We start from the raw sequence: 288,358 nt of genomic DNA on the forward strand, positions 1-288,358 counted from the left end.
AGGAGAGAAAGAGGCCAGCCGAACGGCGAGGCGAAGCGAGCGCCTCGCGAGCGCGCACGGCGGAAATCCGGGAGGACGCGGGGCGCGGCGCGCCGCCGAAAAGGAGGCTTCTCTCGGCGCGAGCGGCCGATCGGCTTTTTCCAAATTTACGACTGCGCCCCCTCCCGAGCGCTCTCGGGCGCGGCCACGGGGCCCCGGGCTTAACGACGCTTGAAATTTCATTTTCGCCAGTCAATTGCTCGTGACTTCTGCTCGCGAACGAGTCCTCGTGTCGCGCCGATGTCGGCCTGTCCTCGCCTGCTCTACTCGCACTTCGCGCGCTCGCTCGAGAGGGTGGAAATCGGTTTTGGAAACCGGGGTACGGTCGGGTAGAACGAGAGTTTCGTCGAGGCTTGCTGTCAATTATTCAGATATATCTTCCGAATGCGATGAGCAGCGTGCGAACGAGAGAGAACATCTACATCCAGCTTTGTTTCCGAAAAATTATTCCAATTTTTTACCACATCCCATACATTGGCGTGGCTCAAAAGTTGTACAATCTCGAGAAAACGCTGTATATTTTATTCTTGATCGCGCTGATCATATCGGAATCTTGTTTCGTAAGATATTTTTATAGCGTATTTGCCGCTCATAATCGTGTGATTTTTTGCACTCACTATGTTGAGGTGATTCGTATTCTAATTCATAAAAAATAAGTTATTTGCTCGGCAGTCTATCACTGACGATTACTAATTTCATCAGATCACAACAGAATACGTGATATCTTCTCCCCTTCTAACTTTGCAACCATCTTGTGTCATTTAGATTCAAAGATGTCACGATGAAAAATGACAAAGGCCAATATATTATCATGAAACATAATTCAATCATAATCCGAATTTTCCGACAGCGTTATCAAAACAAATGTTATATTTAAATATTTTTTTCGATAACGATTTGTCATTATCCTCGTGTAAAAAATTGTATCGAGGAGAACCATTCGCCGACACTTGGTAAAGCAGCACAGTCGGCCCCTGGAAACCCGATTTGTCCAGAGGAAAGAAACTCGACATTAAAAATACTCGCGCGCGGTTTTTAATTGACTTTTTGCTTGTCGTCGGTGCAGTCGTCTCGGGCTCTTGTGTACAACGCGCGAATACGCACACGAGTACAGGAACAGAGAGAGAGAGAGAGAGAGAGAGAGAGAGAGCGAGTGAGAGAGAGAGAGAGAGAGAGACACGATAAGAGAGAAAAAGCAGCAGCAGCAGTGTTGGAACGTGACATTCAGCTCTCCGAAATAATCGTGCGTCGACGAGGCGGCACGTGCGACGGGAATGCCCGCTGCGAGATATAACAGTTGCGCGCTCGCAAGCTTTGTTTTTTCTCCCGCGTGTTTTGACGAAAAAGTGCAGCGTCCGAGGATAAAAAGTTAACTCTCGCACAGCGAACTTCGTCTTATTGCTATATTTAGGAATTTCGCGTGTCTTATTCAGATGTTTAGAACGTGTCAAGGTCAATGCTTGAGCGTAGCAAGCTTTTTCAATATTTTCTCGAATATTAGGTGGTACGTCCACATAAAACATAGGGTTATCGAGGATAACCAACATACTTTGAATATTACATTATTCTGATTTAGTATTGAATTTATTGAAAATAACTCAGTCATCCACCATTCCCTAAGTTAATCTGAATGGTGGATGATCGAAATATTTACGAGAAATTTAAAACTGAAAAAGATTAATATGCTATTTGGAGATAGGTTAGGTTATGTTCGTGTAATCTAGCTACTACATCCTGACACTGTAAATCTTTGAAAGAAAATGAAATTCAATACCTTTGTCCGACTGGTAGTATTGAATTATATTTATTTTATTGTTATCAACACAACAATTGATTTTTTTGTTCGAATCTTATCATTCGATCGAAAATACTTTTATCTATTTTCACTGACAAAACAGAGCAACTATGTGAAATGATGCACGTTCAAAGTCATTTACTCGACGGTGATTTTAATACAAAATTTTTTTTTATTAACAAAACTTATCTTTAAGTCACGAAACAAGTAAAACAATTTTTTTTTTCGAATGCATGTATTAGATTTTGTTTGAAACGTCGTGCTTCTTCATATCGCGATTGCAAGTGCAACAACCTCGAAAGCTCAGAGCAAACGTAGCAGAGTCGAGTTTTCCTCGTGCGCGCGTTCAATATTTCGAAAATGGCACATACGCACAGGCGCGCGCATACACGAACGCGCGAAAAAGTAAACAATCGCCTCGGGATTATCGAAGCCCCGGCTCAGTCGCACAGGCTGTAATCTGAGCGGCGCGTCTTCTATTTTGGTATCGCTAACCGAGACTGAAAGAGAGAATGAGAGAGAGAGAAAAGAGACGAGATGCGCTCGTTTTTCTAAGCGATTCCTGGAATACTGCGCAAGATGCCTATTGCAAAAATGACTATTCTCTTTATAGCTCGCGTTTTATCGCGCATTTCACCAAATTTTCAACGAATCTTGATAAAATTCGAAATACAGAGTAATAAAGCTTGGCTAAAATAAAATCATCACAAAAATCGTGACTAAAATGTATTGAAATATATTGTAAACAGAAAAGTAAAATAATATTTTCGCATAAGCGATATTCAGTGTTTTAACTAATTGAAACAAGTTTTACTAAAAAGTTCAAGGTAAAAGTATTCAAAGAATATTCTAAATTACATAAGATAAAAATTTTCCAATATTTTGTCGATCAATTGTTATTTAATGATAATCGTTTCAATTATTTGAAGCACTTTGGATAACAAAAAATTTTACTCTCTTGTTACTCGAGAACATCGTTTCTTTTAGTTCAAACTTTTTTTTGTGTACTTGAAACCGGAAATCCATAATTGCTCGCAATTCAAGCAATTCGTTTCTCATTCTGAGCAAATTGAACGGTCGATTGGTTATTTGAAATGATCGGTAACAAATATTGAGCAATAGTCATTATTCAATTTGAGTAACTTTCAAGTGCCAATATGGGTGAGTAAACAGGTGCTTTTTTACGAGAACAACTTTTTTTTTGGAGCTACTTTCAACACTCAATTCAAGTAAAAATTCTTACGGTACTGTGTTTTATTCTTTTTTTTATTCTACGAATCGTCGTATAAGTAATTAACTATCAATTTTCGCTCAAACAAAAAGTCCGGCGAAAAGCATGAAAGCGGAGAACTGGCGAGCGAACGTGTACAAAGATCGAGAAAACTAAGAGAATAATGGACTTCCGGCAAGGAGGGTGTGCGGGCGATTTTTCCCGGGAGTTGATGTGTGTCGCGTCTTCGAAAGCGCCGGCAACGACGGTCAACAGGAAGCGACTGAAAGCCAGCACGATAGATAGGGAAAGAGTAGCGCGCACCTTTGTTTTCATTGGCGCGTCCCCGACAAACCGTTCGTACGTTGCGTAATTGAAAGAGAAAAGACGACACTTTCTGTCGGCTCTTTTCTTCTCTTCATTCCTTTCCTTTCACGCTGCATTATTGCCATTGATAACGCCAACTCAAACAGGATTACCTTGAAAGCTTTTGATTCCTCAAAGTCTATTTGCAGTCGCACTGAGGAGCACAATCGGCTCTTTGCTTTTTCGAAACGGAAATTTACTTTTTTGGGAGAGTTAGCCTGGTTAATAAAAAAAAAGTTTGTAAATGCAGACGAGCTTGAACGCTTTCGGATGGTGCAATGAGTTTTCCTCTATTTGTAGGCACAGCGAGCCAAAAATCTCAAGTGTTGAGTAAATTAATGAGGATAGAAAATTCATGTACTTAATTTACGTGACGGATTATGATAATTGATATTCAGAGTGAAGTGACGCTTTCAGCTCGGGCAAACAAAGTTTGCAACGATGAATTGCAATTGTCAAATAAGAAAAATAGATATTTTCCCTTCCATCAAATTCAAGCACAGTTATTTTTTCCAATAATAGGTAATACCATGCCTACATAAAAACAGCGGCTACGTGTTCTATCGAACAAAAAGACAAGTACGTATGAAAAGATACTGAGACAGTGAACACGTGCACGGGCTTTTTTCCTTCTTCTTCTGTTGTGTACATTCTGAAAGAATAATAATATGTACGCAGAGACTCGCGAAGCTCCGCAAGACGTTTTTTTTTTGTAGGAGGAATTTTGATTTCGAGTCACGTTCGCGGCGTGCAACGAACTAAAACAACGTTCGTACGGTCCGGTACGTTGGTACCGGTCTTCGCTTTTTTCTTTCACTGGAATGATAGTATTGACGTTTTATCGCATTTGCGAAAATTTCATTCAATATCCAAGAGACAATTGTTCTATCTGTTCCTGTAATGTAGCCACTCGAAATGTGATTTCTTAATATTCGCTTTGAGTTACGGTAAACAACGAATGTGCGCATTTTAGTAAACGATAAGGAATTAACGTAAATGTGAATGAGGTATTAGGTAAGCCATCATGTAGCAAATAGCAAGCATACCGAAAGATGTGCACACACGAGAATGTCTTCTTAAGCTTCGATCAGAAATATTGACTGGTAAAGAGTAACGAATTCGCAATTGAAACACGCAAATCGGAGCTTCGATACACGTATGTATATGACGGTCAACGCAGTACAAGAAAGCTATAGTTGATAAAAAGTATCAATCTGGCCGGAATATAATCTTCATCGAATGTTTTCATAACGTCAAAGCCATTAGTCATTGTCCGGTCGAAGTTTTGAAAAGCTCGGCGTTTCTCAACGTTGCGCAAGCAGCAGCCGAAAATCCAGAACTGCGCTTCCGTTCCGAATATCCCTCAGTTGACTATCGTTTACTGGCAACCCTCCAACTGGGACGCTTCTGTCTCGTTCGCGAGATGCCTAATACAATGTATGTGCGTATATGTGCGCGAATTATTACGACGCCGTTGGTTGCGTCATTCTCTTGCTGCTGACTCGAAGGAAAAGACGAAAAGAAAAGCTCGAGGGTATTTTGGCTCTGTCGATATGTCTGTCCAAAGTTTAGTTGACTGATTGCTTAGAGTGCGTATTTTATGCCAATCCATTAGGAAGTCAGAGAAAATAAACCGCGAAAATTTCCTATTCTGTTTTTCGTATTGTTAAGAACAATTCTTTTCCCCCTTGGCAAAAACTGCGTTGAAGCTGAGATTTTTATTTGTGATCTATGGAATCGAACGGAAATATCTCGATAATTGGTTGAAAACTAAATTTCGTTGATTTCCATTAATGCAAAAATTAACAATTATGCTTTCAATAACATCAATTAAAGTTACTCACGCGTAGTGTTCTTGTATAACGCCACAGAAAAAAAAGAACGATTAAACCTTCATTTAACACGGCAATCATACAATTTCGTTATAATCTCTCAAAATTTCCTTTGCGCAATTCTATTGTATTCGAAGATAGATTGTGGAGGCATCATTTGAATCATTAAACGTCGTGACTGTCCCAGAAAAATCCCAATGGAAGAGAATTTTTTTTTTTTCGTCCTCCGCATAATCGAATCGTTGTATCTGTCTCCACAATAAGATTCTCAAGCGCGTTTCCGCTCGTAGCCTTCGGAGAGCTTGTAACAAACAACTTCTACATAGAAAACAAGTTCCAATTTTCAAAGCTGCCGGAAGCGTTACGGCGTGAAAAATTTTTCTCCAGCTTCGCACTCGTCATTGACGCGCTTGCATGTTCCGAAATGTCCTTCAAGATTTTTTTAAATGTACCAACAAAGTTACACACGTATCTTTTGACATGTTTCTTTCCGCTTTGATCGTTGATCGATGAAAACATTGTTTTTATAAATAGGCTGGTTACGTAAGTTTTTTTTTCAAATAATCAGTGTTTCTACGTAAGTATTATTCAACACGAATGTATCATTAACGTGTATTTGAAAAGCTTTTCTGTTATTAAAGAAGAATAGATAACATGAGAAATAATTTATTATTTAAATATAATTTCTCAGTTGTTATTCCGTATCCGAGTAAAAACATTTTTTAATTTTTAAAAAATCTTAAATTTTGTTTAAAACTTTTCTTGAAGATCCGTAAGATTCGAGAAATTGATTTACGGGGATGTGAAACGATATCCGGCACTTGAGTTTTTATATTAAGAATTTCTGTTGAAGTGTGCTGTAAAAAGCAGCGATCTACAAAATAAAATAAATTCCGGTACTAAATGCCGACGAAGATAAAGAGCAAACTAAAATGGTCTTATCTCATAATGTGCAGCGCAGCGGCGCGGCAGAGACAAATTCACGGTACAATATGTGGGTCGCGCGCGAACGTCGTCGCATGGCGCAGCAGCGGCGGCGGCGGCGGCGACGGCGGCGCGCATAATTATAACAACAAATCGGTTATCTATGAAAACATTTAGCGAGATAGGCGATCAATCAAAGCGAGCCGCGCTCGCGGGCTTTTCCCCGAGCAGCTGGTCTATATGACAACATACCACCTAGATAACGCCCATATAGCGCGCCGATTGTCCTTGACGTCGCTTCGATAGATTCCATAGCGGCGGCAGCGGCTTTCCACTGTGCCGGCGGCGCGTGGGCGCCGCGTGAGAAACTCGTCAGGCATGAGACTCGAAGGTTTCTCTCACTCGCGAAGAAGAGAGAGATAACGAGGAGCGACCGAAATCGCAATGACGAGGCTCCAACGATAACCGATCCGTTGTCGTTGCCTGTCCACTACCAGGTGCGCGAGCAGTGCGCGCGCGCTTATTGTTCCGTCGTGGTGTGAAAAAACCTCGCGCTACCTCTTTCACGGCCGATCTTTGTGTATCATTGCCGCGGAAAATCGCAGCTTGATCTTTCGTTCGATAGCGCCGCGGAGAAAGAGTTAACGGTGCCGCTTCAAGGGCGGCAACGATTTCAATTTGGTTTGGAGCTAATTATGAGCCAATTACGACATCGTGAATCAAAGCGTTGGCCGGTTTCGGTCGTAATCGGATTGCGCTCGTCATCCTTTGTTTTCCGAATAACGCGAACATTTTGTCAATAATAACGGCAACTGGCAAAACAAAACTGTTCTGAGAACGTGTTGTGCGAATCATTTGCAGAATATGCAGCGACAAATAATATAATTAAAAAACATACTCGTTTTTATTCTGATCATTGTTTCAACATTATATATCACGTTAGTCGTCACGAACAGGTCCTAATTGACGATTCTTAATAATGTTTTATATCGTTATCTGAGCGTTTGAGATCAATAATAAATGTGCATTTAAAGCATCGAAACCTATGAAAACCAACTACATATAATTTTGGTCCATCTCGTATCTGGTGTGCATGATGTTATACCAAGTGGCCTATATTCATTAAACCACCTTTGGAGAATAACCGTTCTACGCGTCAATTATAAAACCAAGTACAAAGCGTGAGCTTAGCACGCATGAGCAGTAAAAAAAAAGTGGAGATATATACAGGCATTAAGAGAACAAAGCACAGCGTAGTTAAAGTCACAAAGCTCTCCCGGGTATAACGCAGAGATTTTTAAAAGCGACATTAGCGATGTTTGCGCTTTAGCCGTCCATCCTGCCAGTCCATCCGTCTAACGTTTGCGTTCAGCCGGCGGAGGAGTTGGAGAGCCGATACTGGAAAATAGGAAAACGAAAGACGAGACGTCGCGCGCGCGGAGAGAGAGAGAGAGAGTAGGGAGACTCGGGCGCACACGCGCGCGAAAAAAAAAAAAAAAAAAAGGCTGTACAGCAGAACAAAGGAATAAAGACAGCGAGGGAAACATGTCCCGCTTCGGCACCTGAGCCAACATCGCGCGGCTCTTATCTTCGCTGCTCTTTGTGCTCCTCCCCTCTCCTCCCTTATCCTCTCGCTCGTACGCTCGTATGCGCGTGCTCTCATTATTATTGTCCTGTTTTCCGCTGCCGCTCTTTATTTTCCTTCGCGCTCGTTGCCCTCTCGCACACACCCGCGGCGACGAGCTAACGATTTATCGCGAATGGACTTTTTTTTGCAATCGACGGCACTTCGTCGTTCTTCCTTACCGTGGTCGTTGCGATATATATGTCGCTCCTCTCCTTACTTACGGTTGTGTTGGCTGAATGCTTCGACTAGCAGGTCTCTTGTCTTCCTCGAATACATGAGCTTTTACGACGACGTTTGAGTATGAAAATGTTGTTTGTTTTGATTTTCATTCATTTACCACGCTCTCAATTTAAGATCTGATTCCATATCCATATTAAAAAAAAAAAAAAAAAACGAACGTTCTGTAAATATTATTCATAGACTCCTAACTGTGTGCAGAATACATCTTCTACTGTTGAACAGCATAACTGGCTTTCTGTAATAATTATACGAGCGTTAGAATCCATTTACACAGTATGTGCTATTCAAAGTATGTCAGGGTTACATTCCAATTATCATGTATATTCCGAGTTAGGAGCACGGCTTTGAAAATTGCACTTTTGAACAGCGAGAGCTACTGCAAGGCCACTCACTCCTCAACAAGGAGCATCCAATTTCATCCTCGCAATTCCATTGGATCTCCGTTGGTTCGATACATATCGCGCCGGGCTGTCAACAGAGCGTCGATTTGCGTGATTCAGATAGTCAAATTCGACGTTTACGCAACTATGCGTTGAATTTCAAAGCTGGCTTGTCGATCAAGATACGAAATAAAGGGACCGCACCTCGAGACAGCATAATTGGGTTCTACACGCTCGCGGAATTCTGGCCAAGTCCAGCCTCAAATCGCTTATTGATCAGCTGTTGAAGCAGACATCGCATCGCCGCCGCAAGTGTCGGTCATGTGATTTCACTTTTAATCGAACGCCGGCGCGCGGGGCGCCGAAAAGACACACGTGGAATCGCGTGTATAGGCACCTGTTGCTCGGAACACAGCTGCGTCAAGATTTTCATATACGCGTATACACGACGGCCTCGTTCGAAAGAAAACAAAAATGTCAGAGAGTATCGGTATTTGATCTCGTCGTGCGCGATGCTTTTTTGCGCGCTTTATTCACCGACGATTAGCTCAACAAAAGCTTACGTAATTGATAATCGATTGGGTCGTATGCCGGTCGAAAGGTTTTCAGCGATAAGAAACACACCGGATGTTTGATACGATTAGTTGGTCGGCAATAAAGCTGATTTTATTTTCGAAATTTGAATTCCGTTAAATAATATAGGGATGATATTCGGTATCTATTTTTATTTTATTTGTAACTGTACGTCTTTTGTATCTATAATCAGATCGTGACCTCGGTGTCCTTGATAAGAGAGAGAGAGAGAGTACTCGGGGGAACAAATTTGTTTCGCACTCCGTTGATATGAATTTTTAATTCCAATTTAATTCTTGCTTTTGTCTGCAGAATCGAGTTGTATCTCATTAATTTCATATACAACGTTGAGGTTTATGGACGCATAATTAACTGAAAGTAGCATCGTTTGTTAATTGTATTCAAATTAATTGCCAAACGAGATTGCCTAAAAATGCTCCAATGTCGATTTTTAAATATCTAGATCAACTGAAACGATAAGGCGAGTAAGTTGAATGTTCATTTTATGAATCTTATATATCACACTCTTCTCTGTAGAAAGTCTTTACGAACGCTGGACTAAAATATTTTTCTTTACTGCTTTACTCTCGAAGAAAATGACGATTAACGCGCGGTATAGCGAGGACTAAATATGATTGATGATAAAAGAGCGTGTGCGAAAGAAGATACTGCTCAAGGCTGCCATCATTGCTCGCGTAAAAGCAAGGAGGCCCAGTACTTATTAATGTATCTTCCGAGAACTGATCATCTGCATCTCACACCTCATCCCATGTGCATCATGCCACGAGAAAATGAAGATTGACAAGCCCACCGCATCGCCTTCAGAACAATAACCTCCGTTATAAAGTGGCTTCGTACGAAACCGGACGTAAGGAAATACTTGACATCGGAATATCAAATTAACTTTCATCGGACAAAAGATCGATGGGAAGGCTTTTCTCGCTTTTAATGCTATAAACGCATTAATTTGCTCGTTGATGTTCGTAGATCGGCTTGGAAATCATTCTGATGTAGATCGCTCTTTTTTTGGTTGTCCTCTACCGGGCTAAAACAGCTTGTCGTTGTACGTACGTTAATGGCCACAGCTGGAATCTACCAGGCGTTAATGCGTTGTTAACTGCTTTGCGGATTTTGGACATTTCCTGAATGTCAAAGAGTGCTCAAATGGAGGTGGTTTGCGCGGCCGATTGACATCGCCTGTTTTCGACGTTCAAAATTTCCTATCTTACGATGGCCACTGGCCTCCGATACGAGCCGAGAAAGTACGACGATAGTCCGATTTTGACAGAAGTTTTGCAAACACGCGCGCACCTTATCGTCATCTCAAGTCAGCCTCAAACTCACAATGAAGTCATAGTTTGTTCTAATATCAGTCAATTCATTATACATTATCAGAAGACTGGCACTGTGGCGCTCCCATACGATCGCGCAGTGTGAAAAGCCAGTGTTTCAATTAATTCATCTTTTTTTCCAGAGCAACGTGTCGCTGCGCCCACGCAAATAATTAGCCAGCACGTACAAATACTAAACGCATCCAAAAACGAAAACGGACGGTTCTTTGTTCGCGGCAAGCGCGAAAAGAAAAAATACAAAAGCAATGTGTATCGGCCCTTGAAAGGAAACGCAAAGCTCAACGACCTCTCGACCAAACTTTCCCCCTCGAAAAGACAAAAGATTCTTCCCGAGTAAGAAACCGAATCAAGAATCGGTTTATGCTAGCGCGCTTATTTGGCACTTGGCCAGAGACACGAATGAAAAAGGGAAAACAGAGACAGACTGGCATTAGAGAGGTTTTGCGGAAAAAACGAGCAGCTTGCCGATATAAATCACTGCGGACGCGCGCTTTTAACGCGAAACGGCTGCGTATGTCAGGTTTTTACGCTGGTTCCATTTGGATGAGGGGACCAAGTGAAGGGCTGCATGTATATGCGCTCTTTGTTAGATTTATCAAATCTCTGTAGACTTGATGGGATTTGCATACTCTTAACTATAGATTTTCAAATGATGCACTCTTACTAAGTTTGGTGAAAAGTTTTGCTTTCTCTGGAACATTATCTTTTTGCTTCTTACTTTTTTTTTCATCTTACAAAGAGAAATCCACGTAATTATTCAATTTAAATAATTTCTTTCCCAGTTTGAGAAAATTGAGCAATCATTTGTTTGTTTTTTAACATTGGTTGTCTTATAATTTGGGTAACATATTGCTCTTTTTCAGATACAAACTGTTTCCATAGAATAATATTTAAGTAGAATGAATTTTCAGTACCAAATCAAGTGGATAGGAAGAATACTCTTTTGGAAGGAAGTTTTGTTGAATATCAGTGAATTTCAGTGCAATTTATTAAACTGTTCTACATATTTTTTACTCTACCAATTTGTCAAGACTGATTATTCTAATCATGAAATATTTTCATAAACTTTGGTGAATGTGATATACATTTTACAATGCAATTTTAACGAATTTTTTTCAATAGTACAACGTTTCGAATGATATGCTAATAGATGTCGATTGATTCTCCGATCGATTATTACAGACTGTCAATTTATCGTCACATCATATTCTATTTATCACGATGAAAAAATCATCCTTCTTACGTTCAATTATCAATCAGGTTAAAAAATGTAATTTTACCGTTCACGCAACTGTCGTTGAAAAATTACAACACAAGAACAATGCTAAAATTGTCAGTCCTCGTTTCTTATACAGCTGCGCCTGAGTATATATGATAATCAGCAGAGGCAACACGTGTCTTGTCTCAGAACGAGATTCATGAAAAGAGAGACTCTATCGACGTGGCAATCCATTCAATGAATTTAATTTATTTTGCTCGCAGTCACACACTGTTTATTGCTCAGTGAAGTGGAAAGAAAATCGCGCGAGTCCATCCGATTACATATAAATCAAGTAGTACGATGATTCACTTCGTAGTAGGTGGAAGGAAGAGGAAAAAGAAAAGGAAGAGTTATCGGGCGAAGTGACCCAATATAAAACGAAAATAATAACGCTCGACTTATAAATATGGACACAGCTACCGGGTATCGCCCATTGTCTTCTCTCTCTCTCTCTCTCTCTCTCTCTCTCTCTCTCTCTCTTTCGAAATCGGTCGTGCGGTTCGCCCCGCGACGGCCTTTTTTGGGCCTCTCACGCACACGCACACATAGCGAATCGGTCAGGTGAAACTTTTATGTTTTTCTTTCTTTCTTCCTTTTTTTTTCGTCTTCTGTCCTTCGCGCACGTGTGAGCGTGGGCGCTCTGGCGAAACTCTTTCACCTCTCTGAATTCCCTTTTTGCGCCGAGTTGCCGCGCTCCACTTCGATTTCAGCTTTGGCCGACAATTAGCCCCGCGCGTCGGATCAACGACCACTCGGCGCGGATCGCCACATTTTGGAACAACAATTCACGGCTAGTGTCGAACGGCCGACGGCGCGTATTCGTTTGTATTTTACGAGCGTGTCCCCCGCCGCCGCCCGGAGCTCGTTTTGACCGCGCGTATGCAAAATCGCCGACCGCAAGATTCAGCGAAAGCTAGAATATTTTAGCGGGGACGCGCAAAAAGAAGGAGCGGGAGAGCGGCAAAACGAAAGTATTCTTCTTCTTTATTTTCTCGGTCGGATCCATTCGAGTGTCAAGGCAGCAACAAAAAATACGCTTGATTATATACGTGACTTGAGTACGCAGCCTTTTTTACCGTCGGATTTGTCTCTCTTATGTAAGGCTTCTCGTTTTTTTTTGTTTTTTTTTTCGCGAATTATTGCTGCGGCCTTTATGCCCGGCGTAAATACGAATAAAACTCCATGCGCGCGCACTGATGGATGAGCCTGCGAATGTTTTACGAGCCTCTACTTAAACTCCCTGGGAATTTGCCGAGGTACTTGAAGCGTATTCGCGGAATTGAATGTTTAATTATGATTTACGCGCGTTGATGGCCGCAAGATACGTTTTTTTGGTTTTTTTTCTTCCTTTCGTAATTTCACGTACCAGGTTATTTTCTAAGAACATCCTTCTCCAGATCCATTCAAGTGCGCGCGTACGCTTTTTGAACGAAAGCTCTCGGTCAATTGGGACTTATTGTCTCATTGAATGGAAAATACCATTCTTTTTCATGTTGGTTCTTCGCGCGGATGTTGCTTTTGCTAAATTTCAATGGCAACTCAAAGTGAATCCGCGAAGTGGCAATTGAAGCGCAAACAAAAGCTACTTTTTGTCTGTGATTTTGAAAAGTTGACGGGAGAGAGAGAGAGAGAGAGAAAAAGAACTGGAAAAACCAGTTCTATCCGACAGCTCGCAATATCTTGGTACGTAGTTTAGTGTAAAAAGGAAAAATGACTTTTGCATAAGAAGCGAATAAAACGTATGGGTCGGCGAACTGCGCGACGCAAAAGTTCGATCCTGTCTTCGCAACAAGTGCCCATTAAAGAGACCACACATTTAAGCAATTTGAGATGAAGCTCTTACCATATATTCAACGCCGAAGGAAGCAATGGAAGCACAGTCGCGCTCTTTGTTTCGCAGGCGCACATGTTAGAGGCAGCGACGTGCAAAGCGAACTACGCAGGGAGTTTAATCTCGCGCGCGAGGCCAAGGGGGGAGCGCCTGTAACAGACACACGATAAGAACAAGAAAAACAGGGATTGAAGAAAGAAAGAGTCACGTGTAGTTTTTGTGGTTGATGGATTGGTCTTCTTGGGGCGATGTTGATTTTTGAACGTAAATGTAAATTGGATTGTGAACTGCGATGAAAGGAAACAAGTTAAATACTATTAACATTAGAATTACAAAAACAATGTGTTCACTAAAAATGCGGCTGTTGTGGAAAGATAATAATATTGACAGGTCAATGTATAGCATTTTCATGATTTGTTGGAAAATGCTATTAATAAACAATTATAATTGAACACGAATGAGTTTAATCAATTTTGACAGTTGCTGTTGAGGCTATATTTCCTCATCTCGTTAAACAATCACTTCCTCTCGCGAAGCATCGCAAATTGAACTCTCGGTATCAAAAATTTCCATAGAGTCATCCTTAAGTCACATTCCATCCGTCTTGTTGTGCTGAACCGTCCGAGATGAATTGATGTTTGCTTTAGCTTAGAGCCAACACGTAACGAATCTAATAAAATGTTTGCTCGCGCAGCATTGACAGTTTCGACTCTCTCTCTGTTGAATCAGATGATTTGGAAACGGCGTTTTCTCACTTTGGCACACAAAGGAATCCCATTTATTAAAGAGAACCCTGGCGCTCGCGCGAGAGAAGAGGAATTATCAGGCCGCTTCTCGGCCGCAGATCAACGCGCACATGTTTCTTCTCCACTTTGCACTCGACGATAAATCATTAAGGCTTGCGCGGCGCTAAAGTGGATATAGCCTGCGCTGCGCGCGAAACACGCCAAAATAGCCGGGCCGCGGGTGCGACGGAGCTTCGATTCGGAAGCTCGTCTGCGCGCGCGACAAACGAAGCAAGTGTGCGCAGCGATAAGCATGCAAATTCGCGGGAGGAAGTGGCGCACAAAAGTCTCTCTCTCTCTCTCTCTCTTTCTACGCGAGACGCGCGTGGAAATAACACGCGCCGAGGACAGGAAAAGGAGCGGACGGCGTAGGTGTTCTCGCGAGAAAGAAGAGAAGAAAAAAAAATTTTTTTTTTTTCGTCTGCTATTAGCTGAATTACACCGGAAAAATAATTTTTTTCCAGCCGCACGTAACGCCAGCGACTTATTAAATTATCACGCGAAGCGAAAAAAAAGATGCCTCTTCGTGGCGAGTATCTGTGTGTGTGCGCGCGCGCGCGCGCGTGTGTTGGTGGGTTATTCCCGTAACAGCGGCGGCGAAGAGAGGGACGCGAGCGCCAAAAGAGAATATTCTCCGGACCGGGAATTCCAGAGAGGACGGGACGGTTCTAACTGGGCCAGGGTCCCTTTTTCTTTTTTTTTTTCTTCTCGGCGGCGAAATTCTGTGGGAAAGTCGCGCGTGAAAGTTTTTGTCACCGAGCGTTGAGTAAATTTTCGCGAAATTATAAGCAGACAACGGATAACGAGGACGATAAGGTGTAAAATACGGACGTTTCTTTGCTCGTACACAGACATACGCGTGTTTTTTCAAGTTTGATACGTGCTGATTCTCGAATAAGCAATTTGGCGAGTGGATGCATAACGAGAGTAACTATGGACATTTTTTATCCGAAAAATGCGTTAGTCATCGGTGAACAGTAAAGCCAAATCTCTTAGATCGAGAGCGATTTCTTAGTTCAAGAATACAGCAAATTGTAGAATATTTTTTAATGATAAAACGAATAAACAAAATAAAAGAAAGAAGTCCGTCCAATCATGTAAATAGCTGATGCGAGTGTCCCGAGTTCCGAAATTTGCAAATAAACTGTTAAGGCTTGGCGAAGAAAGGAGAGGACACGCAGCTCTCAAGTTGATTAAAAAATGCCGATTTTTCAGCACCGAAAACGAAGAGAAAGAAAAAAGCAAAGAGAGAGAGCGAAAGGTTCCTCGGACAGCAGAGAGAGAGTCGTAAAAAAGGGTGATAAGACTGTGTGTGCGTGCGTGTGTATGTGTGTGTGTGTGTGTGTGTGTGTGTGCGTGGTGTGTATATGTGCGAGAGTCGAAACGAGGAAGTAGTATCGTTCTTTTTTTCTCGGCGCGCACATTCCAAACGTTCCGGGAGGGCTTTATGTAGGGTCTAGCTGACCTTGTGAAAAAGAGAGGCGCGTCTTTATGCAACGCTCCCGATGAGAAAAATCAATGTCTCTCTCTCTCCTTGTGCGGGTTGCCACTTTTCAGGCACCTCTCTCCGCATAATTGAATGGTGCACGGATGACGGAACCTCCGCTGCGGTTTGATCGGGAGACCGAAGACCCATTCCGGGCTTCTCTTTTCGCGACTCGCGCCGCGGAGAGGAAGACCGGAGTGTCGGAGTGTTGTCGGAAACAAAGGCCGCTGTTGAAAGAGAGAAAGCGAAGGAAAATCGAAGCCGTGTCCTCGCTTATCTTTTCCAAACATGCTCTCCTTCTCAAATAATAATCTTTGTGCGCCGCCAAACAAAGCGCGCGCCGAGTCGCGGAGAGCTCTTTCTTGTTGCACAGCCGCGGCTCGAGGCTTATCTAACGTAAACTTCGGCTCTCGCTCTCTCTCGCTCTTTGTCGCGCGCTCGTGCGCTGCCGTACAGATATTGCAAAACGTTTTCCTAAAACGGCTCTCCCTCTCGCTCCCTCAACTCTTTCCGCTCGATTTACGAGCCTTACGAGACGCAGCTGCGCGCTCCGCTTTTCTTTCTCGACGCTGCACTTCCGTAATGAGGCGCGCGCGTCCCGATCGAACTTGCCCCACATCTTACTTTACGAGGAGTTTGGTTCCCCGATTGCTTGGAAACGGCATTGCTTTTATATCTGCCGATGCGGCGGAGGCCTGCGTGCGTGCAGTAAAAATTGACAAATACACTTTACGGCGAAACGTGACCATTTGATTTCTCGCGTCGAATGCCAACTGATGCATGAAGCTTACATTTGCGGACATAGAATTCAGTTGAGCACTGGTGTTTTCTACAAGTTTATTGTTTGCTGAAACTTGCAATTCGTATCTTTCTTCGAAATATTTTGTCTTTCATCTCTTGGATTCTTTTTTTTTTTAACGTCATTATCTTTAATTTTTCGTTATTTATTACCTGTACAATTTTTCTAAGATTCAATTTAAAACCGAGTGCAAGTCTAAAACCAAGCATGTTTATTGTTACAAACGGTCCTAACACGTGAAAAATAACCGGCCTATTCACCGAAGGTCTCGTTCTCTGTTCAAATATTCACTCCCACGGTGTTCCTTAATTTTACGACTTTTCTCAAAGTCTTTTTCAAAAAAGCACTTGCTGACAAAATGCAGACTGGCTCTTTTCTTTCTCTGGAAACTACAATAAAGTAATGACGTTTATGTATACTTGACACTAGACTTTTCCACGCCCCGTGCTATTTTCAATCTATTATGTCGATGTGTGCTCATAACTTCATTGAATAATGAAAAATTTATGCAACGTACGCAAATATTACTGAAATAATTCAACGTAAATAATTGTAACATCATGAATCCAAATATAAGAATTGATAATGCAACGAGTAGACACGTTTTATCATTCTGGAAATTTAACATGAAAATTGTAATTTATTGTCTGAAAAGCGTCTGTTCGATGAAAAAAGTTTAAGTGCATCTTTCAAATAACCATTATAATTTTGTGTTTACAAGAAAAGATTAGTTGAAAGTATATACAAATCCAGATATTGGTATAAATATATTTTTTCTAAAGTTGTGCATATAATTTTTGCTATATAAATAGATGAAATTGGTTCATTTCAATGAACCATGAACTCATTTAAAACAGCATAGGTCAAGGACTTACACAACTGTCGAAAATATAGTTAGAGAGCATCAACATTTCAAGCTTACATTTAGTTTTGTAATCGAAAGAATCCCACTGAAATAGCCTCAGCTTGTCGAGTAAATTTAAATATTTACAAGCGAGCCTACTTATAAACATGCGTAAACCACGATCTCTTTTACCTCTCCTGAAAAATTCAAAAATGACTTTTGCATTCGTGCAGAGTGCGTTCGAGCAAAAGTTGAAGTTAAAAAAATTAACTGATTGATTATGTTAATGGCTCATATAACGATTGCCCAAAGTAACACTTCTCCGTCAACAATTTCAGCTGAAAATATGAAATATATAAAAAACATAGTGAATAAATTTGAAAACTGTCACGCCGACCGAAAATCGCTGGCCGCAAAAAGCCATAAAAACTCCGATAATAATTCAAGCTCAGAACGACGAGAGAAAAAGTTGAGCGACGCATTGCGACAGAAAGCGGAAAAAAAAAAGAACTGTCGAAAAGTTGGACAGTAAATACATAAAAGTCGAATAACGAAAAACTTGGCTATAAAGCCATGCAGTACCACCCACGCAAAGGCGCGCCCGCCTCTCTAACAAAGTCATTTTCGAGGATATAAAGCCGCAATGGTCGCTCGCCCGCGACCCTCGTCAGTCGTACGTATACGTATGCGCTGCAGAAGGAGAGCGAAATCGCCGTGGCGCAGCCCCCATTTTCCAGACCGGCGCCCCCTGTCGCCGCCGAGGGGTGAAACGCGATCGACGGTGAAGAGAAAGGCCAGGCCGCCCTTAATGAGTTTCTCCTCGACAAACGCCTGCTGCCGCATGCATCTCTTCTGGTCGACAAATCGCGCGCCTCCATTGCCCAGTTTCAGCGCGTCAAGTGCGGACATTCTCTCTTTCGGTGCTTTCACCCTTTTCGACAAACTTCTTTTTCAACTTGCCGATGAATTGTTGCGAATACACTTAATGGCCTATTTTAATCATGCGACGATTGTAGCCAAACCAAAATGCAATCAGTCCAACTTTTCACTCAACTGTTATCTACCGTATGTGTGCGGATATGATAATTAATCATTTCTACCTGTATACACTTACGTCAGCAGTCAGCGACGTCTCTTGATTATTTGCTTCGGTGAAAAATGACCTTTTCCGTCGACACGTGGAATAGCTCCTCGACCTGCTTCGCGCTTCTATTGCTTCAAGTATCGTTCAACTTTCGCGTTGTATTATCTATATTTAAAATAATTGTCGATCCGATGTGAGGTCCGCGATGAAATGTTTCGTAAGACGTGATATCCAAGCAGACAGTTAGCTTGGGATCTCGGAAAAGCATGTTGAGCGTGTTGAGCTTATCAAGTAATCCCACTGAGGCAGCAGGTGACACCAGTCAAGTGCATCCCCGCCCAAGCAAAGCACAAAGAGCAGCGCGTCATATGGATATTCCCACCAAATATTATACAATTGAAAGAGGAAGATGAAGCAGCCACGCGGTGGTTCTTTATCCCGCGCACAGATCTCTCGGCCAAATATTGAACAACTCGCGCACAAAGGACTCTTTTCTAATTCTAATAGCTGCACCACGGTGTGTGAATAATCTACTTAGATGATGTATTTCCGACAATGCGCCGGCTACCTCATAAATCAAAGGTTCTACTCTATCTCTCAGGTGTTGTATTGACATTAGCATAAGAAAATTGGGATCTTCGTACGCCTTCGTATTACACACATTTGCATCCGAATGAGCTACGTCCTCGTTTTCTCTCTCTCTCTCTCTCTCTCTCTCTCTCTCGCACGCGCGCGCACAAAGACGCGATTGGCCGTGCTGCCTGGTGACATTCGACCGGAGAAGACGTCGAGGGGTTCTCGTTCGTTGCATCCATCCGAGGCGACAGCCTGGAAAATGGATGGATCTTAGCTTGACGGAGATTCTAATAGGTTTACAGCAAAGGGTAGCGGCAAGTGCTGCCAATCTCGTCCCCGCGATCTCTTGTTTATCTTTTTCGATATCGCGCCCTGAGAGGAAGACCTGCTGGCGCAATAATGAGGTCGTTACCTTGACTGTGACGAAAGATAATTTTTATTTTGTGCGCACAGCTGTGAAAAGAAAGGAGATTCACCAAATCTTTACTAGCGAATGCTCTGATTATTTAAATGAAGCGCGCCAAGCCGATAGCAATTTGCATATTTGTTTACGAATCACTCTCGGTGATATACGCGTTTCTGGGTGTATGTTTACTCTCGCTTTGAATAGAAAATTAATAAAAGCACGCGGTGCGCAATGAATAACATCCTATCAAGATCGAACCATTTTCATTTTACGTACTGCCTTTGAAAGTGGAATAATGAATATATTTGACGAGCTCTCCGGCATTCTTCATTTCTGATTAGTGGCGGCGATAAAACAATAGCCGAGAGGTTAATGCCGCCGCTGCCGCAATTTGATTTACTCATTCGCAGAGTTACTGCCCTGGCACGGACTGTACTATCTATAAATTATACGGTCAACAATGCGGCATCGACCAAAATTTTTAAAAATAAGACACGAGTGCGCACTCGCTCGATCCGGATATTGAACCGCGTTATTGCAATGACGATTGCTGTGCACTGTAAAAGCGAAACGCGACTCTCTCACGACATTCAATAACTCACGCGCGGAATACGTAACAGATGCGAAGAAAAAAAGCACAAAAGTGGAACGACTCAATTAAGCATGTATTTTCCCACAACTGCACGATGAAAAAAGATATAAAATGCTTGGCTAGCCGAGAGGAGGGTGGTTCAATGTCACTTATCGTAACGAAGTGAAAGTGCGCGTTATTCGCAAAAATGGCATTCCGCGTCTCGCGCGCGCGCGCGCGCACACACGTGCGCGTATCGGAGGGAAGTGCTCGTGTAATTTTCTCTCTGGCGTCGGCCGAAACGCCATGCAAATTGTACATTTCATTATCTGCTCTCACTCTTGCGCGCGCGGTCCTTTGTTTACGCGCGCATTCCTCGCGCGATATGCATTTATGCACGCGCGCGCGCGCTGCACTCTCGCGCTCCGCTTCGCTCTCTCGTTCGCTTTGAAGAGTCCAAATTAATAATGCAAGCAGAACTCTCGCTCGTTCTCGGCGAAGACGCACACGCGCGCACCGCCCGGCGAGTGCATTTGGAAAATTATTTTGTCGACGCTTCGCCTCTTATTTTCTTTGTATATATATGTATATCGAAAAAAAATTGCGTCGGCATAGCGTTACGAAAACACGCTGGACTGCGCTCCATCTCACAAATGCTCATTTTTACGTAGAACCTTGATGTGTTATAAAAGCATTCTTATGTCCTGTTATAGAGCGCGCGTACGTGTGTATACTTACGCGGCACAAGTGTAACGTGTATAACGGTAATAGATCGAAGGTAAAGTATTGAAATGATTTATTACCCCCCTGCGCTTGAAAACATAAGTAAACTTGGGCCGGTTAAAACGTGCAGACTTGTACAATGCATTGCGCACGTGCGTATTCTGAAAGTATATTAATGCAAAGCACTCGAATTGTTTTTCTATTATTACGCAACACTGCATAACGAAAACTTTTTAATTTGTCGTACCTCGTCAAGGAAAGTTTCTCAGTTGAAATTTTGTTCGATTAAGAAACATGTTCAATTTAAGAAAAATGTCTTTTCTGCGAAGAAGGCGCACTGTTCATTTTCAGTCTTATTCTTTTGAATAAGACTGAAAAAATAAGTGACCATTTTACAAATTGCAACCAACGTTGTTTATAAAAACAAATGCCAGAAAATAAAAAACGAAATAAAAAGTACCAAACTTATTCTTCGCTAATTAAAAATACATGACCTTATGGTAAAAAAGAAAAAAACACATTTATCTCGGGGCTCGAAAAAACCGTAGCTAATTACACGGCGAGATATCTCAGCGACGCATCGTGAAAAAAAAAAAAGAGAAAAAGAGTCTCGAGAGATTATAGGCGGCATCGCACTTCCATGATGGCGACGCGCGCGTCTCGTTTTTAGCCGCTGGCCGGTCCGGCCGAGTTTAATCTGCATCGCGCAGAGTCCGACGGCGCGACGCGCGGCATGGCCTAGATTACGCGCGTTTACGGCTCACGCGCCAAAGAGCATTTCCTCGTAGCAGGCGCTTTCGGTCTCGAGTGTGCGCCGTGGAAAAGCCGCGACGGCCTTCCGTTCGCCGCGTCGTCGTTTCCCGCGGCGGGTGCGAAGGGATCGTACCAAGGCGCGAGACACATTTCGCGTGCTTTCCATCCGTAAACGCCGACCGCTGCCGAGCATAACGGTCGTCGCGACTCGAGATCTTTACGCGACAGCCTTGATTTTTCGGAATTCGCGTTATTAAGAGAGACGTACGACCGCACTTCCGGGATGGGAATTCGCTCGGTCGCGCGAGTGAAAATTGATTTGCGCAACCGGCGTATCTCAACACCGAAGAGCATCGACGTTTCGGCATTGAAATTAATCGGGCGCACTTGAATGTCCAACGATACCGGTGCCAACAAAATCGTTAGAAGTGCGCGACGTCCCATTTTCCGTCTGGAAAGAAAGCAGCATCTCAATTACGACGCGCAGGCACTGGACTGTCGAGCGTAGATGTTTTGGCACGGAGCGCGGCTGCCGCAGAATCCGACCGTTGATCGGCCAGCAGCTCATTAGCGGCGCAACCTCGCGAGATAAGCTCGAGGCTAACGATCGTCTGCGTCCCAAAACTCGCGTGGGCGTATAAGGAATAACGAGCGATATTCTCCTTTGTGCGCAGCAGAAGAGAGAGCGCGCACGTGCGCGCGGACTTTCCGCGATTTTGCAAACTGCGTTTTTCCTCGCTCGGCTAATGAGCGCTGCCGCCGAGGTCTGCTCCTCGCCTACGGCACCGCGCCGCACGTACGCGCGGCCGTGCAGCGTCCTTTTCCAGATAATCGCGCGGCGGCGGCGGCGGCGGCGGTGGCGGCGGCGGCGGTGGCGGCGCCGTTGGATGTTCGCTGCGACTATATTATTATTGCTGCTGCCGTGCTTTGACGCGCCGCATTAGCCTCGTTTTTATATCTGCTTGCTTGTAAAAATCAATGCTCGGATAACTGGCGGCGATACGCGAACATATACGTATTTGCAACGTGAACAAGGACGCGCGCGCCGCAGTTCCTTCCCTTCGAGTTTTCCACGGATGTCGCGATTGTTGCGCAGCTTTATCCGCCACTTTTCCCGTCCCGAGCGTAGAAGGTGGAACGGCGCGTGTCGGACAAGGCACGAACGGTCGATCACCGTGTGGTCTCCGTGGGCTGTTCTTCGTTTTTCTTTTTTTTTTTCATCGCCGATCTCCTCTCGTTTCCACTCGGAACACTCGACGATCTTTTTAATCACACCGATTCGGGCTTTATAAAAGCTGTGAAAGGAAACCGACGGGACCCATTTCCATTTTGGGCGCGTCAGCACGAAAGTATATTCGGCCTATAGAGCCGCGAATCAAATTCCAGCAGGTACAGTTGCATCGTTGCTAGGGACAGTTCGAAAAGGCGGCATCGCCGTAACGACTCGTCTCCATCCGCCAGCTCGGTCGACTGATCCGCAGCGCGGCGAGTATATAGGCAGCGGCTTTTAAAAATAGAAGGCGCGCATGAAGACATAGAGAGACATGTACAAATTGCCTTTATCGCGTCTCGTCCTCGCGCATTTTTCCCATCTACGGGGACGACTGAGGCCTAAGGCGAACACACTTTTCTGCGCGCGTATAAACGCTCCGCGTCTTCGTATCTATATCCAGCAAAAGAACCGCTATCGGCCTTCGAAACTACTACTCCCGTGCGCGCGTACGCGCTCGACTTGGCGAAAAGGAATAAAAGAAGGTTGCTCGCGATCTATCCATTATATTCTTTCCTTTTCTCAGTGGAGCACTGCTCCGACCATCTCGTCGTCTGCATTACAATGTGCTTCTTCGGCCAGCAGGACTTTTTACGCAAGAGATGAGCGACACCGACACCTCCGCCGCCGATGACCAAACGGAGGTTTCGGATTTCATTGAAACCGATGGTTACTAATCGACTGTTACTTATTGGCCGAATGCCATTTTTCACTTTCAGGGGCAACTAGTGGGCGAACATCATTTTCTGGATTTTAACGGTCTTGAGAATACGTTATTGATCCTTTCAAATTAAATTGGTGCGTTTCGATGCTAATCAAATAATTCCAGCCTTGCGTATGGATGTTTGTGCACCCGAGCTAAGCGAGGCTGAAATCGCTTTCTCGCGCAATTATCTAACTTGGTTTTTTCGACACCAAGTGTGTGGGACGAGATTTTAAACGTGCTCGATTTCTCGAGCTTGCGCGAAGTGGAGACACCGCGCACGAGCTATCGAAAAATACGTGTGCGTATATGCCGATTATATTAGCAGTCTATTACACTTTTATGTGCAATCGTTTTAAAAGAAATTTCAAGTGTCGTGTGGTAAACGGTAAAGACTTAAGCCAAGAAAATATATAGATACACACTTTTTGTATCTATATATTCTCTTGGCCTTGATCGAATAGAAGGGAAAGACTTTGTTTTATTCTAATTATATCGAGTGAATATTTATCTTATTTTATTTTTTCACACCGAGATTTCTGAACATAAAAATATAAGACATTTTGTATTGTTGCATTTCGAATGCAAAATAATTTAATTTTCAAATTAACTATGCACATAGTCAATTTATATATATATATATATATATATATATATATATATATATATATTAAATAATCGTTTCTCTTTAAAGAAGATGATCAAATTTCAATTCCGTATTTAAAAAAAAACTAGAAGATTAAACGTTTGTTTCATAACGTCTTTTGATACGCTGAATTCCATAAGTAAATCGATTTTTCCGTAATTTACGATTTTTTGTTATTAAGCCAGAAATTCATTAAAAGCTTTCAAACCAAAAATTTGGAAAATACATGAAGAGTACGCATTTTTCTTTCTAATTTTTATGAGAAAATTCATGTCAATCGCAATTAAAGTATTTTACTGTTGACGTCTTTGCGTCTTACATTGAACATGAACAACTTTGATATTGTACTAATTATCCTAAAACTATTGGACACCGTAAAAATTGAACAAGCAATGGTATTATGAATTCATTGATTATTCAATTAAAAAATTTTTAAACGAAGACAAATATTTTCTTTGTCAAAATGCGTTATAAAAAAATTCAATTTCATTTGAGATCTTGATGAAATTTCGTGTATCTTAAAGTGAATTTTAATATTAAAATACTATTTTTAAACCAGTAGACACAATAATCGTTTCAATAGTATATTATACGATTAAAAAATTGTACAGGTTCGGTAAAAATATACTTTACAAAATAATTATCAACTCTTGCTCTTATATAAGCTACGCGCACGCTTAATACAACAGTTCAACCCTAAAAGTAACAAAAAAATAAAACACACAGTTGTCATGTTGACTAAAACATACCTACCTTAAAAACAGGAAAGAAAGCGCGCGATAGCGTTGAAAAACGGGGTGGTGGTGGTGTAGTCGGTGCGACAGAGGGTAACGTTGGTCGACATGGGGTGCATAATGTGGTTGGGGCTCTTGCACAAGGGCTTTCCAAATAAATTAGCCCCCCGATATGACAGCTTACGCGCGCAAGCCTAGTAGTGATAAGATGTTTTCGCATTCGAGCGCCACTTCGACTCGCCAATATTGGTTTTTGTTTTTTTGAGTGTTTAATTGTAGATGTTTTGATTCTTCTTCTGATGGGGAGTGAGCTATATGGGGCTGTGATTTGTCAGAGGGGAGATGCGTTCTGTTATCGTTCGATGATTGGCGCGTTACTTCGGAAAGATTTCAATTGCTACATTTTAGTCTCTGACAGTATTTTCTTAAAAATATTTTGATGAGTCGAATTTTGAAGCAGACGAAATGATCTCAACCGTATTGAAAATGTTTACATACACGACAAAAAATATCATTCGCTGTTGTATTTATACTTTTATTTTTTACGTTTTGAATGAAAGACCAACATATTTTCAACGAATTCAATTCAAAATAACTCAATGCAGTCTGCCATTTGTATTTGCATTATTCCTTCCCATCGATCTCAAAGATTTCTAGATAAAAAGAACTCATTATACCGTTCAGAAAATCGCATATATCCCACCGCTCGTATATTAAGTTTCTCAATTGTGCAACGCACTCGCAAAAAACTGCTGTATACACGGAGAAAAAGCAATCAATAGTTAACAATTTCCTCTTTGTCGCACAAAGGAAATAAAATCGGTGCAGATAATTCGCGACGACGCGAAGCCGCGCAGTAGAGGCACAATCTCGGAGTAATCGTGAAAAACGCAACGGCAAGAATGGAAAAAAGAAAAAGAAGTCGTATATTTGCCAAGAGTAAGTATAACGGACGACGGCAAAAAAAGACGAAAAAAAAAAAAAATATATCAACAGTCACGCATTGGCGCAATTGTTCCTCGTCACGCTTCATGGCGGCGATCGCATTTTGTCATGACGCCGAGCTCAACGAGTGGACGATGAAACTTGTACTCTTGCTGCAAAAAAAGGAAGCGGGCAAATGAAGAAAGTGAGGATTAGCTACCGTGCGCGTAGAGTGCGGTAGGTATCTATTCAAGGTAAGGCAGGTCTGAGGAGCGATAAAGAGAAGCCGAGAGAAGAGAGAGAGAGAGAGAGAGAGAAAAAAAGGAGCTTAAAGATTCCTCGTCGTCGTCTTGGAAAGGAAATATTCTCTCCTTTTTACGGCGCGCACTTTTACTTATTTTGCATTTGCAAATTAATTGTCGCCGCTGTAACTTTTGTGTGTCAAGTCCAACTTATTGTTAGATAAGCGAGCGCGAGCGTTCCGCTGTTGTATTTTTTATGAGAGTTGTGTATGTCTGCAATAAAATGCACGGTTTTACGACGAGCATACTGACACCATACGAACGCATCGCTTTATTCGATAATTCAGTTTCGAGGTCGTATTATCAATTTTTTTCTTTCTCTTCTTTTATTTGTGTTCGTGTCGAATGGATGAACGATCGACCGGCAGCGCCAAGAGAGAGAGAGAGAGAGAGAGAGAGAGAGAGAGAGAGAGAGAGAGAGAGAGAGAGAGAGAGAGATAGAAAGGAACGACACTGTCCGTTCGTCAAATAATTCGACCAAATTAATACGTCCAAACAGCCAACTCGAACCGTATAATTTTCGTTTGAACGGCCGAAGCTGGCGTCCGCTCGCCCGCCGCAACGAAAACGGAAAAGATTTATGCGCGCAATGGAACTATAGCAGCGCGGCCAGGCAATTGCAAAACGATCTTTCGGCCTGCGCGAATTCCGATCGTCGTTGCGGCGGTGGTAGCTCTTTCCGGTTTATCGGATGCGCTCTCTCTCTCTCTCTCTCTCTCTTTCTCGCGCGTCACTGGCATTCCGAGAAGTCGAGGACGTCCGCCTCTCTCTCTCTCTCTCTCAATGGAACTGACTCGGATATTTTATAACCATTAGCGATACGTAGAATGCGTACGGTTCTTTTTTTTCCTTGTTCTCTTTCGTTTTCGTGAATGGCGATCGCGCGTATTATTGGTCTCGCGGTCAATGTCATTCGACTGCGAGTCTTTGCCTCTGATTGAATCACGATCTACAGTCTAGTTGCCTAGTGGATCATTATCTTTCGCGCTCGTGCGCGTCTCCTTGGTCTTTGGTCGACGGCGGGTGTCTTCGGGTGTCTCGTGCCTTTGGGTTGCTCGCATTCGCAAGGTGTGGCCTTTTTTGAGGAAACCGACGACGAAAAAGTGACTGGATAAAAACGAGACTGAGCTCCATCGAGAAGTAAAGAATCTAAGCTGTAACGTGTTTTATTTTTCTTTTCATTCAATATATTTCGGTGAACTAAATATAACGCTCTCTATATTTAACAATCACCGCGAAGTTCTATTTTAACAGTTTCCATTCTCTTGTAACTGAATGTCGGAGGACATTCATGCAGTTTCCGAACCGATTCTCATCATCCGAGATGAAAACCCCATAAAAATTACGAGTGTCAACAGCGCCAAGTTCCAGCTGTAAGCCTCGGAGACTGACGAAAAGCAGAAACTCCGATTCATCATGCTGTGAGTCGGGACGCGATGTGGGTTTTATTGAGGAATTTAATTAGAACGCTTTTCGTAACTTTTATTTGCCAACGAGGGGAACGCCGCCAAACCGTCTCGATAGCTCCAGCTCCCGCAAAAGGCAAAAAAAAAATGTGGCCGTAATGCATGGCAAAACGAGCGACACTGCGCGCGCGACAGCTACACAATCGAACGCGCGCATCGCGATGAATCACAGAGAAAATGACAATGGTCGGGCGCGAGAGAAGTAACGCGCTAACTCTGCCCGCGACAGTTCTGCAGCTTCGACGCTCGTAGTCTTTCCGCTCATTCGCCACGTGTGAATGATACAGCGTACGTGCCACGGACTGTCGTCGTCTCGGCAGATAAGCGCACTGACAATGAGTGTTTTGGTTATCCCGCGAGGCCTTCTGACGTTTGCGCGCGCTATCAATTATTTGATAATGCGCGCCGAGTTTTCGCATCGGGACGGCGAAGCGACGACGACGACGACGACGACGACGACACGCTGCTCTTACAGTTTCGACCCTCGCGGTTGAGTTTTAGGTGGGGCATGGGCGCGATCCTCCCCCTTTTCAACGTGTCGTCAACTATGTTTGCTTTCGTTTTGACGTAATGGAGCCGAACCACGTACGCCGGAACAGAGCGCGCGCTCATTGCGAGACGAAGCCTTAAAAATATGTTAGCGACGTCGTGAAATAAATTTTAATCGTTACTCATTTACCAAGTTAATCGTGTGTCAAAGAACGTTTGGCTTATACAATTGTACCTTGATTTTTCAGTGTAAATCGCATTAAAGGTAAACTAATTTAATTTTAATCACCGGCTAAAAATAAAAAAAAAAAATCTACGTTATAATTAAAAAAAAATGTTCAACGCATCGATATCTGGCAATACTTGTGCGCACACTCATTATTTCAACAAGTTACCAGAAAATGACATGTTTTTATTGTTAAATCGATGGATACTTCAGCTGTGTAATCCCATATTGGGCAAGTCGATTTGGAAAGTCAAGTAAATTAAAAACAGTAGCACGGTATATAAAATGCCGAGGGTAAAAAAATGGCAAGTATATTTCATAAAAACGAAAGGACAGACGATGATTGTCTGGGACACACCGAGGGACGAACAAAAGAGAGCCAAGCTATTCGCGTAAAAGCGAGTCGCCAGTCTTCAAGTGTATTTTCGCCAAAGTATTTATTCTCACGCGAGAGGCTAGGTGCACGATAATAAAGTGGCCGCGACAATTAACGACAATAAAGATCGTCGGAGCGTGACGACCGGGGCGACGCCTCGGAAACGCGCGCGCCGGCGCCGCCTCGCGCTTTTCGCGCAGTGATATTTTTCAGGCGAATTCCGGGCGACCGTAAAACGCGCAACGACGCGCTCGTAAATCCCACCATCGAGGGTAACACCACCAGGAAATACATCGCTGCTCGCGCGGTAGGATAAAAATGTTTCGTGTTGCAACAAGAGAACTCGTCCCGCGCATAGGCTATATATATATATATATTTATAATATGGCACACGCGTCTGACGCAGAAGCACCGCTGACTTTTATTGGTGAGAAAATCGACGCTTTTTTTCTTGATACCAGCCTTTTTTTTTATTCGATGAGGATTCGATTCAAAATATTGCATAAAAGTTGATAAATTCGTTTTTGTTCGACAAACTGCGTTGCGCGCATGAATTTATCGCAGGAAACAGAAAACATTCTGACGGCAAAGTTGGAATGATAAATCTGCGCATTAGCCGTTTGGAGTCCAGTGAAATTATTCGACAATGTTCTTTCGTCTGGCATTATCCAGAAAACGTTATAAGAATGCATTGGCTTTTTCCTATGCACTGATTTTGCAACTTAAATCATTATCTGAACGCACATGACGTTAAAATATAATATGGATACACAGACGCACATGTGTGCGCGTGCGTTTTTTATTTTTTTTTTTTATGAGATTTCTGTCCTTGAGCCAAAAATAATATCCCGTTAAAATTCGCGCCGGCCGTAAGAATCCAATTTTCATTTTCGCGTTACAACTTTCACGACGGGTCACGGTAAGCAAACGATTACGCGAACCGCTGGAGTTTCAACGCAACGAAGATCGAAGAAGCGCGAATGTCGGGCGCGCCGGGCTGCCGTTGTTGTTGTCTCTGTTTTTCTTGTGTTTTCCCTCGCGTCGAGACCCGCGAACGTGTACATTGGCGCGTGCGCGCGTTTCCGGCTTACGTGCGCGATAACTCGGCCTAAGTACGCTCCACGTAGCTATGTAGACGAGGAGGCGTCCGCCGCCGCCGACGAAGATTGTCTGGAATTTAGAGCGCCTCCCTCTCGCTCTCTCGCACAGCGATAACCGACGCTTTACGAGCTTTCAAGGATGTAGCTCTCTCTCTCTCTCTCTCTCTCTCTCTCTCTCTCTCTCGCTCGCTCTCCAGCTCTCGCATAATAAAATCGACCCTCTCTCGGCCGCAAAGCGCATCATCCCCCTTTGACGACGCGCGGATTAGGAAATTCGTGTCGAGCCTCGAATTATGTACCGGCGAGAGCAGTTTGCGGACGTGCGAACCTTATAATTGCCACCTAAGATTTATGATCTCTCTCTTGTCAGTTCACGTAACCTGAAAATTCTCGTGTGATAGTGATTGTTGGTTGAACGTAGTTTAGAGACGTATAAATAACATTGCCGCAGCGCCTGGCTGATGTCATTTCGAACTGGACTTGTAATACGTCCACTGTCTAATTAAATGTGAAAACCTATTTGAATTCAATATCCGATTCGCCTAATGTGAGGCTCACGATATCGTCGTTGATATCGCGCCGTCAATTTGTATACTATTTCGAGCAACTTGATAATTGCCATTTATTAATAAAGTGCATAATGACGATACGATACCTTTAACGGACAGAACAACTTGACAGATGAAAGACACGATGATAATCAAAGGCAGGTATACGACGCAACAATAAAGAAAAATTCCAGCAAAGTTAGACTCGTATTATGGTAATGCAATAAAAACCGTCTTTTCGCTTTCTAGGTCGTGCAATTGCAGTTGCATTGTCGCAAACATCGGGAATTGATAAACTTTCGCGCCCAGTTTTGACGCAGTCGAAAATTCGCGAAAGAAAAAGGAAAAAAGAAAGAATGGGTGAAGTGAAATCGGCCGTAGCTTGAAATAAAGAGTCGTTTCGTTCGGTTGTTTGTCAAGCCAAGTTGGCCGTCGGCTGGCTCTTGCGCACACGATGGAGAGTATTAAAACCTCGTGTTTTTTTCTGCGTGAGCGCTGCGCGAGCGATAAGCCATTGATAACGGTAAGCGATATCGTAGCACCTATATACCTGTACAATATCGAGGTGTGGATAACGGAAAAAAATTAGCTGCAATTCTGTGTATGGGGGGAGGTAACGATTGATCATCGGTATGAGCATTAGCTATGCCTCGGGTTCTAGCAGACGTGAAGATCTTAAAAAAAGCTTAGTTCACTGAGATTACCATTAAGCACGTTTCAAGAGATCAATTTAACTAGCAGTTTGTTCTGATCCAGATGGGGGGTATCATTAATTTTTACGTTCCGCTGTAAGAAAAAAATCTATAACATATCTGTTGCTTATTACTTAAAAGTGATAAATATAAATATTTTGGTAAACACTCAGAATTAGTGAAACATGTTCTATGAAGAAGAAAACAACTTGAAATCTGACTCAAGATAAATGTGTCGCCTAGTGACAAACAAAAAGAGCATTTCCATGTCTACTATTATTTAAAATGGTGTATAATTCACAAAAGAATAGAATAAGAAAGTAGGAGCAGACTCAAAAATATATATAGTAAACTAGTTCAAAAACTGAAATGTTAACTAATCAGTTCTTGCATTTTGCACAAGCGTCTATCCGTCGAGTCTCTTTCCCAAACGGCAATGAAACAAATTTTAAAGCCAGTCACATTCGGCCAAACGACTATCTACAAATCCCGATCTCAATTCCTACCAGGAACTTTTCTCCAATTGAGCCAATTAGCCAATTGCACTAATTAGAGAGAAAGGGATGGGAGCGAGAATGTTGCTGCTGCGACCGTCGCGTCGCTGCTCATGCCTGCCGTCTCTTCATTATTTACACCCGTCGGCTTCATTCTCGTCTCCAGTTGCGCGCTGGCATTCATTTTCACCAAAGTTTCGTGTGGGAGCTTATTTACCAGTACGTTGCACTTGAATTTTTCATTCCGCTTTGTTTGAAAATTAGTTCGCTCGGTTTCATATGTCATAACTGTACTTTATTTGTCATTGAACGTGTCTGATGCAAGAAATTCCGATCGTTAATGTAACAATTAAAATATTATCAATTATATATTTTGAAATATTTATCCGAGTTTCGTAGAAGAGCGTTACAAGGTGTTTAAACGGTGCCAAGAATGTAAATTTATATTTTTAAGTTAGTTGTTTGTAAATAAGAAAATTCAATTCTCTGAAAATATCTTTCAAATTTGTTCTGAGGAGTAAGCATTATTATAATGAAGAAGACAAAATGTAAGGGTAATATAGTAAAATTTATTTTCATATTTCATTCAAAAATAAAATTATTTGTAAAAAAAGATTTTTCGCCCTTTGTCAGTATACAATATATATAACATATATATATATATATATATACTTTGTGTTTTCACGTTTCATGCTGTCAAGTTAATACACAATAATATATTTTTGGCTTCTGTTAAACAAAAGATTAGAGTTTTTTGATTTTCAATTTACAGTAAAACTTTTTTTCTGAATTGAATTCTTTTTCTTTTATCATGTATTAACGTAAAAGCAAGTATACAAAAGTGACGGTTTATTGTGTGCTGTCTTGTGAATTCGCAGTACCGCTAAAAATATATAATATGTATATAATATATACTCTAATGGGGTTTCATCTCTTAAAAACTAAATCACATGTCGTTTTCATTTACTTTCATACGTTTTGTGCAGCCACTCCTCAATATATAAAAAAAATGTACACGGTACGTCACGGGAGGAACACGTGTTTGCTTCTCTCCGCGTGCGCACCTCTTTAGTCGTCGAAAGTTTTTACATAATTTTCCGGTAGTTAGCCGCAACAATGCATATTGGTTTTCGTCGTTTTGACGCGCAAATACAAAAATATGGTTAGAGCGTATATGATACAATATTTCTTCTCGGCTTTTTACAATAGCATATTACTTTTACTTTTCTCACAATAATAAAACGAATAATAATCAGTTTATAGAAGCACATCAATTTGCACAACATCCGATATTTTCCGAGTTGCTTAATAATCGCGAACGCAAAGGGAAAGCATTTTTTATGTAAAAATGGAGGAACGATTATGCGAATCGGGGCGAATTGTGCCACAGATTGCTCGTTACGAAATTTCTGAAAAAGGCACACTGTGCAGTGAATTGTTTGCCCAGAAAGTCTAACGAAGCACGCGTACATATCTTATAGACTTTCTTGAATAAAACGAATTTCAGTATTTTTTTTATAAAAACCGAAAAAGAAATTCTCATTACAACTATCTATATAATTATTCTTCTCGTTGGACTTTGTTCTTGGGTTGCTGCTGGCGAAATTGATAAAACAAGCATAATTGATTTATCGTTCTGCTGACTAAGATTGAGAAAAGCATTTACACAGAAAGCGGAATATTAAGTTTACACGTGCAACCCTTACAAGCCTCTTCTATACAATGAGAAAACATTTCAGCGTGACTGATTTGTTACAATGACAAGAACCGCTGGAAGGATCAGACTAATTTCTTAACAATTTATACAATTTACAAAGCACACGATTGCCTCGATTTTATTATTACACAAAGAAACAATGAAAGACAGATCAAGGCAATAGCTCATTACCTCGTCACCTGTACGTAAAAAAATAAGAAGAGTCGCAATGGCGCGTCCTGTCACAGACGTATTAGTTTAACATACAAAAAAGTTATCTCCTTACAATTAATAAACGTAATGGTTTATTTAGGCAATGTTCAGAGTCCGAGCTTTTTTCATTGAGAGATTACAAAGCTTGAGCGACTTTTTCTCGTCTCTGTTTCTAATATCAAGGTGTCGCTATTTGTTGCAATAAATATGAATATTCCACCAATAAATATACACTGTTGGTTCATAATGTGCTTTATAATATATTTGGCATTCTCCAAAAAAAGTCACTCAACATTGCATCCCAAAATATTGTTAAGCTAATTTTAATTATATGTCAGAGCAGATATGCCAACAACTGGATATTATTATGTACATCTCATTATATGGGCACCAAGTTAAATGACTCAAGTTTCACAATTGTTAATTGCACGACACATTGAAGTAGTTATGAAATAAAAAAAGAATAAAAACATTGACTATCCAGGTATCAGTGTTGACACGTTAAAATACTATGCGTATACGAAAGATCAGATTCGATTCTCAAATATATATCTCTCACTCAGCTTGCTTTGCTAAAGAAAGACGAGATAATAACACTTGTTATTAATAAATCAGAGCATTATACCGCGATCGAGATACAATGGCCTTAGAGAAGTTTTCTTAATACAAAATAAAAGATCGTCTCGCGCACGACCGTTAATGTACACAGTATATATCTATATATAGACATAAATAGATACGTAATTTACAAGGTGAAGAGTTCCAGCAGCCAGCATCACGCGCGAGAGAAAGTCTCGAATTTGCCGCGCGCGAACGACGAGGAGCGAGCGAGCAGCATGCGTCGTTCTCCAAAATGGCGGGGGTGGCTTATTTGTTAGCGTCAGTCCATAATAAATAATATAAAAGAGACATTGAAAAAAGTAATAATCATCAACACCCACAAAACAAGTTTTTCATCACACCACAAGCACAATCAGAGAAGGTGTCCTGCGTTACGAAGTCGATCAACTAGCCTCGAGATCCAGCACGAGGATGATTTCCTCTCAGAAGATACCGGGAACAGTGTTGATTTGACAGCCGGACTGCATGTGGTCGATCACCTGCTCCTTTAGCCGGCTCACGTGCTCCTTCAGCCTGTTGACGATCACGCTCAGATCATTGTTCTCACCCTTGAGCAGCTTGACCTTGTCCTCGAGCCTGCTGATTCTCTCGAGCTTGCGCCTGCGGCACTTGGAGGCCGCCACGCGATTCCGCTGGCGCTTGCGTTCGAGTTTGATTTTTTCTTGGCTTTCCATGTCGATGGGGGACATGGGTGGCGAACTCGATACACTCGGTACAGTTTGGGGTTCGTCCTTTACTTGCATCAGACTTCCTTGGCCGCTCATTAAGGATTCGTTGCTCTGCACGCTGCCCGGCGGCTCGAGGGTCGTGTAGTGGATACTGCCTGGTTCCTGCGAGCTGTCCGAGTGATGAAGCGCATCAAGGGCATCCTCGAAGCCTTGTACGTATTGCTTTTGCTCCTCGGTGATGGCTTTGTCGAAGTACATCTGCGTGGTGGGTGTGGGCATAGTGGTAATCATGCCGTTCTCTTGCTGAGCGATAAACAGCTTATCGAACTCGGGCGAGTTGAGCTTGAGCAGATCCGGCGAGTTGAGCAGCGGCGTGAGACCAGACATGGCCAGGGCCGTAGCTGGTAACGAGCCCAGTTTGGGCCTCTTCGCTTGAGGACCCTGTCGACCGGCATTCAAGTCGAGTGTCAAATTGCTGCGCTTTATGCCAACGAGATTGTTGACGGGAGCCCCACCGCCGCCACCGGCGATTATGCGATTGCCATAGGTAAAGTGGCCCACCTGATCCTCGTAGAACGTCGGCTCCATCGTCGTATTGCGCACCATCGAGAGGACTGACGGCTAACAAACTCGCGCGCACACCTTACGTAATAACTTCTCTCTCTCTCTCTCTCTCTCTTTGCTTTCCTCACTCTGTTTCTTATGTACAAGTGTATGTATATGTATATATATGTATATGTATATACACTAAAGTCGCTGACAACACTCGCACACGCGGTCAAACTATCGCTGCACTAACTGAATGATCGTGTGCGAGCGTATACAAGTTGCGTGTGTGTTTTTCGATACTGACACGGTGCGCAGCGCGCGGAGGCTCCGCTGATTCTGGCTTGCCGGACTAAACCGTACTGAGCTTATATCTCGTGACTCACGGCACTGCTAAAAATAAAAGTGGCGTCACGCAGATCAGCTGCGATTGGCCCGCGGTGTCGTCAGTCTCGCGGTGCTATTGGTCGAGCCACTGCGCTCGCGCACTCCCACTGAGTTTGAAACTTGCTTACTTGCTGTCGGCGCCGACACTGACTATCTCTCTCTCTCTCTCTCTCTCTCTTTCTCGCTTAGCCAGGCACCCACTTGTACGCGCGCACGCCTGGACGTGTATTTGTGCATAGCCCGCCGTCGTGGGTTTTCCCCGTATAATATACGCGCGCTCTTTATTTTGCTCGAGCTGAGCTCTTTCTCGACTGTGCGCTGCTGCTGCTGCTGCTGCTGCTGCCGCCTTTATCTTATTGTTTTTCGCCGTTGCTTTTCTCGCTTCGCCTTTTTACTCCTCGTTTTTTGTACGGTACTCTGTTGTCACGTTTAAACTCTCACTGGGCCGCTGATTTTCTTTTCCTCGCGGAGTATGGCAAATTGATCTCTTCTTCGCTCTTATCTATCTACTTATTTGTCGTAGCGCGCGCCTCTGCGTATCTAAGTAAACAATACCGGCACGGCGGTATATTAATTGAAGTTTTTTTTATTACTTTTCTTAGTATTGTTTATGCGTGAGCGTTACGAAACTCATGGCTCTCAAGATTTGCATTAACGCTTGATTGCTCTCGTGTAGTTTCACTTATCTCGCTTTATTTTTCCCTGCGTGCGTTGCTCCAAAACTTCATATTTTATGCATACACGCAGATAAATAATGTTCTGAAAAGAGGTTTTCTTTATTGATGAAGTTGGCGGCGGTGCAATTTCGAAAATCTTTTTTCGGATAACGAATTGGCACAGCCAGTTTCTTCAACGAAGTTTTTTCTTTTTTTCGCAATATTACATTAGCATCTAGTACCTCATTTCCTTTTTACTTTGACACTTTCTCTCTCTCTCTCTTCCTTATACCCATTCAGCTTCGTCTCGAGCTCCGTCAATCTGCGTGTTAAACTCCGGGGCTCCTCATTTGCATCTTTCTCTCTCTTTGCGTATCTATTCGGTTCCCCGAGAGCGCGCGGCTCATTTATTGTTTGTCCTTTTTTTTCTACTTGGACCGTTCTTCCTCCTTCTCTCTTTCACGCGGCGGCAGCGGCTAACACACCTACGTAAAACGTCGAGCCTCCAGCTGGGGGCCGCCGTGAGGAGTTGAGTTGCTCTTCCTTCAGCGTATACCTATATATGTATGCGCGCTTGCTGGCTCTGCAGGCGTGTGGGAGAGCTTTATAGATTAGAACGCTGAGCAATGAGATACTGACGCTATGCAAAACGCTTCTGCACAATTGCTGTTCTTTTCTTTTATATAATTGACCAACTTTCTGGTTAATACTTATCGATTGACTGATTAGTTTCTTTCCGATTTCTTTTGTTCTTTAATATTTCAACTTTATTGCGTCATCAATAATGAATAATGTGATTAGCTCTTCCGGGCGAATGAACAAATACTTGACTATATTGAAGTTACACTTGCCGCTGTTGCGTTACGAGTATACATATATATTCAGGCGTGTAGGTGTGACCGCTTTCATCTTTGACAATTACCAGTTCCATTTTCTAACAAATGACTTTCATGCGAGAGCACGACTTAGTAGAGCTGAAATACTTTGAGTGTTTGTTTTAATTGAAACACTTGACTTGTATATTTGTAAAAAAGAAAAGAGGAAAAGTCCGAACTCTTACAAATGATTGAATGCATGTTGCATCACATTGACTTGATTTGCTTAAAAATTGTTATTTCGACGTAAACGGCAATGAGTTCGAGTGAAATTATTCAAAATCGGTTTACGATTGGAGTGTGTATCACTAGCATGCAGAGTAGCAACAAAATTCAGGGATCGCTGAAAAGACAAAAATCAAAGAATCAGAGTAGCGCGTTGGCATGTATTAGCGGCGACCTTGAGCTGCAATAGCGGCAGTCGCATAACTATCTCTCTCTCTCTCTCTCTGTGGCGACGAGAAAGAGAGAGAAAGAGAACGTGCGTATCGTTTCCTGGCGATCTTATCGCAGGAAGGAGCACTTAACCTCCGGCGCGCGTGCATGTCACATTCGTATACGCAACAATGCCCTGCAAGAGTGGAGTGTCACACCCATGGCCCCGATCTATACATGCCGCCGCATGGCTGCTGCATGTTACACGACGCAGATCGCGCGCAAGCTAGGGCTCTGACGTTTTACCATATATTTTCTTTTCTCGATCGATTGTCTGCACGTTACATTGTTTTAGCCAATTACGCATTGATTGTTTGCCATTTATTCAATAGGTTTATTTGATTGCGTGCAGGATAGAATGATTGTCTTTTTAACAACGTCAGTAACGTTCAATGGAATCTTTAATTCAGTAAAGGTATGAAAATGATATATCGATGAAATTTTCATTCCTATATAAAAATAGATTTTTGGCGCAGTTAACTGTACTTCACAACTAAAAGTAATCAATTAATTACTTGCTTTCTCTTTAATTACTCTCACGCGTGTACTTTGCGGAAAATAAACATTTTTTTTAAACCGTTGTCAATTCAATTAAACACGTGATCGAAGATAACTTTGTAGTTCCGCTGTAATCCCGTTTACCAACGTTTGTAATTAACCAAAATACAAGTGTTAATTTTCTATTTTTGCAATTAAACAAATATGCATTTTAATAATAAGACGAATGATTATTCGTAACTAAAGCAAATATAATTTCAGTCAACGAAGATAGACGCTTACATAAAAGAGTGTAGGCGTATTTATTTACGTTGCTTAAAAGTATCGCAAAGGATACCCTCTTCACGGTAACGGACGTAGTATGTCGTCACGCAGTCGGGTCTCTCTCCGGATTGACGGTAAACGGGCCGCAAGGCCCACAAATTTGAGATTGGAAACTCTACTCTCGCTCACACCCACGTTTTCCACTACGGCGCGGTAGTTTTCGGCGCCACTCTCCGTCTTTTACACTCTATAGGACCACCTTGGAAACTATACACACTATAGTCTCCATTGGGGACGACCCAATTTTCTCCGCCTTACACTATCATATAGACACACAATTACGAGCTACTCCAATTTTACCTACTTTATTATCAATATTTCTTTAAAAGCACTTCAACTTTTATCGTTTCAATAAAAAAAGGGATTCCAAGAAAATGTTAATCTCATATTAAAGAAGAAACATGGCTTTTGCTTAATGCTTTATTTGAAATAAAAAATTACCGAAATTGAAAAACTTCTTTTAAAAACCATTAATCGGCTTTTTGTAGTTCTTATCCGCAAAGTCTTTTATTTCTTTCGAGTGCTTCTTACGTTGTGACACAGCATTATAGTTTTTCAATGACTAAATGCTATAGGATTTTTCGATCCGAACTATACTTGAATATGCACAAGCTCTATCAGTTGGTTACAACAAAATAACAAACATTTACCACTCGTATCAATAATGATAGTTCGTACGCAGAAAAATATATAAGCGTTCGGTCGAGCAGAAGAACAGTAATGGAATAAACAACTGTAATATCGTTAAATTATTTCGAGTTGATACGTAGAGGTATAGATGCCGAGGACGGGAAAACCTACACGTTCATTGCCAAAAATCACGCAATGCCGCCTCCCAAGTGCCTAATCTTAATTTTAGGGTTTTGCCCATCCAGGCCCTTCCGAGAAATCTCTCTTTTAGTCGGAAAGCCTCTCGATTACCTCTCATCGGCGCTCTTACGCGCTCGTCCCACTGTCGCGGAGGAACAGAGAGTGAAAAGATGTTTGCTCGAGTCTCGAGGAGAAAAGAGAGCCGATAACGGAAACAAACAGCCTCAGTAGCAGTCTGACTCATCCTCGATGCTTTGTGTCGTCAAGGTATTTGGTGGATGCGCGCACGCAGGTAACTGTTTGCGTGTGTGTGTGTGTGTGTGCTCGGGGCTGCGGGCGGGAGGAGGGACGGAGTAAGCTCGTCCGTACCAGCGATCAAAACAACATGTGTTAATCCTGTTTGCGCTCTCTCGCAGAAGCGCGGTGCGATGCGCGGAAGCAGGTAGTAAAGTGTTGTTAATCTCGGCGGCGCGCGCACCTTCGGCGCTCTCTCCGCGCAGGTATAAGCCCCGTGCGCAGGTCTCGACTTGTGCGGCTCTCCTCGCCTCAATGGGAACCCAATAACCACGGACTGGTAACTGCTGTTTGGCTCTTTGTATAATTGCGGCCAAAGAGCAATCTTGTTACTGTGCGCTTTTCAAAATTGAAAATTATGGCTTTACCGCGAGAGGACAATCAACGGCTGAATGCCCAATTATACTCTATTCTTTGTTGATTACACGCTTTCCACATTTCCAAATGTTTCTGGTGTGTCCTTAGTTTTGTCAAACTCCTCGTTTCAAAAAATACTATCATTTTTGTCAAAGTAAATTCTCAGCGTATCGGATCGCACGAGACAAATTTGTGACAAACAATGTGTAATAAAATTATTTAAGAGTTTTCACAGATTTACATCGTTGAGCTTGAATTACATTGAACTTTGATCGTTTCTTTGCAATATACAATTTTTCCAATTTGGAAAAAAGCAAATACGAAGATACGAAGTCAAGGGTCGCGGCAGCGACCTGTGGTACGGATGCCGATCGGACGTTTACACGCGACACAATGCAAAACAGCTTCGCGTATGGAAATATTCAGTATTGATATGCATTCGCAATACATGCAATTAGAAATACACGATGCTCCTAGAGCTTCTTTTTACCTCGTAAAATATATTCACGAAAAGATAATATTTGATACTAACAGTTTGTCAATTATTTATACACCGCGTAATTCGATCCTTTACTGACACAAATTGAAAATTTGATCGTCAGAAACTAGTTCGACTTCGGTTTCCAAAGTAAAATCAGACGAAACGAAAGAATAAAAAAAAATGAAAGTTTTAAAGGGAACGCGAAAAGCACTGCGTTGATACTCGAATGCCCAGCTGATTTGCACACATCGGATCGCGCGTGCGGCTTTTAGCGCGTGGGCGGAGCGACGCGTTCTTTTTTTTACATTTCTATTTCGATATCATCTCTCCCCCACCCGAAATCGGACAAACATAATTAATTTCCGCTTGGGCCTCTCCTTCTATCCTTCGCGCGCGCTCCTTATTGCTCTTGTCTAGCAGAAGGTTGAATCGATTAAACCGCTGTGCCTTTCATTTTTCCTGTTCATCGCTCTCGCGTCGTGCGCCTCCTCGTATTTGTTTGCTAAGCACGATAGTAGACAATACAATCCCTTCCTGCCTAACATTCTCACGCATTTTATTCTCTCTTAGTCAAGGTTGCCGATACTTAAATATGTATTGTCGTTGGTTTTTTTTTGAAGACGTAATTCAAGGTCGTTAGGCTGAATTCAACGTTTATAGTAATTTTACAGAGTAGTCAGTTTTTTCATATCAATCAATTTTACTGCGGAATAAATAGTTGCTATTCTGTTCACGGATTTTCAAAAGTTGGCGTATTATTTCAAAGGTAACACTACTCAATTGAGTTTTCTACTTTGCCGACTGTAAGGTATTATTCTACGCTTATCGACTGTTGCTGGATCTTACAGTTTTAAGAATATTATACCCAGATAACATAGCGTGCCGGCACGGTTACTTTACTTTACTTTACTTTACTTCGGCATGCGCGTGCTCGTCACGAAAAGCGCCGCACGCCGTGCCGTCAGAATGCTGTCATTCTGCGGTCACGCAAAAAAATAAAATTCGAATAGGCATTACGACGTGGGTTGATTATTTTTCCATGTTTATGTATTTTTAATAAAATAAATAATTTATTTGACAATAAAAATATATTAAATATATATCTCTGTCTTTATTTCTATGTTATAATTTCTTTTATTGTATACAAAATACAAATTTGAATATCAATACATATACGTTCGATCGTCATCGATTAATAACGCTTTTTTTGAAAATCGTTCTCTTAAAACGTTTAACGTTTTTACCAGTAATTGTGATTGCTTTGAAAGTAATTAAAAATACTAATTGTGACTGATATTAAACCGTAAAATTATTGTGAGAGTGTTCCCTGTGTAGTGGAGTCGCAGTTGAAATAAAAGTAAGTAAATATAAAGATTATTAACATTTTTCTTAAAAATTGTACTAGAGGATAAAATAATTATTTAAATTGTGATAACTGTGATATATGAAATATTAGTCTTTGTATCGAATAATTAAATAGTACAAAATAGTTTATAAAATAAGCAAGTATAAAATAAGGTAAAAAATGAAATTGTTTTTCTATAGTTTAGATTTTTCATAATTAAGTGCATACTCAGGCTAATCAAAGTTTGATATAGTTTTGCTACAATCATGGTGAAAAAGTACATATGGTTTTGTAAACTTGTGCATTGAAGACTAGTACATTCAAGACTGTCATTGTAAATAAAAGTAGAAATATTATTTGTGATTACAAACAACGAATTACCAGATGTTAGTGTTTGTATCAAAAACAAAACACAATCCACGACAATAAAGTGATTTATAATGTTGATAAAGTTATCATAGCTTAATTATTATAGCAATCATATACTACGGTGTTACTCTATAAGCAACAAGATCTCATAAGTAATATTATTGTAAGTTACTTTTTTATCATGCATTGTAGTTTGGTTTTCATAATAGTAACAAAATCTGGTAATTCATCTTTATAATCACAACCAATATTACTACTGTTATTTGCAATATCAGTATTGAATGTGTTAATATTTAAGGCACGAGTTTGTAAAACCATGTTTACTATTTATATATAGTTTTGCTGCTCATTGCAATAATAAATCACATCTGTTGAAATTCTATAATCACGATAAGAAAGTAAATATGGTTTTGCACACTGGTGCATTCAATACTAGCACATGAAATACTGTTATTTACAATGACAATATTGTAAATAACAGTAGCAATTTTAGTTTTGACTATGACAACAAATCAGCAGATGTTGATGTAAGTCTCAAAAACAAATCACAATTCATGTAAAATAGTATACCTGATAATTAATTCTTTTCTCTCTAGTAAACATGTTTTCTTCTCTTTTATCGATGAGCCACTTAGAATTTTCACATTGTACATACTCTTTGATCTCAATTGGTCTGAAATTTTGTCTGCATTTAAAAACCTAGCTATCTCTCTTAAATTGCCAATTGTTGCACTCATCCCAATTATTTAAATATTTCCTGTTTAAAAATAATATATAACTTAAGTTTTGTAAAGATAAAATTTTTAAAATTGATAAAATGCAATATCTGTTCAAAAATATTGATACAACTCTTACGTTCAGAGAATATTACTTTTGTTAATAAACATACCAAAGTAGCTCCTCTTCTATCGTTTTCTCCTAATAAGTGTAACTCATCAACTACAATAATTCCCAACTGAAAGACATAAGACATCTTAAGTATAGTAATAGAAAAAATTATTAAAAATTAATTTGACTCACCTCATCTAGTCGATTCAGTTCAATAAAATAATTTATAATTGTTTGTGCTTTTTCTATTGTACACATGTATAACGAATTTTTTTTTCTTCTTTTCCTTGGTGGGTAATGACCTTTTTACGCTGCATATTCTTCAATGAGAAAATTGAGTTCTAAGGCAAAAGGTGTCATTGATTGAATCTAAAATAAATATACTATATAAAGACATGCATATAGATAATTGAACAAACTGTAGAAATTTTTACTTTTTTTTGGACTAATGCTACAAATGGAAGAATAAACATTGCATTTTTCTTTCTACACACAATTTCTTTAAGCATTAATATTTCTGCCACAAGAGTTTTACCACCACTTGTTGGTAAAGCATAAATGAGATTCTTTCTTTCACCTATTGCACTCATGTTTAGACATTTTTCCTGCCAATCTAAAAGAAATAATTACACATATAAAAAATTTTTTATTATAATCATTCATAAAATATTAAAGTTTAATATACATATTAATATACATAAAATGTTAAAGTTAAAATATACATACCATAAAGTTTGTCTATTCTTTTGTAATTTCTAATAAGATTCTTTACTTTATCAGGCAACCCAAAAAACAATTTTGGAGTAACATCATTCTTACTTAAATCTATGTCTTCTTTTAACTGAATTTTATTGATTTATATGTGTTAGAAATAATTTTTTTCGTGCACGCCGCGAAAAATTATATTATTCATCTACGCTGGCACAATGCTGGTATTATAGACGCACGCCGTGACTTCCACGGTGTGCTCGCATAATGCTGTCCCGATGCGGATGTATGTACTTGGCCGTCATTGTGCCGGCATGAAAGTCATGCCGTGCTTGCATTCTGACGGTAACGTGCCACCACGATGTTATCTGGGTTAATATAAGCGATTTATACAATTAGATAGTTCATTAAATAAACTACAACTTTTTACCCTGTCATATGTTAGTTTGTCTACAACTAATCCTTTAAAAAACAATATATGTTGTGAATCCTAGCACCAGAAAAAGTTCTATCTTATTTGATGAACTATGTAATTGTATAATTTGTTTATTGATTTTCCCAAAAAAATCTGAATTTAAATGTTAACATTAAAGACCTGTAGTATCTGTAGTCTAATGTTGCAACAAATTAATATGACGATTGATGGTTGGAGAACCGCAAGCGTGACATTTTGAATGGATCATGAAAGCTGTGTTCGGATTCGATCCTTATTGTAACGAAAAGAAATTTTGATATGGTATGGCTACGAGAAGTGAGTTCAGGTCGTATTGTAAATTGTAACTACTAGCTATATAACTTTCTAGTTCCTTAGTATTCTGATAATATACTGAAATACTTTATAAATTAAATTAGAATTCTTCGTATGGACATCATTATTACATGTCAGTTATTTATTAAAGATGTGTTCACGTTTCCATAAAAATAAGCGTAATGTAGAGGAAAAAATTAGTGTGTGATAATAATCATTTATAATTATAAATAATTTGGAATAAATTTTATATTTTTGATATAAAAGCAATAGCATACTAATCATTGTTTATTATAATAAAATGAAAATGAATGGGTAGTAAATTGTTCAAATTTTGAAATTTTACAAACACCATGTAAAAAATTATATATTTATTAAATAGTAACTCGGAGCTCTGATTCAGAGTAAGAGCGGGAAAATTTCATATAAAGCTAAGTTATACCGCTAAAACATTCAGACCGCATAATACGTAACTACAATTCAAGTTGTTGCTCGAATCGTAGCTATATCGAAATTTCTTTATCGATATAAAAGATCGAATCCGAACACTGACTTCTAGAGAGTACGAAGTAAACATTAGCATGGAAAAATCGGAAAATTTAGAAGAGAAATCTGAGAAAAATGAAGCCGGGCAAAAAGAAACGGAAAAGAAAAAAAGACTGAAAAGATATTGTAGTGTTCCACAGTGTACTAAGAGAAACAGTGCAGAGTCATTGCACCGATTTCCACGGGATGTTACGCTACGAAAAAAATGGATAAAAGTTTGTCAACTTAAAAGAAATATTAATAATTATACAGTTGTATGCAATGACCATTTTTTATCTACGGATTTCATACCACGTAAGTATTGAAAATATCATAAAAATGTTCAACTAATTACCAGATTATAACCTAATATACATTAGGTTATAATCTTTCTGTTTATATTTTTATTTCTTTCCTTTATTCATTATTGATATACTTATACTACATGTCTATATTTTTGTTGTAAAAAAACATACTTATTTACAAGAAATACAATAAATAACAAATTAATTTTTTGTTGTTTTATTGAAAAAATTATTATTCATAAAAATTATATAGATGAGTGTCATTTTTTATTTGTTTTCAAGAAATATATATATATATGTATATGTATATGTGTATGTATATATATATATATATATATATATATATATATATATATATATATATATATATATATATATATATATATATATATATATATATATATATATAGGCAATTAATCTGAAACAAATATAAGTTCATATACAAAATTTAAATAAAATTATTTTCTCCTTTTATGTTATTAGGATGGGACAGAAAACTTAAAAGATTGAAGTCTATAGCAGTACCATCACAAAATTTACCTTCAAAACCATCCACCAAGAAATTAACTCCTGAACAGTTGAAAAGAGCAGAAGAAAGGGCTGAAAGGGCTGCTAAAAGACTACAAAGAGAGGATCCAAGGTTTGTTGCATAATTAATTCCAAATTTGATTTACAGAATACATAGACTGCATAACATATATTATTTTATTGTAGGTATGATATGTTAATGGCTATGAAGGAAAAAGTACAAAATAAAAATACTAAAATAATTTCAAAAGCAAATAGTGATTTCAAAGTAGATGCAACAGAAAAACAGAAAATAGTTGATAATGAAACTGAAAATAGGAGTCAAAATATTGTTAATGCTCCAAAATCAAATATTAATGAAGCAACTAAGAAAAAAAAGCCAATTGTGGTTGAACAAGAGGTTAATTTAGTGAAACCAAATTTAGATCACAACTATTCAAATATTGTGTGCAAGTGTAAGAAGATTGAATCAAAAAACCCTTTTGATAGTCCAGAAATTCGTGCTGCTAAAGTATTAGTTGAATTGAATGAAAGGGTTTATGAAATGATAAAAAATAATGAGATCAATTTTGCAATGAAAGATGTTGCATTGAAAGTAGGAGAAGAATTTTATCTTACAGCGAGGAGATATTATAAAACAACAATCAATTCACTGATTAAAAATGATTATCAATTACATTTTTACACTGGAATCGATACTCAATTATTAAATGATCTGGAGAAAGCTATGACCATATGTGAAAAAGATTTTTCAGATAATCATGAACTGAAACTGACAGAGAGGATAATACTTTGTTTTATAAAATTTCGTTTGAACTTTAGTTTCCTTTCTCTTGGTAGTTTGTTTTATCTTAATGAGCAAACTTGTAAGAAAGTGTTTTATTCAACAATACCGATTTTGAAAGTTATTCTAAGAAGTGCAATATACTGGCCAACGAAAGATGAGATCATGAAAATAATGCCAGAGTCCGTAGATAGTTTTAAAAAAACTGTTACTGTTTTAGACTGTATTGAAATTGAAATTGAAAAATTAATGTGCCCTGAATGTCGACTACCATATGTTTTGATCAATGATAAGTCTGCATATTTGAAAATTTTACTAGGTTTTGCTAAGACCGGCTTAATTACTTATGTAAGCACAGCTATTCATGGGCGTACTTCAAATGAAACGATTACTGATGAGACTTATATTTCCAAAGTATTAGTTCCTAGTCGAGATGCAATAATGACTGATGGCTTTTTCATGGAAGAGGCATGCAATAGAGTTTTTATCGAAAGTATTAAAAAACGGAAAGAAAAGCCTTTTTGCCCAGAAGCTGTTCTCAAAGTTCATTCAAAAGCAATAATTGAAACGCACATAGAGAATGCTTATAGGAGATTCAAAATGTTCAAAATTTTTCAATCACCTATCCCTTTTGACATGGTACCGTATGTAGATGATATAAGTGTAATTATTTGCGGAATTATCAATTTAAGTAATCAAACTCTCGAAATACAAAATTTTTATTAGCTTGTATGTAAATAAACATGTACATATTAATATTTTCGTTTGCCTATATAAAAGAATTTTTGTTATAAAAACAATTAAGCAAAGAAGTATAAATTATAAAACAGTCATCTAAGAAGAAGGGCTCACCTGAAATTCAGCCCGAGATACGAATGTTTTTTCTTATTATTTATGAATGTCATTCATCTTTGTATAGTCTTGAATTGAATGAAATAAATCTTTAATAATTTAAAAAAATTATATGCTCTGAAGTATTTTCACGTTTCAATAATCAATAAATTATTTTTAATGATTATTTTAAAGCTAAATTATTATTTGTGTATATCTAGAAATCCAGCATTAGGAGGTCCGCCAGGGCAACCAATTCTCCTAGGGTGGTCACATCAGCCCCTCCGACAAGAGACTCAGCAAGCCATACCAAGACCACCAAAGGGAAAACCAAGAAGGACAGCATGCACCAAGAGGACCCAATGGAAGAAGCACTGAGGGAGATAGAGGATAGAGGGTTGCAAGCCCTAATATCCAAGGACTCTCTGGTGACAGTGGACTCGGTGGGGGCCGATTCCCGCTCTCTCCCCCAACCCTTAAGGGGGTACACAATGAGCGAGGAGATGCTCCGATACCTGAAGAGAGAGACAACTACCCCTCCCCCTGACTTTGCACTCCAGCTGGGTTTATGGTATGCCGACAGCTGGTCGGGGCTCACCACCCCTCCTCCCGGACTATCTGCCAATCACTTTATGAAGTACTATCCCCGGGACAAGTCCAACGCAGACGCCATGAAGGACTTCATGATAGCCTCCAATCACTTGGCCACTGCCCGATTCAGACAAGCACTCAATGGAGATCCTGAGGCAGCAGAATCCCTCGCCCTCCCATATGAATTTACTTATCCGAAAGCACACAGAGGCGCTCTGATGGAAACCATCAGCACCAAGATGACTGAGCTAATATAGAGCATAAAGTCATATCAGGAGGGGTTGAGAGACTTCACTGAAGTCATGAGGAGGGATATAAACAGATTGACTGCCTCACATAGAGGGGCTATAATTGACTCAACTCAGACACTCAAGGCGACCATACTGAGTACCATAAATGAACTAGAGCGCTTGGGTGAATTTACCAAGGCTAGCACCACCCCAATAAGTAGGAGTGTCAGTCACACGTCTCCTGTCCTTACCAGACCAGTGGTGGATCAGTCCTTCCAAATGCCATCTACCTTTCTAAACACTGCCGTGTCTGCCCCCATCGTGCGCAGGAAGCTCCCAGTCGTATTTGGTAACCTACATAAATAAATAATACCATAATCCAAGATATAAAGAAAAGAAAAAAAAAATTCCTTGTTGATTTTGAGTACATATTATGCACAATTTAAAATTTTTGTTTTCATTTAAATTTGCATCTCATACGATTCGTATTACTGTGTACACTAACATGACAATAACAAATAGTTGTATGTACAACTTAGTAATTTATTTTCTTGTACTTATAATACATAATGGTTTTCTAAGAGTTTATTACTTTTCATCAAAGTATAATGATGTTTAAAAACAAAATCGTTCGTGTTACTACCGCTTTCCTTTAGTGCCCCTCTCCTCACGACAATTTTAAACTTCAGGTGTACGTGTGTGAATTGATATACGTTATATTCCGTTTTAAATATTGTTTATTTGATTATTTTCAGTTCCAAACAGTGATTTTACAGAATGGTAAGATTGTAAGATTTTAGGTATTTGAAAAGAGTTAAGGTAAAATGAGGAAAGATGTACTAAAAAATTTTGATACAGTGTTAAGTGCATCAGTGTGGTAATAGTTATGGTGAAATGATTCGCATTCTATGATTATGCAACGAATATTTGTATTCAACTATGAAATTATATCTACCCCTGCTTTAGAAAATGTTATTGTTATAATATATACGTGGAAAATATAAATTCCAGAAAATATTTATGCCACAATAATCGGTGTGAAAAAAGTGATGATAAAAGATTCAAAGCAAAACATTACATTTGAATGGTGCTAAAATTCTTATAAATTTATAAATAACTAGTATTATAATTTAAAAAAAACTATATTATGTCTAAATATTCAACTTTATTATAAAAGCCTGAAGATAAACTAAGAGAAAAACAAATAAGGCGATAGCTGACACTTGACCTGCTTGATTTGAGTTAAATTAGAGCATGATCAGCTATCTCTACCGCTTGGTTTTCCACTCATTTTTCAAGCGTATCAGTGACATTTACAGTTCGCGATTATTGAACTCAGTTTGGAGGGCGACTAATCTTTTACATTAGTCCGCATCAAAATGAATGACCGTATCTTTCGTCTCGTTTGCAAATTTTGCTCATTGCCAACTCTATTTAGCTGTATGAATATTTCTAGAAATTTCTAGACGGAATTCGCTCTACTTTATCTTTATTGTATTGAAATTCAAATACAATCGCGGTTAAACTGTCGAAAATGCCGAGTGGATTATTTTGACGTTGTAGAAAAAAAACTACGAATAAAGCGCGTAGTTGTGTGAATGTTTTTTGACAACCAAAATTAGATAAGTCTATCTCAAAACAAGTGACTTATCGAGCTCTTCTAAAAATATATAGAATTATTATATTCAAGATTGTATTTTTATTTGTAGCATTCTATTTATTTTGTTGCTAGACACTTCACTTTTTATCCTAAACTTCTCTGAATTTGATGAGTACACTTTTCTTTACTAAATGCCTAGTATAGATTGATTTAGAAATTAAAGGAATGTTTAAAATATTTATGAGTCATTTACCACAAAGATTAGAATTTTACAATGAATTTGACTTGGTTGATAATTATAACTGAAGCTAGATGGCTTGATAATATATATTAACTCTTAGTTGAATTGATAACAAATTTGAATTTTACAAATTTTATAAAATTGTAATATTTTAATTTTTAAATGAAATGCGTCTGCTAATACGCAAATAAGGTTATCTACAAAATTTAGTAAATAAATTCTTAACTTCCTGAAGTTGAGATATCATGGAATTCAATGTCTATTATAAGGCGCGCACTCCAAAGAGTAAGTAACTATTTTATTTTTAGAGAAAAAAAATATATACGAAAAAAGCGCGATCACCAGTTCCTTTCAATGTAGTGTGTGTCTAGAATAATTGATGGGATATTTTGTATATTATGTTTTAAGTGAAGCAATGAATCTTTAAAAAATTGATTCATTAATCAACCAAATTTATAAGCCCATTGAAAGTGATATTCAGTGACCATTGAATTAAAGAGACAGTGAAATCAGGCAATATTTTGCCGGACGAAATCTGTTCATTATTATTGTAACAGATTACCTGGGAAAAATAATCTATTGGAAATGTTATTGAGAAGTTGTTCCAACGACAAGCAAATTTATCTATTAATGTGAGAGCGAACTAAGCATTCTTTGAAGGATCAGACAAAGAAAGATTTTGAAAATGAGGTATGCTGAAAAATTTTGATTAAATTTCGGAATTTGAGAAAAATGGATTTACGTTGAAACTTCTTACATTTCTTGTCTATTACTTGTTAGCTTGCGTTTGTTTAATTTGATAGATCTGTTTTTTAGGTTTTTGTTCTGTTAAAATGAAAACTTTCCAATTTTCACAAATAAATGGTAATGTTGAAACGCGGCTTGATGGCTGATTATTTGAGATCATCCGATAAAGATAAATGCATAATTATAAAAAATGTAAATGTTTTATGTATAGATTCTTGGCACTAAGCAAATGTTAGAGTTCGTTTATAATTGTGAAAATCTCGATCTTTTCGGATATTCACATTATTACAGAAAATATATCAGAGAAGAACTTTACGCGACACCTACCGATTTGAAGACTGTCTATCTATAAAACAATAGAGGCAGTCGAAAACCATGAATCTGAACTATCAGAGGAAGTTTTGAAAATATTGTTTAAAGGTCATCCTAATATTTATACTGACAAAAAAGCTATAGCTGAAGATTTAGTTAAGCAATTCGCGAAAAACTCGAAATTTTCGTTTGCAATCTTCAGGCAGACTATTAGCTACTAAGAACTTATTTTAATAAAGAAAAAAATATTCTTAAATTCAATCAACATAATTCTCTCATGGATTTCGTTGTGTTTCATTTAACTGTCAGTGTACTATTTACAATTGAATGAGGTACATATAGTCACTGGTAAGCGCAAGTAGTTACTTTAGTTTAGAATTTAATGGCGCCGTTATAATACTAGAGACACTGCCTGTTTGTTAAACCCGGATCTTATATTATTAGGTAAAAGGTCTAAGTAAGATAATATTATTTACTTAACTTTTATTCGATGTTGAGAAATCGAATATCGTGTTTTAGTTATTTGCAATTTATTACAAGGTTGTTTTTATATTCTCAAAAGCAACACAACACTTTCGGTAATGGAAATTGAAGAATTAATATGCCCAGGATACTCGAGGTGATCAATAAGCCTCGTTGATAATGAGATATTATTCTATGACATCCGCATATTATATTGAGAGGAACAATGTAAAAATGCGTGGAAAAGATTATACTATGAAAGAAAACATAGTTAGCCCGGTAGAACGTCAGAAATATTATATTCTATGCAGACATTCTGCAATATGCGCAATCTCGGCATTAAACTTTTTAATTCTAACTAGGAACTATGATATTTTATAATTTTTTTACTATTCTACAATAAATTTACAAAGTTTGTAAACTAATATTATCTCTACATTTTCCACGTATAAAATTTAACCTTTTTTTATTTTAAGACGCGATCAAAAATATTGATACTATATGTCGATGCGTTGACTTGAATATTTTTAAGCAACTTGTGATATCTTAATTATTCAATAAATATTAATTTTTTTTGTATCTATTTTCATTGCATTACATGTTGTATATTAATGCTGACGTGAATGTATTTATTGTCATCTTAATTTCATTTATTGTAATTCAATAAATTGCAATAAGGCAAGGTCAATTTGAACCGATTAGTCAAAATTTTACCAAAACTCCACCACTAAGATATACTGCATTTAAAATAGCTAGGGAGGGAATTAATTTTACTACCTTTATTTTGTTCAGTAAATGCGTATCATGGAGCAAAACTTATTTAAAATTTTTTATAAGATATTATTGATGTATGGTAATTATAATGTCAACTATCGTTGGAGGGAGTTCGTTTCGTACAGATACCGATTCGGCATGAATTTTATTCTAATAAGATTCTATTGAACATGTACACTGTCCACGAAAAATTCTATAGAAAAAGAATCGACCAAAAGTATTCTGTGTACGATATTTCTGCAGAAAAATAATAATTGATAAAATTATACATATCGAAGATGTATGCTAAATAATCGAAATTAAAAAATTCATTAGAATCAAATTATGTAGAATTTGAATCAGTACGAAACGAATCAGGCCAGTCGTTTCAGCATTTTTAAAAAATTAAGTTTTTTAAGAAAATTAGTATGTAAATTTAAAATACCAAATTCATAACTTTATTACTGTATTATTTGAATATTTTTCTGTTCTTATATTTCTGATATTGTATTTTATTGATTATCGATGGCTATGAAACTTCTTTTTCTTGTATATATTTATAAATTAGAATTAGTGTATATCTTTTTTATAAAAAAAAAAAAAACAAAAACAATCATTTTAAGATCTGTATGATTTTATTTCAATTTTTGAGATTAATTTTGTCAATATACTCAATTGTTTTTACTCATAAATTTAGTAAGTTCCATATGTATTCTATTTAGATGTAAAATAGTTGTTACGTAGCTCAATCTTTTAGACAAAGGAAACTTTATTTTAAACTAAAGTATACTATAAAAAATAACGGAAATCGACCGTTATATTGACATTGTCTGGTAAAAACTTTTAGTAATTTTTGTAAAGCTGTCTTTACCCAAATAATGAGCCGTCGAACTACTATTTTAGTCACATCTATTCGGTTATTAAAGTGTGCTGGAAGCATTTGCCACGAAAAAAGTTATTCGAAGGTACAAGTGCATAATTTGGGAAAGAATCATATATTAGAACAATTGTTACAACTTTGTAACTAGTACCTATAAATGAATATAATATATTTCAACATAAAATAGTATTCTCGAAATCTGCTTCTTTTGCTTTATTAGAAATCAAGTATTATTAACGCAAATACATTCACGTATATTAAAATTTTTAATTTTTTACATTTTTAATAACTGCGCGTAATAAGCGTTAGCTGCAAGTTAAAATTCCATTCAATAATGAAGAAATATTGACACGAGTTAAAAATGTAAAATAAACATTATAAAATATTCTGGAAAGGATAATATTTTATATAAACATACTTTATTCCCCAATTATCACCAGTAGTGATGTGTCGTTTTTGTTCAAAGTGAATCTTATCTCACCGATATTTATGGCGTATGTATTACTCATATTTTACCTTATTAAAGAAACCAGTTTCTTTATTCTTTTTCCATGCAAGTTCTCCCAATCTCTTTTTCTCTTTTACTATATCTCCCGTGCCGTTTTCTTGTCATGTTATAATGAGGCCGTCGAATCTGACTTATTTACTCATATCGTAAGTAGTTTTCGGGTTTATCATGGCATAGAAAAAGGCAAGATGACAATTTATCTTAAGCATAAAGATCGAATTTTATGTGTTCTCGACTGAAGAGGCATTTCCATATTTATCTTAGGTTCCGTTATCTACTTAGAAAGGTTTAATAAAGCCGATGTTGCGAGCTTTTAGTTTTGTATAAATTATCTTTTTATAAAATTATATTTTCCATCGTGAATGTTAGGTCATGTTAAGTAATTAAGAAATAAAGTAATCAGTTCAATGAATATGTGCTTCATTATCAAAAACAATGATTTTTATTTTCATGCCGTCATTACAAAGTCATTATACGTCGGAAATTTTACAACGTTTCACGTCCGTGATTTTGCACGTATAAAATATTACAGTATCATGCTACGTTATATTTAGCTAAGTGATGAAGTAAAAAATATCACAAGTATAAAGTTCTGCGTCGAGTTGAATTTGTCCGTGGGTTAAAAATCGAGAAACCGGTTTGACGAGCGACGGAGTATAATTTGATTTAGCCAAGCAGGCAGTTACAGACTAAAGTTAAAGTGATAAGTCTCAAGCTCTGAGTTTTGCCATAATCCACGGCAGGAAGTCGTAGACTTTGGTGTAGACACCCGGGAAACCCTCCATACCGCAATTCGCAGGACCAAACGAGACGATGCCAGCGACCTTCCACCTGGGCCTCGCCTCCTTTTCTCGCATCATAATTGGGCCACCGGAGTCACCTCTGCACGAGTCGAAGCCCTTTTCACCACCCGCACAGAATTGTCCCTCGCCAAGATTAACTTGGTGGTTGCGATAGACCCTCGAGCACTGTCGGAAGTCAACGAGAGGCAGAGCGACCTTGAGCTTGATGTCGGACCCACTGCGAAGCTCGGTTCTGCCCCAGCCTGCGGCCGTCAATTTTGAGGCGACATTCGAGTTGTCTGGCAAACAGATCGGCCTGATGTAATCGGTGTACGGCATGTCTCGACTCAAGCGAAGCAGAGCGATGTCGTAGCGCTGGTGAGCCGAATACGGCGCGTAGTCCTCGTGGACAATTTGCTCTTCGATCCTTATGGTGACGGGAGGATCCGAGCATTTCTGGCCCTCGTCACCGTCGGGCACGCAGTCGCGCTCGGTCGCAGTGTTGTACTCGCCAAGCCGCACCCACTCCAACTTCCACGTTCTTGGCAAATCTTTGCCTTTCAGGCAGTGGGCAGCGGTAAGTACATATCGTTTGTTAATTATGACACCACCGCAAGACGTTGTTCTGCCATCCGCTGCAATTTCCAACAACAAAATTCGTTTAATTTTGCATTCTTCCATTATTTTGTAAAACGACGTTTTGATTTCTTTTTTAAGCAACCCAAAACATACGAGTTATCATTTTTTGTCCTTTTAAAAGTTATTGATTACGTATATATTATAAAAGTTATTACAATTTTTTTTGCCTGTTGCACTAGAAAATAATAACACTTAGTCCATCGGCATTGATAAATACGCAGACGACGGATAAGGCGATTTGTTTTTTTTCCGCATCCACACTCTCTGGCGTAAATGTATATGTGCATAAAGAAAAACTGCTGGTAAGGCTATTAAAAGTGTAAAGCAGAAGACGAGATACAGCGGTTCTTTTATATCACTATCGAAATCAGCAGTTAACAAAAATGATTATCTCCGCGTTTTAGCTTCAAGCTCCATAGTTAAGTGGCATATATATCGCAACGTTTCCTCAATTAGGAAGAGAAAAAACAGAGAATACAAGTTTTCTGTACATATACATCGTTGCAATCAATAATAATAATGTGTAACATTAATAAGTACCCAGAATAATGACTTACGTTTACTGTATTCGAGGAGGGCCATCCAAGGAAATTCATGAATTTCAGTTATATTTCCACCAACGATCCTGTTGGACAAATCCGAACCGCATTCGGTAGGTAGAAGGTGGCTGTTATCACCTTGACCAAAGTTGTTACCCTGCTGTCCAAAATTGTTACCCTGACCAAAACTGTTTCCTTCCCCAAAGTTGTTCATCGGCTGTCCCGAATTACCATCTTGGCCAAAATTACTTGCTTGTCCGAAGTTTCCACTCGGTTGACCTTGCGGCGTATTCCTGTCAGGTACACTTGCAGGACAGCAGACTTTCGGAATCGAACCGTCGTAGCCACATTGACTGTCTCTCAAGAGCTGAATATCAGATTGCTGACGGTTTGGCGATGTCAATATACTAATGAACGGGGCACACAGTTTCACGTTGATGCAGGTACCGATACTCCTGGTTGGCGTGTAACACTGGTTGCCCTCTGTAATGTTGAAAAAAATGCTTCTTCAAGGAACATTCGGAAGTTACATCTGCGCGTAAAACAATTCTATCGATTAGGGGAAATCATTGGGCTTCCTTTTATTCACAGGTAAAGTAAAAATACGAAGCGACGTGCAGAAGCGCTCGTGCAAATTAAGACAAAAATTACGTACGAGCGTGAACGACAGCAAGAACAGCAGCTCCGAGAAGCAGCAAACTCGCTCCGACCTTGTGACCCATAGCTGACTTGCTCGTATGTTCGAGGTCGAATAGGCGATGACAAAGCGTGGTCAAGAAATTCATACACGATTAGCGCTGCACACTCACACACGCGCACGAGTACACAGCGCTGAAAGACAGATGAGAGTAACGAGAGCCCGACTAACCGAAGACGCGAGAGACGACTGTGCGTTTTATATTATATATATCTTACAAGAGATGATTATCCAGGGTAAACTAGTCTCCCACTACTCGACAGACGAGGAGAGAGAGAGAGATAGCAAGAGAGCTCGTGCGCTTCCAACAATCTGTTTACTTGGTTACTTTGGGTGCACGCGTGTCACGAACCGATCGCCGGCAACCTACATGGGAATTCCCAGTTTTTTCGTAATATCTTCTATTGGGATTTCTGAGTTCGGTGCAAAAAGAAGAAAACAATTTCAACTTCATTTATCTCAACTGGTATCCCTATGGCTATTATTATTTTTTTTTTGTGGGCTGCATGCGAAAGTGTTTGTTTTACTTATTAGATGATAGCATTTAATAAGCTTTTCACTTTTACTATACGGTGATCGCTTTCCAATTTTTTGCGCATAAATGTGTCTACTGCAAGTGACTTTGATGAGAATTTTTATTTGTCTTTTAAAATATGAATATTCGACACCAATTAAATTCCTGTCACATTTTCTTTTGTTACTTTTGCGTGCAAAATATTAACATTATAATGATATATATATATTTATTGCCTGTCCTTTGCAAATATGTGATGTATTTTCTGAGAAATTAAAGACGGATAACAAAAAATTAATAAGTAATGCTTGATAGATTTGCTCTAACAAAAGCCTTCAACTTTTCAAAATTATGAAAGATAGTATTTGCCGTGATATATTACCAATGATTGTCGAACGTTATCATTTAATTGAATATTAAATAGATACATTTACATGAAATACACGAAATACATTCAATAATTATTTAGTTTATCTTCCTAGTGCTATATGTAAAATAGACATAAAATAAAAGTTAGAGCAATGTTTCACACGGAAAATTATGTATGCCTACGTAATTTTTAAAAGTTTTTAATAGAATCAGTCTAGAGAAATATCCCGGGGAAAAAGAAAAAAAAAAAAATTATTTCTAAAAATCAATTTATAAGCAAGTGGATTTTTTGTACTTTTTTACCTAAAATTATTGACTATTAGTACTTATTGTGAGAGAAGTTTTATATTATAGTATTAATCTATATTTTATAATGTATGTAAATAGAATATCGATTAACATAGGATAATATAAGGTTTTTAATTAGTTAGTATTAGTGCAGAAGTATATATAGGTCGTATATAACCAAAATGATTTGCAAATTGATTTGAAGTTTCAATTTCTCTTTATTATAACTTTCTTATTAATTATTCGATAAATAATAATATAATGCAAATTAATAAATACATAATTATATACTTAATAAACTACAAGCACGGTATACCGACTTGAAACTCTTAATATTTTTATTTAATTTAGTATGACAGTACGAGCAAAAAATGTGTCTCGCTCATTGAAAACTCGAACAATGATTCCATAGTCGTGGTGTTTAAATAATAGTATTCTTTCCTAAGAAGTACAGGGGTCAACTGAAAATTTCAGTAATGTCACGGTCACCTATATATTTCTTAGACTTAAGCGTCCTACAAAAAATAGTACGTTACAATACAAGTGCGGAAAAGTAAATTCTTGTCTCATATGACGTTTACACCCGAGCAGCAAAGCGAAAACCGTATTTTTCAATACGACGTGTGGAAAGTACGATTTCCAATGCGCATTTTTTGCCGAGCGTGCGGGAGACGAACTTTGCGCATAGAGTATCAAAATAGTACATTATGATTCAAGTGCGGGAAAGTATATATTCTTGTCCGGTGTGGCGTTTACGCCCGAGCTAAACGAAAAAGGTAGATAGCTACAATTTTTAAATTAAAATTTGTCCATATATCAGATCAACTTTTATACCAAAAGTAGTACTTATTTTATGAAATTTTGTGCTAAATTTCATGTAGCGTGAGTAATTTTTGGTTGGATTTTTAATTATTATTTTTGTCAAAAAGAAGTAATATTAAAAAATATTCAGATCTACATTTTTTAATCATTATTGCATATCGAATTCAAATAAATACAAGATAATAATACCGATTTTACTAATTAAACGTTTAAAAATTAGTATTTTCATTTATGATCATATTATTTTGTCATCAAATCTTCGGCATACGAAGTTATGTAGCACATTTGTCGTATCGTGGGGCTTTAGTGACGCGACCGGAGGAATCAGGGAAAGGGCGATAGTGATCTTATGAACTCGGTTTAAAGTTTAGATACTTTAATATGCGCTCTTAGTTTAAAGTACAAAACTAGACTGACTCTTCCTAAGGGAACGCAGCCCTTATATACACGGAAAAAAAAGTAAGCTTAGAGCAAGTGCGTAATTTCGCATCCAACGGCAAGCACAGAAGCCTAGACCTCAGATAGGTAAAGGTTCGACTAATTGCTAGTCGGCACCCACTGTACTGTCGTTAGCTACAGAACTATAGTATGGGCAGGTCACTATGCGGACGTAGGCCAACTCGAGCGCGCTAGACTTAAATTTGCTCCAGTACGGACTTGGCAAGACCCATGGCTGATACGCTTAGTATGGTCTAAAGTAGCCCGATTTTTACGATTCGAAAACGGAAATGTTTATTTTTTTATATAGAAGCTAACGTTTTATATTTAATTAAGAATAAATGATTCATTGAAGTAGTCAATTATTTCGATATTTCTTGATTGACCTTTTTGGAAAGCAGGTCAAAAACGCCCGATCGCTGGCCGGGTCCTACACAGCAGGGAGCCCGGCCGAGTGGCCGCTATCATTTGATCTTCTTACTCTTCTCTAAAAATACCAAGCTACTAGATTTACTCTTCTCTAAAAATACTTCAATGAATCATTTATTCTTAATTAAATATAAAACGTTAGCTTCTATATAAAAAAATAAACATTTCCGTTTTCGAATCGTAAAAATCGGGCTACTTTAGACCATACTAAGCGTATCAGCCATGGGTCTTGCCAAGTCCGTACTGGAGCAAATTTAAGTCTAGCGCGCTCGAGTTGGCCTACGTCCGCATAGTGACCTGCCCATACTATAGTTCTGTAGCTAACGACAGTACAGTGGGTGCCGACTAGCAATTAGTCGAACCTTTACCTATCTGAGGTCTAGGCTTCTGTGCTTGCCGTTGGATGCGAAATTACGCACTTGCTCTAAGCTTACTTTTTTTTCCGTGTATATATCTGTTTAAGGGTCTCCACTAGAGGAAAAAACGACGCATACGCCTTCTGCAAATAAAAGAAACACTCTTACTTTCTACAAATAAGTTATAGATTTTTAGAGGATAAATTAAAAAATAGAAAGTAAAATAGGATAGGAACTCAGGTAGTTTCTCTTAGCGGTGCATCACCATCAGGATCCCTCATTAGCAGGATACTCGACACCTTCTCCTATCAGAAAAGTTTGCGACTTTCTGGATCGTAAACTGTATGAATCGTTGGCGTCAATTGATGAGGAGAATGGTAGACCGCGTGGGGGTAGACCGAAGCGCTGGGTTGTATTACTGGCGAAGTACAATTTATAAAAATGTTTGTGCATGGCGAGCAGAGCCATTTACAAAATCTTACAATTTGATCGAAAACATAACTGAATACATTAAGTTTTGAAAGTGCTGCACGTATTATAATGCCTAGAGAGGTATATCTGGCGTATTGTAATATACTGTAACTGGTGCTAATCCCAGTGCGATATTTGTGATCCTGTACTCTAGGTGATGTCTAGGTTTTCCATTAAGTCGTCTAGTTTTTGGGCGGTATTATGTATGGTAGACAAATCTAGGTGCCTACCGTGCAAGAACGGCATTTTTAATTCCGTTGAATTTAATAGGGACAATTCTATATTAGAGAATATCACGTTAATTTTATAGAACTTAGATACTGTATCGTTCATATGGCTTCTAGATAGATAGATGCTCTCTGGTGATGTATCTCTACATTGAGGGTATATCTATAGTATCGAAGCCTGTGTAATTGCTATTGTGGTAACGCTGAAAGTATTACATGAGATAGTGATTATCTCGGGCTTCACAGGCAAGATGTACTACGAGTATCCAAAAAAACAGTTATTCCATAAAAGGCTTTGTATCATTAATGTGCCTTTTATGTTCCATATTTTTAACTTTATATGTTAGCGTATGTGTGTGTCAGTATTTATGTGTATGACTATGTAAAGCCCTGTCCATAGATTGTATAATGGTGTCGTCTTCAAACTCTTCACTAAGATCTTATCTCCGATATTATATAGCGGCGTAGGCCCTTTTCTTCTTTGCGACACTTCTTGCTCATGGATAATTTTTTGAACATTTACCATTTTCCATGCACCAATATTCGCAGGGACCGTGTCATTTTTATTGTAATAATTCCATGTAATATAGGATTTAAGGTAATATCTAGTAATTCAACTGATATAAATTTATTAACTGATTCTGACGTGGTTAGTTTATAACCATTTGCTAAAATAATAAGTAAATGCATGTGTGGATGTTCTCGTTTTTGGAATTCAATAAGATTCAGTTAAAAGTTCAGCTATTTCCTAGTCTTAGCTAATATTTCCTAATATTCGCTAATATTTTAAATTATAATATTATTAATATAAACATTTAGTTAACTTGATGTCATTATAAAATAGTTGATGACTGATGACAATTGACTCATAAATCAAAGTAAGTGTGTGTAACAGTGTATTACTTCAGCGTATTATACACGCGCGTAGAACACTCAACCCGAGACGAACAATTGTCTGATAAAATTGCAATTAAAAAATTTTGTTTTTCTAATAACTTTCTCGAAATTACAACAACTGAACTTAAATATTTTCTGAATGAAAAATGGTAATCTAAACTTTTTATTTCATTATTGGATATATTAGTATATCACGTTTAGAAATTAGACAGATAAATCACTTTCGACGAACGCCACATCACTCCCCCTTAGTGACAAGAGGTTGGTAACGCTCTGTCTCTATATTAAACTGGTAAAGCGGTGACCCCCTTAAGTAATTTGATTACGATAAAAATCTGATCTGCACGGAGCGCTTTACCCGTGGTTATAAGCTTTCCCACGCTCGCATGTTTACAACTCGTACAAAAACACTTATATATTGTAGAATAATTGATTCGAAGATGTTGAAAATAGAGGCATTAAAAAATATGTTAGATAAATGACAGCGCTATCGACGTTCCTCTAAAAATATATTGTACACAACGTTTAATTATAACAAAATATGAATCCATGCAAATAACGTCGGGACTTGGTAGTATATATCTCACAATAAAAGTAATACGATACAATCGGTAATAAATTTAACGAATTGAATTTGAGAAATTTAATAATAGAAATATAGATTTTTGGTATTTACTTTCTTTTGAATGATTAAAAAGTTATATCATATTGTTAATTCGGTTTTTACAAAATGAGCACTACAAAATGAATAAATATTCAAACTAATTCTGAAAGTAGCTTAACGGGCTAGAACAATAAATTAATTATTCTTTAATAATTATAAAAATGTATGAAAAAAATAGAACATGAGTATGTTAACAATGATAACATTTTCAATCATTGTTAAATTAAAAAAAAACACATTCTTATATCCTATAACTCATAAGACGGACAAATTTTTCTGAAAATTGCTGTTATTCTGTAACTGCTTATTTTTTAATTTATTGATGCTTTATTTAGCAAAACTTAGATTTGAGTAGTAGCTTTTGATTTTCTCATCAGTCAGTTTGAAGTCGTGTTATTGATCTGCATCACAACTTAGTTGACCGTCAAACTAGCCTAAAATGTCAAATAATTGATGCTCACATTGATTTAATCGAATAATCGAATGTTAAACTTGCTTGCCAACCATAAAAAATAATCTTTTATCCCGAAATAGTGTAGACCAAATCGTCTTAGCGCCATGAAAAATAAAATAGTTTGCCCATTTTATTGTCACTTTTGACTTAATTACGCAAGAGTATATCAACTACGATGTGACGAGAAGTAGCATGTGTTCCGGAATTTCTCCTCTAGCGTAACTTACTATTTTCATGCGACGTTGGTGCCAGATCGAGTTCACTTCCAGGTTTGATTTACTCTAAAATACTGTCCTCGCTCTCTTTTAGTAGCACAGGCAAAATTAAACAAACTGCGCAAGGTCGAGTGAGAATGCTAGTTCGCCGCGTCGTTCGCGCGACTGTTGTTTATCGCCCGCACGAAGGTAGGACACGAGGAAAGTAATTGCCTACCAGTTGCATACGAGCTTCAGGTTGAAGTGTGCGATGAACGCTAGCTTCGTTTTTAAGAAATAGCATCACAATTCAATTGCAGTGCTCGTTGTAAGAATTGCAAAATACATGTGATCTTTTGATAATTAACAAAACAAGAAACGTAAATAGAAATTTAGAATTTATGGAATTAGTTCATCTGAAATCATTCTTTTATTACTTCAAAGTGTGCGGAATGGCGCCAGTAGATTTCAACGTTCTGGCGATCTATAATGCAAAAGTGAACCGATGGACCTTCACTCATAGTTATAGAAGCATTGCTTACAACTTATTTTTGATTTTCTGTGTCAGTGTTGGTAGCTTCATAAATATGAAAAATAATTATTACGAAGAAAGTCATTGGGGGTTTGACGGTACAGTCTATGCAATTGCAGATACGTATGCTATTTGTACCACTTTGTGTATTCTTTTGACATTTTCCATCAAACAAACGAAACTGTTACTTCTATTTAGTAGAGTTAATAGTATAAGAGAAATCATGAAAAGAAATGACGATTTACATTCTGAAGCTAACACTCTGTCCTGCAAAAAAATTATCACAGTGTTATTTATAAACATAGTTACTTGGACAGCTTTGATTGCGACGATACTTATGTACGAATACTCCATTGCGATGTCATTTTCTGCTCCAATCGTGTGCGGTTTTATACGAAATGCATTCACGTTGCAATACTTTATATGCCTCAATATAATTGAAGATTTATTTGACACTTTGAATAAAAATATTTATGACTTTGCCAAGTATTTTAACCTACCACCAGAAGTTGAAAACGTTAATGTGATAGAAATTACCCAAAAACTATCACAGACATGGGAATGGTACTCACAGCTTCATAGATTGTCGAGAGATGTATCAAGATTTTATTCTTTCCCAATGTTGTTGAATATATTATGTGAAATTTTAATGATTATAACAATTACGTATTATATTTCAAAGCCACTTATTTTTGGTAATTCAGATTTAGATACTCTTGATTACGTGAGCAGCCTACTCTTTATATTTGTGCACGTATTTACCATAATTTTATTGACATCATCGGTCGACAGTACAATTGATAAAGTGAGATTAGTGTATTTAAATAATTATCAGAGACTAGCTTTTATGAGACTAACAAATTATTTTCCATTTTTCCAGAGTCAAAAAACAATAGAAATGATCAACGATTATTTAAAAGAAGCCGAAGCTCAAATCATTAAAGACAAGGTAACTTTTAAAGCATATTTATTTTTCTAATTCATATTTAACTATTCAATTTTATAAATAAATAATGCTTATCGATGAAATTTTATTACAGTTGCTCTATTTTTCCATTTATTTACTATCCAATAATTTAGAATTTCCTGTTTTTGATCTATTTTCAATGGACGGCTCATTGTTGGTGTCGGTAAGTGACTACAATAATTTATTTTAGAAATTCGTGTCTAACACTGTGTATATAGCGAATTATATCCTTTTAATTTAAAAAAATATCATTTGTGTTCAATTAAATGTCGAAAAATAATGTAAAACTAAGTTGAGATGAGAAATTATTTTAAATATCTTAGATTACAGGATCAGTAACAACATATTTGGTAATACTTCTACAATTTCAACCACCATCTTCAGTTAAAAGTATTGCCAATAATACTTTCAACAGCACTGCAAGTTCTTTGATTAATAATAGTAACGTAATTATCTAACAATTGAAATTTGCAAAGTTGATAAGTGATTGTAAATATAATATATAACTTTTGAACTACATAATTTTTATATTATCTTGATAAAACAGTTTTATTACTATAAAAAATCGGATTTACCTGGTTTTACAAAACAACTTCGATATGATTAGGCATTCATATATTAAATTTATTAGTTTTCTTAACTGCTGAGTAAATGCTCATAACTTTAAATAAAAATGTACGTAAATATTTCTATATGCTTTTTTCTTCTTATGCTCGAGCTATGTGTAATACACATTTACAAAATATAATATAAAAAGATCATCTTTCATCGATTTCTTGCTGACTGTGCAATAATCTACGTATGATTGAAACGATTATGTATTTTTTTACTGCGAAGCAATGATATTTTTAGCAGTTCGTATTAAGAGCATTTCATCACTGTTATCGCATGGTTGCATTTACTGATTAAAAGGTGTGGCGATAAAGTGTACGGTGCGGTCAGACTACAAGTGACTTAATTAAGCTTACAACACTTTTAATGTTATCATATTAAGCTGTGAATTTATAAGAGTGTGGTAGAATCACTGCAAGTTATTGTAGTAAATTGGACTGATTAGTTTGCCCGAAAAATGTGCTGGCTTAGATTGTCATACGTTAAAAATACTTGGGGCGGCGGGGTTATAATTTTTAGAAGCTTAAAACGCCACACAATTTTTTTTTTTATTGTGGTAAATTAATTTGGATTAGTATATTTTTTCATGAATATATTAATGTTATTAAGAATATATATTGTAGGTTATATAAATGACAGAAAATTGTACAATAGATTTTTTAATTATTGTACATACTTTATAGAAACGAAAATGCATTTAAAATAATAACATTTATTGATATTACGATCGAACAGCAAACTTTTAAGATTTTTAAAATAACTATAAAGAATCACAACATATATGAATATTTTTTTTTTTTTTTTTTTTTTTTTTTTATTTATTAAGCATTTCATATCTCTATAGAGATATATATATGCTACAGTAAAGTTACAATTTTAATTTACAGAATGTACAGTTTTCTTACAATCTATTCATTTCATATGTTACAATAATTTACACTTTTAAAGAGCATTTTTTTAGGAATTCAAAGACGCAAATACAAGCTTCGATATTTGGATCCGCAATAAGCATTTCAATACATAACGGTGGAAACAGTTTAAGTTTCATAAGAGAGTTATGTAGTTTTTTCCTAGGTTCTTCGTAGAGGGCACATTGCCATAATACATGATTTAAATCCTCATCTTCTTTTTGGCATTTACATTTAGGATCATTTACTAAATTTTTGCGATACATCGACGCTGCTAGATTATAATGGTTAGCTCGACATCTATTTATTGTAATAATAAATTCTCTCTTGAGGGATCTACCGACAAACCAAGGTTTTCTGCTACTTTTGTAATAATTATTAAAATATATAGTGCCTGTAGTAACACTTTTATCTAAATAAATCTTCTCAGATTCCGCGTACGCCTGCTTTTTAAAATCTTCATAAAGGTCAGTAAACGGAATGGCAGTGATATCAGAACTAGTGCTTTCAGTAGCTTCTTTGGCGAGAACATCTGCTTGTTCGTTGCCCGAAATACCTTTGTGGGAAGGAATCCAGAAAAAAGTTACGTTACGATTAGAGGTTGACAATGCTTTATATTTTCTTTTGATCTCTAAGATGTATGAATTAGTGGTTGAGTTGATTTTAGTCGATTTCAAAGATTCAAGTGCGCTTAGTGAGTCTGAGAAGATAAAGATTTCACGGTTTTTAGTAAGAAAGGCGATATCAATCGCTTCATTAAGAGCCAAGCACTCTGCCGTGTACACAGATGCCCTGCTGTGTAATGCTTTTTTAATATGAATGTTTAAATCTGGGCAATAACAAGCTGCTCCAGTATGAAGCCCTTCAGAGATTTTGCTGCCATCCGTGTACACAGAGACTGCATGACTTTTTTCCATAAATTGCATGAACTCTTCATTCGCATTGTTACTTTCCTTCAGTCTGTTGCCTAGTTCGGTTTCGATCGGAATGGAAGTTGCTAGCGTTTCGTATTGATATTGATATATTAATAAATTGAGGTGTGTTTCGATAGCAGAGTGGTCGACCATAACAGTGGCTAAACATTTAGAAATGAGGCGAGAACTGATCTTTTTTTTCTTTTGAACAATGTAATAGAATTTAGAGATCGTTTGAGCGGTTTGGCTGTTATTGTTAGAAATTGACTTGACTAGAAAGCATTTACAAAGGAATTCAATTCTTTTAATCATTAAAGGAAGTTTCGATTCTGCGATGATTACATTGTTCGGAGTACTGTTCCTATAGCCAAGAGCAGCTCTGATTGCATTTCGCTGAATTAATTCTAACTTTTCAGCAAGTTCGATGCGTTTGGGAAAGTAGATAAAAGAACCATACTCCATTATGGATCTTACATAGCTTTTGTAAAGAAGAATAAGCGTTTCGGGGTGAGCACCCCACCACGTACCTCTCAAAAAACGAATTATATTGAGCGATTTAGAACATTTTGTTGTGACTGCGTTGACGTGTTGAGAAAATGACAATTTGTAATCAAATATAACTCCGAGAAAACGAGCCGCTTCTACTGATTTGATAGAACAATTGTCGAGCTGAATTTCGAGCGAACCCGGGGGAATATTTTTGTTGTTGAAGTGGACGAACTTAGTTTTGTAAGACGTGAGATCTAAATCAATATTTTCCAAGTTGCTTTTTATTTTTTTAATGCAATTAGTTAGAATCCGTTTTCCTCTTTTAATCGAGCCGCATTTTATGTATACTGCGATGTCGTCGGCAAACTGTGATACAATAATACTTTTTTGAATGTTTGAGAGGATGCATGCTACATATATGATATACAACAACGGACTCAAAACACCTCCTTGTGGCACCCCTTTGTAGGTTTCTCGATGATCATCCCCAAGGAAATCCGCATAAATAAGTCTTCCATAAGTTATAAATTTAATAAATAAAACTACATTTCTTGAACATCCTATATCGACAAGTTTAGTAAGAAGAATATCAATATTAATGCTATCAAAAGCCCCTTGTACATCAAGAAAAGCCGCAAGGAGATGTTTTTTTTCTATAAATGCCTCTTCGATTTTCAGTGTTAACGTGGTAAGATTATCAGCGCAGGATTTGCTTTTGCGGAAGCCATTTTGACTATTTGGAAGGAGATTGTTGAATTCAATCCACCAAGAAAGTCTATTTTTTATAAGAGTTTCAAATAGTTTGCACATACAAGAGGTTAGAGAGATGGGTCTCACGCCGTTGTTGTCTGCTTTGGGTATAAAGTGTATGTATGATTGCTTCCAAGTTGGTGGAAAGTCATTAGTGAGATAAATTTCATTAAATATATCTAATAAAATTAGATTCAGTTTAATTGGCAATTTCTGTAGTATTTCAAAGTCGATACCATCCATACCGGGGGCTGATTTAGTATCTTTTGTATCGAGAGCTGTGTTGAATTCGACAAAATCGAAAGGCGAATCGAAAAAAAGATTAGGCTGACATTCTGGTATCCACGATGAATCGGAAATTTTTGTTGGTAGCGAGCACAATTTTTTCAGCGCTGTGTCTATTTTTTCTGAATGTTGTAAGTTACTCGATGAGTTTTGATTACACGGTTTTGTCCAACTATTTTTTAGAACTTTACATTTTTGCATTACATAGCTCATGTTCGAATGTGCATTTAGACTTTCCGCAAATTTCACGAAGCATTCCTTTTTTTTCTTTTTGGTAGTTTTGCGAAAGAGAGCGCATTGTTTCTTATAAGTTATAAGATCTGCGAGGCTTTTTGAGAATTTCCACTTTTTGTACGAAGCGCGACGCAATCTCTTTAGTAAGGCACATTCGTTATCCCACCAAGGGAGCGGGTTACTATTCACGTGTTTTTTTTTACAAAATTTTTAGTTCTTGGCGTACTTATTTCCATAGCTTGAGTTACTAAATAAGTAAAAAATTTATATTTTTCATTAGCCAATTTGCAGTTGTACTCTGTTGTGAAAAATAATTCGTGATTTTCTTCCAGATGATTTTGAAATTTTAACCAATCAGTTCGGACGCTTTTTATTTTAAACGACTTTTTTTCATAGCAATGTTTTTTCGTACTAACATCAATGAAAATCGGGTAATGATCAGATCCCCAAAGCTCATCATAAACAGTGACTGAGGTATTGGCATTCAAACTAGAAGAGGTTAAAATTAGATCAAGGTTAGAACTGTAATTGTGATGTATATCTTCATAGGTATATGTATCAAAATTGTGAATGTGTAAATCATGCAAATCTATTGAATTGAAAAAATATTCGCCATTATCATCGGTATCGTTACAGTTCTAAGCTGTATTGTGCGCATTAAAATCGCCGACTAACAGACAGTGCGAGCGACTGTTTACATTATCGAGCAATGTGTACCACTGTGACTGAGTTAATGTGAGGCTCGGGGATCTATAACTGCTATGATGTCGACGGGTGGACTTACATTATTTATACAAACTCCACATATTTCCACTGATTCAGCTGGCGAAGTGAGGTTGCCAATTTCATAAAATGCTAGATTTTTTCGAACGAGGAAAATGATGCCTCCTCCTCTTTCCGTTCTTCTGTCTCTTCTAATGACAACAAAATTAGGATGGCGAATTATATGCTTCTTTGTTAGCCAGGACTCCACACATATAAGAATGTCAACATCCTTCAGGATAAGTTCAATGTCAGCTCTTCTTTTTACAAAACTTCTGGTATTTCAGAAAACTATTTTAAGGTTAATGTCTTTTAGATCAGGATCCATTTTTTTTTTTTTTTATTCTTTTGAATGTTATACTACTTTTTCACACCTATGTTTCATCGGCACTAGATTCACCACTAACTTGGAGCTCAATAGATGAATTGTTTTTTTCGAGTTTTTTAATAATTCTGTTCATTCTCGATTTTAAATTTCGATCGTCAATATTATCATGAGCAGCTTTTATCATTAGCAGCAATCCATCAGTTTTTTCAGTGTATTTCTTTGCTTCCTCGGGGATATTAAAGCAACCGTGGGATGTCACTAAAAAGTTTGCAAAATCGTCAAAACACAACGGGTAAATATCCTTTCCTTTCTCAAGTACTTCTGAAGCAGACTTTAGAATTGTTTTTATTGCCATAAAGTGGCCATCCTTATTTTTATTTGTGGAATCAAGTTTGTTGTCAGTTGTTGAGAGATTTACCGGAGAATTTGATTGTGACGAAGTACTGCTATTGCTTAAAGACAGATGTCTTTTTTTAGGCAAAGCTGGCATAGCAAACAGGTTATTTTGTTTATTCTTCGACGGAAGAGTACTTTCAGGTAGTTTGGGAGGCGTTATAACAGATTCTTCTTGAATGTCTATCCCAGTAGGTGCAGTCATTTGTACAGGTTCGACGTCGTTGGAAGTGTTGGTATTATAACTCAAGTTAGCGTCTTTGTTTACATCACTAGAGCTCGGGCAGTGTTTAGCTATATGGCCTTCGATGTTGCATATGAAGCACTTAAGTGTATCAGTGCTCGGGTAAATATAGTAGGAGAGATCTCCAAGATCTATTTTAATTACTTCTGGCAGTTTTGAAACGTCATTGGGGTCGATGTAGGTTTGTCTCCGGGAACTTAACACATGATTGTAACCGTCTTTGGCTATGGAAGCTTTTAAAGTAGTAATTGGAGCGAATCTCTTCACACCAAGAGTGTCCATGATATCTTCAATAAGGTGATGAGGGATCGGAGGCGCAACATTTGAGAAAATCAATCGTTTTTGTTTCGAGGCTAAAGGTCTGATGGGAATTTCGATATCTTTAACTTTCAGCGAAGTATACTTGTCTGTGAGCTCATCGACTAATGTTTTGCTTGATAAATACAAACACACACGATTCTTGGAAATTCTAGTCGCGTAAATTATATTTTCTGGTTTGACAATATCACCAATTGCACACGTGTAATCTGTTAGCGTTAATTCGTTCGAACACTCCATTATCAATCCTTGTTCTCTCACTGGGAAATCACTACTTTGTGTGGCTGCTGCATAACTTGGACTTGAATCTGAACTGACTTTGTATGTAAAAACTTTGGCACTAGTATTCTGTGAAGATTGGCTTTTGGTTAGAAAAACCATCTTGTTTGTTGTTGATATTCTTTCTAACTAGAGTGCAATGCACACACACACACACACACACACACACACACACACACACACACACACACACACACACACACACGCACACGCACACACACACGCACACACGCGCACACACGCGCACACACGCGCACACACGCGCACACGCACACACGCACACACGCACACACGCACACACGCACACACGCACACACGCGCACACACACACACAAACCAACCAACCAACCAACCAACCAACCAACCAACCAACCAACCAACCAACCAACCAACCAACCAACCAATGTTTGAATATCTTGAAAACACGAAAAAATATTTTACTAGTTTTAACGGGATGTTACTGTATCGATTTTACTGTCTTAACGTTTTCTGGACTAGGGCCAATGAAATTTAATATCCGAACCAAATTTACGTGTAGCTTACTACATTTTACGTCTACTGGTACTTATAGTTATAAGTATTATTCACCGCTATAGTTTAACAAAGTATGAGAAATAAAATTATTTAAGGAAGTTTTACTCGAGTGTTTTATTTATTGATATAAATATTTTACTAATACTTTATGTAAATTAGAACAGTTTGTAAAATTATAATTAGAATTATAGATTATAATACAAATAAATGTATTTTTCTATTTATTGGAAAATTTCCCTTTAGAACATAAACTATACTAATGGTACTTCCTTTATGGTGGTAATGAAAATAACATTCTATTTTGTAAAAATGGTAAGATAAATCAAGTGTGAGAATTATATAGTCGTATTCTTATCAAGTCATGTTTATTCTGCTTCGGAGATCATATTTTCTACCAACGTCGAAAACATGATTGTCAGTTATTACATTATCCGCCGATAGAATAGGCAATTAAAATTTGATTTAATGTAATTCATTATCGGATATTTCTGTATACATTATTATTGATTCATTTGAACAAGCGTGAAATAAAAAAGAAACAACTTTGATATTTAACGTTGCAAATTCGTGATAGCGTGAGTAATTTGCGCAATCATGACCACGCAAAAATCATAGATAATTGCTACCGATAATACCTGCAACTCGGCTGTACTCATCAGTTGCAAATCTGCTTTCAGAGACAAAACAGCAGAAAAGTTACGATTAATTTATTGTAAACATTATTACTGTACCTAATTAAAGAAAATATTTAAAAAGCGGAAGGTATTTATATTGACAATTAGAAAATGGAACGCTGGTTTGGAAAAGTAGCTGTTGTAACTGGAGCATCTGCAGGTATAGGCTTGGAAACATCCAAAGCTTTAGTGCAAAATGGCATGATTGTTGTGGGTCTATCTCGAAGAACAGATAAAATGCAGGTAAAATAGGCACGTAAGCAACCGTGCACGGTTTTATTATACACACAAATTATCATCGTGCATCTTAACATAACGTAAGAATTGATACACGCTGATTCATGACACATTACGAGTACTGTGCACAATAGTTTGCGTGTATAATTAAACCGTGCACAATTGTCTGCACGCCGGAAAATAACAAAGCCTCCAACATATTCTGAAATTCTAAAATTTTACAGTACGTTACATTTCATTCACTTTTGTCAATGATTTTTTTTTATTTTCAAAGAATGGTATGAAGGCTGTCCCTGGACCAGGAAAGTTTTACGCCAAAGCTTGTGACGTCACAAATGAAAGTGAAGTGAAGCAAGTTTTCGATTGGGTTGAAAAAAATTTTCAAAGCGTGCATATACTTGTAAATAATGCAGGCTGTGCTAAGTATTCAACTATTGAAGGTAGTGACATTTGACTTCTAGGGAAATAATTTTCTAAAGAATAAAGTGGACTAAATTTTGTTATTGCAGACATGAAAAGTGAAGATTTAAAACATATTATTGATGTAAATGTAGTTGGCCTTTTGCATTGTACAAGACATGCAATAAGCATTATGAAGAAAAATAAACACGATGCTCATATAATTAATATCAATAGGTAATTAAAGCGTGCATTTTGTTAATGTTTTGATAAAAAATATTAATAATGATAAAACAATGTTTCGTCGTATTTCAGTAACGCAGGGCATAAAGTTCCTTCTATTAAAGGATTAAATGTATATCCAGCAACAAAATATGCTGTAACAGCATTATCTGAAACATTGATTAACGAAATGAGTGGTGAAAAAATTAGAGTAACGGTAAGTTTTACAATTCAGTTTCACCTTAAAACTTATTCATAAGTATAATACCTGATATTTATATTGTTCAAACTTCTTATTTTAAGAGCATCAGTCCGGGGGTAGTAAAAACCGACTTTTTTGATGTTGCAAATATGGATCCTTCATTTTTGAAAGAAAGACCTGCATTAAACCCAGAAGACGTAGCGAATTCTATTGTGCATGTGATTTCTGCACCTCAACACGTGCAAATTACCGAACTAACAATCAAACCTCTGGGACAGTTGCATTAAAATCTAACTGGTGATCTATCATCGTAAATGATATTTATTTCATTCTTCCTTAATCTTGATATAAAGATAAATTATCTATAAATATTTGATAAAAAATGTTACAAATCGTTATCTACATGAAGGTATTGAGATTGTTAAGCTTTATGAAGTTTGTATTGAACAAACAGTTTTGTGCACAGAAAGTGAAATAGCATGGTTTTTAACTCGTAGTCTAGTATTTTAACAACTTTTATGAGGAGAAAGATTATGTATCAATTCATAACTTTGAATAAACATTAGTATATTGATCAAAATAAATATACACTAATAAGTTACATCTTTTGAATTACTGAAGACGTATAAAAAATGATTAAAATCTTTAATTATAGTTATTGTTGTTGACCATTATAAATAGGTCATGTAATATATTGGTACCTAAGTAAAATTTAAAGGACTAAAGTTAGAGAAATTGCGCAAGTGGTGCTTAAGTATCTCTTGGCAAGTCATTCATAGTGACGGTCATATCTTGTACAACACGAATAGAGACAATTTACCTAAGCTATATTATACTAAGCTACTTGCTATTCAATATCTTTCTTTTCAATATTTCTATTTTAAAAGCTGTTTCGATTTGTCGAGAATTTTTCTGAAGATTTACAGCCAATTTTAACACGCACAGGACTATATCATTTCGAACTGGTGAATCGTTTCCAAGTGTTTCTTTCACATTGATTTAATATAATGGCAAGAAAATGATTGCTGATAAGACTCTCGTTGAAACAAATAAAAAATAATAAGATTATAAATATATTAAACAAATCCGAAAAGTTTTTAATTCGCACTTACCAAAGAAGAATTTTGATTTATTAGATAGTTTTCCATTATCGGTTGTTGAATTTATTAATCAAATTTTTTACTTTACGTTCATTTCAAGAACGTACAACAATAACAAATGTTTTCGTGTTGTATGAATAGCACTGCTGCAGTGCCACTGTTTTGTTTATGTAAATTTTGTAGTTTACCATCAGTACAAATTACCGTGATGAAATTGTAAAATTTAACGTGCATAATATAGAAATGTGCATAAGAAAGAAAAAAATTCTATAATTTCATTACAAATGTTATGAACTTTTTTTAGTAGAAGGGAGTTTCGGCCATTCTGATATTCCGGCTCTCAAATCGACTGCCGATCATGGTTATCTAGGGACTTCCAGTTCCGACTAGCTGCTCCTGGGCAGAGTACATCTCACCGATTTTTTGACTAGCCGACAGCTCCTAAAATCGAACGAAATTTAATTAAGTATTATCGCGCTCCTTCCCCGCTTACAGGTGGTCTACGAGGCCGATGCGAGCCGAGAAGAGTATTATCGAAAATACAGCGAACGATGCTTACCTGTTTTCACCGCTAATCGCTCTTCCCCGCGAAGGCTTTAGTTAGTGCCCAACAACAAATCTTTCTCCTTGTCCTTCGTTCATATGATAAGCTATCTTAAATAGGACGTCTGATAAAATCGTATTAAATTGATATTTGACAATTGAATCTCCAATTATCCTAAAGGAGTTGACAGAAAGGATTACTGAAGAATCAACGATGAATATAAAATTCTTTATTCGAGCTTAAGTGTTAAGATAATTAGGATATATAAGTTTACAGTTGCAAAGTTGTAGGTTTTCAATCTAGGAGTTTAAGAAAATTGATTCTTTCGATAATCCTTGCGGAAAGCATGTACTTTCCACGCGTTCGGCCAAAAACTTGCATCGAAAAACAAGCTTTCCATACGTCATATAAAAAAATACTGTACAATACATGTTCAAGAAAGAGATTCTCATCTCATACGGTGTTCGAGTTAAGGCTTGATGAAAATAATGAATTAAACAGTAAATCGGCTGCCGACGTCGCTGGTGATCGTTGGAAGCGGAAAATAAACAACTCACGGATTTTTCCTCAATTGCTCCGCGTCACAAGGCAAATCGTCTTAAAAGCAGATGTAGCATTAACTAGACAAGTATAAACAGCTCAAAATGTAATTGATAGTCATGAAAATTCTATTGTAACTCATACTTGATAGCCATGAAGTTTCTATGAATAGTCAATTTGAGAACCGTCAAAATAAATTTTCATCAAAAAATAATATTTTCAACGAAATAGATTACCCTGTGGTTCTTTGGCACAGTGTCTGTGCTTTTCGTATGAAAATTAATTCAGTACGAAAGGTGATTTGATAGGAAAATTTGATGAATTTAAAGACGGAATGATCAGGTTTTATTTCATGAATTGACGGAGGATACAACTGAGAGCGTACAAGCTCGTCGAAGGCTCTCAGCAAACTGACCGCCGACTATTGCCACTCTCGTCACTCTTAATCTTAAAAGCAATAAAAAAAAAGAAAAGCGGAAACATGAGACGGGTGTCGAACCAAAACATAGGCGATAGTCACGATAACGTGATCGTGGCTCAGTTGTGTGGCTTATGCGCCGTCGGGGTAACACATGTTAGCCATGAGGAGACCACGAGAAACGCGTAAACTAGTAGAGTGGACTGTAGGGCACAAAGAGAGAAATCGACACCATCTCAACGACTCAGCGAGGCACTGCCTTTCGTAGAATTACTTAAATTGAATACAATGAGTGAATCATAAATGAATGTCGGTAAACAATATAAATGAAGTATAATTATATGCAAATAACGTAAGTTCAAATAAATTAAATTTAGAGTATATGAAATTGTCCGATATAATAACATTAAAACCACTTGATATCGTACACCCTGAAACTATTGAAACTGAAATAACGCGTCTTTAAGGTTTATGGTTCCTTCAAATGAAGCCTCGAATAAAAAGTCAAAATATAAAAAGGTCATATTCTGATTTAAAAATTACTTTAAGTCCCTATATACAGCTTCTATATTAAAATTGGCTTCAATCGATGCACCTTATATCCACCAATAACACTACAGATTGTATTTTAAAATTAAGAAACGAAGGTCAAATACGATTTTGGGTGCATATACACACACACACATACACGCGTCATTAAAGTAATTTGAAGACTTACCGAATTTCTTGTTCAAGCTATTGTCCGTAAATTGAAACTCCCTATCGATTTCATAAAAGAATAGGCCCATTAGGAGTGCATTCTAGGAGTAGGTTCAATAAATATGATAAAGAAAAACGTTTGTATTATATGATTTTAGGAAGTGAATATCCAACAGAGACTTCATAAGGTGATTATAATAATAAAGATCGAACGAGAATTCATGTAGTTTTTATTTTATTATTTATTTCCATTGCGCCAATTTATACTAATAACTAGTGGCTTATTAAATATCACACTGTTTATAAAATGTTTGTCAATTTTTTTCAATATAGAATGCAATTTTGCAAATTTGAGACAGATACGAACGGAAAATGTTTTGATTTAGATTTGTTACGGTCAAAAGTTAAACAAGTAATTTATCACCACCCATCCGTTTCACACGTATCTTTGAATTGCTATAAAAACTATGATAATTTTAACACAATTTTTGGTTTTATAATTATTAAGATTATTGAATATGTTTTATAGATCAGATATAAGTATTTCTTTATAAATCTTTTAGACGATATAATTATTCTAGAACATTGTAAATGTTGGTCTGACATACATAAAAAACACAGGCATTTCACAAGTATTCATGAACACTTACATCCTATCCGCACGAAACATGTCATTAATAATTTTTATTTTCTCTTCAACAATATATCGGTTGAATTATCACTTATACCATAGATATCGTATAAGTCAATAATTTAAAAGTTGATTATATACATTTATATATAAAATCAACTTTCAAAATTGCGTATTTCCAATGCATCACGTTCAACGTGCCGCACCAATATAATTCATAAATCAAAATTAAAGGCCTGCTTCTTTTCATTAAAATATGTTTAAAATTACAAAAATCTAACTTACGCATGAAGGAGTATGCACCAATAATCAAATATAGAGACTGACTATACGCATTTTCCAGCGGATAAACAAGAAACTTAATAATACTAATATAATACTCGTTCCAGTTTGCCAACTGCTTTCTGATATATAGACTCGCTAACAATGTGTAATTTATGAAAATCTCAACAGTTCTTTGTATTGCATAAAATAAAAATAAAAAAATTTCTGAACAATTTTCACAAATACATCTCGCCAGCGAGAAAAAGTGAAAAGCTCTTCCTGAAAATAAATCTACATCGAAAAAAGTGTATTGATGATTTGAAATGAGGCAACCGTAATGGTGGACGGATAGTTGCCATCTGTTGGCTTTTTCATATCAATAACAAATAAGTAATGTTTCATTTTCTTGCTCGTGATGATTTCTTCGCTCCGCTTTTTTCTTGAGAAATGAGAATCAATATTTTTAGTTTACTCAGTAGTGAAGTAAGCGATAATCATGAAATTTCATCAAATAAGACTTTGAAAGACAAGTGACACCTATTACATTAGTATTCATTTTAACAAATATATTTATATGTCGTTTGCTGTAGATATATATCTATTTTATGAAATAAACATTAAAAAACAAAGATTGTAAATCATATCTATGTTTGGCACATCTCGCATCTAGAATTTCAATCACGTTCTACAAGCGCGTCCTCGCCTGCGATTACTTTTCGCTTCATTTTCATTGGTGGAGGTGGACAAAAATAATCAAATGAGCGCGCGATAATATAGTTATATCTCTTGCGCGCATTTCTATACAATAATGAATTCTAAGACTAAATTATCTATACGTACAACGTATAAATATTCTCGTAAGATTAATAGTTACAGCATTAACAACTAGAACAGTGTATATATATATACATGTACATATACATATACATATACACATATATATAAATATATATACATATTTATGTAATTTATACTTTCCACATAATCAGCGCGTCACTACGTCTCTAAAAAAATCACAAGAGGAACGTATATCGATCATTTTACTATACCTATATATTTTGTTTGTTTGTTGTATCGCACATTACGTAAATGTCGTTGCAGTTACATCGAGAAAATTTTTAATTGAAGATTCGAAAGTTTGCTTTTTAATCGTATTTGAAATATTTGATAGCAGTTAATTTTCCTTGTAATTGCACTAACATTTATTCTCATTCGCAAACTTGTCTTTTATTGGCTTTTACGTACGTTAAATTCTATTTTCAAGGACGATTCAACATTCCACATGGAAAAACTCATCGACGTGCTCTACATATACTTTTTTTTGTTTACTTCACCGTCGATTAGTACATATCTATACAGACAAGGCACTGCGCAATAAAATGTTCTTAGTCGCCATAGTTTAAGACTCCGAATTAGCAAAGTAAAATCGTACTTGTACTTGAAAAGTTGTTTGTTCATCTCAATAAGATTTTTAATCTAACAAAGCTCGTAGCTTCTAATTAATGTTATCATACAAAAGTACCAAATACGATTGAAAACGTTCATGTTTTGTTGTAACAAGATCATCTCAGTCCAAAGAAAAAAATAATCTGATGAACTATTATACTACTTATATACTACAAAATCGAGAGAAAAATCAACCGAAAAACCCATACGTATAATATATCCTTTTGACCGCGGATGTGTGCGTCAATATAGTTGAAAAAGACTCTTTAGAATATAAAACAAAGAGATCGCAAACACTTGTTTGTTGAAAGTTACAGAGTTCGGTTGATGTATCGACCATGACAGTTAGAATATCGCCGTAAGATAAACAACAATTCATCCAAAAAGGACACAGTGTGTGTGTACATTTCGTGTTTGTGTATATATATATAACTGCCGCGTGTGCGCGTTTACACGTATAGTCTTAGGTAAAATAGAAAAATGGTCCGAAAGCTTACGCTTTATTATCTAGAATATTTCGAGTTCTACAGTGGCTGGCATTTGGCCTTCTTTTGAGCGGCGCTGGGCTCCTTGCACTCTTTGCTGATAAAACTTTCCGATTGCCTGACCGTTTCTTCGACCGAGATTCTGCCAAGTCGTTTTTTTACTCGGAAAGGCGTTGCTTTTGGTGAGGCTACTTCCGACGATTCGCTCTGGCATCTTCTTTTGGGACTGCTGTTGACCTGTTGCTGGTGTGGCTGTTGCTGACAGTTCGTTGCATCCGACTCTGAGCAGTGATTCGGTCTAGGCGATTTTTCCTCGGGAGCCTTTTTTTTCTTCGCGGCCTCTATCTTGTTTTTGGAGTTTTTCGAAATCTCGCTCTCGATTTTCTTCACTTCTTGCTCTACCGAAACAGGCTTGTCGACAAGTTCATCGGACGGAGTGGCGAACACGTCCGAGCTAACCGAATCGCAGCTTACGAAGCCTACTTCGAGCAGCTCCCCGGAGCGCGGACTTCTTGCCGAAGCGAGAGAAGTCGCACGAGGTTCAATTTTGACGGAGACTGATTTCTCGTCATCGGCATAGTCAAGCGACAGGCATCGCTTTTCGAACAACGCCAGCCTTTTTTCAGGCGAATTACTTATCGCCTCGATGACATTTACTTTCGGTGGCCTTCTCACGCTGTTTTCCCGCTCGATCGATAAGCAGAACTCTTGATCGGTGAGAAGAACCTTCTTCGGAAAGGACTTAAGCTCAACCATCTCGTAGGTCTTGTCCACTGTAGGTGTTTTAAGCGAACTCTTTACTTTCTGCAATTCAGACAGTAAATCCAATGTCTCCTGCGACGGATCCTTTGGGATCTTACTTCTCTGAGGTGGTAGTTGATGTTGCTCCTCGACCGCATGCTGTTTTCTCAACACTGATCGCGTTCTTGAGCGTCGATTGGAATTTTCAAGTTTGTTCTCGCGTTGATTTTCCACGGACTTTGAGCGTACTTTGGGCGATCCTTCACTTGTGAGTTTGTCGTCCCGCGACGAAAGGTTAGTGTCGAACGACGGTGAAATATTTCTCTCTCGAACGATCAGCCGTTTCAGTGCATTCGACGAGTTGGACAAGTTCGGTTGCGTCCTACGTTTGAAGTCTGCATACGTCTCGGTCAATATGATTTCTTGGCTCTCGAATTTATCGTGTAATTGTCTCACGCTAGAACCACTCGATACCATGGAAGTGCTGGAGCCTTTGCCGTTAAGACCAATTTCAGCGAACACCGGAGTGACGACCCGATGATCTTTGGTTAGATTATCCGACGAGACACCGCGACGCTCGAATTGCTCGTGGCGACTCTTTCGTTTGTCGAGCACTCCGTCCTCGGAGGCCTGACGACTGGTTTGACGCACGGAGGCGAGATTTTTGTACCTCGCGGTCACTCTCTCGGGAGTGATAGAGCTGTGCGCTCTTTTAGTCGGCGAGTTGGGAACGCTGTCGTTATTGTTGGCACTCTTGCTTATTGTGCCGTTGTCGGTTGGCTTTCTCTGTGGTAGATCCCTTTTGCGGGGCGAGTTGCCCCAGCTGATTTCCATGGGCGAGTTGAGGCACGAATTCGAGGAAATGATCTCTTCGCTAGTCGTCACTCGACACTTGACAAGCTCGGCGACGCTCGTACTAGGCGTCTCGATGTCCGAATTGGTCATTGCGCACATTTCGTTGATGCGAGGCATACTGCTGGGTCCAGAGTCCAGTACGTCATCCAACGAAGTTCCCCTCATGGGATCTCTGTGAATGGCTTTCATCGACAGTGACGTATCCTCGAGATCCTCTGTCTCGAAGGAGTACATTTTGGCGAGAAAGTTTTTACCGGACTTACGTCTCTCGCCGGTGGAGAATCCACGGATGTGTTCGCGACGCATGCGCTCAGCTTCCTCGGCGATACTCGCCTCGACCATGGTTGCGGTAGTGGTTTTCTTCTTTGGTACAATATCAAAAGTGAATTTTTCGAGAGTCCTCGATGAACCGATTTTCTCGAGAAACGGTTTATCGATGGCCTTACTTGGGCCAATTTTCTCGAGGTAGGGCTTACCCATGATTTTGGGCGTGAGCTTGGCAAGTAGAGGTCTGTCTTCGGTCATGGATATGCCGATTTTCTTGAGGAAGGGCCTCTTGCGCTGCTCCTGGCTCTTTTCGTTGAGCCTCTCGCTGCTGTAGTTGCTCGAGTTATCGCTGCTTTTGGATCGGGCGCGCTTAGTCCTGGGATGAGGCATGAGCGGAGTGTGAGGAGTGAGCGTGGGGCTTTTGATGACATTGGGACAAGTCTCATCGAGCAGAGCCATCGCGTCGACTAGGTCCATGCAGGCTTTCCGGGCCGGTCTGCTCTGACCGTGAGCGTTCTGCTGGTGGGGATGGTACTCGCTCTCGATGCTGCTGGTGCGAGAGGAGCTGGGCAGCTGGTAGTGCTGGTCAGTCGCGGTGCCGGGGCTGTTGTCGGGTAGCATTTCCGAAGGCCAGAGAGCCCGGGTGAAACGTAGATCTTCGGGACGGGGAGCTGGGCTCTGGAGGCTGCTGGACTGCTGATGCTGATCGACGAACGAGTTAGGTAGGGAGGGCGGTGAGGTGGTGGGGTCGCGGGGAGGTGGATGGGGTGGAACTGGTGGCACGGTGCTGGCTTGGCTGACCAACGGCGGAGGGTGGCGACGGTATGTTGAGCAGGTGGCGAAGCAAGGCGGCGCTGAGCGCACCGTCTCGACGACGACACGGCCCTGGGCGCAAGGCACCACCGGCTCTCCATCGACCGGGGCCTCCTCTGGAGTCAGGGGCAGTGCCGCCCCACGGCCAAATTCTATGAACCACAGCTCGTCCCGCAACTCGCTTTCTCACTTCTTCTCGTTCATATCCTTGTTTAGATAGTGCAACACGTAGTGCAATACCAAGTCGTAACAGTACTTGTATTCCGTCTGAAAAACCAACGTATTATTTTATTACTCTAGAATACAATTGATAATTCATATCTTTGTAACTTTACATATTTCGTTTCACAAATTATAAAGAAATAATTGTTTTCATCTAAATCTTACAATCGAATTTCATATAAAATAATACAGCTACGGCCACAAACATATATTTATTGTAAATATTGTATTGCTTAAAATAGTATACTAATCATTCTTGACAAATGACTAATTAATTAACTCAAAATTTTATAAATACAGCAACAGCTTTGCTAGTGTAACAAGCAAGAGTTAGCTGTGTCCTGGATGAATAATGTATGAAGCAATTACATGTAAATTTCGCCTTAGTGAACGCATAACGTATCCAAGGACTGCTTGCTAAGTAAATTCTTATAATTAAATAAATAAATTTTCTCGTCAATTTATCGATATAACAAGTATTAAAAAAAAAAAGAAATACTAACAATTTGATAATCAGCATCGTTGACATTCATTCATAAATTTTCAAGTTATAAAAAACATTAATAAAGACTAAAACTCTTTATTTATTAGGTAAATTTACACTTTGAGTAATGACTTTACTCTACGGAAGTAGCGATTTCTTTTATTTTTTTTAACATTAGTAAAAACTAACCATATTTTCAATAAGCTGTGGTCGATGACGCCGAGCAGTCTTCACAGCCTGAAAGACGTCGACCTCACCGTGCTGAATGACCTGCTCGATGCAGGCATTAGCGGCGCAGTAAACACCACAACGGCTACGGCCATCCGGCGAGACGACGCACACGGGACCATAATCAGTGCGTTGCCGCCAGCGCTCGACCATGTTCATTAATTCCACAAGGCTATTGGTAGAGGTCGGCACTATTTGACCCATTGGCCAACACGTCAGTTGAAATAGCTGCACTGTTTTTGGAGGAGCTTTTACGCCAGCCATGAGTTCTGTCAGCGAGACGATTTTCTTGTTTATTCGGAAGACCTGAGAACGGTAAAATTAGAATCGAACACACATCTTATTTTATTTGAATATTAGGAGCTTTCACTTTTTTACATTCATTACATAACACAACTGTTGACACTGCACTTTTTAAAAGTTGTTTCAATTTGTGCATACATCCATCAAATTTTAATTATATCGATGTAGCTTTTATTTTACTATTGAACCTTATTAGATGGTTCAAATACCGCTAAGGTTTTAAAAAGTTCTTTACGAAATGTTCCAAACTATTGAATATCGATAGTCGAGAGGAAAATTTCAATAATGTAATTAAATTTCAAAGTTCACTCCTTATGTTCTGTTATATTCCATAAGATATAATTTGGATTTCAATAAAGGTTAACGTTGTTCAACAATAACCAATATTTTTATGCGAATCAACATTATTTCGAAAAATGTGTACAATAACTATTGTTAATTGTGAACAAATGCTCTGACACGATCATAGGCGTGTTAAAATTGTATAAATTGAATATACTTATATTTACTTCAAAAATATATTCAAAGATTAAAAGTACACAAGTGAAGATTCAATAATTTTGTCGTTTGTTCAGAAATAGAATAATAATTTACCCAAGTTTTGATATTTGTATAGTGATTGTGGCTGATGTGGTCTATCGTAAACACAGGACCGTACTTCTTGGTATGTCGGCTGTCGGGCCAGAAGCTCGGGTAGTTGGCAGAGCCAGTCGGTGGAACGCATAGTACCACCACGGCTGAACACTCGTAATCATAGACCAACGACCAAAACTCGCCAAGACACTTCTGCACTGGCCATTCCGTCACGATGTATTCTTTCGGTTTCGTGTAACCCTGCAATATAAATTGGTGTATTACTTCTTCTATTCAAACGGTATTTAGTTTACACAATGAACTTGTTCGAAACAATTTTTTAATTATTTAAATGATTGATTAGATTACGAGACTATTTTGATTGTAATTAATAATTTTAATAAAATAATAATTTACATAGAAATCCTTACTAAATCGAGAAAATCGTTTTTTAAAAAGAACGCGCATTCATGTTTCTCATGGTAAGACTTTGCATTGTATATTTTGCATGGGGAAAAATATTGCTCAATACTAGCTATCTTTATTTTATATATTTATATAACATTGGGAAGGATGTCACTTTTGATCAACGAATTTGTCACGTCAATATCATTTTATTAATTGAAAAAACTAATGACATGGTAAAATATAGACCGTAATTTATTATCTTTACTTTCCTAATATTTAAAGCAAACATTTTAATTTTAAGTCAAAAATGAAATATGTTCGATAGATTTTCATTGTATTTATAATATCAGAATTGAGCACATTGTTATTTACGCATATAAACTTTAAAATAGTTTTATTCTAGCCCCCAAAATTGGATTATATTTTATTGCACACCGGGAAGAAAACGTATTTAATTTGAAAAAAACTTAGAAAAAATTTATCTAACCGATAATATAATTGATTTTTTATTAAAAACATTGGAAATAAATTATTTAATGTTGAAAGTTAAAGCGAAATTATCTTGAAGTCTATGTAGACAAATCATTAGTTTCAACAAGAATGAAACTAGTGGACTTATTTTTTATGAATACATTAAACGTTATCTTTTCATGAATGAACGCTAATATGTATGTGGATGCTTAAATTAGCACAAAAGTCATTGACTGGTATTATTAAAAATTTACTAACAGTATTTCTTGGTAAGTATTTGTGATTACAAAATACAGCTATGGCATAATAAAAGAAAACTTACGTCTACAAAAACTGCATTGATGTAGTCAGTAAAGGTGTTGCCTTGGAAACTCGTTAAGTAAGGCCGAAAATTATCAGCTAGACAAAATTACATTAGTTTACAGTAAATAACAAGGATTTCTCGAAAGCAATCACTTAAAAGCTTATATGAAAAACCGTAAATTTCATAGCTGACTCGGCTCTCGGTTATTTATTGTAACACATAAATCGAGTACATTTTGTGAAAAAAGAGGAAATAACTTACGTGGCACAACCAGAACATCCCTGTTCTTGTCGCGATTGTCTGCACGATGACCACCTGCGCAGTCACCGATAGTGAAACGCGGCGTCTGCTTGCAAATCTGTTGGTATTCACGTTGATATTCGTTCATCTTTGTTCCGGAGTTCTTCTGACTTTTTTGCTTCAAACGCTGAGACAACTCTGACACCGGGAAATATGATGGTCCGCATATTACAAACTCCTCTAACGTATCGTACACAAATTTGTACTGTTCCTAAATTTCGTGAATAATGAATTAATGTTGTGTATTTTTTCTTTCTTGCATGTTATAAATGTATATTTATGAAAATTTTTTGGGTAGAATCTTGTAAAAATTACTCCACAGGGCAGCTACAATTATTAAAATTAAGCTTTTAATTTTTATAAACAAGAAATATGCCAAATTATTATGGATTACTTCCCAATTACTAAGCTTACAAAATAACACGAATTCGAGAAATTTGCAGGTTACGTAATAATCGTATAAATAAAAATTTTTTTATTCTTAAATCATCGAAAAAGCATAGTGGTAATAATTTTTAAAAGAAATATACTTACCACATTTTCAATTAAACCTTTTCTACTTTGACGAAGTTTTTTGAGATATCCGTATACATCGAATGCATCCTCTTCTTCCGCAAGTTCCATATTTGCATCGATTGCTAGAAAAACACCAGATCGACCACCGCCATCACTGGAAGGATAGAAACATTTCAAATATAGATTTGGAAACGAAAGACGAGTTCAATGCCTAACTGCTATTTGCTAATTATTTCTCTTGCAAAAAATTTAACAATACCAGTATTTTGTAATTATATAATAATTCAGTTCTAAAATAATTATAATTAAATAATATATTTCTCGATGATAAAAGTAATATTTCGATAATCAAGACAAACGAAGTAAACGTTATTGGAAGTTAAACTCACTTGCAATGCACGACCATTGGACCCGTTTCGTCCTTGAGAGTCGAGCCGACGACCGCGCGGACACGTCTTCTGAATTCCAGAACAGCATTGCCGAAAGGATTCGTGTGCGAGTGCCATTCTGTATAGTGAAACTGAATTATCGTTCGCTCTTCCGTCACTTGCTGCAAATCAAATCAAATAGTTACTTCAATGCACCGAATTCACATTCCCATGGGATTATTTGATTGGATGCGTCCTGCTGCAGTTTATTCATTCGGATGTATAGATAGATTAATAACAATAACAACAACAACAAACAATGATAGTAATAATAATAACTATACATAATAAGCATGCATGAGCTATGACGGACATTGGTAGGAAGTAACGTTGTTGAATAACGGTTGTGTAGATAAAAGTAATAAAGTATTCTAAAACGGTTTTCGCAGTTCATAACTCAAAGTTATAGTAACTACACTGTGCCCTTGATAAACTCTTGAGGCAGGCCAAGTTGTTAGTAATTTACCGGCAAAGGAAAACTTCAGTGCTCGACTCGCGAGCAATAACCGTCGAGAGAAAACGTACGAGTTGGTTAAGCGAATTATTCAGCCTAGCCTAACGCTGCGCAAGTTTAAATCAAACGATCTCTCGTTAAAGTTGACACGCGGGCTGTTGTGGCTACTGTCATTGTGTATACTCACGTTATTTTCGTCCATTTTGTACAGCTTTATGTCGCGTATATGAAAGTTGGCGAGCTCTTCTTCTTTCAGCACCGCAACGTGAATGTCGCCGTATACTTCGATTTTCTCAAAGTTGGGTGGCCAGTATTGCATGCACTCAACCTGAAAATTTTAAATATGCTCGTTAGAATGGTTCTGCAGACAAAATTATAAGACATTGGTCAATGATCTGTCACCAATGTTCATTTTTATTTGGCAATGTAGATTTAAAAATTATTCATTTCGAGAATATCAACAATGTTGTGAATCAACTTAACGACTCGTATAACATCTACACTGATTTTCCTAAAAAAAGGTTCTCTTTTCTTCCAGTTTGCATGTAATTTACATGTACGCAATCGTATCGCAAATCCTAAATAAACGTGTTCTCCTGAACGCTTTTTCTACCCGTGTACGCGCGTTTCGGATAAATAATTAATTTCGAAGCGAGGCCACCTGTGCGAGCATCGTCGGCACACACACATATATATCTATATATATATATATATATCTCATCCGTGGGAGTCGTCACATTTTGCGAAAATGTTCTCTTCGAATGCGGAAAACGATACAATAGTTTGAGATTGACAAATACTTGAGTTCGTGATATTTTTATTTTACGAGGCATGCACAAAGTTGTAATTCTTAGAATGCTAGCTTCGACGAAAGATTTGTGTCTGTTTACCGTGCGGACGGACAAGCGTTCATTCTCACCTCGTATAAAAATGAAAGAAAACTAATAATTTAGTTGGTATGCGAAACGTAAAAAAATATCTGTCGTCTGAATTACAAGCGGCAACGTAACAGGATCATATAGCAAACGAAATAAGAAAATTCCACTCTGTGACACTGGTTTAATAGCATCTCTCGTGTTTGGCAAGCCACTTAAATTTCCGCGCGTGTAGCTCGCGTAGTAGCGAAAGGCTTCAAGTCTCTTCATCTTACTCCGCCCTCATAGAAGCAGTTGCAGCAAGCCTCTAAGGTACGGGCTACCGGGGGAAGCCAAACGCTAGTTGTGGGCGAATATACGTTTGCGCACCTAGCAATAAACTTAACTCGCGCGTAGTTGTAATTTTGAAATGCAATCTCGAGTACGAGAATTACTCTGGCAATAAAACATGTGCCAACCCCTCATGATTAGCCGAGAGAGTTGCAATTGCCTCTCGTCTCAATTCCTCTGTGCGGCACCACTGTGGCTTATGCGCAATGCCGTTATGTGCTCTTGCTTTGAGACATTGGCTATTTCTCTTTGAGTCGCCTTTATGAAACTAACATTTCATTATGAGTAAACAAGCTCGACTTGTTTGTTTACTTTTTAATAAACTGCATTTACAATTTGACAGCACTTTGCTTGACAAAAATATAGTTATGACGTTTATGTTTTCATTGAAAATAAGTTTTTTGAAACAAAATAAATAAAAAATAAAAAAAGAAAGCTGTCGATGGATCGTTAAACTTAACAGCCTTTTCATTATTAAAGTACTATTCTGTGTAAGATCACTAGAATTTTTACTTTGCATTTACTTAATTTTAATATTACTAATGTTCAAAAGTGGCCAATTCGATTAAAATGGCTTTAACTTCTTGGAATTTGGAAAACTTGCGAGTAATATACGAAGGAACTTTGATAGAGTAGAAGTTATGGAGAGAGGATTATACGGGAACAGACAAAATTTTATTAAAGTTTCTTTATTACTATCTAATTTTTAAGTTGAGGGGAAGGTAACATGTAAGTTGCCTGACCAATCTCTGACCCAATCTACTTATCCGCCGACTTGAAGGATTAGTTTTTAGTATAGCCACTCACTGAAGAGTTCTAAAGTCATGCTAATCGAGAGCTCTTTTTACGACCTACTTTGTTATTACATTTTATACTCACGTCGACGATCTCGAAAGCTGAAACTCTTTAATTCTTACTTAGTTTTATTCTTACTTAAGTTTTAAGGCTTCACATTGATCACATTGACATTTTGGGAAGCTTCAAGTTTTAATTAATTTTAGATGATAATGCTCTTTCTTCTAATAACATATTACTTTATTTCAATATTTATAATATAAATTATATATAAATATAAATAACTCACTAATTATCAATTATTTGTTTTATATTGACAATTGCACATCGTTGCAATAAATTTTCATATAGTAAAACAGTAATACATATAAAAATCTTGTCAATACGAGTAAAGTTGTATGACTTCAATAAATCTAATAGTCATAAAGAATGCCGATAATACAAATTTCCACGGCGGATTGTCATTTCAGTGTCGCTTTTCTCGCTCGTATTTTATACTCGCGCGCTCGGCGGACTTTTGCGACGGGAAAAAATCTCTTGCCTTCTCAATTCTCGTGTACACTATTTTATCGGAATCTCAAAGAGTGAAAAATAATTATATTTCTCCAAGGGCGAAATACGCTGCTTTTGAGTTGAACAATTTCGTGTATCGTAAAAGCGGTTACGCCTGAGAACTTTTATCCTTCCTTTTTCTTTTTTTTTGTTCTTGCTTTTTTTTTCTACGGACCAAGCCAAAAGTCGCCCGGGGTTTGTAAAGTTCTTCGCGAAGAGTTCTGAGTTATTGAAAATCGATAATCGCGAAAAAACTTTCGGTAACATTATTGAGCTTTCGAGAGTACTCCTTGTATTTACTTTTTAAGACAAGATTTATTTACTTTGATAGTTAATATAAGAAAGATACGATAATATAGCATCTGAACAATAATCGGCAATAAGATAATTTCAATACTAATTGCAATTTATTTGCTAAGTAACATCACGTATATTTATTGAATATGCATATTGGGTTGGTGTCAATTTCGTAGGATTCTATTTCAATACATATGAAACAAACTGATAGCACGGTCAGCCAATAATGAAAAGATAACGATCGGTGAACATAACTCAGGAAATATGTATTTCACGCAACGACAATTCTGAGCGTCATAAACGATTTCCGCGTAAATCTTTGCACTTTAAGCTAAATTTACCGCGCGTTCATGTTAACTGAAGAATGATGAATAATCAATTATTCATTCATTGAAATGTGCAGTTTTAACATGCGTTACCGAGATATTGTGTTTTATTTCATAGTATTATACAAGTGCATTGAAAAGTTGGGACGACTATTATAACACCATATCACACATTGACATCTTATTTTTCATGTTTTCCAAGAACGTTGCCGAGAAAAAAAAACAAAAGAGACGAAAAGTTTTCGGCAAAAATCCGCCAATATTAAAAAATAACGTGTGTCCCGAACACGATAATAAGAAAAACAAGTATAGATGTCACGTCCAAAAGTTTTGTACCGTATATAACTTCATAAACTCGCGCCACGCCGTCTTGCTGTCATAACGGTAGCCTAAGTAACTAGTTCGCAGAGTTCCCTCTGTAAATGACTTATGTAGGACAGACACGTGTGTATATACTCTCTCCCTCCCTCCCTTCCTCTCTCTCTCTCTCACTTTAAGTTTCCCGTCGCTCGCTGCCTTGTATTTTCCTTTCTTTTTTCCTGTTTTATATCTCGGCACTCAAGGGATAAGTTGTTTCCAGTCGAACGAGTGATATGAACCTCGCTCAGTGGCATTTTTTTAACCAATCAAAGATTTTTATTAAATATATATTTTACCGTGAAGCTTAATAGGTGCATTGTTTTTTTATAGTTGAAAGAGATGAAATTCATTACGCTAATGATTTGACTGCCTATAGCTGAAGACAAATGTGAAAGGAGAGACATCTACTTTGCTAATATCAATCTTGTAATGTAAAAGTTCACCTTAATGAAATCGAAAGTTTTCGTAAGCATGACTATACAGGCGGCTTTTTCCTGCCACACCATCCTCCAGAATTCGACAACTGTACTCTCCATAGGTCCCTGAGTTACGATGTAGGCATTGGGCTTTAATAAGCTCTGCAACGTTTATAAATGATACTCGACGTTAGTCCTGAATACAAATGCATTTCGATTGTCATTGAGCTTAATATATTATACTCACATCGACATATGAGGCGTTTACGTAATCCGAGTCTGTTCGTCCATCTATCGTCTCCAAAACTACTCTGTTATAATCGTCTGGAAGTGACAAATAAGGTAACGTTAAAATACGACTGAAAAAGTCAAGAAAAGTCAAGGATTGTTACGGTCGCTTTAATTTGTTCATGCATATGCGAAACGGATACATAGAAGAAATGTTAAACAGTAGTTTATTGGACACAAAACTTTGAAAAAGCTTTAATTAACATAACGCGGCGTCTCAATTATTGTGCGAATGGCAATAACGCCCGAATTTCGTGGGTTATGCTCGCCATTGACTACCTGTTACTCCCATAAGCTTATGCTATATCCTACTCTAATTACACCTCGGTTACAACGTATTGGTCACTGTCAAGGTTTATAGGAATCATGCTCGTTCAAAAGACTTTGATTTTGACGATGTTGTAAATAGCTAATTTTATTATTTTTATTAAAAAATATCGTTGTATGTAATTTTTTCATTCGATTATGCGTCTCTCACTTTGTCTATTTCGTTCAATCAAAATACAAGGTTTAGAAAATAGAGCTAGAGCCGAAAATGTCTTTTTTGATGATCAACGAAACATTCGCTTGTAAATGAGAAAAAAACAACGAGCCGCAGTGAATAATTTTTAATTAAAAAGATTTATCAAATCGCATTTATTTTTTTGCATGAAATATAATACACCGCATATGGCTCGCGGAGTAGAACAGAGTTAGAGAGAAAGAAGGTCGGAAAATGGTACGCGAGATACCATGAAATATTCACCGGACTTACGAGGCCTTATCCACGCTTTATGGCGTGCCGTTTAGACGTCCCTTTTACGCATAAGCCGGAATGCAAGTGTGTATCCGTTCGCACAACCGTTCCTAAAAATTTTCGCGATTTCTTTCAATGCCTAACTTTATCGTACTATTATATTCATATACGTTTTTATTTTGCAGAAAACAAGGTTTAATATCGCATATTAGAAACGTGTCTGCCGGTTCGACAAAAATATCATCTATTTTTTTCTTTATCAAGTATTTTACAATTATTATCGCAGATACCATTGTAAATTACAGAAAGAACTTTAAGATAGCTTTCTTTATAAAAAATAATTTACAACGCGTAAATGTTCTAGTATTGTTACACTTCTTCAACAAATCTTTTCAGTCAAGAAAATTTTTCTTAAAATACAAAATTTGATTTTTTAAATCATACGAATTACGCAATATGTTTTCTTAAATTAAGAAAAATGTTTGAAAAAATTTTAAAACATTTATTGAAGGAATGACATTTAAGAAAATTATTTCTACTAAATTGTACACAAACGAACTGTAAGCTACGTAAATCTCGTGCTAAAAAGAGAAAGGTAGCTTTTTCCACAAACAAGCATGTTATAATGGGGAGTACTTTTGAAAACAGTTTTCGCGTCAGTGAGGCAATAATTTTCCGCGCAAAGGCGTTTCATACTTACACGGAATACATTTTTGGTTTTGATTCTTCTCCCGGTTCGCTTGCTTCAAGGCGTGTCTGCACGAATGGGTTTCAACTTTCGTCGCCGTCTGAAACATAGCAAATGGATAACCTGACTTTAGTCTATGTAACTTTCACTGTTTCTCTAATCCGATTTTACCATTTTATTCAAAATAACGCATCCCGACGTCATTATAGAATTTTAAAAATGTAGTCGCAATGACAACAGTTTCTTTTCTCGCTACTTGACGCGTCCTGTAAACGTTTTGCACGCACGGCGAAATCATAAAAAGTCTCGCGCTTCCCTCCACATAAAAGCGCTGTCGTATAGTAAAAAGTCATAGCCTAGAGCTCTCCACTTTATTGAACTTGCGAGGTAGGGAAAAAGTGTTGGGCATTCGAGAGTCTCACAATGATATTTTCGGGCGGCGAATTCCGTATACGCGTAAAAAAAGACAAACGACACGCACACACACGTTCACATGTCACGAAGCATCTTGCCAAAAACGGTACGAAGTCGTATTAAGGCCCAGTCACGTAGAAGACGGCTATTCAAAGTTATATAGTTTTTTTATTGCTACGATCTATTCTTTCTTCACATCTATGATTGTATTTTTGATCATCGTTATATGAATGTGATTGCATGGTAGGAATACATTTAATTGACTTACAAAGATGATAAACTAGTAAGCTTCGAGTCAATACTGAAAAATCTTTAGATCTACCATGTTATTTTAATACAACATTCATATAAGCGTTCGAAATTCGGCTACGTTGGTATCTATACAATAAAATCCCAATAATTAGAGTAAAAATTTATTGTGAAGACTCAAAATATTGTACAAATTCCATAAATATTTTCAGATTTGAACTTCTACATCCTGATATTAAATGTATTATTACCACTAAAATATTTAAACGACTAATAAAAAGAATATTGACTTTGTTTTCCATAATTCTTTAGTCATTTTATTTTGTTATAGTATTTTAATATCCCCTATGAAGGGTTAACGTCATTTTTCCAACATTTTACCATCGCTTACAGTGTTCATGTATTGCTCCCACTACTCATGAACTTCGGTAATGAATTCTGAAGTTTACTATGCTGTTTCAACAACATACTGATATCTCTTCAAAATATAACATCTATATAGTCATTTCAATAAAGAAAGTAATTTTATTTGAACCCATTATCACAAATTTCATTAATTTTTGTTATTTCAAATAGTTAAATTAAAGTTTATAAATGGTTTCTCGCTTTCTACTGTATGCTAGTTAATAAGCCCCACCAAATCCGAAAAATAACATTTATAGTTCTATTTAATTTTACGGAATAAAAGCATTTTATCGTCCATGCAATATCAACTTACAAATCTTTAGAACATTGACGACTTATTGAATATATCCTCTGAATAAAACTTAGACGATGTATGTTCTTCATGTCATTACTCATTAATTTTGAGTTTTTATTGTGTATTACGACATATTACTCTTTAGAATGATTTTTAGAGAGGATGATTTTAATAATTGACACAAGTGAATATTTTGCGAAAATTAATGATACGAAATTTGGTATTCTTACTCCAAATTAAGTTTTTGAAAGTAATAAGAGTCATCCGCCCTAAGCTAAAATTTAAAGAATATAAAGTAAATTACTACGATATTTTATGTAAAGTGTACATTATTGGAGTACAAATAGTTTCTCCGAGGTGTAAATTTACTATGATATCTTCTCAATAAATGTTCAATAGCAATAACTTAAATCAATATTTTTCTTTTTTTTTCCTTTTTTCTTCAAGTTTGGTTGGGGTCAAATATAGCTCCGCGGTCTTTCTTTTAATTACACTTTAATTTTATAACCGTCAAAATAAATTATTCTATGAAAATAAAATACTTCATATACTTCTCAATAACTTCAATGAGCTTCTGAAATAATGCCGACTATCAGATTTCATACAGTGATAAATCGTTAATAGTTAACAATTAATTTTCCAAAAATGCGTGGCAAGAATATTTTGGATGAGTAATTCAGATAGATAAATTTCTTTGAAGAAATTGATTGAATGCTATATGAAAATGTTGTTGAAATATTTTTTATAGTGTTGATATTTTATAAATTATACAAATATGAATTATTTCCATTTAGTTTTAATTGAACAAAAGATATATTGTCAAAAAGACTTTTCTTGAACAAAGTAATACCAAACAAAGTGTCTACGTCAGAGATTATGTTTAGAAAGAGGAGACAAAGCAAAAATTCAGCATAAAATGATAAGATGACTATAATCGTATAATTTTTTGAAATCTAATATCTAAAAGTGTTTTTGGAAATTATCTGTCGAGATCAGATAATCAACTAACGATAACGGTAATTTTCTACGTACTAATAGAACAAGAAAATTTCTTAAATTTGTCGTTCAAAAGTAATTTCATATTAGACTCGAGGAAAGGTACAAGAGTTATTTTAACAAGGAGTTATTTATGATATCTTGTAGTGATTTTATAGAAGAATAATCAAATAAAGTAACGATATAAGTTTCATTTAAACAAATATTACAGCTTATAAATGAAAAGATAAATCATATATTATTTACTTATTTAATATTCTGAAATTATTTGCACTGTACGAGTTTTGGATTCAATCAAATGGTTATTCTCCATTTATAATTTTAAATTGATACAATTTTTGAGGAAATATTAGCTTGATGTTCAAATTGAAAGATAATAGCAGGCTTTATAAGAACATGAGTTTCTTGCACTAATATAATCAATACTAGTATAAATATAAAATTAAATTACAATCACTTTGTACTACAAATTTGAAACAATAATGCGTTTCTGATTTCGCAATTGTATTGTGTGTACAGTTGGATGTATAACAAAACGCACCTGGGAACAATGAAAAATTAACAAAATTATCGTCGCTTACATAATCCAAGAAGAAAAATCAAATTTAAAAAATTAATGACGAAAGGAATGAAAGATGTATAGACAATTATGCACGGTTTTATTATACACAGAATAACATAGCTAATAACCATATTACTGTGCATACGTTGTATGTATAACCAAACCTTGCAAAAGTGTCCGTTACGCCAAAAGAAAAGTCTAAAGATAAAACATTATCTTTTTTTGACATTTATTTCAGCACGCAGTTACAACACTCGTTCTGTTATAATACAGGTTATGGAAGTAAGTGATTCGTTTATGCATTTTTTCATTTTTTACAACAAAGCTTTTCAAATATTGAATATTATTTAACAGGTATAAATTTTTACATAATTATTCATTGATAAATAATCCACATCGAATGAAATAAATTATACTCGATATGATAAAGACAAGCTTGATAAATAAGTAGCTTAATATCAGAAGGACGAATTGAATTTGTTCAACACGATTTGATTGAAACGTGTATTGAAATTCAAATATGCGAACACTTGAACAACTTCTGAAATTGAAAAAGAATGTGAAGAATCAAAGTAAAACGAATCTTCCGTACATACGTCATATGCTGATTTTCACGAATGGGCAAAACAAACTTGACAAGTATTCCGGATGTACATCGTTTGCAGATTAATATTTGATGTTAAATATAGAATTTCCAGAATGCGCTTAAGATCCGCCATTCTCACATAAATAGACGGCAGAAAATACCGGTGACTTCACAGCAAAAAATCGCATTGTCGAGTACGAATGTCAAATTTACTTATGGGACTATAACTCTTTTGATAGACTATAACTGACTGTAACTAAACTATTTATTCATATTATGCAGTGGATTGACAACTATAAAAAGAATGAAATATGTAAAATTAATCAATGACAAGAATCACTATACTATGGTTACCATAATCAACCTATCAAAGACTAATTACATTATCCTTTCTAGTACGTAAGTCAATCGTGCCGTGTGTATTGACGACTAGTTTGAATTAATCTTGAAATAATATAATAATTCTATTGCTTTAGAGACGATACAACATAATAAATATTTATAGCAATATTATTCTAGATGTCAATGGAACATCTTTAATTGCGAATGTGTCTGTGTAGTCTATTCTTTATAAAATTCATTTGAACGAGATCAAAAGTCATAATGTAGGTGATATCATAACATTTCTTGGCTAGGATGGCATTAAGTGGTATTTTAGAGTCAGTTGTTTGTAATATCCCTGAAACTTCTTTCTATATAACGTTAATAACTTTTTTGGGAAGATCTAAATTTTAGATATTTTTGTATTTTGGAACAAGTTATTTTAATCAGATAGTATTTATTTAAGATAAATTTCAATATACTATTTCTTTTTATATACTCTAAAACTTTGATCTTATAATCTTAAGTAAAATTTAAATTTACTTACTGGTTTTAACTTCATCAATAAACTAAAGCAATTAAAAGAGCTTTGAATCACATTTATCAACGCTATTAATAGATATTTGGTTATATAACTCTACAAGATAGTTCGGAAAATTTTATCACTTTATTCTACTTTCGCTGAATATAAGGTGAATTTTAATCATTTTCTTATAAGAGAATATTTTCAGTCTTCTTAAAAAAAATCGACTAATTTTAATTTCTAGATGATCATATAAAAAATATGACTAAGTTATACTTAATACTACCAGGAAAAATAACCTGATAGCTTCGTGACATAACACAAATATATCTAATCAGAGAGAAAGGATGAAATTTTTAGATAAATTTTTTATTTAGAAAGGAAACATAGCAAGAGTTGGAATTCACAGATTTGTTTGGGAGAGGAACTAGCTGAGTATAGATCACATAACCCAAGAAATGTCTCAAAAAATAAAACTAAGATTTATTTCCTCTTTTTGTGTCGAACTGAGCTGTAAAGAGGTTCGCCGAAGTTTGGCGGTAGGAGAGTACTATAATACAACTAAGATCTCTGAAATCGACATAAATAATATCGATAATAAATAATATAATTGCTAAATTTTGTTTGCTAAATTACGGTTTAAGATTAGTTGATTGGTGGGTTAAAAAGATGATACATTTGTTAATATATATATATATATATATATTGTGACGGTAATCGTCAAGTTAGCGCTAATCATTTAACCTTATTGTTGTCCGTGAGGGCAGCACCTCCCAGGGGGGACAAAAACATGTAACGAAGGAATTCGGCACGCGAGCAGACGGAACGCGCGCGACAAGATTCGAACTAGTGAAGCATCAACCTTTGTTGTGTCCGCCCGTTTCGCTATCGTATCGCCGCTGATCCACGTGCCTTCGCTGACCGTACATCAGATCGACGAGAGGACCACAGCAGATACAGCCGTGATAACCGCCACCCAGGAGCCAGACGTCCGATCACCTGAGGCCAGGACGAGTGAACGAGTGTGTGTATGAGGTTTCGCCATCGAGGGCGAAACCATAACGTGCGCGCGTTCGCGACCGGCAACAAAAACAATACAATTAACTGTTCCGTGCTGTGCAACCCGTCATAGTGTTCTCCGGTCGCAGATAAGTAAGGTAAGCTGGCCAGCTTAATTACGCGTTCGGAATTACATGAATGAATAATAACTCGATGCTAACATTCGATGCGTGTATATAACGGCTCTAGCGACAAAGAGCAGCGAGCGTACCGGCAAAGCGTGTTGCCGATGAGCGAGCGTGTATGTAAACAAACGCGCGGGCCGACCTTTTGTGAGTTTTGAGGAAACAATAAAAGATCTGATTTAGCTTACTAACAAGTGTTTTCGTTAATTCTCTCATTTCTCATAGCTTCTACTCAATTCCGAATAGGTTATTAATGATTACAGGTTGACTGAGGCATACTTTCTCGTGCTCCCCGAATTCGTATTGAGCATTGATAGATACGCGTGTCCTTTCGAATATAATTACGCGATTTAATTAATTAAACGGTTATACCCCGTTACATGGCGCCCAACGTTAAAGAACCTACGGTGTTTTTGATAGTGCAAAACACCGGTTCTTAACAATAAACTCGCGCCCAGTCAACCAACGACTTAGGTGGCAGTCAAGTGTTGTTATGCACACTTGACACCGAAGGCCACAATAATAAACAAACACGTTAGCTAGCTTGCGAAGGCCCGCCGCGGCGAAAATTTGTAAACAAAACCTGTGAACGCGTGCGAGTGCAACCGAAAGATTCTAGTACGTAAACACCAGCGAATTTTGAAAGTTGCCGCAAATAATATTGTACCCGTTGGCCCGGGGAAAAACTAACACCGGCAATTTTCAAACGGAATTATTTCAATTGAATAATTTTGTTCGACATTGTATTGTGTTAGCATATTTTTTTTAATATTATGTACTGCGGTTATTGGTGTTTACGTATAACGCTCGTAACAATATTTTAGATACTAACTCACACAGCCGTGCTAACAAACAGTTAGTACGCCTGATAGGTAGGATCATTATATTGCGTATTGACGAGCAAAGAATCTCTCGGCAACCAATCCAATAAGCGCCCTTGATCAAGCCCTGTGTTGGCAAATAAAATTTTTTTTTTTTATTTCTCAATTCGGCGCACCAATTATAAAATAACACTCGCACGCGCATAACATACTTGTAATTTTGCAAAAATCAACCGCAAGCAACCTAACAGAAAATAATGGACCGCACTCAGACCGAAGTAGAAAATTGGGTATGGACGCTCCAAGACGAGGAAATCGAAGAATACCTCGACCAGCTGGAGCTCAAGACAAGCGGGAGTAAGCTCTCGAGAGCTGCGCGACTGCACAACTGGCTACTCGGCGACTATTCCGCAGCGGATTTCGCGGAAGCCGACAACCAACACAGCAGTCCAGCCAAAAGAGCCGCCCTACGCTCGGAGCTGATAGTATCCATATGCCAGGAACACACAGCATCCGAGCAGGAGGGAGAACATCCGCTGGCACAACTACTACAGAGTGCGGACGTAATATCGCGAGTCCAGCAAACCGCAATAAACATCACGAATGCCCTGGACGGCGGAGAAAATATAAACAGTAATAAAGAAATTACTATCACGGCTGATGATGGCAGCCAATTCAGACTCCCGCCGGCATTCGCGATAATGGTACAAGACCTCATTTTCCGGTCCAGGGAACATGAGAGAAAATGGGAGGTACAAGACGCAAAGAACTTAAATGCGTCTAACCTAACCCATATAGTAGAACAGATTGTCAGTACCAACATTAAGGCTCAGGAACAAATAGACAACCTGTCAACCAGAATTAAGGCTCTGGAAAAGACCGTACACAGAGATGCACGGCAAGACGAGTCGAACAGTTCCAACGAGGAGCCACGTCCGGAAAACACGCGTAGGAGCGTAGCATTTCAAGATACGTTCACATGCCATTACGACGCCAGGCTGCCCCAGAGCACTCCAGCCGGACCCGGACTGAGGCCCACGGGGGCCGCCGGTAGGACCCCCCGCCGGACGCCCCATTTCGGAGAGGGTGGACAGCATCAACTCGGTGGAGTTAATGCTGAAGTGGATAACCACCCGCCGAGCATGTGGTCATCCCAACAGACGACAAACCCGTGGTCGACTACAAGAGACGTCGGCCGCATCGTCAGGGGATGGAAGCTCAGATTCTCCGGAGAAGGCAATGCAAGCATTGATACCTTCTTATCAAGGCTGGACAGCTCGAGGAGCAGCGCGGGACTTACAGAGGACGAGATGCTCCTGGCAGTATCCGAGCTACTCGCCGGTCCCGCCCTCGTTTGGTACGAGGCCATGCGTAGTGAATGGTTCTCGTACGCGGATTTCGAGACGGACGCCAGAGCATGGTTTGGGACCAGCAGGCAACAACAGCAGCGTCTGACGAAAGAGGTCCAAGGCCGATATCAGGGCCCAGACGAACCCGCGAACGTCTACATCGCGAACATGATGGGCCTAATGAATCGGCTGAACCCCAAAATGTCACACGAGAACCAGCTGGACCTATTACACGACAATCTGCTCCCGGAAATCCAGAGTCAAATACGGAGATCAGAAGTGGACTCCGTACGAACCCTAAATGACCTAGCCACGACGGCCCAGAATAACTTACATCGGCGAAGGATGGAGCGGACGATACCGGACCCTCAGTCGACGTTGTATCCTGAGATGGCGTATCATCCCCGCACCGACGTGAGCAAGGGCCGTAAAGGAAAGGTTGCATCTATGTCCGGCGACAAACCGGAAGTCAGCGACAGATTGGACCGCATGGAGAAGGTACTCGAGAAGGTGACGCACCAGGTCGTCTATACACCGACGCCCTCGGGGGCGGCGCCTAATCCGAGTTTAGAAGCCGTCGATGGTGAGAAAAAGGTTCCTCCCACCGACGTACTTAACCAATTGCTGTCGTCCATCAAGGAAATGTCGGCGGAAATAAAGAATATTCGCGACGACAAAAACCTGGCTTCCGAAGATAGATCCAAGAGACCAGAGACCCCCCGCAAACGAGGGAGAGAATTCTCAGGGCCAATCAAATGTCACGAGTGTGGCCTACTGGGCTATTATAGGAAGTTCTGTCCCCAGTGCAACAAGGGAAACGAGCAAAGGAGTGGATAGGCGGGGTTGATCCCACTCCTCAATCCAGTAGCCCAAACCCCGTCAAAGAGATCTCGCAGCCTCCGCCAACACCGCCCACACTGTTAGCAGCGAGAGTGTTGGGCGATGAGAGCGGGAACTCCATTAGGGACGCCAAAGATAAGCGTGGCAGAAGAGTGCACATGGAGAATGAGGGCATCGACGTTAGTAAAGCCAGCAACCCTGGACCAACCGAGGCGGCGACGAAAGAATCGCACCCGCCCTCGAGGACACGGGTAAAGGCGCGCAAGTCGTCGAAAGGAAGCCCCAAGAAGACTCCGACCGTCCGAACCAAGGAAGCTTGGACGACGAGTGCCGTCGCTCGACCACGCGTCAGCACAGTGGTTAACGCTATCAGGAATAAAGAGCTAAGCTGTGGAGCCGTCGAAACTGTTTCCCGATATTCCCCGGAACAGGAGACGCGTTGGTGGTTACCGGTGAAGATAGGGGACTTCCAAATACGGGCCCTCTATGATCCGGGAGCTTCCACCACAGCCATGGGAAGTAACGCTCTACAAATAGCGTCTGTGCTGGGCGTCGGATTGAACACCACCCACGCGGGTACAGCGGGACTACCAGACGGTCGTAAGGTAACGATCGTTGGTCACGCCCTGTTGCCATTCACCGTGGGAGGGTTAACAATGCCGACGAGAGTAGCCATCCTCCCTACTCTCGCCGAGGAATGTATTTTAGGAGTGAACTTCATCAGGTTGTTCCGAGCGGTACTTGATCCAGACGATAACACGTTGTTGTTCAAGGGATCGCAGGCCAAAATGGAGCTAGAAGTAGCTAGCTTGGAGGCTGGTCCGAGATTAGCCACAATCGGACTAGCCGAGGTTACGGCTACACAACAGACTATGCTACAGAAGACCATCGACGAGGCTCTGTCCCGAGCCCCGTTGGGCTTGGGATGTGCGGCAGGCATCGAGCACGAGATTCGGGTCGGTGATACGAAGCCGATTAAACAGCGTTACTACCCAGTATCGCACAAGGTCGAGCAGGAAATGCATAGACTGGTAAGGGAAATGTTAACCCAAGGGGTAATCGAACCAGCAGACAGTGGTTGGTCGAGCCCAGTGGTTATGATTCGCAAGAAAGACGGTTCATATAGATTTTGCATTGACTTCAGAAAGGTCAACAAAGTCACTGAGCCGAATGCGTATCCCTTGCCGTTTATGCAGGATATATTAAGGCGTTTGCGAAACGCGCGCTATATATCCACGCTCGACCTCAGTAGCGCGTATCACCAGATCCCGCTTAAGATGGAATCTCGGCCGATCACGGCCTTTACCGTATCCGGACTGGGACATTACCAGTTCGTACGAATGCCGTTCGGTCTCTCGTATGCCGGTGCCACCTTCCAGCGGTTGATCGATAGTGTGATCGGTCCCGAGTTGGGCGAATTCGCTTTCGCCTATTTGGACGATATCATAGTGGTATCGTCCAGTTTCGAGGATCACCTACGACATTTAAAAACCGTGTTGGATAGGGTGTGCAAAGCCGGCCTCTCGATCAACAGAGAGAAAAGCGTCTTCTGCAAGTCTGAAGCCAAATACCTCGGCCTGTTAATCAACCGCGAGGGGATCAGGCCAGACCCTGAAAAGGTGCGCTCTATCATGGAGTACCCACGACCAGGTAACGTGCGACAACTGCGCACCTTCCTGGGGGTTGCTTCATGGTACCGCAGATTCTTGACCGACTTCGCCACACATGCTCAACCGTTAACGAGGTTAACAGGAAAAAGGAGCGAATATGTGTGGGGAGAGGAACAGGAACAAGCCTTCGCCAAAATTAAGGCACTCATGATGTCCGCTCCATGTCTGGGATTGCCAGAACCAGATGGGCAATATGTGCTGGAGACAGACGCTAGCGCTACCGGAATCGGAGCCGTCCTGTTACAAAAGGCAGGAGACGGCGACCGAATCATAGAGTACGCTAGCAGAGTCCTTAATCCGGCTGAGCAGAACTACTCAGCAACGGAGCGCGAATGCTTGGCGGTCGTATGGGCCATCCAAAAGTTCCGCCCATACATTGAAGCGTACCCGTTCAGGGTGGTAACTGACCATAATAGCCTGAAATGGCTATACAACCTAAAGAATCCAATTGGACGTCTCGCCCGATGGGCCTTGCAACTTCAAGGCCATACTTTCGAGATCGAATATCGAAAGGGGGCAGATAACGTATTGCCCGACGCCTTATCGCGCGCTTTCGAGCCCACGAGGGCAGAGGTTGGCGCAATAGACCAGCCGAAGCCAAGGGACAGCGCCTGGTACACGGATCAATTCCGACGCGTCGAGAGCCAACCCGAGCAATACCCAAATTGGAAGGTCGTTGGCCGGGTGATGTATCACCGGAAACCGAATCACGACCATCAAGGAGGAGACCGATATGCCGACGAATGGAAACTCGTCGTGCCCCAGGAAGAACGCAAGGTGGTGCTGTTTGAAAATCACGACCTAGAGACGGCAGGGCACTTGGGACGCGAGAAGACCTTCGCCCGCGTCGCCCAGTCCTATTACTGGCCGGGAATGTACGCAGATGTGAAAGGATACGTCCGAAAGTGCCAGGTCTGCCAACAATGCAAGGTCGAGCAACGACCGCCGCGCGGGCTCATGCAGGACCGAACATGGTCTATGCCTTGGCAAGTGGTCGCGGGCGACATCGCCGGACCCTTTCCAAAGAGCCCACGAGGGCACGAATACGTCCTGGTATTCGTTGACGTATTCACACGTTGGATCGAATGCATACCCATACGTAGTGCTAACGGCAAGACGATCGTGAAGGAACTTCGGGAACGAATAATCCTGCGTTTCGGCACACCCAAGATCTTCTTGTCTGACAACGGCACCGAGTTCCGCAATCAGTTGGTGGACGGGTACCTGAAGGATCAGGGGATAAAACGGACCTTCACCCCAACCTATACCCCGCAGGCTAACCCTACGGAAAGGGTTAACCGCACCCTGAAGACGATGATAACATCGTATCTGCAGGGGAACCATAGGGAATGGGACCGAGCGCTACCCGAACTCATGTTCGCGCTGAATACGGCCGTCCATAGTTCCACCGGGGTTAGTCCGGCCATGCTCAATTATGGCAGACAACCGGGAGCCCCGAACACTCTCCGGAAACGGATGGACGAGCTCGCCGAACAGGAAGAGAGTTTGCTTCGAATTGGACAATGGAACGAGCACATGCAGAAGAGCCGTTCCACCATTCAACAAGCTCACGAGAGCGCCTCGGATGAGTCCCTGAGGCAGTCTAAGTACTATAATGCCAAACACAGGGACCACAGGTTCAAAGAAGGTGATTGGGTGTGGAAAAAGAACCGCATACTGTCCTGTGCGGCACAGGGCATTTCCGCGAAGTTAGCACCCAAGTTCATCGGCCCCTTTATCGTCACAAAGGTACTCGGCGCCAACTCATATCGCCTCGCCAATCAACAGGAAGAGGTCACAGAGCTAGTACATGCTAAGGACCTCAAACCCTATTATGGACGAGACGACGACATACCGGCAAATGGGCCTCGAACGCGAGATGACGACGAGACCTCTACCACCGAGGGAGCCGAGGCGATGAACGTCCCGCCTAATGCGAGCGATACATCGATACACGGAAACGGGCGCGCCAACACTTCAGATAATACACTCCGAAATGACGACGCGACAATCCCGAACTCACCTCGCCGTACTCGCCGTAATCCCCCCAGCCGAGTCCCGCTACATATCCCTCCTACTAACCCGACGAAGCGCCCACGAGGAAGACCTCGGAAGTCCGCGCTAACAACACACACCACACAACATCGACAAACGACACGAGCCCCTCCTCCCATCATCGCGAAGAGGAAGAGGGGCAGACCACCGAAAGCGACAACCGTGGATGCATGATACACGGCGAACGAAGGACCTGGGAGACCGACGCTAAGGACCCCACCTTCGATTCCGGCGACGAAGGCCCTGGGCAGCCGAACAGGCGCCCACCTTCGATATTTAAAGTTGTTTGTAGGATACTAACTCGCCGGACATTTACAGGATGCAGATCACCCTCGATCAATTCGAGCAGGCGGCAGCCGCCCTCATCGGCCTGGACCTAGGTCCCGCCGTCGAGGGGGTGGTACATGCCGCGCTCCACCTACTCGCCCAGAAAAAGGAGGAAGAGGAGCGAGCACGGGTGCGAGCTCACGAGAGCTCGTCATCCGTGCTCATAGAAGAGCTCCTGGATGAGGAAAACCCCACGACGCCGGCAACGACACCCGGCATCACGCGCAGCGACGCCGCACCACCATCCGGACCACCAAAGGGGCCCATCCCTATGAGGGTTCCCACCGTATCGGTGGGCACCCAAACGGAAGAGGGCGCCCCCGACGCGAGCTGGTCCCCCAGGTTCCCGAGCCAGGCACCACCTTCTGGCAAAAGGACCTGGGAGGACATTGTTGAGGGCTTGAGGGAGGTCGAGCGAGGATGGACGACCCTCAACGCCCTCCAGCGGGCTGTGTACGCGGAATATGATGCGTACACAGCCGCGGGACACCACCCAGTAGATCTTGACCACTGGGAGAGAGTGGTGTCCCGCCGTCGCCAGTTCGCGTCGGCCCTAAGAGAGGTGCAACAACGCCTCCGCCAGGCCCACGAGGGCCCGGCGAGTGGCGACACCAACAGCCTCCCCCAGTCTCCGGCTGCCGGGATCAGAACAACGGCTCCGGAAACCAGGTCGGAGATGACGCCGCACCAGGGTTCACAAGAAGGCGGGGTAACCCTGGTGGTCAACGTGGACGGGAGCCAAAGCGGTCAGGCAACGGGGCCCATCCACATTAATGTGGTCCTGGGCTCCTCGGGTGCGGATTCCACGGTCGAAAGGCCATTGTGGTCCGCCCCGAACCGTAGGAACGGGTTGCCTCTGACCCCCCGTGAGCGAGGGCTCCCACGGGGCACCCTCTCCCGCGCTCAATGGGAGGGGTGCAACGTGTGCCACTACCCCGGGGTGACCCGTACGGACCGCTGCCCGCGCGTGCGGCAACACGCCGACCTGGTCCAGGAGAGACTGGGGTGGGAGGCACGCGGCAGACCTCCATTGGACGACCAGGGCCAGGAGATACAACCAAGGCCAGCTAGGTGATGATGTCCTGCCCCCGTGGGCAGGACCACCGATACATCGCCCTGTCGTCCAATAAAGATAGATTTGACATTACTCGAACTATGATCCTTTATTATCCTTCCCCACCTCCTCCTCGGAGAGTACGGCGCTAACGGGATCATCGTCAAGGACCCTATAGGTCCAGACTGGAAGGGGGCTGTGACGGTAATCGTCAAGTTAGCGCTAATCATTTAACCTTATTGTTGTCCGTGAGGGCAGCACCTCCCAGGGGGGACAAAAACATGTAACGAAGGAATTCGGCACGCGAGCAGACGGAACGCGCGCGACAAGATTCGAACTAGTGAAGCATCAACCTTTGTTGTGTCCGCCCGTTTCGCTATCGTATCGCCGCTGATCCACGTGCCTTCGCTGACCGTACATCAGATCGACGAGAGGACCACAGCAGATACAGCCGTGATAACCGCCACCCAGGAGCCAGACGTCCGATCACCTGAGGCCAGGACGAGTGAACGAGTGTGTGTATGAGGTTTCGCCATCGAGGGCGAAACCATAACGTGCGCGCGTTCGCGACCGGCAACAAAAACAATACAATTAACTGTTCCGTGCTGTGCAACCCGTCATAGTGTTCTCCGGTCGCAGATAAGTAAGGTAAGCTGGCCAGCTTAATTACGCGTTCGGAATTACATGAATGAATAATAACTCGATGCTAACATTCGATGCGTGTATATAACGGCTCTAGCGACAAAGAGCAGCGAGCGTACCGGCAAAGCGTGTTGCCGATGAGCGAGCGTGTATGTAAACAAACGCGCGGGCCGACCTTTTGTGAGTTTTGAGGAAACAATAAAAGATCTGATTTAGCTTACTAACAAGTGTTTTCGTTAATTCTCTCATTTCTCATAGCTTCTACTCAATTCCGAATAGGTTATTAATGATTACAGGTTGACTGAGGCATACTTTCTCGTGCTCCCCGAATTCGTATTGAGCATTGATAGATACGCGTGTCCTTTCGAATATAATTACGCGATTTAATTAATTAAACGGTTATACCCCGTTACAATATATATATATATATTTGCATTAACAGTATATTAATATTTAAAGCTGGTTATGATATCACAGTTTTTATTTTATAATTTGATCGCCAGTAACGGCATGTATAACTACGCTATTCAAATTTTTTCTTATCATTGCTTACTCTGATAAGAAAGAATCGTATACATACGAGGTAGCCGCATTCGGACGCTTTAAATATACTACACTACCGTTACACATATTTCTTAATATTTGTAATCACCGTTGGAAATATTTCTTTTTTGTTGATGCTTTATGAATTAAAAAAATATCAGTTGTTTTCGTATACAATTTTAATTAAATATAATATATAATCATTTAGAACATATAAATTTTCCTGTATGCTATGTCATTATAGACTATCTTGAAATCTAAATATACAAACAATATAATTTCTTTTTAGGTCATGTTTTTCTTGAATACACATATACCAAAGAAAATATCTAAATCGGAAATTATATTCAAATAGGGGAGACAAAGCAAAAATTCAGCATAAAACAAATTACAAGTATGCTATTCGATAACTAGAATCGTATACATTTATGAAATCTAATGTTCTACAACGGTGGAACTTTATCCGTGCTATTAGTACAAGAAAATTTCTTAAATTTATCGTTAAAAATAATTTCATAGCCACTGATATCGCACTCGAGGAAGGGTACAAGAGTTATTTAAAAAACTATTTTACGTCATACACTAATTTTATGGAGGATATGGATTTATAGATAATTTATAAGTTCTATTCACACAAATATAACAGCTTATAAATAAACAGATAAATAACATAATATTTACTTATATAATAGTTTAAAATTTATTACATTTACATTGTATTTGAATTCAATCTAATGGTTATTCTCCATTTATAATTTTAAATTGATACAAGTTTTAAGGAAATATTAGCTATGTCTATTAGAAATGTCTAATGAACGGCTAATAATAAAATTTTGACATTTCTTCGAACTTCCAATACTTCGAAGTTCCAATACTCACAATCAATATTGGCATAGACTTGAAATCAAATTCCGATCATTTTGCATTGTAAGTTCGAAAGTAAAAATGTGTTCTCGATGTCACAGCTGTATTGTGTGCACAGTTGGATGTTTAAAAAATGGCATCTGGGAGCACTTAAAAGAAGTCTACAGCCGCTAACAAATTATTTCTCCTTGACTTGTACTTCAAAAATATTTGTCGATTCCAGTGACATATTCCAATACCAATTCATTGATTGAATTCAAAAAGCTTACTTATTTTATAATTAATCTCTGGTAGACAAACAGCAGAGATAGTATAAATTCAAGAAATCATCGTGATATAATCAGTGATAACGTAAACTCTGTACGAAAATGGCATTATTGCAGATATTAGCGTGTTTTTGCCTCTGTCAGGTGTTACCAACTTTTGCTTATGGCATAACAAAAAGTAAGTTTTATCGTTTGTCAATTCCCGTATTAGGAATTCTAAACAAAAGATAATTTCATGCAGAATGTACACCAAACGAAGTGGTTTTACGAAATTTGGAAAATCAGTATGGGGTAAGGATATCAAATCTTTACATGAGTATCGCATTCGATCGTCTAGATATACTACTTAGCAAATCATTAATCCAAAACACATCGGAAATTTTTTTACACTCAGCAAATATAGTGTTTGAAGGTAATTAAAAGAAGAAACCATTTCATACTCAGTTACAGAATTTATGATTGAACCTTTACTGAAAATGTAACTTGTAGGAAATTGGTACCCGAGAGAAAGGTACACGTATAAGAAAATAGAACGCAGTTACAACGCTGATTCTGTCATAATGCAAGTTACGGAAGTAAGTGATTCGTCTAGGCATATTTTTATTTTTTATAACAAAAAACTTCAAATATTGAATATAATTTCATAGGACACTGAACAGAAACGGCTCTCTTGCAGAACATTGGGTGGACAATATCCGATTAAAGGGTAGCCAATTTTCGTATAATTATTCATTATTAAATAATGCACATAGAAAATGGAATGAATTATACTCGGTCTCATTAACAGGCTAGCTAAATCAAAAGGCAAATTAACAGCGGAAGAGCGAATTGAATTTGCTCTCCACGATTTGACTGAAATATGTCTTGAAATTCAAATATGCGACCACTTGAACAGCATTCTTTATGAAATTGAAAAAGAATCTGAAGAATCTGAAAGTAATTCGAATACCCAACCCCCGCACACACGTCACATGGCGATTTTTAGAAATGAGCATGAAAAAACTTTACAAGTAAATATTTCAGTAGAACATCGTTTACAGATTAATATTTTATGTTAAATATATAACTTCTAGAAGGCACTCAACGCAATTTTCGACTTTGGTTTAAGCGCGGCTCTCTCGCAAGTGGTTGACGGGAAAGGTTTGTTTCACTTGCCAGAAATCAAAATGGATTTCACGGCTGCAGGAAGTACCGGTGGCTTTATGGCAAAGAATGGCATTATCGAGTAAGAATGTTAAACTTTCTTGTGGAATTATAACTCTTTTGATAGATTATAACTAATCTATATATTTAAATTATTTAGAGGATTGCCAACTACAAAGAGGATCAGAGATGTATACTTGGTGAATGACAAGAATCACTATACTATGGGTACTACAATCAATCTGTCAAAGGCCAAACTGCATTTTCCGTCATACTACGTAAGTCAATCGTACCGTATATATTGCCAACTTGTTCGAATTGATTTTAAATGAACGTAACAATGCTATTGTTTTAGGGACGTTACGGCATAATAAATATATATGGCCACGTTATTGTAGATATCAGGGGAATATCTTTAACCACGAAGGTGTCTATCGATTATAATTCCATGCCTTGTAAGATTTATTTAAACGAAATGAAAGTTCATGATTTAGGCACCATCAATGTAGACATTTCTGGTCTAGGATGGCCATTAAACGGTATTTTACAGTCAGTTCTACGTAATGTTATTAAAGTGTCAGTTTTCGAGAAAGCTAAAGACACGATATCTGAGAAAGCAAAATTATTTGACTGCGAGAAATATAGACCGTCTATTAAAAGGTTGTGAGAAATAGATACTAATTGTCACCATGATTATACTTTGATATTTCAAAATGAATATTTATTTATTATAATTCTATTAGTAAGCTTATTTCGCATCCCTACTCGATTACTTTTACATTAAAAATAAGTTTGAAATTGTAGTTTTTGAGTTTTAACTACGCGGGCACGATGTGTTGCAATATATTCAGTTCAAAATGAAATTAAACCATTATTCGAAAACTGTTATAATTACAAGAACAAAATTAGCATTTGCTACCTAATAACGTAACAAATTCTTACGTATGTATGGCTATGAGAGAAATGATAAGATAATTAAAATAGATGCATTCGTGGACGAAATAAACAAGAAAAAATTAATCCAGCTATCTCAAGCACCATGAGAATCTCTTCTAGGTAATTGTAAATATTGGTTTCCAATGCGATATACCCAAAAATTGAGAAAAGCCACGGACCAAACAAGCGGCGACTTACGGTTTTTGTTGCCAGTTCTTTTATTTTTGTCTTCTTAATGTTTTCAAACGTAAATTTTCTTTTTTTTTCTTTTGTTCTTTTGTTAGATTATAATTTACATCTTCAAAATCAGTCAAATATTAATTCCATAGCGAAAACAAATGGTAAGTTTCCGTGGACAGCGGATCATTCATTTGCTTTGACTTCTTGATTAATGAATTTCAATGCAGCTATGATAACCGTCGTTCTTAATTACTTTTGACTTTAATGATTATTAAGACAAATTCGTCTTATTTTTCTTTACTATCTTTGTTTCTCCAAAATTTTGAAAAATGACTTTCTCTCGTAGTAAACATCCTTGATATTTGTGACTAATGACATCGAATTTCCGATCTTCTGGTAACACAACAACATAAAAATATGAAAGCTTGGTTCGTATATTAATTTCTCCCGAACGTATTATTGAAAATGAGTGACAATGAGGTCACAATAATTGTCATCAGACGCAGTGGACCACGAATATTAGCTTGCGTTCCTCATCTATAGCTTGGTTTGTCATATCGGGAGAAATGTCGAGTCTGTTTTGCAGGTTGGAACGTGTGAATTTACATCGAGTACGAAACGTTAACACATGCGCTAGATTAGACCTGTAATGACACTGTAGTGTCCAGTGGCGAGATATTCAGACGTTTTGGACTCTTGCCGCTTCATCCCACCGAGCAACACCTCAATATCTCTCTCACTGAGACTACTCCTGATATTGCGAACCATCAGCCCGCTACCCATCGACCTGGTGCACAGATTAAATAATGTCAAGAGCATGATTTTCTATTTGCTTTGTCGATGGGTGGGTATCCAGGACAAGGAATCTATATCATCAATGCTGGTGAAGTACCACAGACTACGATGAGAAGCGACCTCGATCGAACTTGTCAGATTAAACTTAAGGGCGCACGTTGTTCCCTCAGTTTCATAGAGCCATCATACTTCAAAAACAAAGCGTCAAGTATTCTTCATTGCCAAACTGTTACACTTCATAATACTGATCAGTGCTCCATGTAAGTATCTGTGTATACGAGTGCTTGTGAGTGACATCAATTCCAAACTAAATTAATATGTTTATGTACATATATATAAAGGTCTATCGTTTAATGTACGCGCAGCTAATTTCAGCTAATCAAGTTTCAATTTTGATGAAGTAATTTTTATAAGTATTACAAATAGTTTATCTCTTCTCACTAACAGGCGTACGTGTAAATGAAAGAAAAATTTAAGATTCCAATTTTGGTGTACTGCATATACGATTGTTACAATAAGTTGAAAAAATATCGCCTATTTTGATTTCAAAATAGGAATTAAATTTTTTGACGTGAATGAGTTTTGTATCATTCATGGACCAATGATAATACTTCTGAAATTGATCAATAAAAGTTTTCTCAACTAGCGGTATATTTAATTTTCTAAACTTCTCATAAAATAGGAAGCAGATTTTGTTTATTTTAAACATACGTTATTCATTTAAGTGCCACCTGGAATGCAGGTTAGACGAAGGATAGCCATAAAAGCGAAAATAGTAAAAGCTTACATTGCGCGCACGTCTATTTGTCTGTTTACGTACCTTAGCCATTAGGATTTCTACGCCCATAAATCATTTGATTAACTGTAATGAGAGTGAACTCACTAAAGTGATTATCAGACATATTGGACAATTTATTATCTAACAAGACTCGATCAATTGACGAACTTATTAGCTTCGCGAATTATAGTTATCTTCGATAAGAAAAAGTTACTATCGTAAATTAGGATTTACTTTCTCCGGGTAAAGATGAGAGAATCATTGGATCAATCAAGAGCGTATTGCGATTAGAATGCTACAAAAAGAAAAAAACGGTGGAATAGCAATCAAAAGACAATACACTTTTCTCCTCGACGTCATTATCGCGACCATCGCGGATAAAGTACGAGAAAGGGAGAGGAGAAAGCATTCCCACGTAGACGACAGGCTATAAATATTATTGCGTCGCGGTTTAATGGAGGATGAAATCGTGAATTGCACAATTAGAGAAGCCAAAGGAAGATAAGGAAAAGGATGTAGAGGGAGCAGTTGACGAGCTTTCGAATGGAACTCTTTCTCCAAGCTATTTTGTCTCAGGCGAGTATCGGAAAAAGATATTTTTTTCTTGTTGCTTCTCGTTTGCAATACAATGTCCTCCGCAAGCAAGCTTCTTCGATATATCGAAAAAAATACGCGCCGGATGGTTACGACCATTGCGCTTCTATACGAGCTTTAAAGGCTTTTCATACGCTGTTGTTGCCCGGACGCCTTTCTCTCTCTCTAGCAATATGCTTTTCCATTTTATTTTTGTGTAATTTGTATTCGTCGTCCTTTGTATAACTCTTCACAAGAATAGCTAGTCAATTTTAGCTTGGTTTTCTCGTTTTCTTTATGTAAACATTTGCAATATGAAGTATCGGTTGTTATATTTTGATGAATAATTTGTATTTTTATTGCTTTTCCGCGTCGTCCCGTCGGCATACGAAAATGACTCTTATTTGCTATCACTATAGTTATTATAGTTAATAAAATTGAAATTTATACGAAACAAAAAATTAATGGGAATTTTTTTTTTAAACTCACTTCTCTTAAAAACTTTAATAGCCTCAATAACCTACTTTCAAGCCATTGTTTAACAGTAGCCAAAGTCTCCTTGTGAAAAAAAATAAAAACAAGGCCTGTAAGTTAAATGTATTACTACGTAACTCGTAAATTTACCCTTAGCAGTAGAGCCTAGAGGGCCTTTGGCGCTTCTGGCTCCAAAGATACAAGCAATAAAAGTATCGTGCTGCTGTTGTGTGTGAGAGAGATATGCACTCTTGCGTACGCAGCATGTGCGAAGGTCACGTAATGCTAGTTGCCCGGTCGACGCGTGCTTGCGCTATCTAGCTATTTGTCTCTCTACTTTATTACTTTCCATTCAAGTTGCGCTTCAGATTCTATGTTGCTGTGTTGGCGAATGGAGTTACCAAACTGTCGGTTGTCGCGTGTACTGGATTCCGCACGCGCCCGTTATACTTCGATTTAACTGTTTCCATTCTCGAGTGTTGCGTGCGAATTTTTTCGGATTGTGATTGGTATTAACGAGCACCATCTATGATTGCTTCAGTGCACCTCTCTTTTCGCGACCTACCTTGAAATGCTTGCAAACTGGAACCTTCATTCACGCGGACAGTTGATTTTGTACGAGAGCTAAGTTTACTTTTCATTGCGGCTTCGTTATGCTAATTATTTGACGAATAAAGTGGTTTCTCTCCGTCAATTTAAAAATTTTATGGTTTCCATTAGAGCAACCATTAATTTTATTTGAAAAGGCAGATTAAATTTAATTGCTTTATATTTTGCAGGAAAGTATATTTGAACGGTTTCACTTGACGATCCATCACTGAATTGAAATCGTTGATAAATAAATGAGTTAATATTCCACACCCAATTTTTTTGTAATAAAATTAATTAAATGATTTTTCACGAAATAAATAATCATGTTTCATTAAAATCATTCTTGAAATGAATTATTATTTTTAAAAAGCTGTAGTTCTTTTGTCATGATATTATCAAAAATAAAAGCAAAACAATAGAGATTTATGCAAAGCAATATCTTTGAGTTATATACACATTGGCACTAGAAGCTTTATTCCTGGAATCACAACGAGAAATCGATGTTTCTCTCTCACTCTCTCTCCTGTCTTTCGGTTGGATGTCACGATTGGCCGGCTGCCTGCACGTTGAGCCGCATCACTTTGCTTGCAGCTCGCGACTGCACCAACGAATGGATGGATCTCGGTTACCACTTTGCGTACACAAATAAACGGGCAGACAAAAATAAAAGACGTTCAGCCGAGTTTAAGTACATTCATAAAATGTTTTGAATTTCATATAGATAATTTTATTCTTATTCATGTATAAAGATAATTCGAGCTTAAAATCTCGCTTATAAATGCTGTTCATTTCCTTAATGTATAGGTCATAAATTATTTTTTTAACTCAGATTTAGAAATTACTATCCATGCTGATTTAACAAGTAGAACAGAAAGAAATTAGATCAGTAATTAACAAATACAAGTAGAAAATTCATTAAATATATCAGGAGAAAAAGGTAGGTTTCGGAACGCTAATAAGTTTGTTAGCAGCGTAGTTCAATTGAGAAATCAGACCGCACATACTCACTGACGAAACGAGACTTCTTAAGCACACACGTACACAGACATGCCGGTGAGTAAGAGGGGGAATAATCGCGTCTCACGCCTCGGGTCCCGTTAAACTTTTCTCCTTTTCTCACTCCTGTGAAAGAGGGAAAAACGAGCAAATATAAGAGATTCCGCTGTATTTTTCTCGAGCTATCGTGTTTGCTTATGGCGCGTAGACGAAGAACGAACCATCGAAAGGCAAATGAGAACAGACTGTGAGAGTTTTATCAGATGACGCTATGAATTTTATGGCGATATTATAGCTCCTACGCGTGACAACGACGTTTGTACATGGACGAGCGAGAAGCGTTTCGAATTGATGTTTTGAAAACAAACATATAAATCTAGTACTTTATTACACAGAAATGTCTTTCATTTGGAAATGTACCTTGAGTAAACAACCCTTTCTCATAAAATTATGAACATATAGAGCACCAAAGATTAATTAATCAGCCGTGGAAGTTCTCTTGGCTACACGATTCTCGATCGCATTTCAAAGGCATCGGGGATCGGGATAAACATAGCGGCGCGGAGTAATCGTCGAGTTTACCTCTGCGCGCAGCCCTCTAATCGGCTACAAGTATGCACTATATACACGCTTGATTAGCGCTCTCTACCTTTCGACGTCACCGGACATCGCCTTCAAGGGAATTTCCTCTGCTGGTGATTAGGGGAAACAGAGTGCTCGTTGGTTTTTACGACTTATTCTCTCTCTTTTTAGCGAAATCTCTTGCTGCAGGTCGTTATGCATGATAAAAACAAAGAAATATGTGATAAAAAATAAAATATTATAATACTACGCATATTGGTTCGATTGAACATTGCAGGATTCATCCCTTTGTTTGATCGGCATGAGTCGATACTAAACTACTAGTGCTGTTTTTTTTTGTTATTTTAGATCGTCAGACGCTTGTTAGTTTTGATTATTCAACTGAAAAATATAGCAAAGCTAATCTTTGCCGACGTGGCAGTTAACGTGAACAATCGAACGATTTAATTACTATACCGACAATGTTGCGACGAGATGCACAAATGCGTCGAATTTCAAACGAGCCTTACATTCAAATCATTCAAATTACTTTTTTGCATAGCCAACGCCGAAAATATCGCGCGATGACTTTCGAAACGTAATGGAAGCTTTCCTTTCTCTCTGGCGCTCTGATAATAAAACAGCAGCTATGAAAAACAGGCGAGCGGAAGAGTGGGACAGCGGAGGTAAATGCAAGCGCCGACGTAAAAAGGAGCGAACGAATCGAGAGAGATGAGAAATAAAGGAAAGCGCATAGCAAAGTCAGAAGCCCTCGCTGTGGCCGATGTATAAGTAAAGGAGTCTCTCTTTGCTGTTTCCATGGCAACCACCCCGTAAAGTCCTTTTCCTTTTGTTCGTCTGCACGCGCGAGCAAAATTGAAAATTAGACGCGGGAGCGAATTGTGAATGGGTTCGACTGAATTTTCACTAGACGCTTTGTACAATACCGGAATATAATGTACGTCGAACGCGATCTTTCCCTTCTTTCTTTCGACAATATAGAACGCGAGACTTGAATTCGATCGATCGATCGATTTTATTTTGGAAAGACTGAGCTGTGCTACGTGAAATATGTAATGACGGTCATCAGTCGCAAAATAATACGGATTTATTTGGTATCGAATTTATCGAATTTATATGATATTTCATTTGGACGGTCCAACTAAATTTGAAAGTGATGACATCCAACCTTACATTTAGAAAATTAATTTTGTTTATTATTGCACATCAATATTGCTTCGCACGGGCTTTATCTTTGTAAATTGATATTTTTTACTCGTGGAAATTAAAAGGCTCGCTTTAATTAGAGCATTCAATAATGTATTATACTTTCGTAAAATTAAATTTATATTTTGTTAACAAATTTAAACTCTGTTTGACAAGCAGACGTCACTCGTTTTTTATCTCGTCGACAGTATAGTCGACAATAAAATCTCAAGCATGTTTATTAATTAAATAATTAAAATAATGAAGATAAAGTAATTTATTCAGCACGAATGATAAGAAACTCTTTTATTGGCGTTTCGGGTTTCTTTTTATATGAAAATACTCTTTATAATAATAAAAACTTCTTGCCCTTTCAAAATCGTGTAACATTTAGTACCAAAGTATTCAATGTGTAAAATCTTGCCAAACTTCGTGGGGAAAATTTCACGAAGGTATCAAAGTTGTCTAAAATATTTTAAAAATATGTAAAAAAGTTTCTGGTTGTCATGTAACTTTGGTCGATGGCTCCATTGTAGGCCGCGATTGCTACGGGATATCAACTATGCGGTTACTATTGTAATTGTTATAACAACAAAAGTATCGACTTTTCATCTTGCTGACATTGGATTTTACCAGTGGTCACTTACACGCATGAGTTCATCACGTCACGTAGGTTATTTCCGTAAAGAATAAGAAGCAGGAGGACTAAGACACTAAGTTCCCAAGGGAGGAACGCCCAAATTTTGTAGAGTGCCACAGGGAGTTAACGTCAGTCGACAAAGTTACCAATTGCTCAGTCCCCTTCTTAGCCGCGAGGTAGAAACTAATCCCCGTAAGCAAAAAGACTTGTGCGGAAAAGTCCAAGTTCTGTTTCGCGGTTTTTGCGTATTATGCCATCCGGAAAGTTTTGCCAAGGGACCTCAGATACTCTAATCGAATGATGAATGAGCTTTCGCTAACCTGATAACTCTGCCTGTGTGCATTATGACTTCCTTTGCCGGGACGACTCTTTAACTTTGCAATACTTAACGCGAATCTTAAGTTTCAAAGTAAAAATAGAAACAAAAGTATGAATTTTAAAAGTACTAACCTGAAACTCGAGGCGATAGAGTGCAGGACACTTCCTGCGCAGCTCGCAGAGTTTGGGATACTGGGCTAACTCCGTGGGTGCGGTTGGCAGGAATCTGTCGAGGCCGAGTTCCTCTGCTGCTGAAACACAACAACATGTATGCCAGTCAGATAAATCGCAACGGACAACACAGTCAGACGCATGCCTACTAGGCTCACTCGGTCTCGTCGTCGATGCTGCAACAAATCAGCCCTTTTATTGCATCAACTCTTATACACTCGCAAATTAGTTATAGAACTCTTTTCATTATTATTTCATGACACAGTTTTGTTTTCATTTTGTAGTATAATGCTTTCTCGATACGTGATACAAATCCAATGATACAAAAATCGGTCAAAACGTGATGGTACAAAGTTATAGAGTTTTATTGGAAAATTGTTTTGCGAACACTTCAAATATTACAGTCAAATTAGACTACATATTTCTGATAAAAAGAAGTCTTTTTTGTCGACTTTTAACGCTTCACCATTATAGATTCTCAAGTAGTCTAAAATGAAAATGGCAAGAATTTATGTTGCGCAATTTGAATGAAAGAATTCAACGTTAGCTTGCAATAATTAAGAAACCTTTATTGAATTTTTTTCTCAAATACAATATCGACTTCTTGGAAAAAGAGAATGAGCCCCTTTGTAGTGATAGAAAAATCATACATCAAAGTATCTTAGCTCTCAACTTTACGAAAAAAAAAAAAAATGCTCCCAGAATTGAAAATAAATCCAATACAAAAGTGAAAGCAATACAGCCTTAGTTAAAGTGATATTGAATCTCGGTGCTTTTCAATCTCCACCATGACAAATAAAGAAAAAAATTTGTCGTCGCTGGTGTCGAAGAAAGAAAAAGGCAGAACGAGATGAGCAACGAGGCAGAGGCGTAACGCTTGGATTTACAACAGCTCGTGGGTATCGTAATTTCCAAGCGCCCTCACACCTGCCACTGCGTATACGCTTCTCTCTCTCCCGTCCGAGTGATTACCCCATTTACAGTGCCATTCGCGATTCACAATCTGATTATTGTACGTCTGCGCTCATTTCCTGTCCGATTCATTTTGTTGTTATGCATTTGCCTTTTTGTGTTAAGTAATTTAATAATGCGCGTGACATCGCGGATTTTCAATTTCAGTGCAATTTTAGGACCATTTTCGTATTAAATAAACCTAAATGACAGAAGTATCATAAAATTAATCTAAGATTCTCATATTATTTTTATGCAGACGTTAACTTATTGACACAATATGCGTCACAAGACACGAACGGTAACGAAATTGCCTTCTACCCCTACCAACTAATTATAAATAACACTGTGGCTACAATGTGAAAACCAAATTCATTGCGTAAGCCAACAAGTTAGACAGTTCGACATTAGCGGTTCGTGCGCAGGTGTAGTCATTATTACTATACGATTCTCATAATGAATCTTCACGATAATTTAATAGAAAGAGCTTTATTTTTTCCAATTTTTTCAGCTTTAATTGACCTAAATTCGTTCTTGTCGATCTCTCATTTGTCACAAACAACATCCATACATACATACACATCCTTGTTCAATTATAAATTTAATCGGTGGGGAAAGTAGGTGGTTTTTCATCTAGAGCGAACGAAAATTAGCGAAAGATGTACACTCGTTTTCAGATTCGAGCTCGTTATTAATGAATATTGAAAAGGAGCGTGAGTAAGTGAGTGAAAGACGAACTCACATTTTTCATTAGGAACATAATGATGTGTCGACCAGTGCGACTGCAGTTATTACCAGCATAACGGGAAAAGGAAGACTCTTACAATTAGAATGGTATTCACGACCGAATCAAGTACACGACATAACACGCCGCATTGGCATCGAATCGTCGGAACGATGCTACTTGCGCGCACACACCCCAATCACACGCGCGATTACACGAGTTTGTTTACGCGATTGGTCACGTTGCGTTGCGCAAGGCACGCGTCAATTTTTTTCCCCGTTTTTGTTTTCGTCGATGGCATTCGCGTGTCGCTAATTGACGATGATCAGAGCTAAAATGTCACTCCCTTTTCATTTCTGTATTTTCAATTGTTTCGGCTGGGCTCCGTCAGTCACGTCACGTTGTCACTTAAAAGCGTATACGTGATTGACGTAACCTCGTAGAAATTCGTTTTTGTTTTTCTGCTTGCTCTGATCTTTTCACGTAATTTTTTGCCACGACAGGTGATGTCACGCGTATTTTGTTATTGTTGAATTTTCGTAGCGAATCGTTTGAGGTTTTTAAGTTTACGAGAAAAGAAAAGGTTATATCTTCGTTAAAGTAAAGTTTCGTTTATTCGTTCCGGAGTATGATTTGTATTTTGGAACTGATGTAAACGATTATTAAGAGTTTTTAAATTGCGTTCGAAAAGATTTTACGTCGAAAGCCGTAATCAATGAGAGAAAAGAATTCTTTCAACGTTCACCCTCTCTGAACTTTCGGGTTGCCCATTACGATACCGCGCACGTAAATCTAATAATATCCCAAACGAGGAACTTTGTAATTTGTTAGCGTGTGTAACTCCTCGTCGCAAAGTTCAACTCGTCTCTCAATCGCAAGATGCTCCGCGTTTTCTCTACCCACAGAACCCACTGCGCGTAATTGTACCTCAAAGTATATACCAGACATGCGTATTTTCTTCGTTTTATCCTTATTACACCAACCATCTCAACTTGGTAAATTATAAGGCGTACGTCTTGATAATGCATGCTTTGTAATAATGTATATGTGTGTATGTTCTTTGCAAATCACAGAAAATTAACTGTGGAAATCTACGTCTTCAAGCTTATTTATCGTCGTAAGATTAAACATGAAAATTATTGGGACGATAAAGTAATTTTTGAATCATTGATATGACAATTGATACATTTCCAAAGAGCCTATTGGTTATGTTAACTATTATTGCTTTTTAGACACACCGTTCGGACTTACATTACAAGGGCTTTGATTACATGTGTGTGTGTGTGTAGTACAATTGAAAATATTATTTTTAACTGTCACAGAAAAGTGGCAAATGCAGTAACTTCGATTAAAAACAAGCTTGAGAATTTTAAGAGACAAAAGTGCTCCGTTGAACTTCGCAATAACAACTATTCGGAACGTCCTGATGAAATTCGGAAGTTCAAGTAACAAAGTTTCGCTTTGAATTCAGCGCTACAATGACAAACTAGCTCCGTTCGTACAACTACACGCGTGTATATGTGTTTTTCACATTACATTAGCGAGCATATTGGAAATGTATGAAGAAATGTATGAACGAACATTTTGTAAGAAACCTAAAAAAAAAGGCCGTTCGTCTTGCTCGCACGGAGGTCGATTTATTCTTGCATGTGAGTCAAATGTGCGTGCTTTCGCATCGTTCCACAAGGCAGCTTCAAGCAGGTGATTGATGAAAATGAATTCCAATCGCGCAGGCATTTGATCCCGACAGCTGCCTCCATTGGATACGACGGAAATGCTGTGCACTCGAAAGCTGCACTCGACTACACTCGCTTTTATAGACGCTCTGCTGCTGTGTTAAAATTCCAGACGCTTGGCATGCTGTGAACGCAGTCAGTTAATTATGATATTAGTTATCTGACTGTAATAAATGGCGAGTGCTATTGATAGTTGCGATTCTTTTCAAAATATGGCGAAAAAAACGTGTATTTTTTTCATAAACCTTCTTTGTTCATTTTCTCTAGAAAATAATTCTAAATAATACCTATACATATTGACAAAGGAATTTCTTGTTACATATACCTGACTCCATTTTCGAATACGTAAACGAAAACGTCATATTATTTACATATCGACTGACAATAGTACATTTGGATACCAGTGCGAGAGAGAAATTTCAGCCTCGCGTGGACGTTCGAGAAGTCGCGCGCACTTGGAGCCCCCTCCCACGCAACGTCGTACCGAAAAATAAAGCTCTAGATACGCGCGCGAGAAAGTGATTTCAGGGCGCAGGCGTCCACGCGAAGCTGAAATTACTTTCTCACATTAGTGTGTAATTAGTATGGGTTATAAGCCCGAACGAGCCTGATGTAAAGTTGCATATAATGGGTGAGGCGTGCTAATAGCACTGGCCAACGCGTGCATCCAAATTTTTTGCTCCTTTGACGTGTACATCGAAATGAATACTTACATCAGTACTTTATACGTATGAATGTGTGAGTTGGACTGGTAATCGTCGGTATGGTTATCAATATCGATTAATATTAGTGAGCGTTATAGCGTGCAAGATTAACTTGTTCGTAAAGTTATGAAGAAAGCTAAGTGAAACTCGAGATTTCCACAAATTGAATCAATCACTTTGGCTACGCTATATATAGTCAGAGTAGCTTTATCATAGCCCTTCACTCTCTCTCTCTCTCTCTCACTATAATGCCTCAATCGTGAGAAGTAGTTTGGGGCTATTTCTACGCAATCACATGAAACTTGGTATTGCTCATTTGGATCAGACATAGTTAATTAAAGATAATTTTGTGCCACTTAAAGACAAATGAAACTGGTTTACATAATGTTTATATGATGAAATCCATAAAAAAGTTTATGAGAATCACAAATATTTTTTTCTTCGCTTGGGCTTCCAAAGTTTGTAGTGACAAAAATATCAACTGCTGCTTTTCAAGTAATAGAATGAAAGAGTTAGATGATGTATTCGACAATGTCATACTTCTGCCATACCACAACAAATCGGATCATGATTGAGAGCTAAGTCATAACGAAAATATCATTAATAAATGTGTGGTAGCAAGTTACATCTACTGGGCATACAGTCAACTTGAATTCTCGTGAGAACAAAAAATCGCATGAAATTTCAAACGATGAGCTTTAGACTCATGAATATAATGAAAAAGTTGAAATGCCATATACTAAACATATGGGAACCAAAACTTTTTCACAAACTATGAAATACTTACTATTTTTATTATACGCGTTATTTATTTTGTTTTCTGCAAAAGTATTCATCTGATTGTAAAATAAATGAACTTGTATATAAGAAAAAAAATATTTTACTTTAAAAATAATGTTACAAGTAAATATATAAAACATTTCAAAGAAATCAACTAGCTCATGAGTTTGAAAAGACTCCCATCGTCCAGTGACTGTTAGATAAGCAATTCACAAATACAAGTTCTCGGTTAAAGTTGATGAAATCGGCTGTGTACATCAATTTCTTAAAGTTGTAAACTTTTTGTGGATTTTATTATTTGCTTGAAACTAAAATATAAAAATTCACACGGAGAAAAAATATAGTAGTAACTGTACAACATAATAAATACAGTATTTTATAATATAGTTGAAAATCGGATCAACTATGTACAGTTTATTTCACTCATTAAATTATAATACAAAGGACTATGAAATAGTAAAACTATAATTTTATTATAGTAAAATATACTATTCGTATAAAGCTCTGAAAATTAGTCAAAGGAAATCACAAATGCAGTATATTTTAGTATATGCTTCAACATGCCAAATAATTAATTTTACTATATAGTCCTTTCAACCGTAATACAAAATAATTTAGCATGAAATTCATTATCTTTTACTGCGTTGCTCTTTACTATACAACATAATCAAATAGAATAGCGCGATTTTTCTCTGCGCAATGTGCATTAAGAGTTGCCACTGCATGATAGCAAACACAAAGTTACCTGTTTACATGATGGTTTATTGCGATATGACATACCAGTATAACGTTCGAATACGTATATATTCCGCAACGTCTTGATATACTTTAGAAGGAACTTTGATGACCTGATTTCAGCGGGGGAAAGCGAGCCTGCAGGTGCTCTATACACAACGTGGATGCAAATGCATAGTCAGCTGCTGCCTGCCGCGCCACTCGAGATCCCGCAGCAATCTAACCTCCTCGCACGCGCGCAGCTTATAATTAACTCCATCAATGCTTGAATTAATTCCACGCGCGCGTGGGAGAGAGCCTACATCAAATAAAAGTCTACAGCTTGAATTTCATCGCTCGTATCATTCTCCTTCTCTCGGCGGGTGAATATCATTCCGAGCTACGTGCACGCGAGCTCTTTGCTAAAGGATCTTATTGTACCTGTCCTCTCTCTCTCTCTACGTGCTTTCCTTCGTGTGCACGCTTTTCTTCTTCTTTTCGTACATCGACTTCGAGAGACACGTAATAGCTCTCTTTCTTTGAATTTCAGAGGCTACGTGTTTACGGTGATGATATAATGTTCTTTGCGCTAAAAAAAAATGCCTTTTCAGAACTCTCTCCCCCCTTCTCTCTGTGTTATTTCTCTTTTTTATTACTAGTTGCAAGTTCGGTTCTGTATAAATATAGGTTGTATATAGATGTTTCGCGGAATATTAAAGCGATCATCAGATTTCGGATATTCCAAAACCTATTTGATATTCTATGGCAGTAGCATAATCATTTCCGGAAAATTGCAGCTTACAAGTCGAATTTGGATATTCATGTTATTTAAAAAAAATTCATTGATTAATATTTTCAGAATATTTTTCCATAGTGTGCGATACAAATAAAAAGAATTTTTAAATAAATTATTCTGTGATTATTAAACTTTCGCAAACCGGTTTGAATAATACAGCTATAGAATAGTTCTCTTGAAAATCTTATATTTACAAGGAACTATAAGAAATTGAGTAGATCTAGGGACGAAGCCAAGTTATTAACATACTAAACACTTTTATAAATTATGTCTTGACGCGAGAAAAATTTTCCTAAAAATTAAATTTGAAAAACTTGCGCAGTTGATAAATTGCGATTCTCAGTTTTAATTAAAACTCGTAGTTTTTTGAAACCACCAATGAATTTTAAAAGGGCTCATTTTTAATTCTCACTTTGCAGGCGCGAGACTCTTAAAGATCCCTAATTTTTTTTTCATGGACGATAAAAATAAATATACGACCTCCACTATTTTAACGTACCAACAGACATTTGTAAGTGCCTTCGTTTGCATTATTCAAATGCGACTTATTTACATTGCAGACTGCAACAAAATTTCACGTACAAGTTAATTCTGTTTGTGCGTTGCAGAAAGAAGAAAAAATAATGCATCACTCGGGCATCATAAACATCCTTGCGAAAGTAAAGAGAAAAAGAGCGAAACGAAGTAATGAGGTAAAAAGTCCTTAAATCTCTGGAGAACCATATAATAATAAATATGAGAGAGAGCGGGATGCTGAGCATTCCTGGTACGCGCGCATGGAAGCCGTAACTCTCTTGGTGCTTCAGCTGACAGGTCCATTAAGAGCATGGCTCGAGAAATATCGAATTTTCCCTTCAGCGGCGGCACACATCTCTGAGTTATTAGCTTAAGAAAATCGTGTCTCGCTAATAAGCTTCAATTACGTGACGGCAGCGTATTCTCGATTTAGCATTAAAGCGCGCTGCAAAGTGCTGGCTAGAGCAAGAGACGTTAAGGCCTGAAACGGGCCGAAAGAGCAACCGTTGATGCTTCGCGAACAAGTGATGTCGCCGTTGCGATAAGTTCTCCCCCGATATTCGCTCCGATTCGTTCCGGATGCGAAGTGACGTTACTTGTATCAACAAACGTAAGTGAAGCTCAAATCTCAAGCCAACGTTTACGAGGCCAATTTAAGCTCTCGCTCTCTTGAAAAGCTTGGGGCGGCTTTATGGCTCTCGACATTGGGGATTATTATATGCGCGGGATTTTCCCTGTGACCCACTTGGCACCGAGCGTATGCGTTTTCTCTCTCTCTTTCTCTCTTTCTCTCTCTCCCTCTTTCTCGTATGAAGTGGCGTCAAAAACAACTGGCTATTGACACGAAAACATGCGTATTGGTGGTTCCGCCTTTCTACGCCTTTTTTAAAACCACGTCGATAAACAAATTTTGCTGCAATTTCGATTGTCGCTCTTTGAGCGTCGACTCTTGAAGCGGCGATTCTGTTATCACATTGTTCTTTTTCATTTCGACTTTAGTTGAATTGAAAATTGTTGCTTTTACGAATTTCTAAAAATTCATATTACGTAGGAACTTACAATAAGTTAAAAAAAATTTGGAATCGACTATTTTTTCTCAAGATATTTTGAGTAATTATATTCAACTTCTACCGTTGCGGTCGGTACGGTGACAATTTTGAATTATATTCAGTGTTCTGCCAATAGATTTACTTTCAACCCCAATGAATCTAATTCAACAGAATAAAATACATTTACCCGTCTAGTTTTAGAGTAACACTATAAAAAACTGTAATTTTGTGATAACATAACATAAAATTTGACAACCATCTATTCTAAATATCGTGAGTTTGAAGGCTTCTATTTTTGTTATTGTTGTTTATTTAACTTTGATTACGAATTGCAGAAACAGTAATCTTTGTTTTAATTTTTCAACATGAAACATTACATTTAATACATTGAAACAGGAAATTTTCATTTTCATTTTTTTAATTGTTTTCACTGATTATATCAAAACAATGAAATTTTCAATTTCGTTATTTTTATATGATGTATTCAGATATAATATAATATAAAAAGGAATTCCGATATCACCTTCAACAGAATAAATTCTTAAGTGTGATAATGTTAATCCTTGAAAAAGAAAATGTAGTACCGAAATTCCCAACAAATTAAAATACTGACGTCATTATACAAAGAATGCAGGGGAACTTGTTAATCATAGTCGGATACTCAAGTTAATATACACCAAGTAAACATACGTATAGCTTGAAATCAGTTTATATAGGAGTGCAAGCTAAGCAAGTTTCCGTGTGATCGAGTCGCGCGTGCGCGCCATGGTCATTAGCGATTGCAAAGGGATCGCGCAAGTGTCATTTTCAGTGATGGCATTGTGCGCGTGCCCAAGCCATTGACATGGCTATTCAGACAGAGACAGCGTTGCGTAATTGTGTCCTTTCATCGAGCTCTGACGTGCGGCCTTACATTGTGCTCACGTTGCGCCCTCATCAGCTTGATGTACCGTTTGGATTGACGCTGATGACGTCGCACAAGCTTATTTGCTTCATTATCAATGAAAGGGACTTTGCGTTCTGGTTAGACGTGATGTAATGACAGTTAAACTTAGCTTAAAGATTAGTATCGAGAAAAAATGTAAAGTTTTGTTCATAGATACGCCATGTTACTTACGAACATATGGTTGATTAACAATGAATGGCGGGTCAACTCACCTGTAACAGAAAAGAAAATGGATATTCAAGAAACGATGACTTTTGTTGGATCAATATTATTTATCTAAATATAAGATTTGGATGTAAGATTGCATAAATATGAAAACTAGTTTATATGTTATAAGGCGTTTATATTTATTAAAGTGAAACATTTTATTGCCGACAAGCCAAAAAGACAATTATCTCGTTCGTAGATGACATTGTTAATGTTAACAGTAACTGTTACAGATTAGCTGTAAAAGATGCAGAATCTTATATAATCCTGCTTTGATACGTCTGACTATAATCAATTTTTTCTACTGATCAACGGTATCCAGACTTTCCCGCAGCCGCCGAAGAAAGCAAATAGATTTTGTTCGTGCGCCGATCCCAAAAGAAAAGTACAAGATCATCCATCGAAGTTTTCCACTAGATAACACAGGCTTTCTGAGCGGAATCACGCAGTGAAAAGAAATCACTCGTGCAGTGCTCTTTTTGTAAACGCTGTAAACTCCACTTAAAATTTATCGAGGTTGGAGTGAAGCCGTGCGCGACGAACGAACGAAAGACAAAAAAGGGCTACACCTACAATGTGGAATGGTCATTTAACCGGAATCGCGTATAGTAGACAGATTGACTTTGAAAACGCCTTGACATAGTTACGCGCCAATTGGGACAAATGCCACGCCCGAAGAGGCGCCGCCGAACTGTATACGCTTCTCGCGCGCGCCTCAATTAAATTTCATCCTTCTCTACTGTTTCCCTCCTCATACTCTGATCTCGGCTGTTTATCCGGCTGCGCCTTCTCTCCTTATCTCTCTCGTTTCCTCCACCGCCGATCGGCTTACAGACCTTTAGTCTACTGTTTACTTGAGCTGATTTTGAGATAAAAGGAAAGGAATTTTTCGCTTGTTTCGTGGACTTTAACTCGGTTGGATAGTCTTCCAATCCTAGAAATGGATAACCTTCATTGTTTTATTTTGTTCCTTATTTCTTCATATAGAACTTAAAATGGTTTTTTAATGGGAATCATCTATGTCAACATTTCCAACGGATAATTAATTAGAGAGCGAACGTGATGATTCGTTACTCTTTGAGAGCACAATCGCGTATTTTTGAAAAAGGATTAATGAGAATTAAAATGTTAACAATGATCTCGAGAGGAGTAATTGATGGAAGAGTTTGATTTGAATTATCATGCTTCATAAAATGTCATTTTACTCAGATACCGCGTTCACTATGGCACACCGCAACGTTCGAATTTTTAAGAGCACTGTCATCTCTTAACCTGAGTTCCTCCTGCAGATCGGCCTGATTGGCCACGTTTTCGAATCTAATTGGGTCACCTGGAGTATGTAAAAGCCTTCTTTCTTGATTAATTCAAATTTTCTCACTCTCGTTCGACTTCATGCCACTCTCGCGAAAAAGTGCAAGAAAAATAACAGTGACTGCCAATTGTGAGACTCGTATCGTACTTCTTATATCGAGTTTCCGCGAAGATGAGTGAAACTGAGAATGAGCAAACGAGGATTAATGTATGGTGTCATGCCATCGGAGAGAGGAAAGATCATGATTGATGGAGACTCATAAGACGTTTGCACAACTTGTCAACATCTACTTTATGACGGCACTGGAGTCGATTTCATATATTTACCTCTTAAAGTTATAAATCATTTGAACAAATATGCAATGAGCTCCTTCTGAGGAAATCATAATGCATTGAATGCCGAGTGGTTGCATTGAAGTGTTTGTGTTGCATTCCTGTTATGGCGATCCCCCATTAGCGAGCGTAACGTTTCTGCATTAATGAATTGACTGTAATAAAGCCGCAGTCATGATTGGAATATGTAAACAATTCTCTATCGATCTATTCGCTGGATTTGCGGATAAAATCAAACGCTTTCTTAACGTCGAGATAAATCAGAATTCACAAAATTCTTGCTGATCCTCGACTCCTTGTGCTTCTCATCATCATTCATGAGTGGAGACCACGCGCGAAAGAGCATCATTATCTCGTTCTATTGAAAGTTCACATGATTATTCACTGACCTGAATTCACTTCATTTACATGTATTAATATTGCATACCAATCAAGTAGACAAGTATACGTCCTTTCTAGTCGATCCAAGTAAGACAGAATCGTCAAATAATCTATCAAATTAGTTAATTCGATTGAGTATATACTTCTTCAGTAGCAAATTAATATGTAAATATGAAGTGCAACATGTATTTGACATTTAGTAAACTTCCTTTATTAAAATTCAATGAAATTCTAAGTAATATACTATTGCAAAATAGTTTTCGAATCATTACAGCAACTTCAAACTTTACCAGTATAACGTGTGTATCATGCGAACACTGCGGATGCAAAACATTTGCTTACTAACGAAATATTACTACAAAGTTACATTCCTATTTGAAATTAGATTTTAGAGACATCTTGTCATTAGTTTAAAACTAATTACAAAGTGAATGAAGTCTCTGTCTGTCTCGTTTCTTGAACTGTTTTGTGTAACGGTTTACACGGTGTGTCCTTAGTAAAACGATGATGCCTTGGAAAAGCGGATAGAGAGAGAGGGGGGAAAATGGTAAACACTACATTTCACAGCGTAATTTTGGTGGATATTGTGGGTGTACTAGCTTTCCAGTACACACAGGAGGATGAAGTTAAATCTGCCAAACGAGATTATAAAGTGGACAAACAGTGTGTATGCACACGTAAATGGCAAACAATCACTAAACGTGAATATTTCAGTTTTATCTCGTATATTGAATGTCATCCTGCCCTCTTCCTTGTTCAAATTTGAATGACTTTTTATTCAATTAATCTTTTGCGGAAAAAAATGAAACGGTCTCGGAAGTTGAAAAGCGATATAACATAAAGAAGAATAAAAAAAAATAAGAACAGCTCGAGAAGCTTGGTTACTTCCAACTGAGCACATTGTCACCGTAGCAGCGAGAAAGGTCTTTAATCCTTCGGGCTATTTAATTATAATCGTCGAAAGAAACTTTGTCACGTGGCCACTAATTCACAGTTGGCCGCGCAAGCGAGTGGCAACTTGCTAAAGTTATAAAAAATGGCGAAAACTTGGGCCACTTTTCTTTCTGACGCTCTCGAGGACGGAAGAAACAAGTGAAAATTAGATGAAGCCTCAACCGGATAGAAGCTCATTTCGCTAGGTCTTATAATTCGTATCCAATTGAAAACTCGATATGCCATCCAATGGGCGAAAAGTTAAAGTTACAAGCTTCTCTTTACGCGTACATCTCTCTATCTTGCTTCAACTATATATAAAAGATAAACATTCGTGCAAGCGAAAGAGAGAGAGAGAGAGAGAGAGAGAGAGAGAGAGAGAGAGAAAGCTTCATTCGGGTTATTCTCGGTTATTGAGCAAATTCAAGGTAGTTCAACGTTTTTTTTATTTAAAAAAAACTGTATACAATGTTTGTTATATGCAAATTCGTTAATAAGAACATACGTCAATCAATTTAAGAAAGCAAAAATCTTACAAAGAGCGATATAAAGAGTAGGAAAAAGTATCGTAGAAAATCTATATAATTGAAAAGACAAAGGTTTATTATAGAAGGTTCCCACGGACATTTGCATGTAAATTTGTAAGAAACACAAACACACACACACACACATCCATGGTATATCCACCAGCATAACAGCTTTTGTGTATATTTACCATACGCGCTTGTTCATTCTCACCTGAAATGTTTTAGAAAATTCAGAAACAAGGATTAAGAAGAATTTTTACGTGTCATTACGGCCTGAGATATCATTTACGGAAACAATTTTGGTCAGAACTTTACAATCAATTCATCATTGAAATAAATTTGCAATTTTTTCTAGGTAAATCGCGTCCAATTAGAAAAGAAATAAGTAAGGATGAGACTCAAACGACTTATACTATATGAAACCCGTGGTTATTTTGTTTATGTGATTATTTTTTGAACATGATCGGCAAAAATTTGACATTCTAATTTACTATTGGATTCATGAAACTTATCAAACTAAGTCTTCGTTGAGTCAACTAAATCTTGATGAAAATTATATTAAATTTTAATAATAATTTAGCCGTTGCAATTATCATGACCGACGTTTTTATAGTACCATGTGATAGAGAGAGAGAGAGAGAGAGGGAGAGAGGGGAGAGAAAAAGTAGCAAAACAAATAATAGAGTCGAAACACAACAGTACTTTCCAAAGAGATTACAACGCCAGACTTGTTTGATACGGTAGAAGCCCAGCGCTATTTCGACGCCCAGCTTTGTCTTTGTGCGACTGACAGCAGAGGAGGAACTTTGGCCTGGCAGACTACGTTGTTGAGATGTGGCGCATTGATTGCAGCCACCGACGCCGCCGTTCGCTGTTGCTACGGAACTGCGTTTCGAGCTTACTTTTTTCGCTTGAGATGAGGCTCTGCGTGATGGTTTGCTTTGTCTGTGATCCTCTTCCTCCTTTGGCTTGACTACAGCAATATTCAGTTCGTTATTAAAGGTTTAAAGACAAGGCTGTCTTAATTCGATTAGGGAATCAGATGTGATCATGATGAAAAAACGAGATTTTAAATTATTAATCGACCACCCAAAATAAGTCGTATGAGCATTAAAATATCCTTTTTAAAACAGCATCTCGCGAATGTAAACAATAGTTTCATAAGTGGTCCACACGGTAAACAATCCGCTCACAAAAGCACTTCCAATGAATAAGCACGCCTAAAAAATATTGTAACGTTATTATCGATTGAGGCTCGAAAAGGGGAAAAGAACATGTATGCAAGAGGGAGTGGGAGGGAGAGAGAGAGATGCTTGTACACGTGCGAAATTGGGGGGGGGGGGGGGGGGGGTGGAGGAAGCTAAACACGAACCTTCTGAGTCGCAGCGAAAGCCCTCTCGCTCTGTCTCCCGATAAAGACGTGGTTTTGCCGCTAATTGCACAGCACGGCAGCTCCGTCGTTGTCGTTGCCGTTAAGTCGCCTGGAAATGCTGCTGTATATCGAGTTGCTCACGATATCCGAATTTCCAGAAGGGCTCTTGTACCCCGATGTACATACGGCAATGGAATACTTATCGTTGAATGCGATTGATGATGGAGCTGCGTTATTGCATTTAAAACTGTAAGTATTCTGATGCAATATTACACGCTAACTACTCGAATAATCCCGATGAAACACTTTTCCGATTTTTTTCCACTTGTACGTCTAAAATTTTAAGCCGGCGTCTACGCAAACAAAACAATTATTTTGAGCTTTAAAAGCATACCAAGCTGAATTTAAAATACGTTCCTTAAAACTCCATGCATATTCTATTTTTTGCTAACATATTTGTTCGCGAGCTCGACGGTGAGAGTAACATCTCGAAATTTGCTAAAAATTCACTGGCGATGGTTTTAGGACACTCCAAATTCGCCTGTAACAATCGCGGCAAAAAAGAATCTAGAAAAGCTCACGTGGTTATAATTCTATATTTAAAAATGATTGAAAAATGGCGAATTTGATTAGAAATTTACCTTACGCGCTCTCTACTTGTTTCTATGTTATTTTCAAAGGAAAATATTAGTTACATCGCACGACGGATACTCGATCATTTTTAGTTCTATCGAATACATACTTCTATAAATTATCTAGACAAGGTTCTATTAAAAAAAGTCTTACATAATTCATCCTTCTTTTTATTGGCGGTCCATATCGAGCAACGAATCAATGTAGCATGGCTCAATCAATGCAAAATAAAACCGCTAAAATAAATCGCAGTCGGCGCAAGGGGGGAGAGAGGCGTGCCTAAATTAAAGAAGGGAGATGAGATATGGGAAAAAAAATGTACAAACAGAGACAGGTCTGTATGTATTTGCCGAACGAGTAGAAAATCACTGGAGCTCGAATCGCGTTATGTGGCGTCGATTTCGCAGCTCGTCGGCGCGCAAACATGCACACACCGAAAGAGAGGAAACGGGCGCGCCGCGCCGAGCTTTATAATAAATCCCAGCTCTGGCGCCGCGGTGCCCGTCATCGAAAGCGGTCGATATGTACGTGTGTGTACGTGTATGCGTGTGATAAAGTGGAGAGCGACGAATGGACATCCCACCACGGACAGCCCAGCGAATATCTGACACAGATTTCGAATGGGAAGGAGTCAAGGCGAGTATTTATTTTTGGAATGCTAATGTTATAACTATCCATCTAGACATTTTTCTTTCGTACGGTTCGCATAAACACTGGCTTTATGATCTGTTTCGCTTTCAACGTCATCGGATAATAGTCTCGGAAATAACACGTTTTGTTGGGTTGCTCATTTCGAAACAGAAAAAAAGTTAGGTTGATTTCTCACCTTCTTCGGGCGCAATTTTATTTCGCTTCATTTTTATCGTCGCATACAAACGTGCCTTTCTATTCAGAAAAGCCAACCGCATTATTTTCAAACGCCTACAGTCGATTCGTTCGAATTGATTTATCTGATGATCCGAGATAGTTACGGTTGTTGGAAACGCTGAAAACTTGCGCGGCTTATGTGGTTTTATTTTTGAGACGATGGGTAAATACGAATCGAGGCCCGAGACTCCGTCACTGTGAAGTGAGAATGCGTCGCGCCAAGCCATAAAATTGCATTGTTTCGGACGATCGACAAGAGCTACGCGCCGAGAGAGCTCATAAATCATAGCTCGAGAAAATGAGCCGCGACACAAGTTCGCGCAACAAACACCCGCTCGAGAGATTTCATCTGTTTCTCAACGTAGAACTTAACTTACGATTTCTTCGAAATAAGTTTAAATATAAGACGCCGTTGTAATTTAGAACAAGTCTATTATTTTTGTACCCGATACAATTTAAGCATTGTGAAAGAACGAGTATGCGTCCAGATTGCTTTTGCTAATAAGACGTTGGTTGCAAATGGCAATGCCTCGAGTTCGGTTACTAGTTTTGCGGTGACTCGATCGAGTATTGTGCCTTTTGCTTAGTCGTTCACTTTGCCTGATCCATTGACGTGCACAAACGCATTGCGCGATGTCGTGGCCGTAATACCATAAGTCAGCTCTGAGATATCTCGGAGGCTATTAGACCCCGCAGTGAGCAGAAAGCACATGGCTTTCGGATGTGTTGGGTTGCCCAGGTACGGACAGGGCTAGCACATGGCTGCTCTAGGCCGGTAGGTTAGCAGGTAAAAGCTGGCGATGAAGCAGTAAGCACTTGAGAGATGGGAAAAGGGATGCAATCAAGGAGTCAGCACGTAGGCGGAGAAAAGTTGCGCGCGCCGAGGGTCCGGCACTACAGTGGCGAGAGGAGTGGGGAGAGCGGAAAATTCGGCATTGCATAGGAGACACATGGCCCCGCTTTGTTTCATTCTGCGTTGACGGCTCGTTAAGGCAAGGCAGCCCGCATTTGCATTAGATATTTACGTGCGCTACCTTTAATGTCTTATTGTTGTTGAATTTCATTAAAGGCAATTCAAATGAACTTATACTCTATCATTTTCACTCGGCCTCACTCTTTCTAACAACGATCATTGAAAACATTAATTTTCTTCAAAAAGGTCACATTTTGAAAATGTTAGCAGTTCGCTGGGTTATCGAGTTAACGACAAATCTTAAAACAAATGATTACATGAATTACAACTTTCCTTCCACTTTTCTAATTTCTAAACCAGTTCCGCATATTAAGTTTGGAAAAATATCACAGTCACTCAAAATAACCTCGATTTATCGCTAACCCTACGTTACAGCAAATTCATTCTGAAGCTGATTTCTTCGTCGTTAAAAAATTGAAATTGCCTTTGGAACGCAGACCGCGAAATCAAAAGAGGATAATGTGGATATCAATTTGTTAATCATGTCGTTGGATAAACATATCTGTAGCTGAACACTAAAAGTGAAGCAGAAAAAGGTTCAAAGAGAATTGCATACGCAAGAAGTGAATTCTAAATATTTCAAGTGAGAAAATTACTCGCTTCATTCAGTCGGATATGCATAAAACAAGTAAAAGCACTTGATCAGTGCGATAAAGCCAGTGATAAAATTAACTTTATTGCTCGCGAGAGTTGCTTAACGATCTCAAGGAGGAAAAATAAGGATAAAAAAGTGCGATAATTCAAAGGCGAAACTCGGTCGATCGACGGGCTCGCAAGAGAGTACACATTATCGGAACTAAGAGCTTTTCACGATGATCGTACAGCCGAAAGCTAAGACTTGCGCGTAGGGAGGAGGGTCTTTCTCTTTTTTCTTTACCCTCCTATTAATATATGCTATTAAGATTATTAAGGTTACCAAAACTTTTATAAAAGAGACTTTGTGTAATCGTTCTGCACTTTTTTTCTGTAATACGTACACTGTAATTAATTGGCTTGAAATATATGGTTTTTTTTCAAATTTATGACAAAAGTTTTGTTCGAGATTTTTCTCTCTTTCTCCGTAGAAGGTTATTTGCATTTTTACGAGCAAGAAGAGTGTGTACATATAGCGTTTGTTGAAAAAAAAAATTAGTTTAAAGAGCACTTTATCTCGCGTGAAAATTGAATGACAAATTGACATAAATGGATTCGGTTGCAAAATAAGCTCGGCATCGATTGATTGCCTGATGGTGTCATGCGCAACATTCGCACACAACCCAATATCGTAAATATCTGAAGCTATTGTAAACCTGTCAATCGATCTTTGACGTATGAGTCGAAGCATCGATTAATATTATTTAATTGAAAAATCAACAGCGCCGTGTTATGAATCCAATTTCAATTGAAAACTGAAAAGACAAAAGGCACGCAAAGTATCTCTAGAGCGAGGCGAAATACTCCTAAAAAAGAAATCCATCTATATCTTGGTGAAATATATGGTCGTTATAAAACATCAAAGGTCAAGTGCATTTAAGTCGCTAGCTGCTGCATTCGAGAAAAAAAATCGCTGAATCAGGCTTACACCGTCATTAGCGAAAATCTCTCGCAGCGAATAATAAGTTACAAGTGGCGCTAGAAAAAAAGATAAATGAAGAGATCGGAGGAGAAGTAATGCAAGGGGAGGGAAAGAAATAAGTGGACTCAAAGGAATATCGGCTTGGTAGATGGTGCTCGACCCAATAAATTTCAAGCCGATTGAAAATAAGCCATTCGAGTCTCTACCCCACGCTCGATAGAGTTCGCCTCCTCGTCGTCGACGTCGTAGTCTTCCTTTGCTCGTGTAACCGAGATAAGGACGTCGTGGACGCGCAACGGAGTGAGGCTAGACGATAAGGATCGTCGACCAAGGCAAAAACAAAGAAAGCACTCGAGGATGTACTTGGCCGTTATCTTTTTTAACTTTAGCCACGTTGATACTGCTGCCTTCGCTCGATTTCCTTATTATCGCCGTGGTACTTTACTATCACGATTTGCTATGAAAAAGAAACTACCTGATGTCAAACGCACGAGAGTATTCAAATTCACATTAGACGACACGTCTGTAATGAATGAAAAAGATGTTTTAACGAAGATTCGAACACTGGAATTTAGTGTTTAACGGTGATATTATTTTCTTAATGGTTAACAGGGGATAAAATACTGCACAGTTCAATACCTACGGAATAAGTCATAGAAAAGTAATTAAATTTGGTTATAGATATAATCTCTATAGTTATAGATATAATCTCTTGCGAGATTATAAGAGAAGTACATCTTCATTTTATGAATTAATCTGATAAAAAAATCTAACGCCAGATGCCATAATTTCATTCAATAAATTCAATAAATTACATTTGACACACTCAAAAGCGCCTTGGAAACAAAAACAATCGCAAACTCAAGTATGAAGGTAAAACAAAGAGGTTTCGCGCAAGAGATAGGATGTATCTTGTCCGTAGCACGTGTGTGTAGCAAGGGGGCAAGTGTCAAGATTTATCGGTCCATTTCTACGAGGAAAGTAAGTGCGTGCAGCTACAGCGGCCTCTACTCACAAATATTCACGGAAGTTTCCAAGATTCCTTTGCGCGCCAGCAGAAACGTGATTAGTCCTGCACGCCATGCTATGAGAATATTTATTTAGTGTTATCAACTTGTGGGCTTGGGAAATCGGTTCACGTTTCAAAATTCACATAGCTAATTGAAAATTGAGCGTTCACTAGTTAAAAAGTCGATAGAGATTGAATTGAAAACAAACGATAAGGATAGCGCTGAATTTTTATCAGCCTATCTAGATTCTTTAAGATTCATTTTTTATGAATTAGCAAAAAGCGTTTCTATGTAAAGATTAAGTAATGTTGCACTCGATTGAATACGCTTTTATAGTTGAAAGTACGCTTGCATATAGAAATGAATAAAAAAAACGGATATTAAGCGAACACGTTCTGGAATATGCTAAAGCCTCAGTCGAATTTCCCAGTGACAAGTGAACTCATTATTTTTCTTGAAAAGCCACGATCTTATATTTCCTCTACTCGAATGAAATTAATAGAAATTGGCGGTGACAAACGTGATTGAAAGTAATGTAATATTATTTCGCTGAATCTTAACGCGAATGGAGTCGGCAATATCGTGTCAAAAACCGATGCGTAAGTAGCAACAATTCAATGAGTGTACCTTACAATTTAATAACGTTCTTAAAAATTTTAATTTGACATTCGACAATTTCAAAGAGCGCCCTTTATTCCAGATAAACAATTTCTTTGCCCTAACGCACCGGAGACTTAAAACAATAGCAAACGGTTTTTTGGAGAATGTCGTTTCCTCGCGGAGCCTAAAAACTCCACAAACCGGCTTTTCACAACGAATTCGTGCACGGTATTTCCACATTCTGCCCTTCGATAACCTACACGCGAGTGAAGCACTCAGTTCTCTCCTCTGCTCTTTCCATTTCCTTTGGGTTTCCGCTGGCTGTCGCGCACGGTTATTGGCCGATTGCCATTGCTCCCGGACGGATCCTCGTGGCAAAAAATGTTATTTACGGTTCGCCTGCGCGTTCTCGTGAAGAACCTCGTTCAGCGAAAAAGAAACACAGTTCCTTCTCTCTCTCTCTCTCTCTCTCACTCTCTCTCTCTTTGACATAAATTATACTAAATAATCAAGTAAAAACGGAGTTTGACTCCCGCGAATACAAAGAGTATTATAAATGTCAGCGTAACGTTACCAATCTGTTAGCGCGCGCGAATTTGGAAGCGAGCGCTCTGATTAAAATAATGGGATCGCCAGGTCATCTTGATTAAGAGTTTTCGCGTTCTGTGGAATTTTTCGGGTATCACGATGACTGCACTACCGTCACGCTAAATGAATCGCTTTAATTCGAATTATACTTGGATTCCATAACCGCAGGCTGCTTCTCGTGCCAGCTAGGGCTATAATCGAAGACGTAACGATTGACTTTTATTTATAATTTATTTAACCGTAAATTTGATAAGTTGTACATTTGCCGTATGTGAAGACGATAAATTTCAATAAAAAGTTGCGTCATTCCAGTCGTATCAGTCTATTCTCGTTCGTTGCTATGGCAACATTAGTATTAGGTGAATCTTTTTTCTCCGTGAATGATTTTCAAAAAAATGAAAAGTCGATCTAGAGCGTATATAATTCCGTTTCTCTGGAAGTGATATTTTGTTCATGTTTGTTCAATAAATAATCGAATCTCTTTTTTTATCACGAAAGTCAAACACGAAGCTAGTGTCGTTATTGGGTGACATTTTGAAACGTATTGAACCTTTACCTTGCTTTATTAATTAAAATTTAATGAAATCTCTCTCGCGATCAACTCATTTAAAAACAAATGAAAAATTGAAAAAAAATTCTTCGTAGAAGAAAAGGTTTGCAGATCTGCGCAACAATTATATTAAATAAAACATAGCAAATAAAAATTATGCACACATTCGACACACGCCTTCGGACCTCTTCATGAAATTGAAATTGCTCGGCAATCTCCACATAGTACATAGACGCTCTCCTCCTTGGAGAGTCAAACGAGCTGGAGCCAAATATGGAAAATGGCCGAGTACAGTGGACGCCACCACGGCGCCGCTGCGCTACCGCTGAAATTTTCGTTATTTTTCGCTTGGATAAGCTCACCGTTATTAAGAAAATAGAGAGAGAGAGAGAGAGAGAGAGAGAGAGAGAGAGAGAGAGAGAGAGAGAGAGAGAGAGAGAGAGAGAGAGAAACAGCGGAAAGGCTCGCATTGAAAATTGAAATTCCAGTTATGCTTGTACTTTTATGCAAATTTTGATACTTGCTTGGCTCTTCGCCTATTTATCCAGCCGTATAACAGTTACATTCGAGAGTTCTTGTTCTATTTTAGTTATTGGCTATTTCTTTTGGGTCAGATTTTTTTAAATTAAGAATATTGTACTGGATTATTATATGTTTTTCTTGGACGAGGGAAAGTAACTTGGAATTAGCATTTTATTAAACAAAGTTTACAAATGATTTTTGAATTAAATTATGACATCACAGCTATAGAAATTATGTTTTTACATGGAGTTGTTCATTTTATTTATTCCTTTATCTCCGTAAACATCGATGATTCTCCACTGAACATTACCAAACAAACTGTAGCATGCATGTGTATTACAGGCAGAATAGTGTTGACAATAGGTATTAATGGGAGCGAATTTTTTTCATGAATTATTGGTATTTAATTTCTAACGAGTCATTGAGTTATTGAAAAGCAATTCTAAGGTAATAGAACAATATTTTAATGGAGTTCTGACAAGTCACGGTCAGGTCGCTTATACAATCTTTAATCAAGGAAAATACTTATTATCGCAGTTTACTAAATTATCAAATGAAATATGATCTTAATTTCTCCCCGTACACAATCTAACGGTATGAAAGTATTTTATTATACACAAAACACAAAATCGTCTCGTCAGCACAAAAACCTTGCTGAATTTGCAATTTGATTGAAGAATTTGAAGAGTATCTACAGGACACGCAAAGATTTTTCCTTTGTTGTGGCTGTATGATGTGCATAAGCGCTTCAGCGCCTAAAGTCAAACGGAAAAAAAAGAAACGTGCCACAGCGAAGACACGCGTGCGCGCGGGTGCATCGACGATAAACGTACGCGCTGCATTTGCTCGGGAACCTGACATGCGCGTGAAATCGTAAAAAATCAAAAGAAACGCGGTATTCCAAATTTAAAGTGTGCAAATATGTGCACTTACAAAATTACACGAGAATTAGTGAAGATTATAATTTGATTTCGCAAATCTTATTTTATAAAAAAATTTCGATGCACCATGAATGCTTAAAATCCTTGTCAACAAGAGTAGTCTGCAGAGCCGATCGAAACTTTGCATAGTTCTTTCTTTCGTCTGCAATTACTTTTAACGACGCCTCGCTAAAAAAAAAACACCCCCGGCGGCAGTGGAGTCCGCCTACTTTATATCAGCTTTTCTCGAGGGGATATCTGGATGGGTAACAAATGCGTCTTGCGCACTAAATATAAGAAGATACAAATAATTGGACGGACGCGGTGGTGGCCTACGCGAAGATTTTTTTTTTTTTTTGATCAATTGGTCCACATGGAAATCGCATACCGCAAACACGTGTTTACTGACATTGACATTATTTCGAATGACTTATTTTGCCCTCGTTGTCTTGATTTAATCTTTTCAATGGATTTTTCGACACGCTTTCGGTCTAAATTGTTATTACCGCAGACATAAAAAAAATTATAAATTGTTCAAGGTATAATGATTTTTCGCAGATGAAATTGCGAGCAGCTCAGGCGCGCAACAGTTGCTCAGTTATGCAATTGGGAGAAATGAAGGTAGTAGTGCGTTGACTAATGCAAGCAATTCATCTATATGCAAGTCTTACCGGAGGATAAATGACCTCTTTACTTCCAACTGCGTTACAATTGTGTACTAACGACCGTAATTAAGCGACGTATGCTTTGCTGTGGATTATGAATTGTATCATGAGTATACCGAGTGAAAATACGCAATACTTTATGAAGCTCCATCCCTTTACACCTGACTTCGATATTCGCTGCTGTACATCCGTTTTTCATTGCCGTTCGTGGTCTTTTTCTCTCGCCGCGTTTGCGCGTGACGCGCCGCCCCAGGTACACACGCTACGTTGAAAAAAAATCTTTTCCTCTTTTCTATTTCACGATTTATTTCTTTTTGTAATGCGATAACGCCCGCGCGTCCTAGATCTACGCGACTGGATAAAAATCTCGGCAGATATTGCGAGCGCACTAAAGGCTGTGTTCGTCCCCCCTCCGCCCCCTTTTTTATGGCTCGCGGTAATTCGACGCGAGCTACGAGCGCGGATTGTGTGTTTGCGTCGCCACTCGGCTTTCAACGCAATGCGTCTACTGCTTACGCTGTGAGCTGTGTAGGCGAGTGGAGAACTTTTTTATCATGGATTTGAAAGTCCGATGACGAGAATGAATGGACGTGGTTCGGTATAACTCAGTGGAAAATCTAGGTGGTTAGGTGTGCCTTGCCCGGAAATTGCAGTCAGACTTTTGCTTTTTCGATCACACTATTTAACGTTGTGGGACAAAAAGAGAGGATAAATTTTGTCTTCGACGAAAACGTCATGGACTTTCATTCATTTTGAAAGATTAACGATTCGACGGTCTCAGTTTTGTTTCTTAGTTGCAGCCTACGCAAATGATGAAATTCCATATCCATTGTATCTTTTGTTTATGTTCGATTAGATGTAAGCCTACCTGTTCTCATTTATATTAACTTTGAAAACTGTTAAACCGAAGCTCAGTACTCAACAGATTACAGTCTGTCGGAGGAATACTTCAAGTTAAAGCCGAACGCGAATTAGCTTAAAGTTTGGTGCTTTTCCGGTGTCTGGGCTTTCAGAACATTTTGAGAAAGAGGTTTGTGAGCTTGAGCTTTAGTTTTGTGAAATATTCGCTCTCGAGAATTTGTTTACGGGATCAATAAAAACTAGGTAGTAATTGGTACAAAGTTTTTTGGAAGCTTAATGGGTTCTAAGCTTAAAAGTCTACGTTAAAAGCGTTTGAAAAGACTGGAAGCTTAACAAGCTCGTAAACTTGAAATTGAAAAAGGTTGAAGACTATAAAGATAAAAGATTGTGAAAAGTCGGAGCATCTTGAGTAACTTTCAACGAAACCAAATGAAAATTTGGCAGAAAATTAATAAACGAAATAAGTGAAATGGGATCCAATATATCGTCATAATATTTCTAAAGATTGATAAAAATCATTGGGAGAATTTTACTGATAAAAGAAATATCGGCTGCATATAAAAAATACAACATTTTTTTATAATAAAATGTACTTACTACAGTTTAGAACGCAATATTACACCCGTAAAAGTTTACTCACCTGAAACAAACAAAAGCAAGCAACAATTAATATTGTGTAGAAACATGTGTGTACATATTTTACTTTCAGTACGAAATATTTTTCCGATCACTTGTGTCCCCTGACGAATACGGATAAAAGCGCGCGGAAAAAAGGCAGAGGGCAAAACTCTTCAATAGCGTAATCAAAACGTCCGGAAGATAAATCGAGCAATAGCAGCAGCTGTGGCAATCGGCTAGAATCGTCAAAAGTTGCACGTTCCATTTTGTTTCTCTCCCACGAGCAACAAAAACAAAAATATCGATGACATCTCTTCTAACAGAATTTTTTTTAAAGATTTTCGCGATTGTAGTTGAAAAGACAGATGCACCTACAAATTTTTTTCATGAAAGTCTTGGTCGCTCCTCGAGAATGCTCCGCTAATAGCTTTCTGACTCTTGCAGATACTTCGAGTCAATGTATGCTTAGGGAAATTTTCACGATCGAAAATAGCTTTCAAACGCCAAAGGAATTGTTGGCCTCTCGTCACTAGACTTGTGCTTAAAGCTCGAATACTTTTTGGGAACTTTGACGAAAATTGTCAGGTTACATCAGGGAGATACGTGGGATGAAGCTTTGATAATACTTTGGTGTGGGTTTCGAGCGACAGGCTATTTATGCTCTCACGCTACAAAAAATATCTTTTCAACGCATTTTTTCATAGAACTATACACGGATAAAGACATTTCTAGAAGAATTTCAATTGAAAATTGTGTATCACTCATCGATAGGTAAGAAACTGCTTGGCCGTAAGATCGAGACAAATACGATCGTTACATAGCTCTTCAACTTCAGCCGCGTAATACTTGCCAGACCGACGCGCAGTTATCGTTAATTATAAACTATCGCGGAGTGCCGCTACCGAAGTAATGTACGGAAACTAATGTAATCCGCAAACTGCTATATCATCTATTATAACAACAGACAGTATTGAAATTCGCATCAACGAAGAAACCAGCAGCGCAAATCTACTAGCAAATAAACTCGGCAATTCAATCAATCTGCCATTCATGTCAGAGAGAAAAAGCAGACAGTCCGGGAACTCTCGAAAAAAGGGGAGAGGAAGCGCACTAAATTCCCCGTTAGCCTTTCACTTGCATCGCCGGATAATCCCCAGTGCACAGGGCTATTGCCCCCCTCCTGCCGGCCTAATCCTCCTTTACTTTACGAGCGCTCGACTTTTCTTCGAGCACGATTGTATGAAATGAAAAATGGGAGAATGCATCGTCGAAGCTAATTAGCGTCCAGCGCGAGATTCCCCGTGGGAGAGGAAAAATGGTCTCGTATATCTTTCGCCCGTGCGCTGTTTGAGAGAGAAGCGAAGTTTAAGTTATGTACACGTCGCACGTTCATTGTCGTCGGGAGCTGCCGCCTGGCTGCAAGCTATATACAGCTTTATCAAACTAGCATCTCGCTTGCTTTCTCCGCATTTCTCTACTTTTGCGCTCGAGAAATTCCTCGGGGAGGATGAGAGGCGATGCCGTCGCTTCATTTACCACAGACGCGCTCCATTTTATATTCTCGCAGTTGATACGTCATCTCTCTCACTCTCTTTCTCTTTGTTTTTTTTTTATTTAAACGGAGTGTTGAACGGTTTTATTTTACAATCTTTTATAAAAATACGATTGTGTTAAAATAGCCGAAACAGCTCGTAACACCCTCCAATTTGTAAATGCTGTTGAAAAGAATATTGAAAAAAGCCATCCACTGAGGGCTAGCGAATATTATTTAAGTGGTAAGCATGCATATACTTTAGGTAGTGGGACGATACATTGACAATGAGAAACTATATAATCTGCATTAGTCTAACAAAGCTGGATTATAATAATCGCAGAAACAGAAAACCTCGACAGCATCGCAAAATTTTTCCCAAAACAGGCTATCGGGTTCGATAATTTTTGATCCTATGTATGCATAAGCGCACACAATTTCATACAACTCACAAGAGCTCACAAACGTCTGTCTACATAAAAGTAAAATATTCAAACCCAGCCGAAAAGCCAGAGGCTAAAGTACGTCCACGGAAACGCGATAATGAATAGCAGCCGCGACAACAAGACTTACGCGTGCCACCTCGCGAATCCGACAAGCAGCAGCAGCAGCAGCTTCGCCATCCCTGGCATATTAGCTTCCGCTCCAGAAACTTTCGACGCGATAATCACGGTGACAACCTAGCCAGCGAGCGGAAAAGCGATGCCATGACCAGTGCCGAGAAAGTGCGAATCGACAGTGTTTACTCATGAAAAATTCGCGAACAGAAGTAGGCCAAGCTTTTTACGCGAGCTGCAGCAGTCGGACGACCGGAAACTTGCTCCGAGTTTGAATTTATGAGGCCTTCTTCCTCCGCCCCTGCGGGGCCAACTTTCCTTTATGCGAGCGCTGAGCTTCGCTCCCAATGAAGACTAAGCCAAAGACGAGCGGCAGCAGCGCTGCTTTACGTGTATATATGCCGAGGGGTCAAGGCGAGCGAATGGGCTTTGAATTTTTTATTGGCACGCGTGTATACGCTTACTTTTGGAATTGCTGAAATGATTTCCGGCAATAAGTTCGCCACGCGACATTACATACATTAATGATTACGCGGCACCTCTCTCGTTCGAAACTGTACGTGAACCGCCAGTCGGTCGTTTCGCTGAAATGGCGTTACTTTGCCTCAAGTATTTATTTAACATGTTGTCCTGCGAGGAAAGTAGTTATCTGTGATTCGGGCGTTTTGAAATTAACAAAACTACGGGATTGTCCATACTTGGACGAAAAATTTCACTGAGAGGCCCTCAATACAAACCGTTTATCTTGGAACGCGATGAACAGCATCGTATTGAAAAAAAATCTCTCAAGTGAAATGAGAAGAGGCGTAATCGTAAAGAAAAACACTATAACACTGCCTGAAGGTTGCGGCATAGAATATAAAATTTTTTTATTACCGCCCACGCATCGTATCACAAATCACGCTCACCAATCTGACGGCTAGGTCATATAAGTGCGAAAGCTCGTAAGCGAGAGTTTATGTTTTCCACAAACTTCACAATATTCGATGGAACGGTATGATCGTCAAAGATCTCCGCAGGATTAAGAGGTCACATCAGCATTTCGAAGCAAGTCGAGCGTACCGTTATTGTACTTTAGATTGACGTTGTCGTCGCGGTAGCTCGAGGCTCGAGAAAAACTTTTCCTTATATAAATCTCTTATGCGCCATTCGAAAATAGCTTTCACGTTTGAATACACGTGCGCGATACGCATGCAGATACGCAAAAGTAAGAGATTACTCGGAAAAACCAAAATTGTAAGTACATGTCGAATTGCTTACCGTAAAAAAGTAGAATTATTTAGAAAAATCCGTCGCGCGTAGTATCTCTAATGAAAAATCGGAGCTGAACTTTTGTCGAGTTAAGTGCCTCGATAAAAGAAAAAGGAATAAAAAAAGTGACACGTGAGGGAGTAAGACATGACTATTGCGAGAGAGAGAGAGAGAGAGAGAGAGAGAGAGAGACCACGTGGACGTGCACTGTCTCGTTCTGTCGAGATTAATTCAATAAATTCTGATAGAGTTGCTCACTCTAAATAGGCGAATATACTCAGAATTGTACCCTTTGAGAAAGTCCGTGAAAAATTGTCGTAATAAACCGTTGTAATGATTTCCTCTCCTGCACGCGACTTTTATCGAACATGAATAAATTACTTGTGCGAAAGTTCGCGATGCAGTGATTACTTTGCAGAAAGACTCGGTGGAACGACAATGATTGTCGTTTTCGTGGTTCCGAAACTCTCGTAGAAAGAAAGCATCAATTTTTCAAAGTTCGTTGGAGGAAAAATACCCACGATCAAAAGTCAATCAATCTCAGGGTAGTTTTATATCCCCGCGATACTCTCGTGAGCAGAAATCTGGGCTGCAAAAGTTTCTGATCAAGAACTAACCTGCGAAAAAGAGGGCACGCGGGAGACGAAAGAGAGAGAGAGAGAGAGAGAGAGAGAGAGAGAGTATCTATCGCGATATCCTTTCGGAGAGCCGAAGTGCTCGCGGCAAAGGACATTCCCTCGAGGTCATCCCCCTCGAAGCGAAAAGAAAAACGAGAGAAAATGACCGAATGAAGCGAACTGAAGTGAGAGGTGATGATAGCCAATGGCACGACATTTTTTATTGTTCTCTTTCTGTCTCTTTTTTTATTTCATTTCGACGCCGTCGTCGCTGCTAGATTTTCTCTTTGTTCGATTCGCGAGGAGGAGAATGATGCTTTGTTCTGGCACGACGCTTTTATTTTCAACCCTCTTCAAGCAACTGCTTCTGGCAGAATCGACGTAATAATATTTCTTGGCCTTTGTTCGACCAACATAATCATTTCAAATTTCGCGAGTGACTTTAATGAACCGAAGTACTGTTCCCATGTCACTTCGAGAATTTAATATTACATTGTGAACCTTAACCAATCTGATAACAGGTCAATTTTAAACAGGTATACAAATAAAGTCGTTGTTATTGTGAATCACAGTCACGTCGAATGACTACATCATTATTGTGGGGAACAACAAGTGCAAAATATTGCCGTCAATTACGCGTCAAAATAAAAAGTACCGAAACCATGGAAAACTAATAAATCATAACTACTCAAGCGTTAAGAAAAAAATGAAGTGAGACTTGTCAAGCAGTTTTGAGATTTATTTAGCCCTCGAGCCGCGCGCTCTAAAAGCTCTCGATCGGCCTTTTGTCCTTGTCGTTAGTATGGAGAATGCTAACTCTGGTCACCGGAAAAATGTGCAGAGAAGAACCGGAAGATTAAACTCAACTCGGAGCAGCCGAGTGGCGCGATAAATTCCTCCTTAGAAATTGTTACGCGTTTGAGGCAGAAGAAATAAAGTATTAAGCGCGCAGCCAACGAGAAAAGAAAAAATTAAGGATAACGCGATTTTGTGTCCTGTGCACGTAACTCGAGATATTAAACGGCCGTAACTAATGCTTTTCATGTCATTTAAAAAAATATCAAATTTTTCAGCACCATAGAAGAAAGATTTACATATTGTTGATAACATTTATTGTAAGTATATTATGTTATTTATTCTTTTTCTGACGTGATAAAACATCGCTTCTGTATGTCACAAGTTACACTAGTGAAAACTATCATCTATTATAAAAATAATTGAGTTTAGAATGTTTGGTACGTAATTTATAATAATGTAGGGCTATTGAAAAAATCTAATAAATATAAAAATAGTGGAATAGGCTTGATGAATTAAATCAAAACGTAAATATTATATATACAGTTCTGTTTTGTTGAATTTCATATTATTACTATGACTTAGCTGGAAAATAAGTATTTTTTCTAAATATTTGAATCCAAAAACTTTGCGATTCGACGCACTTGTCCAACTATCAATACTTCAAGAACATGAGAATTGTATTTATTCGACCCGGTTTCGTTCGATCGTTGAAATAAGACTCATCAAATGTTAAAGTGCACCTATTTAATTTTTTGATATAATCATTTTATGTAATATTGCTCAGTCTAAAATAATTTTGCTCTCTACGTATGCTTGTAATATTCTTTCCCTGCCCGTAGAAGTTCTAACAGCAATAAAAATTAAAATATTAGCTTTACAGATTTCACTTTTAATTTTTAGAAATTTAATAAAAACGAAAAATCATAGCGTTAACCTGACTTCAAATTAAAATTTTACGGGTCAAAGTACATCGAAAGCCTTATCTTGGCTTATATTTGCTTAACCCTTGCACAGCTTTCAAAATTTTAAGTCAGATCATTGCTATCCATTTTAGTTTTTTATTAAATTCAAAAAAAATCAAAATAAATTTTCCGGTTGTTTTAGGATATCTAAGAGCAAAAAGTAGCATGATAAAAATATGTAATAAGAAGCATCATTTCATAGATTAATAAAACTGAAAGTTAGGAGGGTGCATCAATTTGTAAATTTGGCAATATATTTTTGTAGAACTGACAATATAGTAAAATAAAAGTTATTTTTTTAATTGTATCATGACAACTAGATTTTAATAATTATAAGTTTTCTAGAAGTTATAAACTTTTTGTTATTTCATTAATTGAGTAAATGACACCACTGTAAGAATATTTAGAATATTTAGATTAGTTTTAGTTAATAAAAAGTTGTGCAAATACAAGTAAGCAGTTTGTAAAATGTGAGTTAATAAATCGAGGTGACAAGAAACTTATGTCCTGGAGCGTAGATTATTATTCTATCGGATGATAAAGTGTCCAGATCAAATTGAGAAGGCTTGTATACATTAACAACCATATAATTACAAGCTAACGATGTAAACATTGAAATGAGGATTATCATTCTCGTTGGCTCATTAGCTTGGCTTAATACTCCTTCCAGGTGCGCAGCCAACGGTAACAACAAGATGGAGTTTTTCAGAATTTTTAAGGATGCGCAAAGTGTTTATACTCGTTAAGTGAGAAAAAAAAGGATAATGGATTCGCTTGTAAGAGGCTTGGAGCTGCTGAGAAAATTTCATTCTTGCGAAAGACTGTTATATTAAGTGTTGAGAGAAAGTGAGTTACTCAATTTACGCGCAAAAACATTTTTATATTCTTCAATCAAAAACTTGCAAAATGTTATGGAACAATATGTTGAATTACTATTGTATTTGTTCAGCTACAAATTTATGCTATCTTGATCAAGAAAATAAAAAAAAATACTTGCTCAGTTGATGCAGGCTTTCGTTACCTATACTTTTTTCAGTTTCAAATTTTTGCAATATTACATTTTGTATTTGCAATAAAAAAACATCAATAAAAAGGGAAAAAATGACTTTAATTGGTCGTCGGTCCGAAATCAATGAGGTTTTTTTTAGAAAGCATTAATAAGTTTTGAATAAGATTTAATCATTAATTATCTTTTTATATTATTACTGAGAATTCGTATAAAAAATGCCACTGTTTATCTGAAATGTGCTTAATGTGAAATTAATTCCTACATTTTATTTTTAAAATGATTTTATTTAGTTTCAAGTAAAAATATGAATGGATATTGTGCTTATAAGTTTTCACAACTTATTATAAGGAAGTTAACATTTTAGATTTTTAGAAGTAACTATACTGTTTGAGTTGGAAATGAGGTGTCTAAAAGTAAAGCGCACCTTCACAGACAAATAAATTTTTATTACAATAAGATATAGCGGGCCGCTGCGAAAAACACTCGTAACTAATTGTCACTGTCCAGAACACAATTTCATTTCCTTTTTTTGCGAACGGAAACGATTTTACCTGTCGGAGTTTTAGACCGTCTACCCCGGTAGGCCTCAAGCACCAGGCCAGGCGCCTCTTTCCCCTACTACTTTTGGTAACGCTAACGGCGGATGCTCCACCTTTTGGGTCTCCCGCGTTCTCATTCTCTTCCGGAATTGTAGATCAACGCTCACTAGACGCCACTGAACAATCGGCGTCCACCGAAGGTCAAATAAAAATCGAGGGCCAAGGTAATCTCATGTCGATTCCACTCTCACAGGCACATCCACACACTTTCTCACATATAGCCACATCGCGTTACAATTGTTTTCATTCAATATTCGCCCTCACACGTCCGCGCTTTCGCACGCACGCGTCGCTGCGCCGTTCGATGAGTGTTTGTAAAAGATTTATGTCCACGTCTGCATCGTAATTTACACAAGTAGGTGGACGAAGATCGAAGGCTATTCGCACATACGGCACGCGCGCGTTGGTCGTTCGTCGAGTCTCGGAACCCGGGCAGTTTATTGTCGCTAATAACCGGCGCACCTGTCGCTGTCTCGGGACCACTTTTTCCATGCCTAATCCGCAGGATCGGAAGTTTTCAATACGTGTAGAAAAAATTTGGGTTTTCCCCAGTTTTTGTTGTTCGCTGCTGCGTGTATAACACACGTGTTTACCTTGTGTCGGACTAGCGTCTCTTATCCTCAACATATACAACAACTTTTATAAATGTTTTGTCTTACAGTTAGAATTTAATTTCGATAAACTATGCACAACAAGCATTTATTACAGACATATATTATTTTTTATATAGTAAGCAAATCTTTTAAATTTAAGATTGCTTTTTTCGTTGGACCTTGTTAAACTTACTTAAGTTTTCTGTATATGGCAGTGTCTCTCAACATAGTCATGCTGAAAAATCTGATGTCTAGATACGGGATAGAATGTTCGTACATTAATTTTTTTTATAATTTATCTGGTGATAGCAAATTTGTAATATGGTGCATACAAATAATTTTCTTGCCAGATTCACTCTCAGCAATTCCATCAAGCGTCTGCTTACTTCCAAACGCGAGTTTGCATTTCTAAAAGAAAACCGACAAACCTTACTGATATTAATACATAATTTATGACTGTTGATTTCAAAATCTGTATATAATATAGAAATTAGATGAAATTAGGTTTTTTTTCTAATTCACAATACATTTCAAAGATTGAAATAATCTACATGATTCATGTGTAAGTTAAGAAAGAATTACTGTGACAGGTGTGGTGGACATACCTGTGACAATATAAATGTTTTTCACTAGCTTAGTGAAAAATAGTTATTACTGAATTGATCTTTTGATATTGTATTATCACAAAATAAAAGTATTTTAAATCAATAATTATGTGGTATTGCAATATGATAACTATTATTATAATTTTTTTCTCAGGGATTACTACTTTCATTTTTTCAACATGATTTATTCTCATTGTACAGATCTGGTTTATTTTCTTTGACAAGATTGCTATTACGTATCCATGGCATTTCAAGAACATAGTACACAGAAGGAAATAATTATATAAATTCTAAAATCTTTTCCATAAAGAGTAAATAATTGAAAATGTACTATCGATAAATTTTTATACATGTACATCAAAAAGTTACTGCAGTTTAAAAATATACGTGCAGTAGATAAGAACTATAAAAATCCCGTTTCTAAGACGTATTTTTTATAAAAATACGGCTTATAATAGAAAAAAATCCCATTGATAGTAGTTCTTTATTATACTGTAAAACTCCAATATTTTGGCTGTAAAATTGATGGATCTGTAAAAAAATGGTTTAACTTAAATTTAAACTATGAATCAATTTGAGTTATGTCGTAATTTCAAAACTTTGCATTTTTGATTAAATTAAAATCTAATTGATGTGTTATGCCAGAATATTGATGAGTGCGCGATGAGTACGAATATTGGTTCTCGCGATACACGAGTAGCGACGCGACTCTCGCGTCATAAATATATCTTTAAATTTTCATCGTTCCGGTAATAGCAGCTTACACGCATTACCGCTATTTCAAAAGATCGACTGAGTTACTTTGAAAATACTACTCGGTATGGAATTGATATAGTTACGAATAAACATTTCGTTCATTTCAGCAATCGACAATTAAAAATCTACCTTATCAATGATCTAATATTCGGTGGCAATGTATTCTTTACAGGCAGTAATTGATGGCGACAGATGAAGAATATGCTTACTCTTGCTTTCACCTTTAGCAAGATCAAAGCCACGTGTCGATTGAACCAATAGATTTTTTAAATATCTGGATGAGATGTCGGATATCGATAGACTATCAATTGCAACCAAAGCATTATTTTTTAGGGTAGCTAGGGATGTGATCGTTAGTTGCACTTTTGAGACATCAACATACTGACGAAACCGGAAAATGTGACATAACGTTCTTGGTAAAAATGCGAGTCGATTCGTCGGCATCTCGTTGATGAAATTACTTTTATTTAATGTTTCCGAAGCTGGTAAATTTTCTGAAACTAAGGTTCATGGAAAAGAAGGTTGATGTTTTCATAAAAATTGTAACGAGTATCATACGGATAAGAGACAGCAAAGGAATAACGCGACCAGATATGATATAATATTGATGATGAATGCACGCGCTAATGCTCGACGTGACGGCAACGAAGTCCAGGTGTTCTAATTTTGTTTGAATGGCTTTAAGGCCGTCTCAACTTAAATGTGTTTATTGATGCATGAATCCGCTATCAATCCGGACATTCAACGAAGGTTGCAAATGGAAATCGCTTGGGTGATGATGAACAGCAATGGAAAGCCATTGTACGAGAACATCCCAGGAATGTGTACCTCGACCCGACTCCCAACGAGTTGATAAGAATTTACACGCTGTTCGTTTTTTTGGAAAGATTCTGTGTGGTCCTTTGAATTGTCACTGTGGTTGCCGGAAATGAATGGTTTACTTTACCACCGGGCATGCTTGTACAGGTTCCAGCACGAACTACAAACAGAGACCCAAGTACTTTGAGAATCCTATGAAATTCGATCCAAATAGATATTACATGAAGAACGTAAGTGCTAGTGCATTATTGAATATTGCTTTTAACATGGAACCGTGTGGGTATATTGGAGGTCGGTTTACTGCATTGGAAATAAAAATAATTTTCACTTATTTACCTGGTGAATTTAATTTAGTACCAAATGAAGCAACTTGTTCGCTGTTGACGCACGATAAAACGTCGTTCACTGTCAAACCAGTTAGTGGTTAATTTTTAATGTTCCAGCCTAAAAACTGATACAAAATTTTAATGTCACAGCGAGCGTTTGAACATATAGCACGTGTATATATTGCATGTATTTAATGTATATAGCTTGTAGTTCGGTAGATTACTTCATTGCACAGTCTAGATAACATGTTAAAATTTCGAAAATATTACTATACATAAAAACTAATTCTAGTGTATAGTTCAATATTACACAATGCGAGCTTTTTTATTAATACGTTTATAACCATAGATCACGTAACTAATGTTATAAACATAGTTATAGAATTACTCATAAAAAATTAAGACAAATTTAAATAAAAGAAACATTACGAGTTAAAAACAACAAATTAAAAGTAAAACGAAAATTTCTTCAAAACACTAAAAGAAGCTTTCAATCAACTCGCTACAAAAGAAAATTTTGAAAAAATCATGAAAATAGAGAGATAGAGACAGAGAGACAGAAGAATGCAGTTTGAGTAGAGACAACAAGATACTTATATAGTGTAACTCGCTTTCTCGCCGCGTTACCACAACCAATCGATGCACGAGTTCTCAGCCAGCCGTCGGCGGTAGTACGACGCAGCTTACGGATATTCCCAGCGGACAAAGACGCGTCATAGCACGTACACACAACACGGAAAAAGCACTTCTCGTCTTTTATGTATCCGACGACGCTACACACTTCACAGATATAAACCAACGCAGAATCTTGTGAAAGCTGACGCACGGTGTTGGATTTTTCCAAGCTTGTAATTTTATACCAGCTTACATCGCTAAATCGACTACTGTTGCACGTAATGAAATTTCATTAAAAAATAATATATTTTTGAAAAATTCATCTATCGTCATAACAATCCTTTTCATCAAAGAGCAGGACAAAGAACAAAACAAAGGCCGCAATGACGAGAGCGCAGTGCAATTAAAAAGCACATAAAACTACAGCCAACCAGCGCGCACGTGTTCATAACCGCATCAAAGAGTAAAAGTGCAGTGGCTCGTATAACAATTTCACACTTGTACAAGATGTGCAGTGAAAATGATACCGCGCGGAACGACAGAGCGATATTTCCTACAGAGACGGGAGAAAGAGAATCTGGTGCAGAGGTGCAATAACGAAGAATATATGTGTGTGCATGCGCGCGCACGCGTGTATGTGTGTATGATATCGATGGCAGGGCAAAATATGCTGGCAAAGTATATAAGCCTGGCACATACGTACGGACGAACCGTGCGAAATTAGATTTTTGCCGAGCGTTATAACGGAGGAAATGAGAGCTTGCGCGATGTAAAAAGTGAGTGCTCTGTTGCTGTAATCCAGCAAGATGAAAACTGAGCGAAGGGAATGGCCGGCTGCCACAATGAGTAGCCTATAGATACGAGTATAGATTATATATATTGGGCGACGAGCTAAGCTTTTATATTTTCATTATACTGCAAAAGTTTATTCTTTGCGGGTCACTTTCAAAATCACGAAATAGTTGGAATTTTTTTTTTGCTTCTGAATTATATACTTCGACTTTGATATTTTACTTACGACAGTATTTTTAGAAAAATTTTATTATGGCAAAGATAAGGTCATTTTCAGAATTTTGTGGTAGTACATACTTTTCTCACAGTTTATTAAGGTCGCTTTGTACCTTAAAAATATTTTCTCTTCGATGAATTCCATACAGATACACGCACACGTGTATACGTACATACTTATATAATCAAAATAAAGTATTGTTACTATTCAAACTTTCAAAAAATTTGAAGTGATTTATTTTCATTCCACTACGATATTATCAAATTCAAAACTCATCTATAATTTATTATCAGAAGTGATATAGATGATGTAATTTAACTTTTCCAATACAGTTTATAGGTAATTTTCGTTTATACGTTTTTTTTACTTTTTAGATTATCATTACAGTGTACATTGTTAAACATATACAAAAAAACTATAAATTTCCTTAATTATTGATTATACGTATATATAAAATCCTATGAAGTTTTTTAGTTCAGTAAAATTAAGCCAAAAGTTTTAAAGTAAACTTATTGTCATGTTAAAATTCCTAATTTTATCGAACTTACTTCGACTATCAACGATTAAAATTAAAATCGGAAGGGAAAAAAGTTCAATAACGCTTTTAATACTTTAATCGTCAACACTTTAATAATTCGCGATTTCGAAATTGCAGGAAAGCGCGGAAAGTTAGTAAACTTTGATAATTACTTCGTAGATTACGTCGTTTAAGGATCTCTTTTTTTCTTATCGCTCACTTTTTTCTCTCTCGCACTAGACTTTTGTCGTGTCCGCGCGTTGTACGTCTTATTTTACTTTGTTTTCATCGCTCGGAGCTGCGAAATAATTTCGCCGCGTACTGTCGTATACGCGATCGTTTATTCCGGATAAGCTAACGAGGTTTTAAATGCATTTTCCCCGAGCATTTAAATTTTGAATTTCAATCGCCAGGGGACAGCGTTCCGTTATTGAAACGTCGGTAATGCAAAGTATTAAATTGGATTTCTCATTTTTATTTTAATTTAGCCAAATGAAATTCAATATCATGTGTTGAAAATGTGAAGAGTCTCGGTTTGAATTACACCAACAACAGTGTGTACTTTGTATTCATGATCGTAATACAATATTTAGTCAAAATATTTAAGAGCAAACAAATTTAAGCAATAACTTTTCGATTTAGTGCTTGTGCATTTGAGACTTTTCACAGATTTTGGCTTAAATATCTTTTTTCAGCGGTATATTACAAAGGTAAAAAGAACGAAATAGAAATGAATGTTTATTGGTTCCGAATGCCGTAAACTTTCATGCTTATTATCTTCCGACTTTTAAAACTTGCCAAGACTGCATTTCAATTTTCTAGATAACAGATAATTCACTTATTGAAATATATTACTAGCCATTAAAAGTATTATCAAGTACAAAATCTTTCTAATTATAATTTTCAATCAATGATAAGATTAAATATCAATATTTACGTTAATTTTTGGTATTGTAAATCATTCATAAACTGTTAATGTTTTTAACGACCGATGAAGTTTCTCATTTCGACTAGTAAATAATTGTCTATACAGCTTCAGAACTGATTTCCTCTTTGAACTCTACAATAATGAATAGAATACCATATAACGTTTATGAAATTCCGCAATACAACACGATAACACATTTTGTAGACAGTTTACTATGACTGCTTAAGCTTGATAAAGTAACATTCTAGCAGCTGTTAATCAAATTAAATTCAAAACTGAAATCTTTCAAACTAAATAAGGAGTGACAAATCTAATATAATTTTCGAGAAGGCTGCTATGTACGAAGGACTCTACAAAATAAAGCACGTACGTACACACACACACACACATATACACACACGTCGCTCGGTAGAGACAGACAGCCTCTTGGCCTATAATTGAATAGCGCCAGGGCGGCGACGACGACGACGGCGCATCTAAAACTGAATCTTCCTTGACCCAATTGCCCTTCGCTCTCTTTTTCCGCACGAGAAGAATGCGCGCATCCTTTTTCGTACACGCGATCGATATACAGGACGTGTGTGTTCCAAGAGATGCATTCGTTCCGCGCCCTAGCGAACTGCAACTTTTTTTATTTTCATAGATCAACACACCGGAGTGGTAAACTTGACGGGTAACTTCTTTTTATTGGCAGGAAGGATATTTACTTACGTTCGCTTAACAGAGCGCGAGAGCAAGTTTTGTGTGCACTTACTTGCAACAAAAATAAACGAGAGGAAATTGTAAGTGTTTGTTAATAGTGCTAAAACGTCGTTAAAACTTTATTCCTTTTACTTATTCTCTTTGTTTCCGAAAGAAATGCAATTGTGAATATTCGTGCGCGATCAACTCAAACATAATGAAATTTACAATTTGTATTATGCTGCTTAGGTATTACATATTGATGTAATCTATTCTTGAGATAAGAATTTAATCATTATAAAATTAATGTTAATATTCAAATGACAAAAAATTATTGAAAATTTGAATTTATTAAAATCTCTTTAAAGTTATTTTCGCTTGAAAACTTTTTTATAGTTCTGTAATGTTTCACCCATTTTATTTTTTATGGAAAATCATTTATTAATTACAAAATTTACTCATCTCTAATAATTGTATCCATGAAAAAAATATTGTAATAAAGACAATAACTGAATTTCATTTAAAAATAATTGCACAAGTACATGATACGCATTATTGCCCTATTTTTATTCGAGTTTCCGTCATATTGTGAATAATTAATATATTCTAACTTTAAGATTAGATTAAATTACCAGCCGATTAAAAAAGTTGCAAATTATCATACGTAATTGTAGAAATTGTAGATTTTGTTTTCTTTATTCAAACGACTTTATTTTCAACAAACAGAATAAATAGAAAATAAATGAAGCCTTGTCGTCATTTTTAGTAACTCGAACAAAATCAAAACAAACAGAAAATAAAATACTGACTCGATAACACTCAAAATTTACGATCAATTTGTATGTGATTCAATTAAGCTCCAATGAGAAACTGATAATCGATAATGGAATGTTCATTTCAATAGATGATTCGTGTATAATAATAATCAAGTAGATAAAATACTTCAACGTTAGTGATTAATACCGCATGACTAAATAAGCAAAAATAAATAAATAAATAAATAAACAATTAGGCAGAACTAAATCAAGTCGTTGATTTTACTTTTACATGCTTTCGTTATTACTATAAGTCACTTAATTCAAGTAGGTAAAGTCGTTCGCGCCTTAATGCCAAAAAAAATCTAAGGTTGAAGTTGTCGCACGGGAGAATTGTACCTTATCATCAAGAGCTAGATGATAAGACCGTTGTTGTCGGAGAGAAAGGCGTCTCTTGAAATGCCGTAAATTTTTACGCACGAATGAATAAGCTGAGCATTCACCGAGGTTATCGGTGAACCTCGAGAGATTGTTCACGTCTGATAGCTGGGAGATCTTCTAGCGGTTAGGACCCTACGTTGCGGCCGTAGTAACCCAGGTTCGCATTCTGGGCACGGCAATGTGCGCGAACACATTGTCACGGTGGTGTTTTTCTTATCTTTATCATTAGGTTTTCACCATTTTTTGCAAGTTCTACTGTTATACTAATTCCAAAATTATAATTTTTTTCAAATATTTCTTTCTTATCGTTTGAGCGTATAATTATAAAATCGTGAAAAGTACGATTCGATTTATTATTTCTATTTTTCATTTAATTCACACAATCATGAAATTAAAATCATGCATAGGATCCGTAAGACACATTACATACGTAATTCAAATTTTAATTAATCTGCTAACAAAAGCACATGCAAATTAAATATAAAAATATACATATCGACCAATAATAACATATGAATTAATATATCTATTTATCTCTGTAATATTGCAAAATTATCGCAATTCAAAACGCTCACCTAAAAACAGCAAATTTACTCAGTTCGCAATTGTACGAAATAAATGTACGAAAACAAATGGATAAAGGGTATGAAAAAAGTTTTCATAACTTCCAACTGAAAAATCAAGCAAATGTGTAATTACATTTCATTAATTCGTCAAATTATCATGGCACTGTAGCAAAAATGCGCATTTAAAAAAATTAAAATTAATCTACATTAAACAACGCTCGTTTAATTCCGCTTGCTTAAAACTTGTACTCTCTTTGAATTTGGTTCTTGGCCGACAATTCGGCCAAGAACAACATAGAAAAATATAGTAGCACAAACGACCGAGGTGACGTCATAAAATATGAAGACACACGACGACGACAAAACAGAAAGACAAAGAAAGTGGAAGATGAGGACGTAAGCTGCTGGACAGCTCGAGCTTGGGGAGGCTTAACTCAGTGATATTTAATATCCTTTTCCTCGCTTTCTCTTACGACAGCGGGAGACAGAGTTTAGCTTCCGGTGATCCATAGTAAATCGGAGCTGAGCATTAGTACTCGACTTTTTCTGTAGCGTAATATATGGCCACGACAAATTAATTACAATATCCACGAAGGGACAAGTTCAACTTGATGCATTGCTCGTCTCTACAAAGTAGACGTAGTGTAGATCATGAATATCAAGTAAGTACATAAAATATAGGCAGCAGTGAAAGTTTTTATTTAAAATAAACTCGTTGAGAGTCTGTGGTTCATAAAACGTGTGTTATTATAGACATAAATCATCATAGCTATTCTTATAACGGAGACAGCAAATATCAACAGTAATCAGTCATACGTTTAAACACAACGACCACGAAACCTTGTACCTTATAAATTTCGAGCCATATTTCAATAGTGTACATAATTTTGAGGCTTTACTAAATGAAACATCTGCTTCATAATTATTTGTACATATACTAGTATATTAAAAGCTGTTGAAATTTCATTACCAATAAACGCTTTTGCATCTTCATATCTTATCATTAAATTATCAAAGTAGAAAATCGATCGTTCGAGCCTTATAAATGATTTTACGCTGCGCAAAAAAAAAGATCCGGATGACGTCTTAATACAGAAATTTGTTTGGCTCTGACGTCAATGTGGGGATAAACTGATAAACTAGGGGATATGCGTATAACGCGTATCATCAACATCTGACCAAATACAAGTCAATTGTGGTCGATCCAATTGATATTTTGTACTATTATGACAGTACATCAATTATTATCGCGGTGAATTTCGGTATTCCGCAAGAAAACGATGAGAGCCTATTCAAATCGTAAAATCTAGAGACCAATAAATTGCGCCTGGACCGCGTTCTATGTCTACATATGATTCATCGAGCAAACGATAGAAAGTGGCATTTATCGGATGTCATTTATCAAGCAGATACTCTCTCAGAAATATCATTGCTCTTTCTATCCCGCTATTTTGAAAGGCAAGCACATTAGTGCGCCACAAAAGAAATGCATTTGTTACCGAGGTGCTTGCTTGCTCGGCAAAAGCACCCTTTCAGACTTTAGTTTGGCGGATTGGCAATGCTTTCCTCGCTGAGAATGTAATAAGCATATTGTTGTGTGCCCCGAAAATCTCGATTCGTAACAATAGAGCGCTGCTGTAATGACATGACGATTTCAAGGACACTTAATAGCGTACTCATTTGGCAACGGATGCTCAATTTCTTTTGAGCGTACAACGCGAGGAAGGGCCGAGTTTCTCAACGCTACACGATATCAGCGTCATTGCAAGTGAATATGCGCGATTCGCGCAGGGGGAGAGCAAGCAGCCAATGATATATTGATCGGAATGGAGTTATTATCCGTTTGTGTCTGCGTATATATAGCATCCGGTTATTTCACTGATCGGCGATGAGGAGAGCAATTTTATCACCCGTGCAACCTTTTAGCCCCGATTGAGTTTCGATATGTACGTTGCGTGTGCTTTGAAGACGATGCTTCACGGAAACGTACATTAATGGCACGAGGGAACAATCAATTGCGATTATTTATTGTATTTTCATTAGCCGCGCTTCATTCATTGAACTGTGGGGTTTGAAAATTAATTGACGAGAAGACAAGTAAAAATGAATAATTGTGTACTAGGAATATGTACGTTTGCAATCGAGTTTGAAAACTTCATAAAAATATATTATAGTCTTCTAATTTTTATGTAATATAAAACTCAATCTGTCAATAAAGTCAGCTCAAAGTAGTTTCAGCAATAAGGACAGGTAAAATTACTACAATCTCAATCCCCTCGTATTCTAAAAATTATTGAATATGTGCGGTTATTGAATGTTAAGCTTAAACGCAAAATCTTACGATACCTGTCCTAAGGCCAAGGCTTTTTATAGTATTTTCTGAATTTCGATAGGTTACTTTGTTTTCTGTCAAAAATTAGAATCTCAGAAATTAACGAACTTCAATTGACAATGATTCATTACAAATTTTTAAAAATCAAAATTTTGTCGATATTATATTGTTTATTGATATCTCAAGAACACGCATATAATTGTTGAAATTGCAATATTAAAGTTCGTGAATATGTAAAATCAACTCATTTATTTTCGTGCCGAAAAATTATCCAAAATCGTAAACTACACAAATGAGTTCCCATTCAGTTTGAGCATTTTTTTCGTGCACACGAAAGCATCTTCATTAAGAAATCCGTGAATAAAAATGAACTGTGTCTGGAGAAAGACATAAAGACAGAACGGCGCGTCGTGACGCCCCGAAAATGAAGGGATCGATAATGGAGCTACAGGAACAACATCGACACTGATGGAAGGAAGCAAGCGAGTGAGATAGGAAATACAATTATCAGCCAATCAACGCGACCCACGCAAAGTCGGCCTAATTGTAATCCCTTCCTTCTACCAGAACCGCCACGGCGGAACCTGCCAAGTCTTTCTCTTAGCCATCAACTCCGCGCTTCCGGACGACCCGCAACGTTCTTTATTTTCTTACAATCACGTTTGCTATATTCTCTTTTTTCTTTCATATAACATTAAAAGAATTTTAGTAATGGAAAACATATTTTGTTTATATTTGATATAACCATAAAATCTATTAAAAAATCATGAAATTTACCCTGCAGTGAAGCTCTTTGAAGTATGAGTTTCGCGAATTTTTTCCCCTTCATAAATCAAATGTTCGCACAGCTCGGTTTTCAAATACTAGTACTTGATATTCGACAAATAAAAGCATGAAAAGGTTTCGTACGAGATCAAAATTGTACCCCTTACAATGCGATTGAAAAACCAAAAGCTATAGTCAAACCGGATAAAAGAGGGTAAACTTTTTTCGTTAAATACTTAATTTCTATTACACCAAGTAAACAAAATTTTTATTATTAGCGTTACTAAAATAACCTACAATACATAGATTTACTTTTTATTTATAAAAAATATATCAGGAAAAAAGCATAATTCACTGAAACGCGATAGAAGAAGATAACACTGAGCAACAACGCGAAATTGTCATCGCGGGACGAGAAAAAACTTGTTTTCCCAAGCTCAAAACTTAATTATGAAAGTAAAAAGAGCTTTTCAGGCATCAGTTAAAAAAGGGCTTTGACTACTTTTAGAAATAGTTGTACGGTCGTTATGTTCAGGGTCGGCTGACGTCATGCACGTGTCGTTCGTCGAAAATATTGTTGTATTTTCGAATGCGCACAGCTATTATCTGTCTCCCGGTCGGTGCCGACGAACTTTATGAGATTACGTCTGAAAAACGTTTTCAATGGTTTTCATTTCTTCGTTATTTGGTCTACTATTTTTCTGAATGGACCGACATAAATCTAACACGGACAATGCACGCTTCAATTCATTCTTCATACTAATACCGTTTTTGAGGATATTCTTTCGCATTTTTAATCTTGTTAATTGTATATACGAAGCTACATAATTTTCAATAGTTGTTTATTTGTTGTCAGCCACATTTGCGTTCTACAACTAATACATTATTATAAATTTTTTAGTTAGTTATGAGAGTTAATTTGTAAAAGAGGATTTTCTAAATTAAGCACAAATAGATACTAAGCTATAAAGGCAGTTTTCTGTCCCAACTACTAAACTATTCACACACATCGATTACTCGCTAACCTGAATTTTATAATTGATTTTAAGACTGTTGTCATCATAACAGTATGTCTTGTATCGCGGCATGAGTACAAGTCACTGTACGCCTCGTAACTTACCATCTTTACGAGGATCTGTAATAGGAAAGATAAATGTTATTAAATCTGCCGATAACTCCTCTTTATCTACAGGTTCTTTTAGTAAATATTTTTTTTCAATGATATATACAGGTAAAATATTTTCCATTCTATAGCATTGTTGCTCTGTAGAATAGAAAGAAAGTTTCTCTTATTCAGTTTTGAACACTTGCGATGTTATAAAAAGTGATGAAATAAAGTAAAAGAAAAACTACGTTCTTAAACTTAAATGTGAGAAAGGTTAAAAGAGAATTTTTAAATACATTTTAGAAAAGCATTCCAACGTTTGATGATTATTAAAATTCGTCTTTTTGACGAACCATTGATGGCGTTTTCCATCCATTTGATAATTAAACTCAATTTTTTTGCAAAAAAACCGACCGTGTAATTCAATTTTCAGGAAGCGACGTTACGACAACCGCGCGCAACTGTGATCCAGGTCTGCAATTGAAATGCATGTCGTGAAAATCGATACGAGAGAAAAAAGAGATCCAGGAAGGAATGGGAAAAAGATTTGAAAGCTGGATTTCACGGAAAAAGGGTTTGGAACAAATGCACGAGTCGATATTTTTTTGTTGACGATTCGTTTAAATTTATAGAGGAAAAACGAATGAGTCGCTTTTTGCATATTTTGTATCACTTCTTTTTATTAGAAATGCAATGAAATATATTTGAAAAATGAACTGTGAAAATAGTGAAGACTAATTTATTAATTATCTTATCGCCATATACTTCTACTCAAACAAATATAATGATCATATTTCGAAGATTTTTCAATTCATTTCAGAAAGAAAATTTTCAATGGAAATAATTAATCTTTCGTTAGATTTTATACAACTTGATATATAACTCTTCACCAAATAATATATTACAAAATACTACAATTCAGAGCTCTTACGTATGCACTGTTTCTTCTTAATTGAAAAAAGCACTTGATACCTTTGACAACCCTATTCAATAAAGAAAATTGCGAGGTGAACCACTCATTTGAACAAGGTTTCCCCAAAAAGGGTTGATCTTGCACTCAAGCGAAATTCAAGCTTTAGATCGTAGACCAAGGAGAGGGACAGAGAGAGATAACTCAGCCACAGTATTTGAAGTATTTCAGTTGGTGCCCCTCTCTAAAGAACCGCAGAGACGCGTGTACCTAGACATCAAGAATTTCGATCCTTTTGCTGTGCCGCTTGCACCAGAAATTAGTGGTCGACTCGCAAAGTCTTAATTACTTGAATGAACATCTTTGCTATTTACTGAAACGTTGATTCCGAATACCATATGTTTCAATTATTTACTGTGCATTAGATAGAACCAATTCAGTCGGAAATATAATGCTTTATTTGCCATGAAAAAGAGAAGTTTACCGAGCATTTTATCGATTCAGATATAGCATCATCAACGCACGCATTGATTTCACGGGCAAAGCACAAAGACCTATGAAACTATAGCCTATGATTGGGGGTGTTAATGGCACTACTGTGCTTTGGCTTTCGCAGGAAGCGAAGCATCCGCAAATTGCGGTAACTTTAGCACGAATATTTCAGGATTTTGAATGTTTTTTATATGACAAAATCATTTGTTTTATTAATATTACATATAATGAAAAAGTACGAGGAAAATTTTTTTTTTCTACATTACCTCCTGAAGGAAAAAATGCTATTCCAACATGACTAAGCGCAAAAGACCATCAATATTTCAAGCAGACAACCCTCCTACAGCATAATATCAAAGGCACTAGATTGCCGATTTCACGCACTCAGACGGTTAATTATCCATCCATAGGCTACGGAACAAAACACGATAAAAAAATGCGCTAGGCGCAATTTCCGTGGCGTCGGAAGTTCTAGTAGTGCAGCGACACGACAGGTCAGCCACCTTTTCGAAGTCGCCGCGGAGCAGCGTCAAGGGGAGAAATCAATGGTTATACATTTTTTATGTCTGTGAAGCTAAGATATGCCCCTCTGCCACACACGCACAGATACACACATACACAGAAATGCTTTTGATATCTCTACTTTTTTTCATTGTTTCCATTGCTGCACTTTACGGTCTCGAGGGATATTTTTACTTGGAATAAAAGTTCACTTCTAGAGTGGTTTGAAATTATTGATTACGTATATGAAAAAAGCTAATAAGCATTATGACGTAGTACAATTATGGATTTTCACAAATATCCAATTTTACAATCGAATTCGTATTATTGAACAATATATTTCCCAACATAGATAAACCTAAATATCCTCCGATAAAAAAAAGAAAAAACAAGCAGACTACATTTACGCGTCCAACAAGATAAAATGATCGATGCTTAAAAGTACTAAAAATGACGCGTGGCGATTGATAAACTTAAAAATAGGCCATATGAAAAATCACAAGGGGAAGAAAAAAGTAAGATATAGGCAGAGAAAACAGGAAGTTGGCAATTTCTCAAAAGGTACTTTATCGGCTGTGTACGTGGCACACACCTTCTCGTTCGGTTATACAACGACGAAGATGTGTACAGCCACTTTAACGCGCTCGGCACGCGAGCCTATGCTACTACTATGGATATGCATCGCGATAATACGCCGAAGTTCTCTTATACACGTCATTTTCTCCTGTTTTCTGTCTTTCATAGAAAGAGCTTTGATAAATTTCCAATACGACAGTGTGACTTGAAAGCATGGTTGACTAACTTTGTTTTTTTTTCTTTTTTTTTGCGCTGCAGTTGGTATTGATTAAGTGCATTTCATTACTCGTTGACGTTTCACTAATTGTCGCACTGCGCACTTACGCGGGACCGTAACGAGCGTAAGCACCGTTAATGTATAATGAAGGTTATTTCCGGAACAGGGAATAAACACCGAGAGAGCCATTGAATCAAAATGTCGTTCTAGAGCGTGCTACGCGTTTTTAGACACGCAATTTTCAGATACTTCGTTCGGAAGCATCGTAATTTATGGGAAAATTGTACTGTGCTAGTCTTAGATTATTAAGCACCTGTGAATATATCTATAGGTATGTCTATCAAAAATATGATTTATCACGATACAGAAGCTGAAGAAATCGATTATCGACAGTAATCAATCAACGTATACGCGCGCTGCCGACTGGCTGTTGAGCAATACAAGCCTGTGCATATTTTTGACCAGCAAAGCAAAAATGTTGATGCGAAGCCAGGCAAACAGAGTATCCCTTATCGACAAGGCGGATAGCGCTTTGAAAATAGCCATACTCTCAAAAAATAACCGAATTAACTAGGTTGAACATTCCATTCCCAACACTGCGCCTGGCTTCTAATTAAAATTGCGAATGACGTAATGGCAAACAAAGAGAAAATATAGGTCTTTCCTCTCCTTTTTTTTCAACGCGCGCGTATATCACATGGTTTTATCAGTGACGCAAGCTTGAGATAACGAGCACTCGCCTGAAGGTAAACGTATGTGTGCCATAAGCAAATGTATTTGTGGCGAAAGAGCGCGTGAATATGTAGGGAGACGAAAGGCACAATGTAACCAAGTAGTCAGGCGGGGGGTGGCGCACGTACACTCGGACATAAAAAGCGTTTTTACAGCGCTGACAAATGGAGCTGAAATGGCTGCTAGGGTGAGGATGAATCGACCTCAAAATTTAATGTCCCGCGCGCGATAGATATCCGCAGGATTTCATTTGTTTTCAATGATAATGAAGCCACGATAAATGGTTGTAGATTAATCGTACGTATTCATTTTTCATAATAATGCGCATCATTAAGTAAGAAGCGAGCTGAGATAAGTTATTTGAGAGTCCGTGTCACTCATTGTCACCTTCCAGACGAAATCTTATGTTTCATTCAATGAGCAATTGCAACTTGAAATGTGCGGCTGACACACTTTCGTACAATCCAGCAATCAACGCAACACCGACAGCAGTGGCGACCGCGCGCAAGATCGGGAAGAGCTCCAAAAGCACATAATTAACCGCGCGAATATTCTCGGCTGAGTCGTTTTCGTTGTATGCGAGCGTTAAGGAAGAAGCCAAGCGAATTCAATAATTTCCGAAGCGGTGGGCCGCCCCTACGGAAATTGCCAGATAGCGCCTCCGAGACGGAGATATGTCTGTTTATCTTCCCATAATAACGGCGCGGTTTGTAATGACACGTGGGTTTACGCTCTCGTCTACGTTGCCGACAAACAAACTGACGCGCAAACTTTTCACGCGCAAAGTGATAATTATACGCGCGCATTTAAGGGCCGTGTGATATTCACGCTTTTGTAAGATAATCGATAAACTAATTATACCATCACGTAGTTCGTAAAAGAAGCAACAACTTTTTCCTCTGTTATTTGTTAGTTCGTCCTCCAAAAACCTTTTGAAAACAATAAAATAAGTTTTCGACGCTAGATTCTAGCACCCAGATCAGAGTTGCGGTAAAATCGTAAAGAAACGTGTTCATAAAACAACAATGCGTAGACCAGTTAATAGTTTGTGAGATGAGCTAACGCCATTCACAATACAATCTAGGATAAATCAATGATTTAAGTAATGACATATAAAAAACTGTTTCGGCCTACGGCTACTGACTCACTGCCAAAAACCAACAGGTACCACAGGTACTCTCACTCTCATTGTTTACCGCAGGTGGCTTAGTTGATTGTATCGGATCAAATTAATTAGCATCGTGACTCATTGTATTTTAAATTTTCGAAAAAAGTAAAATAAATATTTTTTAAGTAAAATAAATATTGTTTTTCGAAATTCTAAAAGGAAATATCACTTACGATGGTAATTACGAGTAGTTTGATCTAACGCAGCCAGCTCAGTCATCTGTGGTAAACAATGAAATTGGGGGCGCCCGGAGTAATGCAGAAAACATGCCGCGTCGCTATACTGTTTGGCCGTGAGTTAGTAGCAATAAGACAAAACATTTTTTATTATTAAACCAACTAACGATTAGTCTACGAATGGTTTTTGTAAACACATTTTTTTACGATTTTACCATAATTTCGATTTGGGTGTTACAATCCAGCATCCACGAATTATTTTATTTTTTTCATATGGTTCTTCGAAGACGAAATAGCAAATGGTAAAAAAAAATTGTTGTTTCTTTTACGAACTATTTCATGGTTTCATTTCATTTCAATTCATTTATCGATTATCTTAAAAAAAAAAACTAATTATGGGTGTTACATTTTATAACTTTTTAAAATGGTAAGTAACGTGTGGGTTGTCAGTATATTTTTATATTTTATCGTTCTTATTGGACAGCATTTTGTATTTTAGAATGTTCATTATAGCATTTCTGAACGCAATAAAGCATAACTTCTTGGAGTAAGGAAAAAAGTTTACTAAAATGGAATGTAAAATAGCATAAGAACCATCCAAATTTTAAAGCATAAAGTTTTTTTTTAAATTACTTTTTTATAAACGAATATATTGTATTAATTTCAGAAAATTTCTTTTATTCTTCTTAAAAATATTGATATTAGAATATTCTTTACTAAATTTAAGAAAAGTTTTTTAAGTCAAGAACTTGATTTTGGAAATTCTTATTTTATGAGAATCATGAATTGTTTGCATTCAGCATTGCGATTGATTGATTTGTATAAAGGACGCGGAACAATTGAAATTAATTATACTTTGAAATATTTGAATTCTACATATAGAAGTATAAGATTTATTTTATTAGTAGATTAATTTTTATGAGAATTTGATAAAATTTCCAAGATTTATTAAGAATGGAAATATGCGGTAAGTAAATCGTTTCAAGAGGGAAAAACACTGTGGTTTGAAATAAAAATAATCAGGATATTACCACATATCGGTAATTAGATTCCAATCATTCCTGCCTCTGAAATTTAAATTATAATTATTATCTTATAATTTTGGTTACTAATAAATGAAGGCAAAAAATATTTTTAGCATTAGAATCTTCACGTTAACATGCAAAATTTGATTGAGGTATTGGATACCTCAAAAACAAAAAAAAGAGTGCGCTAAACACACTAGTTATTTGTCTAAGAAGTCATTTCTAATTACAAAAGATGTTTTCACGTAAAATAGGAAATCATTTGGCACCAAGTAATTGATGCTTGTCTATTTTTGACATTAAGAAGTTTCTTCGTGGTTTACAAAAATAGTTTTTATGCGTAATTACAATTAGGGTGCTTCTAGTAATACATTACGAGTTGAAAATTTCATAAGAGACATCTACTAATGCAGAATTAATGAAACTATTTAGATAATGCGAAAACAGTCATATTACTTGGAGCAATTCGACTGAATTTAATTTTTAAAGCTTTCATCTTTGAACGTAAATGCAATTTCATCTATTTATCACTATTTTCGAATATTCAATTCCAATTCACTTTGAGTTTTCCGAAAATAAGTTTAGCAATTAAATTCAATAATTTCAAATATATTATAGTGTGACATATTAAGTAAGGTTTTTTCATTAAACACCTAAAGTAGTGTCATCTAAAAAAATTACAAACATATCAAAGTAACATTGCTAGCTGTGCAATGAAAAGTACTTTATGGAAAAAAAATCTTCATTAATCAAGAGTGCGAAGAGTATTTGAAAAAATATTATTGGTCGTCTATTTAATAAAACCCTTTATAAAATAAATGGCAAGCGAACAGAAAAACTGGAAACTCATACGGGTACTTTATAAGCTAATTCATAGTGTGGAAATAAACCTATAATCGTTACGTCATGCTGCTCTATAACTATTTACAGTTAATGCTGTTAAACTTTCGTAAGCTACGTAAAAATAGCCGCCCAATTTATCACTTGTTTAAAAAAATGAACCAATTAATTGGTAAAAGCAATTCCCTTATCTAAATTACAAGAGGCAATCTCAGTTTATTGCGACAGTCGACAGAGAGAGAGAGAGAGAGGGAGAGAGAGAGAGAGAGAGAGAGAGAGAGAGAGAGAGAGAGAGAGAGAGAGAGAGAGAGAGAGAGAGAGAGAGAGAGCCCTCAAAATCCCAAGCATTAGCATGGAATTGAGGGATGTACGGCTTTGAATGTGAAGGCCACTCTGATATATATCTATGCAGATGGTCGCCATCCTCTGATGGATTATTAATCAGTCGGCAAGATCGAAGGGAGTTGTGATTGCACGCCTAAGAACGCGCACGCGCATGTTGATACTGCAGCTCCGCGATATAACATTGAAAGCTCGCGCATTATGTATTTGAAAACAAGAATTCTTTCAACGCGAGATATGAGCTGTTCAAAATCCTGCATATTAGTGTCGATAAATATTCAGTAGTCTGTAAACAAAACATCTCAGATTCCGAAATAAGGTATTCTATTTGTACGTCTTCTTTTGCTGTACAATTCGCAGTAGGTTACAATTTATTCTCAAAAATCCAAAAAAAAAAAAAAAAAAAAAAATAGAAAACAAGAGCAAGTACATCCAAGTACAACGAGGTACACAGGCATTACACGCAAGCCAATTAACAAGAGCCTTGCCGCCGCAGCCACGGTGTCAAGAGCTGGCAAATGCGTGTCGCCGGAAGCACACGTGTATACATGTACCCTTGGTTCATTCGAAGCGAGAACAGCATCAAGAAATTACCCGGAGACAGCTGCTGCTATGCGGAGGAGTTTCAAGAAAGCTCGATACAACACACCGCGACTCGCTCGTGCCACAAAGAGCCTCCAATTAATGAAGACAAAGACGTGTTCCGTATGAAGCCTAACTCTTCCACGAGCGACCTCGTTCGCGCGCTCACATTGCCTTACTATCTCTTGTTGGAAATCTATTAGTTTCTATTACGCATACCTACGCACGTTGCTAAGGGTACTTTTCTGTATGTACGAAGATTTTTTTTGAGTTTCGAAACTGAACACGAAAATGCTTTTTTACATTCAAAACATTCGTTAACAAGCTATAGCTACTAGAGTGAAAAACGTAGCGAAAGAGTTGCTGATTGCGATAATTATGGGCTAAAAAATTAAAGTTCGGATTACGGAAAACTTCGTAAACTTCTTATGCTAAGTTTAGATGTATCTACTCTGCAGTAAGCTTCCAAAGATGAACAGCTCAAAAGTAATCTCATGCAGCGAACCTACTAAAAGGGACTTGTTGACTTTTCTCGGAAGGAATTGCCGCAGTTTTCTTTCGGTGGTTCTATTTTCGTAGAAATCTCAACTTTGAAAACTATTTTTAAATACTCACGCCGACGTCTGTCCGGAGTACGCGTACATTTACGAAATACTCACCTGTAACACAAATGGAAAACGACAATGAAAGTAACTATTACAAAGGATGAATAATAGTAATTGATGTAATTTCGTATGGAAGCACGAACGGCGACTAGGATCGATAATTTTAATCAGAAAATTCATTTCATAATACATCGACACGCTTATGGATAAGCAAATAAAGTTCCTGCACTCGGCGCGTGATAATTCAGTCATCGAAAAACGCGTCGGTACACATTCTCTCGCCCTCCATCTGGCTTTGTTCGAGCTCGTTATCGCCGCCGCATAATAATCCAACTTACCAATGCTAGGTGCTCGCTCAAGCGCCTAATTCTAGCGCCGAGCGATAAGCGCGCATGGCCACCCCGCAACTTTACTCGACAGCTCACTTTCGGGCATTTCTAGCAGATAAATTATAAATACATCGTTGCGTACCTTTGCTTGAGTTGTGGCATCGCATAGGCATCTCCACGACTGTACGCTGTCGATTAGGAAGGGTATTATGCGCGAATGGAAAAAATGCGCTCCCACGGGCAGAGAATTCACGGGTTTTCACGTGTTGGCTCGTAAACCAACAACTGTCAAGGCGTGCAAGCAGCAAAAAAAAGCGTATACAACGGTCGCATCGCCATGCATAAATCTCGCCGCCGCTTAGATGGCTGTTTTATTCCGTAATTTTTACGCTTCGGTTTCTTTGTTTTTTGCGCGTGATATCGCGCGGAAGAAATTCTTCCATTTAATTATTTTTTTATACAAATTGTTGCGAGAAACCAATCACGTTCTTTGCATGCACCGAAAGGGAAGCGCGGAGAAACAAACGCTAAAAGCTGGCCGGCACAAAATTAAAATGCACAAAGAGAATTTTCCTTTTTTTTTCTTGTTCTTTGGATTCGCGGTGGAGGAATTGGAGCTGCCGAGGATTCTAAGAGATTCTGAGTAGCCTGAACGATAAAAGCTTCTTAAGTCGAGTGTCTCGAGATTAACAGAAAAATTTAAAGCAACGACCGCCTGGTAGAAAGTACAATTTAACGTTTGTTCTCTAATTTCAATTTACACAGTTTTTCTCTGACACTCTCGGCATTTCAAAGTACAGTGATTTCCAGAAGCATTTTTCAAAAAAATACGTTCGCGCCGAAATATGAAACAAAAAAACGTTTGCTATGACGTATTATACCAAAGGATTTCCGTATATATTTGTTGCCTTCGAAGCGTAGTAGAAAAGGCGCAAGCGAGCGGTTGTGACCTAGTTCGATGTAATGGAGTTAGCCCAACGTGAATTCTATATGATACAGTCCAAAGTTTGTGGCTGGTTGCAACTTATGATTCAATCGCAGCCACGTATACACACGTATTCTCGATAATAATGACCATTTGTGTAATTACATCAAATGAAACACAACCAAAAATACCAGCCCTTTCTTCTTTGACGTTTGAATATTCGGCAAGACGCGATTTCAAGCCAAGCGCTTTTGCTGCAGACGTTCCACGCTCTTCTATCTCTTTTTCTCTTCCTGCTCTCTTTGCACTTGCGTAAATGGAAGAGGGCAAGCCCAATTCTCCCTGCACGTCAGAAGCTTTTCACCTGCGTATAAAGGGTATTTTTATTTCGTTCGTCGTCGTCATCTTGAGTCAACAGTGCGCTAAAGCTGCGGATTTTCAGACTGAAGTCCGCAGATTGGCTCGCGCATACAATCAACGTGTCTTTCATGTTGCGCGTTCGGTTTTCCCTGAAATAAATAGATATCCAAAAAACCTCTTTCTAGTTTTTCCTTTGGAAACAGAAATATCAATTGAGCGCGTTCCTTTTATATTCTATTTTATTCGAGAAAATAATCTAATGAATGTTTCGAAGAGAAATTTGAAGAGCTTACTTGAACCTCAAAGAAGATAGATTAAAATATACTGACATTCTCAGCATTTGCTTTTAAAAGAGAACTGAAATTTTTGACTATTATCATTCGAATAACACGTGTTAAATTTGTTAGTAGGACTCAGTTTAGCCGCACGAACGACTTGAATAGGAGCAAAAGTTTGAATGGCATTCAAATTGCCAATTGACTGAGCAGTCAAGCATTACAATGATATCGACACCTGCCGCAAAATCACCCTCTTGCTTTCTTGAAAATTAGCGCGAGAAGCATTATTTTTGCCTCGGTGAATTAAACAGGACTAGGCTGTATTTTCGTCCGGGTTCGGGTTGGAGTCACGTAATAACTATCGGATATAAATTAATTACTTTGTAAGTTATTCAGGATATGGATAATTAGCTTACATTAATTCGGTAACTTTTTGATTAATTCGCGAGCAAGTTTTCGGAAAATTTGGTTAAAATTCTCGGACACGAACATCATGCTTTTTTAATACGTTGAAAGTAGACGTAACAAGATTTACGTCAGCATTACTCTCGAGCATGTTGCCAAGATATTATGGAAAAGTAATACATTGCCAACGTATCAAAGTAACTTCTAAGGTTATCAGAAAGTATGATAAAATATCCTTATCATCATCAGTAATCGTCGTCAAAGGCATCGCTCATTTGCAAGTCGAGCATTCCATGCAGGAGACCTCAAAATTGCAACGCTGTGCAAGAGATTTTCTGATGAATGTATCGAATTCCCAATCAGCTTGCATGTTTGGACTCTTGCCTACCTTGTACTTTAACATAAACACAGCGTGCAAGCGAAGTATGTCATCGTCGAGTAAATCAGCATGAGCTGCACCCTGCTGCGGCGTTTGTCCTTGCACATCGAGTTCATTAAGATGGCGAGTGCATTTGAAACTTTTTTGATATGCCCCATGCATGAGCATGTTCATTTGCATTTTATTTGAATTTTCTTGATCTAGAACGAACAGTCAGTTCTGTATTATGATTGGTACTTAATTTCTCAAACTTAAAATATTCTTCGGATTTGCTGCGTTCTTAAATTAATCGTTCTGAGCTTAAAAAAATTCCTCTTGAAATGAGAAATGTTTTTCTGGAATTAAAAATTGTTTCTTCTCGAAACGAAAAAATTTTCTTAATCCAAGGGCATTTTATTTAAGATTGTAGCAAATTTAAGAACATCTTTCGCAGTGTAAAATATTCTTAAAGATGGAAAATTTTTCTGTTAAAAAAAAAGTTCTTGATTAATATAACCTCATTCAGAACCAAATTACCAAAAATTTCAAGATTTAATATTTCGACTTATATGTCTTTGAAGTTAAAAAAACATAGCACATATTTTCTAAGCTTGGAGTCTTTGAAAACAACTCTTTCAAAGTAACTTTCTGATCTTATGTAGTTTGTCTTATTTTAAAAATCACGAAAATGAACATGATCGATTACGTTGGAAAGCTATAGAAACAGTAAATAAAACTGGTAAGGTTTTCCAATCAATTAAAAATATGCGATATACTCGGATTATCGCGGCGACGATCTTTGGCAGACAAAGAAAAAAAATCAGCTGCATGGAACACGCGAGCGAGCAGTGCGCGCAGCGAAATCCATAAGAGTTTTCAATTAAAGCATCGCATAAATCCGGGTATAAACTTTCACAGTCCAAAAGCTTATAAAGCAGCGAATCGTGTGCGCGATCTCGAAACATTGATATTCTTACACACGCTGAAACAATTGCAGTTAATGTCAATCTGGCATTGTTTGCAACGCATACAGGGCGCATAAATCTTATTATTGTTGTTTGCGAGTTTCCTTGTACTTTTCTTGTGACGAGAAAAAAATTAATTGTGACTTTTTCTTTTCTCCAATTTTTAAGTGTTGATAGTGTTAAAAATGGATGCTAAATGTTACTTTGTAATACATTTTTCAGAACCAATCTAATCTTTTTATAAAATTACAATTGCTGTCAATAATTTTTTTTTAACCCTCAATTTTTTTTAGATTATTCTGTTACTAGATGCAAATGGAAAAAGACTGCACAAAAAGTAACTCAATATTTCACCATTTTTCATTCAGCTGCATACACAATCGTCTACAGCATACAAGTTTGTAGAAACTGTTTAGCATTCAAAAATGCTTAAAATAGAAATATAAATGTAAATGTACGATAACGAATGGTTTGGAAAAATAAGTTTTTTGTGAAAATTCTATTTATTTTGCAAAATCAAGAATAAAATACGAATTGGACAAACGTTGAACAATATTACTGATCAATTATATTGAAGGCTTAGAAGCCAAGTCGCCATTGTTTGTGAAATCGCGAGAACATTGAGATGCTGTTGCCCAAAGCGAGAAAATTGGAAAGTAAATTAGGTGCGGTTATGGTGCAGCGCAGAAAAGCGTTGAAGCAGACATAGACGCAAGATCGACTGTCAACCTGACATAGGAATCTAAGATCTTTAATCGAAGCTATTGTCTTTAATAGCGAAATCCTCGAGGAAAAATTAAAGAATAGCTTTAAATTGTTGTTATTTCAATAAATCTATTTTTGTTATCTTGTTCCTATTTCCTATATAAATTTTTATTGGTAGGAAGTTATATCATTCAGAATATGATTCGGCATTTTTTTTCAAAAATTCGTATCATCGGAAAAATGAAATCGGAAGAATGACCAAGAACGTAAAAACGTTGTCATCGTTGATAAAGAGGGGAATATATTTCAGGAAGAAGGGTGATCGGAAATTAGTAATAGGTTATTAAGCAATGATTTATTCACAAAGTGTTTCCTGTCACAAACTGTGCAGGTGTATGACACGTCTAAAAGAATTATTGATCTCATCTGTGCGTACACGACTGGGTAGAACAAAGACGAAAAATAGTGTTACATACATATAGGTATACATTAATATACGCTATTTGTGCTTGAATGTGATACAAGATAGGATAGTCCACTGTACTGCAATCGTACGAGTGGCGAAACTTTTTTACATATAGTTATTAAGTGAAACTAATTGGTACAATATTGTGCTACAATTAGCATGTGTCCTCTGTTTATCTGGTTGGGGCATAATTCTACAGATAAGCCCAAGTAGCTGTACTGAATAAAATGGTTACGGATTTACTAAAATAATAAAAGTTTTTCTAGTAAAAATGGTCTGAAGAGGGAGTTTGATTTTTCACTGTTAATAAATACACAGTTTTGCCTGATCTATAACCTCCAAAGCTGAATATCCTCAGATCCCAGCAACTATGAAAGTTTGTGTCACCGTCAGAGAGCTTTCTTTCTCATTTATTTTAATACTTCCAACTAATAATATTTTTCCAATAAACATAGATGAGATCAAAAATATTATCGAGCACAGCTTTTTTGATTGATCTAGGATTTACTAGTTAATTATTAACATCATTAGTATCGCTAGACCCTTAGTGGGTGTTGGTAAAATTCTAGGAAGGCTTTTATTCAGCCGGGTCTGTCTAAAAAAATTGGCAATTAGCAGAAAAACGTAATATTAATTTTATCGCATCTTATATTGCATCAAAAAACAACTTAATCACAGATAATTTGTCTAAACAAGTAAGTTTAAATGTTGATTGAAAACTAACTGAAAATTATTTTCAGAGAATTATGAAAGTTTTTGGTCTTCTAAAATTCGATCTATTGGTCTCGTTCAAAATAAATGTCAGGTTTTTGCATCGTGGAAACTAGAGTAAAGATCATAGGTGGATCCATTTACTGATTGCGTTTCTACTTTTAAGCTTTCCCACGTTTTGCCGTAATTCTCATTTCATCAGCAAAAATAACACGCAAAAAATCATTTGATATTATGATTATTCTTCTGCGGAGGAAATAACTTTAGTTCTTATTATTTGATTAAATGAAAACACGTGAACCTCTAATACTCAACGCCAATCAACATTTGCTATTGTCAACTTGTAGGTCCTAACACCTGCCAAGAGCAAAGTACTTACACTTAATTGTAAACAGAATGTCCGGCAATTCTTGGAAAAAGGAATCCCAGTAAAAGCAGCGGATATAATGTTAACCTCAATAATAGAATCTACCCTGAAACAATATGGTTATGCCCTTGGAAGGTGTTTTTTGAGATAATTGCAAACTATAAATCTTTGATACAAATCTTATCTTAATTATATTATCAGTATTTTAACAGAGCGTTCTATGGCACTCTACACACTTATAGAAGTACAATTTGCTTAATTACTGATAAAAAAAGGCACCATCCCGACGTGACTAGATTTATAAAAGATATCGCAAATCTAAGGCCACTGAAACCAAAATATTAACTAACTTGGGACGTGGCTTTAGCCTTAAAATTTATAGTAAAGATAGATAATTCCAAAACACGTGACTACATTTAACCAATCAGATTACGAACAAAGTGGTTGTTTCACTTACCAGACTATCAATCTTCTTTTAAAAGACTAGTTAATAATTGCATTGTAACATGAATAAATATTTGATGGGTATGCTATCAATTTGATGGTACTACATCAAATTTACAAAGTCCTCTCTCTCTCTGATTTTTTATCTGCAATTTTTATGGAAAACATTAAAGTTCGCTACATTTTAAATGTATCATTGCACTTGCATTGTCAGTGCAAGTTTTTTTTCTTTTTTAGCAACTTGAACGCAGCTATATTAATTTGTACTGTTGTAATCAATCTAACCATATAACTTTCTCTTTCCCTCTCTCTCTCGCTCTCTCTCTTTCTCTCTCTTTGAATATTAGGAAATTAGTAATTCCTTAAATAAAGCTCATCTGCAACTTTTAAACGAAACGAAAAACAAAATAGAAGAGAAAAAAAGAGACGTTACTCTGCAATAATCCTCTGGAGAAAGCAAAAATCGCACGGCGTCTTGGAACGCATAAAAAGTCAGTAATGGTTCCCTCCGACTATGACAACGACGAAAAAAAAATAAGAATGCTCTTCTCGCAGTATAGTTACTTTGGATTTTCTCTCTCAGGGTGTGGTTGCGAGAATATGTGTACCTGCACACGCAGTGATATCGCGATCGATAGGATAGCGCCGTCGCGCAACTCGCTCTTTGCTCAACTTTCTCTTGTGCTCTCTTACTCTGATTACTTTAAACTCGGCTGGCTATTTTGTTTTTTAATTGGAAAAGTTTAGGTAGAACTCACTTCGAGGAAAATGAGAGAGTGCTTTTCGAGACAGAAGAATTGTAGACACTATAATACGCACCTGCTTTGTTGTGCTTTCATTAGCCGACAGATTTTTGTTGCTAAGGTCGACGGATAGAATCTTTATTTTTCAAACTTATATAATGGAAAATTAAGCTTAAAAATTCTGATGATATTCTATTTTTATTTAAAGTTCTCTCTCTCGCTCTCTCTCTCTCTCTCTCTCTCTCTCTCTCTCTTTCTCTCTGTCTCTTTAAAAAGATAAATCACTTTGGAGTGAGTGCATAGAAAAAACTGTTAAGTTACTTACGCAATTAAGAAACGAAAAGAAGTTTCGTTGAAAGTAACAAGATTAAAAAAATTAGTGCAACAAAGTTATGGCAACCTAGGCCGCACATGCGATTCGGATTAATAGCACCCCTCTCCCTCAAGATTTAGCAAGTGCGTTTATAATTGATCGAGCGCGTAACCGTTAACGTCATTACGGCATTATTGCTTATTCCCTTTTTTACGTGTATGTGTTGCCGAAGATATTTCTGAGAAATGGCATGTAACGAACCAACTTGCTAATGGTATATCGAGTTTACTTTTACTAATTTTAAGACGGTATAAAATACTGTAATTGACGATGAAAGAATAACAAAATTTTGAGGGTAACTTTATTAAACCATAGTTAATTAATTGACGTGGTGTATGATTATTGCTAGTTTCAGTACAATATTGTGTCAGTACCATCTACAGTAGTTTTCCTATTCGTGAGCGTATGTTTAATAAAAATATGGGGTTAAGTGACCCATTCAACAGGCATTCGATATAATTGAATATTTTTAATAACGTATTTTGATTATGATATGTAAAATTTGAAATAACTATTTTTTAAATAATTTTCTAATTATATGATTATAAATGAAACAAATCGAAACTTATTTTAATTTTTCAATAATCTCGTTAAAAAATTGAATCGTACATAAATTCTTCTTTTTCTTTCGAATAGTTCATTTAGTAAATGAATTGATTTATTTTTTAATTTATTTGGGAATCCGTAGTTCCGATTTTCACTAACTTTACTGATTTCAGCAGCTCTGATTGATATTTTAACTTATGTTGTATATTTTATGACAAGAAATTTGAAATTTCGAATGAGGAACGATTGTCGAAAGAAAACGAGTCATGTCCAATTACAGAACATCCAGAGCGTTCTTTAAGAGATAACTGTCTGCATAAATATTTAAGCAATGTTAAGCACATCTAGAAAATATATTTGCACAAACCTATGGCAAACGAAGACATAGTCGCCAAGAAAAAAAGAATTGCCGTAGATGAGAAAAACAGCGTTGCATTCTCGAACACATTGATCTCATCGACTAGTACGCACATCCGGTCGAAAGAGGAATATATTCAAAATTTGTCCAAGGGGAAACAAACTTTTTCCAAACTCCGATGGTCTTGCCTGTGATGCGCGCAGCTGCGCGTGGTAGGCGGCGAAGCTTCGTCGCCTCCTCTATTCTTGCTGTACGCCATAAGTTTAATAGTATATATTCTGCAACTTCACCTTCCGCCTGGATTTTCATCGCTTTTTGCGCAACCCAGTTTTCAGCTTGAACTAATTAACTATATACCTGCGCGTATTAAAGCTCGAATCGAGGATTTTGACGTTATGTTCATCGAGGGAATTCAAGAGAACGCGCACTGCACGTCTGTCAAGTTGACAAACGTTTATGGCGCGACGTTAATTAACGAATTCTCTTCTCCGCGTGGCACGGCAATAATGCACCGAGCGACCGACAAGGTTAAATCGACTGAGAGTTTAAGTAATAAGCCACGAACAACCTCTTAATTCACTTTCCTCGCCGCGAGTGGAAGACGCCCGTGAGGCAAAATAACAATGACTCAGCTGGCTCGACAGAGAAACAGAGGGTCAAAGTCCCGCGGGAGACGTTATACTGCAAACGCACAGCGGCGGCGTCGTCGGCGGCGGCAGGCGCATCTGTGTCAAGATCAGTAGTGCACCGCCGTGGGTGTCTGCGAGTCCGATGATTTTAGACCGAGCCGCCGCCGCTGCTGTCCCGATTTTCCCATTCGGATGCGTTTACGCGTGGGCGCACTCGAACCAACATGCCACGATCTTTCTCGTTCCAGTTTTCACGCATCCCCCATTATATACGTTTATATACTTTTCTCGTTGCGCTTCGTCTCAACTTACGTTTCGGTAAATCAGTAATTTACATCACATACACAATATAAAATCTGTCTTCTCATGTATATTCCGAGACTCCGCGAGTGATTGACAATTCGATTAATATATATATATATATATATATATTCAGGTCAGAGTTTACATTTTTCATGACGGTATACTACCTTGCACTCTAGCCTCTGATATACAGGATATTTCACCAGCATGTATAAAGTAAGCTTCGTATTGTACTCATCGCCACGACTGAAAAATGAGATTACTTCGGACTTTGTTTTCGGGAAGACAAGCGTTCGGGTAATTAATGCGAGTTTATCGCGCGACACATAAATACTCGCCGACGGCCCAGAAGCACGAACGAGCACAAAGAACGCCATTGTAATTACTGCAAACATTAATTGTCGGTTATTTTCGAATGAAATAAAAGTTTTAAATGGAATTTACGCGCGCGTTGACAAAACTAATTTTGATAACAGGGTAATTGAAATAGTTTTCCATGTCGAATGATTTGGTAAAACGTCGAATATTTCGCTTCGACTTAATGTACAACAATTGCCTGACAAGCCGAACCTCTGACCTACTTTACTCCTCAAGCGCAAAAGAGAGTCCATAATCGACTGGCAATCATCTTAACAGGTTTCCCTTCGAACTCCGAGTCAAGTGACATGAAGTTGAGATCCGTCAATGATGAGAGAGACAGAGAGAGAGATAGAAAGAATCGTCAGCCGGAAAGAGAGATGGGTTCAAAGTCCCCCGAGCAATGCAAAATTCTGTGCCAAGAGCAGTGGATTTCGGTTGTGTATATGCTTCATTCTGGCCTTGTCACCCCATAAACGCGTGGGTGTGGAAGGGACCGCGCGTTTCGACGATTTATTTTTGCTTTCAAGGCACGTCATTTCTCGATGTCAGTTCTTTTTCATTTTCGAGTTTTTTTCAAGGTTATGCACAATTATCGCTCGTCACATTAGAGAACGCTGCCCGAGGTTTGTTTTTTGGTGGAGAATGTAAAAATGGATTCTAATTCAATCAGAGTAAAAAAGAAGTACTAGTGCGATGAGAAAAGCCGGAAAAAGCTGAAATGATAGGATGACATCTCCGAGAAAAGAACGTAAACGATCAAAGTACTCACCAGGGTTTATGAAACAATTACCTCGCTTGATAGCATTACAATAGTATTTCTAGAGTCAAAACAAGAGAAAGAAAACCCTCAAACGTTTTCTCAAGTACAAATTTAAAATATCGTTTCAATAACGCGCGAATAATCTCGGTATCTCTCTTTGGAGGTTTCTCTCTCAGGCGCGCTGTTTAAAAATATATATACCTACGGAATTCTCCTTCGGAGGCTGCCTGCCGTTTCGGAATTTTATCGATTCAAATTTATGTGCGGTAGCAAGATTCTACTGAAAACTCCTCGACCCTTCGACGACTTATTACTATTGTTCTTTCGGGGGTTTCTTTTCTTTTTACCTTTTACTTTTCCAGATGGTTTAATTTGGACCGCGGATCAAACGCTTGTTCAACTAATGGTTTTGCGAATTATTTTTCTGGGCTTAACGAGTCGGCGCTCCTGTAGTTATTAATTCTCCGAGTATCTTGACTCTAATTCTTTAGAACCATTTTAAGAATCGCGTGATTTCTCTCGTTTTCAACGAAAGTACAAGCGAACGGGCAGTTTCTATGAATAACACACGTAAAAAAGAAAAAAATGAGACAAGCAACGTTCTTCAGTTACACATTCTGTCAGCAATATTCTTTTCGGACTCGTGGCTGTGTTTGACACGTTCCTTTACGTCAAACAAACGAGAAATCTACGCGCGTAAATTTTTCTCGAAATAGAAAAGTCGATGACCCGTGGCTCCGTGAAAAAAAGAATGTTAACGACTCGTCGAGAGGTGAATTACACTGGAATTCCCAGAAGTCAGAGCCCCGAGAGAAAATATTTAAATTTTTCAATTAACGGACAGGTCACCAAGTTATAAAAGGGGAAGTACGCTGACAATAAAGTTTCGCGCTTCAATCTGTTTGACGCTTTTATCGAGAGGCAAAGAAGAAAAATGAAGAGCGACACGTAGCTTTTCAAAGGATTAGCGCATTAGACTGATCGACTTGCTAATGAAGCAATTTGAGATTCAAATGCGGCTAGAGAGAACAGTTTTAAAAGTCGCGCAACTTTCGCAAAAGAATGGAAATCTAAAGGGCTCAGCATTGTTTCTTATTTTTTTTTTATCGAGCAGCTTAGCCTTATTTACCAATCTCATTGCGAATATCGGCTTTTCTCCCTTCAACGAGATCGACGCTGTTTGCTATTCATAAGCTACGAGCACCAAGGCGAAAACTGATTGATTTATTTACGTTTTAATTGGTGTAAAGCTCTTACCGATAGAGATGATGTTGGCATTGAGCATGGATAGCTTGATCTGGTCGGATATGGACGCGAGGCTGTGTCCTGGATTGAGATGTCGTTTGCGAGGCGGCTTCTCCGACGGCCTTGGCGCGCTTCGGCTTCTATTGTGATGGTGCTGGTGCTTTCTGTGCGAGTGCGTGTGCGAGCTGCCGCCGCCCGTGGACGTTGCCAGTGTACGATCCGAACCGGCACTGCTCAACTCGCCCAGTGTCGATGTGGCGCGCAACGTCGACATCTGTCTTTAACAGATAAACATATGGCCAATTAAACAATTTCAATATGTTCCGTTCAGGTTATGTCTGATTTTATTGCTATCCATACGCAAATTTCATAGTTTGCGTGTATGATAGAAATAAGCAAGCACACTCATTTATTATTTAAAATGGAAATATTTTATAAAATTAGTAACTTATATCCTTTCCTGAACGATATTACATTATTCATTAACTATAAAATAACTTTTCTCGCAATGTTTCCTAATTTATATTTTGTTCGAAACTAAACTTCTTACTACCGGACAATTTTTCGCTGAAAACAAGGCAAAAATTTTCCTTTTTTTCACTCGATAAAAAATTGCACTTTTTATATTAAGAAAACTTCTAGGTTTTTCTTTTATTTCAGTTATGCGTAATTTACGTTGTGTCCCATTTTAAGAAAAAAATTATCTTATATTAAGAATTTTCTTTTTGCTGTGGTGAGAAGCGCGAAATGGTAAACCATAATCTGAAATGATTTTTCGATAATTCAAAAAAGGAAATACATATTGTCTAATGAAAAATCAATAAGCTCATAATTTAAATTTACGGTATAGTTAAATCAATTTTTCTTAAATCAAGAATACTTTTTTCAATAAGTCAATATTTTCTTAATATAAGAATTTCCCTTTCATAATAAGATGTTCTTAATTTAAAAGAACTTTTTTAGATTGCAGTAAAATTAAAAGTTGTTTTATCTGCGTAGTAAAGATTAATTACTCATCGCCGGTTTGATTTACCTGCAATTTTGCAAATATTTGCGACAATGCTAAATCGCCTGAGGTACGATCGAAATGATTAAGGGATTCACCGTCGGTGCACTTGTGTGAGAAGAAAAGTTCAGTTGATTTGAATAAGTTGACAACTTCAGTGCAAGACTGTCACGCGTTTTGCACACCGGATTGGGATATATCTACGCGATTGTCCGAATTCCAAAAATTGCATATGTACGTGTCGTCGTGAAAATTACTTGTTTGGGATTTTCTTTTTTATTGAATAGCTTAACGTTAATGTTTTAATAAAAATGAAAGATTTTTCAATGGATCGAACGCGAATTAGTGAAAGAATGCGCTTTTCGCCTCAAATGCGATTCGCAGTCTGAGTATAATATTGATTGTATAACGCGTAAAAATTAAACAGAATCATTGTTCGATAATTCAAAATAAAATATTTTTAATAAAATTTAATTCGAAAGATGAATGTAAACAATGATTGATTTTTTTAAGCTCTTGAAAATTGATATAATATTGTGAGATAATAAAACAAATTCCACAATTCGTAAATCCGCCCTCGAACACAAGCGACTAAGCGAATGAGATGGAGGAAATAAAGAGAGAGAGAGAGAGAGAGTAGCAGCTAAGCAAGTGGTAGAAACGAGCCAGAGAACAATAGAGAGCCAAGTCGTTTGGCGGCTGAAACGCTAATTGACTAATTGAAATTATTATCATCCTACTTTGCGCGCGCACTGCAGTCGAGATGCTTAATATCAGAGGGTAGACACCGCTACTTCGACTAGATCTTTATTTCCATTAATGGAGCTTTTAGGTTTGTTTCATGTTGTAAGCAGGGAGTCATTAATTGTTTTTATGTATGCTTCTGAGTTATTTTTAATTTATTTTATAGTACAGTGCAGGTGTTATATGATAGATCTTAATTTACGTAAGGCTGAGAGAAGACAAGAAAAGCTATTACATTTACTTTTTCTAGCAATGAAATATATCTAAGCTCAAAGAAAATTCCACTTGATAAAACAATATTGATACAGAAGAATTTGGCTACAAGAGTTTTTCTTACTGATAGTTGAATTACTCTCGATGTAAAACAATAATCTTCTTGTAGCAAAAGGACTTGTTTTTTTCTCAGTGTCTGGGTGATTGAATAATTATCAATGTCTCCACTAAAATATTAAATTACATTTTTATATTTATTACACTTTTATCAGTAAAAAAGCATGCAAACTTTTTATTAAATTAACGACGAAAATAACATTTATTCCAAGAAAACTTCGTCAGAATGTTTCATCATCTTGAGTTACTACGAGAATGGGAGTATACATTTAAAATTCTCCGTTAGAAATACCGAATTCTAAGCCGAGAGGCATTAGCGAAAGCTGCCCCCCACACGTTAGAATCGTTCCAAACTTCCTCCTCGTTCATATAGCATCGGTTTATATCTTTTACTAAACAATTTACACAACACACTTCTCTGGCTTACCGTATACCTATGCGTGTGAATATGTTAACAAGCTACATGTTCACGCACGAGTGTTGCCACTAATGAGAGGCACGTGTATCGTGCTACGCTGTTTCCTTTGAAACTTGGATATTCCTTCATCGTAGTCGTCGAACAGATGCTTACTCGAGAAACGACGTTCGTTCGCACGTCAAAAAGAAGAAGTTCGCACGTCAAAACGAGAACACCATTATTTTTTTTTACGCTCACTTACTTTTCCTTCTTATTTCAACTTTTTAGGCCGGACTTTCTCGAGAATATTCCGGTTTTGACATCTGCACGATAAGGGAAAAAAATGTAAAAGATTTGTTCTAATTTGACCAACGTCTAGGAAACATCACCTTATCATATTTTATTTTTAGCTCCGCGCACGGGTATCTTTAGAAAGCTCGGCGAGAGAGAGAATTATTTTGCAAACCACGCGAGAAAAAAAAATTAGACGTAATGAACCAATTTAAGAAGCAGATCTAGTTTCAGCGAGCCAGAATATATTGGTATTTTAGCCACGCGGAAATAGTACGACTTTGAAATGCATTTTACGCATGCACGAGATTATTAATGGAAAATTACGTTTCAATTTTAATTTATTATATTTTTATGACTTTTGAAAGTTCAATCAACTGTAAAGCGATTCAAGTGTCGAAATTTCGTGAAGAACTTTTCGAAAAGCCATTATCGGACAAATTGAGATTAAGTAGGTTATAGAATTATTAATCACCAAAAAATTCCAAAGTAATTAAAAATCTTTTAAAGCTGTTAATGACTTTTAAACTTGATTATCATTATCATTCGCGAGAACGTCCGATTTTCATTTTCGGTAAATTTCACTCCTAACCTAAACATAGTTATTATATTGGTTATTTATTACTATGTAATTTTATATAAAGCATAACAACATGTTGAAAAGAACCCTCCTGTGACATCAGAAATTTTCTTAGTATAGTTGAAGACGAATTGTAATACAAGGATCACTCAATATTCACTTTTTTCTCAGTACCAAAGGGTAAATTGTCCAATGTATTTCCGACGAAAATCTCGATCCGACAACAGCAGTCGCAAAAAGAGAGTATATAATAACAGCGATAAAGCAAAATTCGAAAGACGAATAAAGAAAGGAAAAAAAAAATTGCACGTGTGAGCAAACGAAGAGCAGCCGACCGCAGGGCATTTGCGAGCGAGCGAGAGCTTTGATTTTCGATCGTGGTGATAGTGTCACAAAGAGCTATCGGGCGTGATGAGCGCCAGCCTACACGGCTAAGTGCACCCGTTCTCTCACTCTCTTTTTTTTCCTAAAGCTTTTTTTCTCTTGGGTCCTTACTACTCTCCATTATCTCGCTACGAAGCTTTCATCGCGTGACAGCCATTTTGCGCTCGTGCGGCCTCACTTTCACTATGTTGAATTCGATTATCGAAGCTTGGATTAATTTAATGGAAACGGTAGCCCGTACATTTTTTATCTTACATGTTTTAGATCGAATGTTATGAACGGAAGTTTATGCCATATAGTATTTCAGTATACTGCCAAGAAAAAAATGATGACCGTAAAGTCTTCCTACGAGATTTGTAGAACAGCATAGTACAAAATCGACAAACAGAGCTTTACGAAAATACGACGATATTCGCTGTTCCTGAAAAATCCTACAATTGCGCATCCAACAGAATATTCAAAAGCACACACGAACAAACATCACTCACAGCTCTATTTTCTGTTTGACTTTTTGAAAAATACTTGAACGGAACGAGCAAACATAAAATGCGAAATTCGAAGAACATTCGTAACATTTTTCGAATCGAATAAAAGTCATAAACATATCGCAAGCTTTAACTTTTCTGAGCTTGAAAGAACGCCGTACGTGTTATTAGCTGTTTAAGCTATAAAATAAATTTATTTGACGATCAAAAATAGAGGGAGTCTTTACCATTTTGTAACTTGCGTAATTTTGAGTTTTTTTATATACAAAAGAAATACTTGATTCAAAATAACCACATTCGAAAATTTCCAAAATGAAAAAAAACAATCCTGACAAGTGAATAATGACCAACTAAATGTCAGCACACAAGAAAATCCCATAAAGGTCAATTAAACGGGTATTTGGATGCTTATCACGACAGCGGCCGAACGGCAGTGATCCAATCTACGGGCCATTACACTACAACGGCGGCGACCCCCTCGAGCGACCGAAAGCAAGCAAAAAATAGAGAGCAAGAGAAACACGTGTGAGCGCCGTCTTAACCTCTGACGAGTCAAGGCAAGAGGCGGAGATTCCAAGGTCCGTTTTATTTTTAAGTGCGTTTTGTAAGAGCCAGATATCGGCTCGCGTCGCAGACCACGGCCAAACCCGTTTCCGAGCTTTCGCGCGAGCTTGCGATACATTCCGCGCTCGCGTTGGTTTTCAATCTGTTGTTTTTTTAACTTTTATCGGGAATTCTTCTTTTTTCAGTTATGACATGCTTACTAGTTGTTTTTCTTTTCGTTTGAGCTTTTCTTGTGGAAATAATGATGGATTTTTTTATTTTTTGATTGACGTGCTTCAGGGTCGCGATTTTCACTTCCTCGTTCAAATTTTACGATAGACTATATTTAGCTTTAAGATCATTTGAATCGCGTTCTGTTGGGATATGAATACTTCGTGAAAATTTTCGAGTGTACTATTCAAAATATCAATGATTGAATGTAGATTATATGGGAGTTGATTGTAAGTCTATTTCTAATATATTATCTTAATAATTTTATTGTAAGTTTAAATTGTGGACTTAATTCGTTTTTGCGTAGTTTGTTCATTTCACTTGTGGTTTCTCGGTTTTAAGAAGTTTAAAGCTCAGCTGCAATTAAATATATAATAGAAGATTGAATAATATGTGGTATAGTTTTAGATTCTTTTTTATAAAATCAATGTAAATGGGTATTAAATTTGTAAGTAAAACTATGGAGCTAGTTAAGCGTTAGTGTAAAGTTTTCTTAGTTTGTAATTATTTTGAATATTTTATTTGAAGATTACTTACTAGAATGATCCATCAGTAAAATCTTTTAAATATTATAATTTACATGCTGAAAAAACATTTAAATTATTACTCTCGATATTTTTACTCGTTGTTGCGCTGTTTAAGCCACTGAGTTATATTTAAATTTATTACGATCGTGTTATATACCAATTACAATATTAAAATTATTATTAAATTATTAAATACAACGGCACAGTAAATTCTATTTCCACTTAAAATTTTTCTAAAAAACTAAACGAGTATTATTAAACGACCTCTATTGTTCCGAGGGCGGTCGATTTATTTATTCCATATAAAAATATCTGTTTTCATTCGATTGCCATTAAGTATGATTACCTACCCTCAGCCGTATATCCGAAAAATCACGATGAATAAATTACATGAACTTTACGTTTTGCGCATCGTAAAATAAACGCGTGGGTATATATTTTAACGTTTAATTGTAGCATACATCATTTAAGTTTGATACTATTATTAATACAAACGTCACATAAATATTTTCTTTGTTTATTCGAGGGCATAGATATGAAAACACGAATAAGCTATTTGGATATATAGAGAGGAGGCGGGAGGGTAATCGTTATTTTGAACGACCAATGGTAATTTAATCTAGATTAAAATCGACAGTAAAGTCGAATTATTCCGGGTTGGTTATATAAATACAGATAGTTTTGTATAATTAGTTAACCACACACGTGGTATCGTGCGGCAGACAACCTTCAAATATAAAACAAATCAAACTAATTACTTCGTTAAACTTTGCCACTGGCAGGCTAAAAAGCGGAATGATCCATCGTAAGCTCGACGCTTGGTAGGACTCCACCCGGTCCAAGTGGAGCGCCGAAACCACTGGAATGCGTACGATGGAAATTAAGAGCGAGCACGCGCGCACGCGCAATGTTGTCTGCAGCCCGAGTCTGACGTCTCATTTGGATCCGCGAGCAATTTACAGTCGATCTGAATTATTCCGTTATTTACTTGTCCCGTTCATAACGACCAAGAGGCGCGGCGGCTATGGGCGTTATTCACCACTTGACTTACCACGGGCTTGCATTTTCGGCAGCTAAGCGTATTTGCTCCTAAATTCTATTTCTGCCGTTTCCACTTTTGCTTCGTTCGTTCGGGAGAGAGAGAATCCACATTTGAAACGCTACATTATTGTAGTTTCTACTTTGGTAGCTGGATGAACGCATGGATAAAGTTGATCGAGTAAGCGGCACTGTACTCTGATTGCGTACGTGTTGTTAATGATTATGATTTCACGTATGAAAATTTCTTTTCTGCAGATTCAGCTAGCGTAACGTACTCGCGAAGCAATCTTGTAACAAATTATAAAATCATGTTACGTGTTACTTTGATGGCGTTTTCATCGCGTGAAATCTCGTACATCGTCACGTTAATATCTCGCAGTTATTCAATTTCTCTCGCCTAGGACCGCAGAGTGACGAGAGCCTTTTGAAAATGTTCTCTCTTCGCAATCACGTCAACGACCCCGTTCGAACTTGCGTTTGCGCCTGGCGAACGAGGAAGACGAAGTAACAGTCAGCGTACATCGGCCGTTTACAGGTCAACAAACATGTCAAGAAAAGAGTCAAAAGTGCTATTCACATGCATGCGCACTGTTTGATTTACAAGAGTCGTTTGGGATTTGACCTGCATGTGCATTATAGTGAGTGAAAAACATCGCGCGAACGGGCGGAGGGAGGGGCGCGCGCTCATACTTCGCAACAGATGTTGCCGCTGCTGCGAGAAAAATGACGGGACGCTGTGCGGAGAACAAAGGAGGCGAGTAGCAAAGGAATGGCGGGATATTAGCCCTTTGACGGCCCGGCTGCCGCCGCCAGACTTTTTTCTTGGAAAAAAGGAACAAGATGTTAACGAATTTTTACGTAGACAAGGCTATTGCGGAAAGTTGCAAAGTTTTTTCACTACCTTTTTACTGGCAAATTTATGGATAGTTGGTAACTCGTTCGTCTACTCTTTTTCTAATGGATTAACATATTGTGATGAATTTTTCAAAGTGCTTTTTGAGCAGTTTATGATTATCGAAATTTATTGGGAATAGCTATTTCAATTCGAGAATTATATTTAACAAAAGTGTAGTTGCATATAATATATATAATATTCAATTATATCTTGGCCAAAATGTATAGAAGCACTTATGAATTATTACATTATATATATATACACATATACTTTTTCTCTATGAACTTGAAAATTATCTGTAACGAATCCATATCATTATAAAATACAACACTGCATATATATATAATTTTTAAGTTCATAGAGAAGAAAGTCTCACTTCAATTATTGCTGCGGAAGAAAATGAAAAATTTACTATTATATTGCTTGTACTATTATATTCTTGTAGAAGACCCGTTGTTTTTATAAAAAAAATTCTTTTTTAATCATTATTGAAATATGTTTTAAGGTGTTAGAAATTAAAACACATTAGTTTTAAGAAATTTATATAAATTTATATCTGTAGCATGTATATATGTATGGAGTCATTAATAACTCATATTCTGAAAGGTGAAACTCCACGAAGAATGGTTCATTCATTTCGAAATGAAAGGTGGGAAAAATATTTACGTTATTTGAACTGGAAGACTTGTTAAAATAAAAAAAATGTAATTTAAAAAATTTTTCGATTTTGTTTTTTCTTAATTATTCCAATGCTACATATAAACATGTAGTACTTCTATTTTACTTTAATTAAAAAAACAGTTCTCTAACTACTTTTAATTGATAGTTATAGTGAAAAGACGAATAAAGACATTTTATAACTTGAAAAATTCGCAACGATATTTTATGAAATTTTCCTGCCTATACGATGTAATAACTTGTAATGCCCTATAACTTTCAAGTTATTACGTCGTATAAATAATAAAACAAAATTGGTTATTTTTAAAACGATCCTGTCATGTCAAGTCGATTTGAAACTTGGTACAAATATTACTTAATACAATCTATAAACTAAATTCGTTATGCAAATCATTTGTGTTCACTAATACTGGAGTTATTGAAAATAATCTGAATATACCTAAATGCAAACAAACTTAACTTTTAACGAAATTATATTTCGTGATTTCACAAAATATCATTTCCAAGCTTTTAAATAAGCGGCTTTAAATGAAGCTTTAATACCTACAACTGCATACAATGTTGAAATTAATGTGCTTTTAATCAAATTACATTCTTCGGTGATGACAAAAGATCATAAAACAATGAAACTCTAACTTATAAAAAGTTAATCAAAAAATATAAAATAACAATGTAATTTTATAGAGAATTTTTTATCATATAACAATATATATTGTTTTTAATGAAAAAATTTAACTAATTATAAAGATAATATCATTAAGAGAAAATAGACTGCCAATGCATTGGTAGCAATTTTTATTTCCAACCAACTTATGTGGAATTTTTATTGTATCTCGTAATCGATCGCTTGAATTTAAATGATTCAACAGATTAATTTTTGTATACTTTTGTAAATCAATTGATTATCTTAGATTGGCATATGTCATTAGTATAAACCAATGTAGATAAAATTTAATAAAAGATAAAGGCAATATTTGCTTTCCAATATTACGTAAGTTTTCTATGCGATTCTTTTAAATGCCACTCGATTGAACTCATTGTCTAAAAAGACAAAAGAATCTTACTCAAGTACCAAATACGTTTTATGAGATCCAACAATAAAACAAGAATAAAAATAGTAAGTCAACACATTTGTGACATCCATAAGTATACACTCGAGTGTTTTTTACCATAATTTTTATGACCCGACCATAAATATTTCCTGATAGAATATCGTAAAAACGTCACCCCTCTTTTCTTCTGGCATATCAATAAGCCGCGAGTAGGGCTATCGAGCAAATCCACAGAACGCCTGAAAATGCCTACTGTCCCTCTGCCTTCTCTCACGAGGGAAATGTATTTTCGTGACTTAGGGCTGCGTAGTTTTATTTCGTCATTAAGCTCCCATTCCACGTGCGAGGTCAAGCAGCATACACGCATATCTCTCACTCTCGCCTGGCTAAACATTTACACTGCCTGCGCTATGTGTACGATACGCGTTGGAAGGAGGTGTGTTTTTTTCATTTCTCACCGCGTCGTAAATCTCGCGTTGTGTCATTTTTGCCGCCTGAATTGCAGAAGGCCTTGCCTTTCTATTTCTTTGTTCAACATCGAGACTCTTGGCAAGAGCATTAATTTTTTGTTGCTGCTGTTGACATAGCTGACAGACGCTGGATATACTCTCACTTGTAGTGTGTGTGTGTGCGTGTGCGCGCGTGTGTGTGTGTGTGTGTGTGTGTGTGTGTGTGTGTGTGTATGTGTGTGCTCGAAGGCTAATTTAAAGAGTTTTGAGTCTTCTCGTTTCTCAATATTGATGTTGGTCCGTATTATTGGATTTTCCTCGCATATTTCTATAGATTTCAATTTTGCTAAATGTTGGCTTAACTTCTGCGAGAGATGCTTTTTGGGCGATCGTAACGATTTTAACTTTTTTCTTATATGTTAAGCAGATTTGAGTGAATACAAAAAATACATTGTTTGGATTTCCAGAATCGTGAAACCTTTTTAAGCCTTTGAACAGAAAAAGTTTCGTTAAAAAAAAGTTTTCCGACAAAAAGTTATTAACAAATTACTAACTACTGACATTTTGCCTTATTTTTTTAATTTCTAAAACTATTCATATTTTGAAAATACAACGATAACTCAATTAAAATGATAAAAAATATAGAATTGCAATGTACCGCCTTTTACAGACTTAGATTTCCTATCTTAGATATCTACTTCTCTCAGTCCAATTTTTAATGAAAACCTGACATTCGTGAAAACTTAAAAAAACTATTCGCACTAGTCGACTGTAAGTATTGTAAAATCTATAAAAATAATTATTCACAATAACTTCGGACAATAGAAATATGTCAATTATTGGTATTAGAGAAATGTGTTAATTATTTCTTCGCATAACATTACGCGAATCATAAATATAAGCAGTTGATTTTTTTGACGCAGAAAGATTAAGTAAACTGTGAAAAAGCACAATATTTATTAGATAAAAACATTTATGAATATCGATTTTTTCTGGTACGTAAAAGCAGTACAGTTTTTAGCGATTCTTTTAAATAAAATTAGTGTTTATCATTATTTGGTTCGTCTTAAAATGAAAATTGTTTGCACTGTATTAAAAGTTGTTACTTAACGTAATATTTTGTAAGAAACTCGTAAGGGATCTTGGACTCTGGTAAATAATATTTTTTCACAAAAATATTGCAATTCCACATTTTTCTGTTGTTATTTGTCAAGGCTCAAAAATGCGATCATATTCAAATAAAATAAAAATTTGTATACTTGTTTGTTCGATCTTATCTTGGTCGAAGCAACTATCCGACGTAAAAAAAAGCTTAACTCTATGAATTTCTCAAGGACACTACTATAAAAAGTAGACTCCGTAAAAGCAAAGTTACACAACTTAAAAATAAAAGAATAAGAGAAAGAAGAACCAACGAAGAGTTCCAGGCCGTTTATCTTGGAGTGACGAAGAGCTCCCTGGGACGATAGCAACCGAGCAACAAAAGACGGCGCAGCTCGTGTACTCTTTCGGCTTTATCACTATTCGCAAGATTCTAGAAACGTGATTTTCCGGTACTGTTTTATATCCACTGAGAGCGGCGAAATGTTTGGTTTTGTTGTTGCTGTGAGGTACTTGAGAAACGCTCCGTACCTCGTTATTCTCGTTTAATCGGTGCTCCAAACATCATTTAATCAAACTTTATGTGATTCGAAGCTGATTCTTTATTTTCAATCTATTTACCTTTATGCATAATAAAGGTGAGCAGACGCTAACCGTGAATCTACAATCAAGCTTTTGAAAAGTTTCTTTGTGTTTCATTTGAAATTCCTTGAACCGCGAAAAGGAAAAAGCGCACAATATCAAAGTACATATCCAATAGAGTCAGGCAATCAACGCCAGCACGAGGTAGTGCGCAGCCAGGCGTGTAAATCCCTAATGAACTGCGGCGGTGGCGGCCACTCGAAGCTCGCAGAACACAGAGCTAGTGCGCGCGAAAAGCGCAAACAACAACGACAGCAGTAGAGTCGTCGAAAAAATCGACTTTTTTCAAAGCGGCCTATTGTCTCCCTTGCCATTGATGCTGCCGCTGCTCATTATGTAGTGTCGCTACGGGAATATGCAAATTGTGTTTTTTAGTCGCGCCCGCGCGTTGTCTATCCCGTGACAAAAGCTTGTCGCGATATTGTCAAGGCAGAGGAGATAAAAAGAAGCTCTTAATACTTTACGATCGATGTGACTTTGCGACCCGGTTCACCTTTAGTAACGTGCAAAGTACAAGATTATTGTGTAGCCATACGACCATACATAAATTTAAAAATGTAGACAAAGAGGAAAGTGTTTGTTAGCCGATCGAACGGTGCAATTTTATTAGATAACATAGTTCTTGGCTGCGAAAACAACAGCGGCCGGAAATACTTGTTCAACTTTGCGTATTACAGCGTGCACGATTGTTATGTTGACGCACAAGCGCAACGCCAAATACGTAACGTGCCTCAAGTAGAGATAAATGGCTTTAGTCAGACGCGTCATACGTAACGTACATACACTGCTGCTACGTACTGCAACGTAGACGCGCTGCAAGTTCTTTTCATAAACTACACTCGTACGCGCTTCGTTGCAAGTTTTTCTCGAAAAAAAAAATGTCCAATCGACACATTCTGCCCTCTATCAAAATATAATATTACGGCTCGCGGCAGAAATAACATAATATTATTCGACGGAAAGAGATAGCAGATGTGAGTGCTGGGGAGATGTTGGCAAGCATAAGCCGCGGCTTGCCAATTTTCTCGCTGACGTTAATCGTTAATCACTCCATTGTCTTTCAGCGACGCAGCAACTTCACTGTCATTGAGGCTCTCTGGCTGGCTGACACTTCCGCTTGATCAGCCGTTTCATTGAGCGAACAGCAAAGTCGTTTTTTTCTTCTTTTTATGGGCGGATTTTCGTTCGCACGTGTAATTTTTCTTTTCAAGAGTAAGGACATGCGTGTGTAGCAGTTTTCTTCGATTGAACACATTTGGATTATCTCTCGCTGTCTGTTGTTTATACAAAATAGTTTTCAAGCGCAAGTTGACCGTTAATGACTTTTTGGCCTGGAAAATTTTTATTTTAAAATAAAACTAGGATGTGCATATTTTCAGTAAAAAGTTTTATGGAAAAATTTAATATTCATTTTTTTCAAATATGTTTATGAATCGCATCTAACTGTTTCTGGCAGGCATTCAGTTATCGAGTGTTATTTAACAATATTGCAAATATTTTGATTTAGTGATTTCAATTCGTTCTTAAAAACATTTCGTATCTTCACTATTAAGGAATAAAATTTTTATTAACTCGATGAAATACATTTTTTGCAACGATATCGAACGGCTAAATTCAAAACGAACTATCCAGTCTCTCGCACAAGCTCATTATAATTCGTTAAAAATTCAAGAAATGACTCTTGTATTGACTGGAGTTCATGTTAAGAATAGCACGTTATATTCGGGCGATAAAATTCTTTCCGGTAAAAGAGAAAAAAAAGTCATAAGTTCAGTTTTCATACAAATAAAAAGTCACCCCTCCAAATATTTCTATTCGTCAGTCGCATACCATCCCTACAAACAACCCCATTCCGTAAATTCAGTCTCCACGTGGATGAAGAAAACACACGCAAAAACTTGGCGTATAACAGCAGCCGTTGGCATGATTAATAACCTCGAAGTTTCTTGCAAAGTAGCTGAGTCTCCTAATACCTTAATGTATAGTTCCGCCTGAATCGACTAATAGGAAAGACCGATCAGCCATACAAACCAGTTTAGGGTACGAGAAAATTGAAAACTGGAACACATACACACTGGTTCCGTGTTTATAAGTTTCGAACGAGCTGGTGAGTATATGTTCTACTCGAGTGTGTGCACGCGTGATGTTTTAGCTGGCCGCTGTTTTTGCATTTTCAACTTGATGGATGACCGACGTGCTCGCTATTCCGCTAAATTTTCGATTTTGATTCAAAGTTGTGCAATATGTATTCGGGTTTGTCTGAAAACCAAGAGGATTCTTAAGCTTATTTGCGATTCATTTCTACATTGTCAACATTGCTGAAAGTTCGTTTGCTTATTCGAAGCAGTCGTTGAACAGCTCATCACATGCTTATTTTCATTTCACGTGTTTCGAGAGTTCAGAATAAAGTTGCTTTCGTGAGTAATAATTTTAAGAGTCGACTGTGCACGAAACGAGCAGCTTAAAATTAAAAAAAAAGTAGAGCCGCGTCAAAAAGTTTGTTCAGTAGCAAAAATAAAAATAAATCCTATAAAAATTTGTTTCAGTATAAGGCTTTTCAACAGGAAACTTTAATCATATTCTACGGTATTTTGTAACATAATGAAGATTACTTTTCAAACACATATCAGAGCTCGAATAAAATAAAGTCATATCTATATAATCACGCTGACCTAATTCGAAAGAATCGAAATATTTTACATCATAAAATTTAATAACAGTCAAACTAATCTGAAGGTTCGAGTTTCATTATTACAGCTTCAATTCACTAATTAATTGCTCTGAGTTTTAATCAGTCAGTAATTTGTACATCGGATTCAGTCATCGCGTAACTCGTAGTGATGCATATAAAATACATAAGCTGCATGTTAAATGTATTTTCATCGATACGTCACGACAAATCAACTATTACTCCGTGACAGATTTATCTCCACGCGAAATTTTTTCAAGGGAATATCTATCGCATTGACACCATTTTTAAATGGAAGCTGCAGAATAGCTCCACTGCTGCTGTTACTTAAACTTTCATGAAAAACCTCGCGCGCACATTAGCAATAAATCAGCGCACATGAATCTGTCAGTGGATTCCATAGTGCTTTTTCATCGTACCGACAAAATGATCTATTACCTTCTGCTGTCTTATAACTGAGAACAATAAAAAAAATGTATTTTAATTTCTCAAATTATAGCTTATATCTTTTTGCGATCGTGATAAACTTTACGTAAATAAACATTTCCTAAAAGTGGTTGCATTCTTAAAAAATTTTTCTTTAATCACTAGGAAAAATTTCCAATTCACGTTATTTACCAGAAAAGTTTCTTATATCAAGATATTGATTACGAAAATTTATTTTATAGCATTTTGAACCACCATGAAAGACGCGGAATTAAATTGACCGAACGATCGAACTTTTCGTGCACAATGATTAATATAATAATAAATCCAAGTAAATCGGGTGTATGCGCGCACAGCGACTCGATTACTCTCAAACGTATCAAAGACGAAAACCGTTAAACACGACTCCTCATTGTAAGTCTCGCAAAGCGCACGCGAAAGCGCAACGTAGCCGGACTTTTACGTAATAAGGCACACTCGTAGACGTTGACGGGGGCAAAGTTGTTCTCAAATTTAATTAATTTTCGCGGGCAAGCAAGAGAGAAGCCAGCAGCACACGCAGCTGGCTTTACGACTATTGTGTAGTGCCGCGATATACAATATCGTGTTGTTTGCTTTAGCGGAATTCGGGGAGCGCGCATGGCCCGGACAGGTGCTCTCATATGAGCGGGCTTTGCCAAAAATATAAATTCCTCGCGCGCGGCGATCAAAAAGACCTCTAATAGCCCCCCCCCCCCCCCTCCTCGGTCCATTCTGGCAGTGAGCCTCAAGCGAATTCGTCAATAATTTACTGTGATGCGAAATATCTCGCAGATCCAATGTTTACCTATTCTAGATTCTTTCTTTCTCTCGACCATGTTGGATATATACTTCCATACATCTATTAATATACGTTTTTCGTGATACATATTTAACCCTAGAGCTGCCCATGCAAACGTGCTGATGTTGCGAATTTTTCGGGTTCTCGTGGATTTTTTACGTCAGTTTTCGAATATTCACGTTCAGTGCCAGTTTTTAATTATACGGATAGCCTTTTACTAATGGATATACTTTGTTATTTTTCGAAATGTCACGTGTAGAATAATTTCTTGGGTGATAAAATACGCTCGCATATACCACTACGAAATGTGAATATTTTTAACGTCATTATTCTCCGTAAAAAGAAACGCAGAAAAGCAATCTAATAAACAGTAATGAACACAGAAAGGACAGGAAGTTACATATATGCGAGAGTTAGCATTATGTAAGTTAGAAAGATAGACAAGCCTTTGACCAGAAGACACGCCTCTCTCTTGTGTGCACATCTGTTTACCGTCCAATGCACTTTAAAAGCTTGAAAAATCTCATTCGCGTTTTTCAACGCGAGATGAAATCATTTACGGTAATGTGTTTCCCTTGCAAGCTCGCAAGCTCATTATTTTCCGTCGAATCAAATCAATTATTTCTTTTCAGGGCATTCGCAAGGAACTCGTTGAGTACCAATCCCAGCTTAAATTACACCGAGTGTTGATTGAATAAAGCTGCACTGGGACCAAATAACGAAGAGTCTAATCTGTAAATGAGCCTCGATATATCGAAATAGCGAAGAAGCGCTCTTGAAATGCATCGTCAAGTGTGACCTAAAAGAACATAAAGTAATCAAGTCGCACAACGTACGTCATTCTCAACCCTCCAAAATCAAGTCGCTCTCACTTCACATCGCACCGTATTAAAAAAAAAGAAGACGAATGGCATACCGTATTGGTCCCGGCGGTTAGGCCGGCCGGCGCCGCTGACGTAGTCCTCTTTTTTCTTCTTCGATGTAAGCTGTTTTTTCTCTTTTAAAAGAACACACTTCTTCCCTTCGGGATCTCTCTCGACGACGAATATATAAATCACACTGTGTTATCGCAACGAAAACAAAGCACTGCAATACGCACGCGATTCTCTGAGGTTGTCTTCGGCAAAACAACACTTTACGCGGGGGCGCACATAAGGAATAGAGAAAGAAAGCGATCGAGCAAGCGAGAGAGTAAGAGAGAAAGAGAGACAGGGAGAGAGAGAGAGAGAGAGAAGCAAAGAGTGTACAGAGAAGAGAATAGAACAGATAGAATGGTAGGGTATGTGTGTAAAGGTGTTATCGGGCTCGAGCTCGCCGAGAGACTGGCGCCGGCGAGGGGCTTGGCTGGCAGCCCGCTGATGCCGAGCTGCGCGCGCTTCACGCGAGCTATGAATGAGCCGCCGCCACCGTCGACGACGGCACACGTCGTCGTCGCACGCGCACACGACCGATGTGTGCTTCGACAGCTTAACGCTGCACACTCTCGTACCTCTGCTTACTGCACTCCTCGCGCGAGCTTGCAGGACGAATTATCGTTCCCAGACGCGACAATGGCAGTTCCGACAATTGCGCTTCTCTCTTTTTTTTTTTTTGAGAGAGAGAGAGAGAGAGAGAGAGAATTGACGGTGTGCAGGAGGCAAGAGAGAAAGTCGAGCAAAGCGGCGCGGCAAAAAAGAATACGAAAAGGAAGAGGACGTATAGAGGATGGAAGAGCGGCGTCAGAGAGACTAGCGTCGGCGTTGTGGCAGCGTCGCGCGCGCGATTCTTCACGAGGGCGTGGTCGCGCTTCGCCACCGACGCAACTACACTACTGCCCCTGAGGACTCTCGCCTCATATGCGCTTTCACGCTACGCACTTCTCCACACCGTGTACTCGAGCTTGTTATGCGGCTACTGGATGTGTCCTACTTGATATTTTTTTCCGGTAATAGTAAAGATTCGATGGGACGAAAAACTCGCTGATAATTATTTTTTTATTTTCAAAAGGACAATGGCATACAAAAGACCCGTTCAAGAATGAACTATATTATTTATAAATATAACGTTGCGAAAAAAATAAGTTTCGGAATCGAGAAAATTCTTCCGAAAATAAGAAATTATATTCTTAAATCTAAAATAGGTTCTCCTTAAAATAACATAAAATTTTGATTCAATATTATTAGTTTTAAGAATGCAACAAGTTTAAGAACTTTGTTTGTAATGAATTTTTTATAACTGTGCAAGCTTGGTTCTAAAGAGCAGTTTTTTCCGAGCACTAGTCGCACCCGCAATTATAAGCGTGCAAGTGAAAAAAAACAACTGTTTATTATATCATTAATTTATCGCGATTTTCGCAGCACCGACGACAATACACATCTCTAATCGATATATCAATTTGCATGCGACTTCATCTCGTATATCAACGAAATTTACGTATGCAAACGATATGATAGCAGTCAGCGACAAGACGAGCCATCGTCGAATCGTACAAGAAGAACGATGAATAAAGAGAAAAGATTTTGAACGAATAAAAGTTTGTCGTGCGTTTCTCTGGAGGTGTCGACTATTTACTAGTAAAAGTTTTATCATGAAAGCGGCGACCGTTCGCTTTCGCCGCAATGCATCGTTTGCATAATATAAAACAACACTCAAAATTTCTCGAGCCACGATATCAAACCTCTTATCCTTTCTTCTTTATTAAGAAAAAAGAAAAAAAAACATCGTGAAATTTACATGTTGAAATACAATTCACAGAGAACTGTGCGTATGTATATATATGTGCACTTATGACTAGCCGTCGTCGTCGGAAAACCACGGAGAGGAGGAGGTGGGGATGGAATAACTTGCTCAGCTGAGGAATCGATGCGGCACGTGGATTATTCTCGGTCTTTGACTGCCAGCCAGTTTTCTTGTTGCCTTAGCCTTCTTTGTCGGGACAAAACAATTGGCTGGGCTTTGACCCAAACTATAGATTAGCACTTTTGTTTTTTTCCGATCAAATCTTTCTTAAGTGCGTCTGATCAAAAGCAGTATACTTCCTAGACGAACTTGATTGCGAAGAAATTTTTACGCACATTTTTTTTTTCTTTCCCATGTATCTGTGAAATCTGTACTGTCTGGAGGCCGCAATAAAAATGGCGAATGACAAAAAGACAATTTCACCTGTCTCCCACGAGTTTCCGTTTTACGACACTCTCAAGATAGTCTATTGTAAATCGACATAGTGTGTGTATGTGAGTATGTCTTGTACAACAAAAAGTCAAAACAATAAATTGCGATAGAGAAACGAAAAATAAAGGTTGACATTGGAAGTCGTAAAAAGTGCGTGCGGTAAAATGAAGTTTGTGGGTGGCAATTCGTCGATATTAACTCGCTACGCCTTCGTTCGCTGCTATTAGCGTGTATACGAGCAAAGTTATGTAACAGAATAGTGGTACAGATAAATTGAAAGTACGATTATTGTATACTTGTGATGCGAGCAACAGCTGTACCAGAAGCAAGATTAGAAGTGATCTCGCGGGTGGCATTTCCACGTGCAAATTATCGAGTGAAACCTCTGTTTTATGTCTCGGTCACTGATTTGGCGGATGGACGATGCTTTTCAGGATGAATGTTTGATCAAATCAAATGAACTTTTTGATGTGTGCGTCTGTGGCTTGTGCTTTCTGATGTTAGTTTCTGATGCTGCAGTCTTCGCCTGAGCAGCGGTTATGGTCTTAACGATACTGGAATGTTTGACATCGAGTCTTCTGCTCGCATTTGAATTTTCCGTAATGCGTTATTATATATTTCAAAATGAATATCAAGAATGTTTATGTTTCTCAACGTTATGCAGTTAAAAATATCAACTTAATCACGATACATTTATTCTAAAATATTGTCATGTTCTCGTTCTCTCTTATTTGATATTTAGTATGAAAAATAATGTTACTTCCGGAAAACGACGAAATTCCGAGGCTTGTTATTTACGCGTTACAGGAATGTTGTTACTGTATGAAAATAGATTTTATGAGTGTACGTAATCGATTTACCATTCATACTCTTGAGAACATGTATAGCAGTCAGATTAAAATAACTATTCAAGTTCTTCAAGCTTCCTACCAAATCGTTTCAATTCTCTTTCCCTCTCTCTCTCGTTGTTCTGGAGGCAAGGTATCTCTATGAAAAGATTTGTTTTGTATTGAAATTTTTCAATTTGACAATTTAATAAATAAGTTGCAATAACAAGGAACGTAAAGTTTCATATCAGACATTGTCGCCCCTAAAAAACTCGATTACATCTCGTCTGAAATATACCTTTTGCGCGCAGACCAAATGCAAATAAAGATTTTTCCGCTTGATAGTAAAGCAATTCAAGCAATAGAATTATAATTCATACACTCGATTGCAATGTAGGATAGAGTTGTTAAGGGTGAAATATTACAGTGATTCCAGTACATTTTGACTTGACCCAATTGGGTAAACTCGAGGCTTAAAATGAGTTACTCGCCGTCATCATATAATCGTCGTCGTCGTCGTCGTCGTCGTTGAGTTTGGCCGGTTCACGCGTCGGACAAGGTTAAGCGGTGACCCTCATTCTCTCGCAAGCTCTCTTCTCTCTTTATAAATAGCCGGCGACGCCGCCGTATAAACCAGCGGCCAACCTATCTTTCTCTCTGGCGATTTTCGTTGTCTCTCTTTCGATCTCTCACTTTTTGAATATCCTCTGATTTTTTTTTATGATAGGATGCAAATATAAACTTCTATTTGTCCGCGTACTCAAAGTACGGCAAACTAAAGAGAATTTTCTACATATTGCCAGTGATATTATTTGATTTTCTATATTTAATTCACTTTGAATTGGCGAATAAAGTTCCGGTGGCACTGCTCTCATGCGCTGCAGCATATATCACTTCTGTCTGTAGTGCGACTGATTTATTAATGTAATGCGATAGTAATTAAGTAAATTGAACATTTTCATAAAACGTTCATCTAGTTTTTCGCTGTTGAATTTAGATCAAGATCGCGATGAAAGTCGTTCAAAACAATGACATTCAGTTGGGAAATCCCGCATTCTAATGACACTCGATCTTTGCCCCTTGTCTCTACAAAACAAATTAATAAATGGATGAAAAAAAAACTTTAACTCATCCTTAATTGTTCCAATCGTAAATAAACACACGAAGCCGCGCTGAAAGCTCTGATAAACAAGATAGCAGAGGAAAATACGATGTTATACATCGATCGTTAATCTAAGTTACGTAGATCTCTGCTAGACGCTCGTGAAAACGATGTGTATGTGTGACTTCTGACCAAAAAAATCCAAAGGCTAAAACTACATCTCCCTACTTATACGCACACAGCAGCATCTTTATTGCGTGTCGGAGACAAATGTAAAATTTATTTCTTTCCTTTCTTTTCAGTTGTGCTATACAAGTAATACTCGAGGATTATTTTTTGTTAATAAATTGTTATTGACAAAAAATTTTTGTGATAAATGACCATCGGCATATGTATTTTGGAAATCGATAAAACTTTTCTAACTTATTGCACAACGAATGATGAATTGAAATTTAAAGTACTAGATATCATTCGACTCATCGGAATCTTAACATCACTTGCTTTTATTTCAAATTTACATTTCATAATGGCACTATATTGTGACATTATATTTGTACTATTAAGCAATAAAAGGTCCAATTATTTAAGCCATCTCTAAACATGAAATCATATCTATAACAGCTGCTCCAGACTATAAAAATGTTCTAATCCTCCGAATTTTATGTAAACGAATACGCCTTATTTAAGCTAACTCGATTTATTTAAATGTAAAAATATGACTCACCCTTCGATCTGTAATGCTTTACTCTTTGAAAAGCATGTGCTGGAAATTTTTTGAATGCGTAATTGAGCCAAATACCATCCTAATTACTTGTTTTTCGCATTTATTGATTCAAATACAGCAATATATATATATATATATATAAATTAGGTTCTTCTTCGCTGGGGTAAATGGCAGATTTTTATTTCCGATTACGCTATCACGAACAATTCTATACGCATCACGGCAGGGAAAATGGCAAGCCCATAGCCCGTACAAATTGACACCCGAGAATTCATCTACGGGCTTTTCAATATTTTCCTTCTCTAAATACGTAATATACCATTACATGCACTAAGCTATACGAATTCATCACCATAAAATAATTTTAAAAAATTAATAGGCGAACGTAACATATTGTCTACTCGTTGGACTCGTCGACTCGTCAGCATGGCTACGACGAGAAGACACTACCGTGTACGCGAAAAATTTAATTTCTACGATACTTCATACTCCACGATACTGCAGCGTTCATCCTGGCCCTCGTAAGTCCGATCGTCGCCCCTTCACCCCCTTGACCGTTTACATCGGCAGTGATCGGCAGCACAAGACGCGATCGCATGTTCTTTATCCGTTTCGGGCGAATTTTCCGCTATTCCTGCACGCTCTCCCGCACACTTTTTTTATACGTAAGATTCTTTCCTCGGTAGCTCATGAAAGAATAGTTATCGTTAATACAGGTAACGGCGGAGTTTGCATCATACAGATGCCGATTCTAGACAATTTTACTCAATACGAACATTTTTAATTCGCTTTAAAGTTTTTTTAAACATGATACTATTTTGATCGAAATATAAAATAGAAAAAAAAGGATATTTAAATTTTTACTTTCCAATATTTATTAATTTATGTAGAATATGTTGCGTTACTTATTTTTAATTGCCTTTTTCGTAGAAAATTTATATATCCTACAGTAGTTATTTCTTTAGTTTACGTAATCATAGGAATATAAATATATATATATATATATATATATGTGTGTGTGTGTGTGTGTGTGTGTATATATATATACACACATACATTTTTTTAGCAGTATTAAATGTTATGTCTACAATCACATTATACAGTTTTTTGTAGACGTGAAAGATCTGATTTTCATGGTCTACGCGACCCTTGTCACGCATTATTTTCGTTGGTGAATTGTAAATAAGCATGGTACCAGGACAATATCGTAGCAAATGAAATTCCAATGGGTGCTAAGGGAATTCTGTATAAAGCATAAACAATATCGACGGGTCGAGCAGGCTTATAGCCTAATGGCTAAGTGAGGAGAAAGATCAAACAGAGGTACTGTTTATTTATATCTATTATTATATTACATGTGAAGTTGTTTTTTTAGCTGTCAATTAATATTTATTTATGAAAGTTGAATTTTAGTTGACGAGATTTTATGAACAAAAGTAAGACTTGGAAATGGAAATTATTACAAGAGAAAAAGGCATATTAGCTCTATTCTTAATGTATTCACTAATGACAAAACAAGTTCGTAGAAAGAAAGACAATCTTAAAAAAGGTGGTACAGAAGCCACACAAGTCCTTTGAATAATGACGAAGCTTAACGTAATAGAACCTTTTCTTATTCATATCGAGGTATCGTGAGTGTGAGAAGATAGTGCTTTTCTTCGTCTACTAGTAAAACTTGCTTTTTCATTCAACTTCAAAAAATATACTTTATCTTGTTATTATTGTTACTTTGATTTATATATACTAAAATATAACAAGCAATGATCAAATAAACTTAAGTACTATATCCGAAGCCTCTCAAGAAGTCAATTAACATATTCGATTTTATGTTCGAATCATTTGTGATCGCTATTTGCCGCATTAGTTTCGTACAGATACCGATTCTATACGCTATTTAATATTCTACGCGAATTTTGAAATTTTATTTATTTAATATAATACTTTCTTAATCGAACAAAAAATATAAAATAGTGCATCTAAACTTTTTCCAAAATATTTAATTGGAAAATAATTGGTCCAAAGTATTATGCATAAAATATTTCTAAGAAATAAATAAATATTTGAAAAAATTACATATTAAAAATTCTGTCAATTATTAAAAAATGATTTAATGTACGATTACGTGTCGAATTTTTATTGTATCGCGAAGTGGATGTGAAAGTGATTTCACAATCTGTGATTCAGGCAAATTCAGCAAATTATCGATATAAATTGTAAGCATAGAGACTATTATATGGAAAAATGGGGTACATGGTATTGGATAAAAATAAATAGCATAAAACAAAAAAAAAGTCCGTGCAGACAAATAATTATCAAAAAACCTGTAAAAAAATTATTTTACGTACTTTTTTCTTATTTTGAAAGTGAAGTCTAGTATGGAAAACACATTATTTATAATATTTTTTGACGATGAAAGTACCTACAAAACGGTTCGAAATCTATCACATCGAATACTATTTAAATTTAAAAAGAAAATCATATCTTTTGCACGGTAAACTTCATCCTCAAAATAAAAAAAAAAAAGACGTAAAATCGCATTTTTTTTACCGATTTAACTACCATTATTTTCTGTGTCTCGCACGTCAAAATAAACAATTGTGCCGACGCAAGCATTTAAATGTACAATCATGTTATTAATCAACTTTTACATCGCATATCGATGTGAAAAAAACCAACATTACTTGTAAACATTGTGAAACTTACTTGAGAATGTTGCTGCACTTTCTTTCAATGTCCTCAGCTCGTTTCTCAATTTTAGCATTGTCTCATTCACCACAGTTTTCTCGTTTTCGTATTTGCTTTTGAGATTACTCAACGCCACTTCAGCGATATTCTTGTTGGATTTCAGAACCGTTCTGAGAGTCGCTATTTGCTCTCGTTTGGCAGACAGCAAAGATTTCAGTCGAATCACTTGTTCTTGCAACTCTGCCACTTTCAATTTATTCTCACTAACAGAGGCTAAAAGTTAAATGTGGGCATTAAAAATAATTAACATTTTAAAAGTCAATTTGGCAGTTTTTTAGATTATTACCCTTTAAATATATTACTTTCGCAGACAGCACACATTCCAGTTTTAATGCCTTTGATCTTTGAAAATTCGATCGTGTGTTCGACGGCATTTTTCAGATGTTTAATTTGATTCATGGCAGTTTAGATACTCTTGGTAATTTCCTTAGCTTTATTAAGACTCTCGAGGTCCTTGATTTTACAGTCAGAAATAAAGAAAGACCTCGACCAGTTTATTGCCGAGCGTTGGAGTGTCAACTGAGACTATCGGCAAATCTTTATGACGTGTACATGATTTCCGACTTGACTACGATAGCTTTCTCGAAAACAACGAATGCGTGGAAATTTTAGTAGTGTAAGTCTATAGTATGTAATGTTTATTTACAAAATGTAATCGTTATTTATTTCCGCAAGACTGGTAATGTAGCGTACGAATATTGTGTCATGCGTTTAAGAATAGAAACTGTTACGTATTTTAAGTGAAATTAAGTTACAAGCTAACTAATAAGCGTATGAGTCTTTAGTTGTTGAAATGAGAGTAAAGACATCAAACTGTATCAATTCCACCATTCAATTTTACCACCGTCTTTTTCGGAGGTTCACCGTCTTTTTCGGAGGTTCACTGTCTTTCAAGGGTTGTTTTCTCGTGATCTAGAATGACCTACAAATGTACATCAGAATATATTAATCAAATTAATATTTGAACCGTATCTACTACTTTGAAAACCTTTCGTTATTAACGGACCCTTGAAAGGTTTCGCTGTTAACTGTGCATACACGTGATGATAGAGTTGAGCGAGCTCATCGAATATTTTGAAGATTGTTTTGAGCTCATTTCAAAGAACTGACAGACTTTGCTGCGAGTTTCGAAATTATACTAATATCCGACGCAATATACTTCTCTGCTCAGTATCTAACACATAAAATAATAGAGAGTTGATAAGCCATTCATTCTGCGAAAATCATTTACGTGAAAACTTTAATTAGTCTTTTACATAATTATTTATTGTTGCAATTTATATACTACCACTTATAAATGTTTATGTTAATGTAAACATTCAACTCCATCACATATGTCATTAGAAGAACTTCTTCCAGGAATCTGGCATCAAGCTACCATAAACGATCTTCCAGTTCAACCACTACTAGGTCAGCAATTGCCAAATCAGCAGGCTCTCATTCAGCAATCTGTGAACCAGCAACTTTGTCAGCAAGCTCCAGTTCGACAATTTTTGAATTAGCAAGTCTTGATCCCACAAGCTCCCATTCCGCAAGTTTTGGCCCAGCAAACTTTGATTCAACAAGTGGCGAACCAGCAAGTCCAAAATGAGGACGAACTGCCAATCGTTGAATAAAAACAATTGGACAAACTGATTGCTTTCATTGACCATTCGTTATCGAAAATTGTAAAAATGGTTGTAAAAAATGTTGAAGAAGAAAATAACGCTACAAGTGAATCTGATGATAACAATGAATAGGTAGATGATACGTTTATAGTAGACGAGTTGTACAATGAAAAAGTCTCTAATGGTACTGAGGATATTTAACCAATGATATAGAATTGTTGAATAACGAAGTCAAAGAACTAACAAACTTGATGAAAATTACTGAGAAATAAATGGAAGAATCACTAGAATCACTTAAAAATATGTTTTGAAGAAGGAACCTGAGCAGGGGCCTTATTCTGTAAGCGTGTTATCAGAGTTCGACACAATGCGAGCGTATCGTAGCGTCACAACGAAATTGCCCTCACTCTTTCCTCACCATATATATATAATTCAATACGAGCACTCTATATATAGCTTTTAAACAGCGATGGCGGCGCTAACGCGCGCGATACCTTTTTTCAAATCAAGTATTTTTGCTAAAACTATATTACAGAATTAAATTATGACAAATACGTATGGTCTATCCGCATAAAAAAAAGAAATATTAAATTATTTTTCAATTTAAATATCATTAAAAATATTAATATCAATAAATTCTTATTAAATTAATTTAAGAGTTATGATAACAATGCTCCACTGCTTTGAATATCTTACAATCAGCGAATGTTTTAGGAAAAAAAATCCAATTAAAAAATGTAAAAAAAATACTCGTCTCTTTGCATAAAACATCACACTTTCGTAAAAGGAATACTACGTTATATTGTATAATGTTCATAAAACAACGTTAACAGTTTATGCGCTGTAGTATTTTTTTTTTTTTATATATAGAGATTATAATTTAAACTTAAGTACCCATCTCTTCTTTTGAAACTGCATTCAGCGTTTATAATGGATACCATTGCTTTGGGCGCGTAATACAATCTTTGATAGCGTCTTAGAACCATCCATTTGTCAGTATTTTAATATTTTGTTCAACGTAGATACTCGTTTCCACAAGCTTAATGTTATTATGCCGAGAGATCATATCAATTAATATTAAGACTTGTTAAAAAATTATGAATTAACGCAAACATTTTCTTACGTACAACATATATAGTCTTACGAAAAAATTCATAGTTGCACTCGACAGATATTTTTCTGATTCTCGTTTGTTTCATGCTGGTTATAGTGACCGAGTAAGTTTATAAATATTGACGTAGATAAATAAAGCTTTGATTACATCAATTATAAAAATTAATTCTGTCGAGAATTTTAAAACAGACGTAACTTACAAATTAATATTGGTTTTTCTTTTTTAAATTAATACTATTTGCGTTGCCTTGCGATGTTCGAATTTTGTTAAGGCTAGTAACACGCATAAATTAATAATAGAAAATTTTGAACGTAAAATCTTATAATTTTATAAAATTTAAATAAGATTGACAAGGAAATGAGTGATTGACCTGCGCGCGCGTTAACCACCTGCTCAACGCTCAAGAATGTATTTCATAGCAAGGTACATCTTCTTAAAATGTATAAAGCAACTTAAGTTTCATTATCTTTAGTAAATTACAATGAACTTGATTGTATGGTATGGTACACATGTGGAATTACGCATATCTAATAAATAGTGTAAATTGTCAGATATCTCGGAGTCTGAATCTACATAAAAAGTAATTTTGTTGTATATCAGCTCTTACAGATACGACATAGTCTAAGTGAACTTCATATGACTATACATTTTCATTTGAGTATTCACAACAATACTTTTACGATCTTTTTAATTTAATAAAGTTCTTACTTTAATCGCACACATGTTTCTTGAAATCGTCTCGGCTGTTTATTTGTATACTCGAATAAAGTTTTCATTGTACAACTATTGAACATAGTTAAAAATAACTTTATGAGGCGTATTTGCTACATGTGTGTATACCAACTATAACTTGCATCGAGACAATTTCTACGCGTCTAATAGTTTCCTTTTGTTATTATTATCTGTCTTTCAAGTAATTCATTTCTTGTTTTTGAAAATAAATAAACGATAATTGAAAAGATTATGAAATACGAGCGCAGGATTATTTCGAATGTTTATCGACTTATATATTTTGGGATTCCACGTCGACTCGGAAAATTCAATCAAAACAGTTCTCTTGAAATCCGGACTATAGACAGGAGACAATTTGGAAGTTATTAATTGGACAGTCTCCCACGCGTGTACCAAGCGTATGACACACAACTGAGACTTTTTTCTCTCAAGTCGCCGCAGTACTTATTTGGACTTAAAAATTACATGTAAATACAGGCTCTGTTTATTTTTGAAGTGCGTATACAATTAATCGATGTTTTTTTTTTGAATTGATTTAGTATTTTATTGATAAAATGCATATTTCTTACACCAATTGAAATCAATCAATGCGAATTACATGTTTTGACAAATTTTACACTTGTTAATTGTTTAAACACTCCAGACTCATGCTCTAAATGCCGAAAAATCCTTTCATAAATTGGTCAAATATCAAATTACTTTGTAATTATTAAAATGAATGAAATTGTTAGAATTAAATGACAATTTAATTTTTTCACATTGAAAATGAATTATTTATCTTTTAACATACCACAAATACAGTTTAATCAATTATCCAATCCAGTAAGATAATTTTTTTAGAATGGTCTTATTTTTTTATAAAGCAAACAAATATTATGCATCATATTAAATGAGCCACTTACTAATCACAATAATATAATTTTTGCAAAACAGATCAACTGTGATCAATTGATATTAAATATATTTATAACATATAGATAAACTCATCATTTTTTTACAAAGTTGAAAGATTATGACTAAAACTAATTAAAAATATACTAGTACATCATATCAACATGTCGATTCAATAATAATTTGACATGTTCTAAGATTATTTTTACAAATACTGTACAGTCATGAAATATAAGCATAATAATTGAGCTACCCGTCTCTGTGGTCATAAAAATAGGATATGTGGCTGCTTGGTTCAAAAACTTACAAAAGTAATTCAAGTTATAAAATACATTATTGAAAGTATTAACTGTCACATATTTCTGGTGGAGATAACAATCGCTGACATACTTGTTTCGTTAGATTTTTAAGTATCAATATTTGATTATCAAACTCATAATCAAAAGTAATAGTTGGAATATAAGTGACTTTTGGATCTAAATCATTCGTGACATCTCCATATTCAGCTAACAATCTTCTCCCTTCTTTGGATTGTGCACAATTCAACATGGTCTTGTATTCATCTAATCCATCAGCACAACTTTCCAAAATATCAAAAGGATGGTGATTATCTTTTATCATACAAGCTATCAACTCCAAAGACTTTTTGAAATCTGTTGTTTTATTAATGGAACAAGCATGAACTATATTTGCTTCACACTCAAGTGATCCATGCTGACATTTAAATACAAAGTCATCAGATGTCACAATTGTTTCTGTATTCCCATAAGGTACCAGCTGCACTTCAATATAATCTTCAAGACTTTCAAATGTAGGCACTAATTGTTGTATTATAAAATCTCTTGAATCTGGGGAGAGTGCTTCATAATATACAGTTATCAGTATTGGTTGAATATCTTCTTCAGTATTTTCTAAAATCATTTCTACCGTTGTATTTTCTGCATATGAGGACCATAATTGTGATTTTTGCCAGAATGATAGAATTAATACTATTGCAAATATCAATTTAAATCTCAAACTACCTATTATCATTTTTGAGACTAAATTAAAAATTAAAAATTAAAATAAAACATTTCACTCAAAACATTTCAAATAAATTTTGACTACGTAAAAGAGAAATTGTCATCTGCAAGATTTACAATTACTAATTGGAATTGATTTTACTATTACTACACAAATAAGCAAAACTAGTTCCAAAATTAATTTTTTGAAAATGATTATTTTGTAACCTTTTATTTTTGAATAAGTAATTGTAAGTATTTATTGGTTCATTACAGATAACAATATTGCTAGACAGCACCTGCAATTGGCAAATAGTTAAAAAGTCAGAAGAGCTTCAAGCCATAAACAAATTACTACAATATAATTGTTTTTCTATTTACGTACCATTAACACTGATGAGCTTAAGAGCGCCCTTCTGATTTTGCTTTGAATGTATGAAACCTATGAGAATATTATCAGTAGAGTAGATGAACTTAAAAACACTCACACTTTTGGTATACAATTGATAATTAATTGCTAGGAATAGATACGTATAATCGAAAGCCTACCTCTATGACTAAGAAGTTATGAAGTGACACGTAAGTAAAAATTAAAAGTACGAAAAATGGGACGGTTTTGCCGACCAAGATCGACAAGCTCGCTCTATCTATGGAACTGCCCCCCCCCCCCGACTGTTTCAGACCTATCTAGTGAACGCTGTTTGTAGCGCTCAGTCATGAGTTATTCATCAACACATGAAGCCGATTATTATTTTTCGCTTATTTCCAACGAGATATTAACTTGCGTATTTTTATAGAAATGCATTCATTGCAAATAATTGATAAGAGCGAAAAAACTTATCACAAGCTATCATTTGACTGTCATCCGAATAACTTTATCCGAAGCCCCTATATCATTATAAACGATCTCATATATATATATATATATATATATATATATATATATATACTTGTATTTAATATTGCGATATTTGCGCGAACTAAAGCTTTTGCTAGCGCAATTAGGATTGTGGAATCGATTCTAGTTTTAATTTTTTTTGTCATGTAATGTAAATGCACTTGTTTTTTGTTAATACATTTTTTTACGTGTTTATGAATTGTACCACTTTATCTACATATACAATAAGTCTATTGCTCGATCTATTGTCTGTTCGAGACATACTAAAAATCAATACTTTATCGGACAGCAGAATTTTTCTGTTTAGAATCTTCTTTTATGTAAAAAATAGTATTAACATGTCATCGACATTGTTATGTGGTTGTTGGTTCTATTGGTATATTAGATTCCAATAAATCTAAGCAAAAGGAAATTAGTGAAAAAAACGTCTCAAATACTCACCAGCACTCTATTGAAAATATATTGATTAATTAGAAGACGAGTGATTCACACCTAGATATTGATTTACATGCTATTGAAAATTTTATTGAAAGTACAAATGATCTAAAAAGAAATATTGCCAAAGAATCAAATAACGTTGACAATTTTAATTCTCGTTGGAAATAAAATTGAAGTCGATGCTCAAGCGATGCTATCGGAAGCTAATGCCTACGTCAATAAGAACACTTTTTCGAGCATTTGTGAAGAAATTATAAACGATCCAAACGCCATTTCTCTGCCTGTGGAATGGATACCGTAAGTGATAACCGAAGGAGTTTTTTTTTTTTTTTATTTTAAGCAACCGAAAAAGTGAAATACATAATGTTAGCATATTGGAAGCTGCGTTACACTGGTATTGATAAACGGATAGTTCTTTTTTAGGATATGGAAATAGAGATATTAGAAAAAATAAAAAGTCGGACTGCTGTTTAACGTGCGTGATTTAAACTGTAGTCAATTCTGAGCGCGCGAAACGGCGATTTTTGCCCTCTTCTATTATTAAATAGTACAATTTCAATTTCGTATAATACACAAATACTTCGGTTAATTAAACCTAACGAAACTGTACTTTCGTTGCTTTGGTACAAATATCTAGTTAATTTCGACTTCGCGATGATAAAGAAAAAACGGAACAGCTTTGCAGACAAGCCTTTTAACTACTTGTATGCAAATAAATTAATGTCAATGTATAAGTAGATAATAGAATTAATTAGTTTCATATATATTCGCATCGCCATAAGTAAACTGTTTATATTCATGTAATATAACGCTTCAAAATCCTTCGGGAATACCATAGCTCGCTTGTGATATAAAAACTTGTATACTTGCGCATAATGCCTACGACAAAATTTATTGTAAATGAGGATTCTTGCGATTAGATAATTGTTGGAGATTTGTTATGAGAGGTTGTATGCCAAGACCAAAATTAAGGAATTGCATTGAGTGTCAAGCGGTAAAATGAAAGATACAGTATATAAATATAAATTACAACAGAAATCAGCGCCGGATTTAACTTTCAAAGGCCCATGGGCACGAATGATGTGGGGGCTCATGCAAGGAATTAAAAAATCAAAAATATTTCATTTTGTGGGTGCCCTACATTTATGGGGGTCCATGGGCCGGGCCCAAAGTGCCCTTATGTAAATCCGGCACTGCCAGAAACTGAGAAAGATGAGAAAACAATGGGAAAAATTTCGGCAAAAGCGTTTAATCTGTAAAAACTTGAAAAGAAAAGCTAATAGACAAAAAACGTATTTTGAACATTAAAAATTTTTCAAATTTCATGTTAAAATATAACAATTTATAATATATATAATAAATTTAGAAATATTTACGAGAGCAAGAGGGATATATTGATTGAATAAAACTGTAGATGACATTTCAATGGAGTGGCATAAAGCTGACTCATCTGATATTTCGGTAAATAAGCAACTTAAGCAAAAAGTTTTTGTGACAAATTTTAGATTTGCTAATTGTTCAAACACCCCAGACTCGTGCTCTAAATGCCAAGAAATCCTTTCATAAATTGATCAAATATCAAATAACTTTGTAATTATTAAAATGAATGAAATTGTTAGCATTAAATGACAATTTAATTTTTTCACAGAGAAAATAAATTATTTTTCTTTCAACATACCGCAAATACAGCTTAATCAATCATACAATTAAGTAAGATAATTTTTTAGAATATTTTATTTTTTTATTTTTATTAGTTTTTTACAAAGCAAACAAATATTATGCATTATAATAAATGCTCCACCTACTAATTACAATCATATAATGATTTTTGCAAAACAGATCAACTGTGATCGATTGATATTAAATATATTTATAACATATAGATAAACAAATCATTTTTTTACAAAGTTGCAAAATTACGACTGAAACTAAGTAAAAATATACTAGTACATCATATCAACATGTCCATTCAATAATAATTTGACATGTTCTAAAATTATTTTTACAAATATTGTACAGTCATGAAATATAAGCATAATAATTGAGCTACCTGTGGCCATAAAAATAGGACATGTGGCTGCTTGGTTCAAAAGATTATAAAAGTAATTCAAGTTATAAAATACTTTCTTGAATGTGTTAACTGTCACATATTTTTGGTGGAGATAATAATCGCTGACATACTTGATTCATTAGATTTTTAAGTATCAATATTTGATTATCAAACTCATTATCTAAAGTAATAGTTGGAATGAAATTGACTTTTGGATTTAAATCATTGGTGACTTCTCCATATTTGGCTAACAATCTTCTACCCTCGTTGGATTGTGCACAATTCAATATGGTCTTGTACTCATCCAATCCACCAGCACAACTTTCCAAAATATCAAAAGGCTGGAGATTATTTCTTATCATACAAGCTATCAACTCTAAAGACTTTCTTGAATCTGTTATTTTATTAATGGAACAAGCATGAACTATATTTGCTTCACACTCAAGTTCTCCATGCTGACATTTAAATACATAGTCATCAGATGTTACAATTGTTTCTGCTTTCCCATAAGGTATCAGCTGTACTTCAATATAATCTTCAAGACTTTCAAATGTAGGCACTAATTGTTTTATAATAAAATTTCTTGAATCTGGGCAGAGTGCTTCATAATATACAGTTATCAATATTTGTTGAGTATTTTCTTTTGCACTTTCGAAAATCTTTTTCACTCTTGTATTTTCTGAATATGAGGACCATAATTTTGATGTTTGCCAGAACAATACAGTTAATACTATTATAAATATCACTTTAAATCTCAAACTACCTGTTATCATTTTTGAGACAAAAAAATTAAAAATAAAAATAAAAATAAAACGATTCACTCAAAACGTTTAAAATTAATTTTGAGTATGTAAAAGAGAAACAGCTATCTGCAAAATGTATCAGTGTTCAAAAATATACACGCTGTGGCATGTTATATTTAATTGGTAAGCTATCAATGAAATCAATGTATGTTGTTATATGCAGTATTCTTGCTATATAATGAAGCTGAACAATGTACAATTACTAATCGGAATTGATTTTACTATTACTATACAAATAAGTAAAACTAGTTCCAAAATTAATTTCTTGAAAATGATTATTTTGTAACCTTTTAGTTTTGAATAAATAATCGTTAAATATTTATTAGTTCATTACAGATAACAATGTTGCTAGACAGCACCTGCAATTAGCAAGTAGTTAAAAAGTCAGAAGAGCTTCAATTCATAAACAAATTACTGCAATATAATTGTTTTTCTATTTACGTACCATTAATACTGATGAGGTTAAGAGCGCCCTTCTGATTATGCTTGGAACGTAGAAAACCCATGAGAATATTATCAGTAGAGCTACATGAACTTGAAAACACTCACATTTTTATTATACAATTGATAATTAATAGCTAGGAATAGATAGGTATACGTATAATTGAAAGGCTACTTTTATAACCTCTCTGATTAAGTGATTGAGTCACGGCAGTTGTTGAGTTGTTCCTGTTTATTGCAGCTGTCCGCTGCCGCATGCCCGCATTGGGAATGGAAAAGTTCATATCCAAGCATGAGCGCTTCTATTGGCGGTGGCGTAAACTAGTTAGAGCCACAGCACAAGACCATATAGGCTATAGGTGTAGGCTGCAGTTTATCTGCCGAAACATTTTGCATTAAATATAGGTACATATTATTATCGCTATATTTAATTGTACCGTAATATTAATTTGAAGTTTAAATTCCATGTCAGCAGTATATTTGCTTTGCTATTGAACCCAAAAAATAAAATAATATTTTTTAAAGAATGTAATATTATATCTAACATTATTTCTTCTACAGAAAAATTAACAAAAAGTTAATTGGCATAAAAAATCTATATAGCATAATCGTATATTTGATCATTTTTAATAATAGACAGAATCTTATACATATAATTCTTAAAATGTTCATTTATTCCTGAATAAATATTTTATGTAGAAAGTTTAGCGTTTACATGTTCAATAATATCTTCCTTTCTAATAAATACTATTTCATATTTTTTATTCAATTAAAAATTAAATTAATTTATTAAATAAATTAAATAAAAAATGTTATGTAGAATCAAAACTAGAATTAAATTACCACTATCAAAAATCATTTTAATTTAAAAAATTTATTGAAAGACATATAATCCGTAATATTTGTAAATTTAGATAACATTATTTGATGCGTAAGAACCTATAAGAATATATCATTTAATTATTGAATCAACGGCATTTTTCAAATAAATCAATCAGCAAACAACATAAAGTCAATAATCACGACAATTGTAGTTATATCTATATAATCTTTCTAATTTTAAAAATTAAAATGATTTTTGATACTGTTTAGAACGAATTCAATAACTCATTTTACAAATATCGTAATGATATTTGGTGTATTAGAATTTTGATTTATAATTACGTTATAATTAAATGTAACATAATAATATAAAATTTAGATATGTAAATCTTACGGCGGAATCACGGGTTGCAATCTTGCATCATTGACTAGTGGAGGCGCTGATGTGAACTTTTCCCAGTAATGAGAATCCGATTGTGAGGAAAGCACTTTTCCAATTTCAACATATAAACTAGGATCATCAAAAAATGTAGAAATATATTTATATATGAAAGTATGTATGTCAATATGTATACATATACACACACATACACACACAAAATTCTTTCCTAATGTTATAATATTTTTCTCTCTAGCAAGTGGTGATTATTTAAAATTTGGCTTGACCGGTACTGTGCTATTGCAGACTCTCCTGGGATATTCATTCGTCATCCGCATAGTTTAAAATTCAATTTACTTTTGACAATTAAGCAACGATGACACCAAAAAAGGCTAGGAAAAGCACATATTTTGTCAAGTTGTGCTTTCGGAAATTGGGACAAAAAATAACCATTTTATGCCATCGATGCTTAATCCTTGAAAATAATATAGCTTTTGAACTTTCCGGGTCGGGAATTTATGTCCGATAGTTTATGTGCAGTCTTACTGTCTGTTTTTACTGTATTTACAACTGATTCCCACATAAGACAAGTAGAAAATTACTTGTATTTCATGATAATACTTATAAACTAGCTTATGTTGATGCTTTGAAGAAACAAAAATTCAAATGTTTATTACGTTATTTTTATTTTTAAAATGAATTTTCTCTATAAAAGAGAAATTGGTCGAAAATAAATTAGGCAGTCATAGAGTTACAAATGTATATTATTTATTTGATGTTACAAAATCAATTATGATTACGAGTAACGCCACCCAACACAACAGCTTTTTCAATATTTATTATGAAAAATCGCATGTAACCGTCGTCACCGCATTGAAATAAAATTTTGCGGACACCATTTTTTTCACTCATTCATTGATCGACATAAGTCTCTTCGAGATAATTAGTATACGTGTTTAGACAAACAAATATTTAAATGACAAAATACGTGTATTGTAAATATCTCTTCGCTTTCATTTGTTTGCATAGTGACACAAAAGTGCCATCAATTCGTCCAGTTACTTTGGAAAATTCTGATATTCTTACAATGCTACATCACTATAGTGCATTTACACTATTTACAAGTACGTTTTCTCGGCAGTTTTACAAAAATGAAAAGCTTCTGAAATGTTCGATTCTCTAGCCTTTTTCAACAAAAATTAATAAATTGTTTGTTAAAATCAGAATATATCTATAATAGATCATCGCACAGATACAATTGAGGATTGCGGCTAGAATTTATCAAAAATGTATAAGTTAATATAAAAAAATTCTCTTCAGTTATTAGGATAATATTTATCTTTTTACTATTATTACATTGTACCGGAGTATTAACACGAAAAAATATTTTTTCCATTATTACTATTCGATATAATTATTAGTAATGCTCCTATTTCGTGAGCTACTTTTTTCCCATGGGAAAGAATTCAAAAAGTGTTCAATTCATTTAAACGATCACGAATCCTTTTTATTTGTTTTTCACCAACATTTTATAGAATACTGTTTTTCTCAGATTTTTAGAACGGAATATTATTTTTGTTGTAATAATTAAGTGCTAATAATTAAGTATGTTAGTACATTCGTTTCGTCAAGAGTACACGCAAAATCTACTTTTTAAGAGAAACCTAAATTTTATCCTACATTGTAAATATTGTTTGTTTTGTTATGCATGACTACTAAATTTTTTTACGAAATAGCTAAACCAGACACCACCGCAGAACACAAAACATTCAAATTTATCGATACATTTATTATGGCATTCAAAGTGAAACGTCAAGTTTATCGTGTATGCGAGATTTTTAAGTTAATAAATATATTACTAAATTGAAGTCAAGTGCAGAATTCCAAGGAACTTTTTTATGGACGATATAATGTGCATTTTAACAAAAAGTTATTAAAATAGAATATTTGATCGATAACATAATGAAATATTATGTTATTGTATAATTGAAAATATTGTTCAAATCCAATAGAAAATTGATTGCAACATGTTAAAACTTATACAAGTAAATAATATGAAAATAAATCATTAATGCTTACTTTCATTGCAGGTATAATATAAGTATGAAAGATCGTACGTATGAGAGAAAAAGCTTAATTGAAATATTGAAATGCTGAATCATGAAGATTTGAAAAATTTTCTCATTATTCTCTCACACTTATTGTCTTACGTAAAAAACTATCCTCGTATTTATATTACTAGAAGATTCAAATGAACCTCATTTTATAACATATATTCGTAATCGCCAATTATTACGTTGACAGATTTTCAAGAACAGCCTTCTAAAAATATTCAAAAAATATAAATAATTGGCTGTTCCAGGCATTATAAATAAGTGGACGTAGCTCGTACGGTGGTGTAAGGAGAAAGGACAAGGGACGGTCCTTACGAGGCTCGGTTTGGTTAATGGACATATTTTGAATCTCCGCTCGTGATTTATTTGGAAGGAATTTCTAAATACTCTAGAAGTATCGTCAACGGTTAATATACTTACAAGTTCATCGACAACTTTTTTTTAGAGAATATGAATCAGCTAATACTACATTTATTTGTAATTAAATCTACTTTGTCTATGTCGTACTATTGCCTATTAAATTTTGAGCGGAGATTTTACTATATCATACAATAATCATTCAATTTACAAACATATTCAACAGTAAAATATTGGTATCAACGAAAAAAAAAATGCTCGTTGAAACGATCGTTTAAATTTAATTTTTCTTCCACTTTCCTTTTGTTAAAGTTTCGTGTAAGTATAATGATAGAAGTGGTAATTAGTTAATGCAATAATTAATAGTTAATATTATAAATCTTTAATAAACTTGTTAAACACTTGTTCACACTTATCACTGATTATAACTAAGCTTAGATAAATTATAATTCTCTTTTAACAAATAAAATCACTTAAACAATAATCTCTTTTCGATACTCCGTACGGAAAGTACGTACTTTCCGCACGAACGGCCAATAACGTGCGTTCAAAAACCGAGCTTTCCACGCGTCGTATCGAAATAGTACATTACGATACAAATGCGGGAATGTACTATTTCAAACACGGGAAACTCAAATTCTGCAATTTCAGTCAACCAATGTATGCAAGTGATGCTGTGACCTTTTTAAATATAATATTTCTAACTACAAATACAGGTAGTTCATTTACATTATATATATATATATATATATATAAATTTTTTCCTAGTTTTCCTTTTCACTCATTTAATATGTTCACTTGTTTTCTAATCGAGCTGCCTTAGATATGTCAGATAGTATACAAAAAATAGAAAAAAGCTGCCAAAAAATAATACAAAAACTGTCGTAGTAGCATCGGTTACAATAAGGTGCATATGCAGAAAAAAAACAATAAAAAAATCATAACTTATTACAGTGTATTGTATACAATAAAATAATATTAAAATAATTGCACAAAATACGCCTTTTCCGACACCCATTCGGAACGTTAAAATAATATAAATAATTTAATTTAAGATTGTAATTTCTCTTTTCCTTCTTTTTACTGTTTAACACACAAGAAGATTTTATTTATCCTTCTTTCGCGCATAAAAAATTTTATTAGACGCATGTTCAGCGCAATTCAACATTCCAAAAATTTATTCACGCACTGAGACGTCGTTTCACTATTTCGTGGACTTACGTATCTAATCGCACGATACGCTGTAACAAGAGGCAGAGATTGTCGCGACGTGGAGCAAATTTAATGGAACGTTTTTACGAGCTTTTTATGGCCATTCAATCGATTGTTGAGTTAATGTTGATGGAATCATTCATTTTACAATTGAAGAAAGGTGACGATGAAGTGTATGAATGTATTTTCACTCAACAATCGAGCTATCATTTCTGAAAAGAGACTCGTCAATTTTACAACAGACTTGGAATTTTATAAAATTAATATTCACCTATATTTTTATATTGTACCAATGTTATTCTGTCAACAAATTCACAAAGTCTATATTCAAAGATAGATTTCAAGAGTGTCAATCTCATCAATACCCGATTTTCAAATTTTATCTTAAAAAAAGAATGATTATTAGAAATCTAACGAAGTCGATTTGTAAAATCTTATAAAAATTCTAAGCCGACAGCTTAGTAGTCTGTACAGAATATTTTAAAATCTCTTGAAAGATCTATCGAGCTCGCGCGGTCGTTCCGTATTGGGCGCGTCTCAGAATATTTTGCCCCACATCTTGACCATCTTCTAGAAGAAGTCCCTGCCCTGATGAGGACGGTTCGTCTGCTGTGGCAGCCTACCACGGCCCCTGCCTCCATTTCCACCACCACCACCTCCACCTTGAGCGGCGTTCTGCGAGTGCCGCCTTGTGTTCCTCAGTTCTCGATCGACTTCAAATTCCTCGAGTTTCATTGTCACACACAGTTTCTGCTGGACAGCTAGACGAAGTAGTTGGTTGAGTGTCTTGCGGTCCTCTTCGGCGACTGCCAATTGGCGTTTCAACTCATCCTCGCGCGTCGCATTTTCCTCGCAACGCGCAGCGAACATTGCGCGCAGACCTGTGGGCGTGGGCGAGTATTTTCTCTTGTTAAAGGGGACTTATGAAGACACGTGTGAGAGAGAGAGAGAGAGAGAGAGGAGAGAGAGAGAGAGAGAGAGAGAGAGAGAGAGAGAGAGAGAGAGAGAGAGAGAGAGAGAGAGAGAGAGAGAGAGAGAGAGAGAGAGAGAGAGAGAGAGAGTAAGAGAGATGTATGCGTGTTGTATGCTGATGAGCCAAAGCGAAAAGCAACTGGAATTTGAATTCACTTGCAGTGCTACTTTCTAATAATTTATTTTCTTTACTGTACAAGTCATTTTTTAATTTTAGTTAGATTCAATGATTTCCAAAAGCCATTATTACGTACACTTGTGCCAATGATAATTAACACACGTAGCTAAGAACATATGAATTTTAGTAACATAAGAATGAAAATTTTCCATCTAAAAGATCTTCATTCCATCACCAAATGAATGAACGTCTCACTAATGACGTTAACAAACTTCTGTTAACGTAGCTTATTTCCACAAAATTACCGAGTCAATCCATCAATAAATGAGATGTAAAATGAAATGAATGTGATACAAATTATATAGTTTCTTTTTCTTCAACTGACATGTAACCGTTTTTTGCATGGTACTGGTTATTATGTTAATAGTCAACATATTATAGGAACTGTAAACCTTCATCGACTTAAAAATTAAATGGCCACGTAAGAACTTCTAATACAAACAACCAGTGCTAGTCCCAGGTCAAAAGTAACGCAACTGAATATTAATACAAATATATAAGCTAAGGCTATTATATGTGTTACAAAACGTAGCATTAGTTACAAGCAAGTTAGTAAAAGAAAAAGAGGGAAAAACAAACAGATTATTATATGTATCAAGATAAAAAATGCGTATAAGCTATATATTATGAGGTAAAATAATACTTTTTAAAGACAAGACTGTGTGCATAGTTTTCAAAAGAACAAATAAATAAAACGTAATCTTTTAAAAGCTTGCTAATGAATAATAAATATGTGTTGACGCAAGCATTTAAATGTACAATCATGTTATTAATCAACTTTTACATCGCATATCGATGTGAAAAAAAACCAACATTACTTGTAAACATTGTGAAACTTACTTGAGAATGTTGCTGCACTTTCTTTCAATGTCCTTAGCTCGTTTCTCAATTTTAGCATTGTCTCATTCACCACAGTCTTCTCGTTTTCGTATTTGCTTTTGAGATTACTCAACGCCACTTCAGCGGTATTCTTGTTGGATTTCAGAACCGTTCTGAGAGTCGCTATTTGCTCTCGTTTGGCAGACAGCAAAGATTTCAGTCGAATCACTTGTTCTTGCAACTCTGCCACTTCCAATTTATTCTCACTAACAGAGGCTAAAAGTTAAATGTGGGCATTAAAAATAATTAACATTTTAAAAGTTAATTTGACAGTTTTTTAGTTTATTACTCTTTGAATATATTACCTTCACACACAGCACACATTCCAGTTTTAATGCCCTTGATTTTCGACAATTCGATCGTGTGTTCCACGGCATTTTTCAGATGTTTAATTTGATCCATGGCAGTTTCAATACTCTTGGTAATTTCCTTAGCTTTACTAAGACTCTCGAGATCTTTGATTTTAATGTCAGTCTTGAAGAGCGTCCTACACCATTCAATTTTTCCACCGTCTTCTTCGCTTTCAGGGGCTGTTTTCTCATGATCTAGAATGACCTACAAATGTATATCAGAATATATTAGTCAAATTAATATTTGAACTGTATCTATTACTTTAAAAACCTTTCGTCGTTAACGTACCCTTGAAGGTGTTTCACCGTTAACTGTGCATACGTGATGATAGAGTTGAGCGAGCTCATCGGACATATTTTGAAGATCGTTTTGAGATGATTCCAAAGAACTACCAGCCTCTACTGCAAGTTTTGAAAGGATACTAACATCCGACTCTAACAACATACTCCTCTGCTCGGTATCCAACAGCTAAAATAATAGAAAATGTTGATAAACTATTCATTTTGCAACAATCATTCACGTGAAAACTTGAATTAGCCTTTTGAATAGTTAATTATTGGTGCAAATTATATTTTACAATTTATAAACGTAAATATTCAAGAGGCTGATCAATTATTTCAAAATAACGCATCATGTGGTATGTATCATATATGACAGTCAATTTGTCATCATATCTTTGTAGAATTTGATCTTTGAAGTAATTTTTTGTCTTATAAGAAGTGCAAATTATTTAATGAGGGTTTTGTTTCATGCATCCAGGCTTTTCAAGACTGTAAATTATTATTATTATTATCATCATGCCACAGAAGATAAGACAAGATTGAGTGAGAAAAAGCTTATTGTTATAAAATAATTTTCAAATTAAATAGATTAATTTCTACTAATACATTTGATGCAGTTAATATTGAGAAGGATGGTCACCGAAGTATTAAGGATGCAGAAACTATGATTTTTATCTCTTCATCTTTAATGACATGTCAAAAATTAATCAATATATAGTATACACAGAACACTTTATAGTGGATTCTGACAAATACATCAACACTTTTATAAAAAAATATGCACTCATTTGTCAGATTCTAACTACAGTTTTTAAGGATTTTGATTCAAATTATTTAAGAATTAAATGTCTCTGTGGATATCATAGTTAGGGCATTGAAAAGCTGTAAATATTAATTTGAGGAGGCAAAACCATACTATCAAATTATTAAATACATTAGAAGGACCACATTCCCCAACCTTTTCTTGGAGACTCTTCTCTGTTACAGGTATCTGAAATGCCATAATTGTTCTCAAATATTTTCCTAAGCGCTTGATTTACGTTTATATTGACCACATAATGTTCACACTTATCCATTGTATTATACAAAAATATATGTTAAATTAAGAAATAAAAAAAGAAACCCCCTTGTACCACACCATATAAAATGGAAACATTTAATAAAATCAGTTGTTTATTAAAGTAAAAATGAATGAAAAAAACTTACCTTATTTCGAAGATTTGTTAATTCTGTTCTTAGATGTTGAGTAGAATCAGATATCGTCAAACCCCTTTCAAGCTCAGTCAAATCTTTTTGGAGTTGTTGAACTTCTTGTGCTGACATGGTACTCCACTGGTGGTATTGAATAACAGCCTATAAAGATTTTTAAAAACTTAGCCATAAAGTTTACTCTGATATTTATCAGATAAAAATTGAATAAAATTTATCATTACCAAATTTAGTTTGTCAAGTGTTGTATCATCCCCTTGTTTTTCTGGCAGCTTGGAATGAATGTGTTGCAAAGATTGAACATGAGCAGCTAACTGGACTATTCTTGCAATGAAAGACTGGAGTTCACCTTGACTTTTCTCAACAACAAACTGTGAATCTTTTAGATTTTGAGTCAGTACTGCCTTTTCATTTTCAGCCAATTCCAATTGTTTTTCAAGCTTTTTCAATTCATTCAAATGAATTTCAGAGAACAAATCCACCTAAAATATAATAAGAGAATGTAATCATAAAGTCTCATTAAGAATTACTGAAAGCTTTGACAAAAAAACCACTCACCTGTTTGTTAGGTGTAGAAGTGCCAGGTTCTTGAGTTTTCAAGTCATCTTCAATCCTTCGCAATGCTGGAGATTCATCTTCACCATCACTACAGATATTTTGTTCATCTGTCATTCCACGAATCGAAAGTGCAAGATTGCTAAGGTTATAAATGGATTCACTGTTCATTCTCTGGTCTAGTTCCTTCTTTAAAACATATTTTGCTTCTCGCTCTGCTTGCAGTGATTCCAGTGCTTCTTCCATTTGTTTTTCGGCAATTTTTTTTAAGTTTGTCAGTTCTTCTACTTGGCTATTCAAAAATTCTACATCCTCGGATAATCTACGAATTTCATGTTTGGCACCTTCAAACTCTACTTGACTGGAACGTAGTATGGACACTTGCTTTTGTAAGGAAATATTTTCATCTTCAAGCTCTGTATAGTCTTGCAATAATCTGGACTCTCTAAATCTACATTCTTTAAGCTCTGTGCGCAAACTTCTACGTTCTGTCTCAACCACCAAATGGTCTTTGCCTACGTCTTCTCTTTCTTGTAGAGCATGATCACGCTCTGCTTGCACTCGCTCCAACTCATGGCGCAACTAAATAAAATTAATTATTCTTTGTATTATTAATGGAATATTATTGAATAAGATTGAATAGCTGATAACAAGTTATTACCTGCTTCACTTCACTTTCCAACTCAATAATTTGAGTCTGTAAACTAGTTTCTCTTGCAGCACTTTCATTTAATAAGCTCTCTTCTTGCTCAATACCACTCTTAGTTGTTAATTTTGTAGTTGTTTGATATTTTGCCAAAGCCTGCAAAACATAATTAAATTATTATAAATATACATAATTTGTAAAAAGAAATATAATTGTAAATAAAAGTTTGTTAATTTTTTATGTAATAATAATATTATTAATGGCTTTGTGCAAATGGAATTTTCTAAGAAATGTTCCAAATATAAAGGGTTCATGAAATTCTATTTTTGGAGACATAGCATTGAGTTTTAAGTTACGATAGTTGCATACATTCCAGTCAACCCAAAATTAAGTCTAATACTTTAGATCTTTCTTATGGAAAATTTTATTAATTTACTTAAGTCATAAGATTCAAATATTAAATATCTCTAAATAAATATAAGGACTCAAAAAGTGAAGATAAAATTGCTCATATATAATTTGAATAAATTTAATAGTATTTCATGAGTCATAAAATAAACTATAATTACCTGTTAGAATATTAGCTATCTGTTAAGTAAGGCAAAATAAATATACCAAGGCATGCAACATTTGCATGAACAATCATCATAAGCAAATTTAATCAACTAAAGCGTGATAGAGACATGACTTATTACCAATCTTGTTACAAGTGTAACAAGGTAATGACATCAATTAAGCCCAAAAGTCAAAAAGTATTCATTCAATCGGAAATAACGGTGAAAGCAGAAAAATAAGCTGACATTCATAATCAGTGATATTTAAGAAATACCGAAGGTTGTACAATGCAATGTCATACATGTCGCGCAGGTGTAACCAAATAAAATGACGAAAATAAAAAAAAAAGAAAGGCCCAAGAGCGCGGTGTCTATCCAAAAAAGGTGAGTAGCGGGGGCGCGTGGAAACTAACCTCCTGAGTGATTTCGAGTTCGTGTTTGGTGTGGTCGTAGAGACCTTCAAGGTCGTTGCATCGCAGCTGGAGTTGACCCTTCTCTTCGAGTAAAGCGAGTCCGTATTGGGCCGACTGGATCTTCTCGGTAGAAGCGAGATCCAGCTCCCGAGACAGTCGCTCGATCTCGGTTCTCAACTCGGCCACCACGTCGTCCATCGCACACGCCCTTCGTCCTCGTCGTTGTTATTATCGGTACTATTGTTCTTAACAACAATTTGTTACCGCGAGGAACAGACAGACTCCATCGCCTTTTACCTGCCGGTTCGTCTTCGTAGAAGCAGAATGTCTACGGCGCGCGTATGTATTGTGTATACGCGAATGTGTATAAGAGCAGCGGTCTTTTCACGAGGTGGTCGTCGTATTCATGGCGATGCGGCACAGTAACTCTTCTTCAGGCTCCTTTAGTGAACGACCGCCGACGAGCACTGCCGACCAGAGATGCGTACATCGCCGCACTTTAATTCTACCAGTCGCTCCACGGGCGGTTTCTCTCTCTTTTTAACTCTGCATATGCTGTGTCTCTGTTTAACAAGCACAGTGCGCAGACTCGTCGAAAAGTATTTATTAATGCTACTTCGTCCACTTGCGCTTATTACAAATTCACTATATAATAATAATAATAATGAATTAAAAAAGCATTCCTTTGATTGAACAAATCCAAATATTTTTTTTTCAATTTTACGATCAGAATATTTCACATTCAACTTTGTTACATACTTCATTACATTCTTGTTAAAGTAGCGGGTTGAATTATACTAACAATTCACGATCATGATGATGAGCAAGTGGAAACGAACCATTACAACTTTATATATATATATATATATATATAACCTGAGCGTCAGCATCAGGTGTATAAAATTAGCAGATTTAAAGAATATTGTAGATTACTTCCGCTTCCGTAATTGTATTAATTTGGTGACTTTGTTTATGATGCAATGTTACTCGATATCCCATTTCCAGATATGAATATTAAATTCGAGCCTTTATTCTTTTAAAATTATGTTACCACAATTTTTCAATACGTTAACAATTAATATATACTATTCACAATAATGCAATCAATAATAATTGTAAAATGAAAAAAAATTCACATTTTTTAATTGTTTCAAAATGTAATTGCAAAATATGGAAATGTAAAGTAAATCGTCTCATTTGTAGTTAACAAACCAATTTTATTATCCAGCAACAAACTTGAAAGGATTTCATACGGTAATAATCTAATAAAATACATCACTTAATTTATCATACAATTACAGATAAACTTTACTACTTACTCTCCTGTAAGAATAACGTATTACAATTATGCAAACAAAACCTGTACAGGTAGCTTTAGATTTTTAACAATGCAAACGCTCGCTCTGTGTCAAATATAAATTGGATTTTATAACCTTTGGTTTTCTCGTTACATTAATTACAGTTTATTAAATAGTTTTCATTGATATATTTTTTGTGATGCTGATTCTTGAGATCGACAGGCATGACACTTAAACTTTTTTACGCGAGTGTTGTCCTTGCGTAGTGTGCTTTCTTCTCCAAATCTATAGGCATTTAAATGTTTTGAAACAATTTGGTTCATTAAAAAAGTATGATCTTCTTAAAGCACTCTATACACACACATTCCCACACACACAACATATCAAATTATATGAACAGATATATTATTCGATTACTTATTTTCAAGCATAATTATTAAAAATGTAGTTATAACATCACCATGTCAATTAGGTTAAACAATCGAAAGTCAATGTTTCTGATGAAGAGTGAATTTTCAAAAAATATTAAATAATCGACTTGGCCAAAACAGCTGCCATTGAATCAATGCAATTGTCCGATACTAAATTATCGAATTATATACTTTTCCCTATCCTGATTCCCGCCAGCGTTCTCAGACAGAATGCCCATTAGTTAGCAAGGCGACGTATCGGATCAACGTATAGTCAACCACTTTCATTTTAAATCACTCAATGATAAATTTTGTAATGATGGAAAGAAGGAAAATAGCGATAGATGGAAAATCACTTAATTTTAATTATATTCAGCTGAATTATATTCATTATAAAATTTATCATTTAAAAAATCATAAGGGAATCAAGACAGTATGTTACGTTTAAGTCACTCAACTTTTACCGTATTATGAAAGAGAAATATAAATTGTTTGTCAGACTTTAGAATTTGTAATATCGGTTGAATGCTTCCTATTTTATGCCAGGTCTATCATAAGTAGTGGAAGAACACGAGTAACTATTACTAACAGCATGAACAAAATTTATTTATTTAAGAGTTTCTCGTCTCATGTACCTTTCCACCCTCGCTTCGCTAGGGTGTAAATGCCACACGAGACAAAAATCTACTTTCCCGCACTCGTATCGCAATGTACTATTTTATTGACATTCTACTGAGTTCGACTCATGTGTTTATTTTGCTAATAATTTTTCTTTATTTATTCGAGTTTGCTTATACCGTACCTTGATCAATGGAGCATATTTCAGCTTTTCTGTTTTTGAGCAATGCCTCAAATTCGACGCATTATTTAACACAACCATTTAATGATCCTTCACAGTCTCATTCTCGATGATTTTGGCAACGTCCTCTTTGTTTGCAAGATACTCGAGGTACGCCCCTGACAATTGCATCTGCTGCATCTGTTTCTCAAGCTTTTCTATTGATTTTCGTAAATTATCTGATTCATTCAGTGAATCGTCAGGTTCTTCAGTTATCAAATTAACTGGTTCTTTTTGCACTTTTTCATTGTATTCTATTACATTTCGAGTAACATCTTTCAAATCGCCCACGGACTCATCACGTTGATTATTTTCAACAGTTTGATCACCTTGTTAAAAAAGAATGAGGTATGGTTAATGAACATTTTAATCATGAATGCGATATTTGCGTATCGCTTATTAATCAGCTATACTCCGTAATATATTTCCGCGAACACTTTTCTACATAATAAAAGCAGTATTTGCATTAACTGTCATGTTATGTATAGAGGGAGGGGGAGGGGAGGAGTGTTTTAACTTAAAAAAATGAAAAAATACGATTGGTTCATTTACAATATTTTAAATACTCCTGAATTATTATCAAAGCACTTGACACAATTGAAATAAACTGAAAAATTGATTTTCAACGGGAATAAAAATCTTTTTTATGTATTGTGAGTTTTCATTTCTTATATATTGATCGAGTGATCAAATTATTCTTAAAAGCTAAAATTAGTACGGATCTAAGTTAAAATAAGTTCTTTTTCTGAAAAATTGTTTATTACTTGGTTTAGTGATGACGGACAGCCGGACATCGTCTCTTGCTTTCGACAATTCCTCGTGTTTCATTGTCAGACACACTGTCTGCTGGACAGCTAGACGAAGTAGTCGATCGAGATGCTTGCGATCCTTCTCTGCAACGGCCAGCTGCTGCTTCAGCTTATTCTCGCGATTCGCGTTCTCCTCGAGGCGCGCAGCGAACGCCGCGTGATGACCTATAGGGATGCTTTTCATATCGTTGCGAGTAACCATCCGAATCATTTGTGACTATTGCAAAGCTTACTTAAGGAAATCGGCGTGCTCAGTTCTTTTAATTTCTTCAGGAAATTTGTCAGTGTGGCTAGTTTGAGTATCGTCTCATTTGTTACAGCCTTCGAGATCTCGTATTTACGTCCGATACCCCCGATTAGGTTTTCCGTAGCATTCTTAATGGACATCAGTATCGCTGCCAAACTCTTAATTTTTTCGTTCTTATCTGACAGCTCTGCCTTCAATTGCATCACCTCGTATCGCAAGTCAAATAAGCTCTGGTCCGTATCATCCTCGTCAGGTGCTGTCGAAAATTAATCGAATGCCAATCCTTGCGTACAAATGCGACTATTTTTCGCATGTTCGCTTTAATGCGGATCAGAATTACCTTTATATGTAGGGCATATTCCAGCCACATGGTTTGGATCGGCGAGGCACGCAACTGACTTATGCGCCAATTGCAACTCTTCCTTCACCTTTGTTAATTCATCCGAACAAATGTGCAAAGCCGTAATCACTTCATTCCCGTAAGTAAAGGCAGTTCGTGTTGCGTTGCTCACGCGATTTTTAGACTCCTTACGTTCACCACTGCTCATTTTACTTAGCAGAAAAAAGAATTTCAACTATAAACGCCAAACTTGAAAGCGTTAATTACCTCTGCCACTGTTGTATATCAGCTCAACGTTGTCAACAAAATAAGATCAAACTCAAATGAACCCCGGACTTAAAGACTACGAGTCAAAAGTCGTATGAGGAAACCGAGACACAAACTGTACACAATAAACACACTGAAGACTGTACACAAACAAATTCTCGTATGTATACATTCGATAAATTAAGACAATGTCTATAGTTCTTTCTATCGGTGTTCCGATTTTATGCAAACGGGAGTATGTATATCTGTTGTTCGTCGTGTTCCAAAGTATGATATACTTTTTTACTTGTCGCTTAAAGTTTCATTAAATAACAAATTCATTAGACTTTATGTATACTTATAAATATTTTTTTTCCAATTCAAAATCAAAGTGCATCACTTGATGTGTGGATGTCATTTATAGGCAAAGTGACTAACTTAATTATTATTGGTTGTATAACAATGGACAAGTAGAAACAAATGTACTTTTTATAACAACCGTATGGCTTTAATTAGCAATATCTTTTGAGTTTTTTCTACAAGAAGAAAAAGTTTATTGGAAAAATGACGGGTTATTAAAACAAGAACAATGCCAACTGAGCAGTTAATTTATGCGAAGAAATCTACGTAATTTTTACGAAAAAATTAAGTGCACCGATATCCGTAATTTTTAAAGCATTGAAAGTTTAGAAAGAAAACAAGTAAAAGTTTTACAAATCCGTTGAAATTTTAATTAAAAAGTATTGTAAATTTAAAATATAATTGTCCAGACACCAAAATCTTTGCTCATATACCTGTTGCGTAAATTGCGCTTCCAGTATTCATGTCGTAAAACGCTGACCTCACCCTTAATTATGCCATCACAGTGAATTTTTCGATGATCTAAGCTGGACTTAGGGATGACCGTGAGAGTTTATCAAAATAGGTTGAGGTTTTTTTATCATAATATTTCAAACTAATCTATACGCGTGCGCACACACACATACGCACAGAGACACACACACACGCACAATTTATTTTTACTTTACAGTTGTAGTAGATAATTAATTTAACTACTACATAGATTAAAATTTTTTAATTACACTTATATAAAAAATCGAGAATGCATTGACGTGCTGCGATATACGGTTTCGCGATTATCATTTCTAATAAAGGGCGATATAAACGAAAATTATGTATACAAATTTTTGAACATTAGTTCTCTTTCTTCATCATACAGTTTGCATTGCCATAAAACATGGTTCAAGTTCTCGGCTTCTTTCCCACAAGCGGCAGAAAACAGAAGGTTTTCTATTTATTTATTTATTCTATTTAGTCATTTTGCCATACAATAGTAATTAGATTTAGTACGATTTATTGAAATGAAATTTTTGTTATTAAGCCATGGTTTCTTGCTGCCTATATAATATAGTTCGCAATGCAGTTTACCTTTTGCTATTCCTGTTTGCAGAACAACTTCGTTTGTTTTTTTTTCTTTTGAAAATGTAATACGTATCTGTAAATAGAACTTTGAGGAAATTAATATGTGCTTTTCCAGTCGTAAGTTTTGTTATCTTATCTGCGCTATCATTACCCTCAATTTCTATATGTGACGGAATGCGAAAGAGATGAATGTTGTATAGTTATTATGTGTTTCTTTAAGCCACTTTTATTTTTTGTTTAATTATATATATGTACGGATGGACTTTAATGTTATTTCTAGATTCAAAGGTTTGAAGGACACTTAACGAGTCTGTGGGAATAAAAATGTCTTAACTATCGCATTCAAGTGTAACATCCATTATGTTCAGAGTAATGCATTCAATAAGCTGCTGTAAATCTGCTTTTCCTATCTGCTCATTAAGCTCCCTAAACCTCCTAAGCCGGAACATGCAGATGGCAACACCGAACAATAAATGCCTGGGGAAACCCGCACGCGGAATAAGCCGACCGGTCGTGTAGGTGGCATATTTCCGTGTCTTGCCTCGGCGAACGCTTTTTCCCATCTGAAAAGATTCGCTCGTCTATTCCACAGTTGTATGCGCTTACTGAATGTTAGTTTTTATGTACATTTGTATATTCTTAGCTTTGGGATCATACCCTACTTTGACTACGTTCATTAAGCGAGCCAAGAATTTAATAACTCTATAATCTTCAAAAACTTTTTCTTTGGATGATTTGCATCTCAATGATTTATTCTTTGCAATTAAATCTTATCATGTTATTCATTAATATAATTGTAAAGAATACTTTGATTAGTCAAAGTTTAGAATAATAAGTTTGTTGAAAAACCATCGATGCATGTGAAACAACATAAAAATTTAACGATGACAGCTCCACCATTTTTGTGAAACTACCACCGTAAAAATTCTTTAGACCTTAATTTTTACAGATTGTTATTCTCATCCTTAAATTACAAAGAGTCACCGTAATTTTTACCCTGTAAATGTTCGGGGCAATTTTTTTCCGCGTACGACCACAATTGGTAAAAATACGTCTTTTGTAGTTAGATTTGTAATACGAGTATCAATAAATTATTTGTTTATATATTCACTTGTCTATTTAGTAAACCACATTTTTTGTATAATATTTTTCAATTTTGTACATTTTTTTAGATATAAGCTAAGTTATACTACATGTTAGTACAGTAGAATAAATAAAAACTGTACTCTATTTTGAAATAGTTATATAACTGATACATAAAAATTACTTTTAAATTACTAACTGAACTATGAAAAATATTTTTAAAAGTTAGCAAAATTAAAAGTTTGCTCATCAACGAAATATTAATATACATTGTTTTAATAACAAGAAAGCAATAAAAAAAGCAAAACATCATTCTCGCCAATCTATTTATTTAAAAAGTTGGCTATTGTGTGGCTTCTTCACCCTCAATTTACGCGGGCGCCAAAATTTACACGAGGGTTGAATCGCTTTCTCACATTAGTATCTAAATGTACTATTACATGTGTGCATGTATCTATTATTTATGTGCAATTCTTATGCTGTAATTTGATTCCCAATAAGTAAATTTATTCGATACTACATTTTGGTCGCATAACATTGATTTTATTTGCTGCTAGGGGACAATATGTTATTATTTGTCTATAAAAAACTGAAAGTAATGAAAAAGTTTTTATATTGAGAGCATAATTTTCTCAGTTTTACACCCTAAAAGGGCTTAAAGTAAACGTTTTCCAAAAAATATGTTATAGATTTCTCAATATCAAATTTAGTCATCTCATGAATAAGGTTGAGAAATAATGAAAATCAATACATGTTCTACGAAAAATATAGTTTACGCAATAAGCATAAAAAGTGTATATTTCGTGTGATTGCAATTCAACTCATGTTAACTCGTCTCTATACTTGTATACGACAATCGCACACTTAATCAATCGCGATAGGATTTTCATACTAAATCTATCATTGTTATCATATTTTTATAGATACAAGATGTACTTACTTTTGCTTTCCATAATTTTTATTCGAAATTTTCAGCAAATGGAATTGGCAGTCGAACACGATAAAGCGCAGCATTATACCTACTCTACGTCTAGCAAACATGCGACGACCATAGAGCGTGGGAGTGCCTTTTCGTCCTTGTCCTTCATTTTGTTTCCACTTGCTTTTCGGGAGATCTGCATGGCAACAAATCACTGTCATAAATTGAGAGGTGAGTCCACCGAGGCTATCCACTACATATATGGGTAATTCTTGGCTATTTCGATTGACTTGTAACCCTTAGGTTATGGATTTTTTTTTAATTTGGCACAATTGTTGTACACATAAAAGTGAGATTTTTCCCAAATTTTGAAGACGATACATTAAATATATCAAAAGTTATTAACAATTAAAGAAAAATGATAAAAAATTTTCAAACAGCTATATTTTAAAAACTAATAAAGATATCGAAGTCAGATTTTTTTGAAAATACTTATAATGCCTTAAAATTTCGAAATAATTACAATAAACAATAAACAAATTTTTTCGAAAGTTATTAATTTTTTGTTTAAAAAATTGCTAATATCTCAAAAAGTATATATTTTTTTGAAAAAGTCTTGCTCCTGTGCGTTCCTGAGGATTTTTGCTATCAAAATCAATCATAAAATTCAAGCGCCCGACATATCGGAAGGCATAGCTCTAATCAAAAGAAGATGCCTCGGTGTACGTCGCAACGGCAACGGGACGTCTTCGTGGTCTTACGCTGAGGCGTTTTCTTCTAATTAAGGCTACGCTTTCCGATATGTCGGGCCCTTGAATTTTATGATTGATTTCGATAGCAAAAATCCTCAGGAATACGCAGGAATTTTTCAAAAAAAAAATACTTTTTGAGATATTAGCAATTGTTTAAATAAAAAGTTAATAACTTTCGACAACAATCTTTTATTGTTTATTGTTGTAATTATTTCGAAATTTTAAGGCATTATAAGTATTTTCTAAAAAATCTGACTTCGATATCTTTATTAGTTTTTAAAATATAGCAGTTTGAAAATTTATTATCATTTTTCTTTAATTGTTAATAACTTTTGATATATTTAATGTATCGTCTTAAAAATTTGGGAAAAATTTCACTTTTATGCGTACAACAATTGTGCCAAATTAAAAAAAAATCCATAATCTAAGGGTTACAAGTCAATCGAAATAGCCAAGAATTACCCATATGTCACCTAAAGCAGAGTCTCTCAAACTTACATCCGCCATTTTTACCGACTTCAAAGATGGGAGACAGGTATACTATATTATACATTCTTATACGTATGCATGCATGTACCTCTGGAACGATTTCGATGTTGGTGAGCACATAGACGGATATTAACTGGCAAATGAAAAATACATCTTATATTGAGAAGGTGAGCATTGTTTCTCTGTAGGTGTGGCGAAATATTTGCATTTGATTGTTTGGAAATATACAATTGCACTTCGGAGAGGGAAAGAGAGGGTGAAGGAAAATAGGGGCAGGAGCAAAGCGAGACGCTGGACCAATAGGCTGCTTCGAATCGTGCGGGAGAGTAAGAGGGGATAGAGGGAGGAAACCTCTGTAATAGTTATATACTTTATTTTGCATTGACTATAATTCCATCAATTTGGCTAGTTCAATTTAAATTTATAATATTTAATGCTTTCAATTTCTGGCATTGACTTAACTTCATTTATTCATACATTTTTTTAATTGTATCTGTGTGTCAATTAAACTTGAATTTAAGTTAAGCTTGTATTTCTTTGCTCTCCTATCCGCAACAGAAGACACTGTTCTATTGTCTAGAAATAGTCCTGGGACTTCAACTTTTAATCAAAAATCTTTTATGAATTCAAAGTTTGAAACAAATTGGGATTAAATTTATGACAACTGACACAATTAGATACAATGTCTAACTAACTGTATTTTTTGAAGATCGTATAATGTAATTTTATGTTACTTAAAACTTAATTGAACACTAATTTTTGTGAAGCTCAATAAAAAAATTAAATCACTAATATATTGTAAAGAAAGAAATATAGATACAAACTACATTACCATATAGACACTACGAACGCAATATTTGAAAGATTCAGTATACATTTATTTGCTTGACTATATTGCTTTCTCCAAGAGGTTTTGTAGTAGTAAAACTTTTCAATTGCGTAATTTTTATTTTCCTACGTTTTCGAGATCAATGATTATGAATATAACGTTTTAATGTGTCCGGATACTATACAGTTTTACGTGAATTCATGCGAGCATGCGCGCGCGCGCATGTGTGTGTGTACGTGTATTACGTTTACAGACTTGTGAATCTGACGCCCAAAAAAATTTTTTAATCATATTTTTGAGTTTTCATGAGCTAAAACGTTTTCTCCCTTTTTCCGGATTATGTCTCCGCTTGAAATTTTATTTCCGGATTTTCCGTTTTTAAGAAAATTGCGAAAAAAATCGGGTGTTCGTACAGCGCGCAAAATGCATTAAACATTTTTCTCCTGTTTAAAAAGAAATAATATCGATAGCGGATGATAGCTCCTTATTCCCGGATTACGAAACAATTTTCCTTTTGTCGATTTTCTATCAAAAATTAAGGAAAATGTAAAAATTAGTAATATGCGGCAGTTAGTCGATAAAACAGGTAAAACGTTTGCTAATCACCAGATATCCCTATATGAGTTCTACATTGCGTAATTATAATAATAAGTAATTTAAATTCTACTCAATTAACCATTCACATTTTATGTACATATACATAAATAATTTTTTCTAAGGTTTTCTATAAGTTTGTCAACATGTCAATTTTATAATTAATATTTTAACTATATAAAATAACATAATTCTGAACAAAGTAATAAAAAAATTGAATTGACTAGTTAAAATTGAAAAAAACAATCATTGATCAAAAACTTATAGCTTAGTTTTATATTTGTTGAATTATTTAATAACGAACTTAATTTTACTTCCATTCTTCTTAACAATTTAAAGTAATAATCAATTGTAGCATATTATAAAAATACTTCAATATACAGGTCAGGTTAAAATAAACTATATTTGTTTTGTCAAAAATATATAATTTATTTTTCCTTGCTTATGTTATATATACAATATTTATTGATAAACATTGTGAACAACATGTTGACAAACTTATAGAAAACCTTAGAAAAAATTATTTATGTATATGTACATAAAATGTGAATGGTTAATTGAGTAGAATTTAAATTACTTATTATTATAATTACGCAATGTAGAACTCATATAGGGATATCTGGTGATTAGCAAACGTTTTACCTGTTTTATCGACTAACTGCCGCATATTACTAATTTTTACATTTTCCTCAATTTTTGATAGAAAATCGACAAAAGGAAAATTGTTTCGTAATCCGGGAATAAGGAGCTATCATCCGCTATCGATATTATTTCTTTTTAAACAGGAGAAAAATGTTTAATGCATTTTGCGCGCTGTACGAACGCCCGATTTTTTTTCGCAATTTTCTTAAAAACGGAAAATCCGGAAATAAAATTTCAAGCGGAGACATAATCCGGAAAAAGGGAGAAAACGTTTTAGCTCATGAAAACTCAAAAATATGATTAAAAAATTTTTTTGGGCGTCAGATTCACAAGTCTTACGTTTACAGCCTAGGCGGACGTATGAGGGCATTTACGTGCAGAGGACCATCAATCGTATAAATAGATAGCATACGAACGGGTAAATTCCCGGCCGTATGTGCGGCCAATACAGTCAAGGAGCATTAGGAGGTTATGTTCTCCTCAAGCGTATTGGCTCCATACAGCCAGAGATGACTCACCATATAGATCGTATATCGGCTAACCACATGGGGCCAATGTTTGTAGGACAGACTAATAGAATAGCATGTCTGTGCCTGTCAAAGCAGTGCCACGGCGCAAGCTGTCAGTTTTGTTTTAGTGTATGTTGTACATGATCGCTGAACATAGTGTTTTTATCAAATATTTAGAAGTTTGTATATAAATATGGAAGTAGATGCAATTTACGATGCTAGTAGTGATAGTAGTGAAAGTGAAGTAGAAGGTGATAATCAATAATCTATAAAAAAATCTGTGTAGTGCTGCATCGTACGCCACCGTTTATAAATTAACTGTCACCTGCACGCAAATACCCTCATACGTCGTCTGCCTACACTGTAAAATTTTTTAAGCGCCAGGAGCGAATGAAAATAAAAATTGTCCGAGAAAAATGTTATACTATCTCGCGCTACAATCATTCTCGCACATAAATTGCTAGGCTAAAGGAACTCAGCAGGAAGTTAACGAAAATCGACCGAAAAAAATTATAGAAAAACTGCGCGTAGTTGACAAAGATAGCAAAAGTTATTTATAACTCCGCGCAATTTCATTTTCATTGATAAAAAAATTATCAAAGTTGATCACTCACAGATCATCGATAACTGTATCTGCGTGGAGTTTTATTAAAGTTTTTAGAGAAATAAACCCGTTCAATCGTTAGCAAAAATCTCGCGCAGTTTTTCTATCCAATCAAAATATTATTATAACCATCCGTTAAAAAATAAATATTATTTCTCACTACGGTCATATACAGATGCACCTGACAGATCAGTCGGTAACATAAATCTGTACACTTTTATTATTGTAATTATTAATAGGAATGGGTTATTGGGTTATTTCAATACACTGATTTTTCAGGTGTATATGTATATGACCGTAGTGAGAAATAATATTTATTCTTTAACGGATGGTTATAATATTTTAATTGGATAGAAAAACTGCACGAGATTTTTGCTAACGATTGAACGGGTTTATTTCTCTAGAAACTTTATTAAAACTCGACGCCGATACAGTTGTCGATGATCTATGAGTGATCAACTTCGATAATTTTTTTATCAATGAAAATGAAATTGCGCGGAGTTATAAATAACTTTTGCTATCTTTGTCAACCACGCGCAGTTTTTCTATAATTTTTTTCGGTCGATTTTCGTTAACTTCCTGCTGAGTTCCTTTAGCCAAATAGCTATTACATGATTACTTTTAGTATACTTCATTGTTTCGTTTTCATATCATTTATACGTTCGAACACTAATAGCTATTGTTATGAAACTTTGCTGTCACGTTTATCTTTCCTAAAATCTGAAACTGATTTAATTTTCAAGATTATTGATCGATAACTGAAAAAATTATTATTAAAATTTGCCATTTTAGAAATTTCCCTTTTTCTTTTCATTTTTAGCTGCACTCAGTTTTATATCAGTTGCATCCGAACAATTCGAGGTATTTTTACGTAACTTTGCAGTTGTGTTTATTCATTTTAAATAAAAAAGATATTCTAATTTTTCTCTATTCCATTTTTTCGTATTATTTTATTTGTTGCTTATCGTGTTTATTTTTAGTATGTAAAAAATTTTATGCGCTTTGAGAAAGCATATATTGCATTACGCATTAGCATATATATCATTAGCAATAGATTTATCAGCTTAGTATTTTGGTTTATATTCAAAGTACATACTCTATAAAGCTTCAATGGCATATTCTATTTAACTATTCATTACCAGTGTGACATAAAAAAATAAATAAATGTTATTCAATATCATTAACATAAATATTTTTACCTATAGAAAAAAATAATTTTTTACAGTCTACAATGATATTAATTAGTCATCAACAAAGAGCTACTTGCTTAATCTCTTAAAAGAAAAAAAGAAAAACCAACATCTTTTATCTAACAGCGTCTTTTTATTTATAATAAAATATCTATTCTCACAGCAAAATCTACTTGACCGACGCTTGGTAAGTACAGATTAATTTGTAATTCAATATATATACGTATATATAAAAAACATTTTGAAATAATTCGAATTTCAATTTTCATTGAAATTTCTATTATTTACGACCTACAAAATCGTTTTCTTTAAAGGAAGGTGCTGCTGCTATAAAAATAAACGAGCATATTGCGAGCATATTGATTACGTATCATGATCGCGGCAGTGCATATATATATATAGCAGTGCACATATTCTGCAACAGGTTTGGTTGATGAGTGAGTGTGCATGTATGACTTTCGTTATTTTCTCGTCATTATATATTCGAGTTTTCAAGTCAGAGTATATTCAGTGTATAAGTGAGTGTATCCAATCGGAGTTCGGAGTGTTTACCAGTTGATATCGGGAGATTCGAGAGAGTTAAGCAAAAAAAAAGAGAGAAACAACGATTCAAACCTGTTTTTTTATAGATATACACTGTGAAGAGGGATTTACAATTCTGCCTTTTCATTCTACGAGCAACCGGCTCTTGGGATACGCTGTTTTATATTTAGCTATACACGATTGTTTTGTTTTGTAATTTTAATAATTGCCATATCGGTAAAGATGTATGATCTACGATTTGATGGACGTGTTGTTATTGTTACCGGTGCTGGAGCAGGTAATTTCATCTAAATTCGTATAGAATGTTTCTTCTCACAATTAGAATATACTTATTTTAATTAACTTATTTATAATAAATCCATATTCTCAAAGTTAATTAGCGAATAACTGTTAGAAAAAATGCTTACTCATTCACAAATATGATTTACATACGTTATTCTTGTTAAGCATAGTTGCAAATAGTTTTTGATTATCAGTTTTCTATTTTATATAGGTTTGGGAAGGGCATATGCACTTTTATTTGGTTCTAGAGGAGCAAGCGTTGTAGTAAATGACTTGGGAACTGGTAGGCATGGAGATGGCAGTGCCACTAAAGTAGCAGATTTAGTTGTAGGCGAAATTCGCAGAACAGGTAATTTGATTTCTCATATAAGTTATGAAAATGTGAGAGTGAATGATATACTGTATATTAAAATTTTTAACAGGTGGTAAAGCTATAGCAAATTATGATAATGTTTTGGATGGTGACAGAATTGTTAAGACTGCTATTGATACCTTTGGACAAATAGATATTGTAATCAATAATGCTGGTATTTTAAGAGATAAATCTTTTTTAAAGATGTCAGATGCTGATTGGGGTAGGTGATGTTCATTAGTGTTTTACCAAATTAAAATTTTTAACATTCTATTAACAATATTTTTACCAATATTGTAGATATCATTCATGATGTTCACTTGAAAGGAGCTATGAAAGTAACCAAAGCAGCATGGCCTTATTTGCGCAAACAGAATTTTGGTAGAATTATAATGACTTCCAGTAATAGTGGGTTGTATGGTAACTTTGGTCAACCAAATTACAGCGCTGCTAAAGCAGGACTTGTTGGACTTATGAATACCCTAGCTATTGAGGGTAGAAAAAATAACATTCATACTAATGTGATTGTTCCAACTGCTGCTTCTAGATTGACAGAAGATGTTATTCCACCTGGTTAGTAAATAAACATATTTTTACTATGTATAACTTATATTATCAATATTCTTGTTGCTATTATTTTTGTTTAGATTTCTTCGAACAATTGAAACCAGAATTGATAGCTCCAGTTGTGATGTGGTTATGCCATGATGATTGTCAAGAAAATGGTTCAATCATTGAATCAGCAGTTGGTTGGGCTGGTAAATGTAAGTAATGAAATATTTTTTATATAGATTTTTTTTCTAGCAAGTGAAAAACAATAATTCTAGCTCTTATCATATTTACAGGTCGACTTCTAAGATCAAATGGTACACTATTGAGGAAGAATTTGAATGACACAGTGACACCAGAAGCTGTGCGTGACAACTGGTCTGCAGTAATTGATATGAATGGTGCAAAGAGTTTTGATACAATTACAGTAATATATTAGCAATAATTACTCTATTTAATATTTGTATAAACTTATTACTCAATTAATGTCTGTTATAATGTACTGTTGTAGGAGGTAACTGGTGAATTGATGACTGCACTGGAACAATTACGAACTGGTGCTTCATCTTCTAATAAAGAAACTGTTTTTCAAACCAATTATCAATTCCGCGATTCTATCCTTTATGCTCTTGGAGGTAATAAGGTTTTTATTGATATTTAAAATATTTTCTAATAAATTAAAAATACATATAAAATATGAATCATTATAGTTGGTGCAACAAGACAAGAACCTAAAGATATTTGTTACTTATATGAAAATCACGAAAACTTTGCTTTGGTACCAACATTTTATGTAACGTTTGGTCCAGCAGTTTGCATGAGTTCTAGTATTATACAAGATGCAGTACCTGAAATACAATTAGATCCTACTAGAGTAAGAAAAGGATCTGATTATTGATTACGCATTTTTTGAAGTGATAGATTTAACAAATTTTCTATTTTTTTTTATTCTCAGCTTCTACATGGTGAACAATATTTGGAAGTTCATAAACAACTACCTGTGGAAGGTAAAGTTGAAAGTCACTTCAAGGTAACTGATGTTTTAGATAAGGAAAAAGGAGCTGTAATACTTATCTATTGTAAGTAAATTGCGCAAAAAAATTGTATGTTCAACTAAATTTGCTTGTTGTAAAACTTGGTATTGGTTTTAGATGAAACTTATGATGTAGCAACTGGAGATAAGCTTACAACTTGCCAAATGTCTGCTTACGCGGTAGGAGCAGGTGGATTTGGAGGTCCACGTAATTCTTCAAATGTCATTCCTTGCATTGAACCTCCAAACCGGAAGCCATGTGTATCTGTTACACAAAAAACAAGTGTTGACCAAGTTAGTAGTATAAAAAAATGGACTTAATCTTTTATATAAAACACATAATTTGTATATCTCCATTTTTTTTCACAGGCTGCTCTATACAGGTTGAGTGGGGACTATAATCCACTTCACATAGACGATGGAATCGCATCTATGGCAGGGTATTCAGAACCAATTTTGCATGGATTATGTTCTCTTGGATTTTCAGCAAGACATGTTTTGCAAGCCTTTGCCGATGGAAATCCTCATGCTTTGAAAACACTCAAGGCAAGTAAATATACTTGCTATCATTTTGATACTATAGATTACATTTTTAAATCATTTTGTAATTATACACATTTTTTGTATTAATCTTGATGTCTTTTTAATCATTTGGTCAGCATAATTTTTGATGTCACTATTCTTTTCCAGATATTGATAGAAAATTTGTATTTATCCTATTCCTATTGTATCAGTTAGCTATAACAAATTATCGAGAATAGATTCTTACGAGTCTCCGACTCTGTTGCTCGTTTTCTACGGACATAAGTAATAGAAAATTATACTTATAATTTGTTAAAAATCAATTTCTAAAGCTGCCTAAGTTTGAAACTATAATATTTTTTATAAAATATGTTATCTATCATTATAAAGTAATCGACAAATTATTTTTGACAAAAATCTGAAAAGTTTCAAATCAAAAACTGTGTATTGAATAGTAAAATACAAATAGAACGATAGATAATAGTAGAGTATTTATATGATTTCTAATATATCATCGAAAATAATACCAAAGTTAAAATTAACAAGACCAAATGAATATATCATTATCTGTTAAAATTAGCGTGATAATCTTATTTGTTGATATTATATTTGATAAATGAGTTTTAAATATTTATCATATCATAAAGATAAAATAAATAATCCGAAAGAGAAAACGATCAGTTATGCGTTGCCTAAGGTGAACACGCCCTGACTTTGCCGAAATTTCAATTCGTATGTGTATTTAAAGTAAATAAGTGTTAATAGATGCGCGCGCAACAACCAACTCGCCAAGGTTGCATAGTGAGTAGGCGATTCAGTATAACCTCATTTGCTATTGCCACTCCGATGTTGAGTGTTGTCGGCGAACAATCGATATAGGTATTACATACACATTTCTTTCATTTTTTTTTTTTTTTAATAAAAGGCCAACATACATTTTCTCGTGTATAATATTTATTGTATAATATTTAAATTACTGTAAGGTGTCACGCTAAAATTAAAATAAAAGTAACTTTCTACAATAGAATTAGAACATTTTCATCGTACTACATTTACTAACAATAAATGTTTTAAATCAGGTTCGATTCGCCAAGCCAGTGTTACCCGGACAAACCCTTCGTACTGATATGTGGCGTAACGGCAACAGAATTCACTTCCAGACGACAATTGTTGAAGATAACTCGAAAGTTCTCACTGGTGCTTACATGGATTTGACCGAAGTTAAAACTACGCCGTCCATTATGTCGAACTTGTGCTCTGCCAAAAATGTTGATAGCGACGCAGTTTTCGCTCAAATCAACGATTACGTCAAAGATCATCCAGACCAAGTAAAAAAAATCAATGGAGTATTTCATTTTATTATCACGGTCAAAGGGCAACCCGAAGTTGACTGGGGTAAGATATATTTTATATGAAAAATATTTTAAATAATTGTTCTATTTTTTCAAACTAAATTTAAGTTCTGCATTTATAGATAATATTTATAGTAATTGATAATTATCTATGTAAATTTACAATTATAATTCTTATTCAGTTACTAATTCTATACTAGTGTTTGAGTACTTTGAATAAATACTGTTAATTTAATGTTAATTTATTTTTTTTATAAAATGAATAATTATGCAAATATTTTTTTAGTATTGGACTTGAAAAAAGCTACAGTTTACAAAGGTAAACCAGAAGGAAAGGTTGACACTACATTGACCATTGATGACAAAGATATGATTCAAATGGTAATTAAAATTTGTTATTTAATTTTTGCTTCGTTAAAAATAACGTGATATGACAATATGCTAATAAAATAATTTCTTACTTTAGGCTCTTGGAAAATTGAACCCACAAATGGCATTTATGAAGGGTAAACTAAAGGTCAAGGGAAATATTATGTTGACTCAGAAAATAAGAACTCTGCTTGAAGCCAACAGACCAAAGTTGTAATCGTACTTTTAATTATTTAACAGAGCACGGGAACACGCCATGACTTAATAAAAGTCACAACTTTCTTTTTTTTTATGTTGTATGTTTAAGTTTGTTATTTTATTTACCACTTTTAATCATTCCTTGGCACCAAATTATGTAGTTAGAGGATTGGGAAAAAGAAATTAGGGTTTTGAATGTTATAAAACTTTTTATATGGAAATAAAATGGAGCTATTTGTTTACAATTCTGATCATGCAACTTATTTTACTATTAAATATATTTCCTACTTGTACTTCTTAAGCATATTAAACATTTTTGAGCGGTTTTAGAATCTGCCTTTTCTTATTTAGTATTTTAATAATTATTATCAATTTTAGAGTATGGTTTGAGTGTCGAATTTATTTTAGAACGAGATTTTTTTAAATATTTAACTATAGTTAATAACGTTCATCACATTCATAAGCAATAATATAAGTTAATAGTATCGCGTGTAATTTTTTAGCGATATTTGCGCTTCATAATTTGGAAACGTGCCTGTTTATGATTAACCATCTGACGGAACTAAATATAATAATATTGATAATAATAATAATAAGTAAAATTAAAAAAACAGTAGACAATTCCCAAAAATTGCCGCGCTGTAAAAAACATGTTTCGACCATCTCACCGCGTCACCTACTTGCTCTACCGGGTTTGCCCTGATTGCCGAAGCTCATAATCGTCATAATTACCATCACAAAAGCTTGTGTTGGTTGACTACTGGTATAGTCGGTTAATTTCTTCCAGAAAATGATAGAACTCACTACCTGCACTTGCCTGATTATGGAAATATGAGTTATAAACATTGTAAATATACCATATTGTAGAGCTGAATTTTCAATGTTAGAATCTGCTATAAAAAATGTACGTCTTTGTTAACTTGCCAAATTAATTTTGTAGTGTTAATGCGCGAATTGGCATCATCGTCAAAATTCATTCGTGATTTATAGTTTCTCCATAATCGTCAAAATAGTACATTTAAAGTGTGAATGTTTGCGCTCGCGCGAAGCACGGCTAAAATTACCTTCTCCCGCATGAATCTAACTTGATTTTTGATGCGAGGTGTGCGAGACGAGATTCGAAGCACCAACCTGTGTAAATCTAGTCCTCGAGTCCAGAACGACAAAAAGGCGATGTATGATGACTATGATGTTACGTTCATATTTTATGCTCCGAAATGCCAACCGCTAAATACGAGCCGTGCCGGTAAACGAACTTCAGTCAGTAGCCCTTCAACATCATACTCAGGAGTTTCGCGTACAAGTTCTTTTCTTCTGTCACACGTGTTATCCTATACTAGTTGAATTTGATCGATTCGTAATTCGCCGTTATAATTTTATTTTTGTAATTTATTTGTATATTATTGAATATTTATAAATGGTCTTTACTCCATTTAGATCCTTGCTATAACAATGTCTGTATAGTCGCACACCCATCCCATGTCTCTTATTATTTATTGTTGTTATGAATTCGATCAATTCAAGGTGACGCTGATATATTTACAATTATACTTATGCGTTGCCCTGATTTACTTGTCTATAGTAAACATATGGTGGCCCGGACGAGTATCCAGCTCACGATTTACAAGTTTAGTACATTTTTAAATCGGTAAAATTATCGATAACGAAATACCGCCAAGTTAACAAAAGATCAAGATTCGACATTTAATCTTATATAACCAACATTTTTATTAAAGCACGTTGATAACAGGACAGCTTATACAACAACTTTATCTCTTGGTATTGTTAGTAGATCACCAACTCATTATACGAATTTATATATAAAATTTTGTTTTTGTCGTTCTTTGTATTTACTCCAATAATGATTTCATAACATCTGTAAAATGTTTATATAATTATCAACCCCATTGAAACATGAATTTCCATGTGGATTTGGGTAATACCATGGGGATTAATTCTACATGGAAATCCATGAGTAATTTTAACTTGAAAATGCACACGTTTATAGAAATCCACGTGATAATACAAAAATACTTAATTGAAATAACTTCACTTTAAATAATTACTTGAATACTTAGTTGAAATATAAGCTACTTTCGTAATTACAAGCACGACCTATTATTTCTACAAAGTATGTGTTAATTTGTAAAAATTCATTACATAGAGGTGAAAATGTATAAGAAGCAATATGCAAATATAAACTTAAAGAATTGGTGGTTATGAAACGGTACATTTTTTCATTTTAACTTTAATTAGTTAAAGCGGTTGGCGACAAAAATACTATGTATGCGCTGTGGCTACCACCTGGAAATCTGCGAGGAAATCCACGTGGACTGAACTATGAGTTTTCTTGAAAAAATGAAAACTAGCGTTGAATAATTCCTTCGAAAAGTTTTTATTGTGTAAATATTAAGTATTTGATTCTTGCAATTCTAAAAATATAACAAAAGAATTTAATAAGTCAGTTTATTAATGTAGTTGTGATCGTTATTTATTTCATTATTCTAGAAATAGATACAATTAGACGGAAAAATTAAGTAAAATTACCTCCGTTTTTGTTCACTAGTTATTCGTAAGGAAAATAATAATTGAATATTGCTATTATCGGAGTAAATATTCAAGCCAGTAAAAAAAATACGATTATAAGTCAAAATTAGTTATATGGCTTAGCGAACTCATTAATTTCTTACAGTAAAAATAATGGCAAATATCATTATCGCATATCGAATAATACAATTATATAAAATTATAAACAGGAATTAAATATATTAACGGGCAGTTATTAGTAATATTAATTAGTAAAGAATGCCGTGTTCAGAAAGTTCTTGTTAGGATCAATCAAGTCTGAAACAGATGAAAAGACTAATGATAAGCAATCCAATTGGCAAGCGTTAGATCAGAAAGAGAGCTTTTACTTTTGAAGCCACTCCAAGGAGAATCGAAGCCAAAGAGCGTAGAGACGGCCAGCAACAGCATCGGCAGCAGTAGCGCAAAAAGCAAAAATCCCCCATCTGGAGAATATAAGCAAGAATGAAAGACAATAGTTGGCTCGGGGAAGAAAAAGATAACAGAACAAGGCAGGGCCAAATCCTCGGGGAACACGAGCATTTCTTCGTCGTCATTGGAGCAGCGGCAGCAGCGTTTGGCTTTTCAGATCATCATGCAAGTGGCCACAGCGCGCGTATTTCTTTTGCGCAAGCCATTGTCTCGCTAGATTTCCCAATGGGAGGCTGCGACGACTGGCCATGTATGAGAAATACAGTCCCTGAAGATTCGCATCAACCGAGAAAGAGAGAGAGAGAGAGAGAGAGAGAGAGAAGGGCTGCTCGCAAAGAAAAGACCTTGATATCGGTTAGCTAAAGTTTACCGCGATGCGCGAGCACAGGATCTATACGAGTACTCTTTCGCTAGAAGTGCGCTTTTCCCTTTCTCTCTCTCGCGTCTTTTATACTTGCCTTTTTGATATGGGGTTTGTGCTGTCGGAGATGCATGTTGTGGGTTTGTCATGAGAAATCACTGTACTGTGAATGCCTCATTTCTATGATGAATATTTTCCATTTTTTTTCCTTTTTGCGGAATATTACTTTCTGAAATTTGTCGCAACAAAGTAAAAGCTTGGATTGTAGAATCGAAAGGAACAGAATAACCCATTGCGAATGTTCTTAACGCTTCATTTAGTTGCTTTGGATTTCGACGTAAATATCTTGTTATTTTCAATGGTTTACATAAAATTATTCGGCTTTATTATGATAAAAGTTGTTATTTGCAGAAATTCAACGTTACTGTTTTAACAAATTAAACTTTAACAAAAAAATGTTAAATACGTTTCCATCATAATTATTCCCGTAGAATCGATTGGTATGATCAAATTTTCAAAGTAACAACTTAATTTTGTTAAAATTTGTTTAGATACATTTTTATAAACGATTGTATGTGCCAATAGAAAAACTTTTTTATTTGCACATGAACAGCGCAGATGTAATGCGATAATAATAGCAGAGAATTTTACTGTGAGATTTTTAACAGTTAAGTTAATATTGTAAAGGGAATTCGACAAAAATTTTTATTTAAATATTCATAGTAAAAATCTATACATTTGTATTCAACTCTAAGCAGACATTAGCTTCATCAATATGCAAAGAAGTAAGTATACAGCATAGCATTTGTTCACAATGAACGTATGTACTTATCGTCACAAATAATTCATTCATTGAATTTATTATTTTAATAATAAATAATTAAGTAGCTTTCTACTTTATAGACGCAGTGGTTATTTCATGCTACATAGTTACATTGATACCATGAATATTTGTTAGATGGCGCTACTCAGCTAATATGACGAAGGCTTTTGAGACTAAAATTTGACGATGAACTATCTTGGAGACTTCGAGAAAATGTTCGTAGAATATTTGAAATAAATTTCATCTGCATACTGATGATTCATTGAAAGGATTCTATTCAACCCCACCCACAAACACAAAAGATGTAAAATTAATTTTACAAATTGTCGGCTGACGTAAATACCATTTGAAATAATTCAAAGAATTTGCCTGTTTACCGCTAAATGTTAAAACGCCTCGATTATTCGTTTATTAATAAATTTATTCAAACACCTCGTCAACTCTTCTGTTTAACAGATTATCTCTTTATATCAACGTCCAAAATTATAGAGTATTATCGCATCGTGCTACCCGCCTCTACTTTCACAATAATGTCGGAACACGGCAACGATGTGCCCGTAAATAGAGCTTCCCATTTGTGAGGAAGGTGCAGTCCAGTTTATAGCTTTCCACTCGATTAGTCTCGAATGAACATTATCTCACTTTTCGAAGCAAGTCGACAGTCCGTACGAACTTACTCGGCCAAGCAACAGCTGCAGAGCTTACAATTCCTCAAAGACAGGTAGTTCGCATCAAGTTCATTTAGTATTTGTGTGGAAGTGTTGGATGCAATATTGTGTACTAAATAACGAAAGTGCACGAATAGTGAGTATTATTTACTGCATTTGTATTACTGTAACCTTTATGCGCGCATTTCCGCATCTATACAATAAATACGACGACTGTTTATAAAAAAATACGACTGCGAATTTGTCGAAGGGGTTGAATACGTATCCGCGATGTCAACTGTCAAATCAACAAGATTACGTGAGCGTTGACCACTCGATCTTTTTCTATTGACAATATTATCGACAAATTTTCAAATAAGAACACACGTATATATATAATATATATTATAACTCTTACAAACATGCTATATAATGAAAATGATATAGAATACGATTCACGTCATTTTCAGCAAATACTAGTTCGGTTTTGTTTGGATTCTCATTTATGCATTCCATTCTAATTGCCCATGGAAAATGCAAACGCTGCAAGAAACTAATTAATAAAGAAAGACGAGCGCAGTCCATTAATTGTAAATCCTGCGCACAGGTTCACCTATTGTCAACGTTTTGTTCACCGATTCAACGTTCGACAGCTAAATGAAGTGTATCGTAAAATGGCCGCGAACGAAAAGCCAAATAATCGCGACGAGCAGCGCGCTCCGACTGGAGCGAAACAAAAACAAACAAAAGGGAAACGAGACAGCGGCCACCGTCGGCAATTCTAATCCGGCAATTGGCAATCCAGCCGCCGTCATATCGCAGCGATCCGCGCTATTAGGCGGGCACTGCGCGCGCGCGCGCGCGCGCGCGACAATCGATACGACAACGATCGCAAGTTAGCGGCGGCTCTTCGCTGGGCACGCAAAGCAGCGCCGCTGCGCAGCGCCGAGTGCACCGAGGAGAGCCGAACGGTCGTTGCGAAGCTGGACCGGGCGGAGCCTGAAGCCCCGCCCATCCAATAGCTCCTCTCGACGGCCCATTTCCCCGTTCTTGCGCGTCCGGTCGTCGTCGTGGTTCGGCTCCCTTCGGTCTTCAGTCTACCACGAACAGTCTACACGGTGCGCACGCCGATCGGTCTCTCGTCGTTCGTCTGGCATTCGCTCCCAGCATGCCCCAGTGCTAATTAGTTGTTCAGTGCTCGTACAGTGAATCAGACGGTTAAGGCGAAGAGCTTCGACGATGATGGGCTCGCAACACTTGGGCCTATTCGGCGGCATGGACTTGCACAGCATAGGCCAGCCGAGCAATCAGTGGCAGCAGCAGGCGGCCGCAGTGGCGCACCAGCAGCAACTCGCCGCCGCAGCTGTGCAGCAGCAGCAGCAGCAGCAGCAGCAGCATCATCAGCATCAACAGCAGCAGCATCAGTTGCACCATCACCACGCGGTCCACGCGCACCAGGCGCAGCAGGAGCAGCACATCAAACGGCCCATGAACGCGTTCATGGTCTGGTCGCGCATCCAGCGCAAAAAGATCGCCCTCGACAACCCGAAGATGCACAACTCGGAGATCTCGAAGCGGCTGGGCGCCGAGTGGAAGATGCTGTCGGAGCCGCAGAAGCAGCCATTCATCGACGAGGCCAAGCGTCTGCGCGCCATGCACATGAAGGAGCACCCGGACTACAAGTACCGCCCTCGACGGAAGCCTAAGCTGCCGGTGTCCGTGCAGGGTGGCAAGGCCGGCCCGGGGTTGCCGGGCGCCGCCGCAGCCTTTCCCGGCTTCCTACCGCCCTACTTCAGCGCTACGCCGACGCTCGACTATCCCAGTCTGCCCAGCTACTTCGGCTCGGCCTTCGACCCCGTCAACTTCGGCAAGCTGGTGTCGGCCGGCTCGGCGGCCGCGTCGCAGCCGCAGCCCGCGTCCACCACGGCCGCGGACGTGGCCAACAACAACGCGGCCATCGTCAGCAGCTTCTACACGAGCTTGTACAACAGTCCGGCCGGCGTCGCCGCCGTGGCTGCCACGCACCAGGGCAAGCCCTACCCGACCTCCTCGCTATTCTCGGGGGCCGCGGCCGCCGCGCACCACCACCCCATGTCCATGTTCGCGGCGCATCCCGGCAGCAGTCCCGGGAGCAGTCCCGGCTCGTCGACGCCCGTCTCGTCGGGGCACGCCTCGTCCACCTCGCCCACTGCGCCTTCGCTCGACCTCGACGTCCAGCTGAGGCGGCCCGTCGCCGTGCACTTTTAAAGTCCGGTGCCGATCCCCAGTTGCGAGTGTACATATGAATTAAGGTTATATTTATTTATATATTTCTAAAGCGGTGAGCGCGGTTGTCTGTGATTCTTTTGACGTATGACTCTTGCGAGCGAAGACGACGAAGCGTGCGCGCCTACAATTGTATAAAATTGCATTATTAACGTGACATTGACGCGATCGTGTGCGCCTGCCTGCGGATTTCCTCTTCGTTTTTACGCGTCTAATGTGCTACGACAAGATTTGTACATTTACGTTTATCATCATTACCAAAAACGCCTGTCAATGTTTATGCGCTCAACGATTCTTCGTCTTCAGTTATTTTGCGATACCTCAATTATGTATATAATAATCATAATTTCCCTTACCGTTGAACGGAACGATGTAGCGATCGCCGTTGTGTAAATATTACCACAACAGTAATGGTATTAATCATATTGTCGTCTCGACTGCAGCAGAATAACCCTTTAATTAATGCCACTAGTCGTAAGCGAGCGTATATAAGGTGTGTCAAAAACTAGTTATGTGCAGATTACTGGACTGTTTGGACTCCCCCGATTTCTTCTTTAGACGTTACATTTTTTGCTAATTCCACGTCTGTACATTGTATTTGTTACAATAAATTGTTATATACTATTCGTATTCATACGTACGAATAGTCTTTGCTTAAACGCATACGTATTTTCTCTTCAAATTCCTATACCCTTATCCTTGTCGGTATTCAACCATTTTTTATTATTCCCTCCAATTATTTATATCCGCGTGACCAAATTCCATAACATTTTTGTAAAATCGGTTTTACTACTATTCCATGCAAATAGTAAAAAAAAGGGCTTTATAATGTTTACAACGTTCTTTACTATCCTTGCTTCACGTGTTTAACTTGGATCGATTTTTGTTGGAAATGACGTTAACGCTACTTTTTTTCTAACGTTTGTTATGGTTAGAATTTCGCATCAAAACATTTTTTTTACCAGAATATAACATTCGATTGACGTTTCGGTCTAAGATTTAGGGTGATCGAAATGTCGGTAAATTTACAAATAAAGTCTGACTTGAGAAGATCCAAAGAATTAATTTAACTATCCAAAAAAAATCCTATTCAAGAAACGGCTATATTACATTTAGATACAATTGCATATAACGTTTAGGTTGTGTATACAAAGAATACTTTGATTAGTTCAATACGTGTTTCATGCAGCTGCCTTCTTCAGAAATTTTGGGTGTACAAATCGTCAAAGAGTAGTCAGACCACCGATGCAGTCTAAGCCAATTCAGTTCGATGTAATCGGCCAATTTTCGATGTCATTCGATTACGCATCCTAAATTTAAACAGAAATTGGCCATGATTTTCTTATGTTACTATTGCATAGTTGTCTTTTGTTCATATTCTTGCTTATAATTACTATGTTCGCTTATAGTTTATTGTAAAAGTTTGTTGCGTATAGTGTATGTCAAATGTATTTGATTGAAAGTTTTGTATACATTTATTACCCTATAAAATTATATGTTAATATTATACAGTCATATCTGTATACAACTGACTTTATGACATTTTTATAAAACGTTTGATTAAATTTAATTTATATTTTCTTAGTTATTTATTTATCAATTCTGATCATTTATCTTTTCCCATGAAAGTTTGTGAAAAAAATGGATACTCCAAGCTATGATAATTTAAAAATAAAGAAAAAGATTAATATGAGTGAAGAAAAGATCATGGTTACAATAGAAAGAGAGAAAAATAGCAGCCACTCGAGATATATATTTCTTAAAAAGATGTTCATAAATCAACAAACTATTAGCACGACAGCGTAGAAATGCTCTCGCAAACAATTAGTCAAAGTTACGTTAAAAAAAAGAAGAAAAAAAAGAGACGTGCGGCAATGAAGAGCGCGTGGAGTATAAAAAAAGACGGAAATTTCATTACGGCATGCGAGCCAAAGTTGACACAATAACTCATTCTCGGTGCGCTCGATAAAACTAACCCTTTCTTTTCGAGGGCGCCTAATTTAATGATCGTCGTCATAGCTGGAGAAAGGGGCGCAATGAAAATTCCCCGCACGCGGTCCAGGAACGGCCAACACAAGCAGCGGGGCTTCTCTCACAATTGCCCTCTAAACACAGGGTAGTTATGCCGGGGAAAACCGACGCGTAGGCCGACAGAAAAGATATATATGTGTATATATATATATATATATACCTATGTATGCCGAACAGAACTGCAGTGGGGTGCACTTTGCTGGCTGCGCTTTGAAAAAACGTGTCGGTAGGTGCAGGCGATAGTGAGAAATTTCTCGCGTGGATTCGATGGTATAGTGTGACGGATAATTGTTTTCGTTTTGTATGTGGTTTTGACAATTTTTTTTTAATAACTTCTGGTCAATTTTTATTCTTGCAAGTTACATTAAAGATCGCTTGTAAAAACTAATTATTCTCTATCTTTTTAATTAGAGACTTGCAAATAAATGTTTTACTTTCGAATCAAAATTTCTTTTTTTAAAAGCTACTGGTGGAATAGTCGAATGACTTTATTTGTTCAATTAAATGTTGCAATATACAAAGTAAATTAGTGTCTGTACATTGTAGGTCGAAATTTTTCAACTAGAAATCAGAATCCGAATAAGAATTTGAGCCAAAACGTCGAATAGGCAGCAAAACGATCGTATTTTAAAAAAATATTAGAGGCACAAAATCGACTCACTTACGAAAACATCAGATAAAATAAGTCACACTGAGAGCAACAGAAAAGATTTCCATTCGATTCTTCTTTATTACACCACATACATCATGTGTGTTTTTCTACCCTTTTTCCCCCATCTTTACACGCATCGAAATTTTTCAACGTAAAAAGAAAAGTCCGTGAAATCGACATATAACGATGAACTTATCCCCCCAATAACACACAAACACACACAGACATATACATATAATGTATATAGACACGTAGAAGGCATTTCAAAAACTCAAAACGATTTTCAACAGAGTTCCCGCGCACGACGTTCGCAAAGCAAAGCAAAGCAACAAAAAAATGAAAGTAGAAAAGGGCGCGTATTGAAAGGGCGCCGTCGTCGTCGCCAAAAGTATAACTGCAGAAAAAGGGTGGTCATGCCACGGCGGTGGCGAAATTTCTCTCTCTCTCTCTCTCTCTCTCTCTCTCTCTCTCTCTCTCTCTTTCGTATACACAGAAAAGGGGTGGCGCGCTTGATGTGTGGTGACGAGGACCTGACATTGATGTCTTTGATGGTCGGCTTCGAATATCTTTTCGCCCCGCCGCGATGAAAATTCGAGGTTACGTGTGAGAACTCTGGTGCGCTAATTCCAGGCCTCTTTCACCTTCCTGCATTTAAGACTCTCTATTATTCGCATATATGTGTCCAACTGTTGAAATTTTTCATTCTCGATTGTCTACTGGCGCAGATTCGGATGACGGCTGGTTGGGCACTTCTTATTTCTTTTCTGACTCGCCTTGCTTTATGGGAAATTTTTTACTTTGACACCTCTCACACGTCGCAGGTGGATTTACACTTTCGTTTTCTATTGTGCACCTATACTGTTTATCTAACGTTACCGTGTCTTTTTCTACAGGGGTCCTTTCAATTGCAATCTCAAATCCAACACAATGCCATTGCATGGCGTTACAAGAATCCCACCTAGATTGTTTTTAAATAACACAGCCGTTTTTCAATTAACTAAAATTAATCAATTAAATAGCTTGCACCAGATTGCAGAGTACACACGTAGCCGTCGGCAAAGCCCAATCAGACAATGATCAGAGCTCGCTCGTCACGCCTGGAAGTCCATCGAGAATAGTGGTGGCGCGTTAAAAACAAGCCTTTTCCATTTCCGCGAGCGCGCACGCCTAATTGTAACTTTTCGCCGGTTGCCGCCGCGACGCGCCGACTGTCAAAGGATTTAATGGCATTTCGACGACTAAAAAGGAAGTTCGATTTGAATGAAGGCCTCGACGACGACGATTTCAAACTTCAAGCTTCGCGCGCCGCAGAGTGATTTATTAACGAATCGAACTTGAAAAGCCGGCATTGTTGGTGTAGAACTCGGTCTCACTTCGTTGCAAACGGAAACAAAAAAGTCTGTTCGATCGTTCAGATATTCAATTAGAGAAGCGCGCGTACCCATTAATTAATACGCCTCTGATTAATCCTGTGCCCGCACAAAACGACAAGCGTCGGCGAAACGCCGTCTCGCCGCCTACCCAATAATTTGAAAACGTTATCAAACGCGCGAGTACGTATATACATAATTGCGCCTTCGTCGGGCTTCAAAGCTGGCGCCTCCGAGCGTCGGAGCTTGCAAGGTGCGCGCAGTCACAGAAAAGTCGACGATGTATACGAGCCGGAGCGCGAACGCGCGGAATTAATTACCGCGGTAAAGAAACAAACGCGAAGTCCCGTCGGCAAATCGATCGCGTAACTCGCCAATTGCTGCGCGCGAGCCTTTTGTATGCGCGCGCGCGCGTGTTAAAACGCTGCTGCTGCTGCAGCGCGCGCGGAAATTTATTAACGGAAAACGCGATGCCGTTTATATTAGCGATCAAAAGCTGCTGCTCGTAAGCGGCGCCTTTGATATATGTGTAATTTGCCGTTGCCTCGTCGACTGTTGTGATTTTCTATTAACACGACGACTTTGTGTTTATATATAACGATCTATTGCGTAGTCGACTCTTTTTGAGGTATACATGTTGTATTTACAAATGGATTTGGCCAGTTCGATTTAAGTATTGGGGACTCGACAGCTCACCCGACAAGCTTGGCATTCCTTCGGTGACCCATATAGTTTCCACTAAGACCTTCGCTTTCCAGCGGCACGCAATAAATTACTTGTCGTGATACAATTACATAACTGAGATTGTGATTGTAATTCAATTGAACAAACAACAAACTAAGTGAACTGCCCGGCATTTAATTAGTACATTAACGAACAATTACATACACATAAATCGGAAAGAAGTGTATTATGAATATAAATATTTTTCAAAGAAGAGACCTCGCGCGCTCTACGTTTTGTATCGAAAATATCAAACAAACGTCAAATATGAGAGATTTTCTGAATACGCGCAGCATTGACAAAGAATAGGGAGAGAGAAAGAGAGAGAGAGGGAGAAGCATTTGCCGGAGGTGGCACTAATTAATGCTAATTGGATAAAGTAATTAGCTTCACGTCACTTTGTCAAAGGCGTGCACAAGCACGCAGACAACTCTGTGTTTAACATCGAAATAAAAGTCCGGCAGAGAGAGAGAGAGAGAGAGAGAGAGAAAAGTTCAATTAAAAGATATGTATATTAAGGTTTGACGTGACATTTCGCGATCAATTTTTTCCTCTTTTTTTTGACTAATTGATATTACAAAGGGTGCGAAATGAAATGAAATTATTTATTAATGATTTGTTGCATCGAATGAAATTCTGTTATAAATGATGTTTCTGTTCGTCTAAGAACAATCAAGATTTTCGTTAAGAAATACTGCAAAATCATGAAAAATTCTATTCATAACGTTATATAAGTCTTCTCGTAACCCATACTTATTAGTGCAAACGTGAAAATAATATTTCTCGGAAAAAAAATTTGTCACGTATGTCAGTAGCGAGGAAGTGTCATCAGCATGCAGGTAAAAAGAACCAAGGCACTCGCACGGGGCTAATAAACAAACAGATCGTCCAACATTACAAGTAGACCCTCGCACACATAGAGAAGGATTTTCGGGTACGAGACTAGAGCAGAGGTTCGCCCATCGGAGAAGTAGCTTAAATACACATCCGAGTCTACGGTCAAGGATCATTGTTTCGGCTCTACTCGGAGGTAAGCGCAAACAGCCACTGACAAAACTGACAGGCTGCCTGTCAAAGCGAAGTATTCGGCTGATTAGCGTTTCGTTGTGTCATGAGAACTAGAAGATCGATTTTTTTCTCATTCTTGGATGAATGGTTAAGTGGCAGTACAGGTACTGGGGAACGCCGATCGTCACCTGTTTGGGTAGCCTCTGTGCTTTTGAAACTGTCGTGATTCTTTGAATTGTAGAGTGACTTATGCATAACCAATTCTTATATGATATTCATTCTACTCATCGAAAATAAAATAATTCTTATTTAAAAATGAACCATTGTTTTTAATTCGAGCGTCTTATCGATATCAAATAAAATATATTCAAAATTATTCGAGTCTTTTTTAAAGATGACCGTAACAAAATTTATTGCTATATTTAAATAATATACTAATAATTATCCAAGTAATTCGAGTTAATCTTTTATTATTTATATTCATATTAATAATTTGTTGCAACATAATTCGTGACTATGATGATTCTAAAAATAAAGTTCTATGTTGACAAACGCTTCTTACGAACGTCAAAAAAAAAGTCCAGCATGTGGCATGTTGCGCGAAAGAGAGGGAGAGAGAGAGAGAGAGAGAGAGAGAGAGATGGCAATGAGGCCCCGAATAAACGAGCTAACAGTTTGAATATTACTAAAATCCACAACTGCGGAATCCCCTTTCGTCGCGAGACTGCAGTGTTTGCGAATGATAATGATCATTAGTGTGTTTTCGCCGTTTTTCCCCTGGTTTGCTCGGTTAATTAACACCGACCGGAGTGTCACTCGCTCGGTGACTTCTGTCTTGAATGCGCAAAACAAGTCAAGACGCGCGCCAACTCCGCAGGTATATATTGACGTGCAAATGGCACTTGTATCTGCTTGCTCTTGACGTTATATTTTGCCAGCTGGGCTACATTCATGGGACTTGCAAATGTGTCTGGATTTCTTTCGATTGGAATGAATGGGAAATTTCGAGTACCGTATCTAATTACGGAAATAATGAGATCGAGTGGCAATGAGAGTGTGCCTGCCTTTTTGTTTTGCGTCGATTGTCCGGAATCCAGTGGTAGTGCGCGCGTGCAACGATGACGTAAGGCACGCAGTTAAAAAGCAAAACTGATTCCACATTGCGCTGGGAGACAATGCACACGAACAACACTCGCAGTACATAGGATGGTTTAAACGTTCTCACATAACGCATAGGCAATTGTGACGATGTCTATCCGTTTGAATGGGATCATTGAACGAAGCGAGCCACCTAATCCATAGAAAAAGGGGGAGAGAGAGAGATAGAGAGAGAGAGAGAGAGAGAGAGAGAGAGAGAGCGAGAGAAAAAAGAAAACAAAAAAGCGACCTGAATGGCAACAATCACCTGTCACACGTGTGCGAGCGCCTCGAGTAAAAAAAAAGCGATACAGTAGTAGTATTCGCTTGATTTCCGGCGCGCATCTGCCTCGTCGTAATCCGCAAGCAGAGTGAAACCACCACCGCTGCCAATGTATCACGAGAGAGAACTTATTGTGTGTGTCATTGTTCGTATAGTTTTTCCCTTTCGTCGTCCCCTAACGTCGAAACTCGTCGTTGGGAAATTAATACGAGAAGCGATTGGCAAACACCTACTATATATCACGATGGTGATGCGACCATGTGCTTAGAGAGAGAGATGGGAGTTTCGAGTATACGGGGGGCTTTGACGCTTTCAACGCTACGATAGCTAATGGCATTATACCAGCTACAGTTTACTCCAGTGGCTACTGTTAACGAGCTAATTACGCGGATTTTGCATGCCTCTCTTCCGTAACTGATTTACACTTGCGTTATTATATGCCATTCATTTTCTTGTTTTTTTTTTTTGTTTATTTGTTACATTTCTTATTCCACACGGTGCGACGCGTAATTGTATTTAATTACAAGTTTTACCATTCAAACTCAAAGATTTGGATACTATTACATTCGCAATTATTTTACACGAAGAGCGGTTTGCGGCCAACTTAATACGTAAGATAAGAAAAACCATAAATTGGACTGCATCTCGGAAAACAGTTTCACGCGTTACTGAAAAGCTCAGTATAGTTGGCGTCATTTAATTCGAGTGCTATCATCTGCAACCGCGTTTGAATCTTGATGTCTTATCGCATTGAAAGTTAATCAGGCGCGAAAAAAGGGAAAAAATCAAGCAGCAGCGACAGCAGCAGATTGAAAGAAACGTGAAGCTACTTACCGCTCAACGTATACAATGTAGCAGAACAAAAAAAGGTAAAAAAAGCGCCTTCAATTCTCACGAGACTACAGCTGTGATTTCCCTGCGGTGTACACTTAAATGGTCGACACCTTGAGAGTTGGCGATTAATTAAGAAGCTACCTTTGGCTTTCAATAAGAAAAAAGATTTTTTGAAAGCAAAATGAATTGAAAGCCAAGGTTCTTTGAGGAAAATCAAGTTTTTTTTCCTATTCAGATATTTTGTTTATATTATATAGTAAGAATTTGATAATGAATACTATTAATGGCAAATTGGTATTCGATCGTGCTAAAAGGTTAATTGTTAGCGCTGTAAACAAAGCTCACATGAAAAAGTTGAAAGAGGGTAGAAATGTAAAATAGGTAATCTACGGATATATATATAATATTACATACATACACAAGTACACATCAAGAGAGAAGAGAGAGAGAATGAAAACGACATGTATGTATTTGTTCGGTTGGTAATACCTCGTTGGCCAGCGAACCGATGGCCCTATTGTCAACGACATCGAGAGAGACAGGCGAACCCCTAAGTATGCACAATGGCCCTAATACACAATTGTTCTCGCGGCAATGACACATTACGGCCTTCTAATTCCTGGATATTAACTATGTGTTACAAAAATCGATGTTACAGACGTTTTTTATTAAAATAATTTTCGAGATATCTGTAATAATGCGAATTATATGATGTAAAGAGAATGTGTATTGAAATGACAGCTTGTAATAAATGTATCAAGCGTTGATTTTTTAACGTATGGTTAATAATGAAATTCACAGTTACTCACCCTAATAAAAATATATGTACAAATTTTGTGCAACATTTGTACACGAAAATTTACAAAGTTTATGTGATATTTTGTTACCAAACTATTTTTATATGATATTTGTACATTTTTTTTCGAAAAAAATCGTACAAATCTTATACACATTTTGAATACATTTAATATAAATTTATTACGACAGTGACTCTATTCACTAAATTCTTTGCGCGGGGAAAGGGGATCACGATTGCTTCGGCTACTAAGTAATCTGCCAGGCATACAGGTTGCGACAATCGCGCACGAGAGCCGAAATCCGGGACGGAGAGGAACGTACACATAAAAATGGTGCCAGCAATTCAACAAATAAAACCGGATTTATTGCCGATCCATTTTCAAAGAAATTATACAAAAAAGGAATACAAAAATAGTGTCCCGGCAATAATATGATTACTACGGCGATCAGGTGAAACGGTATCCTCGGCGAAGAGTTAAACCGCTGCGAGACGATACACATGCTTGCTCACGCAGTGGTGAACCTCTCCGTCCGACCGCGAGGACCATAGATCGCTTAACCGCGGCACTAATGCTCACAGTTGGGTGGAAGGTTACCTCTGGTCAAGGACGCTCGCGGAAATCGCGGGTGCTCACGGTAACAGAGGAGAGAAATAGAGAGAGAAGCTCTCAGGCGCGCTCGCTCTTTTTTCCCAGCTCGGCCAATCAGCACCTCCAACAGACAAATCAGGCATGAGTGTTGTGCTCGTGGATTGTAGATGAAGAAAATCAGTCCTTCTACTATGTGACGAAAGTGCTTTATCGATAGATAGCAAGCGAGAAGCTCTCTATCAAAAGCGCTGTATCTGTTTTGAGCGGGGCAGAACTTTTTCGAGAAAAAACCCAGCGGTTTCCAGATGCCGTTGACATTTTGCTTGAACAGCTGCTCCCGCGCTGAAGTCCGATGTATCGCTGAATATCACGAGCGGGGTGTCCGACTTTGAGTATGCGAGTAGCGTTGCTTGAGCCAAATCTCGCTTGAGCTTCTCGAAGGCGGAGATCGCGAGCGGCGTCCACGTAACTTTTGCCTTGCTCTTGATGTTGTAGCCGAGCATGTCGTTGAGAGGCGCTTAAATTGCAGCTGTGCTTGGAAGAGTAGCCCCTGAAAAAATTAATCATTCCAAGAAACCGGCGCAGCTCCTCTGCTGTCGTGGGGCGCGTGAAGTCTACGATTTCTTTGACCTTTCCAGATGGCGGACTGATTCCTTCGCTATTGACGGCATGACCAAAAAACACAATTCTAGGCTTGCCAAAGACGCACTTCTTCGTATTGATTACGATTCTGTAATCGTTGAGACGTTTAAAATCAGCGCGAAAATGCTTCCGGTGCTGGTCTTCGTCCTCAAAGACTACGAGTATGTCGTCGTCCATATAAAAATGTACGAAGTCTAGGCCGCGGAACATCTCGTCGATGAAGCGTTGGCAAGTTTGTGCTGCGTTGCAAAGACCGAAGGTCGTACAGTCCAAATGGTGTGATTATTGCTGTCTTTGCGATATGCTCTAAGGATCTGATATAAAACGCGCGGACTAGGTCGATCTTGGAAGAAACCATTTTATCCCGCAACTGTTGCGAAAAATCGGAGTTGTGGCGTACCGGATAGCGGTCGGAAATCGTGCGCGCGTTGAGAGTGCGGTAGTCTCCGCCGTCCTCGGGCACCATATGAAGCGGCATTGCCCAGCTGCTGGAGGAAAGTCGCATCAAACCGCATTCAACCATGGTGTCGAATATCTTCCTCGCAGTTTCAAAGCGATCCGGTCCAAGGCGTCGGAATTCGTTAACGACCGGCCGGCCGGGTGTCGTAATAACGTAGTGCTTCGTATCGCGTCATACGACAGGAGCGCGGCCATGGAGCCGCGTGATGTCCGGGTATTCTGCGAGCAAGTCGTCGGAGATGGATGTGTTTGTACCTGTGATGACCTTAATGGTGGGCGCGTTGTTTGCGAACACAGGACCGTGTGACGTCAAACCCATTTCGCAGTCTACTAGTCGCCCGCCCTTCGAATCAACTAGTAGACCATAGTGCACGAGAAAATCTGCGCCGATGATAGCCTTGGTGATTCCCGCGATAATGAATCTCCAGGGAAAGCAGCGTCGAAGTCCGAGGTTGAGCGAGAGCTCTGCTGTACCGAAGGTTTGTATGGCAGAGCTGTTCATGGCGGAGAGCTCGTACGTCGAACTTTTAAGCTTGTACAAGAGCATGGAGCGCGGAAGTACGCAGATGTCGGCGCCGGTGTCGACGAGGAAGTCTCGCTTTGTCTCCAAGTCCCTTATGAAGAGGCGGCACGTGGAGGGGGCCGAGCTGCTCGTCGCAATTGATACTCGGCATTGGCGTTTCCCTGCATTTTACAGTAGCCGCTACACTTCTTCGTCTTGCTGTCGTAGTATGATGGTACCAGCAAACATCGCTGGGCCGCGAAGTACGCGCGAGTGAGTGGGAATGAGAGCGCTGTCTTGAGCGACCGCACTGTTGATTGCCCTCTTCATGCGAGCCACGGAGAGAGTTTACCTGGTGTCGGAGAGCGTGGATCTGCTCTTGAAACAAAAGGTTCATCTATGACAGCTTCAGCGTGAGAAGCGCCTCCATCGAGCTATAATTAATTTCGAATACCTGCGGCTGCTTGGCGGACTCGAACACGACATCGGCGAGTGTAGCGGTTCTTTGCATCGCGAGAATGGCTTGCATAGACGAAAATCGACTGCATTTCAAACTAACAGTCGCAGACGATTTCACACTACAAGTAGTATTATGCGAGTATGATCAGACATCAATTATTTTTCTTTGGAATCAAAGCATACTGGTATCGATGTGACTTGACGCTGCCGATGAGCTGCCCTTCGCACGCGCGCGCATGTGTGTGTGTGAGGCGATCGATTTTGTTATATAACTTAGGAACACACAGATACTTAAAATTTTCAATAGGAAAAATATAATAAGTCCTATAACTTTCGAATTCACGTATCCATTGTAACGACTACATATTTTTTCCAGACACTACATAATACAGATTATCCGGTAAAAACAAGCTACGTCATATGCAATTTCCGAGTGAAAGGCTCTCATCGATAAAATCTGAAATATCGAGAAAGTTATAACAGCGTTATCGCAGATTTCTCGTCGATCTTTTACCTATAATACATGTCGCTAATAGTAGGAAGAGTGAGAGAACGCGTTGTCGTTTTTCATATAAAAATCGCTGTAAGCAGACAAGTGACGCGCAGGCAGGAAATTAAGAGATGGGATTTTAAATTGGAAAAATATAACGAGCGGCGTCTCTGTTGAAAAGCGAAAAATACCAAGAGAGAGAAGTGACAGGGACGCTGATTCTATTGTGTGCGTTATGACGTAATGATAGTCGTTTCAAGCATTTTTGAAAACGTTTGCCGCGCGCACGATGCGCGATATGTTTTTGATATTATTTATTGCTGAATGATATTAATGACATAATTTGATTTACGTCGATGAAATGACAATGGCTGCTTGGAGGAGAAAAATTAATTTATTCATCGTCGATTTTATTTTTATAAGAGTAAATTAAAAATACAGAGACAATCTTTTTTATTTTTCATTTAGACTGTAGCTCTTGAAAAGCTATTACTTTTCATCAATACCGACCCATTTCCTCACACAAAAAATACCAAACAATAGTCTATAGCAAACAATCAGAGGGAAGGAAGACCCATAGCCAGTATCATCGGATAGTAATTAACGATCTAAATTGAATCGTTTCGGTAGAATCTGTCGCACAGCGAGCACTGAAAAGTGAAGAAAATTGCGGGTGATTCGGATATTGTTAATCGACTAACTTTAAAGCACGCTTCGAAGTCGTATCGAGATTTAACGAGAGACTTTTGTTGTTGAAGAGATAGAGAAAACGAACGCTTCCTCCTAATCACACTTTTCTTTCCTTCTACACTATTTGTGCCCCCTATGCGACGTCCTTCTTCAAATGATTCTTTTTTTTTTCGAGTTACGATTGGGTGTTTTCAGTTTGATTCAGCAAAGTATATTAGATGGCCTTTCAATCGCAATTCTTGATAATTGAAAGCTTGACAAAGTGAAAAGGACAATTATTTTGCATTCGAATTGTGAACGCGAGTACTGCTATCCTATAGAAAAAATAGCCTCTTTAATCATTCTTCCAAGCCAGCCCGGAACATTTCCTAATTAAACAGTTACACGTGTTGATATATAGTCGAATGGCGAATGTTTTCTGTCTAGTTCCGCCGCTCATTGAGAGTATTTTCGTTAGTCCGAGAGCTCAACTCTGTCGTGTATACATAATAGCTTGCACAGAGTCTACATGTTGTGCTAATTGTCGCAACTTTGGCTTACCCTCAGCCAAAAATCTGTAAAAAAGGAAACAAACAAACTTGGAAGCTCATAAGGGGGTTCAGAGGTTGGATACCGTCCAAAAATCCGTACGGAGACAAGGAGTAAAAGTCACGACAATGCTACTGACCGTTTCATTAAAACATGCGCGGGGAAAAGACCCGAAAGAGCAAATTGTGAGAAAAGGACGTTTCTATTGATTGTTCAGCGTTTACCGAGAGGGTGGATTTATATTTTTTTTTTTGGAGCAATGTATAGCTGTAGATACTCTCACACTGATGCCGCCGGGGCTGGACATTCACATATTCTCTCAGACGAAAACAATCGCGCGTGGTACGCGGCTGCTGCTCTCCGACGCTTTTTATTTCTTTCTTTTTTTAATAGACAAATTGAACAGTCGACGAGTCTTGCTTCGTGTGGTGTACAACGACTCTCTCTCTCTCTCTCTTTCTCTCTCTTTCCTCGCTACTATGCTCTGTTTGCTGTCTACGTATACCATTTTAAATAAATACGTATGTCTTTGTTCTTAAAATACAAAATGAGAGATATATGTTCTAACAATCGATATCATCAATTAATGCTCATGGCAAATTATTCATCAAGCGTAAAATGAGGTAAGTCACACATACCCATCAACAATTGATTCTGCCTATCCTGTTATTACAAAAACCATTACAGGAGTTTATCCGTTTAGCAAAAGACTAATCGGATTTATTAGACAACACTGGTATTGTCTACAGTTTTAACTGCAAACAATGTTTAGCAGTCTATATGGGTGAAAGTAAACGTTCATTAAAGATTAGATTAAACGAACACACAAAAACATTGATTCAGATACAGTAGTAGCTACACATAGAAGAACGTTCTCACACGAATTCGACTGGAAAAAAGCTAAGATATTGGATTATGAAAAGAATTATAAGAAACGAAGAATATCCGAAATGTTACACATTGGCTTACATAAAAATACTTTAAATAGAAAAGAGGATATACAATATCTTAGTCACACCTATAAGCCTTTATTAAGATCGATGAGAAAGGGACAATAGATGAAGAGTATATATATGAGTTGAAAGTAGATACTTGATTTCTCACTTTAATTTTGACTGTGCTACGATTTATTCGTTTTAGCCTATAATAATTTGACTATGACGGAAATCAGGTATACTCATATACTTATAACTATATACTTTTAAAATTACTTGTGAAAACTCTATTGTTAATAATTTGTTATGTTTTTTTTATTAATAAAGCCTGAATAGGTCAGCAAATGTGCTGTCGAAACGTTGCTGAATATAATTAAAACTAAGTGATTTTCCATCTATCACTATTTCCCTTCGATCCATCATTACAAAATTTATCTTTATTTACTTTGTCTTTTTAGTAGTCAAAACATTCGTGCAGCATCCATTGCCGATGGGTGCACATTAACCAGACAGTACAAAATAAAATTTTCTACGGTAATAAAATTATCATTCTCAATAACTCTAACTTTACCCTACATTGCTCACACAATGCAGTCACAGCAACAGTAAATTTTTATGGAAATAAATTATGACGTGTAATTTTTAATCACACGTAAAAGAAACAGAAAAATCCGTGAAAATCGAAGGAATCGAAGGAAGAAAAGGAAGAAAAAAAATTTGTGTTTCTGTTCATATTTTCTGTTGCCTTTGTCGATCATCAAGGGACAAAAGCTGATAACAATTTTGCTTTTCTATAACGTTTCGTCAGCAATAATGTTATCTCTACGTTAAACGTAATGTTAAACGGAAATATATTATGTTACAGAAGTATCTTTTACTACCAGGCAATTCGTAAATGTGTAACGTCATAAGACGTTCTATTGGACTTGATGTTAAAATAAACCTCTATTTACAAAAATGCTATACAATATAGGAATAATGTATTGTATTCTAATAGCGAAGGAAAATAGATTTCCTCGGTATAATAAAATTGTACTTTAAAACATTCGTCATTCCTTATTATTTATTGAATGTATCTGCCGATGGCAATGTACAAAACATCTCTGAGAAATCAGTGATAGCAAAAATGAGCGGCCAAAAAATATATATATTCAAGAAGAAATGCGATAATATCGACGTATGATTGGCAAGTCCTCGAGTTCCAAGAATTGAAATATTCAATATCACATTTTAGTATGCGCGACTTTGCGAAGGAAAGGGCGAGTAGATAGAATGGAAAAAGAATGCTTCATCTTGACAACGGTTAACGTAGGTCGTCTAGTAGCCGAGTTGCCACTCTCAAAGAATGGCCTCACAGTATTTGTCTTTTTTGCCGTTGCTGCGCGTCAAATAAATTGAACTCAACTGTCAAAATTACTCATTGTAGCTGATAGTAAAGATGAAGAATAAGCTCCAATGATTATTAACGATATAACGCAGCTAATATATGTTATAAGTGATTACTTGACCTTTGCTTTGATGATTCCTCCAAAATAAACTGAATGCACAAATCAAGCATCAGAGTTACTTTTCTGAAGATTTCCTAATATCGATTGATGCCGCGTCGCGAGAGCTTTTATTCGTCGTCGCGAGCTTGCGGCGCAAAATGCGCGTATAGAATGAATACGATGCAAATCGTAGCAATGTGCGAAGCTCCATGAATCCTCGGTCGAAACAAATTATCAGAGAAACCCTTCGACAGCTTCCGAACCACGTGAAGCTTTGTCACATAGGTATTACTATATTTTCATCGCGCGCAGGCCGTGCGCTCGTTCGACTTCGATGAGAAGAAAACGAAAGTCTTTCCAGATAAATGAGTTGGCGTGAATCGAACGGCGCTTTGAAAGCTTGTATAACAACGCGATCATCCGAGTGGAAACGTTTTGCCAGCGAGCAGCAATGTTTGCGCGCAAACGGTCGATATGGAAAGCTCATATGCGTTTGCGAAGGGCGCGATAAGCCCGTTGCAACGTGTCTGCCCAACCATCTACGCGTGCACAGCTTTTCTTCTTAGAACGTAGCCTTCATTATAATTCATAGCTGCAAACATGGTGGCGTTGCCAGCTCGAGAGAGTGAAAAATCGCATTAGTGAAGAAGTGTAAATTATAAAGTAATAGAGGTATGCCACTGTTGATTTGTTTCGAGGATTTCTTTTGTTTTTAAATCAGAATAATGCGAGCGAAGAGCAAGCAGAAAGATTCCATCAAGATATCCGAGAGTCAGAAAGAAGTTATCAAAGTCAATGTAATGCAAATATGTTGAGTGATTACTAACAAAATATATATTATTCGATTTCAATGCTCTAAAAATCATGAAGTCTCACAACTGGTAATTTTACACTGTCTAGCCTGGAAAATAAAGTGAAAATTGAAAAGTTCTTGTGACTTTCACTGTTTCCTTTTAGAACTTTCTGGAATTTTCGTTCAACAATGATGCCTCCTGCTACACATTGAGAAAACGCGCATCTTACCGTACCCTGCAATAAAGAAATAAAAGATTTCAACAAAGAAAATTTAAGACGATTAATTTACGATCTTTCATTTTATTTGTTGAATAGAGTATAAGAATAGCTATATAGTACGCATTTGAATCCTTCTTATTTTCCATCACTTTCTCTTCAGAATGAAAAATAGTCGACGCCTTCAGAGCATTGTCTAAAGTTGGTGATCACCTTCGAAAGTCACGGTTTCTTCTCTATTAATCAGAATGAATAATTTCATTAATCAAACGTGACGAGACGTTTACTTTTATTTGACATAGTTTATGATATTTAGACAAATTTACCTGTTCGCGAAAGGATCAAATTTTCATAGCCATGCGGGCGGTATTTCGTTCCAAATTAGACTTTCCAATAATTTCGCAAAAACATTGCATATCATTCAAAGAATATTTTACATGACGAATGCACACTCACTCAATGGACTTTATAAAAAAATGATTTTGTTCAATTTTACATGATTTTACAAAACTATGTAAAATTCGTAACAAATTTTATGCGATTTTATAAAATTAAATGTAATTGTAAGATTTTATAAAATTTTAGAAAGTCTACAAATTTGTATAACATTTAATAAACTTTTATAAAATTTTTTATAATCTATATAATTTTATAAAATTCTTTATAATTTTATATAATTTTATATAATTTTATATAACTTTATATAATTTTATATAATTTTATAAAATTTCATAAAATTTCATAAAATTTTATAACATTTTATAAAATCTTACAGTTACATTTAATTTTATAAAATCTTATAAAAGTTTATAAAATTTGTTACGAACTTGACATAGTTTTGTAAAATCATGTAAAATTAAACAAAATCTTTTTTTTTAAGTCTCAAACGTCTCAAAATGGCGGTGAAGTAGAAATTTCTTTTTTAACTTCAGAAGCGTTTTTCTCGAAAACTAAAGACTTTCGCGAAAAATTTCTAGGAACAAAAAAGTCTTAAAATTAACCAAGAAATACTCTCAAATTTTTTCAGATTTTTTTGAGATAATTTTCGATGTTTTGGAAAATCCGGAAAATCCAATTTTCCAAAAATATCTCTAAAAATTCTGAAAACATTTGATAGTATTCCTTGACTGATTTTAAGACTTTTTTGTTCCTAGAAATTTTTCGCGAAAGTCTTTAGTTTTAGAGAAAAACGCTTCTGAAGTTAAAAAAGAAATTTCTACTTCGTCGTCATTTTGAGCCGTACATTTTGGAAGTTTTAATTTTTATAGGTCATATTTCGAAAGTTTGAAATGTTTGTGCAAACTTGTACTCATTTTTGTTGAATAAAAACATGCTATTTTGATAGAAAATTTGATTTTTAATTTTTTCTCGACAAATTTTTCAGTGCTTTTTTCGAAAAAAGTCGCCATATCTTTTTTTTTTTAAATCTAATCATCATTTTGACTTTAGAATCTTGTAGAGCGACCCCAAAAACATAAAGTAAGTCATTTTTAGACGTATTTCAAAAATAAACGCAAAGTAAAATTAATATTTTTGCCTTTTTCGGCGTTATTGGGTTAATGTAAAATCTTCGCGGTTATTATGAAATATATTTGATTTGCGAGCTATAGGATAAAGCTTTCTGCCGTTAAATTAAATTTTAATTATAAGCTGTATTCACGAAACCGTGCGACAGTTTGAGTATCATTGTCAATTTAAAGATAAAACGAATGTAAACGCTAATGAACTTATTACGAGCATAGGTGACAAATCATCAAAGACCAAGAAGTTAATTCTTCAAAATTTGCACGCTCGATGAAACTATTTTTCTGTATGGCCGCGCACGCCACGTGTGTACTCTAATTAAGTCTACTGAACAAAGAACGCAACGACTTCCTACCACCCTTTCACTCTTCTCCCTTCTCTCGAATTAATTGAATGCCGTTTTGCCACGAGGTGTCACGGCATATAGCAAGGAATGTTTTCTGTTTTTTTGTCTCTTTTTCTCGCTGATGCAACTACAGGCAGGATGCACAAACGCACACGAGGCTTCTTTTTTTGTGTAGCCGCGAGAAAAATCGCGAGGTGTTGGATCAGAAACATCGAAGGTAATTCTTCCCCTCAATTTTTTTCGTTTATGCTGACGTGCCGGAGAGATATCGCATTGTGAATAACATTTCACATAGTCATTGCTATTGAAGCTTTTCGAAGGACAACGGGAATATTGAATTTGTTTAATCGGTTAAATATTATTGGAATTTCGAATGAATCAAGTGCTGTTATTTAAGCTCAAAATTCGCATTAATGGAAATTATTATTAGTAATTTTCATTTTTAGTTTTGAGCTTCAGAAGTTGTGTTTCTGATCTGTAAATTTGTATACACGATATTACGTACATCGATGTTAGAAATACACATACATATATATCGAGCTTAAAGTGGGTGAAAGCAACTTCATGATTCCATTACATTCGATAACTTAGATAAATTAATTTAATAAAAAAATTTTGCTTCTCAATTTCGTCACTAGATGATTGAGAGATTTCATATTTCAAATTGTCTCTGATCTGTTTATAATTTGCATAATGCTTATGAGAAATTTGACTTATGTCAGTACACATCATTTGAAGAACTTAAGTCCACTTATAAGTTGCATTTAATTTTATGCGCATTTATTATGTATGTATATTTATTAATTATGTACATTTGCTCGCTTAGTACATAAAAATTACTTTTAATGCCGAAGTTAAATGTTTAATCTTCCGTTCTACTTATATATATAGTGTAATTTCAAAATTTAATTTAACGAAGTTTAATCGCAGTTTTTCGACTTCGTAATTCGGCTCTTGCCTTCGCTGATGACCTGTGCTCTCTACTTTGGCTAATAATAACTTTCTCTGCGTTTTCATTTCTCCCCGTCACATCCTTATTATTCTTTTGCTCGTATACAGGACGATCTACAAGCAGAACATAATCATATTAATGCAAGAATTAATAAATAACAATCAAATGTCAGGTAATTAAGTAAATCTCAATCTTGAAGTTAGTACTTGCACTTTACGCAACATTTGTTATCACATCGCTGAGTGAGTTTAGCTACTGGATTACATGCGGGGTTGTCGTCCTCCAAATGTCAGCTATGTCGCCGTTCGCACTACAGATAAGTAACTTGCCATCGTAACTTTCGTAGTAGCTTTCGTCGTGATAGATTGCTTGTAATTGGACTTGGTAACAAGATCCAGTTTGTATTCAGTCGCTATGACGGGGTGCTGTTTATAATTTTAATATTGAAATCTTAGAACGATTTAAATCGAAAGTCTTAAGTAATATCGTACGGACCCTATGGTTCGTCCCAAACGAAATTATCCGAAATAATCTACAGGTTCCAACAGTAAAATAAGAAATTAAAAACTTTTACATAAAATACAATACAAGACTTCAGAACCACTCTAATAAATTTATCAGCGAACTTCTCAATATCCATCACTAATGCCAGGCTCATTCATTTTATTAAAAAATTAATCAATATAAAAAATAGTTTTATTTCAAGTTTTAGCATAATGATACTATATTATGACAGAATCCGTTCAAATGAATGCATTAGCTCATAATTATTTTTTTACACGAGGCGCCTTTAGATGAAAGCTTGCGGATGCAAGAAGTGTCCAAGATAAACTGGCGAGTACAGCAGCCAACCAGGAACGAGACTTCATTGGGTAGGGGGCAGGCATGGATGGAGACACTTTTATTAGTTTAGGAGCCATAGACCCTCTTATGGCAGATCAAAGTCCCCGTAAACGCCAAAGTTTTCTAGACGTATTTTAACCTCCTGAATCCGAATCTCAATAGTGTTTAGCTAAATGAAGTGAATTTCAATTGTTTATCTACAATTAAAATATTTAAACATTTATTATTTTCTTTGTAACTAACTTCTTCTTATCGACTCGCAGGCATGGTAAAATAACTAAACAATTTCTGATTTTATATGAAATTTAATGCTTTTTGGTCGGGACAAAAATAATGATTAGAACTCAGGACATGGCAAAATTAGTACGAACGCATAATGCAGTGTTATCGAGCGCGAGATGCGGCTTATGTTCTCGCGCGCTATTCGATTCTAATTCATATTTTTGCAATTAACAAAGTCATGCCTATTCTTGACGGGACTAGGAACCATTCAACATTGCCAATGTTTATACATTTTCAACATTAAAAATGACATAACGGTAAGAGTAAAAGCGTCGTTTATTACGAATTAGCATACCGATTCTTATTCTACGTTACAGTGCACAATAATTTGCGTGTATAATAAAACTGTGCACTGTTGTCTACACGCTGGATTTATTGTGTTTGATTAGTTGGATTTTTTCGTTTTTTCGACATTTTTGCAATTTTTGCTTTAGGAATATCTCTAAATCCTGGCATGTCTTTTTTTGGAATTGATAATGACAGTGACTTAGTTCGATTAATGAATTATTCCTCTCTATAGATATTACATAATTCTAGACTTTATGAAAAATGTTCAACAGCTTTTTTGCTGTTTCTGCCATACTAAACACATAGCGCTTTACGACTTCTCGTAGCTTAACGCATGCCTTTGTTTTGTATAAATATTTTCAGGCGACATTAATTGATACTTGCTTTCGGCTTTTCTTCCACTTTTTAATATTCCTTAAGACAGGTGAGCAAAGCTTATGCGTCAAAATCAGTTCGCTAAAAGTCTTCGATGAGGTTGTTTACTCTTAATTGTAGCGATCCGCCTTTGCGTAATAACGGCTTGTATTTTTCGTGGATATCGCAATATCGGTATAGTACTTTTTCTTGCCAGAGTTAACACTTGGTTGGTCAGTCCGCGATTACAAAGCTTTTGGTTATCAACCGAAATAAATAAATTGATTTTTCTCAACAATGAAAGAGTCGGTTAAAAGTCGTCGGCAGAGCAAATTACCAAGCTGAAAGCGCACGAATTCACACTCTCCCGGCGGCCGCAACACAAAGGTATTTCGATAGCCATGCACGTAGCAATGCGCGCGCAATTAATTGCGTCCCTTCCATTCTTCGCTATAGCCCGGATCTCTCTCTCTCTCTCTCTCTCTCTCTCTCTCTCTCTCTCTCTCTCTCTTTTCACGCCAAACAACTAATCCGCATGGTGTCGGTCGCATGGAACGAGTGCAAACGATTTTCCGCGTGCGCGAGCACACACGCGCGCAGAGTTCAAAGCCGAACGCAGCCGAAATCCCCGCGCACAGGAGAGAGACGCAGCAAAGCGTCAACCACTTGGCTCGTGTCGTCACGCCGCCACCTTTTTTCAATGCCAATTAACGCACCCGGCGAGTCACACGTCACGCACTGCCTATATGCATGCCTTTTCTCGTCGGCCGCGATTACACACGCGCGTAAGGAGTATCCAGCAGAGCCGTCGCGCCGACAGTCCGAGAGGGAATGCGTCCGTTCAGCTGTTCGAAAGTACGCGCTGCGAGGATCGCAAGCGTAACCATAGCATCACGCGGCAACAATGATTATGAGGGTACGTTGAAAGATACCGATGTAATTATTATTTATGCTTTTTAACAGCTTTTAACGAGTGCTATTTCAATGCCAACAAAGTTAGAATTGTAAGCGCGTTGTTGTGATAGCGAAGGGCTTTTTTTCCGATTCGATCAATGCAAGTTTTCCCAAAATCGAAGTGAAAATCCACGCCGTAAGGCTAATAAATGAAAATGTGGTATATTAAATTAACGAGCTCGAATTGCGAATTAGCTTTGACAGCAAAGAAAACGAAAAAGAAAAAAAAATATAAGGGCTGAAAGCCAGATAGAGCGAGAGTCAAGTCAAAGTGTACGTGCCTGTGAGGTCGCAGTGCAGGGGAGAGGAAAACTCAACTGTAATTGGCGACGGTTATGTATATACCGCGAGAGAGAGAGAGAGAGAGAGAGCTCACTTTGAAGTCTGGGCGGCCGTGTGCACACAGTTTGGCCTTTGTGCCCGGGTGTTGAATAAACGCCCGCTATTAAATTACCATTTTCGATTTGATGGAATAATTCGCGAAAGCTCAGCGCAACCGTATAAGAGGCTTATATAAATACTTTTTTTGCCTATAACGCGACACTCGTTTGATTTATTTTCTCTGGTAATTAAAACTGAACCGCAGCAAGGCAATTAGGTTTCGGCTACAAGAAAAAGAAAAGCGCCACGTCAAGTGGATAATTAGAGCTCGCTGCTAAATATCAGAGCTTCCAGTGGTCTGATATGAAAACAGCGACTTCAAGGACTAAGAAATATCAAGAAAAGAAATTGCGTGAACTGCTAGTTCACAATGGCATCTGAGCTAATTGAAAATTATTCGTTGGAGAACAAGCTTTTTCTCAACTGTGCAATATAAACGTCGAGAAACAAACTCGTTAGTCGCCGTGAATTTCCTTGCATGCATCTTTTAAATCAAAGCGCTGAAAATGTAAATAAGGCACGTAAGTGTATGTGTATTTTTACGCCATAAATTATAATAAGCTGAATAAAAGTACATTTTGTATTGATGAAAAACAATTTCAAAGTCAATCTGAAATTGCTTTTTTTCATATTCTCTATGATGACCCTTTGTTAGAAAGATTTTAGATTTTATGATCGTAACATAAGCTTTTACACCATTTGGTATTTTTATTTATTTATTTATATTTACATTTTATTAAATATGAAAAACTCATAAATATAGCATAAACAAAGCAATGAATTTATATTAGATATAAAATCTTCAATACTTAGAATCAGGTATGTCGAGATATTCAGCAAACTGATTTCGATAGTCCGCAAGCAATTAATTGACGAAAAATTGAAAATTATTTAAGTGACGAGATAAATGCACTTACTTCAAAGCTGAAGTTGAATGAAATGTGCAGCTTCTTTCGTCTTCCAAATGTTCGTGTTGATTATTTTACCAGGATATTCCGCATAACAAGCAGCAGCAATATCGGCAATCGTCGTTTGGTGGCCCATAACGAATTGTTCATCGCGCAACTATATCTTATCAATATAATCGAGGTATTCAATTAATAATTCATCGTGATGCACTATCCGGCTGCGATGGCTATTTAGCCTTAAGTAAAGATATTAAAACGTACAGAAATTTGTTAACTTGATATCATTATAAAAAAATGGGCTCTGGCGAAGAGTTTAATTGTTTAAACTACTGTCACCTTCTTTCTTATTAACTCACAGGCATGATAAAGTAACTAAACGATTTCTGATTTTACATGGAATTGAATACTTTTCGATTGGGACAAAAATATTGATTAGAAACCAAGACATGGCAAAACTAGTGCGAACGCGTAATGCAGCGTTATCGAGCACGAGAGGCGCGACTTGTGCTTTCACGTGCCTCAGCGCGCTGGCACCGAATTCTTCATAATTTCTATTGTACATAATATTTTTGCAATTTGCAAAGTTCTGCGCATTCTTGATGATACCAAGGAGCATCCTATGTTGTAAATGCTTATGCATTGTCAGCACTAAAAATAATATAGTGGCAAGAGTAAAAGCGTCATTCATCGTTACATTGCTTCAAGTTTGTTTGTAATATCATTACTGTAATCCGTATTTTTAATTTCAATTATTAAGAATATTTATGTAACGCCAGTATAATAAAATAGTTTAAGTGACATTGGTCATTAATTTTTGTAAGTATTTATATTGCAGTAACTGATACCGTTTTCTTTTTTTTTTTAATAACATTTTTACAAATTGATGGTTTTCACTAACAAGGAATCCCTCTGACCCGACATCACTAATTTCAATATTCTTTTGATATGTTATAGTTCATGAAATAATAAAACATACATGTTTTTTTTATCGGCGGAAAAATACAATGAGGGGTGAAAACCGTCCTCAAAGTTCGCCCCAAAAAATAGATTTTCCAATATATCTTAGCTTCTCATTGATATTTTACGATGAAACAAATTTCAGATCACTTCTCATGTCAATACGTAACTAGCGTATGCAATTCCGACTATAAAGAGTGCTACTCTTATTTTTTTATTTAAAATTCTACCTTTTGTAAGGACGGTTTTCACCCCCTTAAAGTGTTTTTCCGACGATAAAAAAAAACGTTTGTCTAATTTTTTCATGAACTATAATATATCAAAATATTCTTGAAAACAATAAGGTCGGGTTGGGGGGGGGGGGGACTTGTAAGAAGATATTTAATATAAATTTATTAAAAAAGTATCATTCGTACATACGAGGTATATTCAAAAAATACCCGGAATTTTTAAATTTCGCGGGTCTGGAGAGTCCGATTGTCAAAATTTTTTTTTATTGTGTTGGTATACATGCCCCTGAAGTATGATAAAATTTTCAGCTATATTCACTGTTTACTTTGTCTGCGGTAGTCGCTAAGGTTTGACGTGTTTTTATGAACTCGGCGATTTTCGTTTTTTAAAAGAAATGGATCAAAGAATTTGTATTAAATTTTGTGTAAAAAATGAAATAAAGTGTAACAAAGTGTGTGAAATGTTACAAGAAGCCTATGGTGAGTCTGCTATGAAAAAAACAAGTGTTTACGAGTGGTATAAGCGTTTCCAAGATGGCCGCGAAGACGTTGAAGATGACGAACGCTCCGGTCGACCCAGCACGTCAACAATCGATGAAAATGTGAAAAAAGTGGAAAAAACGGTTCTGAATGATCGCCGAATCACAATTAGATGAAGTTGACATATCAATTGGTTCATGTCATAACATTTTTTCAAATGTTTTGGGCATGAAACGGGTGGCAGCAAAATTCATTCCAAAACTGCTGAACTTTGACCAAAAAAACAATCGCAAGAACATCGCTCAGGAGCTGTTAAACGACGTCAACGACGATCCAAGTTTGCTTGAAAGGGTCATAACTGGTGATGAAACATGGGTGTACGGTTATGATGTCAAACCCAAAGCACAATCGTCCACCTGGAAACATTCAACGTCACCAAGAGCGAAAAAAGCACGTCAAGTTCGATCAAATGTGAAGGTTTTGCTTACAGTTTTCTTTGACTGCAGGGGCGTGGTGCATCATGAGTTCTTATCACAAGGTCGTACGGTTAATAAGGAGTATTACCTTGAAGTTATGCGACGTTTGCGTGAAGCAATCCGAAAAAAACGCCCCGATTTATGGAAAAACAATTCATGGCTTTTGCATCACGATAACGCACCTGCTCACTCGTCGTTGCTTGTTCGTAATTTTTTGGCCAAAAACAATACCGTAGTCGTGCCCCAACCTCCATATTCACCAGATATGGCTCCGTGTGACTTTTTCCTGTTCCCAAATTTGATGAGATCCATGAAAGGACAGCGTTTTTCCTCGATTGAAGAAATAAAGACCGAATCGCTGAGAGTGCTCAAGGATATACCAAAAAGTGAATATCAAGAGTGTTTCGAAGATTGAAAAAAACGCTGGCATAAGTGTATTATATCTGGGGGGGATTACTTTGAAGGGGATCACATTGATATAAACGAATAAATAAATATTTTTTTGGAAAAACGATAATTCCGGGTACTTTTTGAACACACCTCGTATATTACACAAGCCGACAGTCAAAAAAACCAAATACGTGACTAGGTGTATCCAAAGGATGCGCTGAATTCAAATCCGTCGTCAGAATTCGTCCATCACCTCTAGTTCTCGAGATATCCTAACCTTAAAGGACCAAAAACACTGTTTTTAGATATCTTTGAGGTTACATCACACCTTGGTTAATTTTTTTTTCTCCAAAGCGGAAATACCACCTTAAAATGTAACTCTTACTCTTTACAATCCTCTTTCCAGACCTCGAAAATCTTTTTTTTCTTCTCCGATATATCGTTATTTGAAGTTTTGTATTTTAGCGATTTCGAGAGTGACTTCAAATGCCAGGAATTCTTACTCAATCTTTTTTGAAGCTAAAAAAACTGAACTTGGATGCAAGTGATCCATATATATTCCACTGGCAGTAACACTGGACCCTTACTACCCGATTTCCTTCACCCACGAGCCCTGTAATTTGCATGACAATAACCCTGAACTCTTACAACTCAATTTCCTCCATTCACGAGCTCTATAACCTGCATGTCAATACCCCGGACCCTGACAGCCCAATTTCCTTAACCTACAGATCCTGTAACTTATACGACAATAACTCTTGACTTTCACAACTCAATGGAGGCAGAATGCAAAGCTCTAAAGTTGCTTGAATCAGATATTTCAGGCTATATAGAATAGAGATTTTGACCGAGATAGCAGAAAGTCCTAGAAGAGTATCCTGTAATTGTACTCTGACGAGTTTCACATTACAGGCCTAAACTGATTTTAACGGATTTGAGCGAAATCGTTATACTTTCTTAAGCACTCAGCTACAGCTTAGGGTTGATTTTTATCTTTGGAAAATGTTTTGTTTCAAAAGGCTCTTTAGTAAGCGAAAATAGATCCTGGATTCTTTAATTCTTTTATGAAAAGAAGATAAGTCTGAAAATGAAGTTAGTTTATTCGTGATCTAATTGGCTGAACTATGGTCACGTGGATTACTCTATCCGTAACGGCATGTATGGGTCAGTAATTCAATTGGTAACAAAAGTTGCAAATCAGTGCTAATAAATAGCAGTTAATAAAAAATAAGACAATTCGGAGGCATCAGAAAAACAATAAAATCCACATTCACCTAACGGTTTAATCTTAAAATAATATGGTAAAATAATCTTAATACACTAAAATTACATTAATTCTCAGGATATGTAAATTTATTGAATATTTACGTTATCAAGTTTAGCTTTGAATAAATATAATCAACAATTAAATTTATAAATGTAAATATAAAGTAAAAAATATGACGGATAAATAGATGAAGAAAGACAGTAACGGCGATGGCTGAAATTGAAAATTTTGAAATTTAATTCGTGAAAAGCACTGCTCCAAATGAGCCGAAACTCATTTCCAGTATATGCCAACAATATACATCTATTAATGTTGGGATAGTGTGCAAAATGTTTTGAATCGTAGACAAATGTATTAAAAAATAAAAAAAATGTCATTGTCGCAGCTGATGGATAAATTTATTTAGAAAACGAAAAAGAAGAAACAAACTTACAAGGGAAAGTTCCCAACCCTCTGCCTCCGATTTTGCTGCAATTTGGATATGTTATAGCTTATTGAAAAATAAAAAATACATGTTTTTTTATCGGTGGAAAAAGCTTTGTAAGGGGTGAAAGCCACCCTCGAAAATCACCCCTCACAGCAGTTTTCTACCAATATTTTTGGTTTCAATTAATATTTTTCAATGAAACAAAATAGAAAACATTTGCTTAGGAAAAAGTAACTGATTTCCATTTTGTTTCATTGAAAAATATTAAATGAAACCAAAAATATTAATAGAAAACTGCGCTGAGGGGTAATTTTCGAGGGTGGCTTTCACCCCTTAGAAAGCTTTGTCTATCGATAAAAAAACATGTATCTTTTACTTTTCAATAAGCTATAACATATCCAAATCGCAGCAAAATCGGAGGCAAAGGGTTGAGAATGTTCCCTTGTTAGTGGGCTTCCCACAACCTATAGCTAAACACTTGACTTTTTATTTTCTAATTTACAGCAACGTATGCCATCATGTCAAAACAAAGAATTGTTTAATATATGTGGTGTATTTCAGAATGTTCCATTTCGCCTGTAAATAATTGTGATTTAATTTAAGCACGTGAAACTAAATGTCAATGCAAATGAAAGATGAGCACGCGAAGCTCGCTTGACGACCAGTGTATACAAATTTAGTATGTTTTCTTATATTTTAACTGATTAAATTATAGGCGCTACCCTGATTCAGTATAGCTGTTAATAATGCGAAGCGACTGAAACACTAATTAGTTGGAATATAATCGAACATCAAACAGTAGTATATATGAACGATACGGATACCAGTGCAGCTCGAATGATTCTTCATCGAATAATTTCGTATCAAAACTAAATTCTCGCGTATAAGCTCTAACGCATTACTTTACTTTAAATATATAACGATAATAATGAAGTGTTTTATCTTCATAAGAAAAAATCTATCAATACATAAACTTTGTGCATTTTTAGTTGTTGTGGAAGTTGACAAGTTGACCTTAAACCCACTGTTCTCTTTGTAAGGTCTATACTCTCATGCCCATTGACGTTTTGCGCGAACTCGCGTTCTCTTTTATTTAAGGGATTTATATCTCTGCTTAACAGATAGATTTTAATTAGCAGACAATGATAATAGTACCGACTATTTGACTTAATTATTGTCGCTTTTTCGTACGCATTTTGGGTATAGATATAGTAGTATTGAAATTTTTGACTTTTAGACGTTTATTGAGGGAGCCTATAAGTCAAGGACTTCTTTAGCAATTGTTTTGTGATATATTTGTTAAACGCCATTGAATTTTTCCCTAATATTGCGTAATATTTACGCGTATTTATGCGAATAATATATCAACATTCGTGCGTAATATTTTGATTTTATGTTTGAGGCGAATTCTGGCTGACCCGCTCTTTCTAACAATTGATGGACAACATTTGTGCCTTTATTTCTAGTGACAATTATTTTTAAATTTTTTTATAATTCTTAAAAATTATCAAAAGTTATGTAAAGTTTGCAAGATTGATTTTGATCATCTTTAATTATGTAAAAAAAATTTAACTGGTATTGTTCGCGTTAAGAGTAGTGAATAAAAAAAATTATTACAAAATTATATCTAATTTATTATTATGACAAATAAAATTATTAATATTTATTAATTATAAATAACAAAATGAAATTAAATTGTAAAAATAAATAATGTCTTTAGACGATCGGAAATTATAAGTTACGCTTGAATCGAGTTAATAACGAAATGACAACTTGCCTCGCTGATAGCCAAGAGCTTTCTGACTAATACTTGAATGATGCTTGCCGAACGAGCCGAGAAACCAAAGCATTATTCTCCTCCATCCTTTTCTTCCCCTCAAAGGGATCTAGAGGTGGAAGGCGTCAGTTTTCGTTTTTAGCTTATCATTTAGATTATACGCGTAGCTAAGCGCACCATACTGCTCGCTCTATCAATTGATCGTGTCCTTTGCACGGATTTTCAAAACGTTCATATAATTATGTAATGTTACACGCTAAAAATGCTTAAATAAGAGTGTGCCTTTGCACGATAAACATTCAGCAATGATGTGTCTTTGCACGATAAATATTCGAAGGTGGTGTGCCTTTGCACGATAAATGTTCGAGGTTGCATATATTGCGGTATGCATAGCTCCCATCCGATCTATGGATGTGCATGCGATTCGAATTGCGAGCTTGAGAGCAGGTGGCAGTAGCTTTTTGTATTTTTGTTTAAACTGACATGTGGCAATTGTACGGTTCTCCTTTCGATCAAATTCTACTCTATGTTTGTCATAATTCAACTCGCGTCGGCTAGCATCATTCTGCATAGTTTTAATCGCTCGGTTTTCAATAATTTTCGCCAATAAAATTATGATTGCGCTCACTCATTCATCTTATATCTAGGTGATTAATACTACCTAGGTCACAAGTTATAATAGCAGAGAAAACGTGAAACAGTTTAATTTTAAACAAAACTTAAATAAATGGCCGGCATAAAAAACCTCGCCGTCTGAGAGGAAAAAGCCTGCCATTTTACAAGCCAAACTTAATCTGAAAAAGCGCAGAGACAATATTAAAAAATGGCATAACCGTGTACATCTCGTTGCAATTTATTTTTCTTTTCCGAAAAATTTTTCGAGTGTCGGCTTGGCGACACTTGATTGTACGGTCGTATATTCGAGAGAGAAGGCTTTATCGGAGTTTGTATATGTATACAAGTTGAATTGTATATCGGTTATGAATCATGGGACAAAGAGAGAAATTTGAAATAGAAACACACTATGAAAATTAAGACGTTCAGGCACACGTCATCGTCGGCACGAGTTTCGATTTTGACACAAGCATCTTGATTTCATTGCAAGCAAACCACGGTTAAATTATACTCTGTCGTACGGAACAGGTATGTAAACCAATTTGGAAACAAACCAATGGGAAAAATCAATTTCGCGTATAGTAAGGTTTTGCAAATCAATTTACTATAAAAATTTATATTTTTGACATCTGTTGTCTGCTACAAACAAATGGAAGTTCGTTCGTATAATATAAATTTAATAATTTACGAAGGTACTCTTCTAAAATGACGCGATTTTTTCCAAAACAATTAGCGATACACAATTTTTGCTACGAGCCAAAAAACAAAAAAATCTTTCGAAAATAACATTTATGTTTTGTGTTTGAACAATTTTTTCATGTTAATTCTACCTTAAAAAATTATGTGTAGCCTATGATCCAATATTGTAATTAGTTGATGCTAAAAAAGAGCGCGAAATTTTGAATTTCGATATACTTTGGAATATTTTTATTACACATCTCGGGGTGTGAGATTTACATTTCAGCAGTAAATTCAATTTATAAATAATTAACACGAATAATAATCTGCAAGAATGGAAATATACCATTAATAAATCGTTTTGAGAACATAAGACATTATGTTTTTTGATATTATCATTACGAATTGTAGATTTTATAACATCTGTGATACTTAAATTAATATTATCTTAAAATTTTATTGAAAGAGATGAAATAAATAGAATAAAATAGGGGAAAAATATTTTTATCTTATATACATTATAAATTAAGAAGTATGCGGGCAATGGAAACTCATTATTAGAATATTAATCCCATTAAATTTGAAGAATATTCATGGCCGTTTTCATAGAGGTAACAAAAAGCATATGATGATACACGTATTACTCAAACTAATAATTAAAGCCATAATCACTACTACTAAGTATGTAAAATTTAATATGTTTAGTAGTAGTATAATAGCTTATCGATCGTAAGTTGAATTAATCTTTTGGACAAATCATCTTGAAATGAATTAAAGTTCATTGGTATTTGTGAGAAAAATGTGATGAAAGTTCTATTAGTATTCATTAATAAATATTCATGTACATATATAGTCTATTTTAAACAGCATGACTCAGTCGTCTTCGTTAGGATCTCCAATTTGGCATGCAAAAGGTTCAAACAATGTAATAAATAACACTAGTAATATGTAACTTATAAAATACACATTATTTTTTTTACCCGTTAAACACTTTTATTTTACTTAATGTAGAACAATACACTTATAGAACGCCTTTTAGATAAAGCAATTACATAATGTAAATTAGTTGTAAATTTATTTTGCTGAAAGCTTGAAAGGAACAGCCCTTTTCATTGCTTACGAGACTCATTTTTCTTAAACGTTGCTATGTTACCATCTAAATATTTATTATGTTTCGAATGGGGTTGTTAACATCCTCTAGCCGATTGTAACTCAAATGAATCGTGACGTTTGATTCACTTGCTACGTGCCTCTTCTTTTATGATAACTCGTGTAATCGAGAGAGGATATCAGTACCTGCAGTTTAATTATTAACGATTTTACTGCAGTACGGCCTACTCGAAACCAATGTTTCGAGGCGGATGCACAAACCAATAAATTTTAATAATATAGCAAAAAACGTGTTCGTAACAATTTGCAACGATGAAAATTCGCACCGTCATCATACACATCTCGCGGCAGCACCGCTATATACATTAGGTCGAATTGAAGTGGCCTCGCTCACTCACTACTAAATTGGAGCGGCTCGCGGGCGACACTCCATTCAACAAGTACAATAGCCCTCGCGAGAGTAACCCCCCCCCCCCCCCGAGCTAACAAAAAGTAGCGTGTCAGACTATGTGTGTCCCCGTGAAACTAACGCTGCTCGCATTAGCATCACAACGAGTAGATTAAAAAAAGAAAAAAAAGAGGGTTCTCTCACTCGTCTAATGTTTACCGCACCTTCTTTATAATCTCGATACGCGCGCTCGAGTAGTGATGTTTAATGTGCGTGCAACATTCCGGATACAGCTTCGTTTCTTTCGCTTCATTGTCGTGACCATCTCCCTCTTATATACGCGCCCGACCGGATTGCACAATTCAGGCTTTATTTCAATTGTTTTCGCGCGCCGAGAGAGGCTTGGCTGATTATCGGCCTACTTGAACAATTAAAATGACGCGTCGTGGTCCATAGATAGATCCATTGTGATAGTAGTGTCGCGTCATAGTTTCCTATAGTTTTACGTAAATCACTACCAAATTTGTTCTCTCACCATTCCTTACCGTGGCGAAATAGGTTGACTGATTGGCTTTTATTTTCAACATTATGGCGACACCTCAATAAAAAGTACAATTTTAAGCTGATGCGATGTTTTTCAAAGAAAATGCAATCATTTTAACGAATATCGTTCTATTTCATGATACACATTTTTATTGCATAAACATAAAAATGAAACATTTTAGGCATCAACTTAAAATTCATTTTATATATTTTTAGGTTATATTTAAAAATTATATTGTATAATTTTCTAAGTAATTTGATTGTTGTTAATTTAATTTACTTAAATTACCGTTGGTTTTGCGACGGACAGGATTGGCGCACAATGCACTGCACAAAGTCCAAGTGGGCAAGACCAACATCACAAAAAGGCATCTGGTCGAAACAATTTGAAAACTACAGGGTCGCAGCCCAAGGTTGAAAAGAGAGACTTCAGGACGGAGAGAATTTGTCTCAAACATAAAATCAAAATATTACACATGAATGTTGATATATTATTCTCATAAATACGCATGGATATTGCGCAATATTGGGAAAAAAATTCAAAGGGACTCAATAAATCAATCACAAAACCATTGGCAAAGAAGTTCTTGACTTGTAGGTTCACTCAATAAACGTCTAAAAGCCAAAATTTGTCAATACCATTATAGCTGTATAGAAAGTGCATAATACAAAAAGGCGACACTAATTGAGTCAAATGGGTGGCACTATTACCATTGTCTGCCAATAAAAATTTAGCTATTCAGCAGAGATACAAATCTTTTAAGTGAAAAAGACAAAGCTTTGGGCAAAACGTTAAGGGGCATGAGAGAATAGATCTTACAAAGAGACAAGAGAACTTAAGGCCCATTCGTCAATTTCCACAATGTTTGTCTTGTCCGAAACATCTGAAAGTTGGAGCAATGACCTCGTGTTTTGTTGTAGACGTCTATTAGTCACTTTAAAGTATTCTCTAAAATCATTCATAAATCCGCCAGTCAGCTGTCATCTGCAGGTTCAAAAGAGAAATGCTACCGCTGTTGTTATTATTGTTCATTTATTAACAATACCATATATTTTGACTTATGTTATTTGTCAGCGAGGGGTTGGCTTTGCGGAAGTCACTACTGCATTCGACGGTGGTTCATACAAGGATATCTAGATCCACTCCAATGGTTTTGCCATTTGCAAAGGCCCAAAGACGTACACGGATCGGTTAAGTATTTGGCTGTATGTGTTCGTGGGCGTGCTAGAGAAAGTCACTAACAAGACGAGGGTTTCACTACAAATTTTTCCTTTTCCTTACGAGAATTAGCGGAAGGGGTGTTTTCTTTAAGTAAATTGGAAATTTTCACCGGAAGTAGTTAAATGGCTGATTAGTGAATATTGCGCTGTAAACGTCTGGCGTTTTCTACCGGGAAGATTTTAGCTGTGAAGCAATTAAAAATTTTATTTTTTAACGACTTTTCTGACAAGTAGAACCATTGAGTTATCAGGTCTGCCTCTTCTTCTAAAAAACGTTTATTGCTGTTCTTTCCTTGAGTTTCTATAATACGGAGTCATAGAAGAGGATTCTTCTTTTCAAGTGTTGATCATAAAGCTTTTTTTCGGACAGTAAAAACAGAATAGTTAATGGATCAATTAAGCTGTAATCATTCGTTATTTTATTTATCAAAAAATACTTTATAAGATATATTTCGTAGTTCCGAGTAGCCAAATTAATATGAGCTGGCAAATTTCTAGACAACGCAAAGACTTCTTCAATGGGACCAAACAAAGTTAAAGGAATAACTTGAAAAAAGGGCAAATTTTCTGAATCAGTCGTTTTGTACGTAAGAATCAAAAACAAGAGAATACATGTATAATTTCGAGAAAATTACTATAAATAAGTATTCAAATAAACAATGAAAAAATAATCTTACTAAAAATAAAGCTGAAATGAAATTTTCGCAAAAACAAGTCAATTTTATTCCATGAAACGGTTCTAATGTTGATGCTCAACAGATTGTCAATTTATCCTCGATCGCAGGGGTGTAGAAGTTTGTTTCAACAATGCGTTTTGATTGAAAAATTTGTCTTTTCGCAATATCTCAACCAGTTATGAATTTAGACAAAAATAATTCAAACCCTTTTTTTCTACTAAAAATCTACATCGAATGAAGGGTCGCTCGTCAAAATCGGTAAATAAGATAATAAATTATTAACAAAAAACCATAGAAAATGACATGTTTTTCAATAATTTTTTTCATTTACATTAAAAAAGATAATTATACTCGAAGTTCAAACATTGCGTTCTTGTCATAGAGTAAGTGCAATTTTTTTATTTTTCGAAATTTTAAATATTGAGTAAGTTATGACATTATTTATATAAAAAAGGCTAAATTGCAAATTGCCAGAACTTTTTCGATAAATATCATACAATGCTCATCGACGTTTCGTTCGATTCCTTTTGAGATATAGTTCTCGAATCCTATAAGAAATATTGTCATTTCTATCTATTTTTTTATTGCAAAATTGATGTCAATTAGACAATAACTTTAAGCAACGTATATAACCTCCTATCTTTGACGGATTTTTTCAGTGCAATTATCAATAATATTTTTTTAATTATAAATCATTCATATTATAGTTTAAGCCCACAATGGATTCTGTAGCTTTATTAGGAACGAAGTGAGGCCCTCGCCACATATGCGCATACGCGCGCGTACGAGGGCGTACAAACGCGTACAAACCGCTAAAAATTTTGATAGTGCCAACAACAGAAAGTTACTACTATTCCTCGCATGCCCCAAACGAACACACTTACTCCCGGAACAAACGTATCATAACGCTATATTATTGAAGGTTATGATACGTTTGTTCCGGGAGTAAGTGTGTTCGTTTAGGGCATGCGAGGAATAGTAGTAACTTTTTGTTGTTGGCACTATCAAAATTTTTAGCGATTTGTACGTGTTTGTACGCCCTCGTACGCGCGCATATGCGCATATGTGGCGTGGGCCTTAGAAACGAAAATACTTTTAACCTACATTTTTAATGTTAAACTTACATATCCTCTACTTGAAACTTATTCATTTGTTTATTTATATGGAAAAATCATTGCAATATCATGACGCGGCCTCAACGCCTAGTGGTAGGGGGAATGCCCTCGAAAACTGAACGCGCCACTTCAAATAAAAAATTGCTTTAACTCGGAAACTTACCATCCGATTTCACCATTTTTTTTTGAAGAGATAGCAAACAAAAATATTAACAATTAATTCCTACAGTCTCTGCTCCATTATATTTTATTTAAAAATTTCAGGGTACCTCTGCCTATCACAACAGTGAAAAGTAGTGACAAATTCATCTATCATCATATAAACTTTCTATTATATTTTTCTTATCAAGTACACACACTCATCAAAGAAATAGAAATATTACGAAGACAACTGAATTTAGCACGTATAAATCATATTCTTTTAATATTTGTGACTATTTCAATGATCAATTAAATAAATATTTCTATATAGACTTACCTAAATGCATACAAATGAATTTTTGTGAATTATTATTGAAATTATCAATTGGACATTTGTCTGAAAATAATATTGTACTAATCTAGATTGCCTACACTATTTGATATGTTATTGCTTTACGGTTTAACGATTAAATGAGGCGCTAGGAGGTTAAAATGTAATAAATCATAATTAAGATAACGGTCAGGTATTAAAAAGTGATTATTTGAAAATGAAAATTGAGTTAAATGAATAGGAAGTATGGGAAGGGAAGGTCATTTAGCGCAGTTATGGGGGTGAGATTTTTGAAAATAACCATTGACCTCCACATTTGTGTTTGAAGAGCAAGAAGTATAAGTCAGAATTTAAAGAGAGAGAGGATGAAGAGCGTGTGAGGAGTTGCTGTAGTAGT

General features: G+C 36.6%; 14 protein-coding genes across 22 annotated transcripts; 5 read left to right on the forward strand and 9 right to left on the reverse strand.

Moving 5' to 3' along the window:
* Positions 1 to 31,976: 31,976 nt before the first annotated feature.
* On the reverse strand, positions 31,977 to 35,538 carry LOC131666675 (transcription factor Jun). Its single transcript, XM_058939509.1, has one exon. The coding sequence runs from the start codon at positions 35,229 to 35,231 to the stop codon at positions 34,380 to 34,382; it is 852 nt and encodes a 283-aa protein (XP_058795492.1). The 5' UTR covers positions 35,232 to 35,538; the 3' UTR covers positions 31,977 to 34,379.
* A 9,302-nt stretch (positions 35,539 to 44,840) lies between these two features.
* On the forward strand, positions 44,841 to 47,355 carry LOC131666710 (uncharacterized). Its single transcript, XM_058939568.1, has 3 exons — positions 44,841 to 45,126; positions 45,601 to 45,757; positions 45,832 to 47,355. Exons 1-3 carry the CDS (start codon positions 44,868 to 44,870, stop codon positions 47,153 to 47,155), a joined length of 1,740 nt encoding a protein of 579 aa, XP_058795551.1. The 5' UTR covers positions 44,841 to 44,867; the 3' UTR covers positions 47,156 to 47,355.
* A 6,641-nt stretch (positions 47,356 to 53,996) lies between these two features.
* LOC131666686 (CLIP domain-containing serine protease HP8-like) lies at positions 53,997 to 56,422 on the reverse strand. Its single transcript, XM_058939533.1, has 3 exons — positions 56,200 to 56,422; positions 55,563 to 56,027; positions 53,997 to 55,001 (listed from the first exon to the last, which is right to left on the reverse strand). Exons 1-3 carry the CDS (start codon positions 56,327 to 56,329, stop codon positions 54,295 to 54,297), a joined length of 1,302 nt encoding a protein of 433 aa, XP_058795516.1. The 5' UTR covers positions 56,330 to 56,422; the 3' UTR covers positions 53,997 to 54,294.
* A 172-nt stretch (positions 56,423 to 56,594) lies between these two features.
* Positions 56,595 to 64,339, forward strand: LOC131666687 (putative gustatory receptor 28b). Its single transcript, XM_058939534.1, has 4 exons — positions 56,595 to 56,707; positions 63,777 to 63,845; positions 63,937 to 64,026; positions 64,187 to 64,339. The coding sequence occupies exons 1-4, from the start codon at positions 56,612 to 56,614 to the stop codon at positions 64,319 to 64,321; spliced, it is 390 nt and encodes a 129-aa protein (XP_058795517.1). The 5' UTR covers positions 56,595 to 56,611; the 3' UTR covers positions 64,322 to 64,339.
* Positions 64,340 to 65,409: 1,070 nt separating this feature from the next.
* LOC131666696 (uncharacterized) lies at positions 65,410 to 68,034 on the reverse strand. The gene has a single exon (XM_058939555.1). It carries the CDS (start codon positions 68,032 to 68,034, stop codon positions 65,410 to 65,412), a length of 2,625 nt encoding a protein of 874 aa, XP_058795538.1.
* A 3,556-nt stretch (positions 68,035 to 71,590) lies between these two features.
* LOC131666723 (farnesol dehydrogenase-like) lies at positions 71,591 to 73,804 on the forward strand. The gene is made up of 5 exons (XM_058939585.1): positions 71,591 to 71,830; positions 72,099 to 72,264; positions 72,334 to 72,460; positions 72,539 to 72,662; positions 72,749 to 73,804. Exons 1-5 carry the CDS (start codon positions 71,699 to 71,701, stop codon positions 72,932 to 72,934), a joined length of 735 nt encoding a protein of 244 aa, XP_058795568.1. The 5' UTR covers positions 71,591 to 71,698; the 3' UTR covers positions 72,935 to 73,804.
* A 2,390-nt stretch (positions 73,805 to 76,194) lies between these two features.
* Positions 76,195 to 81,633, reverse strand: LOC131666697 (uncharacterized; the record flags this gene model as incomplete). The annotated part of the gene is made up of 1 exon (XM_058939556.1): positions 76,195 to 81,633. A coding segment is annotated over one exon (2,820 nt), but the record flags the coding sequence as incomplete, so codon positions are not given.
* Positions 81,489 to 198,015, reverse strand: LOC131666690 (receptor-type tyrosine-protein phosphatase kappa). Of its 7 annotated transcripts, XM_058939538.1 has the most exons (16): positions 197,635 to 198,015; positions 197,378 to 197,517; positions 181,420 to 181,685; positions 161,627 to 161,641; positions 117,094 to 117,212; positions 91,817 to 91,904; positions 90,340 to 90,416; positions 90,120 to 90,254; positions 86,329 to 86,469; positions 85,649 to 85,809; positions 85,278 to 85,413; positions 84,705 to 84,954; positions 84,462 to 84,538; positions 83,282 to 83,521; positions 82,346 to 82,690; positions 81,489 to 81,717 (listed from the first exon to the last, which is right to left on the reverse strand). In XM_058939538.1, the coding sequence occupies exons 3-16, from the start codon at positions 181,679 to 181,681 to the stop codon at positions 81,637 to 81,639; spliced, it is 2,127 nt and encodes a 708-aa protein (XP_058795521.1). In that variant the 5' UTR covers positions 181,682 to 181,685; positions 197,378 to 197,517; positions 197,635 to 198,015; the 3' UTR covers positions 81,489 to 81,636. The 7 variants fall into 7 exon arrangements, with proteins under 7 accessions (XP_058795521.1, XP_058795520.1, XP_058795522.1 ...); XM_058939537.1 differs by lacking the exon at positions 197,378 to 197,517 and having other exon boundaries at positions 181,420 to 181,681; XM_058939539.1 differs by lacking the exon at positions 197,378 to 197,517 and having other exon boundaries at positions 117,094 to 117,209.
* An 11,390-nt stretch (positions 198,016 to 209,405) lies between these two features.
* Positions 209,406 to 211,252, reverse strand: LOC131666685 (GILT-like protein 1). The gene is made up of 3 exons (XM_058939532.1): positions 211,161 to 211,252; positions 210,997 to 211,053; positions 209,406 to 210,910 (listed from the first exon to the last, which is right to left on the reverse strand). The coding sequence occupies exon 3, from the start codon at positions 210,640 to 210,642 to the stop codon at positions 209,956 to 209,958; it is 687 nt and encodes a 228-aa protein (XP_058795515.1). The 5' UTR covers positions 210,643 to 210,910; positions 210,997 to 211,053; positions 211,161 to 211,252; the 3' UTR covers positions 209,406 to 209,955.
* Positions 211,253 to 213,743: 2,491 nt separating this feature from the next.
* LOC131666684 (gamma-interferon-inducible lysosomal thiol reductase-like) lies at positions 213,744 to 215,489 on the reverse strand. Its single transcript, XM_058939531.1, has 2 exons — positions 215,246 to 215,489; positions 213,744 to 215,159 (listed from the first exon to the last, which is right to left on the reverse strand). Exon 2 carries the CDS (start codon positions 214,768 to 214,770, stop codon positions 214,084 to 214,086), a length of 687 nt encoding a protein of 228 aa, XP_058795514.1. The 5' UTR covers positions 214,771 to 215,159; positions 215,246 to 215,489; the 3' UTR covers positions 213,744 to 214,083.
* A 1,682-nt stretch (positions 215,490 to 217,171) lies between these two features.
* LOC131666737 (protein bicaudal D-like) lies at positions 217,172 to 226,672 on the reverse strand. 2 transcript variants are annotated; one of them, XM_058939615.1, is made up of 10 exons: positions 226,164 to 226,672; positions 225,212 to 225,352; positions 224,554 to 225,132; positions 224,220 to 224,477; positions 223,993 to 224,139; positions 223,721 to 223,777; positions 222,794 to 222,973; positions 222,460 to 222,709; positions 222,116 to 222,370; positions 217,172 to 221,006 (listed from the first exon to the last, which is right to left on the reverse strand). In XM_058939615.1, the coding sequence occupies exons 1-10, from the start codon at positions 226,359 to 226,361 to the stop codon at positions 220,696 to 220,698; spliced, it is 2,376 nt and encodes a 791-aa protein (XP_058795598.1). In that variant the 5' UTR covers positions 226,362 to 226,672; the 3' UTR covers positions 217,172 to 220,695. The 2 variants fall into 2 exon arrangements, with proteins under 2 accessions (XP_058795598.1, XP_058795599.1); XM_058939616.1 differs by lacking the exon at positions 223,721 to 223,777.
* Positions 226,673 to 227,394: 722 nt separating this feature from the next.
* Positions 227,395 to 230,446, reverse strand: LOC131666725 (uncharacterized). Of its 2 annotated transcripts, XR_009302125.1 has the most exons (5): positions 230,106 to 230,446; positions 229,752 to 230,021; positions 229,474 to 229,683; positions 228,674 to 229,038; positions 227,395 to 227,746 (listed from the first exon to the last, which is right to left on the reverse strand). XR_009302125.1 is itself a non-coding variant. In XM_058939589.1 (4 exons), the coding sequence occupies exons 1-4, from the start codon at positions 230,311 to 230,313 to the stop codon at positions 228,752 to 228,754; spliced, it is 975 nt and encodes a 324-aa protein (XP_058795572.1). In that variant the 5' UTR covers positions 230,314 to 230,446; the 3' UTR covers positions 228,297 to 228,751. The 2 variants fall into 2 exon arrangements, 1 of the variants encoding a protein (XP_058795572.1); XM_058939589.1 differs by lacking the exon at positions 227,395 to 227,746 and having other exon boundaries at positions 228,297 to 229,038.
* A 9,380-nt stretch (positions 230,447 to 239,826) lies between these two features.
* LOC131666695 (peroxisomal multifunctional enzyme type 2-like) lies at positions 239,827 to 244,858 on the forward strand. Its single transcript, XM_058939554.1, has 14 exons — positions 239,827 to 240,204; positions 240,421 to 240,558; positions 240,632 to 240,784; positions 240,862 to 241,134; positions 241,209 to 241,325; positions 241,407 to 241,537; positions 241,622 to 241,745; positions 241,821 to 241,984; positions 242,066 to 242,189; positions 242,262 to 242,437; positions 242,513 to 242,689; positions 243,745 to 244,060; positions 244,304 to 244,398; positions 244,484 to 244,858. The coding sequence occupies exons 1-14, from the start codon at positions 240,150 to 240,152 to the stop codon at positions 244,601 to 244,603; spliced, it is 2,163 nt and encodes a 720-aa protein (XP_058795537.1). The 5' UTR covers positions 239,827 to 240,149; the 3' UTR covers positions 244,604 to 244,858.
* Positions 244,859 to 249,435: 4,577 nt separating this feature from the next.
* LOC131666726 (transcription factor SOX-21-like) lies at positions 249,436 to 252,336 on the forward strand. Its single transcript, XM_058939590.1, has 2 exons — positions 249,436 to 249,569; positions 249,883 to 252,336. Exon 2 carries the CDS (start codon positions 250,652 to 250,654, stop codon positions 251,657 to 251,659), a length of 1,008 nt encoding a protein of 335 aa, XP_058795573.1. The 5' UTR covers positions 249,436 to 249,569; positions 249,883 to 250,651; the 3' UTR covers positions 251,660 to 252,336.
* Positions 252,337 to 288,358: the final 36,022 nt, after the last annotated feature.

The sequence above is a fragment of the Phymastichus coffea genome, unplaced genomic scaffold (assembly GCF_024137745.1).
Source record: "Phymastichus coffea isolate CEN01 unplaced genomic scaffold, Cenicafe_Pcof_1.1 PCOF00060, whole genome shotgun sequence".
In the NCBI taxonomy this organism is placed as follows: Eukaryota; Metazoa; Arthropoda; class Insecta; order Hymenoptera; family Eulophidae; genus Phymastichus; species Phymastichus coffea.

Excerpts from the sequence above, each read along its gene's own strand:
- LOC131666675 (XM_058939509.1), bottom strand. The coding sequence starts at position 35,231 with ATGGTGCGCAATACGACGATGGAGCCGACGTTCTACGAGGATCAGGTG.
- LOC131666685 (XM_058939532.1), bottom strand. The coding sequence starts at position 210,642 with ATGATAATAGGTAGTTTGAGATTTAAATTGATATTTGCAATAGTATTA.
- LOC131666726 (XM_058939590.1), top strand. The coding sequence starts at position 250,652 with ATGATGGGCTCGCAACACTTGGGCCTATTCGGCGGCATGGACTTGCAC.
- LOC131666737 (XM_058939615.1), bottom strand. The coding sequence starts at position 226,361 with ATGGACGACGTGGTGGCCGAGTTGAGAACCGAGATCGAGCGACTGTCT. Across the intron at positions 225,133-225,211 it reads TGGAAAGTGAAGTGAAGCAG|TTGCGCCATGAGTTGGAGCG; the intron begins GTAATAACTTGT and ends AATTTTATTTAG. Across the intron at positions 224,140-224,219 it reads CACTTGACAAACTAAATTTG|GCTGTTATTCAATACCACCA; the intron begins GTAATGATAAAT and ends AAATCTTTATAG.
- LOC131666695 (XM_058939554.1), top strand. The coding sequence starts at position 240,150 with ATGTATGATCTACGATTTGATGGACGTGTTGTTATTGTTACCGGTGCT. Across the intron at positions 241,538-241,621 it reads AGAGTTTTGATACAATTACA|GAGGTAACTGGTGAATTGAT; the intron begins GTAATATATTAG and ends GTACTGTTGTAG. Across the intron at positions 244,399-244,483 it reads ACAAAGATATGATTCAAATG|GCTCTTGGAAAATTGAACCC; the intron begins GTAATTAAAATT and ends TTCTTACTTTAG.
- LOC131666690 (XM_058939537.1), bottom strand. The coding sequence starts at position 181,681 with ATGTCGACGTTGCGCGCCACATCGACACTGGGCGAGTTGAGCAGTGCC. Across the intron at positions 90,417-91,816 it reads AAACCAAAAATGTATTCCGT|ACGATTATAACAGAGTAGTT; the intron begins GTAAGTATGAAA and ends TGTCACTTCCAG. Across the intron at positions 82,691-83,281 it reads ATACAAATATCAAAACTTGG|GTCTTCCGAATAAACAAGAA; the intron begins GTAAATTATTAT and ends TACCGTTCTCAG.
- LOC131666725 (XM_058939589.1), bottom strand. The coding sequence starts at position 230,313 with ATGAGCAGTGGTGAACGTAAGGAGTCTAAAAATCGCGTGAGCAACGCA. Across the intron at positions 230,022-230,105 it reads AATATGCCCTACATATAAAG|CACCTGACGAGGATGATACG; the intron begins GTAATTCTGATC and ends AATTTTCGACAG. Across the intron at positions 229,039-229,473 it reads GTCCGTCATCACTAAACCAA|GTGATCAAACTGTTGAAAAT; the intron begins GTAATAAACAAT and ends TTTTTTAACAAG.
- LOC131666710 (XM_058939568.1), top strand. The coding sequence starts at position 44,868 with ATGGAAAAATCGGAAAATTTAGAAGAGAAATCTGAGAAAAATGAAGCC. Across the intron at positions 45,127-45,600 it reads ATCTACGGATTTCATACCAC|GATGGGACAGAAAACTTAAA; the intron begins GTAAGTATTGAA and ends TTATGTTATTAG. Across the intron at positions 45,758-45,831 it reads CTACAAAGAGAGGATCCAAG|GTATGATATGTTAATGGCTA; the intron begins GTTTGTTGCATA and ends ATTTTATTGTAG.
- LOC131666696 (XM_058939555.1), bottom strand. The coding sequence starts at position 68,034 with ATGAGCTATGTAATGCAAAAATGTAAAGTTCTAAAAAATAGTTGGACA.
- LOC131666686 (XM_058939533.1), bottom strand. The coding sequence starts at position 56,329 with ATGAATTTCTTGACCACGCTTTGTCATCGCCTATTCGACCTCGAACAT. Across the intron at positions 56,028-56,199 it reads TCTTGCTGTCGTTCACGCTC|AGGGCAACCAGTGTTACACG; the intron begins GTACGTAATTTT and ends TCAACATTACAG. Across the intron at positions 55,002-55,562 it reads CCTCCTCGAATACAGTAAAC|CGGATGGCAGAACAACGTCT; the intron begins GTAAGTCATTAT and ends TGGAAATTGCAG.
- LOC131666684 (XM_058939531.1), bottom strand. The coding sequence starts at position 214,770 with ATGATAACAGGTAGTTTGAGATTTAAAGTGATATTTATAATAGTATTA.
- LOC131666687 (XM_058939534.1), top strand. The coding sequence starts at position 56,612 with ATGGGAATTCCCAGTTTTTTCGTAATATCTTCTATTGGGATTTCTGAG. Across the intron at positions 56,708-63,776 it reads AACTTCATTTATCTCAACTG|AGTCAAAAAACAATAGAAAT; the intron begins GTATCCCTATGG and ends CCATTTTTCCAG. Across the intron at positions 63,846-63,936 it reads CTCAAATCATTAAAGACAAG|TTGCTCTATTTTTCCATTTA; the intron begins GTAACTTTTAAA and ends ATTTTATTACAG.
- LOC131666723 (XM_058939585.1), top strand. The coding sequence starts at position 71,699 with ATGGAACGCTGGTTTGGAAAAGTAGCTGTTGTAACTGGAGCATCTGCA. Across the intron at positions 72,461-72,538 it reads CATATAATTAATATCAATAG|TAACGCAGGGCATAAAGTTC; the intron begins GTAATTAAAGCG and ends GTCGTATTTCAG. Across the intron at positions 72,663-72,748 it reads GTGAAAAAATTAGAGTAACG|AGCATCAGTCCGGGGGTAGT; the intron begins GTAAGTTTTACA and ends TCTTATTTTAAG.